At 43.0% G+C, this 248,885-nt stretch overlaps 1 protein-coding gene across 1 annotated transcript; it reads left to right on the forward strand.

Annotated features, from left to right (window-relative positions):
• Positions 1 to 51,321: 51,321 nt before the first annotated feature.
• FAM13A (family with sequence similarity 13 member A) lies at positions 51,322 to 237,053 on the forward strand. Its single transcript, XM_065404718.1, has 24 exons — positions 51,322 to 51,363; positions 54,219 to 54,408; positions 61,825 to 62,034; positions 73,923 to 74,103; positions 91,344 to 91,503; positions 98,575 to 98,655; positions 136,698 to 136,870; positions 178,762 to 178,803; positions 190,194 to 190,238; positions 192,975 to 193,154; positions 196,643 to 196,829; positions 201,985 to 202,061; positions 203,351 to 203,393; positions 209,756 to 209,906; positions 219,410 to 219,623; positions 221,289 to 221,427; positions 222,444 to 222,525; positions 222,653 to 222,873; positions 224,204 to 224,287; positions 228,230 to 228,325; positions 230,009 to 230,092; positions 234,097 to 234,293; positions 234,585 to 234,686; positions 236,927 to 237,053. Exons 1-24 carry the CDS (start codon positions 51,337 to 51,339, stop codon positions 237,051 to 237,053), a joined length of 3,093 nt encoding a protein of 1,030 aa, XP_065260790.1. The 5' UTR covers positions 51,322 to 51,336.
• The last annotated feature ends 11,832 nt before the right edge of the window (positions 237,054 to 248,885 follow it).

Below are 248,885 nucleotides of genomic sequence, written 5' to 3' on the forward strand. Positions count from 1 at the left end.
GTGTAAATGCATCAGTGTATAATTGTGGATCTGCTGCAATCCCTTCCCCCTCCCTTCTGCAGTGCCACAGAGCAAGCCATGGTGGAGCATAACTTAACTGCATGTAATAGATGCAGAGTCTACTCATGAAGCCTGCCCCTCCTGCTAACAAGAGCAACAGTTTGGCTGCATTTGATGCACATGGCAGGAGAGAGGCAGAGTTCACCCTAAGAAGCTGTGCATTGTACACATTTTTATTAGGTCTATGGCTTATTTCCAGTATGCATTGCTTTAGTAAATAGGGAAAACCAGTAGTCTACTATTTACCCACAGAACCAGGCAGCAGTGCCATCTCCCCACCACTCCGCCAATGTGCCTCCAGCCTGACCCAGTGGGCCTGCCTCCAAGGGTGAGCCCGTTCTCCAGTGCCCATCCACTCCTTCATCTCTGCTGAAATGGCCTACAAGGGGGCTAAGTGGTACCAAATGTAGTGGCCGTTTTTGGAGCTGAGGTATCTATCCACTGGAAACTGGACTGAGACAACCATCCCTTTCGCCTAGACCACCAAATAGCCACCAGGCAGTAATAACTTTTGGCCACCCCTGCCTGGGCTGTATTTGAATTGATGACCTAGAAGTGAAAGGTTTCAGAGTAGCAGCCGTGTTAGTCTGTATCCGCAAAAAGAACAGGAGTACTTGTGGCACCTTAGAGACTAACAAATTTATTAGAGCATATGCTTTTGTGGGCTACAGCCCACTTCTTCGGATGCATATAGAGTGGAACATATATTGAGGAGATATATATACACACATACAGAGAGCATGAACGGGTGGGAGTTGTCTTACCAACTCTGAGAGGCCAATTAAGTAAGAGGAAAAAAACTTTTGAAGTGATAATCAAGATAGCTCAGTACAGACAGTTTGATAAGAAGCAAGTGTGAAAATACTTACAAGGGGAGATAGATTCAATGTTTGTAATGGCTCAGCCATTCCCAGTCTTTATTTAATCCTGAGTTGATTGTGTCTAGTTTGCATATCAATTCCAGCTCAGCAGTCTCTCGTTGGAGTCTGTTTTTTGAAGTTTTTCTGTTTTAAGATAGCCACCCGCAGGTCTGTCATAGAATGGCCAGACAGGTTAAAGTGTTCTCCCACTGGTTTTTGAGTATTATGATTCCTGATGTCAGATTTGTGTCCATTAATTCTTTTGCGTAGAGACTGTCCGGTTTGGCCAATGAAAGGTTCTTCTATATTCCGTTACGTGGGCTCTGGCTTAAGGGCTTAGAACGCTGGCTAACCTTGTAATTACATAAATCTAAATGAAGTCCTTGCGTGTGACTAGTGCACCAGCCCTCACCCAGAGCCTGAGGGAATATTTTTCTTCATGACACTCTCATAACAGATGAGCCAGGGCGTGAGTTCTTTGCCAAAGGTCATCCAAAAGTCACGCTGCTTGTCACAACATATTACAGCTTCTTTGCTTGGTCCAAGTGTGTTAGTCCATCTGCTTCAGCAAGCAGAACTCTCAGGCAGGAAATTTTTCAAGCCACCCAGCCCTGCAACAAAGATCATCTTCCAGACAATTTCAACAAGATTTAGTGTCTAGAAGCTACAGCTAGATAAACTGGGGTGAGCAATGAGATGCATGGTTTTAACAGAGTAATTCATCATTGGAACAACACATACCTAGGGATGTGGTGGATTCTCCATCACTTGGACTCTTTAAGATGGAATGCGTTTCTCAAATATATACTCTAGCTCAGCCCCAAGATATGTGCTTGACACAACCTTGCCCAATAATTTCTCTCTGGCTTATGTCATGCAGGAAGTCAGACAAGACAATCATAATGGTCCTTTCTGGATGTAAAAATCTAAGGTGCTCCTCTTCCTCTATGGGGCTGTGCATGATGGCATAGAAGGCTTAAACTTGCAAGGTCCTGAATGTTTCCTCCCACTCACCTTCCATTGAGAACAGCTGGGAGTTGGTGATGCTCAGCACACTCAAACTGGTCCCTAAGTAAGCTGACAGAAAGGGGAGCACAACACAGACCATGTGGTCTGGACACACGTGATCTAGAGTTTGAAGCACCAGCCTTCAAGCAGGGCATGTTTGTTTTGTTCTGTGTATTGCTATCTGTGCAGCTCTTTGCTGATTAGCAGTGAGAGCCTTTGTGGGAGAAGTGTGCTTTATGATGGGTCTGACTGGTGGCTGGGGTGGGTCACGGCTGAGAATGCCAAACTGAGGGCACACTGGTAAAACAGAGCAGACACACCCCAAACTCATGGCTTATTCTATAATTAGATTCACCAAATCAGTATCAAAATTGAGCTCTTGAGTCACTACACTGGCTAACAAGCAGCCAAAAACAGTCTTCCAGGCAATCCAGCCCTTATCACCACCCAGACATGGATTGGATTGGCACTGGTTGGATAGCCCTGTGTCTGCCTGGTAACAGATAGCACCTGCCAGCCTCATTAGCCAGGGCTATAACGGCTGGGAGGAAGTGAGTGAGAGGGGGGAAGAGAAAGGCCAGGCACAGAGGGAGGGAGAGTCTTCTAGTCTGTTGCTGGCCAGGCCTGCACTTGGCAAAGTTGGCTGCAAAACCTGTACATAGGTGGAAAATGGTGGCAGGAAAACAACTGTAAATAAAGAACACTGGTGTTGCAGCAAGCTGCGGCGTTCCTGACTGATTGGAGAAGGCAACAGGGGTTGAAACCAGAGGGGCCCAGCGTGTGCCTTGCAACAGAATCGTATACATGGCAAGTGATTTTTCAAGGCTCATAGATGAGGATCACAGCAGTGATGTTAAATGTGCTAACTTGCAAAAAAAAAAGTCTCTGGTTTACCCAAGCAGGTTGCTTCCCTTCATCTGTTTAGACTGTAAGCTCTGTGTCTGAATAGCACAACAGAACTCCAATCGCTGTTAAGGTCTCTAGTAATAGTGATAAGTGAGAGGGATAGAATACCAGTGAACCATCTCAGGAGGGCAGCTGGACTGGATAGCTCCCATTCAGGAGCAGGATGGAGGAGAGGTCAGCAGCAGCTTGAAAAGATCACAATTTTCTAGAACAAAAGCCTCTAAAGGGTGCTCACGAAAATAGTGCATCCTCCTGGGTACCAGAGCCCTTCAGGTGTGTTGCAAAGAATCTCACAGGCCCAGGCACAGTGGAAGAGGTGGGGCTTCCTGGCCAGGAGTCTGTGCTGTATGGAGCAATGCTAAGGGCCTGAGAATGACCTGACCTGAGATATGCTAATGTATGGTAACAAACTTCCACACTAACTGGAAGGAGGTCTACATTGTGAAGGCTTTTTGCACCATTTCAGACTGTTCAGTAAACATGGGCGACACTGTGCTATAGCTAATGCCATCAGTTTCTCATAGCACCCTTTGATTTACTTTGGGATTGTTATGTCATGGAGTTTTTTGGTAGCTTTCTTTCCACTGAGCATAAACCACATCCCGACCCTTTTTTTTCCCAATGAGGCTGACTGACAGAGGGCATCCCTCTGACCTTTACCTGTGAGTGATGTCGACATTAAAGAAAATTCCTAAATTCTTTAACTTCCCAGAGTAACTCCTGCTCTACTAATGCTCTGGTGGTTAATAATTTTAAGCAATTAAGGGATTTTCCAGGAAAAATGAACTACCTTGATCTCCATCTGGGAGCCATAGGGAATGTGCCTCTTGCCTTTACCTATTTCCTGGGGGAAATTTCATCTCTGGTCCAGTCAGCCTCCAAGTTCCCAGCTTCTTCAGGGGTTATAAGCAGATCAGAAGTTCACCATGGCATGATGTGAGAGCCTTCTCCAAGGGACACCTCGCCAAATACTGCACATCAACACAGGCTTTGTTAGCTATGTGTCTTTCATATTAAACTTTGGTGTATATATAGCGTATCCTAAGTAGAGTATTTAAAAAATAAAACCTAAGTACAAGTTAGAGCTAAAATGTTCACCTTTTTCTGAGGGTGCCTGCAGTCCAATACATCTGTCTCGTTGTTTAGTAAGTTACATCTGAGTCTGAATCAAAACCCCATGGACTAGATCCTGAGCTTGGTGTTAATCAGTGTAGCTCCATTGGCTGCAAAGGCACTATGCTACCTTTCACCAGTGGAGGCTGTGGCTCTGATTCAGAATACCCCTTCAGATCTGAATCTGAATTTCACCGCTGGCCTCGCAATATATCAGAAGCCAAATCAAAACCCTGGATCCCAAAAGCTTTGGGGAAGCTTAGATTTGATTCTGATCTCAACTTTGAGGCTCAGGTTTATTGACCCATAATTTGGTGGCCTACACTCGACTAGAATCAGGTCTATTTTATTATCTATTTGCTGTTACTGCTCCTCCCCTGCCCCAATCTGTCTTTCACTTCACTGTCTTGTCATAATCCTCGATTATGAGCTCTCGTGGGCAGGGAAAACCTTTATTTTTATTAGTCTGCACAGCACCTAGCACAACAGGGCTCTGATCCCTGATTGGGGCCTTCAGGTGCGATTGCAATAAGGAAAAATAATGTATTTGTTAAATGCTGACAGCGCAGTTAGTGCTGCTCAAAAGGAGGTAAAGGAAGACAGTTCCTGCCCTGACATGCGGCTTGTTTTGTATTTCTGTGAATTGGATTGAACATTATGACAAATGGCTCTGTTTAGGAAATGTTCTTCTTTTACTATAAACTATTTGAAGCCTTAGATGGTTCTTTCAGAACTATGGTATGATGAATTAACAGGTCTGGAGATTGAACTTTGGTCTCACCCCGATGATGTCCCACGGGCAATGAGGCGCACGGCTGGTGTGCCATAGGGGAGCTTGCATGGCTCTTGACTGTGCTATACTTTATTTCCAGGGCTCTTATGGTCCCTTTGAAATGCTCTTAATCCACTAGCAATTAGCTAATTGCTCAATATACAATCCAAGAAAGAACATGGGTTAAAAAAGGTGTAAACAATCAAATGAACAGGCTATAAACTGTCTTAAAGCAAGCACCATTGCAGAAACAGGGTGTCTTTAACTCTTCCAGGCACTGATATATCCGCCTTTGGGGAAGAATTAAGAACTTCAAGCAAAGCCCACAAGGTCTTAACAGGTTGCTGTGACATTGCTTTAATATTTGCTTCTCTCTGAGCTAGGGTGACCAGACAGCAAATGTGAAATTGGGACAGGAGGTGGAGGGGTAATAGGAGCCTATATAAGAAAGACCCAAAAATCGGGACTGTCCCTATAAAACCGGGACATCTGGTCACCCTACTCTGAGCATCAGCTCTGTGTTGGGGATTATTACCACTGTGCCTTAATATATAAAGTATAAGGGACTCCTTTGGCAACACACAGTGCAAAGGATGACTGCAGCTTTCCCTATGGTTTTAATGTCTGTCTCGGTCCTAGTTTGCGGAGTCTTTACAAAGAGAAAATCTAAAATGTCTAGTAGTGAATTTGCAGGACTGGAGTAACCCCTGCTGGGAGGGTTTAAAGTAATGTCAGATCTATCACTCCCCAGTGATGGAATTTCATTAGGTTGTAACAAAAGCTGTTTGCACTAGACACTTCGTTAGATGGATTCATTTGTAATACTACTGTAGCTCTTTCCATGGACGGGCTGGGGAAAGAAATGGATATGAAGAGGAAAGGATCTGAAATTGCCCAGCAATAACTACATTTGCATCCACAGAGCTGGCTGAAAATCTGGCCTTATGGAAGTCAGTGTTAAAACTCTGATAGACTTCACTAGCAACAGGATTTCACCCCAGGTAGCTAGATGTTTCCCAGCATGCATTTCAAGCCAAAGATGCAGTAAGAATTATTTGCCAGGTTGAGGCTCAGCTGAAATTCAGACCCTAAAAGCACTGCATTAGAGTCTGGCTGGGGAGAAGTTCTGCTAGGAGTCACGTTCTTGTTGCCCCTTTTGCCCCAAGTGGCTAACCAAAATTTAGGATCTTGTAGGTTGTCCCAGTCAGGAGGAGAAATTTGATGGAGTCTGGTACCTTTTGATTCAATCTTCTTTACAAAGAATGTACGAATTCTTCTTTCCCCTGATCAGAGGAGGAACTAAATCACAGTAGACCATTTCCTTGCACCAAACTCCTTTCAGCCAGCACCCCCCAAAAGCCCTCTCCAGTCTTTTCTCGGTGTTGTGCTACAGAGAGTCTGTTCAGGCTGTCTCTTGCTTCCTGGTCTCCTGCGCGCGCTCTCTGCACCAAAACAATATCCAACAAAGCCCATCTCCCCACATCGTTAGAACTCCTGAGTGGACTCGCATATCACTGTTCTGGGCAGTGACATGCTTACCTGTCTCAGCTATCTTAAATGAAAGGCGGCAATTAATTCTATAACATTATTTACATTCCTTTATCAAGCATAAAACAACTCCAGCTATAACTAAACAGTTTGTCAGATCCACCCATGACATTGGCCAATAATTTATCACTTTTGCTGATGGACGGCCCCGTTTGTTCCTTATCACAGGCCTGAGTAACCATGAAGCATGTCTTGCTGAGACCCGAGAGGTCATTTTTGCTCAGAAAGGTTATCTGCTTTTATCTGTTATGCATTTTCACTTCACTGCTCAACTGAGCCCCTGCCAGCTTCCCTGTGAATTTCCCCTCCTTAGTATTTAAAAAATGATTCCAAACCATTAAGCAGCTACCTCTAACTTTTTTCATGCAGTATTTCTGACATTTATTTAAGTGAGACGGTGCACCAGACTAAGCTAAACTAATCAGCACTGTTATTTATGAGATGCTCCTTGCCTCAGCAGCAATGAGCAATCTTACCTTTCCTTGCCTTCCCAGGTAGGCGTGTCTCAGATGTATATATCATTCAATGGCAAACATGCCCTTCAAATTACAGCGAGCTTGCGTTCTTCCTCAGTGGTTAAAAAATGCTATTGAGCAGTAAGAGGAAGTGTGCCTGAGAGAGAAATAGACAACTTTCCTGAACAAACATATTTTCTGTGTGGTCGTTGAAACAGCACTCCCCAAGAAAAAGTCAAGGACACTTGCACCAAATGCCCTGTGATAAATATAATGGCAGCCCTCCATCAGCAAATGTAAACTGTCATCCACGGTCATATCTTGAGGGCATTGTAACTGGAGGAATTTTGTGTCTGTTTAAAGGAACAGGAAAAATGTCATGCAAAATATCACTAGATTAGATTTGATTTAGGTGAGTTACAAACAGAGCTCAGACCTCATTTTACTACAATCCTTTCTCCCTTTTCATTCCTTGCCATTTTGTTCCCTTCAAATTTGGATTTGGAGACAATGCAAGAAAATGTAATGGTCCCATCAGTATCCAGGCCCTGATTCAGCAAAGCATATAAGAACATGGGTTGGGGGGGTTGTTTGGTTTTTTTTAAGCTATGTGTATGCTTCAGTGCTGCTTTGAATAGGGATAGTGGTACAACTAGCTGGCTGGCTGGCCCCATAAGGGGATACAGTAATTCTCTAGAATCAGGTGTTTGTATAAACTATTCCCCAATATCAGATAAAAATTTGCTTTATTTTTTCTTTATTTTTTTTACAAATATCACGGTCAAAAACTTGCTTGCTAGATCAGCAGATATTGAACACAGAAGTGGCATGAACACAGTCAAAATGTATTTGTTTAAAAATACAGCTCCGCTTCCAAGATAGTCAGATTTTAAAGCAACATCAGCCGTATTTTAGGTTCACAGACTTCATTATGAACATCTAGTATCTCCTTCTGTATACACAGGCCATAGAACCTCTTCCCCAGTGATTCCTGCATCAAGCCCATAACTTATGTTTGAGCTAGACCATATCTTTGAGCAAGATGCGGACCATGATCTAATAATCTCTTAGGCCATGTCTACACTAGAGACCTTACTGCAGCACAACTGTACCGATGCAGCTGCGTTGCGGTAAAATCTCCAGTGTAGCTGCTCTGTGTCGACAGGAGAGGGCTCTGTCATCAACATAGTGCTGTCCGCACCTGCATTTCTAGCAGTGTAACTTCTGTCGCTCATGGGGGTGTTTTTTCACACCCCTGCGCGACATAAGTTTATACCAACAAAAGTGCTAGTGTAGACATAGCCTTAGACATCTCTTGGATAAACTAAATAGACTCAGATTCTTAAGCCTCTCACTATAGGGCAGGTTTTCCAGACTTTGCATTGCTCTTAACTCTTTTCTGGACCCTTTCCAATGTGTCAACAACCCATTTTTGAATGTCTTCTCATTTGGCAGATTTGAACATGGCCTTTGAACCTGTAGCTGGAAACTGACAGTTCTGAGACATTGTTAATGCAAGCATTTCCACTCCCTCTGCTGTGTGCCTCTCCTGTGGATACATGGACAGTTCTCCAGAGTTGTGGTTGCAGAAACTTTTTCAGCAAACCTACTTGCACAAATAAATACATGTGAAGACTTTGGCAACAAGTTGATTGAAGAGAGCAAATGCTGCCCAAATAGCAAATCAAGCATGTTTGTGTTACAAACATTTTTGTTTAAAGCCACAGACAACATATTAATGAAAACAAGATCCCAAGAACTGCTAGTTTTCCTAAAGAAGCCTCTATGTTGTTCCTATTTTTGACGTTGCTTATAAAAATAAGAGTTGTGCTATGTAAGCAGCATCTTGTGACAATGTTTTCACTTCATTGTGTGCTTGTCATTTTTCGCATATTTATTCGAAGCCCTTTTATACTTAGACCTTTCCTGTTTACTTTGTTGGAGGCATTTTGAATAGTGGATTCAGAATTTAAAAACCCCAGATTTTTCGCTTTACAGATGTTCATTAGGGTAACGACTAAAATGATTGTTGCAGAAAACTAAAATATCCTTGATTACATCACCCTGATCACTCTTAAGGGTCTATCTATTTCCCAAATAACACCGAAGCCTGACAGTAGCACCACTGCTGTTAATGGTGTGTCAGCACTGTCATTGTCCACACCTGGTATTTTAGGGATTTGCACCTAGGCTGTTAAAGACAAACAAGGTGGTGTGATCTGTCATCTCTGCTCTGGAGCACACCTCTAAGAAATCATTTCCTCTTAATTTATAAATCAACACTAATAAAAAGGGAACTAAAGCTGTGGACATGGTATTCTGGAGAAGTATTTGACGAAGGGTATGGGATAGTGTGTATAGACAGTTATTACGCTATTGTTGTTGTTTATATTCTATTTTTTGAGAGACAAGGTGTGTGAGGTGATATCTCGTATTGGACCAACTTCTGTTCATGAGAGACAAACTTTTGAGCCACACAGAGCTCTTCTTTAGGTCTCTGTGTGGACTGAAAACTTGTCTCTCTCTTTCTCTCTCCACTAAAATGTGGTCCAATAAAAGATATTATCTTACATTTCCCCCTGCCCCCTGCCTTTGTCTCCTTAATATTCTGGGACTGACATAGCTAAAACTGCACTGGATTGATTTTAATAATGCCAAATCCACCCCCCCCCACCATGCATTTGACTCAGACCCTCCCCCCAGAATAAGACAAGACTAGCTTAAAAATAATTTTAAAATCTGGGCTCTTTCTCCTCTGGTTTCTGAGCCTTTAGGGTTCACATTTTCAAGATTCTGTCTGCAACCATGAGGGGTGTGGTGGTGTTTGTTTGTTTTTAATGCATGTTGAATCCTCACACATTCACATGACTCCAAAGCTTGGGCTCTAAGAAAAACACCAAATAGTGTGATTCTGGCAATCAATTCATGAGAGCTGACTGCACTGTTAATACTTTGACAAGGCTTTTCAGAAGCTTCTTCTATTTTTAATATGTAAAACATCAGGTCCCGCTCCTGTTCCCTGTCATGTCAATAGCCAAACCTGAAGCAAGACTTGGGGCCTCAATACATTTTCAAAACAAACTTTAAAAAGGAAAATTAAATACTGACAATATTTTCATAATAGGCCAGACCCACAGGTGGCGTAAATCAGCATAATTCCATTGACCTCAATTGTGCTATGCGCATTTAAACCAGCTGAGGATCTGACCCATAGGGTTTCACTGAAACTGGTAAAAGTCAGGAAATGTAGAATTGAGAGGATTTTTGTTCCCCGAAACCTACCCCCTGTATAGCTCTTGCATCAACTCTAGGCTCTAGCTATAGCTAATCTGTTTGCTCTAACACCTCTTTCCATGGTATCTGAGCACTAAAAGAAGGAAAATCCACCACTGTTCACTTTTCCATGATAAAAAAAACCAAACTTCTCTGTTTTAAAAAAACATAAAAATCCATGTTTCATGTTAATAGTGGGAAAACACTGAACTTTAGTTTCCCTAGCAACAATATACATATAGGTATCAGTTGAACACAATATTTTATTGATATATTTACAATTTTTCAGCAAGTTTGAAGCCTGCCAGTGCCATCAGTTGTTATAATATTAATGCAATGATCCAGTCACAGTGCATTGTTTCTTTACTGTTGTTGATGGCCCTGCTGTTTCAGCTTCTTCTTTTCTTTTCAGTTTGTTTAGTGCTTTCATGTGTTCTACAATTGTCTGCTTTCGAACGTAACATACAGTCTTGCTGCATAGAGTACAGAACAGCACATTACCATCAACATGAAATTTGTCCTTGCCAAACTCAGTGACCTGGTGTTTAGGGGGGATTTTTAAAGTTTTCAGCATCTTTTCATAACTTTAATTACTCACAACTGGAGGCTGAAGTGAAATGTGTGATGTGTTAAAACACAAACCTATATATGCTGGAAGCAATTTATTGGAACTTAGCTATGTAAATTTAAAGCGCATTCAAAAATCAACCACAAGAGTGGGAGGTTGTGCACCTTGAATAAGTGACACTGTTCCTTTCAGTAAAATTTTAGTATTTATTTTTTTCACAGGATGTAAGAACTAAAGTTTTTCTGGGTTTTTTTGTTTGTTTGTTTTTTAACGTGAATTTTGCGTTTTTCCATGGCAAACAGATTTCTAGGATCCCTGCTGTTCAGTGAACACAACAATACTGAGGCAGAACATGTGGGTTGAAGATGCTGGTTTGGTGCATTAACTATGAGTGTCATGGTTTGAATGGGTTTCAGTCTAACTGTTCTTGCACTGTTTCATTTCAATTATGAACTTTAAGGTTGAAAGAACCAATTTGGCAAGAATTGTCTCAAATGTTCACCCATCTCTTGAACTGAATGGAAAATGCGGGGCAATGCTCAGCTGTCCTTATGAAGATAAATATCTTCTAAAATACAAATATGACTTAAAACTACCTCTTAAATTTTGGTCTGCAAATTTCTGCCCCTGAGAAAGTCATGTTGCTTGGCTCCATTGTTACAAAATGGGATGTTGCCACTAGAGGGAGCTTTCATCTAAACGTAAGAGCCTTGTGCTGTATATTAGTACCAGAGCATCTGCAGAGCAAGTTAATGTTTCTATTTGCTGATTCCAGCAGTTTATATGCTTCTAATAGGACACAATCATGAGTCAAATAAGTAATGGCAGCCTGTTCTTTATATTCCAGTGTGACCTAATTTAAGAACAATCTGAAGACTACTTATCTGATAGGTCTTCCCCCAAGAACCTATTAAAAATGTTGGCTAGTTTCCTTTCCCCTGAAGATGGTCCAACTTTGGGGTGTTATTTTTTTAATAGAAGTAAATGTTTCAAGATCACTTTCTTTTAATACAACTTTTTTTGATGAACTTCCATGTTAATGGAAATATTTTTACAGTATATGTATACACAGGTGCACTTCCTACAATGCAGAAATTAGACTTGCAGACTGAAATTGAATCCGGTTGTGTGTGACTGGCATGAAGCTGAGATGAAGTTCAGGTTAGAGTCATTAAAGCCCTGCTGAATGCAGGCTGCCATCCAGCTATTTACTGAAATCTGTTTGCTTCTTCTGCAAACCTAGGTACTGCAATCTGACACTGCTTATAATTAAAACTAGGAGAGCTGCAATTACAGCAGGGAGTGATTTCTTTAGTAGAGGTTTTGTTAACTAAACAAAAGCCTGAGAATCAAGGCCCCATATATTATATAGCCGCAGAACTTATCAATGAATCCACCCCTTTCCACAAAATTGTACACAGAGACTCAAGCTTTCATTTTATAAACAAAAGTTTCATCCACTTACGATTGTGAAGAAAAGCTTGAAAGGGTGAAATGAGTGTGACCAATGCAGTGTTGTCTTCCTAAATTTGCAGACAGCCTGAAACAATAGCTATGGGAGGAGCGAACTGCCCAATTCCACTCAATGACTGGTTGACTCTGAAACTTAAAGACAACAATTGAACCAGCAACACTGTTAACTATTTCACTGCTGCTCAGTTGAGTAGAAACATCCACCTAGTGTGCTGATCCCAAACTTATTCCTGCTCCTCTAAAAGTGTCAAAAAGCCCCACATGACCCTTATCTAGCTGCCAAAAACTCGAGCATCCTACATTTATACTGGTGTGTTTTTGTTGGCATGAGGACTGTTGTATTACTTACCAGGGGAGAAAGCAGGAGTAAATAATATAGGGAATCCTCTGCTGATAATACCTTTGTTACAATACAAATTCTGTGATGGTGTACTTGCCATGTATGTTACAGGAAATTATTTTAGAAATGTTTGAGAGTTTTTAAACATTCTATCAGGATTATTTTTATATCTCTTCCATCTGTAAAGCCAGGTGCCTAAATAAATGTAAAACACCCCCTACAATGACTTGAAATAGCTTTCCTATATCTAGAAATATCATGATTTTAAAGTCCAATATCTTGGTCTCTTTGAGAGGTAGAAGTAAGTGCTGTGTGTTCCACTGAGAACCCAAGAAGCTTTGCTTCACAGTAGTACAGTAACTCCTCGCTTAACGTTGTAGTTATGTTCCTGAAAAATGCGACTTTAAGCGAAATGATGTTAAACTAATCCAATTTCCCCATAAGAATTAATGTAAATGGGGGGGTTAGGTTCCAGGGGAAAAATTTTCACCAGACAAAAAACTATATATTATATAGATATACACACAGTATACGTTTTAAACAATTTAATACTGGTCACAGTTATGATGATTGTGAAGCTTGGTTGAGGTGGTGAAGTTAGAGGGTGGAAGAGGAAGGGATATTTCCCAGGGAATGGCTTGCTGTTAAATGATGAATTAGCACTCGGCTGAGCCCTCAAGGGTTAACACATTGTTGTTAATGTCGCCTCTCATCAAGGCAGCATGAACAGGAGGGAGGGGCGACAGCATAGCAGACAGAGACCGACACACACCTTGTGTGTGGGGGAGAGAGAGAGAGAGATGCACACTGCCCCTTTAAGTAAGCTGACCCACTCTTAAGTGCATTGTCTTTTTAAGTGGATCAGGAAGTTGAGACAGCAGCTGCTGCCCCAAGCTCTCTCTGTCTTTCTCCATCCGTGTCCCCTCCCTGCTCTATATGGAGAAGCGGTAAGCAGGGTGCAGGAGCAGGGGGGAGGGGGATACCCTGACATTAGCCCCCCCCCCCCGCCTCCCCTGCACAGCAAGCAGGAGTCTCTGGGAGCAGCTCCAAGGCAGAGGGCAGGAGGAACACATGGCAGTGGGGGGAGGGACAGCTGAACTGCAGGCAGCTGCAGCACAGGGAACTTAGGGGAGCGGGGAGCTGATGGGGGGGGGGGGGGCACTGCCGGTCCACCCTGGTTCCAAGCCCCCACCAGCTAGCTGCAACAGGCTGCTCTTCCTACAAGCAGTGGACAAAGCAGGCGCTGCCAAACGACGTTAGAAGGGAGCATTGCACAACTTTAAATAAGCATGTTCCCTAATTGATCAGCAACGTAACGTTAACCAGGACGACTTTAAGTGAGGAGTTACTGTACAAAGTGTTTGGAGGGCAGCTCCCTATTTGGAGTAAGGAGGAGGAAACATTTTCCTGGAAGGCTGTCTGATTTTTAAAAGATATTGACAGCAGGTTGCAGTTGTTCACAGTTTTGGAATGTTTGTCCATCTCCCCATGACTTATTCTGGTGGACAGAGTGCCGGTGATGTGATATTGGTATACAATTATTTTATGATTCGGAAGAGTGAACATAAGGAATCCTATTTTGTATCAACTGGTAATACCATTTGGTTCATACCTAATTCACATACTATGGGGTGGGGCAAAACACCAATTACAGGCTAACTGGCTTCAGTGTAAATAGACTACACTAATGGTGGGTTTAGAGACTGGATTCAAGTGGTTATATCTCCCAGTAGGAAATACAATGTGAAAATGCTAAACATGAATCTGAATTCGGAGTGGTGTCTGCAGCTGCTGCTAATGGATGACACCGTAAATTGGGATTATCCACCACTTATCAAAACTGAATTTCTCACGAGGCCTGAGGAAGAGCTCTGTGTAGTTTAAAAGTTTGTGTCGCACCAACAGAAGTCAGTCCAGTAAAAGATATTACCTCACTCATCTAGTCTCTCTCCTATCCTGGGACTGACACAGCTACAACACCACTGTATGCAGGAGAATTTTACCGTGTTTTGAACCGGGAAGAGCTGTTCACTGTGACAGGTCACTTTCCCACTGAATTCAGTGGAAAAATAAGAGATCAGAATTAAAAATGTGTTTCTTTCCATGGTCAGGTGATTGTTAGAGGCACTTAAATACTATTGATGGATTTAGATTACAGAAACTAGATAGGCACCCATCTAAAGTCATCCATTACTGTGGTCAATGGGTAGGTAGGTTGCTTAACCCATAGATGATCAAATGTTTTGAGTTTACTGGGGTTGTTTTGCTCAGCTCTGAGGCTGATTTCTACAGTCCTGATTCAGTCCCTCTCTGAATAATTGATGTCCCAAGCTGATTTTTATTCATGCATTATTATTTGTAGTGCCATAGCATCTAGGAGCCCCTTGTGCTAGGTGCTGTACAAACACAGAACAAAGACAGTTCCTTCCCCCAAAGCATTTACAATCTAAGGCTAAGACAAGAGGCAACAGATTGAGACAGACAGGTCAATGGGGAAAGTACATGTTTTGTTAACTTGATATTAACAGTCCCCTTAAAATATCTTTTAAAGAAAACTAGATGATGTACCATACTTGAGCCCTAATCCAGCAAAGGCTCGTGTGCTTAAAGTTAAGCAGATGCTTAAGAATTTTGGTGGACTGGGGCCTTATTTTTGTCACCATAGAACTCTTGAAATTCAAAATACTATTGTTCTGACGCGTCCATAAAAAATAGAACAGAGAATGAGTTATGGCCCAGCATGACCCATGTATGTTGTGCATGTAGCTTGCAAAACTGGAGTGATTGATTTATTTGGATGTATTGAAAAAGTACTTGTCTCAAGTCCTAGACGCTGATTTAAAACATAACAAACTTAAGATAAACATCCAAACAAATTATGACTTCCTACAACAATTCAGCTCAGCCCCTAACATAAAGAGCACCCCAAAAATGAATTCCACTTTGTCATACTGGTGTGTGAATTCATGTTTATTGCTAGTGCTTCTTTGGAGTCCTTGCCTTTAAGCTCACACATATATAACATTCTGCCAGGTGTTTAAAGTTTTTGGTGTTCCCACTCCACGTGTCCCCTGAGAGGGAGTGATTTGTAATACAGATTGGTGGATATACCACATTACGGTGGTGGCAACCACAATGTTGCGACTCTCACAGTTTTATCACAAGTCTTCTCATATTTGGTGGTTTTTCTTAAAGCCCAGATGCGGGAATCCTTTGATTAAGGGAAAATTTCAGCTGTGTAGACATTCCAATGTGGAGTGGAGCTCAGGCTCTGGGGGGAGAGGAGGGTTTCAGAGCCAGAGCTGGAACAGCTACATAGCCTGAATCCACAGACCTGGACTCTGAGACTTGCTACTGTGGGGTGGGTTTTTTGGCTGTATAGATGTACCCTCAGTGATGGAGGGGGAACCTGCTGGAATCCTGGGATGACAAACATCTTCCTTCTACCTCAGTGCTTCTGAGTCCTGTTTTCATGCCTGTTGCTCCTCTGTTTTCATGCACATGTCCTTTGAAAACTCCACCCTGAGTCAGTAACACGTTGGAGAAAATAATATTCTTGCTATATTTTTCGGACTTCTCCATTAGCCCCTAGCAGCTCTTTAAATCTATCCTTTAGGAGCTAACTGGCTTTGACTTCATTTGTTCTGGAGCTCATCAGACCTAGATAACAGCGAAAGGTTCAGGCTGAGATGAAATCTTATTTTTGCCATGTTTACACTCATGGCATTTGTATTTCAAGTGGGGGAGGGGTGCATTTTTTTAACCATGTCCCAAATAGAGTTACAAAACTGAAATAAAACTCAGAAACAGATGGAAATTAGCAAGTATGAACAGGAGGGAAAAGAGATCTTTGACGATCAAATTTGAAAAAAGATCAAGAGTCAGTGAGATGGAGCGATACAGGAAGGCTGCTGCAGGAGAGAATGTTCTTACACCAAGAGTGGTGAGATTATTTAGCACTTTCTGGCCCTTTACCTAAACAGGGAGAGCAAGGGACTAAGTCTTCAGCTGGTGTAAATACAGGATCTCTCATTATTGTGATCTGGCCCATGGTGAAGTTACACCAGTAGAAGATCTGGCCCAAGAACTGAGGTAGGCTGAGGCAAGCCCACAGACCTTTTTTTTTTGTTTTTTGTTTTTTTTGTTTGTTTGTTAATTAAAGGAACATGTATTTTAATTGGGTAACAAAATTAATGTGGGGGGTGAAATCAGAAAAGCTGCTTGAGAAAGAGGGTGATATGGTCACATTTCTTTGTGCACATAGATTATGGGCTGCATCGTGGGACTGGAGGCTTCTTCCCCAAAGAACTGCAAGACCTGTGGGATTTGAAACTCTTCTCTCCACAAGTAATCCCCTTCTCTCACACGCCTGTAGAACATGACTGAGGGTCTCCCTAAGGTGAACCTTTCAGAGATTCATGGGCCCTTTGTCCCTGTCCCAGGGGTATTATAGTTTCATTCCTTCCTCCTGTCACTTACTAGAGCTGTTTCAGATTTACCCTGTGGTAAATAGGAAAAAACACTAGCCCACTGAATTGTTACAAGACAGGATGCATCAACCTAAATTTTAAGAGGAATTTAATTTGTTACACAGATGCCAAATGTCCTCAAAAGGTCACAGCGTTACTATTCGGTCTGGGAGCAAAGAAAGAAATAGACAATGAAACAAGATCTCCTAGGCAGAACTGGCAGCAATGCTGTGGTGAGGAGCATCATTTGAAAAAGAAGGGGGGGGGGAAAAAAAAAAAAAAAAAGCCAGAAGGAAATTTATAACTTTTGTATTCAGTACAGAATTCAGATGATGTGCAGTAAATAAGGCCTGGGGCCGCACATTGAATGATGAGCATAAAAATAAATATTGAATAGTCCATCTGGTGCACTGAATGAGGAGAAAATAGTATGTGACCATGTAATTCAAGACTGTCATTGTGCATATGAGCAAGGAGGCTGCATTAAGGTTGCAGCGGCAACCTTCATTTATGGTTTTTCCTAACTTTGGAGTGCTTGACTTTGCAACCTAAATAATGTAGTGTGTGTATCTATCTATATACATATAGATAGATAGATCGATAATGAGAGAGTCAATAAGTGACATCAGTTTAAAGAACCGCTGGACAGAAAAGGACAAATGACTGAAAAACATACAATTCCCATCCACGTACTAATGCTAGGGCACGTCTGCTACCTGCCGATTCATCGGGTAGTGAAATCGATCTATTGGGGATCGACTTATCGCGTCTAGTGAAGACGCGATAAAATCGATCCCCGATGGCTCTTCCATCGACTCCGGAAATCCACCGCGGCAAGAGGCGGAAGCGGAGTCAACGGCGGCACGGCAGCGGTCGACTCGCCGCCGTCCTCACAGCCAGGTAAGTCGACCTAAAATACGCCACTTCAGCTACGCTATTCACGTAGCTGAAGTTGCGTATCTTAGGTCGACCCCCCCCCCCCCCCCCCCCCGTAGTGTAGACCTAGCCTTAGATGGCCTTTATAGCTAATTAGGTGGCTACATCAAACAAAGACAGGCGTGGTCATAAGAAGTTTGGAACAATGTTGAAATAATTATGTGGTTGAATAAAAAGGAAGACCCTTGGGCCAGATCCTTGGACTATAAATCATTGTTGCTTGATTACCTTCAATGGAGCTATGGCATTTTACACCAGCTGAGAATATTTGTGCTTTGTTAGGTCACCAAAGCTACAATTAAGGTTGTGGGCCTGGATCTCATCCTACTAACACTAGTTGTACACCAGTATAACTCTATGAATGTCAGTCCAGCTGCTCCTGATTCTCACCAGAGTGAGAGCAGAACCAGGCCCTGTATATTTATTTCAAGATTCCAGTGATTTTTTTACAAACCATTTATGTGGATAAAAGTGCAACCTTATATCAGACTGTCTAACATTGTAGGCCCTGATTCCCCACTGCCTTGCACCTTGTATGGTCATTTACACCTGTGTAAAGTGGATGTAGCAAATCAGAACAGTTGTGTTAGTTGTTTTGCCCAGCTGTGAGAGACAACACAAAGTGCCAGGCAGTGTAGATTCAGGCCCTTCTTGTCTATTTCCATAAAATAAAAGCTTCTGTTCTGCCCATTGTCTAACGGCTGTGGGAAAGATTGTACCTGTCTCAGCCTTGAGTACAGGGACAAAATAATTGCCAGTTTCAAGAACAAAAGAGCTCTTCGCAAGTGTGCTTTCAAATAGGTGGTTTGCAATGTCACCAAGCCCCTGCTCTGAGACGCTTTATAGTAAGACAAAGGCAATTGAGAAGGTTCAAAGCTTCAAAAATGATATACCTCACACGGCCATGTCATGGAAAACTACTTACAATCCAACCTTTTATAGGCTAAAATGTGGTTTCATCCCCTCGATTTTTACATCAACTCCCATTTGAAAGGGAGGAGTTTCATATGGCACACTGTTCTTTGAGCCGCTTGACCCTTCAACTCCATTTTCAGTACTCAATGGTCTGAGTATCTGGGGAACGGCAGACCCACGGCAGCATGAATTTCCTGATGGGCCTGAACACTTTGGTCAGGAACATCTTTGGGATTAATGCTAACCCAGATCAGAGCAATAGTTGGCGCTCAAGAATCGGGAGTCTGTCAGTCATCAGATAAGAAGCCAAAGGGTAGGGTCTGACGAACTCCATACATGTGTATTTTGGACGGGGGTGGTGCCTTGTGAATCTTTTGCTTAAATAGTTCATCAGCTGGTGTAACTTGGTGTAGCGCCATTGGAGTCAATGCAGCCATGCTGATTGACACCAGCTAGGGATCCGGATGCTGAAATAGATTTAGATATCCATTACTGCCAACTTTTAGGAATTTTTGACCCTACAATTTCCCCCCAAATTGACACTTGTTGAGGAGAAAATCTGATGGCTTCCCTTGGTGCTATGTGTAGGTGCTTAACCCAGGTCACTGAAGTGGTAGTTCATTGGTGGTGGTCAGGCAGCGGTGGTATTTTAGGCCAGGTCCTCAGCCTCCAACGTGGCTGCTTTGCAATGCTAATGGCTGACCCAAGAGGCCTCTGGGAATATCCGTGTGGCCTAGAGCCTGAAAAGCCAGCTCTGTCTCACCCTCTCACAGTCCTCAGGCCCTGGTTCAACCCCCACTGTAAATTAGAGCTGAATCACATCCGTGGAGAATGCTTTGACCTTGGACCTCATGCAGGTCATTCTGCCTTTGTGGTCAGCTTTGTGCCAGGGGAACAGCAGTTCATAGATGGAGCTGTGGTTGCTAATGTAGCTGGGTTCTGATACTTTAACTGCTTTCAGGGTTAGGACCAAACCCTTACATTGACAACAGAAGCAGGCTGAGAGCCTGAGAAGGGACCAGAGCACAGGCTTGGTGTGCTCACAGTGGCTTGTCCTGTGGAGAGGCAAGCAATCGCATTTTCAATCACCCAGAGTCAGTGTTTAGATTCAATGAATTAGTTACCCAGTGTGGAGGTGACAAATACATAGATCACTGTGGCCATCTGGGAAGATGTAACCTCAGTGACTGTTACCCCATCTGTAAAATGGGGTGTATACTGCTTACTTGCTCTGATGTCGCGCACGGAGATCTATGAATGAGCAGTGCTCTAATTGCTAAGTGTTATTATTTACAGACTATGTGAATAGTCTACTGTTCACTTCATAAAGTACATAAAGGTAAAGCCATTCAGGAAATGTAGCCAGGATCATTTGAGCACAGAGACCTCCTGTTTCTACTGAGGACAGACCAAGCAGTTAACAGCAAGTCCCTATGCTGCATATTCCCATGTATAGGCAAAGGTGCTAGACTTCAAATCACTGGTCACTCCGTGGGGGAGAGACAGTAGAAGTAACTTTGTATTCTCCAAACCAGCACTGACAGCTAAGTCGGTTGTCAGCTACAGTAGGGAAGGAAGGCTGGGGAAATTGGGGTAAAGCAGAACAATCAGTCGCTGATGTATCAGGTATGTCAACATTCTTTCCATGCAGCCAGGGTCTAATAACTGGGTACTTGTTGATAGAGAGTGAGTGTCAGACTCTATTTCTCCCAGAAACTCTCATGCATTTGGAATCCATGAAGAGAATACAGTCAGTGTTTGTGTGTATTTCATAGCAGCTGAGATGGCTTTTGAGCCAACTCCTGGATCAGGATCAAAACATACCTGAACTCTGGGAAATAATGAGTCTGGATCCAACTATAAATTTTGCAGTTCAGCCACCTTTCTAATGTTTTGTTAAATAAACAGGGTTTGGAAAAGTGGTGTAAGAATAAATCCAAATACAGTGCTAGTTCCGGCTTTGTGAACTACATTTCCCAGGGTGATTGGGGGGGGAGGGTGAAATGTACAAGGATGGCATTTACAGTATGACTAGAAAAACAAGATGGAATGTGGAAAAAATATTTCCTGGCAAAGGGACAGATTTTCAGAAGGGGTCAGCAGCTAAAACTAGTGGGAGCTTCTGGATGCTGAAGTACCTCTGAAAATACGGTCACTTCATTTAGGTGCCCAAATGGGAGCAGCTGTGGGCTGAGCTCTTCTGAAAACCTGACCTAACATGAATTTATTTTCCAATGATCTAGTATCTGTCTGTCTCTAAGGCCAAGTTCTTCAAAATCTTCAACCTCCTACGCTGGAATTTTCAGAGACCTGTGGGAGTTGGGTGCCAACTCCTTTAGACATTTTTGAATATTTCCAGGCCTGAATCCTTATTTAGACTCCTTAAAGAGTAACTGAGTGTTCGTCACTTTTGAAAATCAGGTTACTCAAGTGCCTAAATATCAACTTAGGAGCCTCTTTTTTAAAAAAAAAAAAAAAAAAAAAAAAAACTTGGGTCTAGAAATATACCAATTCTTTTTACCAGTTTACAGTGGGACTACTCCTGCATCTGCAGTTGCTGTATGACAGTGTCAATAAGAACTATTAGGCTAAATCCATCCTTGGTGTAACTCCAAACACTTCAGTGGAGTTACATTAAGGATACGTTGGAATCCTTGCTCTGAGGTAATTTTGCACTGACCATGGAATCCCTTCCAAAAATTTGAACATATTTAGTCAGGCAAATGATTCATATTGTTTCAGTGACCATCCTGGAATTACTTTGTAGTTACAGTGGAATCACTGAAAAACAAAACAGCTGTTGACAGGAAGCTGATAAGCCCATTTATGGGAGCCTGCAGTGAATTGCCATAATAACACCAAGAATTAACTTTCTACTGAACACTGTTAATACTGTGAAAAGTGACTATGTAAAAATGGCACCTTCTTACTCACAGCTGGGGTGTGTATTTAGATTCAAATCTGCTTCCTCTAGTCCTCCAGAGCCAACAAAGCTTAGGGAGAGTGAGCTGGATTTTGTTCCTTTTTGAGGATCCACAGAATTGCTTACAGTCAGTAATACTGAAGGTAATTAGGTTGTTCGGGTGTCACTGAGGACGCATTTTGGCTTGTAAAACACTTTATTCCTGTTGAAGACATACTGAGCTCTTTCAATCTTGTGTAACTCGGATCCAAGGGTGAGTTTGCAGGAGAAAAAAATAATCTGTTTACCAGCAACAGAGTATGTTGACATGGAAATCACAAAGCCACTAAAAGTGCAGCCTTGCAACACCATTGGCATAAAGTTCTGTTTCAGAATAGAACTATGCTGCTCATATAGGTAAGGATTAGCTGCATGAGTGTAGGTTCCCAATGCACTTTGCATTTTGATTAGAAAGCACTTCACAGGCTCTCCGTAGCCCAATGCTGACCACTAGTGAAAAGCCTAACTCTGCCCCCACTGCATTTAATGGGAGGTTTGCAATTGACTTCCATGGAAGCAGTGTTAGGCTAATGCTGAGCACTTTCGAAAATCCCACCCTCTATGCAAGAATCCCACCACTGAAAAGCAACATGGTAGCTCTTTAACGATGCACAGCAACACACACGTGGGGAGGGAAATTCATTAAACACGTCTTAACAATTAAATTAGAAAACAGTCTGTATTTAATAGGGATACTACAAGCCATGTAGCTGTCTGAGGTGAATAGTATGCTATTCATATGTAGATCAAATGTAATATAATGATACTGAGCTCAATGTGATTCACTAGGGTGGATAAGGAGGATAACCCCCTTTTACAGATTGGGTAACTGCCAATGTCTTGTTCTTGAGAATATTTTTGACCCCTCACAACACTTTTTGGTTGCATCATTCTCAGGTGTCTGCACAGACTTTCCAAGTTTAATAGACCAAGTGCATCTTGCAGAGATTATGAGAGCACTGTCACAATTCACAGTGGGCCACAAAAGCTGTAAAGGATTTCACTGGCAGCTGAACGCAGCAATACAACATAATGTAAGTGTATAGTGAGCTGCAGGTTGATCCTGGATAGCGACAAAGCTTGGCGTAGATGAATGTGGAGAAAAGACTTTTATTTTTAGACTCCTTAAAGAAGTGGATGCCTTTGCCAGGAGGGCTGGAAGTTGAGAGCATGAAAACTCCAGTCAAAGGATCCTGAGTCTGAGTGACAGGTTTTATTATTACTATGCTATTTCTCTATTGTGCTTATTCTCCAGTACACTGTTCCTTGACTCTCAAGCCCACCCAACCCCTTGGGTCTGAACTCAGCTGGCTAGCCTGAGACTCCCCCAGATGTTCAACATCCATCCTGGTATTTTTAGCATGCTAGTTCGAGTGAAGCTAGCACAAGTCTGTCTCTCTGTAGGAGCACCTTGACCCAGCTGCACTGTAGATCTGCCCGTAGTGATCAGGCTGAGGATAAGGGGTGGCTTAGAGCCAGCTTCCTCCCCAGCCCACCCCGGGTCATGGGCTGAGCAACCCAGGGATCTGGCCTCATGTGCTTAAATTCTATAAAATGGAAATTAGGGCTAGCAATATAGATATTACACAAAGCAAAAATGGAAAAGGCTCAGGAATCACCCACACCAAAAGACATGCTTTGCTACGTAATGTCATGATATGTTCTCCCCTCCATATTAATGGGAGTTATATACATCCAGTATCTAGCATAGAATAGGTGTGCCCTAACCCAGACTCTCTGCCAGCATATGTTGAGTGGAGCCACTACTAATATTGAGGTAGAAACAACGAGAAGTTCTTGTGGCACCTTAGAGACTAACAAATTTTATTAACAAATAATATTGAGGTGGTATCTATCAATGCTCAGAAATTAGGCCATCCAGTTTTCTTTGGGCTAGAAGGTAACTTATCTACCCAATATATCCAAAAATGGAAATAACTGGGACGTGCATTGAGAATGAAGCCAGAGCATCTGCCATGGCACACATGCCATTGGGCAGCTGGAGGAATGCAGAAAAGGGGTGGACTACAAGAATCCCTCCACCAAACATTACTCCGAGAAGGAAAACTTATGGCACTTAACAACTGAAAGGACTTGCAAAGAGCAGCACAGTATAGACAGGGACGGAAGAACCTTGTTCATGCCCTCAGTAATATCTCTCAGTGCAGGAAGGATTCAGATTCAGAACAAAAGATGATGACAAAACCACAAAAATACCAGGATACTTTTTTTGTCCAGAGTCCCAGGCCAAACATCTCTTGTCCAGTCAATGAACTGTGACAAGCAAAAGAACAGAAAATCCAAACATGGGTGTCACCGGGGTCCTAGTGGGGAGCCAGCTGTGGTCACTAATTAGGGTGAACTGCAAAGAATGCGGCAGCCCAAACCCAAAAAGCTGGTGGATATTCCAATACTTAGATTTACCAAGACAGCATAAAACAGCTTCTTTATTACCTTACTGGTTACTCAGAAGTCCAAACAACACAGTTCCCTTAAAGTGATCCAGCCTTAGGCCTCCATCCAGGTACTCACGTCAAATATGATGGACATTTCTGTAAATCTTATTTCATCATATAAAAGAAAAGGTTCTACCAATCCCAAAGGATCAGACACATTACCTCCCAGGTTAATGAATGTTTCAGATCTTATCCAAATACACGCTACAGCCAATTCTTATTAACTAAACTAAAATTTATTTAAAAACAAAAGAGAGAGTATGGTGAAAAGATCGATAGACAGACAGACAGGAGTTCAATCCATTGAGGTTCAGATTCATAGCAGAGATGGTGAGCTTTGTAGTTGCAAAGAGTTCCTTTAGAATTCAGTTCATGGGTTCCAATGTCCAAATATCCTAGTCAGGGCATACCAGCATAACTGGGACCTCAGTCTTGTGACTCAAACTTCCCCTGTTGAAGCCTAAGCAGGTCTGAGATGACAGAATTGGGACCCAAGGTCTTTTATACAATTTCATGTCCTCTTTGACAAGTTAGGATTTCCTCTGGGAACAGAAGGTAATTAGATGACTTTGAAGGAGGTCCATCTATACGAATTAACATAAGGCCATTTGCTTTTTCCTCCACCATTCACAGTACATTTCAAAGAGAGATGAATACCGAGATATCCCGTGTTTACAATTCATTTAAATATCAGAATACAGCACAGACAGTGACTGTTGATTACCCTACTCATACATATGTAAATACACAAAACCACAAACATTATCTCCCTACATGTCTTTTGAGGGTTATTTATTTTGCAGGATGTTTAACCCTTTCTAGCCACGCATCACAATGGGTAAATCCTCCCCCAGCTAGCCAGGCAAGCATCCTTCCTGCATCTCTCAGCCCTTTCCTTCAGGCAAAGTCTGCATGTTACATATCTTCTGCTAGGTCAAATGGCAGGGTAACCAAAATCATCTGCTGCTTAATCCCTGCTGGTCTTGAGTACATCCTGGGAGTATTTGGAGGTGCAGGAGCAAATATTTTCCAATACTTTGTACTACTGCTCCCCCCCACCCCCAGTGACTGACTGCCTTGGATCTAAGTTTATAAGACCTAATAGTCATCGCTGAAGCCTTCCTATTCACACAAGGAGAAAGTAGCCCTGCAGGCAGGGCAAAGGTCTGTGTTGGGTAGCTCCACTTATTGCATCTCCAGCAAACACGGAATAGTTTAATCTGATTTGAGGTTTCAAGGGGATTGAACATATTAATAATACTGTGCAGAGCTGCAGGGACATTGAGAAATAGTTTTCCGGGGGGACAGCCTGGACTTGCACACTTACAATGAAGAGTAGTAATAAAAAAGCAGACATTTAGTAAGCAATGGAGAGTATGGAAGCATAGCTGACCAGGGGCTGTGTTAGGATATTGTGATGCACTGCCACCTTGTGTTGCACTGGCTAGAAGCAATCAGCATCCCTATGAAACAACAATTATGGCCCTACCCTGAAGTGCCCGACTAATGGCTTCTAGCTCATGCACAGTAATTAACAGACTTCCCAAGCAAAAATGATTAAGTTGGAGTCAAGGTAGCAAATTTGCATCAATTATCAAAAGGGAGGACAAAAGTAGAACATTGTAGTTTATTGGAAGGCGAAGAAATTCTAAGTTATTGTTACAATTTCTAAACCCCTCAGGTCATATGGAAATAGAGTTAAGGTTTCTCAGATAAAATTCTGTCCTTCCTCCCTGTATTCCCACATACCCTCCACTTGAATTCATGAGGTAACTTTTCACCTGTATGCCAATTGCATTCACAATTTTAGGCACAAATCCCCACTATGCTGTCTCTCATTAGACATACCACTATATGTATTGGGCAGCTACTACATGTGTGCCCTGGACATTACACGATATACTCCTCCAGTTATTCTTTCCTTGATGAGTCAATATATGCCAACCTCTTGCCATTTTTATGTGTCCATCCAAAGCCACAGGCTAGACCCACCCCACCTTCTCGGTGTTTACTCAAGAGTCCCCAGTGCTACACATCTTGGGCTTGAGTCATCCCTGAGAGAGGCTAGCTTCCACCAGGAAGTAGGGTGCCTGATAGTAGAATTCACCCAAAGCGGGTTCACCACTGGGCAAGATGCCTACAACCCCACGCACCAGGGATCCATACCCAGCAAAAGCCACCCCACAGCTTTTTCTTGCTGAGGCAGAGCTTTAACACAGTGGCTCACGGCTCTGGATGACCCGAGACATGCCAGAGAGGCTTAAAACAGGAGAGAGCTGAGAAAGAACAGACAGTGGATCCACTGCTCTTAGTTGTATTGTCATTATCAGCATTTTATTTTTCCAAAAAGGGTGAGAGTGACTGAAAGAGGAAGTGGAACAGGAGTTTAGTGCACAGACTGAGCTCCTGAAAGAGTATTAGTGAGTTTCTTTGGGATGTGGGCATGGACTCTCTCCAAATATAGAGAGTAAAGCGAAGAGCCAACTCTTCCAGCCACAGCTGCTCTCAAAGGATAACTGCAAAAAACAAAAACTAACAGACATATCTTCCAGAGTCTAACAACCTCTTCGGGTACGAAGAAAAAGAACTTGTAAGACTTTGTGTCACTGTGCCATCGGTGATGTATGTCATAACAGTGTTTCCTACAGTTGAACATTTTTAGGAATTGGCAAATAGTTAACTCAACCTCCGTTACAATTGATCTATTGTAAATGGTCTGGTTTAATTGATTTATGAACAGTTTTTTATTATTACTATTTGATGTATTTGCCTTATGGCTGTCCAAATGACCTCTGCTTTGTTCAGAGGGTTTAGTACTGTACCAGGAAATACAGTAGAGAAGGGTTTTCTGCCCTAATGTTTTTGCTTCCCATCCCACTGCACTGCTGTTCAGTATGATACCCTGAACTGATGGGAAAGTGGTGCTGAAAGCTGCTTCCCTCGATTTCTGGCATTTGTTTGGCTTGTTTATTGCTTTTTAAACTCCAGCAGCCCCACACTCAGAGAGGTACAGTACTTACCGTCTCCTGACAACCGGCGGCATGGATAGGCCAGCACTGTGGGCTCAGACTCTCCTTTCAGTAAAGTAGGGGTTGCAGCTGGATTCTAGTGATATCTAGTGTCCTCCCCCATCATTTGTAGTAATGCATGAATCCATAACCGAACAGAGTCTGTCAGTACTTAAGTTTCTATGCCAGGAAGAGAGAAATTGAACGATCAGCTCTTGGGCCTAGATTTTTAAAGGTATTTCAGCATTGCTGTGCTCAATGTTGCAATGCCTTACTGATTTAAGAGCCTAAATCTCCCTTAGGACTAGTCTACACTGGCAACACTAAAGTGTAGGTTTACGTGTGGTTGCGGCAGAGCACTGGGAGAGAGCTTAAAAAAACCCACCTCCACGAGGGGCGTAGCCACCAGCGCTGGTGCACTGTCTACACTGGCACTTTACAGCGTTGAAACTTGCTGCGCTCAGGGGGGTGTTTTTTCACACCCCTGAGTGAGAAAGTTGCAGCACTGTAAATGGGCTTGTCTACACCGGCAAAAGTCTACATAGAAGCCAAAGTCCCATTGACAGTTGATTCAATGTTCCTAAATCCCTCTTGCAAATGCGATTTAGGCTCTTAAATCAGTTAGGCATTGCAACGCTGAGCACAGCAATGCCTAAACACCTTTCAACATCTGGCCCAGGGCTTTATGGTGTGTGTTTTGGAGGCAGCTGGGAGGTGGGGCTTGGAGAATAAGTCCATATCGTTTTTAACAACAAATATTACAATCCTGATACAAGTGCACATGCTCATCATTTCATATTCCTACGCTGGTTGTCTCATATGCCTCCTAAAAATCCTTAAGCAGGCTAGATCCTGCCAAGTGCATGCATAAAATATGTCTGGTTTAGAAAATCTGGGCAAGGTTCATCATATATCATACATCACTTTTATAATATTATTGCCATTTATCACTGGACAGCATTTCATTACTGGGTAATAATGCCATCAGGCACCAGCATTTATCTCCTCTTGTAATGTAGTTCATCTTCAGTAGTTTAATCATTGAAGTAGTCTCAGTTAGTGGGGACAACACTGTCTGTTGTCTGTTCATAAAACTCTTTTCATTGTTCCCACAGGGATACTGGCAACTCTGCACTACGTTATGCCGCAGTATATTTGCTACAGGCTTTCTGCTCTCTTCCTTCCCCTCCCCTATCAGATTGGTTATTCTTTGATTCTTTTTACAACACCCCACCAGACTAATTAGGTAAACAGTTTATAACCCTTCCTATCTCCTGGGACTCAATGTACCGCATACTTCAGTCCTCTCTATGCCAAAGCAGCAACATCAGTCATCCAATGTAACTACTAATCACTACAGAACCATGGCTGCTAATGTCCTTGTTCTGAAGGTGAAATAAATCCGTCACACTAGGTTACAAACATGTGTATATACTATGAATGAGCCACCCAGCAACCCAGTGTACGTTCACAACAGCCTTGGAGGCCGTGTGCCACCAAGTGCCCCTACCAATGGTTGCTGCTTTGTTTGACTTTTTTTATGAACTCCATCCCAGATTTGCTGCTTCTCCCAGGCAGTTACATTTTAAAGAGGTTTCCCAAAACTTAGCTGGAGTGAAGTCTGGCTAAACAAAGGGAAGACAAAGCAATCACCAAAGCCAGAACGCTATGTTTCTAGAACAACTGGGACATGGGAATCGTGGAATTGCCACACTGCGTCACATCCGAGGTCCATCTACTTCAGTATGCCATCTCTGATGGTGGCCTCTGTGACAGACAGGGCAATTTCTTGCAATACCCTGGACAAACCTTATTGAATTAAGTTAAATAGTGAATTAGGTTTATGTATCCTTGTGGCCCCAGGGTTGGTATGTATTTCCATAGGAGAGAGGAACCACAGCCCTTCCAGAACTAAGAACAGTGGAGGGCAGTTAGGCAAATTCACTCAGGTTGCAACATCTCTAGAGTTACCACCAACTGGCGAGAGGCTTGAATATACTGTTTTAAACTGGATTCTCCAGGAAACCTGTGACAAGAACCCTGCAGCAGGCAAATGTGGGATAATTTCCCCCTCCCTGTCCCCCACAAACATTAGTTCTCATCCTGATCTCTAATAGTTAGAGAGAGTCTTAAACCCTGAAGCATGAGGTTCAGAAAATAATCATTAATTCTGATAACTGTGAATACTCTTAATATCCATATACATGCCCATCCCTTTTTGAATCTGGCTAAATTCCTAGTCTCAATTTCATGTGCCAGTGAGTTCCACAGTCTAATTATACATTGTGTAAAAAATATGTTTCATTGCCTGTCCCCTTGTTCTTGAGTTATGGGAGAACAGACGCTCCCAATCTACCTTCCCTAGACCATTCATTATTTATATACTTTCACCGTGTCCCCTCTTATTCATCCCTTTTTAAGGTAAACAAGCCAATCTCCTTGATCACTCACCACTCACCCACACTGCACACAGTATTCCAGATGAGGCCACACCATTGATCTATATAAAGGCATTATAATAGTCTCCCTATTATTCTCCCGCCTATTCCTTAAATCCTAAGGTCTTTGCTTTTTTGACTGTGACTGCGCTTTGAGCAGTGGTCTTCACTGACCTGTCTACAGTAATACCCATGTCCCTTTCTTGGGTTGATACAGTTAAGTTAGAACCCTATAAGGTGTGTGAGTAGTTTAAATTGTTCCCTCCAGTGTGCATTTATGACACAGAGGCCCATTGATGCCAGCTGGCAAAAGGTTCACTACTCCATCAGCAACTCCTACCAGGCCTGACAAACTCACTACACCTAGCACACTGCTTTCATAATGTTCACCCATAAAGAATAACACATGAGATATCTAATAACAGCTGATGTCATACTGATCCGCATAATCATTGTGAGATGTATGTAGGCCCTGGGGCTGTATAATGGCAGATCCACCAGCCTCATCCTTCTGCCCACACCTGGCTGCTTCTTAATGCACAGGGAAGTCACAAGGAGTGGAGCTGTTCAGCACAGGGGAATCATGCATTCCCTCCACAGGCTTCCCAAGCTTTGCCCCCAGATGTAGGGGGAACTGCTCAAGGGACAGTCACATAGGCAGGAGGGGTGGAGTTTTGCCACAGAAGGACAGATTTTTCAAAGATGGGAATAAATAATAATTTTGCACGTAGGATGTAGCCCCGCAACCCTTAGTCACGTGAATAATATACACACACAAGTAATCCCTTTACTTCAATGGATCTTCATGTGTGAGAAAGGGTTTGCAGAACTGGGCCTTTATATAGCACATTTCATGTAAAGGTCTCAAAACAAATGTGGAAACTGAGGCACAGAAAGGTTGAGTGGCTTACCCCAGCTCATGTAGCACGTCAGAGTCAGAGCTAGGACTGGAACCTACATCTCCTCTCCTAATTCTGTGCTCTCAACATGACTCACTAACTAATTAATGACCCTCTTGCACACTCACTCACTGAATGGGCAGGTGCAAATAATGCTGATTATGGATGCACCATCACTGCCCCTCTGTTGAAAATGTGCCCTGTGTTTTAGATCAGAATTGACTCAGGTCCCAGTGCCGAAGTGCGTACACCAGTGAGAGTTTTTTCTGAATAAGGATGGACTTACCATGTAGCGCTCGGGCCCTGAATGCTTTTATGCTCCAGAAGGGGGGGGGGGGGGAATTTCTGTAGTAAAATTTGAGAGATTCTCTTCATAGGAAGATCATCGATTTTTAAGGCCAGGAGGAACCTTCATGATCCTCTACTCTGACCTCCTGTATATAACACAGGCCACTGAATTTCACCCAGTTACCCCTGTATTGAGCCTAATAACTTGTGTTTATCCACCCCTTCCCTTGGTAGTTTATTCTAGTGGTTGATCATCCTCTGTGATAGTTTGGGGAATTTGTCTATGTAAAACTTAAGAATTCTGATTGATTTTTATGAAGTCTATGTAGAACACTGACCATCAATGTGTACGGAAACAGCCATTTGCTAGCAAAGACTGGTCATGTATCTCACAAACCGTGTGTGGAAGCTGCTATGGGAAGGCAATCAAAATGTTACCGTGCCCTAGTAGAACAATGAATGTGCTAAAGTGATTGTCTACCTTAAGAGAAGCTGGTTCTCCCAGGTTGTCTTTTGGGGGTGGGGCTGGAATGGAAAATCCCCAAGAAAGAAAAGGAACAAAGAAGTGTTAGGTGCTGATGTTCAAAAGACAAATGCTTTCTGTGTGGGGAGGCCTTTTGACTGTGAGACCTGAACAACCTAAGGACGCAGAGCTCCGGGATTGTGGGGACGACAAGACTTTGACTGGAACCTGCAGGCTAAGCAGGAGGAGAGGTGTGTGGGGAGGGCCTGAGACCCCAGAAATGACTGACTGATGCCCAAAGGGCTCTTGGAGTGGTGAGGGCAGTGGAAGAGGGATTTGTGTGCAGGTTTTGTTGTTTGTTCTATAGATCTGTATACCTCTTGTCCCTTCTTTGTGAGGAAAGTGTGAAATCCCTTTGCAGAGTCCGGGTGTTACTTGCTTACACTGTCATGCACTCCCTGAGGAGGGAAATAGTAAACCAGAGAGTCCACAGCTTTGGAGAAACTCAGAACACTAACAGCTACTAGGGAGGCGTGGGAGAGCTGGCACTATTCCAGGGCGTAGGCAATTGGCCTAGATAGTCTCTTCTGCCAAGTTAGCTGCACTCTCCAGGGCAGACCCAGAGACGCTGCCTCAGCTCTACCCAGCAAGCCAAGAGCACATGGTTTGGGTCCAGAACAGCAGCCTAGTGAACGTTCGTGGGGGTGGTTCATGAAAGTGTTAACAAACTGATGGTTAAAAATGTGTGCCTTGTTTCTGATTTGTATTTGTCTGGCTTCAACTTCCAGACATTGGTTCTTGCTCTGTCTTTCTCTGCTAGATGAAAGACCCCCCCCCCCTTTTTTTTTCTCCCAGGGTGTTTTCTTCCTGTGAAGGTACTTACTCACCACAATCAAGTCACCTCTTCATCTTTTTGATACCCTAAAAGTTCCTCCAGTCTCCTGAGGCACCTCCCCAGGAAGATAACAGCAGCTGTGAGGAATGCATTTGGACTCCCCTGCCTGGCCAATTTTTGCTCCTGACCAACAGTGTGCAAAGGATCAGTGATGGTGGAACATCGTCTGTCGCTCCAAGAGGACACCACTCTCAGGCCTGAGCACCCCAGGGACAGCATGCTGGAGACTTCTCACATGCACTTGGTTGGTTTGTTTCATTGGCTATATATGTATTTAAAATGAGGATAATTTCCTAATGCTGTTAAAAATGTTGATAACACTTTAAATTCTCTACAGAGAACACAGATTTGACTTTGAGGTCTAGATAAACTTCCATCAGACAAGTGTAGCAATCAGCTTGCTACACTGTGAGAATGAATCTCCAAGGCATTCTCCCACTTGGGGACTTATTTAATATTGCAGCTATTATCTGTAGTGTCCACACAAGCAAGATTTTGTTCATTTAGAAGTACCAGCTTGAATTCTTCCCTGTAATTATTTTCAGAAGTCTGCATCTGAAACACTTCTTCCCCTCACTGAGGATAAAACATCTGTCTGATGTAGTCAATTATATTTTATATAATATATATATATTATATTTTGTATAATATTGGCTTGTGACAACTCCACATCAGAATTACAGTAGCATCAGTAGGAGACAAGCCTCTATCTAAAGAATTTTATATCCATTAGTACAGGCTAATATTCTCCTTACAGGCAGCTAAAACTAAACAAGGCTAATCTGAGACATTTTTATCGTCTCTTTTGAATTTCGCATCAGTATGTAACAGTAATACCGTTGTTATAATATAGCCACTTCAGGGGGAAAAGTCCAGTCTAAAACCTCTCTTCATTAGACTGCTATCCAGCAGATTTGCCCTGTAAAGCTGGAGGATCACTTTGCTGTCTTGCTAAATTGGCAATTACTTGCTATGGGTGTGAAAGTGGGGAAATACAGAGGGAGATAAACTGGAAGCCGCTGACAAGTTGGACACAATAAGTAACTCATTACACATTGTATCATAGTGCTATAGTCATCCCTTGCTGGTTTTGGTGGAACTTTGGCATGACTTATATGTTTATTTTAATTTTTGTACCATGTATTCTCCCATCCCCTTCTGAGCTAATTCAGTGTCTTGCACTCTTGGCCGGTGTCCTACTAAATCTTTATCGCTATGTGTTAGTCTGTGATACCTTCATTAACTAGCTCGCTCGCCACTATAGGCCTGATCTAATGCTCATAGAAGTCAATAGGAGTCCGGCCATTGGATCAACCTCTATCGGGATATCACATTGTGAGATCTCTAATCCGGTTTATGCAATATTATTTGGAGAAAAGAGATAATGATGGATTATTTGCAAATGTCCTAAACCTTCAAGTACTATCCAAAACAAATACTATATGTAAGTACCTGTATTTTATTATCTTCAACATTTCCTACAGGCAAGAAGTCAAATAGCAGATTTACAAATGGTTAGACAGATAGATATTTGGTGTTAGCAAAAACAATTTCTCCTAGATGTTGCCACTCATTTTTTTTTTCTTTATGCTTGGAAACTTTCCTGAACTGATGATAACTTTTAGTCTGACAAATAGTCAAGAGACAGACTTTTCAAGCTATTTAGCTTTTTCATCAAAGTAGCCACACATGGGAATTTGTTGCCTCCAACAAGCATTAACATTAACTGAAATATTGGATATATCAATAAAGTAGGGGTTAAAAAGACAGCTCAGGGGAAAACTCATCCTGCTGAACAACATCATTCTAGTTCATCACATGGCTAATGGTATTAAGAGCTAAAATAAATACAAGAAGTGTCCCTCCTCTGTTGGCTTTTACATTGGTGTCCATCATCATAGTAGCTAAGCACCTCTTAAGAGCAGGTGTGGCCAACCTGTGACTCCGGAGCCACATGCGGCTCTTCAGAAGTTAATATGCAGCTCCTTGTATAGGCACTGACTCTGGGGCTGGAGCTACAGGCGCCAACTTTCCAATGTGCCGGGGGGGGGGGGGGGGTGCTCACTGCTCAACCCCTGGCTCTGCCACAGGCCCTGCCCCCCTCTCCACCCCTTCCCGTCCCCTCCCCTGAGCCTGCTGTGCCCTTGCTCCCCCCCCCCCGCCCCAGAGCCTCCTGCATGCCACAAAACAGCTGATTGCGAGGTGCGGGGAGGGAGGGGGAGGTGCTGATCAGTGGGGCTGCCGGAGGGTGGGAGGTGCTGGGAGCAGGATGGGGGAGCTGATGGGGGGGCTGCTAACGTCTTACTGTGGCTCTTTGGCAATGTACATTGGTAAATTCCGGCTCCTTCTCAGGCTCAGGTTGGCCACCCCGTCCTAAGAGTAGGAATAATGCTCTCTCCCCTCCAGTAAGAAACAGGATGAGTTTGAAGGGGGCAGGGTTCAAATTAATCTCCAATACTTTGAGTTACACTGATGTAAAACTGTAGTAACACAATCATATGCCCTAGAGAATTAAAACTGAAAGCATTTTCAAGATCTGATTTATTCTTCACTCTTTGTGCTGCCTTATTCATTTCTCTAAGTTTGGACAATGAACATAGGCTAGTCAGTTTCTAGTACATTTTACTTTCCGATTTTCATGCATTAGCACAATGCTGGCATACTATGTGAGTGTTTGCTTGTTTTGGTTTCTTAATGTTTTCCACTGAATCAAAATAAAAACAAGGAAATATTTATATTATTCTTAGGTTTTCAAAAATGTTTTGATAGCTTTTATAACAAAACAAAAAACATTTTGGGAGAAGGTGTGGTATTCTATTAATCTTTCAGTGATTGTATTTGGCAGGTGACAACTATACTACTGTCATCAAGCAAAGATATTTCCACTCTGGTTTAGTCAGCTTTCCATTCATAACTGCATCCACAATCAGCTTAACAAACTAATTTTTCAATAACGGTTGTATAATTGTGCCAGCAGAGCTTGAATTTGCAGGCACTGATTGGATCTATAAGTATCAATTTGTGTGCAGTTAACTAGTTTACAGGCCAATTTAAGCAGTCAATATTGACAGTCTTACAATGCTGTGATTTTTTTTTTAATTGTAATCCACAATATTTGGGGGGGGGGGTTCTTAAAGCCCTAGACCTTGGGGTAAATACACCTGGATCACAGCTTGCTTGCTTTTTTTTTTTAACGTAAGTTTCTAGCCCTTGTTGCAGAGAAAAGATTGAAAATGTAACCTCTAATGGTTCAAAATCTAGAAGACCAAGAAAAAATGCAAAATCCAATATTTCAAAATGTCATGTTTTTAAGCCAATTTCATGATTTCTAGGGAGCCTGATGCATGACTTTTGAATGCCTAGGGCTAGCAATACTGCAGATTCCCCCTCTCCTGGCTGCTATTTGTGCAAACAGTTCTGCCTTTTCCAAGTGATTGGTGATTTTGTGGCCCTTCTGCAGGAGTTTTGCAAGTTGAAAAACAGTGTGTGAGACTCAAACTACAGTTATTTTCAGTAGGTCACTGTATGAATCTTGTCTGGTAAGATTCTGAGTTCCTGAACCTTTGCCAAAAGGCTTGAGGTATATGACTTCAACTATTTTCTCTAGTCTTGGAATTTGGCTGCCAACTCTGAGGGACACACTGTGATGTAGTCAGACCTGCCATCATGAAAGGTACTTGGGCTCCTTGGTGAACTATGTAGGAGTGCTCAATGCTGGCATAATTCCAGCGCTGCTCTCTCCCTCCTCTCCATTTTTCACCCTTTCTCATCTGCTTGGACCTGATTGTGCACCCACTGCATATGAGCAACTCCTATAAAGGCCAATAGGAACTGCTTGCATTGCAGCAGCTGCAGAATCCAAGGCATATGAGCATTCTTTTTAGAGTCTGAATCAAAGTCATTACATTAGAAGTGTCTGGGGAAACACATCACAAGAACTGTCAGTGCAATAATGTCATTGACTCCCCAGACTTCCACTATTCAAAGAATCTTTCACCTGCAGCTCTTAAGTCCTCCTTCAGGAAGGTAGCATTGGAAATGATGTGTACAGCTACCCTCCATGAAAGAAATACTCAATAAGGAAAATTGTGGTTCGGGATAGACTGAAGCGAGAGGGAAGCTGAAACTGTGTTTTTAGACTTAGCGCTAGAATGCCTCAGTCTTATTCTGCATCAGCTTAATTGTGCAGCTAATTTTCAGGTCTGTCAAAATGTAGTGCCAAGAACATTGTTGGAAAAGTGATATTGTAATGATTTTGACTCAGAAATAAATCTTATAAAAGTTTGACTTCTAGGAATTTAGTTTCAGAGGAGACAATCCTCAGCTGTTCTGATAAAGTAATAGTTAAAAATTTACAGTAACTCAGAAGCACAGGTGGAGGGATTAAATGGTTTAGTATTAAAGTCCATTAGAAGAAATTACTCGGCTGCTTCAACTGATAAAACTGTTCCTCTGAACCGAATTTAGATGACTACCTTCAATTTCCATGTAAAAACTGAGGTGAAAAGGAAAAAAATTTAGTAAAATCCATAGTTTTTTCTTTTGCTGAAAACACATTCTGTCAGTCCCTCAGTGAGGTAGGAAAGACTAAGGCATGGATCTTATAATGATTATGTAGGCTACAGACTTCAGGGAGCAGATCCCAGACAGCAGAGAGAGATCTCATGTACCTCAGCAGGCTTCCCAAATGCCTCCAGCCCTAGCACTGCTTCTGTGGCCTTTTCTCTCATTGGCATGGGTTATTTTAGGGCCCAGAAACTTTCATCTACAAAGTTTCTCCTTAGCTCAGCTCAGCGGAGGACAAAGTCCTTTTTATTTTTTTTTTTTTAAAGCAACTCCCAAACAGAACATCATTTGGACTTGGTGCTTGAGTTTATTATTACATTGTGTGATTTTTCTTAGCCAAAGAAATTAAAAATAAAAAAGGTGAAGCAGACATCATTCACTACAATTGTATTAAGCAATCAATTTCTATTTAAAGTGTGCAAAAGTAATACTTATATAGGCTCCTAGCCAGCCAAACATGTAAGCATATTTCATTAACTTTACTTAACTGGGACCATTCATGTGCTTAGTGTCACAGTTGTTGGCTATCTGCTTTGTAAAGTTGTCAGTCCTATAACTAAAGTGTTAATTATCTCTCAATGTATGTGTATAGGCTGAGATGAAATTCAGGTGAGTTCCTATGTTCCTATTCGCTACAGGTGCCTTAAATTAGCAAAATGGTGATGCTTGCAATTGTTATTCCCACCCTGTGTCAAAGCAATTCCAAAGCCAGCAGCAGAGAACTTGCTTCTCAGCTGATTCCACTGTTGTTTGGATAATTTATTCTTTGGCATTCTTCATGCTATTAAGGAGTGCCAGAACTATAATGCGTGTGTACAAATGTACCTCCGTTACTATTATTAGGAATGGTAATAAAAAATATTTATTAGACAAGTGCCTGAAGACTCCAGTGGGGCTTGGGGGCTGCACAAATATAAATAAGACAGTCCCTGCTGCAGAGGATTCACCATCTAAAAGGCACCAATGAGGAAGAGCTGGGGAAGGGAAAATAACATGAAAGAGAGTGAATGTGGTGAAGGATGGGCACAGCTGGCTAATTCAATGGGCCCAGATTGTCAATGGAAGTTATGAGTCTAAACACCTGTGAGGAGCTGGGCCCTGATTTTTGTTTTTAGGTGGGGGAAGTGGTAGGGTGAGGCAGGGCAGGATCAGAGGCACCAGTAACCATGAGTGTAAGAAAAGGAAGGCAGGGGTGGTGGGATTGTCAGAGTTTCCTGCCTTGCCATGATCAGCAGACAGGTTTGGTAGGCAGTCAAGGACAAGCTGCTGTCCCCCTAAGCCAATGGCCTTTCTACCTCTTCCTGGTGGAACACTTCTTTTTCCTGCTGCTATTACCTAGCCTCCCCTCCTTCTTCCACATAATCCCCTATTATTCTCCATAGGCGTATGCATTCAGTGATCCACCCCTACCTTTTCCCTGTGACCAGGCTAGGAAATGGTATCAAACAGTGAATGTTCCACTGTGCCTTGGCCAGTGAGGTGTTACACGTCACTCCCTTCAGCCTGCAGTGGTGGGGGTCATGCAGCATCAAGCGACTATTGAAAAGGAAAGAATTTGGAAAACCTATGTCACTCTTCATGGTAATCTGCTCCCTGACTAGAAGTCCTCTGGTTTTAAGCTAGGACTAGTTATGGAGTCAGTTTCACTGGCAAGTTCTTACTTTCACAGGATGCCTGCTGGAGGACCAAATGCTTGTCTGCCAGGTGCCCTGGAAAAGCCCGCCCTGCTGCATGTCCCATAGTAACCCTGCACTCAGCAGCGGGGCAGCACTGGAGTAAGAGGAGGAAAGTTATGTTTGCTGCAGGGCTGCACCCCTTCCTGCTGTGCGCCTGCAGAGGCAGAGAGATGCAGCTGGCATTGAAGTGAATGGCAAAGCTCCCATGGATTTCACAGATGGTTATGGGTGTATCCCTACCCCACTTCTCCTCCTTGCTAGAGCGAAGCAGGCGATGGAACGCTCTTAACGTGCTTTGGGTGGGCTACCCCCCGCCCGGGAGCGGATGGAACGTTGTGTCGGCAGGCGCGAGACAGGGCCGCCGTGCACCCACCGCGGCTGCTTTGCGGGCGCCTGGTGGCCTCGGGCGGAGCCTCCGCAAGCGCTCGGCGTAGCGCCTTATTCCTGAGCAGGGAGGAGGGCGGCGGCTGGGCCGTAAAGCGATGGTGAATCGCTGGGAGGCAGCGTGCACGTGGAGTGTGTTTACAAACAGAGTTGGGACGGGGCGGTGCCCCCGCCTTACCCCACCCAGGCACAGCCCGGGGGAGGTGTGGGGGTTCCTGCCGCGCTCCCCCGCCTCCGGCTGCAGACAATGAGGCGGAAGGTGACACGTTAGGCTGGGAAGCGCTTTGAGCTGCGGCAGCTTCCCACATCGCGGCTACTCAGGTAGGAGAAGGCGGAGGGCTCGGCCCTTTAGCCCATGAATGCAAGTGCCGCCGCGCAAGGCAGCGGGGATTGGTCTAGGCGGAGGAGGAGCCCGCAGCGCCGCGGCCAGGGGGTGTGACCGCCCCCCAGCCCCTGTGGCTAAGGGAGGGCAGCGCCCCCCAGCATGCCCGCCCAGGAGCGCCCCTGTGTTTTCGCAACACCAGCTACTGACCGCGGGGGGTGTCGCCCTGCTTCCCTCTCCCCCCCCCCGGGAACCCCTGGCTCTGTCCTGCGTGGGGAGCGCAGGCGTGGGTGAGGAAGGAATGGGGTTGGCAGCACCGCCAGCGCCCCATGGTCCCTGCTCCGGCGCCCGGGGCTTTCCCTTCCCCCGGGGAATCGCGCTTGGAGGAAAACAAGGGCTGCGGGGGTGGCCGGGGGAAACCCCGTTGTGATCTCTCCGCACTTCCTCGTGGTAGCGTGGGGGGAGCGCACACCTACCTTTGCCCTTGGCCGCTCTCTTTCCGGGGGAGTTGGAGAGGGGGGGAGCAGCAGCAGGCCTGTGCAGAGCGCCGCTACGAGGCTGGTAATAATGATCGTACTTCGTCCATGAACGAGTGAATCCTCCCAGTGCCCCGTCTGTGAAGGAAACAGCCCAGCTTTGCAGTTGGTGAAACTAAAAGCAGGGAAGCCAAGACCTGCATTTTCCAAAGTGACCCCTGATCACGGGGGCTCGCCTTCTGGGGGGCTCCACGTTTCCGAAACCGAAGTGTGTGAAAGCGGACACTCAACCCTTGGAAGCAGCATCTGGCAATATGGCCCTACAGGATTTGCCCAGACCCACAGAGTTAGTGGCAATGGTGTGAATGGAATCTAGGAGCTCTGACTCCAGTCTCAGCCCTGTCTTCTAACCCCTGGGCAAACTGATGCCTCTTTTAAAGAGGTGCTGTTATGTAGTCCAGTGGTTCTCAACCTTTCCAGACCACTGTACCCCTTCCAGGAGTCTGATTTGTCTTGTGGACCCCCAAGTTTCACCTTGCTTAAAAACTACTTGCTTACAAAATCAGACATCAAAATACAAAAGGTGTCTCAGCACACTATTACTGAAAAAATGCTTACTTTTTGATTTTTACCATATAATTATACAATAAATCAATTGGAATATAAATATTGTACTTACTTTTCAGTTTATAGTGTATCTAGACCAGTATAAACAAGTCATTGTCTGTATAAAATACTAGTTTGTACTGACTTTGCTTTTTACATAGCCTGTTGTAAACCTAGGCAAATATCTAGATGAGTTGATGTACCCCCTGGAAGACCTCTGTGTACCCCAGAGGTATGTGTACCCCTGGTTGAGAACCACTGGTCTAGTCCAACCAGCTGTCAGTGCAGGTTGGGTGCACTACAGTATATTTTCCTATACTACTTTCAGCTTCAGTTTTTATCTGGTACAACTTTGCTATAATATAACTTTCATTTACCTAGTATTGCTATGGTAACCTGGGTTTTTCCGGCTATAGGCCTGTCTGGCCAGAGATTCTGCACAAGTGGACCCTGTGCCCTGGCAGAACCCTCTAAAGCAGGCCTGCACAACTCGTAAAGCGGCGAGGGCCATATTATTCCAAAGAAAACAGCTGAGGGCTGAAACCCCCCCGGCCCCGCCGACCCCCCTCCCCTAGCAACGCCCAGCCCCCCAAAACATAACCCCCCCACAGTGCCGCCCAGCCCCCTGAAACATAACCCCCCTAGCGCCACCCACCCTGCGAAAACAACCCCCCCCAGCACCGCCCAGCCCCCCCGAAACAAACCCCCCCACAAGCGCTGCCCGCCCCGTAGAAACAAACTCTCCTTCCCCAGCACCGCCCCACTAAAACAGCTGTATTGAACCTTGGTAATATGTTATAGCCGGCCCCTAAGGTAGTATAATTAAGGTAAAAGAAAAATGTTTTTTTGCTAGAAGTAGAATAAGATCTTCCCCCCACTTTGTAATCAGTTGCCCTGTTGAATGAAAGTGGAAGGCAGGCACGTCCAGACAGCTGCAACCCTTGGAGAGGGGATAGGAGCCAGACCAGATCAGTAGAACAGGTCAGCCACCGACTCGTAGCTTGCCTCCTCAGCCCCCCACCCCCCCGGCTCGCCTGCCCCCCCGCTCACCTTTTCACCTACTCACCCCCCGCCACTGCCCGCCCGCTCGCCTCCTCAGCCCCCCCCGGCCAGTGATGAGCTGCCAAATTCTAAACAACCGGTTCCCTCCTCACCCCACAATGGGGTCGTGGCCTGCCCCTGGGACTCCTGCCCCATCCAATCCCCCATGTTTCTTGACGCCCCCCCCCCGGGACCCCTGCCCCACCCACCCCCCTTCCCTGTCCCCTGACTGCTCCCTGCCGCCCAATCCAACCCCTCCTCTCATTCCTGATGCCACCCCGGGACCCCTGCCCCATCCAACCACTCCTTCTCCCTGTCCCCTGACTGCCCCTGGAACTCCTTCCCCTGACTGCCCCCTGCCACCCCATCCAACCTCCCCCTGCCCTCTGACCCTCCACCTCCGAGCACCCCCCGAGCTCCCCTGCCCTCTATCCAACCCCCCCGCTCCCTGCCCCCTTACCGCGCTGCCTGGAGGTGGCTGGTGGCGCTACAGCCGCACCGCTTGGCTGGAGCCGGGCCACGCCGCCGCCGCCACGCAGCGCCTGGAGCACCGGGTCAGGCCAAGCTCGCAGTCCCCCTGCTTCCCGCGAATCAGCTGTTCGCGTGGGAAGCCTGGGAGGGCTGAAAAGTGGTGTGGCAGCTTCGCGCTCAGGCCCAGGGAGACGGAGGTGAGCTGGAGCGGGGGGGGCGCGAGGAGGGCCACCCGCGCCGCAGCAGGTAACCCGGGGGGCGCGCAGGGGAACCGCTCGCCGCCCCAGCTCACCTCCGCCTCCGCCTCCCTGGGCCTGAGCGCGAAGCTGCCGCACCGCTTCTCAGCCCTCCCAGGCTTCCCGCGCGAACAGCTGATTCATGGGAAGCAGGGGGAGGGGGAGAAGCGGGGCGGAGCGTTCAGGGGAGGAGGCGGAGGTGGAGCAGCGGTGAGCTGGGGCCAGCCGTCGGCTCACCTGCCCCCCTGCCACTGCCCGCCCGCTCGCTTCCTCAGCCCCCCTCCCTCACCCGCCGTCGCGGGCCGCATGTTGTGCAGGCCTGCTCTAAAGTCAGTAGAATTCTGTGCAGGTATGCCTGTGCAGTCACTTATGAAATGGGGTGGAAGTTAAGGAGTCAAACCCATTTCTGTAGATTTTTTTTTTTCCAGCTCAGCCTTGTAATTACTGTACAGCAGGGCTGTCAATTAATTGCAGTTAACTCACGCAATTAACTCAAAACTAATTAATTCAATTAAAAAATAATCACGATTAATTGCAGTTTTAATTGCAACGTTAAACAATAATAGAATGCCAATTTAAATTTATTGTAAATATTTTGGGATGATTTTCTACATTTTCAAATATATTAATATCAATTACAACACAAAATACGAAGTGCACAGTACTCTATTATTTTTATTACAAATGTTTGCACTGTAAAAAATATAAGTTTTTCAATTCACCTTATACAAGTACTGTAGTGCAATCTCTTTATCATGAAAGTGCAACTTACAAATTTTGTTACATTGTTTTGTTTTTGAGTGCAGTTATTTAAAACTTCAGAGCCTACAAGTCCACTCAGTCCTACTTCTTGTTCAGCAAATTGCTAAGACAAACAAGTTTGTTTACATTTATGGGGAGATAATGCTGCCTGCTTCTTATTTACAATGTCACCAGAAAGTGAGAACAGACGTTTGCATGACACTTTTGTAGCTGGCATTGCAAGGTCTTTACATGCCAGATATGCTAAACATTCGTATGCCCCTTTGTGCTTTAACTTGTAGATTTTGTTTATCTTTTTTTACAGGGCAAATATTTGTAATCAAAAATAATAATATAAAGTGAGCTCTCTACACTTCGTATTCTTCATTGTAATTGAAATCAATATATTTGAAAATGTAGAGAAAAATCCAAAAATATTTATTCTAAATTTAAATTATTTTGTTACTGTTTAACAGAGCAATTAAAATTGTGATAAATCGCGATTAATTTTTTAAAATAATTTGACAGCCCTACTGTACAATAAATCAAACTCTTCTGCCATCCCCAATTCAGAAAAGGGTGTGTACATCTGGCAGTAGTATTTGTGGTACAGTAGATAGGCTGACTTTTTTGTAAACCTTCTTTTCCTTCGTTGCATTTTCTTTTTCATGCTTCTGAGAGTCCCAAATTCAACTGGATTTAGTGAGTACTGTTGCATTCTTTTATAATAATAATAATAATTAATGGAGATATCCCATCTCCTAGAACTGGAAGGGACCTTGAAAGGTCATCGAGTCCAGCCCCCTGCCTTCACTAGCAGGACCAAGTACTGATTTTTGCCCCAGATCCCTAAGTGGCCCCCTCAAGGATTGAACTCACAACCCTGGGTTTAGCAGGCCAATGCTCAAACCACTGAGCTATCCCTCCCCCCGTCCCTACAAGTCACATTGTAGGGGATGCCTGAGAAGGTGCGCTAAATTTGTAGAGCTTGCCTTCTAGCTGCTAATAAATTGTTTCCTATATCTACATATCGGCCTTGGATTTTTTTTTTTTTCATGTTCCCCAGCTTTCTGCAACTCCACCGCACATTGAACTAGTTGTAGCGCATGAAAACAGCAAGGAGTTTCAGTGCTGGTGCTCTGCCTGAACAAGCTACAAAGCAAATGATTCTGAATGTTTACCATACTTCCAGGGTAGGGGACTCGATCATGCGAAGCAGTGACTCTACAAAAGATTTGGGGGTCATGGTGGATGATCAGCTGAACATGAACTCCCAATGTGACGCTATGCCCAAAAGGGCGAATGCGATCCTGGGGTGCATAAACAGGAGAATTTCGAATAGTAAAGAGGTTATTTTATTTCTCTATTGGGACTGGGGCAACCACTGCTAGAACACCGTGAACTGTGGGCACTAGAACTGGACACAAAGGACGTTGGAAAATTGAAGCAGGTTCAGAGAAGAGCCATGAGAATGATTAAAGGATTGGAAAACCCACCTTCTAGTGATAGACTCAAAGAGCTCAATCTGTGTAGTTTAACAAAGAGAAGATTAATGGGTGACTTGATTACAGTCTATAATTACCTACACGGGGAACAAAATAATTAATAATGGGCTCTTCAATCTAGCAGACAAAGTGGAAGTTGAAGCTATACAACTTCAGACTGGGAATAAGGTTTACATTTTTAACAGTGAGGAGAGTTAACCATTGGAACAATTTACCAAGGGGCATGTGGGATTCTCCATCACTGACCATTTTAAAACCAAGATGGGATGTATTTCTAAAAGATCTGCTCTAGGAATTATTTTGGGAGAAGTTCTATGGTCTGTGTTATGTAGGAGGTCACTGCAGCATTGAGGCCTTTTTTTGACGCTGCTGTGTGGGAGTAGTTTGCATTTATGGTTAGGGCCCTACCAAATTCATGGACCATTTTGGTCAATTTCATGGCCAGAGGGTTTTAAAATTAGTCAGTTTCATGATTTCAGATGTTTACATCTGAAATTTCAGGGTGTTGTAACTGTGGGGATCCCGGCCCAAAATGGGATAATGGGGGGGATCGAAGGTTGTTGAGGGGGTCACAGGATTGCCACCCTCACTTTGGTGCTGACATCAGAGCTGGGCTCTGAAGGCTGCAGCCACCAACCTTCCTGAAGCCAGAGGAGGTTCCCGGAGGTGGAGGTGGGTCCCAGCTCCTGGGAGCACCTCAGTTGGGAGCTCCTAGCTACTAGTCCCCTGGCAGATTAACGCACGGGCCCTGGCCAATTTGGGGGCCCCCATAAAAATGGGTGCCCAGAGCCCTGGCTGGAACCGCAGGGGGCAGAATCCCCCAAGCTAGGCGCCCCGAGCCCTGACTAGAGCTGCAGTAACGGAAACCCTGAGCTGAGTGCCCTGAGCCCCGGCTGGAGCTGCAGAGGGCGGAAGCCCCGAGCCGGGCACCTCAAGCCGTGGCTGGAGCAGCGGGGGGCGGAAGCCCCGAGCCGGGCACCTCGAGCCCTGGCTGGAGCAGCGGGGGGCGGAAGCCCCGAGCCGGGCACCTCGAGCCCTGGCTGGAGCGGCGGGGGGCAGAAGCCCCGAGCCGGGCACCTCGAGCCCTGGCTGGAGCGGCGGGGGGCGGAAGCCCCGAGCCGGGCACCTCGAGCCCTGGCTGGAGCGGCGGGGGGCAGAAGCCCCGAGCCGGGCGCCCCGAGCCCCGGCTGGAGGTGGGAAACCCCGAGCCTGGGCACCGTGGCTGGAGCTGCAGGGGACTGAAGCCCCAAGCCTGGGCGCTCAGAGCTGCACTGCCTCTGGAGGTGGGTTTGATCTTCCCACCGAGAGTGGCAGTGCAGGGGAAGGACAAGTCCTGTCCCTCCCCAGCCCAGCAGACTAGCAGCAGACCAGCTAGCAGACCAGCTGACTAGCAGACCAGCTGGGGCGCTCCCAGGAGCAAGGGGAGATCGGATTTCATGGGGCAGGGCTTATTTCACAGTCCGTGACACATGGCTTTCATGGCCGTGAAATTGGTAGACCCTACTTACAGTGCCAGAGAGACTGCTATGAGAGGAAATGGACCAGATTGGGTCAGTCTGTGCATTTCCAGTGCTTTCTGTACTCCAGCCACACCTGAGGTTTCTTGTCCTGTCCAATTCCCTTAATCTCTCTCCAGATCTGTGCTAATCACCATAGTATCTGAGTTTATTTTTCCCCCCACCGTTCTAAGTTGTATCCAGGCATGCACATGCCTCCCACCCCATTGGAATTATTAGTGGGAAAAGGGAACTTAAAAAAAAAAAAAAGGAATTGGGAGTGTGGAAGTCCTTCAGCCTAGCAGAAGGTCAGGCAGTGCGGTCAGCAGTAGCTGCTTTCTTACTGCTGCTGTCCACAGCATTAGCAGAGAATCCTCTGGCTCTTTATCGGTATGGGCAAGAAAGGAATGAGGGGTGGGTCCAGGAATACATAGACTGGCTGTTGTCACGGCTGGCTCCCTGTTCATGTGTGGGCTGTCATGGTAGCAATGCTGAATTCTGGTGTCACGGTGGAAACAGTGAACAATAGTCACTTTCAACCATTGTGATATTATGTACTGTGGGAGGGGGGGAGATGTGGGGAAGTTCCTTTGAACATTTAAATACTTCTCCAGCCGTTCCTTTCCTCTGGGAAGTGTTGATTCATCACCTGAAGTTTAGATTTATATGCATAGTCAAATAATTTTGGAGCTAGCTTGTGCTCTTGAGTGACTTTGCATCACGTGCTGGTTATTACCTCTAATTAGAGAGCAGATAATATAGACCTGTACATCAAGCTGTGCAAAGTATGCCCTCTGGATTACAACAGAGTTATTTCGAAAGCCTTCGAGCAACATCTTGTGCAGGCATTAAGATGGTGGTACAGTTGCGCGCTGCAGGAAACCTGTATGTGATTAAAGCTAGCTTGGCGGCCAGTGATACTCAGCTTGTGGCTCTAGCACAGGGGTGGGCAAATTTTTTGGCCCGAGGGCCACATCTGGGTATGGAAATTGTATTGCAGGCCATGAATGCTCACGAAATTGGGGGTTGGGAGGGGATGCGGGCTCTGGCTGGGGGTGTGGGCTCTGGGGTGGGGCTGGAGATGAGGGGTTGGGAGTGCAGGAGGATGCTCCAGGCTGGGACCGAGGGGTATGGAGGGCGGGAGGGGGATCAGGGCTGGGGCAGGCAGTTGGGGCATGGGAAGGGGTCAGGGGTGCAGGCTCCGGGTGGCACTTACCTCAAGCAGCTCCCAGAAGCAGCAGCATGTCCTCCTTCCAGCTCCTATGCGGAGGTGCGGCCAGGCAGCTCTGCGTGGTGCTCCGTCTGCAGGCGCCACCCCTGCAGCTCCCATTGGCCCTGGTTCCCTGCCAATGGGAGCTGCAGGGGCTGCGTTTGGGGTGGGGGCTGCGTTCGGAGCCCCCTGGCTGCCCCACACATAGGAGCCAGAGGTGGGACATGTCACTGTTTTCAGGAGCCATGCGGAGCAGGGCAAGCCCCCGACCCTGCTCCCCGGAGGGAGCTCGAGGGCCGGATTAAAACGTCTGGAGGGCTGTTCTCTAGAGGGCCCTGCATATATCTCCTAATCGGAACCCAGGGCCGTCCCTAGCCATTTTGGTGCCCTATGCAGCCCCCCTGCAGGGAGGCTGTGTGGGGCCCCAGGCCTCCGTGGGTGGGGCAGAAGGGGCACCACCCCCCAGCACTCACCGGCAGCGCAGCTGGGAACCAGGGGAGAGGAGCAGGCTGGGGCTGGGTCACTCCACTTACCATGCGGTGAGTGCAGGCCTGTCCCCTGCAGCAGTCCTCAGGGGAGTGGGGACAGCAGGGGTGGGAAGAGGCGGGGCGGGGGCTTTGGGGAAGGGGCAGGACTGGGGTGGAGCAGGGGTGGGAAGAGGCAGAGCAGGGGTGGGGGCCATAGGGGAGAGGCAGAGCAGGGTCTGGAGTAGCACGCAGCTGCGCAGGGCACCAGGAAATGTGGTGCCCCAAATTTCCTGGTGCCCTACGCAGCTGCGTACTTTGCGTATGGGTGAGGACAGCCCTGTCGGGATCCCTTCACGTGCTGGCTGGTCTTGGGGTCGGAATAGTGGTTGCATAAATGTTTCCCATACAAAAGCACTCTCCTTGCTGCCTGACACATTTAAGTGCCTAGGAAATGGGGTAAGGAAGAGGTAAAGAGAAGCAATGTTATGTCAAATGGTGGTGTAGAAGCAAAAGGCAATCATGGGAGAACATGGCATTATGTTGCAATGTTTTAGTTGCTATGTTGCATCACTGTGACTTTGCCACATTAGTTTCATGCAATGCCACGACCAAATACCCAAAGCAGTGTTGGGATATCATACAGGGATTATTTGGTGGCTCTCTGTGACAGGGATGATTGCTACTGATTTTGTTCTATACAGATGTTGTGAGTCACTTATGGCAAATCATTGAAGGTTTCCTAGGTAGGGAGATTCACTGCAGTTAAGAACCAGAGTGTGTCAGTGTCTGCCTTACTTCTCCAATGCCAGAAATATGAACTGATCCTTGGAGCTGTTGATGCAGCATGCTTTCCTCCTAACAATTCTCAGCCTGACCCCTGGTCCAGTAACTGCTGGGAGTGGGGGAACAAGTCACCCAGGAGCATGTATCCAGGGGAAGGACCTGGGAATGCTTACACCTAGACTGGTATTAGATGGCAGGTGCAAGAAAAGATTGGACTGCGTCTGTGTGCACAATGGGAAGTTGAGTTGTGGTGCTGCAATGGGCAAAGTAAGTGGAGGTGGGATGGGGATAGCCGCATTTGGGAAGCATCTCTTGTTTGGAAGACGGATAGGGGAGTACATAATAATAATACTGAAGGAGGAGACCCATTGCATTGTAATGAAGATACTGAGTTTAAAAAAATGCAGACTCTGCTCCTGCCAGTTCTTGTTAATTGCATCTTTCAGTTGCAGTAACTTCTGCCTGTGAACACTCCTCACCATTGCCGCCTTTGGCCAACCGATAATTTTTTACTCTTCCACTGTTCTGGAAATGAGAATTTCTTGTCCACTCCGATAAATAGGTTTATGAAAGCCTTTTAGTAAAGCACTTGTTATTTATCTTGGGATCATGGTTTTAATCCATCACTCTTGCGGTCCACATGGACAGTCTTTTCCCCAGAGACTGTTGTCCAGTTCCTAGTTTGAGACATGTTATCTGGTTTCACCTTTGTAACTACAATGAAGGTTAAGAAGAACACAGCTCTGTGTGATTTTTGTGAAAAGCACATTAGTGGCTTAAGGAGAGGAATGGAGTAGGAGGATGTTGACTCAAATCCACTCTTGAGTCCTATAATTCCTTGAAGGAAATAGAAAACTAAAAGACAGTTGATGTTAAGGTAATAGTAACCGTCTTTTACTGTTCCATTCCCTCACTTTGCAGGTGAAGGTACATATTAAATTGACAAATCTGTTCTTAAAGGAGAACTGAAATTTAATATAGGAGATTCTAATAATTTCACCTAATTACAAAAAAAGACTCAGTCACTTACAGAAAAAATCTCCTTGGTCCCAAGGCAATATTTATGTGGCTGATGTCAGCTGGGCCCATCCCCTTCCCCTCTGACTTGCAGTTCAGTCCCTTCCGACCTACCCCTGAAAAAACTCTATTCTCTTTGCTCCATTTTCACTCAGTCTCTGGACACCTCATCTTCTCTCTTGAAGTTTAGTGCTCCTGTGCCTGATGACCTAGCCCACCTCCAAGGGCCAGATTTTCAAAGGAGCTCAACTTCTACTAGGTCCCAATTCAGGAAAGCAGCAGATATTCCTGACAGCACTATAATCACGTGTTTAAAGTTAAACACATGCCAAAGTGTTGTTCTGAATAGAAATAGATTTAAGTACATGCTAAAGTGCTCTTGTGAAGTCGGGTTCCAAAAGAGAGCCGAATATTCAAAGGAGCTCAGCGCTTGGAATGCAGTTGGAAGATCTGGGCCCTTATTTTAGTGCCTAATGGGAGCTGAGCTGTTTTGAAAATCTGGCCCTGAATTTCAACTCCTAGTTGAGTAATTTCTGACCCTTGCTGAAAATCAAACGCTGGTAGAAGCCCGAATGAAATGGAACTGGGCAGAATCTGACACTCTCTAGTTCTCTTCCAAGTGTTGTAATGTGTTCCGGAATTTTATGGATGCTTGAATACTGTCAGTTACTGGTAGCATGTCTCATGCTCCTCCCACCCCGGTACCACATGCTATACGTTTTGTAGTGCACTTTGACGTGCGTGGTAGCAGGGTCCACTTGCCCAGTACACGGCAGGCTACCATGCTGTAGATTTAAACCCTGGCTTGCCATCCACTAAGTCTCTGTGTAGACAAGCCATTAGTCTCTCTGTTCCTTTTGCCATCTGACCAATACCACAGGAGAAGAGGAACACCCAGGAGGATTATGTTTGTGTCGTTTAAGCTTCAGGGGAGAGGAGAGAGGAATGAGCAGTATCACAGGCATTTCAAAATTCAGGTCATGTAATGGGTCTCATAGTACTGTATTCTAACTTGGCACTTCTAAGTACATTACTGGATTGAGATGAGGTGTCCTATTAGTACTGAATTTGAGGTTAATAGAATTACACCTTAGGAAACCTTACATGAAAATTTATCAGCTCATGCACAAAATCTACTTGCCTGCCCTTTGCCGTGGTTGAGACTAATAGGAGGGGGAAAAGATAACATTCACCTATGTAAAAATAATAATTAATAATAATTCTCTCTGGGTGAATGGACACGTTTTGCAAAGCTGACTTAATCATACATTATATTGATGACAGAACTGTGATGTGTAAGACTTTTTCACTTTAACCGTTAAATGTGTCAAGTGAAAAATGCCAGTGTAAATTTCTGTAGGAACATGCCCCATCAATGCAAAAGGCCTAGATGTTGCCCTTGTTCTTATGCCATCCAGTTATTTGTCATGTTGTTTGTCAATAGCTACTTAATTATTTTGTTGCCAAAATTTTAAAAGAAATTAATGCATTTGCTACTTTGAATTGAATAGCAACTGCCGTTTACTAGGTTAGGCTAAATGGAGCAGTTAAAATGATACAGAGGAAGTGACATATGCTATATGCACTCTATGCAGAATGCATTTTGTTTTGAGAAATCAGCATTGCTTCAGAAAGTTGAGACGTTTGTGTGCTGGCTAGTATTGTACTGTGGAGTCTTCACAAAGGGATTTGTTCAGCCTGAAGGTATGTTTGAGTTTTGTAACAGGCTGGAAGGAAGAGAGAAGTATTAGTATCACTAACTCAGAAATGGGAATAATGATGCTAATGAGGCAGAGTCACCGAGTGTTAGCCTCTGCCTGAGGCGAGATTGTTGTCAGGGTGACGTTACTCTGTAGGACACATCTTCTGTAAAGTCTTTGGACTGCCTGCCTATAAGAAATGCCTGGTAATTAATGAAGAGATGTTAACGACTTAAGTACCAAGTCACATGACTCCTCCAGACTGCCAATAAAAGACTCCCTGGAATCAGATTTCAACTGCAGGGGCTGATCCCAGCCATGTGTGTTGAATCTAAGAAGCAAAAGCTAACTTTGTGGAGATTCAGCCAACAAAATAAGAGTTCCGTAGCAATTTTTGGCCCATTTTTGGGCTATTTTTGTCTTTTTTTCCCTGAACTATAAGGCTTTCATGGCATGGAATCTTAATAGCCTTCAGTACTCTGCTTAATGCTTTCATCCCATCTTCATCAGTTCGTCCAGACACTTCCTGAAAGAATGGGGGCAGGCGCATTAGCCATCTGTGTGAGTACAGACTGTCTGTTGTATGCTGTGATTACTCAGAGTATGCGGAGGGAGGCCTCTTCCAGTCACTAGTTTATTAAACTGCATAAACTTAACAGTGTGTGCATCTGCAGGGGGAAGATGTTGGATAGTATCAACATGTCTGAGATTGACTGACTTACTTTTTTATCTTGCAAATCTAAACTAACCAATCACTGTGGATCTATTCAGGATTTTCCTCTTTTGCTCCATCCACAACATCCTTGCACTGTGAGCCATTGTTAATTTCATGGGGGGATGAGTGAATATTTCCTAGTTTCTCTCTCACTTTTACTCTGAATTGAAATGCAGGCGCTCTCTCTCTCTTCTGTTTATATTGGACACCTAGTCCAGGAGGCTGGGGAACACGATACATATACTAGAACTGACATGTTTTTGGTTGATTCAGTAAACTAAAATGGTATTATTGGTATTTCTCCTCTCTTGTTTTTGATCCTAGTCTTTTCACTCTATTTTATGTTTAGATGACCTGTTGCCCCTTCGAAACAGTGTCTAGTGATGGTGAAATTGATTGACAATTTTGTTTTTTAACCACAGGCCAACTGCAACATGTAGTTTAATTAAGATTATTTGAAAAGGGCAGAAGTGAAAAAACATGTTTCTGAAGTTTGTGACTAGTCTTCTAAAATTCATACTGCTGTCTCTTGTTACACTCTGCAATGCCATTAAGCAAAAAATGGTTAAGTGGGCCAATCATTTATATCTTTATCTAAAAAAACCAACCGATTTTGATTAATTTATTTCCCCAACTGAGACTAAGTAGGATTCAGTTCGCTGCTTAGAGACTGCCACGGGGAATGGTTTCTTACTGATCACTTAAGTAGGTTTTTTCTTTCTGCTAGAGGCAAGACTTTTATATTTTACATACTTAGGTCTAACAAAGATTTATAAATATATCAGGAATTACACAGGATATGTCAGCTTTAAACAATTTCCTTTTTCTAATCTCTGTTAAAGAATAGGACTGGGAGATCTGGATTCTGTTTCTGGATCTTTTACAGACTTCCCTTGTAAACTTGAGCAACACCCCTCACACCTAGGGGCTTCAGTTTTTCCCCATTGTGAAATCGAGATGGGTTACCACTTACCAGCTTCCCAGTGATTATATGTGGCTAAGCGCATGCGTAAGAGTTTATAAGTTTGGGGCCTTAATTAGAAAAGTGTTTCAAAATCCTCTAATGGAAGTATTATTATTATCATTATTATTTGCCTGGTCCATACAACCCAATCTTTGCGTTGGCATATATCTTAAATGAAAATAGCTTACAGTAATCACTTGTAATTCTCATAAGAAATATTATTTTTAAAATGGCAACAGTCAATGGAAGCTGGAATTTGAACATTGACTATACTTATTTATCATATGTATTTATAAGGTGATCATTACAACACAATTTTTAATTATATGGACTTATACCCTTTTTCAAATAATATGGAGTATTTATAACTTATTCTATAGCCTTAGATACACAAGCAACATCTTCTGTATATGTCAGACCACCACAGTCCAAGAAAGTCATTTACATACCAGATTGCATGAAGTTGCCAAGTCCTGGTATCAAACAGATGATTCTAGTACACATTTCCTCATAGAAGCTGTGCTTAGCAAAAAGATGCAGCAATCTTGGTAAGAAACGATTAATGCAAATTCTCTCTCTTGTACCTGGAACAAGGTACAGCCTGGCTTAATAGCCAAGTCTGGACAAGTGTTCAAGTTAGTTAATGAGGTGGAGTTGAAACATCATGTTGCATTTAAAGAGATTAGAAAATGGTAATGTTTATTTGAAAACAAAACCATAGGTGTGAGTATCGTTAAATAGCTCTGTCCCTATATATTGTGACACACAAATTGCAGACAAGACTTGAGACGTTTCTGCAGGGTTTCTACAGACAGGACTTGAGACATTTCTACCAGGTTTCAGTGCTTATTATCAATACATTCCCAGATTCAGCTGTTTCTTATACGCCACACTTTGAATTCCATTGTGTCATGGGTCATCACCACCAGTCTTGTTAGCTGCTAATAAACTTGATGTGCAAACACTTTTAAAAAAATGCGGGTTGAATGGATTTAGGTGAGTTATATTCTACTTGCCTATAATAAATAAACCAAAGATGATGTGATGTATGGTGCGATAAGCTACTGCTAGATGAAGAGAGTTCTCCTTTCAACCGCAAGCTATCCTATCTTGGTTTACATTTCTATCCTTATCTATTACTTACCCTGTTACCATTAGGTTTTATCTGGACACTTTATCTTGTGGATTCTTCATCTATTCAGTCTTAACCCGCCTTGACTTATCTTTCCAAAAGATAATGCTGTCGGTTCAAACAGAAGTTATGGGCTTGATGCAGAAATTATTGGGTGAGGGAGGTTCTTTTCTCTGTGTTATATAGGAGGTTAGACTCGGTGGTCAGAGTGGTCCCTTCTGGCCTTAAAATCAGAGTCTAAGTTGATGATTGAGATTTTGCAGCTAACGTAAGTGGTCTCTTCTGAGTCTGGCCCACTGGTTACTGTAGCAATATAGCTTGGATACTGCAGTGTATTATCCACCCTATCTCTTAGCTACAGATAAGTTGTGGCTTTGGACTCCTCCTCCTTACTTTCTTTTTCCTTTCCCTCCCCTTGTTCTCTGTCCTACCCGTTTATAATGTACTACTTCATAGAGATTTTGCTGTGGACTAAAGTAAAACAAAAAAACCCACCAGCCCTGCAGACTGTTCTATTTCAAAACCCAAAAGCTTAATTCTTAACTGACATGCAACCTCCTGTAGTAAATGTGACCGACTGCTCTCTTTTCCTCTGCTCCCTTAAGCAAAGTAAATCAGCAGTGAGGCTGAAGGAAGACATGAAAAAGATAGCTGCGCTGCCACTGAACAAGCAGAGGGACGATCGCTGTCAGAAGGTGTTCGGTGTGAGTCTCCAGGACCTCCAGCAGCAGGGACTTACCAAGAATGGTCTCCCAGCAGTGGTGTGGAATACAGTAGAATATCTGACCCAGCACGGTAAAGTTAACACCGTCTCTTTCATTTAATAGTGTTATTTATGTAAGCCTCTTCAAAGGAAGTTTTCTGTTTGTTTATTTATTTTCATTTATTTGGCATGAAAACTGAATCAAGCTGTGGATCAAACTGTGCTGAAAATAATACTGTATTTGGCTTTCCTCTTTTTGTTTGGTTGCCTTTATGTGGAAGTATATTCATAGGGACATTCGCAAATGTAATCTGCTGTGTTATAAAGTGGCTATAAAGAATCTGTTCATTTTATAATTTAAAATGTTTTTATAACTAGACTTGCATTATTGCTTGATTAAAATTAACCAGATATGCCCATCATTTCTGACTCTAGGTCCTACACATAAACATAGTAGTGAATGTGTATGATAGTGAATAGAATGCCGTGTGTAATTGTAAGCCCCAGAATGGGCTTTTTGTTTTTATCAACTAGCCCTGGAAGGTTTCATGTAAGCCTCTAAACTTCCAACCTCTCCTTACATACATTTAAGTTGTAGAATAGAATGAACTACTTTCTCAGCGGATAAAATACACCTCTTTGCAGAGGGCCAATGCAAGGCCATTGGTACAAATGCAAAGCACTTCTGTGGCTCTTAAATGATGGCTAAGCCTTGTGCTGGCCTGCTACATGGGAGTGAATTTCACTCTGTGAGAATTTACATCTTCTGGTCTCACCCTAGAGAGTGGAACAATGTCCTTTTTAAGGATTCTCCTTCATGCCTGCTTTTTAAAAGCTCTGTAACACTGGTTAAATTGCAGTGTTTAGGTTTCCAGCCCACACTTTGGGAAAATAACCACGCTTTTAAAAACAAACTCATAATAAGCTAACAGGGATTAATATAGGAGGTGAATTCACAGTGCAATAGCTGTTCGTGACAAATAACTCAACAAATAACTTTCCAAGTGCGTTAAGCTAAACAGGGACAAAGCACTTTTATTCTGGAATAAGAGTGTCCACATATAGAGTTATTCAGGAACAGCTGTTCCTGGATAATTCCATGGTCAGACAAGCTGTAAGATATTTCAGATGTGATGGAGGAGGGAGAAATCAAGGGCCTGAGTCTCTTCTCACTTAAACTCCTATAACTCCATTTCAGTCAATAGAGGTACACTGGTATAAAAGTGGTGTGAGATCTCAGTCACCCCCCCAAGACCACCTCATAGCAGGTGGTGTGGGTGATTGCTGTTTGGGGGCATGGTTTGGACCTCACTTTTGTTTAATTGATTTGGTTAGTGGGAAGGAGGGTTGATCATTTTTAGATTCATTTTCATTTTGTGTCATATCAATGAGGAGGCCAATTTGGTAATGCCTTGATGTAGTACGTGTAGCATGTACAATCCTTTGGAATTGGAGGCACAATACCAGTCCACTGGGGGTTATATTGTACATTGGAGAATGATTAGGATTCTCAGCATACATTAGAGTGACCAGACGTCCCGATTTTAGGGGACTTGTCCCACATCCCGACCTTACATCGGTTGGGACGCCCTTTGTCCCGATACCGGGGACCGTCCGGACCACAGCCGCGGCGCCGCCGCTCACCGCTTCCTGGTGCAGCTCCCGGCTCCCGCCCGCTGGCAGGAGCGCCACGTGCTGCAGGGATGGGGCTTGCAGGTGCTGGGAGCAGGCAGAGCAGGCAGAGTGTTGCACCTGTATTACCCCGTGGCTAAAGTGTGGTCGGGGTGGGGATGAAGATTGACTGGTGCTCCTTTTGGAGTCTTCCAGTGTTGCTCCTTAACTGGCATGAGAGATCGTTGTGCACTGTGATAGCAGACAGCAATGGCAGTTGGCTGGAACACTCGGTTGTTTTTGTAAGAAGGTTCCTAGAGCAGATGTTCCTCTGGATTTTTCCCCTCTCCACTGAAAACATTTCTGTGCAACTACAATTTGCTCTCCCAAATTCTGAGCAAGAATGTGGACTTTCTTTAGAAGGCTTCTTGGCACTGATCCCCAGTGATGGGTGGGTGTGAATGAGCAAGCCTCCAACAGTGCCATGACCACTCAAATGAGTGTACACGAGATGCTGCTGGGTTTTGCACAGTTTCTTCAGGTCCTTCTGTTTTCCCACGGGACCCTTCTGGCCATCATCTTGTCTTCCTTCACTTGGGTTTCCTCAGGGACTCTTCCTCTGGTTTTGTTTTGTTTGGATTCTCCTTTATCCAAACTTAACAGCTTCACATCTTCTGGTTAGTGAGAGAAACAAACTCCTCTGAAGTTTACAGGCTGAGAATGGCTCCCTTTTCTGTACCTCTGAGTGTGGCGCTGTGACAGATTTCCTTTTCTTTATTGTCCCAACACCTTGCTGTTTGAGTTTAATTTTACATTGACATATTTTCCTTTTCTACTATCACTCGCATGAGAACGGTAGGGGAGCAGAAATGGAGGAACCAGATCAGTCACTTTCTGCAGGATTTAAAAAAAACAACAACCCATGAACCCTTTTTTAGCCTGTATGGCTGGAAACAACCTTCCAAATGTGAATCAATGCAGTGCCCGATTTTGTCACCCCTCTTCATTCTGAGCAGTGTGTTACTCTGTGAGGAATTGTAGTGAAATCAGGTAGGGGATTGGCTGAGACCCATCTGGTGAATGTACCCTTTTCTTTAGATACATGACTCCTTCCTCTTGGTTGCTCAGTGCATCTCTGATCTTTAGATTGTAAGCTTTCCAAGGCAAGGCCTGTGTAGATATTGCTGACCTGTGCAACAGCAAGCATGTAATAACAGCTAATGTGAGATCATTCATCGGCAAGCCTAGTACCATCCCCTAGGTCAAAAGACCTAGGGGATGGTACTAGGAAGACAAATCCTAGGACTCTAAATGACAGAGCCTCCTGGCTTCTGTGAGCGAGGGGGGTTGTGTAGGGAGGGGTCAGGATGGAGGAAAGGAATCTTTGCTATTCTACCTCTCAACCTTGTGGCTACATTTATTAAGAGAAAAGGGGAGGTGTCTGCTACTGTGCCCTTCTTCCAACCTCTAGTGTTGAGCCCAGGGATGTCCTCTGTTTTTTGACAAGCAACAGCAGAATAGAATCAACCTGCTTTTTTTATTGATCTAGTCTGCATGATGAAAAATACTCTTTTTTCCCAGTAGATTCACGAGGCTGTGGGTTAGGGTTGCCAACTTTCTAATTCCAGAAAACCGAACACCCTTGCCCCACCCTTTCCCGGGGCCCCACCTCTTCCTGGGGCCCCACCCCTTCCTGAGGCCACGCCTCCGCTCACTCCATCCCCCCTCCCTCCGTCGCTTGCTCTCACTCACCCTCTCTCAAGTGCTCATTTTCACTGCAAGGCTCAAACAGGCATAGTTATTGTTTTGACAGATGTATTATGCTAAGTTCAGGTTTTATTTGTTACAGGACACTAGAGCTGGCAGCAAAATAGTCAAAAAGCGTAATTTAAACAAAAACGAAATTTCACAAAGGTTTTCATGATTCTTTCCCTCACCTCTTCCCATTTTTCGTAACCAGCTCCATGTTTTTTGTTCACTAAAGTTATTGTAATTTTATGTGTGGAATTAGGACCACACATTATCACAGCTGCAATGGGTCCATTAAAGGCCCACTCCTGAAGCCCAAATACAAATCCATAGAGGACAACCACAGAAATGCACACCTGTCCAGATACCTATATAAATAAACCTGTTGAAACTGACTCCCACACCTACATGCAGATACACACGTGTATTCATGTGTACACATCTAACATGCACTAACACATATACTTCCACATTATTTAATATTACAATTGTTGTTTAGTGCCTAGAGACCCCAACTAAAATCAAGGCTCCAGCGTGGTAGGTGCTGGACATATACATAAAAAGAGAGAATCTGCAACAAAGAATTTATAATGTAGCTAGACAAAGGTGGGGAGAAATGTATGGTACATTGGCTCTTCTGCAACTACTAGTCAACAACATTCACTTTTTAAGAAATAATACATTTCTTTTAGAGTTTCCTTCTCTTATAAAATATGTATGTATTCATTTCATAACAAGTTTTTAAGTCATCAATTTTTTTGTGTGCAAGCCTGCAAAAGGAATAAAAGTCGAAGAGTTAGGCTGCAAATTTTATTCACACAGGTATACGCACATGCGGCAATACATGCACCTCGAACAGTCAGCGGCCTGCCAGGATCCCTTTTTGACCGGGTGTTCCGGTCCTAAACCGAACACCTGGTCACCCTACCATGGGCTGCCTTCTACTGCCACGGTCTAGGGTGAAGAGACTCTGGGTTTGTTTTCACTGCAATTAAAAACCCGCAGCTGGCCTGTGTCAGCTGACTTGGGCTCGAGCGAAGAGGCTCTTTACTTGCAATGTAGGTGTTCGGGCTTGGGCTGGAGCCTTGGCTCTAGGACTCCGTGAGGTGGGAGGGTCCCAAAGCTTGGGCTGCAGCCCAATCCCAAACATCTGCATTGCAATTAAACAGCCCCTTAGCCTAAGCCCTGTGAGCCCGGTCAGCTGTCACGGGCCAGTCCCAGGCATCTCATTGCAGTATAGAAACATGCTCTGTGTATTACAGATGGTTGGAGTGAGATTGCCACCACCATGCTTCAGTGTTGTTTTATTCATGTAGCACAATGACTTGTGAGGATGATGTATAGGGAGAAGGTGCTTGGGAGCCAATCAACTAATGGTGAAGGGGAAAGATCATGGTAATATACTACTGGTGTATTGATAAAATGGACTCGTGGCGGCACACTACGCTCCCTTAAAGAAACCTGAAACCCAAATGCCCCATCTATCTGCCAACATAAACTGATTGAATTAAATCCTTGTCCCTGGTGGAAACTTAAGTGAGCCCTGGGTTCTAAACTGAGAAGGTGATGGTCTGATAAAGCTATAATCCCCATCCCTTCTCCAATGTGAAAACAAGATCTAAAAGATGTCCACTTGTGTGAGAAGAGCCTGGGATAAACTCATGGTTTTCAAGGCAGCCATGAGCTCCTGAGCTAACGTGGAAGAGCAATTTTCTGCATAGACGTTGACGTTAACTAGGAAGAATAACTAACACGGCCCTCCATGTGAGCTCAGTTCATTTGGATGGGAAATAAGAGGTACACAGTGCACCACCACTGATGCCAATTCAGTTCCATCCTGGAACTCTCACTAGAGTGAAACCCACGTGAATGGTCACTGCTGACATCTGAAGTTAGATGTGGACAACCCTGTGACGTTGTGCAGTCTACATGGTTTTATAAAAACATGATAATAAGTGAATATAATGTAACTGGGATAGTTTTATAAAAAATTTGATAAGTGACTATAATGCAAATGGGATATGCTTTGTGCAAAAGGTCTCTTGTAAGGTATCATTACAAAGCTCATAATCTACTGAGTGTGATCATCCTATTTGTAGAAATGTACCACTCTTGTATCTAAAACTAGAAATATAAAATGTAACTCTGAGGGCCTATTGTAATTATGTAAAGTGGGGGCCATTAATGATGGTTTGGAATCTTGATGACTCCCATTGTCTGCAGATGGCTGTTTACCTGTGAGTCTCCCTGTATAGGTGTGTGCTGGCAAGTGAGTAATGAAGTCTTGCAGTGACATGTGATCATGTCACCTGAACTGGAATCCATCTTTAACCTGGTGCTTTTCCAGTGAGGGGAGGGGGTGGAAACCCAGAGGAACAAAGGGTTCCCGCCTTATGCAAAAGATATATAAAGGGGTGGAAGAGAACAGAGGGGGAGAGGAGCCATCATGGAGAAACCCCTAGCTAACACCTAAGCTGGAACAAGAGCTGTACCAGGGGAAAGAATTGTGCCCAGGCCTGGAAGGTGTCCAGTCTGAGAAAAACTTACTGAAGCATCTCTGAGGGTGAGATTATCTGTATTTAGTTTGATTAGGCATAGATTTGCGCATTTTATTTTATTTTGCTTGTGACTTACTTTGTTCTGTCTGTTACTACTTTGAACCACTTAAATCCTACGGTCTGTATTTAATAAAATCACTTTTTATTTAGTAATTTACTCAGAGTATGTATTAATACCTGGGGGAGCAAACAACTGTGCATATCTCTCTATCAGTGTTATAGAGGGCGAACAATTTATGAGTTTGCCCTGCATAAACTTTATGCAGGGCAAAACGGATTTATCTGGGTTTAGACCCCATTGGGAGTTGGGCATCTGAGTGCTAAAGACAAGCACACTCCTGTGAGCTGGTTTTCAGGTAAACTTGCAGCTTTGGGACAAGTGATTCAGACCCTGAGTCTTTGTTAGAGCAGACTGGAGTGTCTGGCTCAGCGAGACGGGGTGCTGGAATCCTGAGCTGGCAGGGAAAACAGAAGCAGGGGTAGTCTTTGCACATTGGGTGGCAGCTCCTAAGGGGGTTTCTGTAATCCAACCCGTCACAAACCCACTGCAGAATCCCTGTTCAAGTTCATGTTGACCTGAATACCTATCCAAGCTAGCTGAGCTGGCTGTAGGTCAGCTTTATCATCTAGACACGCTCTGGTATACAGACAGAATTGGCATTTTATGGGGGAAGTTACCTCTGCAAATGTTAAAAATAGCCCATTTTCCCCCAAAATCATCTAGCCTAGCCTTTTTCCAGAATGAATTTCTTATTGGAAGATAAAGAACATCTTATCTGTATGGGGAATTTGTTACTTTGCCCAACTTCTCACACAGAAGTGCCATTCGTTACTGTTCTGCAGTGCTTCCCAGATGTCCAGCAGATGTCAGAATAGCAACATTGGTTTCTGTGCACCAGGTGTATTCTGCAAGTTGGGCCTTGTGTTTTAACGATGTCTCTTTCTGACTTTAAAATGTTCCATGCTATGTTTGTAACCCTTTTAGTATTAAGCTTCAGCATGAAAGACTAATTCTGCAGAACTGGTTTGAAAGACTGCAACGTTTTGGTTACTGGGGTGCTTTTAAAAAATATATACTGACTCTTCAGTTTTGTGGAGTTGTTCTACTTAAGTGTTTGAATCTAGGAATGTCCTTGGAATGTAGTGAACTTTTTAATATGATGTAGTTCTCCTGGCGTCCTCTATGGAAGATGTAGATTTCTTTTACTTACCTGAACAGGTCCACTGAAGCAAATAGGGGACTTTTCACATGAATGAAGTTACTCACATAAGTGGTAGCAGGATCAGGACCTGACTGGGCACCAATTGAAGTATGTGGAAATAGGTTCCAGCCATTTGGGCCCAAATCCAGAACGGTGCTGAATATTGACAAGTTATACTGAAGTCGTTATGCATTGTGGGTGCTTGGTAGATATTTGTAGGACTCTGGATCTGGTCTTCAACATTCATTATTACTTTATCCAGAGAATCCACTGGCTAATAGCTTTGTGTCTTGGTTACTTACAGAATGGTACTGTTCTCAACAGGGTGTGCTAATTGAACGCCAAGTGCATGTTGTTTGTTTTACTCATGTTTAATATGTAATTACAGGGCTGACACAGGAAGGTCTCTTCAGGGTGAATGGTAACATGAAAATGGTGGATCAGTTGCGTCTGAAATATGACCGAGGGGAGGAAGTGGAGCTGGCTAAAGATGCTGATGTGTGCTCAGTAGCCAGTTTGCTGAAATTATTTCTGAGGGAGCTGCCAGATGGGGTGATCACTTCTGCATTGCATCCCAGATTTATACAGCTTTACCAGGGTGAGTACACGTAAAATCCTTTGATAATCTGACATGTAGTTGCTTTCTTGGGAACCAGAATTTACAGACTCCATCTGCCTGTATAGCATTTCTTATTGTCTTGCTCTTTCCATTTTGGATTTCCCTTGGCATCAACCACCATCTCGTCCCAATGCATGTGCTCACGCTCTCTCTCACACACACACACACACACACCCCTCCCTAACAATTTGAGTGGAAAACATCGTGGTTGTGTAAGAGATAGCTATTACATCTTTAGATAGAAAATGGTTTCTTCCATAAATGGCAAAGCCTGCCCGGTTTGATGTGACTCCGATAATTCAGTTAAAGGCTCCTGATCTTAACTTAGCTTTCTAAAATGGACAATTGTTTGTTAACCATTCTTGTCGACTTGAGCCCTATACAGTATGGTAAGATGTGGCCTTTTCCGGACAAAGCTTTCCTGTCATTCTCTGAGGACAGCGACTTGTTTTTGTTAAAAGATTTACTAGTGGACTCTGGGAAAGGAAAATTTATAGCTGAACGTGACCTGCTTATCAAACTGAACACCTACAGGGGCCCAAACATTGTTTATCTCCCAGTGTGTCCATATCTAGATTACTCAGCTTACAGATAAAAATATTATTCTTCCTCACCTTCTTTATTGCCAGGCTCAAACTCAACCTGGGAGGTGACTGTCAAGCGACGTTCTTCCCCGTGACTCATGCATCATCACCAGTAATAAAGAGTCCGCAGTCGGAACTTTAATTAACAGTTCTGTTGAATAATGCATTGATCTTATCTCTTTATTGTATGAGCCAGAATAGACTTCAGTGGCCCTACTGTCCTTCCAGAGGATACGAGTGGGTCCCATTGATTTGTGGGGAGCTATTTTATCCAGTTGCAGGAGGTCTGGGTCCCTTCTTGCTTTCCCACAACCTGCAGAAGCAGCAACGCTAATGGATAAAAGTACTAGAAATGTATCTTACCAGTAAAGTGAGTGGTTGTGAGTGCACACACTAAGGACTAGAGTGTGCATTTTAAAGCATAGCCCTGAGTAAAGGACCGTGCAAAGGTTACACTCACCCCGGTCTCAGTCCCCACCCCAGGTTGGCTGCAGTAATGAATGGGGATGGGATTCAGTGCCTCCAGTCCTCCTTGGAGGCTGATGAGAAGAGAGAGCAAGACCACAGTCCCCCTTTCTCTGTGCTCCCCTTGGGGTGATGTGTTCTCTTGGAGATGCAGTGCAGAAGCAGGCCAGGAGTGCAGGGATTGCTTTTGTAACTGGCCATTCTGTAGGCTGTGCAAATGCAGGGGAAAGCTCTTTGCGCCCTTCTCCATACTGTGTACACACACAAGGACACACTGTCCAATAGTTGAAAAGAAGATGTCATTGTTTAGAAGGGTCCTTTCCTGGTTACAGCCACACTTACTGATTATGATTATTATTATTTTAAGATTTCATCAGCTGTGACTTATCTACCTATGGTGCCTCTTGTATTTCATTGCTGTTATGAAATGGAAAATTGTTTAGTACCTCGTCTTCCAAAAGGTCATACCAGTGCATTATGTTGGGAATTACGAACACGTGGTATGAACAACACAGGTAGCCAGCCATTTGGAGAGTTCCATTTGTACTTTGGAATCCACAGGTAATTTCCCCTAGGAATGGAGAATTCCTCTGGATATATATATATATATCATTTCCATGGGAAACACCTCTCTAATTAACAGAGAGATCTGGCCACTGAATGCCACTGTTGCATTTAAAACACATTGGTACAGTTATTTGTGTAACATACAAACTTTTTCTCTGCACAAGGCAGTTTAATTAGGAAGGTATGAAAGCACCTTGATGATTAAGGTTTTCACCCTATTCCACAGTAAATCCTAATTTTAGTTCTATTATAACTTTGGCAGGAAAGCTAGGATCTGATCTGAAAAATGCCAGATGGATGCTGAAAACTAAGAAGAATTTTTCTGTTAATATTGAAGTGTGAGTGAACTTTTTCTGTGGTTTATACAGGTCATTAATAAATTACCCTGATCTGAAATGTTGACTTTGGCAGGGGTTTTACCTTTGCTCAGTTGGTAGGTATCTGTGTTTTTGAAGCTAAAGGATCAGAGTTCTAGTTTCTGCTGTGCAGGTTCGTGTGAGTTATCCAGATACTTATGTATGGGTGTACCAGCAGATTCATTGCAAAATGGCACCCTCTTTTGTGTATGTGTGGTTTTCTCTTGCAAACCATGAAGACAGTGGGTCAAGCTATTTTTGGGTTACAAATTGTTAAAAATAACATTGAGTCTGGGGTCACTCATCTGCGACTCCACAATGAAGATTGCTACTAGGGTTTCATTACAAATCTGTATTCACTCCCATTAAAACTAAGATCAGGGAATGTACTTTTGTGAATGCTTCAGGGTACACTAGAATTTGTTTGGAAAGGGTTAAGGGAATTGGTGTCAAAACATCTGTAAGTTATCTGAGCCTAAAAGTAACTTTTTAAAATATTATTTAAAATGCCTAATTGTGGAGAGAGGGGAATCCCTCTAGCCATAAATATAACTTAATTAAAAAACTACGAACTTTACATGTCTTTATATGCTGTTAACATGTAGGGCATAGTTTAATTAAAAGCAGAAGTCTTATTTAAAAAAAAATCAACCTTAATTGTGTAGTACAGCAACAAGTACTTTATAAAGTCAACATGGCTTGATGTGCTTTCTAAAGTCTATGCCAGTGATACTCAAATCTCAGTGGTACAGGAGCCAAATTAGCAATCAGTATTACCCAAAAGAGCCACAGTAGGATGAATTCATTGTTATATTTAAACAGTATGACAGGGGAAATATTTAGTTTATATTATTCTCACAGCAAAATGCCTGACCAAGTATTATTATTTTATCAACTACAATTGATTTAATAACATAGTAAAAGCATCCTCATTGGTTAATAACTTAGATTGGTTAATAATTAAATCACACAGTGTTATAATATGTGCTGAGAAAAAGAGCCACGGAAGACACATTAGAGCGCCACTTGCGGCTTGCAAGCCTCAGTCTGAGTATCACTGGTCTATGTAAGGCAAGGTGAAACAGGAGCCCAGCAGAAGGCTCCTAAATGCCAAAGGGTATGCAAGATATGAGAGAGAGAGAGAGATCTCTGCAGAGCTAGAAGAGGCAAGAGGAGGTGGAGAACCAGTGGAGCGCCTGAGTCCCACAGCACTGGTTATCTAGTCTGTGGAGGAGACTGAGGTTTCTCAGGGGTTGGTCCAAAACTGTGCAGTGATTCCCCCCAGGAACTTAAGAACCTGTCCTCACCACCTTCTGCTTCAAATGCAGGGCGCATTTCTTCAATCTGCCTTCTGTAACATAAACACAGAGCAGTGTGCACATTTAAAAAACAAACCCCTACCAAAACAAAACACACTGCATATACAGCCCTCCCCCTGGGGAGAGGACGAGAGAGAGAGAACAAACCACATGTGACAGAGGTTAGTCTCATCATTTCATGCACTACTTGATGGTGCTCAGATACTCTGGTGATGAGGGTGCTATAACAACCTATACAGAACAGCAAATAGAATCTTTGGAAAGCTGAGAATCTTGTAGAGCTTTAGAGTTCTGCACGAGAGAGTCTGCTGGTGGGAAACCAGGAACACTGCCAGTTAGTGAACTTCCACTTTGCCAGGCAGGGTGGATGGGTATGAAAGAGAGAGAGAGCTCCTAAGCCCCATAGTTTAGTTTTAAAAAATTGTTTAAGTGAAATTGACAACCAAGTGTGTTAGCTTTAAGGTTGTTACTATTTATTTCCACTGAAAAGAGGATTTAAATGTATGGAAATGAACACAAATACACTCTCAGTTCATACAATCCCAGATAAAATATTACAACATATTTTAAAGGCACCCTTCGCTCCGCTCAAGCACAAGTCTACCAGGAGAGGGTTTGCAGCAGTGCAAGTCGCTGCCACGCCTTTGGCAAGGTGCTTGTAGCAGGCCACCATTGCCCCAAAAGTGGGTGGCATTGGCCAGAGAAGATGCATGGTTATGTGATGCACTGGTTCACTTCTAGCACATCCCTATGCAGCCTCTGCCAACTGGCTCCTGTGGTGCACCTGGCAGAAATTAATGCTCCCTGCCATGGTGGAGGACATGCCCTTCCCTCCCTCTGCCTATACAGAGTGTCTCACTGGTACAGGGAAGTGTGATTGGTACTTGCCTGCCCAAGCCGCGTGAATCAAACCTATAGACTAACAGGAAGCATCACTGCTTGGAGATTTTGTTGTTGTGATGGAAGTTCCCCTGGGAAGTGCTCTGCAGTCCCCAGACCAGGGTCCCCTATATAAGATTGTTTATTCATTCATGTCTTATCTTTTGTTTCTTGATCTCTGCCTTGTAAAGACCGTGGTACGTTCTAGGAACCAGTCAAGCACAAGCTCTGTACATACAGCCCTTATCCCCTTCCACAAGTCACTTCCTTTCAGCAGGCCAAGTTGTTACTGTAACTTTCCTTCCAGAACACAGGAAGCTTTTTCTTGTATAATTCTTTTGTGGCGTTCCTCCCTTGAGTAGGTATGTATTGAAGAGTGGGCCGCACTGTGTATTGTTTGTTTTTTGGCACTCCGTGTATTTATGTTGAAGAGCAACCTAATCATAATGCTTGCTAAAGATTGTTCATGTGTGGTCGCGGCTCCATCTGAGAGTGTTATTTTCTTCATAAGTTGCATCTAGAGTGAGATCATGTATTCCCCAGTCTCATCAGTAGCCTTGTTTGGCAAGGTGAGGCAAGTAGTATCATTGGAAGGGCTTTCTAGTATGAGAGAAGGAAAGATCTGTTCTGCAACAGTTCATTCCGGTGCAGCCCTTTATATCATGCTTCATAGCTAAGCACTGTCCCAATTAACTCCTTAAAGACAGAGCTAAAATATTGGTTCTCAACTTCCGTAGGCCAAGTTTCAGCCTGAGAAATGGGTCCAAGAATGGAAATGGGAGCTGACCTCTTCATCAAAGCATTGTAATAAAGCTGGCCCGACTTCTGTGTGGTGCCTTGTTATTGGCTGTCGCTGTTCATTTTTTCAACGTTGCTTGGCTTGTATTTTCATTTTGATTAATATCATGGTTAGCTAGGAACTAGAAGAACAACTTGTTTGTTTTCTAAATACACAAGATACTTATCAACCAATAATAACACTTGAAGCTGCATTTCATGTGTAGATAATATTTAGTGCAGCAGTAATACCAGTAAGGAGGCAAAGCTGTAGAGAGGGAGAATAAATGCTGCTTTATGAAGTGGATTATGAGACCCATCTCTATGTCATTATGTTCCTGGTTTGGGTGGTTTATCCCTGAGCTACCTGTTTACATTATTATAGAAGGTGGTTTTTTGGTATTTCTTTTATTGACTTAAACATGGTGTAATCTGTTGCCCTAAGGCAGGACCACATCTTAAACATATCACCGTGTCTGACAAATGAGCTGATATAGGTATATTTTTAGGATGGTGTATGAGTGAATAAAAGAGTGTTTCAAAGTTTCCCAACTCCCCCTTAGCCACAATGGCAATTGTAAAACTTAACTTATTGCATGGCACTTCTTAGTTATGCTCAGTCATCGTGTTTTGAAATGGGAGGGAAATGATTAAGGGGCAAAAGGAATTGAATTAGATGATTAGCTAATGCTTACTGTTCATTCAGAGAAACCCAATCTGTATAGAAATATGATGACCCATTACAAAGCTGTCCCCCCTTGTTCAATTATGTGAATGGGTAGTGACATGCCATGAGCCTAAAAATGACCACACAACTGTATCCAGTTCAAACTCCTCTCTCTCCCATCACGGCCTGTAGTCTGCTTACTTCTCTCTCTTTAATGCCCCAGTCATAGTTCTGTGCATTTCTCGATGCTGTGCATTATGCCTGAAAGTAGCTCCCTTTCCCTCCAACTTCTCTCTTCTCCTTTCTTCAAGTCCTCCATCAAAGCTCACTTCTTCTAGCTGGGCTTCTCTTGTTCATCTCTGCTCTCTTGTTGCCTGAAAAAAATTTTTTTTTTAAATAGTATGCGTGCTCACACAAAAACTAGGCAAACCTTGCTGTCACTATACTCACCTATGAGCAGCTTTCACTTTCCTCTTGTTCCCTCTTACCCTTCCTCCTCCTTTCCACCATTTAGGGCCTGATTTTCAAAAGAGCTCAGCATGCTGGATCCTGTACTGTTTTTGAAAATCTGGCCTTTATGTGTCACAGTAAGAACTGCTGGGTGCTGAGCACTTCTGAAAATAGGGCCCTGATTCAAGTGCCTAAATTGGAGCTGTGCTTCCTTTAAAAATCCAGGTCTTCATGTGTTGTTACAATGATGTTCACTAGGTAATTTTGACCACAATGCTGCAAAGACTTAAGCACATGCTTAACTTTGTGCATTGTATGTAGTCTTATTGAAGTCAATAGGATATACAAAATCCATAAAAGTTACTGACTTCAGTAAGATTACTTACAGTGCATAAAGTTGAGCATGTGCATAAGGATCAGAGCGTTAGATTGTGAAGTCCTGAGACAGGGACTTTGCCTATTTGATTGTCTATATAGTACTGTGAATAGCAGTGGCACTCTATAAATAATTGTGTTTTCTGTGCTGTCCACTAGTTGTTAAGTAGTTCTTAATGCTCGATTTAAAATGGAATAGAAAACTTTAATAGCAGATGATCAAACAAGCCAGGAGTAGTTTGTGTGCTTGGTTGTCATGGCACGAAAACATTTGTGCCCTCTGGTAAGCTGCGAAGAGAGTGCCCCATTTAGAGAGAGACTGTCAAGTGTAGTTGAGACGGATTTACCGTAACACGTTTACAAAGCCCATGCAATGCTATGTGTGTGTTTCCTGGCCTCCTCCCAATTCATCAGTCTTTATATTTATTGTAAGTATTAAGAGGACTGAATAAAATGGAGTGTCACTAGTGGTGCAACGTGTAGATTTGTGCCTCTTTTTTAAAATTGTGGTGGTGAGGGAGGGCTTGACTTCCAGCCCCCTCAAGCTTCTCTCCCTCCACCTCCCCACCCCGCCTTGCACGGGGTGTCGAGAGAGCAGCCACCTTTACTTATCTCCCTTGATGAGGAGAAGCCACTATATTGATGCCTGTTCAGTGAAGGAGAAGAGGGATCGGTGCTTCACGCTGTTCAGTGGAAGTGTGTTCTCATGCCCAGACAGTTCCTCTCTGACGACCGAACAATCTGAGCTTCTCCTGAAATCACTGGACATGGCACACCTAAGATCAGAGTAATGCTGGGCGAGGGCCATGGGTTGGATCCTGCCCAGAGCTAAATACTCCTATTGCTCCTGATCAATACCTTGCAGGATAGTACACTTAATGAATAGGGAAATCAAACCCATTGAATTAAGTCTGCTGCTGTGATATTGGTAACTTTGTTTACAGCAAGAAGGCCCTCCTGGCTTCAAAATATAGTGTAGAGGGGATTAGCATCCTGCCAGTTTTTCCAGGGATGAAAGAGCCTTCAGTAGATGGAAAAGTACCTAACAATCTCAGTTGCCAGTTGGAAGGTGAGAGAGACAATTAGCTCTCAAAGGCATTTCCTAATCAGGTAGTTAGGTGTGAGGAGACATGTTTTCCCTGAGTGTTAGGACTTGGCTTTACTGATCATAACTGTAAGCTTCTTAGGGGAACAAATATTTAGAATAGTAGGCAGTGTTTGCTGCCTAATCAGAAGTATTTGTGGAGGTTTAATTCTAATGTTCTGGCAACGTGGCCGTGATACTGACCTGGCTTTTTAACCAGTTGTTGTTAAAACAAAAAGGTAGTTAGTAATCAAATCAAAGGGATTACCCAATTATCTGTGCAAATTGAGATACTATTAACTTCCTTATTATTATCCCAGCCTTTCAAAATTGTCATAAAAGTCTTACCAGCCCCAGTAAAAAGAAAGAGAGGAAAAAAGAAAGAAAGGGAAAAAAAAAACCCTACTGTCTCACCGTATGCTGATGGCTGATAATGAGGGATCTAATGATATTTTAACATATGTCTTTCAAAAAAAATTACTTGCCCTAGATTAAGTGAGTGAGCAGAATTTTGCAAATCTGCTCCATGCAATGTTTGACTTTTCCCTTTGAGGAAGAAACTAGCTTTTGGTTGCAGAGAGAAAAGCACAATTAAAATTAATTTGTGTCCTGGAATTGTCAGGTATGTTTACACATACATTTGACAACACAAACCATGAATGAATTCTGATTTAAGCTTGTAGTGTAAAAAGAGATAGAAATAAGCTTAATTTGTAATGTGCGTTGAACTTTTTTTTTTAAAGGGCTTCTCAAATCAGTACGTCGTATAATCACTAAACCATAGCCTGAGAAACAGTTGTCGCTGGTATTTCAGCATGCTGTAATTCCAGTTAATCTAATTTATGAGAAACTATATTGAGTGACAGATGTGAGAACATTTATTGCCTGGCCTTCTTAAATTACATGCAAGATAAGTCTTGTTTAATTTTTAACTGTAAGAATGTCTGACTGCAAAATATAAAGCACATCCCAACCTAACGACCATGCCCTCAGTCCCCAAACTGTGGCAGTTTTAACAATGTTGATCATTCATATTTTTCTTCATAGCGCTCTTCTTCCCCCAGGGTACTCTGTAATTCACCCTGAAAATAGTTACTGGACACAGAAGTATTTTAAAAACACCAACTACTTTTTTTTTTTTAATTCACAGTCTCTGTTAAAGATGCTTGGGAAAATGTAAGCCAAAAATATGATTGCCTTGAAAGTCCTTGTACCTGTGACTTAGTGTACGGAATTGTCCTCTACTGGTATTTGAAACTGAGGGCACTAGATCAAAAACATCAGTTCAGGCATTAGAGCTAAAGCAGAACCTCCATCTCTGCTGTCAGTAGAAGTAACAGCATTTTATGTATCCTCTATCCTAGCCTCCAGCCATGAGAAGGCAAACCCACAACACAATGTCCTTTTCCTTCTTTTGCAAAGCATTCTGCACAGAGTGCACAAAACATAGAACTGTTCCAAAGCAGCATGTACTTGGCATGTATATTGTTCCAGTAGGCACTTGCTGAGCTACCTCAGACACAACATGCATGGTTTAGGCTGTTTACCGGACGCGGGTCTCAGAAGTCCCTGACCTAGTTGGGACTTAACCAGAGGACGTTCTGTTCCAAAACCAGAAGGCTTTACCTCTTGAACTAAAGAAGCTCTTCTGACTCACAGCATTATGTATTCTCTCTTCAAACCACTAGCTGCTTTGGGACAAGATACTCTTCTGCTAGGAACACATAGTACAGGGATGGGCAACTTGAAGGTAGTACATGGTGACAAAATCCACTAAAACCCTTTGGTGGGCTTGGGGATGTGATGTGGTGGGGGAGAGAGGTCAGGTCCTGGGGAGGGTTTGGGGAGGGGTGTGGAGAGTGAGCCCACCCCTGTGCTCACCCCTCAGGGTGGCTGCTGTCCTGAAGAGGTGGCACGGCTCCCTGCTGTGGCCCATTGGCTCTTGCCACAGCATCATGTGACATGCACATCTGCGCACAGGTGGGGCCTCCCCTTGTGACTCCATGTCCTGCCCCCTTCTTGGCCCTAGTGCTGCCGGATTGCCTGCCCTGAACTGGTAAAGTTCAGGCCAAGTAAAGTTATCTGGCAGATTGGGTACAGCCCCAGTTATCCATCCCTGACAAAGTAGGTCAGTATCAGGGAGACAGAAGAGTTCAAGTGGGGTTACACGGAGCAAGGACGCCTCTCCAGTAGCAAGAAAGAAACAGGAGGAGCTATAAGTGTTACTGAATATATCTTAAATCAATCACAGAGGGAAAAAACTTCGTTACCTGTCAGTTTTACCTGCAGCATTAAAACTAGGTAGAAGCAAAACAACATTTCTGAACGAAATGATTTTGTCAAAACAAAATGATCTTATTGATCCAAAATTACTTTTTAAAAAAATCAGAGAACTTTTGACATTTCTGCCTTTTGTTGTTCCAATTCGGAATAAAACAAAATTTCAAAATCTCGAAATCCTCCATGAAATGCAATTTCCATTCTCTTCCCAGCTCTACTTGTAATACAATACCCTCACAATTCATGCAATTTCTTCTAAAAATCCACAGATGTGCAAATTCACATTAGAGACACCAATAGCACACTGCAGTTTCACCCACAAAACATAGCTACTAACAAACATCACCCTTTCTTTTTCCATTTGTACACAGGGGGAAAAAAGACTTGTTTACATATAGGATACAGTAATAGAGCTACATTTCCTGTTTCCCCAAACAGTCCTGATTCCATACTCCTTACATACAGTCGCACTTACACCTGTGACTGAGTCCTTTGACTTCAGCAAGACTGCTCACGTAAGTGTTATTCAGCGTGAGCAAAGGTTACAGAATTGGACCTATATAAAAGTACACTTCAAGGAGTATTTGCCGAAACATATTCCATTAACAGAATGTTAAAATTGTAGGTCAGGAACTATACAACACCTGAACCATCATGCAGTTCTTGCTTGCTTTATAGATCATTCTTCTACAACTGGGTTTTTTGTGCTATGCTAAAACAAATGACCAAGAAAAAGGGGGTAAGAGTTTAGACTTTTCAAAACTTTTTTTTTTTAATGTACATTTTCACAAATATATTTATTAGCTTTTCTTATGGTACTTATTGCTATGGCATTTAAACACTTCACAAGCATTAATCAAATATCACTGGAGCTAATCATGAGGAGGGGAACTGAAAACCAAAGATTGAGGGAGGGATAGGGTAGCACAGAGACCTTCTTCATACAGCCACAGAGCAAAGGGAATGGTAGAGCTGCAGCAAGACGCAGTATCCAAGACCCATCCTCTGGGATTGGGAAAGAGCCCATGGACTGGATGAGCGGGAGAAAGCAGTAGGATAAATTAGAGAAGTATGGTATGAGGAAAGATATTTTGTGACTAGTGGAAGAAGAAAGGGGAGAAGATAGTCAAGTACAGTATAGAGGGAGAGAGGGGAAAGGGGAATCGTAGCCCCCCGCTTCCCCCCACACACACAAAATGCCCTTAAGAAAAGATGTGGTGATATGTGGGAAAGAAAAAGTGTAGTGAAGCCAAGAAGAAGGGCACCAAAGCACAACACAAAGGTATGAACATGCAAATAAATACAATGACAAATAACCAGAACAGAATAAACTACAGCGAGGGTGGCTCTGAGTGTTGTGATGGCAGTTTCACTCTGGTTAGTCCTTAGGCTCAGGGCCGGATTTCCCATTAGGCACAGTAGGGCACGTGCCAAGGGGTGCCAGCATTCTAGGGGCGCCTACAAGTTAAAGGTGTGTTAAAAGTTTCATTTTTTACAGAAAACACAAAGGTCAGTTGTAGGGGGGGGGGGGGGGCATTGAAGATGCTGTGCCTAGAGGTGCCTAAGGTGTAAATCCAGCTCTGCTTTGGCTGAGAGGTTTCAGGCAAGTGTTTCAAGCCCAGATTATTTATTTTATTGCACAGAATGCATTTAGTATCCTGTCTAAAGAAATTTCAGTCTAATAAGATGAACAGGAAGTTCCCATATATGAGTGCCATGGGTGAACTGTTTGGCGTGATAGATTAGAAAAAGACAGGCTGATTGAATGGTAAAAGTGTGTTTTGAGGCAGGATTTTTGGGCAGAGGTTTGTCACACAGGTATAACTACACGAGTTTAATTGAGTTAATCTGGATTTAATCCTGTGTAAATAAGGGCTGGTCTACACACAAGCTTGCATCAGTTTCCGATTTAGTTATTTCAGTGCAGGTTTTTGTGTAGACCAGCCCTTACAAAAGAATCTGATCCTGTCCATTTAACTACTTTAGTTAATGTCCATCAATAAATTGGAGGTGATGAAGGATCGAGCTCAGAAACCATGTTCTTCCTCCCCTTCTTCTTCCCAGACCCTAGAAATGATGCTGAGAAGGAGAACAACTTGAAAGAACTAATAAAAGAGCTGCCTGACGCCAACTACTGCCTGCTGAAGTACCTGTGCCGGTTCTTGACCCAAGTTGCTGAGCATCACACGGTGAACAGAATGAACATTTTCAATCTGGCCACCATTTTTGGACCAAATTGTTTTCAGTAAGTTCATGGTTTTTTCCCCCCCTCCTTTCTTTCACTTCAGCTGAGCACATTTTGAAGCAGGTGGCACGAGAGACAGCTTAGAATTCTCACCGTTTCAGCTGATCCTATAAATTCCCTAAGCAATGGATGCAGTCTTTAAGGGTAATATTTGGGGTTTGGGTTGTCCTTTTGGGGTGGTGGGAGGGAGTTTGTTGGCATTTTGAAACACTTTTTTTAAGCAGTTTGTTAGGTGGTGTAAACAGGAGAAAAATGGAGCAGAAAATCCCCCAAATTTGTAGAAGGAAGAAAGTTGCATCTACACAACATTCTTCCTTTTCTGCCACACACCATGGAGGCTTCTCTGAGCAACATCTAGAGAGAAGGCATTTAGGGAAGATGGCATCACAGGGCAGCTGGTGGATGCTGCCTGCTCCAGGCTTCCCGGTGGCGAGACATGCAAACCCTCTTGATTTAGGAGTGTGTGATCCAGATCCAATGGAACTGTGGCGCTGACGGGAGCTGTGCTCCTAGAGGGCCCAGAGACCTATCTGGAGGGGATGGGGCTCTGCAGAGAGTGAGTGGGAGTTGCCACGAGATTCACTGGTTCTGCTGACTGCTTCCTTCTGGTTCAGACTCCTCCTCCTTTCTGGAGGCAAGGATGTAATGGACTCCTCCAGGGCTAATGTGAACTTCGGCGTACATTGTGATGGAGCTTCAGATCATAGGGCCCTGCGCAGAGATGCAGAGTTACTGACGGATCGAGCTGAGGTCCTACTCACTTGTTCTTACAGCCATTAACCTCCATGATTCAAAATCCCAGGTGGTTGTCAGAACAATTATTATTTTAGATAACTGCACTGCGTTAAGTGATGAGTGTTCTCAGTCAGTGCTGTCGGGACATCTGCTGGGAGAGCAATACAGCAGTGCACAGACAATCCAGGAAGGTTTTGGAGAGTGTTAGGGACAACTTCCTGGTGCAGTTACTGGAGGAACCAACCAGGGGCTGTTCTCCTCTTGACCTGCTGCTTACAAACAGGGAAGAATTGGTAGGGGAAGTAGAAGTGGGTGGCAACATGGACAGCAGTGACCATGAGATGGTTGAGTTCAGGATCCGCACAAAAGGAAGAAAGGAGAGTAGCAAAATACGGACCCTGGATTTCAGAAAAGCAGACTTTGACTCCCGTAGGGAACTGATGGGCAGGATCCCCTGGGAGGCTAATATGAGGGGAAAGGAGTCCAGGAAAGCTGGCTGTAATTTAAAGAAGCCTTATTGAGGGCACAGGAACAAACCATTCTGATGTGCAGAACGAATAGCAAATATGGCAGGCGACCAGCTTGGTTTAACAGTGAAATCTTCGGTGAGCTTAAACACAAAAAGGAAGCTTACAAGAAGTGGAAACTTGGTCAGATGACTAGGGAGGAGTATAAAAATATTGCTCAAGCATGCAGGGGTGTAATCCGGAAGGCCAAAACACAACTGGAGTTGCAGCTAGCAAGGGATGTGAAGGGTAACAAGACGGGTTTCTACAGGCATGTTAGCAACAAGAAAAAGGTCAGGGAAAGTGTGGGACCCTTAATGCATGGGGGAGGCAACCTAGTGACATGATGATGTGGAAAAAGCTGAAGTACTCAATGCTTTTTTTGCCTCGGTTTTCACAGACGAGGTTAGCTCCCACACTGCTGTGCTGGGCAACACAGTATGGGGAGGAGGTGAATAGCCCTCAGTGGTGAAAGAACAGGTTAAGGACTATTTAGAAAAGCTGGACATGCACAAGTCCATGGGTCCAGATCTAATGCATCCGAGGGTACTGAGGGAATTGGCTGATGTGATTGCAGAGCCATTGGTCATTATCTTTGAAAACTCGTGGTGATCGGGGGAGGTCCTGAATGATTGGAAAAAGGCAAATATAGTGCCCATCTTTAAAAAAGGGAAGAAGGAGAACCTGGGAAACTACAGACCAGTCAGCCTCACCTCAGACCCTGGAAAAATCATGGAGCAGGTCCTCAAGGAAACCATTTTGAAGCAGTTGGAGGAGAGGACGGTGATCAGGAACAGTCAACATGGATTCACCAAGGGCAAGTCATGCCTGACTAACCAGATTGCCTTCTACGATGAGGATAACTGGCTCTGTGGATATGGGGAAAGCAGTGGATGTGATATATCTTGACTTTAGCAAAGCTTTTGATACGGTCTCCTACAGTATTCTTGCCAGCAAGTTAAAAAGTATGGATTGGATGAATGGACTATAAGGTGGATAGAAAGCTGGCTAGGTCGTCAGGCTCAATGGGTAGTGATCAACAGCTCGATGTCTAGTTGGCAGCCGATATCAAGCAAAGTGCTCCTGGGGCCGGTTTTATACAACATCTTTATTAATGATCTGGACAATGGGATAGATTTCACCCTCAGCAAGTTTGCGGATGACACTAAGCTGGGGGGAGAGGTAGATATGCTGGAGGGTAGGGATAGGGTCCAGAGTGACCTAGACAAATTGGAGGATTGGGACAAAAGAAATCTGATGAGGTTCAACAAGGACAAGTGCAGAGTCCTGCACTTAGGACGGAAGAATCCCATGCACTGCTACAGAGGCCCTGGAGGTTTTTCGCCTTCCTCCGCAGCATGGGGCAGGGGTCGCTTGCTGGAGGATTCTCTGCGACTTGAAGTCTTTAAATCATGTTTTGGGGACTTCAACAGCTGAGTCAAGGGAGAGAATTATTCCAGGAGTGGGTGGGTCAGCTTTTGTGGCCCGCATCATGCGGGAGGTCAGACTAGATGATCATAATGGTCCCTTCTGACCTTAAAGTCTATGAGTCTATGAGGCTGGGGACCGACTGGCTAAGCAGCAGTTCTGCAGAAAAGGACCTGGGGATTACAGTGGATGAGAAGCTGGATATGAGTCAGCAGCGTGCCCTTGTTGCCAAGAAGGCTAACGGCATATTGGGCTGCATTAGTAGGAGCATTGCCAGCAGATCAAGGGAAGTGATTATTCCCCTCTATTCGGCACTGATGAGGCCACATCTGAAGTACTGTGTCCAGTTTGTAGCCCCCCACTACAGAAAGGATGTGGACAAATTGGACAGAGTCCAGCGGAGGGCAACGAAAATGATCAGGGGGCTGGGGCACATGATTTACGAGGAGAGGCTGAGGGAACTGGGCTTGTTTAGTCTGCAGAAGAGAAGAATGAGGGGGGATTTGATAGCAGCCTTCAACTACCTGAAGGGGTGTTCAAAAGAGGATGGAGCTCGGCTGTTCTCAGTGGTGGCAGATGACAGAACAAGGAGCAATGGTCTCAAGTTGCGGTTGGGGAGGTCTAGGTTGGATATTAAGAAACACTATTTCACTAGGATAGTGGTGAAGCACTGGAATGGGTTACCTAGGGAGGTGGTGGAATCTCCATCCTTAGTAGTTTTTAAGGCCTGGCTTGACAAAGCCCTGGTTGGGATGATTTAGTTGGTGTTAGTCCTGCTCTGAGCAGGGGGTTGGATTAGATGACCTCCTGAGGTCTCTTCCAACCCTAATCTTCTATGATTCTGTGTCAAATTATTGCCGTTTGAAACTTTAACCAGCTTGTTGGTGGTGGGGACATGGTGTGTTTGGTTTTCTTTGAGGTTGAAGAGCCCATAAATAAACCTGAAAGTTACAGATAATCTCGTAAATTTTATAGTGTTGTTAGTCTCCATTCATTACTGGAATCAGAAAAAAACTCAGTACCACAGGATTGCAAACATTGGTGTATACAGAGTCACACATGTGGGTCACCATTAAGAAGCTAACATTTACCAGCACTTACACACAGGAATAGAAATGGTCATGAATTGTGTGACTGAAGATTTGCATTGGAAAATGCTGCTTTGTTGAAATGGAAACTTTTCCTGGAAATGGGCAAGTTTCGATGAAACTTTCGTTGGGGAAGGTTTCTGAGGTCCAGGATGGAATTTCTGGTCAGAACACAAGAATAGTTAAATGCCCAGTGGTTAGGGCACTTGCCTGGGTAATGGGAGACCCAGGTTCAAGTATCTGCTCCGAATCAGGCAGGACTTGAAGCTGGGTCAGCCACATCCCAGGTGAGTGCTCTGACCACCAGCTTGTTGGAGTTTGGGTTGGGTGTGTCTTTGTTTTTTTGTTTTAAAAAAATGTTGAAAGGTCTTGGTTTTTTCCTTGATGTGCAACGGGAATATATCTGAAATCTCAAAGCTTCGCAGGACAGGAAGACTGCTGCCACCCAGCTCTAGAAATGGGTATCAGAGCAGCTATGCAGGACATTGAATATTAAAAAATATGTTCTTTTGGGGCTTCTTTTTGTCATTGGAATCTGTGGTCTTGTTCATCAATGAGCAAGCAGAGAAGTTATTTTTTTTAACAAAGCAGAACAAAGAGCTTTACAAGAAGAAAGTGAAGTTCTGCATTATAGCCTTCAACTCCTCATGACTCCTCGTTCATTTTCTTAATGAATGACTCTCAAGATGAAGTGTCCATCCAATGATGTATTTTGATGAGGAGGGAAGGAAAAGGTGGCATGACCCACAGGTGGAAATGGAAAACTTCCAAAGAAAAGCAGATAGGTTTGAAATCCACTGAAGTATTTGGTATGCTAGAGCTGAGGGATGTGCTGGACACAGGGCAGACGGGGATGCCTTTAGCCTAGTGTGGGTTAGATTTATTTGCCTAAAATTCTCCACCATTGCTGCCAGCTGCACTGTGATAGCAATGGGGAGTGCTAGCATAGATGGTGGCCTGGTAGTTGCTGGTGTTTTAAACCTGCTCTGAAAGGGTTGAAGGACCGGGTGGTTACAGTGCTGCTGTCTGGTCTGTACTAGAGCTCTGCCACTGGTGTTGGCAGTGGTCAGAATTTAGAGACAAAGGAAAAGTGAGTGTTATGCCAAGGAAAGTGAAGTGCCATGATTCTGTGTGTTTCCACCTTTTTATTCACTATTTCTCAAGTGAAAAAAAGAAAAGATCAAAATACCAGGTCAGTGTAGTTCTCCGTACAGAAAAGATAAAGCCCCTATGCCTAGTTACTGTTGTTTTGAGGTCGAAGTGACTGCGGAGGACATGGGGCTGGTCTGTATTCGTTTACAAATACTATGTTACCCAGCGTTGGGAATGGTAACAGTATGACTGTACTGAGTTAGTAGAATGTTTTATACGTATGCTGGTTTAGTTTAATAGCAGGGCTGATAGGAAACTAACAGGAAGGCAACACAATGGCCCCAGATGAGCAGCCTTCTGCCTGAGCTATTAGCTGGGAAGTACTAGCAAAGTAATAAGCCTTGTTTTGCCACGGCTGGGATCCAAAAGCTCAGAAGGACACTAAGCAATTCAATAGTCCCTCTCTTGGGCAGGGGAGTCATTATCAGGGAACTGTCCCTTGGGAATAGAGACATGCTCCACTGGAGGGTCTGAAGAATCAAAACCTCCCTGGCCCCCTGCCACAGGGTGATGGGGCTTGGGTAAGACAGACACGCCTATAAGCTTGTTGTTATGCTTTGTTCCAGCTGCTAAAATTAAACAATACTCTGGTTTGAGGAAAATGTCTGGTATTCACTGCTGATGGTAATCTCCCAAAGGTAAGACAGGCAGGTGCCAGTCCCCGTTGGCTTATTTTTCTTCTTAGCTTTTGACAGTTGGCTGCTATATCTTTATAAGATCGAGACATGTCAGAGAGAAGAGATGTAGATTCTTATTATAATAAGTCCATATTTATTTTCAACCCAAGAAAATTCTTTTAAGCATTTCAGCAGACCCATTCTTCTAGCAGCATGGTGCTATTGAAGGAATGGTCCTCAGCTGTTCAGGGGTCTGCTGGTAATAGGTAATTATACACTATACTGAGGAGAAAGAGGTTCTAAACCATGAGCAATAATTCAGATTTCTTCAGCCCAGTTCTCTGGTTGTGTAAGTGCGTGAAACTGAAAGTCAGTGGTATTGCATCCTGTTCAGCTCTCCTGGCTAGTGTGGAAGGGGAACGTAGGACCAAGGCTCTGGCCTCACGCTGCTCTTCCCTGCCTTCTTTGCGTCTAGTGCCAGAGGCCCTCCAGACGTGTCCTGTTTTTGAGCTCAGGAAGCGCTAAATGTCTGCTCATGGATGGTCACCTGTAAGAGGTGCAGTGAGGAGGGAGGCTCCTTGCACTGTCTCTTCTCCTAGTCCCCCTTTCAGGGTTCTCTGGCTAACAGTACACTGTGTGTCACCCCAGGGTTTCTGTCCTGAACAAATCTATCTCATTCTGAAGTAGATGAACAATATTGTTGGTTCTTTTTTCCCCCACACAGAGGTTTGTGTTGGGAGGGAGAAGCTCATGCATCCAACTCTAAGTGCTGATATAAGTTGTCCAGTGATGCTGGTTACATTGCTTGGAAATAGTACAGGAGAGTTTCCTAGTCTGATCTGTGGAGTGTAGTTAGCAATGGGATATTTTCCTCTGAGACTTCCCTTCTTCTTTAGCTTAGCTTGCCCAATCATCCCCTGAGCTCCATACTCCTGATCAGGCCTCTTCTACTTTGGAGGGAGAGGGTTCGTGGAAGGTCTTCTACAGGGGCTGCGGTGCAGAGATGGAGCTGGGATGCAGCTGCACTCTGTTGCATTTTACTCTGCAAAGTCTGCTGACAACAGAGTTGATATTCATACCTAAATGAGTGCTGCTGGAAGGGTCCATGCCTGCATGCCAGTTAGAAAAGGGAATTTTGTGTAAGAACTGGGTGGGTGGTGAATGGTGGCATGCTCCTATGGGGGTGAAGGGAGGGGAGAGGAGGAGCAGGCAGGAGCTGACCATGCATAGAGGTAGAGCATCTTGCCAACGTGAGGATCTGTGGGGATTAGGAAATTCTTCCCTTTATGGGAGATGCATTAGATGGGAACTCCATAGGTGAGCTTCTTAGAATCGCGTAGGTCCTCTGAACACCTCCCATGGGTATTTCCACAGGAGGGCATGGTGTGGTCCCTCCAGTATATGTCTGTTTTTATTTGGACAAGGCCATACCACATGCCATTGTGGAGCCAAGAAAAATATAATAAAAATGTAGGTTTCCTGGTCTCCCCCAAAGTCTTGTCTGCAATCGGGAACTGCTCCGATTAAGCAGTCGATGGAGCTGTGCTGGGACTGACCCCTAAGAGTAGACAAGGGCAACCGGAGTTTTGCAGTGATTGAGCTAATCAGGTTTTACCCCAATTATGAGAAGGGATAAACCTCCATGAGCCCGGTCTGTGCAAACCCTTGCATACCTTTGTCTATGCTTAGGGATCAGCATTGATGCAGCTATTATCTATTGCTGAATAAGGCTATTCCTGAGTGTGGGTAAAAGCTAAGAGTTCCAGACATGCTGATTTTTCCACTGAGGAGTGGAGCTGGAAGGAAGAGGAGTTCAGTAAATCCTAACCACTAATTCCAGTTCCAGTATAGTCCAAAGTGAAATATTTAGTAAGGGTGTATTTTGAATTAGGATAATAAGGGATTTATTTTTGTAGCTCTGATTTGAATACTGTTGTTTGTCATACTCTCCTAGATCCTCGAACATCTCTTCCATTTCTGTCAATCCTACTTCATAATCTGTACATCGCAGCAGCTGTTTGAACTGGTGGGGATTTTCATGCCCAAACCCTTGACTTTTTCTTAATTTCTTCATGTAAAGATGGAGGCAGACTAGCAGCTCACTAGACGCTCTAGCCCGCACAGGGCAAAAGACAAAATGGCGTTCTGACATGAACTAGGAGACTAGAAATAGCAATTAAAGCATGAAAAGTTGCAAAACTGCCCCAAAGTTTATGCTACTGAAAATTAACAAATTCCAGAAATGTGATACTGGTGTGTAAATAATTATTAGCTCAATCATGAGTATTTTTTTACGTTGGTGCTTTGCATGCTGCATGGCAATTTCCCCCTCGCACTGCTTCTTTTCTGTTACAACATTAAAAGGTTGCCTGTTGACACTTTTACAGTGCTCACTGACTACTGTTAATTTCCCAGTATTGATTAAGAGAGAGGTCAGTGAATGCTAACGTGATTTCTAGTAGTGTCGATTACTTGGTGTTTGTTTCAGAACCTGTTTGTCAACTCACAGTTTAAGGCCTTGATTGTTTTATGGATTATTTTACAGTAACATTTCTTATTTGAGTTTGATGGCATGGTAAATGAGTCTTGATTAACAATTGAATTGGGTGGGGTTTTTTTAACAAAGCTATTAAACAATGAACAAGGCTCCCAATGTCAGCAACATGGAGACCCATTTTTATTAGTAAATTAAATGCTGGCCAAAACACTTGGTCAGAACAAGGTAATGTACTCATTTGACTTCCTTTTCTCCTTTGGAACGCAGTTGCCGCATGTATTTGTGAACTATCACAAATTGTTGCAAAGTTTTAGCATCCAGTGTAAATGGTGCAGAAAGAGAGAACCTTTAGAAAGATGTGCCCAGCTGAAACAAATAGAGAAGACCTTGCACAACAAACTAATAATTTGTTTATAAAATAAAATATAGCCACGGACAGCATCTAGCCTTGAATATCAGGGCTGGTGGTGGCCTAGTGTTCATGTCATATTCTACAAATTAATAACAATAAAACCTTGTACTTATGTAGAACTTGGCGTCTGGAAGGACATCCAAATAACTTTTCAAGCTGTATTTAGGAATCTCTCTGTTCCTCAGTGGAGTTTAGCCATCTCCAGGGTTGAATGTGACAACTATTACTATTAGTGCACAACAACCAACATAACAATTTAGAACAGGAAACAAAGAAAAATACTTCAGCTAGTTGCAACTGATAGGAGAATTTGTAGGCAGAGTGGGCCTGATCCAAAGCCCACTGAAGCCAATGGGTATCTTCTATTTGGTTCAGGCCCATTATGATCTCGCTAATTGGAATATGGCTGAAATGCTGGGGCTAACACTCCTGTTTCCATAGGATCCCAAAGAGCACGTGTGATTATGACTGTAGTTTTATGTGTCATCTGAAAGACACCACAGTGCCTCTAACACCATGTTGGGACATTTCATGTGTCTCCCAAAAATTCATTAAACAAAACATGACTTTTTAATTAACCACAGTGTCTTTCACTGGATCAGAGCAGCAGCAACGACGAAAATAAAGTGACAAAGTGAATTGAGTTGGCACAGTGTGAGGGATCCTTCATTAAGCTACTTTATTTTGGGGTGTTGTCTCCAGATTGCCTTCAACTGCAACTGACTGCCATAGAAAATGTCCCACATCTGAAAGGTGCGCTTACCATGGTTTATAAGCTCTATGCTCCACCCCTGTAATTTTGAAAGGATACCCTTAGCCATTAAAACTCCACTTTGTTTATAAGCACCACAAAACATTTTGTAAACTCCATAGTCTATGGAGTTTGTAAATTGTGTAAACCAAATAGCCTTATTCAAGGAGTTTGGAAGTTTGACAGATCACAGAGCAACATTTGTAAGCTCTGCAAACCAAACAGCTTCTATTCTGGAAACATAGCTCTTTAGGAAGGTGTAATTTTATACCTTCCTCTGCCAGCTGGTAAACTGTGGTCCTGTATAACTTTTTCTTGAAATCATAGCTAAAAACATGTTTGTTTCTTTTATATCTTCTGATTGTTCTACTTATTACTTTATTCTGCATTTGTATTACTTAAATCTATAAATTGGTGCATGAAGGTCTATATGAAAGCTCCTTTATGGAATGATGATGTGATGGATCATCAGGAAAGACAAAGCAGCCACAGTGATGAAATTTAAAATAGTGCAAATTGTGAGTACCTTTAAAAGCAGATGGATGCTATTTTAAAGCGCAGTATTAAAAGGCGTTGTCTGTTGTTGCTTTTTCTGCTTGCTGGATATTTTCCCTTTTGTGATGACAAAATAAGTTTAATTGCCTCAAGTGGAGGCTTATTATTGTGATGGACAAGAACATTTTTCTTTCTGATATTGTTGTTTTGCAGCTGGCTTCCATAAATAGGCATTGTTCCCTTTTCTTGTCCCTTGTGTATTTCTTCTTTGTTGATGGTAGTGTGATAGCTGGAGAACACTTTCCAGAGGATGTGATAACTCTTCAGAAGAATTTTGTACATGTACATTTGGTTGTTGTCATACATGGATTTTGATGCCTCAGGATTTTATAACACATCTTACACGTTTTATAACAGGGAACAGAGGAAACTTACAGAGATCAAATGGGCAACAAATATTGGCTGTTTATTCCAATCTCTATTGGTTCACCCCTACAAAAGTATGCAAATGTTTGATTTCAGGAGGATTACTTGTGCTGAATAATTTTTTCAGGATCTGGCCCTATGAATATCTGAAATATTTCATATGGAGGATTACTGTGGGTTCTGAATAAGGGTCCTCCCCACCCCGTCCCCTTAATCAAGCCTGTATGGCCTAGTACTTTGTACAACTCTCAATTTGTGCATCTGCAGCTAATAAATTGCAGCCTACTTAAAACCCACTCACAGGTGATAGTGTGGGGCTGCACATGTAGCATCCTGTTAGGAAAAAAACATCCGCTGGGGTTTCTTTTCTTTTTTTAGTGAGACATGTTCTTTTGCTTGGGCAGGTAAGTTTGGACATTGACAGATGCCCTGCTAGGAATAGGGTTGAAGTCATGGCCAAACAACAGTAGTTTGAGTTGTGATCTCTTGGAACCAGAGAGGGTGCATATTCTCCTGTTTCCCTGCTCCAATCAGTTCTCCTGCACTCCAACCCTGGCTATGGGGTTTTAGGCCAACAGTGAATTGCACCATTGCACAGACTGCACTTCTGCTTCATTTATTTGCCCTAGATAACTATTTCACCCACATCTAAATCATTATACCCCCTGGTAGACTGCCAGGGTACAAACTCCAGTGTGTGCGCGTTTTAAATAAATTGTCTCTGGTGTACTCTTGCATCACTGTGTCTGAAGAACGCAAGGAAAAGGAAGAAAAGGTGTGGAGATAGACCACAGCGTAACTCTAATAGTACACTATGAACCAAATTACCTTTTCAACTTCTGTTTACTGCTTGGAAGAATAAAATCTCTGTGTAAAAAACAAAATGGGATTTTAATATTTGTAATGGCTGAGACTCAGATTTGTTTTCCCCCTCTACAATTTGTCAAGCATTTCTTGGGATTCCAGAGTGGAATGTATTGATTTTGTGAAAGGGCTGTTTGCTGGACATATTTGCTGTATGAAAGCCAAGGATCCAAACCAAATTTTGGTTTATTGCTTAATTTGCAAAAGTTAAAAATGTGACCCAAATTTCAACAGGGGTTATTCATTTGAATTGTAACTATTTTGGCTGCTGGTGACATGTTACGTGTACAGACATAGCGCACAGACTATTAAAATGAAAGTAGAGGGACTGAATCTTTAAAACTAGAATTGTTGTTTAACTTTTAGCATTGGCCCGAAGTGCCTTTCAGGCTATGTTTGGTTAGATTTTGTCTCAGCCCCCACTGCTCCTGCTCCTGCAGTGAGCTCTACACACCTGGACTGTAAGCTTGGGGCCAGGGTATTCATTAAAAAAGATACCTCAGAACATGAATTGGTGTAATAGTCACTATCGCAAATTAAGCTTAGACTATAACTCCTGTTATGTACAGTACGATTGACACTGGTTGAAACCTTTTTGAAAAACTTTCCTTTTGGGGTGAAACTCTGTAGGAGCTCACTCCAGATCAAGGCCGACTCCAGGCACCAGCTAAGGAAGCAGGTGCTTGGGGCGGCCAATAGAAAGGGGCGGCATGTCTGGGTCTTCTCCGGGAATTTGGCGGTGGGTCCCTCAGTCCCTCTCTTCCTCTTTGAGCTGCCGCCGAAGAGGAAGAGAGGGAGTGAAGGACTCGCTGCCGAACTGCCACTGAAGGGCTGCCGATCGGCGCTTTTTTTTTTTTTCCCACCGCTTGGGGCGGCAGAAAACCTGGAGCCGGCCCTGCTCCAGATATTTTTTTTTATTTTGGGCTTGAAGAAAGCAATTTAAGCCATTTTGAGCTACTGAAGAATAAAGGAAATATGTTTTTTGAGCTACTGAAGAATGAAGGAAATATGTTTTTTAACTAAAATATATAAGTGCTCTTTTTTTGCTGACTGGTAGCTCAAAATCACTTAGGCCTGGTCTACACTGGGAGGGGGTGGGGGGGGATCAATCTAAGTTACACAACTTCAGCTACGTGAATAACGTAGCTGAAGTCGATGTACTTAGATCTATTCACCGCGGTGTCTTCACTGCGGTGAGTCGACCGCTGCCGCTCCCCCGTTGACTCTGCCTGCGCCTCTTGCGGCGGTGGAGTACAGGAGTCGATGGGAGAGCGTTCGGGGGTCGATTTATTGCGTCTAAGATGTGATAAATCGTCCCCTGCTGGATTGATCGCTGCCTGCCGATCCAGTGGATAGTATAGACATACCCTTAGACAAAAAATTCAGATGAGGCACATACCTAGTCCTCAATGAGGAATAGTTATTGTCAACTGTGAAGGAAGAAAATTCTGAGTTAAGCAAATATTTCAACTCTTGTAATTTTTTTTTGTGAGCATGATGAGTAGGGAATTTCAAAGACTTTTGCAGATCCTAAGGAAGCCTTGATATATTGAAATCCAAATGCTACAGACATGGGTTACTTGATGAAATCACCCAGCAGGACTAAAATTCTGGTCCTACACCTCCAAAACACAGGCCCTTACCGCTTGAGCTAAAAAGAGAACTTGTTATCAGGCAATAGAGCTAGGCCCCCAGCATTAGAGCCAAACCTACATACAAACATTATTATGCCTCAGCCAGGCATGAGGAGATTTCTGAACATTTGTCCTGCCTTGCTAGGGGTTGGACTGGAATTAATCCCTGGTGCTGTTTGGGAAGAAGTGTTGTTGATTTTTCCCTTGTATTTCTCCACAAAGATGTGACCAAAGGGTATGATTTCCCTTCTCTTACTAGACCCAACACTAGTCAGGACTTTAGTATTGCTACAGCTACAGCAGCTCACTCCTCTGGTCCCCAGTGATCATGTTCAGCAAAGTAGATTAGGCATTGTTTCTGCTCCCCATTGAACTGCTCATCAGTGAGGTGTGAGGGGAGCCTCTGTAGCCACTCCTTCTGCGTGATGCAACTGGAGCCTTCATTGGGATGGGCAGGGCTCACAGGGATTTTCTCACAGGGCAGGGATCAAAAGGAGTCTGTTTCTGGACTGATTGCAAAGTTGGATGGATGTGAGTAGGAGGAGAGGAGAAGTAGAAATAACGATTGTGAGTAGGGGGGAGTTTTAGGGAGTCCTCTTTGTTTCTTTTTTCCGTTCACAAAAATACCAAGTTTTTGGCATTTAATTTCCTTATTTCAATGCCATGTTAGGGCAGTAAACTGCAACATGGAAAATACCAGAAAATGAAAAATCTAAGGTACTCAGAGGAGTGTCAAATCATTCCTATTTCACATATCTATGTAATAGCTCTTTATTATTAATTAGGCAGTTACATTTACATTTTAATACACAGTTGGAGTAACATGGAGGAGGTAGTGTTACTCTGAGGGCCTTAACTTTTAATATTGTCTGACTTTTTTCATGTATAAATTATTAAGTTGCCATAATATAGTTGTTGGCATCTGATTGTTAGTTACAATACTATAATCCTGTAAGATGCTAAGTGAGTTCTGGAAAAGTTGTTCTTGAGCAAAATGGGACTGAGTCAAAAACCCATAGAAGTCAGAGGAAAGATTCCCATGGACCTCCGTAGACTTTAGATCAGGCCTAGTGTTCGCCCTCTTTGGGGAGTTCCAATAGCACAAGAAGTTCTGACGCGGAAACCGTGTGGCCAGCCCTGTTGTAGACCCTGGGTCTACATAACCTGGGTCTACATAACAACATAACCTGAGGCAAAGCCTGACTGAAGACTTATCATTTCTAAAGCATTCCAAAATTAGTTCTAATTCCCAGCAATCTAGCATTTTAGCATTGTTACCTAAGTGGAGGTGTTAAAGTTTTTTGTTTATTTGTTTAAATTCTGTGAGTGGACTTATTGTTTGTGAAGGCGAGGAATGAATATTACTGGCTGGAGATTAAAGTTTGCACCTTAGTGCTCAGTCGTTGACCTGTAACACACCTGTTACTGTAGACCTGGGCTGCTGCCTCAGACTACAGGCTGCCTCTTCTGTGTGGTTAGGTGTTAGTTTTGTGATGTGTACCCACTACCAGTGTAATTTTCACTCATCACCTGATCCAAACTAGACTATCAAGGCCTTAGAGGGAGTAATAATGTTTTAGAAAAAAACTCCATTCCTGAAAAGTAACTTTGTGGGGTTTGTTGCCTCTTACTGATCTCTAGGTTAAAAATGCTCAGTTTACAAGTAAAGAAACGTTTACTTTTCTAACTTTCAGCTCTTCAGACTCACCCTGCAATCTGAGAGTCATGTTTTATTTCCATTATGTGCATCATCACCACTAAAAAGGTTCAAGGCCTCTGGTTACAAGGCAGGGCAAACTAGGCCCCTGGCTACGCCTGTGGTTGGACTTACAACTCTGTTGTTATTGCATGATGCCCTGGGTAATCTTTTGGTTGTGGTGTACAAGTGCCAGTGATTGGATTTTAGTAAATCTGATGATGCATGAATGGAATAGAATTCAGCTCATTCTCTCTTAGCTCTATCAACTCTGAAGGAGGAGCAGGAGTAAAGTGCAGTAAAAACATTATTTTTGTCACTATCATTGGCAGATATGACTCTGAATGCATGAAAGGAACAAATAGTTGCTGTTAAGAGTAGAACTGCATTGTAAAATTGTGTGTCTATGTAAATAAAATGTCTGGAATGTTTGTAGAGTGTTAGTGGAGATCTGAAGTAATGTGATAGCCAATGAGAATGAAAATAATTGATTCAATAGAAATCTAGCACACTACTACTTATAATTCAAATTATTAATGTTAGACATAGGATAATAACCTATGCACCTGGTCATGTTCCTAAATAACATGAAAATATTTGCAGGCGTGCCATTCCTCTGGTGCATTTTGTAGGCTATTGCATATCTAGGTAGATTATTTTGTATATTTGCCCCACTTGTTGAGTTTCTGTTGCACAATTGGGTTTCAGTGGTGATTATCAGATGTCTGTTCTATCACTTGACCTCCTGTATATGAAATGAACTGGTGACTACTAAAGATTGCAACGCCACTTATGGAGATGGTGTTACTGTGCCAGTGTAATGGGCCACTTACATCAGTGGGAGGCAAATTTAAGCGTAGATGCATGCACAACTAGGGCAATGCAAGGCAGCTTTTGTCGACATAGCTTAGTCGATCTAAGACCGATCAGAGAGACTGTGAAGCTGAAGGCTTAGGCCAACTCTAGGTCTACGTATCAACTGAGAGTCTCTCAGGCTTAATGCTGGTGGAACGTTACTAAAATTGCAGTCAAATATGTAGTGTTTGGACTTTTCTAAATGCTGGTGAACAGATGACTGTAATACTCATGCTAATCTCTGTATTTCTCCTGCTAAGAGTAATATCTGTACATGTGTGTTATATAACTCTCATATGTCTGGGACAGTCTTCATGATAACGAGTCATTGCTGAGTTTTGGGTACACCACTTAGACGAGAGAGTGGTCAGTTGATGCCCATTAAAAAGCAACATGTCCAGAGGAAACTCCTTGAGTCTCAATACAATAGGTAGCAAACAGCTTACAGGACAATGGAGAAGGGGGAACTCCCACACAGGATGACTTCACCGAAGAATTACCTCATGGACTCCCCCATCACCTTTTGCATCTGTGAGCACTGGGGTCAGAACAGTCATATGGCAGGGTTTCTGGGTAAAAGCTGACTAGTGGAAGGAAACAAGATTCTTTTTTACCAGACTGGATCCTAAGAGGCAACGACTTTGTCTGCCAGGTAAAGGACCCTTGGCTGCCACAACTGGGATAAGCCTCAGAAGCTGAACCTATAAGACTTTGTTACTTTGATCAGAAGTTTTATAAATTAATAACCTAAGTTTATCTTTGTCTGTCTCTTTAGTATTCTTGTCCAACTGTTTCTTGCTACATTTTCATTTAAAATGAATAAAGTCTAGATAAGTGTATTGAAGGATCGGACTTACTGTTGTCTTATTGGATAAAGGAGGCCAGGAGGGAGATATGGGGAGGAACGGATGATGGTATGTGTTTGGCCCTTCGGAACAGAGGAACTTGGATTTTCTGTGATATTACGGTGAAAGGGCTCTGATGTCACAGGGGTACATTTACATGGTATCAAGGACTTGGATTTTCAAAAGCACTGTTTACATTTGATATTAAGGCTGGCAAAAGCGTAGGGAGTTATTAAGCAGTGCAGTTAACTTTCCTGTTGTTGAACAGTCTGCCCTGAAGTGGAACCCAGTGTTGAGATAGCAAGGGGAGTGACAGAGACAGGATGTTAATCCTCTAATGTTTCAGTGTGTTTATGTTGTACATGTAATGGCACTTTTGTGTATAGTCTGTTTCACCAGTATAGTCAGTCAAGTAGTTAGTTCCCCTGTTGTTTGTGTGGGTCTGTCACATGGCAACAGGAGAGAGAAAAACATTTTAAAAATAAGAAAATATAATTGTAAAACCACAAAAATTGTCAGAGGGACACAAGGGCAGGGTTAATGCTGGAAACTACTTTTTACAAAGTTTTTTAAAAAAAAATTTAAATTGACTAGATTACATGTTGCCGTTGTCCTTTTAAATGTTTGCATTTTTGGTCACACTTTTAAGTGTCCACTTATAAATAGTTTAAGGGGTTATAAATGACTAATTGCTAATCGTTGTTAATAAATGATTAATACATGGCTAATCAGTTGTTGTTGTTAGAGTCCAACGTGTTAACAGATTACTTATAACCATCTATACAGCTTTCAGAGTAGCAGCCGTGTTAGTCTGTATCCGCAAAAAGAACAGGAGTACTTGTGGCACCTTAGAGACTAACAAATTTATTAGAGCATAAGCTTTCGTGGGCTACAGCCCACTTCTTCGGATGCATACTGCTCATGTCTGTAATATGCTTATAACCTCTATTTAACAATTTCTAAACTCATTGTAAATTATTTATAAATGTACCATATAATATAAGGTGTGACCACATTTTTAATAGCAGGTCAAATTAATTGAGAACAAATTGCAATAATTGTAAACAAGGTAAAGTTTGAATGTTTAGAACTTCTTTCATTGAAAGTCTATTCATAGGTAAAGGGAGTTTTTTCTATGTACCAGCAAGAATATCTATTACAATATGATGGCTATGTGCAAGAACACTGGTATTTTGAGTCCTTCTAATGCTCTGCTTGATGTTTCATCCAATTTTGTAGCGTGCCTTCTGGATTTGAAGGTATGAAGGAACAGGAAATCTGCAACAAAATAATGGCCAAAATGCTGGAAAACTATAATACCTTGTTTGAGCTGGAGCACACAAAGAAGGATGATGAAAATCATGCATGTGAAGAGCTAGCAAGAATTATTTTAGTGAAAGTGAGTACCTGTAATATTGCCCTTTCAGTTTTGATGCAATACTGTGATACAGGTGAGACCATGCGGGGGCAGTCTAGAAATCTTCACAAGCTGGATGGGAGGCATTGATGCTGGTATAATACATTTCTCTGATATTGACCTTCATATGCTGCTACCACCATTTCACTCTTCTAACGACTCTGTCCTTTAGCAGGTCAGTTTTCTACTGCTATTTGCCTTTTGATGCCCTGAGAGTTTATTCTATTTAACATGTTTATTCTCTATTAAATTAACATAGGGAGTGCCTATGATTAAACAGGAAACATCTCTAATAATTTCATTTATTTAAAATAAAAAGGTGGATCTAATAGTGGTGGTGTGGAGGGGGGTGACTGAGGTCGGTGTCCAAGACAAGCAAGTATAATGCCCAGGGGCCACCTTGGCAAAGGTTCAGTCATGCACCGACCTAAAACATCGTAGTCCCTCACCATTGACCTGCAGTAAAGAAAGTATCCCCTTCCTGGAAAGACCTGTACTTCTGGAAGCAATTAGTTGTAGACCTGTGGCTAATGTTTGGTGTTATTCACAGTCGATCTGGTATGATCTAACCAAACGCTCAGGCAAAAGGAATAAGAGCAACCTGTTTACTCCAAGCTGCATACATACTTAATGGGCCCTTTGACGATGTGTGTTCTCCCATTCCTGAAAGTCACCTTCCTTGTGTCCTGGCAAGTGTCCCTAAACCTGCTGATGGTGTAATAAATTGTAGATGGCGCAGTGGAACTTATAAAAGGAATGATAATAAATTAGTTCAGTATGTAGGAGAAAGTCAGTGAGGTTCCAGATTACAAAAGCTCATGCATCAGCAGAAGGTAGTAGCACGTTGCTCCCTGTCACAAAAATACAATTACTTTACAGATTTATTGGCTTGCTCTGGGTCACATAGTCCAGCAACTTGCATGTGGTTTGTGTGCAAAGTCTATTCTTTTTGCAAAGCTAATGAGTAATTCCCATATACTGCTGGCTAGTGGCAGACTTACAGTCATTGCAGTGTTTGCACAAGTGAAGAGTTTGGTCCGGATTCTACTCAGATTTACACCCTCGTGCAATCCCGTTAAACTCTGTAGTGTTGCATGGGGTATGAACCAGGACAGAATCTGGTGCAGCGAGCACTGGCTACAGTTTGAAAATGCAGGTATGCCAGAGCCTTCCAGCTCCTCTTTGCCGGGTCCAGTTGGTTCATCCTAGGGTGCCAGTCTCAGTGGCCTCCCAGCCCTCATTCCACATGGAGAGCAGCTGAGGGGAGCCTTTGCAGCTTCCTGACATCATCATTCCCTGGCCTCTGAAATTTGGACGTGGGGTATTTCCACCCCCTTCATCATTATCTGTATTGCCATTGGTTGGTACTGCCCTTTCATCCAACTCCCTCTCCTACCATTGCAGTCCTCCAGGTGCCCAACCTCACCTTCCCTGTCCGCTGTGCCCATCTCTCCCCTCCCCTGCCTCTTCGCTTCTCCCTCTCTCCTCCCTTCATCCCACAATTCCTGTCCTCATACTTTAACCCCAACTTGTCTTTCTGCCCCAACATCCAAAATTAAGTTTGTATAATAAAACAAATGTTGTAAAATAAAATAACCACCTGGTGCTATCAGGTTATGGTCCCTCCTACCCCATATCACTGTGTATGTTTCCTCCACTCTTCTTGGCGCATTTTTAGCCTTGTTTCCTCTTAGGTGTGTGCTGCGACACTAGGGCATTGGGACACGATTCTGTGGGAATCCTTTATTTTGAAATGCTACATGAAGAGCCCAGGGGATGGGAATAGAGGGGTAAATAGGTGGAGGAAATTAATATAAAAATGTGTTTGTCCAGCGCCAGTTTAGAGTTTTAAAAACATCAGTGTTGGCACAGAAAGCATCCTTATGCAGAGCTGGGGGCAAGTGCCAAGGGCCTTGGACAAAGGCCTTTTGTGTTTTTGTATGGTTCTGTGCTTCTATTTTGTTGCTGAAATCAGGAACCTGCTCTTAGACAGAGCCTTAGTATAGATTTTTTTTTCTTCCCCTGTATCTCCCCTGTTTTTCATGAGTGCATTTCAGACACGAGATTGTCAGCTGTCCTCACCTCCTGCATACATAATGCTCTACTTTTAGAACAGGCGCCAGGCCTATTCTAGGTATTTGCTGGTAAAACATGATACAAGGGGATTATGGCTTTTGCCATCCCTTCCCACTTTGGAACTGTAGCATCTTCGCTTGAACTCCGTTATGCTCATCACCTTCTTGACCTCACGTGACGCATGATGCCCTGTGGCCTGGGTATCTTAAGATCTGCCCAGACTACAGATAAAACCCTTTGCTTCCTTAAAGGAAGAGAATATGCTCTTTTTAAAAATAAAAACGTGGCTCATTCAACCAAGGCCATGCAAAGATCACAGGTGGTTTTTGAGTTGCATTTTGAAAAAACACTTGAATGCGAAAACCATGCAAGATGCAAAGCATTTAAAACTCAGCACCTCGTAGTTTTATTATTGTACAAAGTGCAAGAGTTTTGAAAAATTCAGTGTTTTTGAGGAAACCAAAAGTAAATAGCTTTATGAGAAGGAAAAAAGAGAAGTGACTCCACAATGCTATAACAATGTAAAATATCAAAGGCGAGATGGTGACTCTTGCTGTGTGTCTGCACAGGGCGGGGGGGGGGGGAATGAGCATCTTCATCCCTGCGTGTGTTTCACCTCTCTCACAGATGGGCAAGGGTGTGGACAGGTCATTGGCTCCACCCCCCTATGTGCTCAGTCGCTGTGCACAGGAATATAAGGTGTGCCAAGGAGAGGGCTGGCTTTCCCCATGGATCAGTAGGGAAGGAGGGACTGAATGAAGACTTTCCAAGTTACAGTTCAGTCCCTGCTTTGCTCCCGGGACAGCGCAGCTGCATGCTGCCTGTTACTCAGGCCATATTGTAAGATTATAATCTCAAAGCAATGAAAAAATCATCAAGGCTGTTATTCCTTAATTTTGGGTACCGTTCAATGACCTTGAGAGAGTTTCTGGACCATTATCATATAGTGGCATAATTGTCAAATTGGGGGTGACTCCTTTCTGTGGTATTTGCTAGCCTAAAGATAATAAGAGATAAACAAGTAGAGTAGGCACACATTAACAAAAGGGTTATGTGTACAGATTAGATATCTATCGTGTGTTGCATACCTCTGATTTACAAGAGCCATAAAATAAAACCTCAGTGCACCCTCCTAATTTCTGCATTTATGGAGTAGTGTCACATCAGAACTAGTTATTACTTGACAATCCATCCAGGAAAGGGGACAGTATAACTGGGCGTGCTGTGTATGAATTGCACTGTGGGTATGTGTGTGCTAAAAGAAAGTGTTACTCATGTTATGCTTTAGAGCAGAATTCTCAGGGTGTTTAGATATGGTCTTGACTGAGTTTTGTGGCATTAAACTCAAAAATAACGTACATAATTAAAATATAAATCAATTCCCCATTTCACTATTGCCATTTTATCACCTGACCTGTGAATAAACTGGTTTAAGAAACCTACCCAATAATAATGCTTCCTTCCATTTTTATCTAGTGCCTTTCATTCTAGAGGATCTCAAAGTGCTGTTCAAACTGCAATTATAGACAGTCCAATAATACACAATTATCCATTGTTATGCAACCACATCTCTGATGAAATGTGACTACTGATTAGCAGTGATCAACAATGCAACCCAACAGTTAGGAATTGGAAGTGAAGAATGCTTTTATTGAGTCTGAATTGCGGAGGGAATCTAGGCAGGCAGAATATAATTTCTCCAGTGAGAGTCTGGCCAGATTACCACTCCTTCCAAAAAAATATAGTGGGCTTTTTAATTACCAGAAACCATCAAGACCTCAGTCTTACAGTATATCTCAGGTGAAAGATGACACTCCAGTAGCAGGGTGCCTCTCAGCAAAATGCTAAGGCCTTGGTTGAGTGCTGACTTGGATGGAAAAGTGCAACCTGGCTCCCAGCCACACACAATTTTTTTCCTTTGGAGGTCTCCCACCCAAATATCTTTTTAGCAGAACACTTAAAATTTGTAATAACTGACCAGCTGACAGCACAGAAGGGTGTCATTACATGTAAATGCTTGCACTGAAACACAACAGAACCTGCTTAAGCAGTGGGTTGAACAGGGCTTGATTCTGCTCCACGTTTAGCTATAGGAGATGTGGCAAAGCCATATAATTGTCCTTTTCTTCCCCTTTTAGTGACAGAGCAGACATCCCCTGTTTGCCTGGATGCAAAATACCAAGTAAACTCCGTTTATAAAATTACAAGCAATTTCTAGGTACATTCCAATGAGTAGCAGGGGAGGGGAAGTTAGTTAGGGGATTTAAAACTGTAGCGTGATATGAAAACTGGTCTCCTGCCAGCTTTTTCTTTTTATGTGGAATGTACTTTTCCCTTCACCCATTTCTACTATTCAACTAAATGGTTCCACTTCACATAGGGGATTAGCTGGCAAAACAGATTTCTGCACTTTGTGCTTTAAATCACAGCAGTATTCTAGCAGAAATGTGTATGCTGCTAGCATAGCGTTATGTCCACTGTTGGTCTATGAATGCTTAGTTAGATTTTTGTGAGAGAACTATCAAGTGCAATTGTGTTTGGAAATGAAATCATTTGGGGCCTGATCATCAGGATGTTGAGCACTCTGGGCCCAGTCCAGCAAAGCAAAATACTTAAGCATGTGCCTTACTTTAAGAGTATGAGTGATCCCATTGACTTCAATCTTAGCCACATGCTTAATTACTTAATTGGATCAGGCTAGAGGGCTCAGCCCTTGCAGAATCAAGCATGTTATCTCCAGGTAGAACAATGAAGGTGGATGTTCAAAAGTAGTTAGCATTGGTCTAATTTTGCTCCCATTTAAGTCAGTGGTAAAACTCCATTTCCACTTTATACTTTTGCAAACTTCATCCTGAGATTACTGGAAAGAAAACATCCTGCACGCAGCAATTTTTAAAATAATAGTCTCAGCCCTCTTCTCGCAAGTATCTAAAACAGCCTAAACACTTCTATGACAATGGCCAGAAAGAGTTGCCCAAAACTCCCAATGGGAGTCTGGTGGTGAAGTCCCTCACCTTCCTCCCTAATTTTAATCAACCAATCTTCCCCTTCACTCATCTCGGCTGAGATACTGGCCATTATACATGTAACAAACACAAGAGAGTTGTCCCTCCACTGGTCAGGAAAAGAAAGACCCGTGTTCTAGTCCCAAATGTGTCTCTTGCCCCGGGGAAGCTTTTGAAGTTCTGAACAGCTTCCTTCTACTTATGTCCAGTATAATATTTTTCTGTGCCATTCTAACATTGTACTAAGGCTAGGGTTTTCTAAAGGGCTCAGCATTGCTCAACTCTTCTCCCATTGAAGTCAGTGGGAATTGATCCTGTTTGAAAACCCCACCTTAAGGATATAGTAGCCCTGATGAACAGTGCAGGCTTTCTTTTCTTTCTGTATCACCATATTTGGACAAGACAATAACAGGTCTCTTCCATCTGGGCCAAAGAGCAATCAGTGTTTATGATAGCAGACTCAAATAAGAGAGCAGAGAGCAGTGTGGGGAAAAGCACCTGTGGATATCTTTCTTTGGCTTTCTGGGTAATGTTTCCTTGTTTAGTGAATGTTGTACTTCAGTGTTGTCCGCCAATGAGCAGATGGGCATATTTATAATAGGAGCAAAAAGTGATTCAACCTGGATGACATTTTAAGATGAGAGCTGACAGGAAATGAGCAATATGAGATGTGTAAGGGAAAGTTTACAAGCCTCCAAACACTTCACCTACAATAGTGTGTTGAATGCTAAGGGGGGAAAGGAATGCTATGATGTTTAGTTTATGTATAAGTCAAGTAGGAACGGGAAAGATCAGATGATCCTCAAATAATCACATGTATAATTTTGGCATCTCTTTCTAATGCTCTTGACTCAGCAACTTTAAGTATTAGTATTAGTAGTATTATCATTATTATCAATAATAATTAATTATTTTTATTACTTTAGTACAGGGGTAGGCAACCTATGGCACGCGTTCCGAAGGCGGCACGCGAGCTGATTTTCAGTGGCACTCACATTGCCCGGGTCCTGGCCACCAGTCCGGGGGTATCTGCATTTTAATTTAATTTTAAATGAAGCTTCTTAAACATTTTAAAAACCTTATTTACTTTACATACAACAATAGTTTAGTTCTATATTATAGACTTATAGAAAGAGACCTTCTAAAACATTAAAATGTATTACTGGCACGCGAAACCTTAAATTAGAGTGAATAAATGAAGACTCGGCCCACCACTTCTGAAAGGTTGCTGACCCCTGCTTTAGTACCTGGGAGCCCTATTAATGGACCAGGATCCCACTTTGCTATACACTGTACTTATGTAAAACAGAGTTATTGTGTTAGTGTTGTTAATACATAATCGTTCATTTAGCTGAAGCACTTGCAAAATTATAAAGCAATAGATAGTGGTGTTACTAAAGTCAGGTCTACACTGCAAAGTTTTGTTGGTATAGCTTTATTAATTAGGAAAGTGAAAATCACATCCCTAACCATCATAGCTACGCTCCCTCCGTCCATGTAGACACAACTTAAACCAAAGTATAAATTGCTGGTATAGTTTATGTCACTGGGGGAGCTAGTTTAACGAGCCCTTAATATAATCCTGAATAAATACACAGATCTGCATATGTACAAATGATGTAAACTTTGGCTGTACCGTATGTGAAGTGATAGATTATTTAAATTCAGTGTATTGTGAGAATAAAATAGAGTACTTCAGGTATAGCACATCTCAACTATGATTGAATCAGAGAGCAGATCTTTTCCTCCCTCCTTCCATCTCTATTTCTCAAGTACCTTCTTTAAAGATAACCGCCAAATTTTTGTCACTGAAATCATTAGGGAGCTTTGCCTATTGTATGTATAAGCAGGCAGGTGCTTGGCAGTAATGCTGAGTGATCTGAGTAAATAGAAATAGTTATTTGTGTGTGTGTGCATGTTTAGTTTTAAGTGTTTTTATTGTCTGTTTATTTTTGCGGTCTCCTTATATTAGGCCAGTTGTGAGCAGTCCCTGCCTATCAATCTGACAAGAGCTTTAGAAAGAGAGGCACCGAAGTCAACGCTACAAAGCAAGGTACAGTAAAATGGGCATATTCGCAGACACACCATCTGTTGTTGTTCAGTTTCCCTGCCAGATGGGAAACAAGAATTTGGGGGGTAAAGGGACTGAGAGTTTTCATGTTGCCAAGATCCCGTTGGTCCTCTTCTTCAGATTCCTCAATCTTCATGCTGCTTCTCATTAATTAGTCACACAATTGATCAGTCAAGTTTCACAGGAACCCTGTGTGATAGCTACGTATTATAACCATTTTAAAGTTTGATAAAGTTGAGACTCCAGACAGGTTAAGTGTAGATATTTTTCACTGTGGGGAGTTCACCAGATTCTGAACTATGGTGTTTTGATCTACACTACTTTTAGGGTGGGATTTTCAAAAGGGCTTAGCATTGGTGCAACTCTCCTCCCATTGTAGTCAGTGGCAAAACTCCCACTGACTTCAGTGGTAGCAGAGTTCGGCAGGCACTGTGCACTTGTGAAAATCCCATCATTAAATACATTTAAGGACAGATCATGCCTAATAGCACACTGGCCTGTGGTGGGGTCTGAGTGGAGTCACACCATCCCAGGGGCTATGCGGGAAGGCAGAATGCGTTCCTGCGTGCATAGGCTAAGCACAGCTGCTGCACTATTTCTTAAGAGAGTGCCATATGAACTTCTCTGCATTTCTGGCCATTTCCGCTGGTCTCTGCGGAGCGTGGAGGTTGGGGTCTTTGCCCCACCTCTACGGTACCTCTTTAGGTTGTGGCTTGCGCCCCAGGGTCTTCTAGAAGTAAGCAGTCTCTGTTCTCTGGACAGCCCAGTAACTGCAATCGTGACTGCTTCCTGTGCAGGTACGAGAGGGGACAAAAGCTCTAGCTACCTGTTATACACCTTCTGTCTCTCTTCTACCAGGTCCAAGCACCCTTGGGCCCTGATTGTCTATACTTAGAGGGAACTAGCTTGGGTGTAGTTAATAGCACATTTCCAGTCATTAGAAAGGTCCTATGTTGTGTACATAGGGAATCTCTGGGACAGTAATTGAATGAACTACGTAAGTAAATTTAAAAGTAAATAATTTACTGAAATGGCAAATACTTATTTTAAAATTCAAATTGATGAATTCTCTTTGGGCTGTTTCCCTATGGCAAGTTTCTGTTATTGTGCGTGTGCTTGACTTTTAGATCAGCAGCACAACTTCTACTTTTTCAGGGCTGACTCAAAGCAAGAGTAACATGAGATGCTAGTCTGGAGAGCCTGAATTTCTCCCACATCTAGGTCATGCTTTTCTTTGAGATCATGTTCTATTTATGGATTACTTTACAATAAATAGATAAATCAGACACCTGTTCTTAAACCACTCAGAGAGAACAATAAAGGTCCTTAGTGCTGATCCGAGCTTTGCTGTTCCATAAACAAATCCACGTTACAGCACATACACCTAGCTTTCTGGTAAGTTGCAAGGAATTTTAGCCATGCATTTGCTTTGGCAATGTTTGTTTGCAGGTTTTATTTTAATTTTGATACTGATTCCTTATTTAGCATGACTATGAGGGTTTGTCTACATGGTAGTTTAAGCCCCGGGTTAGTGGGACTCGAATCAACAGACCCTGGGTTCAAGAACCCAGGGCTTGAGTGTCTACATTGATTGTTAACCCTGTTTTAAGAATTTTCTAACCCGGGCTTGAGCTTGGATCTCTGATGTCCACGCTGCAGCATGCAGACTCAGACTCCCTAGCGCCCTCCTGAAATGTGGCTGCTCTAGCCCATTGACTGTGATGCATTGTGGGAAAACGTGACTGTCCATCCTGCATGTTACAGGAAGTTTGAACAACCTGCCAACACATCCTGCCAAGCAGTCATTTTGGTCTATGCGCTCCTAGCTACTGGACCCAGCAACACAGAGGAGGCATCTTTCGATGAACTTTTCTTGCTTGCACTTTCACTCCTCTGTCAGGATGCGTGAGATGCGGGTGAATGTTTCAGCAGTGTTTTCTGAGCCACCAAAGGCACCTCACAGAGCTTATGATGGAGAAGGAGAAGCACACAGACCTGCAGACTCAAACTAGTTGATGCTGCATATGACACTCGGTACAGCAGCTGATGCCCCCTAGATAGACAGCCGCTTCTGAAGCATGGCCACAAGCACAGACTGGTGGGATCCCATTGTTATGCAGACCTGGAATGACCAGCAGATATTCCAGAGCTTCCGCATGAAGAAAGGTACATTTCTGGAACTTTGTGAGCCGCTTACCTCAACCTTCCAGCATAAAGACGCACACATGAGAGCACCCTTGCTGGTCCAAAAGCGGATTGCTATAACTGTCTGGAACCTGGCTACCCCAGACTGCTACAGGTCCGTTGCTAACCAGTTGGGTGTCAGAAAGTCAACTGTGGATAAAGCAGTGGCAGAGGTTTTCTGAGGCAATCAGGCACGTGGTTTACCCCAACGTGATGGGATATTCCTGAAGTAATTGCTGGCCTTGAGAGAATGGGGTTTCCAATCTGCGTTGGGGCCATTGGTGGGACTTGTGCCCATAGTTTGCCATCCTCGAGTTGTACATGAGTTCATAAACCACAAAGATGTAGGCTTTTGTGGATCACAGAGGTCGATTTATGAATGTCAACGGGGGTGCACTGGAAAAATTCATGATGCCAGGGTTTTTTGCCGGTTGGGAGTCTACATTCATGGGCAGGCTGGGACACTATTCCCACCAAATGACATTGTCATAAATTGAATTACTGTCCCCACCGTTGTTTTGGAGGACCCTGAGTACCTCCTTTTGCCTGGGCTCATGAAACTGTGTCCTGATTTCTGAGGCCCTGACAGAAGACAGTTTAATTACACTCTGAGCAGGTGTAGAATGGTGGTTGAATGTGCTTTGACAGATTGAAATCTCTCTGGAGGTGTTTGCAGATCTGTATGGATTCTATATCAGTGCTGTCTGCATTACTGTAGCTTGCTGTGTCTTTGTGCTGCCCGAGGTGACCCATGTCACCCTGAATGGATGTGTGACAGCAAGGGACTGCTGAATGCAACAGGTCACTTCACTGTCTTCACTCGGCACCTGCTGCTGGCTTCCATCCAGGGGCAGCTCCAGGCACCAGTGCAACAAGCGCGTGCCTGGGGCAGCAAGCCGCGGGGGGCGGCGTGCCGGTCGCCATGAGGGCGGCAGTCAGGCAGCCTTCGGCAGCGTGCCTGCGGGAGGTCTGCCGGTCCCGCGGCTTCGACGGAAATTCGGCGGCGGGTACACCGAAGGCCCGGGACCGGCAGATCACCCGCAGAAACGCCGCCGAATCTGCGTGACCAGCAGACCGCCCGCAGGCATGCCACCGAAGGCCACCTGACTGCCGTGCTTGGGGCGGCAAAAAACATAGAGCTGCCCCTGCTTCCATCAGGCCTCATGCTGGGTTCTGGGGCCAGTAGGCACCATCCTGGCTGACCAGGTCATCATGCACCACCATTGACTCCATGCTCGGCATAGCACCCAATCAAACTCCTTATAAAACAGGTGTGGTGACGGGTTGCCCGAGGTGCGTTTCTGATCTCTGGTTTTCCTGTACTCAATCTTGAGATGATTAATCCACTCCCTGCACTGGTCATTGATCCAGTAAATTTGCATCATTGCCAGTTCCTTCGCTATTTGCTGGTATGCATGGTCATTCCTGGTCCTCTTACTGAAGTCTGCTGTTTTGCTGGCCTTGTACCTGTGACCATGAAGCTGCTTGCTTCGTGAAAGATGTCTCTCCTGCTGTGTTTGTAACCCGGTGTTCAGAAGCCAATGGAAGGTTAAACGCTGACTCCGAGCTGCTATACTGTACTAAGGGGGATTGCTTCTTCTTCCCTGGAGTCGATTGGAGATTCTTGGGCTAGAGAGGAAGTTGGCCCATGGGATTTTGGGATAATTTTGGCGGACTCCCAGGGCCTGAGTTGTGGGGACTGCCACTAAACTGCAAAGCAATAGGCTCAAACCGCGGGACCTGGCTTGACTTGGGCTCAAACCCTCTACCCCTGCAGGGTCCCTGCAGGGTCCAAGCCCTAACCTGAGAGATTTGTGTGTAGATGGAAATGGGGTTTTGGGCTCAAGTCTGGTCTCAGCCAGGGCTTTCGTTGCAGTGTAAACATATCCTGACAGTCATGAGATCTTGAATCCTTCTCATTAACTTTGCTTATGGCATCTTAGCACTTAAGGTGTCAGATGTGACAGATGCTGAATGTGGAATGTGGAAACACATGTGGGTCTTTTGTCTCCTGAACCCACTTGTTGAACTAATAACAGTGGGGGTTACAGTCACAGAAAGGGGAGAGCAGAAAATGAGCCACCCTAAAATATTATGGATGTGCCGTTTCCAAACTCAGGAAATACAAGCTCAGCACATGCTTGCAGTATTGTCTGTTTAACCCTTCATGCATTCATTATTGAACGCCCCTTGATTACCAAAATGCATGTTTTGCTGTATGAATATGGAAAAGTCTCTCTGCCTCACCCATATAATTAAATAAAATCCCTATCTGGCAACTGTGAAGAGAACACTTTTTAAGAACAGAGGAAAATGATAAATTTTAAAAGGTGACCAATTAAGGGCAACTTGGCAACAGGGAATTTTATATGTGTAGCAAAACTTTTTTGTAGATGCTTTCAATTTCCTTATAAAAATACTGCTACATTCTCTAGCACCAGTCTCCAACATTCCAGCTTATCAGACTGTATGTGTTTTGTTGCAATATCTATAACAAATGAAGTAGATTAAGGCTTTGTCAAAGCGGAGCAAAGTCACGTTTATTTTTTTAGTAAGAGATATGGTCTCAGGTAAAAGGTTGCATATATAAATAATCTTGGGAGGACAAAAGGAAATGGAAGGAGAACTGAATGTGGGTATTCATTACACAGTGAAACAGTGGTGATATATATTTGAAAGCTATTTGGCTGTGCTTTTTATTACTTCCATCTCAAAAGTCTCTGTTGAATTTTTGGAAAGATTGTAAAATAGGTTCTGATGCACCCTAGCTTTTCTTCCCAGGCCTCAGTAGCAATTGAGATGAAATCAGCATGTTTAAAACAGGAGTTTTTATACTTCATTATATGGCTTGTTAATCATTCTTTTATCTAAACAACTTTGCTTACATAATTTCCTCTTTCAACAAGGATGTTTTCTTCTTTTTCTGTGAAGCCGAAAACAAATAGGATTACATAGTGGGGGATGTGGAGCGGAACACTAGTAGCAGCAAATGTTTTTTATTGCTTATGTTAAATCACTGTACATGTTTGTTTTTACCCAGAAGAAAATTGTACCACAGTGGTGATTTCATGAACTGATAAATGAATAAAAATGAGTTAAGAATATAAGAACAGCCATAGTAGGTCAGACCAATGATCCATCTAGCCCAGGATCCTGTTTTCTGACAGTGGCCAATGCTGGGTGCTTCAGAGGGAATGAATAGAACAGGGCAATTTATCTAGTGATCCATCCCCAGTCATCCAGTCCCAGCTTCTGGCAGTCAGAGGTTTAGGGACATTCAGAGCATGGGGTTGTGTCCCTGATTACCTTGGCTAATAGCCACTGATGGAGTTGTTCCTTTAGGCTAGCTTTCTCGATTTCTGGGCAGACTTTTGTTTTGAGATAACTCCGCTGCACCCCTCTCTCTCACTCTTTTTTTTTTTTTAGGTCAGCATTTTAACTTAAGGACTTATTGCTATAAGAATAAAGTTGTGTGTGTTTGAACATGGTTCTTTGTGCTGAGAAGGGAGTGTTAAAGCAGGGGGCTGGAAGTCGAGGCTCTTGGATTCTGTTCCAAGCGCTCTTTGACCCTGGCCAATCTATTCAGGCTCAGTTGTTGTTTTTTTCGAAGGAGCCTAAGGGAGTCAGATACCCAAATCCCATTGAAATTTGATGAGTTATGCACCTAATTCCCTTAGGCTCCTTTGAAAATCCCAGGCTTAGCCTCTTTGTACCTTAATTTAGCTGTCTGTAGAACAGGTAAAGATTCTACTGTGGGGCTGCTGTGAGGCTTAATTCATTAGGGCTCAATAGTGAACCACTTTACACAACCATGCAGGGGAGAGAGGTGGAGTAAACTGCCCTCTTACTTCCTTGGGTGAACTACCTGCACTGCATGGGTGGGGGGAAGAGCTTCCATGAAGTAGCTACTCCCTCTTATACCCCCACATTGCCACTGAGGCAGCTGGGGAAGAAGTCTATACCAGGGATAGGTCTGGCACAGATTCCCCCCCCCCCCACACACAGTAGTTTTGCAGAAACCGTGTGGCATATTCGCTGCTGATACAATGCCAGCACAGCTGCATTGACTTCAGAGCAGCAGCCCCACGTTGATATCGGCAGGGAATTTGGCTCTATGTCTTGAAGAGAAAGTGTTGGTAAAGGTTTGTTTGCTTACTGACTGATTGTATGTGAGCAGCTCAGACTGGAGAAACCAGTTATTAAGCATTTGGAGATTAAGTTTGCAAATGTCAGTGCTAATCTAAGTTTTCATTAAAAAGGGAGAGGGCCATGATGGTTAGTCAAATAATACTCATAGAATAACTATTCAACATGTTTGTGGGTATCTTTAAAATATCACGGCTGCGCTGCATTGTGGTATCAGAAATGCATTGGTTGTGAACAATAGGGAACAAAGGTTGGTAAGCACAGTTTGTTTTGGTTTATTGGTGGACATTAACTTTCTTCACTAAATACTATGGAGGTAACAAGACAGGGTTTACAGGCAGCTTTGCCAGCGTCCCATTTCCAGCCCGATTTTCAACCCCCCTCCTCCTTCCTGTGTTAATTCCGTTAACTAACCTCTTTTTGGCCTCTCAAAACGCCATGCTTAGTCTCAGAGGAAGGATATTTATTTATTTATATTTTGCCAGGTTCCAAGGAAACTGACCCAGCTGAATGGAGTCAGGGGCAAGTCACATTTGAAATGTTGACAGAAGGATCTAACGTGTTTTTAGTATCTGTTAATACCTAAAAAGAGCTTAGTTTTAAAACCTCAAACTTAATATAAACGTAATGCACTTAAGTGACTGCAATGCAAAGCAGTGGTGTGCTACAGATACAAAAGATCTGTCAAGTTTTCCTTTATAACTCTGCTCTTTTATGGAGAGGCTTATAGCTCTGAGGTTACACTATATTAAAGGTTAATGCCTGGCAGGCTGTTTACACTTGTTCGGCATTTTGTTTAAAAGGGCAAAAACAAATGTAATATCCTGTCCAGCTTGAGTTTCATATTATAACAGGACAATAATGCAAGATACAAATATGTAATATGGACTATTCCTACTGAGTAATGACAGCCTAAAAAGGAACCAATGCAGGCCGTACTGTCAAAACTAACTAAATAAATACATGGCTGCAGATCTGCACTATTCAAAGTCTTTTTGTCATTGCTCTTTACAGTCCTAATGCAGAACCCACAGAAATATTAACAACACCCCTTTTGATATGTGGACATCTCAGACCCCTCACCAAGCCAGCAGCTTGGCTTCAGTCCAGTCTTCGCTGATGTGTGTCACAGAGGAATCTAGTGGGTGCATAATCCCTGAGAGAACTCAGCCCCAGGAGGATCCCCTATGCATTAGCACCTAAGGGGAAGGCCAGGGGAGGACCAGTTGAGCAGTGGAGCCAGAGAATCCATTGGGATTCTCCTTTTCCTCCCCACCTCCCCAGCTCTGTGAGGTCAGTGTAAGGCGTTGTGGAGCCTGCTCTGCAGGCTGAAGCAGGATTCCCATGGCAGTTGGCAACTGGGGCTAGTAAGAAAGGATTTGCCCCATAATTATAAAGCATTTGCTGAACGTTAAGTCATTGGCTAGATGACTGAGTCCCATCCTGCTTTCTGAGCACTGTCAGTTTTGGGCAATTAGAAAAATTATTCTGATTGCTCCCCCATCAAGAATTTGCATGCCCACATGCAAAAGGACCACACTCAATTTTCTGGAAAGGTAGCAATCCATATACCTTACTCAAAAACTGTCTGGAGCCTTGGCTACACTTGCAAGTTACAGTGCTGTAAAGTCTCCCCCAGCACTGTAACTCACTCCCCGTCCACACTGCCTGGCACTTACAGCGCTGTATCTCCCTGGGTACACCGCTGCAGGTACTCCACATCTCCGAGAGGAATAACAGCTGCAGCGGAGTGGTTACGACTCACGGGTGTGAGTGTAAACGCTTGCAGCGCTGTACTAATCACCTTGTCAAGTGGCCAATCCTCTCCATTGTTGTGACCGGCTCAGGAATGCGGAAGTGCCGGTTTCAAAGCTCCTACCACAGAGAAAAGCAAACAGATTGCAGCTTGCTTTGAGTGAGTGAATGAATGAGCAGGGGGCCGGGAGTTCGGAACTTGCAAAATAGAGAGCTGACATGCTCCAAAAAGCACTCTCTCTCCCCCGACACTCCCTGTCACAATCCACCACCCCCCCCCCCCCCCATTTTGAAAAGCACGTTGCAGCCACATGAATGCTGGGATAGCTGCCCATAATGCACCACTCCCAACACAGCTGCAAATGTTGCAAGTGTGGGCACACCACTGCGCTGTCAGCTGTCAGTGTGGACAGACCGCAGCGCTTTTCCCTACTCAGCTGTATGAAGACAGGTTTACCTCACAGCGCTATACAGCTGCAAGTGTAGTCAAGGCCTGGATAAGAAGTGGGATAGCCTGAACTGATGCAGACTCAGTCGATTCTGTGCCTGTGTGGACACAACAGGCTAGCATAGTTGATGCACTTTCAACTCTAACAGCTGTCATCTTTATCAGTGATCAGAGCTAACAGCGATCGGAGCTGTCAGGGAACCTCCTTAGTTTGCTAACTGAGGGGCCCCACTTTGCCCGCCTCCCTGGCACTCCCCCTTCACACATGCCATCCTCTCCAGATTTACTCTGCCAGCCGTGTTCCCCTTTCTTCTCCCTATATGACCTCGTGTATTGCTCCCACCCCCCGGCTCTTACCACTCCTCGGCCTGTGGATCACAGGCTAAGGCCTTGGCTACACTTGCAAGTTACAGCGCTGTAAAGCCTCCCCCAGCGCTGTAACTCACTCCCCGTCCACACTGGCAGGACACTTACAGTGCTGTATCTCCCTGGGTACAGCGCTGCAGGTACTCCACACCTCCGAGAGGAATAACAGCTGCAGCAGAGTGGCTACGACTCACGGGTGTGAGTGTAAACGCCTGCAGCGCTGTACTAATCACCTTGTCAAGTGGCCAATCCTCTCCATTGTTGTGACCGGCTGCAGGAATGCGGATGTGCCGGTTTCAAAGCTCGTACCACAGAGAAAAGCAAACAGTTTGCAGCTTGCTTTGAGTGAGTGAATGAATGAGCAGGGGGCTGGGAGTTTGGAACTTGCAAAATAGAGAGCTGACATGCTCCAAAAAGCACTCTCTCCCCCCACACTCCCTGTCACAATCCACCCCCCCCCCCCGTTTTGAAAAGCACGTTGCAGCCACATGAATGCTGGGATAGCTCCCATAATGCACCGCTCCCAACACAGCTGCAAATGTTGCAAGTGTGGCCACGCCACTGCGCTGGCAGCTGGCAGTGTGGACAGACTGCAGCGCTTTTCCCTACTCAGCTGTACGAAGCCAAGTTTACCTCACAGCGCTGTACAGCTGCAAGTGTAGCCAAGGCCTTAGACTGCATGCCTTGCACAGTATTCCCCTTTCTCCCTGGCCATTCTCCCCCACATATGCTGTTCCATTATCACCTCTAGAAACACCCTGGGCTCTACTTTCCTCCTTTCTACCTGTCTTCTCACATTAAGGGATTATTCACCTACAAAATAAGTAGGACGAAAAGTATTACTGAAGTGGTGTAATCTTTTCTAAGCAGGGAGATTTCTGTAGTTAATGTTTTAAAATAATATCCAAGTGAGTTCTCTAATGCATTGAAAAAGCAGAAACTGCATGAGAAGGAGCTTATTGCTTGAGGAAATATACAGTCAGCATGATCTAGGGCAGTGCTTCTCAAAGCCGGTCCACCGCTTGTTCAGGGAAAGCCCCTGGCGGGCCGGGCCGGTTTGTTTACCTGCCGTGTCCGCAGGTTCGGCCGATCGCAGCTCCCACTGGCTGCGGTTCGCTGCTCCAGGCCAATGGGGGCTGCGGGAAGGTGCTTTCCCTGAACAAGCGGCGGCCTGACTTTGAGAAGCACTGATCTAGGGTACAGGACTGGGACCCGGGAGAACTAGATTCTCTTCTTGGCTTTGCCACTGACCTGCTGTGTGATACTGGGTAAATCACTTCTCTCTTTCTACTTCCACTCTTTATCTGGCTTGTCTATTAGACTGTGAGCTCTTCAGGGCTCCATCTTTCACTATTATTTATTTATTATTTGTATTACCATAGTGTCTAGGAGCCATAGCCATGAACCAGGACCCTGTTGTGCTAAGAGCTGTACAAACCCAGAGCAAAAGGACTGTCCATGCTCTATAGAGATTAGCCTTACTTTGTACAGTAGGAAGCACATTGGTTGGGGCCTCTAGATGCTATTGTAATGCAAATTATAAATAATGATAGCCATTTTGAGCCAAATACATGGTCCAGAAGGGGTTAATCAAAGATTTTGTTGCAACAGAAGGTCAATTTAAAAAAAAAAAAAAAAAAAAAAGTGCTCTAAAAGTGCCTCAGTTCATGAGCAAGTATGTAAGGGATGACAGAGCTGTCACTTCATGCTGACAGATCTGTGACAGGAGTCGCTGCTTATTCAAGAAAGCAAGTTAAATGTACGTTCTCTGCCATTCCTTATTACTTTGCACCTACCTGCTTGCGAGGGGAGTGCTGTTAAGTGATATGACCCAAAAGGTGGGTTCTGACAATTTACCATAAGGATATTAGCTATTTATTTCAGCCTACCAAGATGTGGACTTACATTGTGGGATTTTATTACTGGCAGTAAACCCTACATGGGAGAAGTCTCTGCAGGTGCTGATGGGGCCTGCTTCCCCGTCCCCATTTGGCAGGGTTTTTTTTTGTAAGAGCCCTTGCAAATGATCAGGATAGTGGGTAATTTTCCAAATGTAAACAAGCTGATTACACAGACCAGGAATTTAAACATAGTAGAGAATGTACGTGCAGAGGTCATCTGGAACTGCTGTTAAGAACACAAAACAAAACTCCCGCCTTTCAAATGCTAGCCTGAAGTCTGGGTGTATACAGCATGGTTTTTCCCAAGGTTTTTGGCAAGGGTAAGGAGAGGATGCAAGTCATCAGTCTTTTCCTCCCACCCCCAGTGAGACCGTTTGGAAATCTAACGCAAATATTACTTAGCTTTGGTAGTCTAGAAAGCTGAAGATGGGGAAGACATGCAGGAAGGGAATGCTTAAGAGTAAAATATAGCAACATGGTGGGATGTCATCTTTGGTAGGAAATCCATCATTCGTTATTGCTGTCTGTTAAACCTGGATACAGTATTTAATGTGGTGCTTGCCATGCGCCTGTGAAGTATCATAGCACTTTCCAGGAGTTTTACCAACACGGAGTGGAACGATTCGTTTAGAGCCTGGCCAGCAGAAATTCTCCAATTTGGTTTATCAACCAAACTTGTAATCGCATCCAAAAAAAGATATTAAGTTAATTTGACAGGATCTATTTTCCATAAACCCATGTTGATTTGCATTAATTACATTTCACTCCTTTAGTTCATTATTAATTGAGTCCTGACTCAGCTACTCCATTATTTTGCCTGGGATCGATGTCAGGGTGGCAGGCCTATATTACCTGGGTCATCCTCTTTACCGTATTTCAAAATTGGCACAACATTAGCTTTCTTCCAGTCTTCTGGAACTTCCCCAGTGCTCTAAGGCTTATTGAAAATCAACATTAATGGGCCAGCAAGCTCCTCAGCTAGCTCTTTTAAAACTCTTGGATGAAAGCTGTCTGGACCAGCTGATTTGAAAATGTCTAACTTTTTAGTAACTTCCATTTTAACATTCTCCAGAGATACTAGTGGAATGGAAAGAGTGTTATCACCACATGATGAGACTGCATCATTTGTTTCCCCCCCAAATGCAGAACTGAAATATTTATTTAACACTTGTGCCTTTTCTGCATTGTTATGGATAATTCTACCATTTCCATTTCTAGTAATGGACTGATACCATTGTCAGGATTTTTTTTGTTCCTAATATATTTAAGAAACTCCTGATTGTCCTTAACTCTACTGGCCATAGGTTTCTCCTTGTGTCTCTTGGCTTCCCTTATCAATTTTCTACCATTCCTAACTTCTGATTTATATTCATTACTATCAACCATCCCTTTTCTCCATTTGTAATATATGTATATTATATATTTACATTAATTTTTATTAAATTAATATATATTAGTTTTTTACAGCTGCCTTCGCTTCCCCTCTAAACCAGGTTGTTTTTTTAATCCTCACAGCAGCCTGTGTGATTTTGTGGCATGTAGGAAGGTGTTCTTAAATGATTTCCAATTGTCATTCACATTTTTCTGATTAAATTCTTCCTCCCAGCTGATTTGGCTCATACTTGTTTTCAGGTTTGTGAAATTGGTCCTATTAAAGCACCAAGTATATATATCACTGGTCTGGACTTTATTTTGCTTGCATATATCAAGTCATGATCACTTGTACCTAAGCTACCATTAAATTTTAGTTGTGTGATCAGTTCCTCTTTATCCGTTATGACAAGGTCTAATATAGAATTCCCCTATGTTGGCGGCAATACTTTGTGAGTTAGGAGATTGTCATCTATAATATTTAGAAATTCCAAGAATGTTTTAGTACTGGCAGCATGAGACCTGCAGCATACGTCACTCAGATTGAAGTCCCCCATGGTCACAACAAAATTTCCTTGTAACAAAGCCCGATGCCAACTCTGTCCACATATCTATTCAAGTGACACCATCATAGGGCCTAATCACATCAGCTATACCATCAGTGGCTCGTTCACCTGCACATCTACCAATGTGATATATGCCATCATGTGCCAGCAATGCCCCTCTGCCATGTACATTGGCCAAACCGGACAGTCTCTACGCAAAAGAATTAATGGACACAAATCTGACATCAGGAATCATAATACTCAAAAACCAGTGGGAGAACACTTTAACCTGTCTGGCCATTCTTTGACAGACCTGCGGGTGGCTATCTTAAAACAGAAAAACTTCAAAAACAGACTCCAACGAGAGACTGCTGAGCTGGAATTGATATGCAAACTAGACACAATCAACTCAGGGCTAAATAGGGATTGGGAATGGCTGAGCCATTACAAACATTGAATCTATCTCCCCTTGTAAGTATTTTCACACTTGCTTCTTATCAAACTGTCTGTACTGAACCATCTTGATTATCACTTCAAAAGTTTTTTTTCTTACTTAATTGGCCTCTCAGAGTTGGTAAGACAACTCCCACCTGTTCATGCTCTCTGTATGTGTGTGTATATATATCTCCTCAATATATGGTTCACTCTATATGCATCCGAAGAAGTGGGTTGTAGCCCACGAAAGCTTATGCTCTAATAAATTTGTTAGTCTCTAAGGTGCCACAAGTACTCCTGTTATTTTCATGGTCACAACGTTCCCCTCCCCCATTCTTTGTAGGTAGGTGCTTAATGAAGCTGTCATCCTGCTCCCTAGTTTGATTTGGTGGTCTGTAGTAGACACCAACTAGTACCTCATATTATGCTTTATCTGTTAGGACCTAGATCCATCTGAGTTATCAGTGACTCAGAAACAGGTAATGTCAATTTTGACATAGTGCCGCTCCCCCTCCCCTTTTGCCAACTTGAAACTTCTTAAATTGGTTATAGATTTTAACAGTCCAGTGGTGCTAGTCATCCCACCAGGTTTCAGTAATACCAATTAGATTGAATTTATGCTCTTAAATGAGCAATTCCTATTCCTCTTGTTTGTTACCCGGGCCCCGAGCATTGGTGTATAGGCAAATCAAGAAGTTCTCCTCTTCATGTCCTTTGGTTCCTTGATTAATTTTGTTCTTAATATCTCGATTTTGTGCTTAGTGTTAATATCTCCCTTCTTCTTACCTTCCCCTTTTGCTATTAGTTTAACCCCTCCTATAGCTAGCCTGTTTACTCTTTTTAAGCCCCGAGTTTCCAGCAGGACTGAAAAACAAAAGAAACCCATTAACAAAAGAGCAATGACGGATATAAAGAATAACACTAGACAAAGTGACGGTAATATTGGCTAGTTAATATATAAAAGCAAAATTGACAATAGCAAGGAATCTAATAGACTTTTTCTTTTAAGTTTGAGTCAATATATGAACACGAATATCCTGCAAACGTTAGGCCTTCAGGTCCCATGTTTTCATTTTTGTTTGTGCCCTTATTTCTGGTCTTAAAGAAGGTGGACTTGTTAACAATCATTGAAACCAATAAGAATGTTTCTGCTGACTTCAACAAGTAAAGGACTGGGCCATATTACAAATAGGAACAATCTGTCACTTCTTACTCTGACAAAACTCCTGTTACTCATTTTAGTTCTGTGAACTCTCATTGATTTGAATGGGTGTTTTGCCTGGATAAGGAGTGCAGATCATGGCCATAAGTGACATGCAGAGAAGGGCCCTAGGAAAAATTCAACATTTCAGCAAACCATGATGTAGGATTTCTCTTATCATCCCGTGGCTGAGCAGATTTTCTGCAAGCAATTTGTCCTAATGAGTTGCCTCTGCTACCTGTATGACCTACATTTAGCACTTGCACACCACCAGAATAATAATAATAATTAATCTGAAGTAGTCACAATGGATGCTGATTATTGGCGGTTTTAACATATTCTGAAAACAAATGTACAAATTATAGTAAAGGAATCTTCAAGCAGAGACTCTGAAAAGATCAGCCCTAGTGGTAAAAAACAAATAGTAATATGACCACCAAAGGGTAGGCTTGAGAGGTAAGGAAACAACATGCCAATCGTATATTTCCATCCTTCCTTTTAGCAAAGTGCTTTTGCTATAAGTATGGAAATAAGATTTCTGCACTAGTAAAAGAAGCAGATGTGCCAGTACAACAGAGCTGCTCCACTGAAGTCCATGTATGTAGGTTTGAAAGGCTAGAATACATCGCTGGGAAACTTGTCTTTCTCCATTTATGGTGTTGCTCAACTTACCATCATCACAAAGAATTACAGACTAATAAAAGTATTTGTGGTGCCTGACTGACATCATTGGCATTGTCCTATCCTGCACGATAAATCAAGAGACATGGGCAGGTCCTTCAAAGAAAGTGACTAGTTTATATTTACACCCTATTTTTCTCCTACCCCATACCATATATTAACAGCTCATTAAAAGGGGAAGAATCTAAAGCACTGAAATAATTATCCTGGGTTCAATTCTGGCACCGTTACTCACATTGAGTAGTATCTTATCCTTCCCAAACAAAACAACAGAAACACATTTGCTTTGTCACAGCTGTTAGTTTGTTGTGGCCGTCTGAATCAAGAGCAAAGAACCAGCGGAATAAAAGTGATCCACTATAAGACGTCCATTTTGCAGCCTCTCTCCTGTTTCTCATTTGGAGAGACTTTATTTAAAGTGGTACAAATATAATGACAGAATTAAGTTAACCAATTTAGGGTGATGATTAGGAAAATCTCCAGAATGGTGCGACTGTATAAAAATATGCCATGGGAAGAGGCAGAAGCTTCCATCTCTTGGAACTGTGACAAAATTCCTCCTCTACCTTGGTGGGTCCTGCGCTTATTGGCAGATTTTCTCACCTCACAGATTCACCATGTGGGTCGGGAAACAGCCCAGAGACCTTCCCCTCTGGTATAAGCCAGAGTCCAGGTCAATTCCTCCTGTGTCTGATCAGGGGTTGGGAGGTTTGGGGGGAACCCAGGCCCGCCCTCTACTCCGGGTTGCAGCCCAGGGCCCTGTGGACTGCAGCTGTCTAGAGTGCCTCCTGGTACAGCTGCGCGACAGCTACAACTTCCTGGGCTACTTCCCCATAGCCTCCTCCCAACACCTTCTTTATCCTCACCACAGAACCTTTCTCCTGGTGTTTGATAATGCTTGTACTCTTCAGTCCTCCAGCAATCTGTCTTCTTGCTCCCAGCTCCTCGTGCCTCTTGCTCCCAGCTCCTTGCATGCACACCACAAACTGAAGTGAGGTCCTTTTTAAACGCAGGTGCCCTGATTAGCTAGCCTGTCCTAATTGATTCTAGCAGTTTCTTAATTGGCTCCAGGTGTCTTAATTAGCCTGCCTGTCTTAATTGGTTCTAGCAGGTTCCTGATTACTCTAGTGCAGCCTCTGCTCTGGTCACTCAGGGAACAGAAAACTACTCATCCAGTGACCAGTATATTTGCCCTCTACCAGGCTCCTGTACCCCACTGGTCTGGGTCTGTCACATAATGTTTAGAACTAGAGTGGACAAAGCATTGGAAAATACACTGTGGAGAATAATCTTATATTGACACAGGGTGAGCAGGGTGATCTCATACATCTTCTCCATCCCCAATTTTCATAACATTATGTTTTTAGTGTTGGCACACCTCTTATTTTAAGTAGGAGTTATGACAGACAAGTGACTCATCTCGTCAAGTGGGGCCAGATTCTTCTTTCACTAGCACTGGTGGAAGCTAGAAGTAATGCCCCTGAAGAGAATTTAAAACTGGGAGTTAAGTGAGAGGAGAATCAGAAACCCACTGAAGACGAGAACACCACAAAGATGACCATGTAAGACTCTGTTATTGCAGGAATGAAGTAGTACAATAATTGCTTTCATTATGCTGAACTGAGATGAAAAACAGAAAGAGCCTGAAAGCAGGCGACCCTTTGATAGTACACTAATAAGTGATTCATCATGGATACTAAACAGCACATTCTAGACAGATGCATTTTAATATAAAATTGCATTTCATTTATACAGGCTGACACTTCAGAATGAACTAGGGGTATGCACACAGACAACACAACAAAAGCACTCAGGAATCCTTTAAACCAGGGGTTCTCAAAGTCGGGGTCGGGACCCCTCAGGGGGTTGCGAGGTTATTACATGGGGGGTCGTGAGCTGTCAGCCTCCACCCCAAATCCTGCTTTGCCTCCAGCATTTATAATGGTGTTAAATATATAAAAAAGTGTTTTAATGTATAAGGGGGGAGGGTTGCACTCAGAGGCTTGCTGTTTGAAAGGGGTCATCAGTACAAAAGTCTGAGAACCCCTGCTTTAAACATTAACCTGTATGTGTCTCTCTCCTATTGACTGTGGCAAGAGATCATATTTGTACTGGACAGCAGTACACAAATACATTTCTGTAGTTCTTCAGAAACAGTACAGACTGACTGTTCATTCCAAAATTTGCAAATCCCCCATTCCCTCCCTGTCTGCCTCCCTTCCCTGCTCGCTTTCTTAGGGTGATGATTAGCCAGGATTACATTATTCTGCATAAATCTTGGTGTTCTTCTCTACTAATTTTACTTTACTGTGTATGTTTAAAAATAAGAGAGTCATCAAAGGGCTGACAACAAAGCTGAATTTAGTAATTTGAGATACTGAATCATTACTGTACTGTAAGCCCTGTGATTTAAAAATCTGTCTCTAAAATGTAGTCACCAACATGCAGATAGGCACCATTCCAAACATCAGTTACCTGCTGTAGCACCAGAAGTGTCACCCTGCCAGATTCATGCAAACACAAGACATTTTGCATATATATTTTTTTACCCCTGTCTGCATGCAAAACAGAAATGTTGGAGAGAGGAAAGAAGAAGGATTTACAGCTAAAGAATTATTGGCATATTAGACCTGAGTCACTTCTTCTTTGCAGTTGGTGGTTGCGTTTGCACCATGTACGGACTGAACACAGAGCATGTGAAACACAACCATTGTGATATCAGTGCTCTGCACAAGTGTGAGAACCACAGGGTGTGCAAGACAGTGAAAAATCACATGTACATCTGGGGTGGAGGTATTAATGATTAGGGCTTCTTATTTTAGGTTAAAACCAATAAAACTCTCCACTGCAGTTTTTGACAACAGGTCTTTGGAAAACAAACAAAGCCCATCCATATCTCTTGTGCCCCCTCCCTGCGACTCATAGTTGGTCCATTATTGAAAATTGTATGAGCAAGCTCTAAATGGTCCCTTTGCTTGCAGGGATCTCACCCATTCCTTTTCTGGAATCCAAGAAAAATCTTTTTATTTTTTCACACCAGTTTAAACAAACCAGTCATCATCAAACTAAATACGTCCCAACTTGCCTAAAAAATAAACAGAGAAAATTGAGGGGGGAAAGATACACTCATGAGCTAGAATCCCCATTTCTGGTAGATAAAGAAGATTTCTGGCTCAGTGCGGAAATACATGCACAGAGGACAGAATGGTCAATGCAGTTCCCCTTGTAGAGTTTCATCTGAATCTTTTGATCTTGGGCAAACCCCCACCCTCAAAAGGAAGCAGCATCCAGTCCGTTGGATAGGGTACAGGACTATGCATGCAGAGACTGGGTACCCTGTGCTCTGTTCCCATGCTGCCAGCAGACACCTTCCTCTGGAACCCCCTCTACTGAGGTTCCCCAGTGCAGAGACCATATTCACATTCCTCTTCTATTTGCACTGGGTGCAGTGGGCACCGTGTATGTCACCCTGCTGCAGGCAACCCCTACCTGCCCAGTCACAGTTTGACTCTCAGAGCGCTCTGTAGACTGAGCCCTCTGTTCCGTGGACAGAGGGGGACACTTCACATGGAATATCCCCTGCGGGCTCATCCTCAGGGCAAGGTCTGTCCCACACTTCTTTCAACAAGGGTCGTATCCTGTATCTGCTACATACTGCAGGCAGAATTCACATGGCAATCAATGAGCATTCTGAGCACAGAACATCTTCTGGACTGAGCTCTAAATATGTTGGATATTGTTGGCATTTTGGCAAAACTACTCATAGATTCATAGGTTTTCCAGGCCAGAAGGGACCATTAGATCATCTAATCTGAGCTCCTGCATAACAGCGAAGCAAGTCTACTGCCTTTTCGTGACACCCCATGTCAGTAGTGAAAAGTGAAGCTAAAATCAGAGCTCCAGTTCCCCTGTATAACACAAGCCAGAGAATTTCACCCAGTTGCCTCTATATTGAGTTCTTTGTTTGCCATGTGGGAGAATCCCAGGTTTCAACGTAGTCGAATTCTTTGGTTTATTGCATATGATGATTTTTAGAATGATGTGGCTGGGGGATTCGGTTATATTATGTTCTGTCTTTACTGTTAGTGTGAGAGAGATTTGGAAACTCATGTAGTCAATCCATCCTGTCAGAAATGCTTCCAGAGTTAGTTCTTCAGCTTCATTGTTCTGTCAGTACTTAGCTGAGCCTTAGCGCTTCAGTCATTTTTAATACAGCAAAGCAAGAGCTTTGATACTTGAAAACACCAGCTGCACAGAGCAAATGGGAGAGTGGTATTTTTTTAAAAAATTATGGTAATTACTTGCCCTATATCATCATAAATGACCATTTTTCTAATGCAGTTCTTGGTTTTGGACTAATCCTTCCCAAACTATACAACAGCTGATTTATAGTAAGAGGCCTTCTAACACTGGAAGCTTGGATAATTTGATAGGCCATGTGATAGGGGCTTGGGGGAAGAACTTAGTTTAAAAAAAAAGTGGGGGTCAGGATTGGGGTCTTATCATGAGCCTGTAAGTGTAGAGCATCATTTAGCCTAACACCAGCCCTTCGGAGTCAAACAAGGAACAGTTAGGATCAGGACAGCACCTGCTTACGTAAACAAGTATGGAGGCACAAGGAAATGGAGTACGTCTTGCTCCATCAAGAAGCAGCAGGCATATGGATAGGCCTTTCCCTCAACACACACTATTAAGTGCAGCTAAGGCCAGGGATGGCAAAATGTGACATTTGGAATTCTGCAAAGCTGTTCAAAGCTGCCCTTATTTTTAATACAGTTGAGTCATATTAATAATGTAAGAATGCAATGCTCTCTCATGATTTAAGTAGCCTGAGACATGTGGTATACATGGGCTGCATTTTCTTATTAAGGATGAGGACAGCTGCAGTCTATTCCTTTTAGTGCCTTCTTTCTTTACGTGCTGTTACCAAGAGCAGTGAATAAATAAGTTCAGATATGCTTAGCATGCTGCCATCGTTTTAGGAGCTCTGATAAAGCCATGCAGAAAGCAGTTTTCCAAACTGGTCTCATGTCTCTAGAACAGAATATCTCTCCCAGTATTGATTTTTCCCTCCTTCTCAAAACAAATTCCTCCATCTGATTCCTTGATTCCTCAGAAGTTAAGTCTCAAAAGCCTTTTATATAAGTGGTTAAGATCAGAAAAGTGCCTATGGAGAAATGGCATCGTCTTTCACAGCAGATCTATGTTGTCTATGTTCAGAATCATATCTGTTTATTTGAGTACCTAAACTTATTGCTCTTTACTTGAGTTTGCCCTTCAGAGCGAACGCACGTGAGGGACAGTGAAGTTTTGCATATCAACAACAGAATTGTTAACAAAATTGCAATTACAGTGCCAAATTATATCTTGAGTGATACCTGTTCAATCCATTGACCGGGTTGGATAGTTATAAGTGAAGGCAAAAGTTGGCACTGTAATTGCAATTTAGTTAACAATTCTGTTGTTGATATGCAAACCAGAATAAAAGTAATTTGTGTGCTGTTTGAAACCAATGGGATTGGACAGGTATAACTGAGAATCGAATTTAACTCATAGAATCTTTGTTATTGATGGTGATTCTTGAGCAAGAAAGAAAGCACCTTGCCTTCACAATGGGGAACAGCAGAATTAGGTGAAATACCTTTTTCCTCATAAATGGAGCACACTTGATGTGGAATTCACTGAGGGGTAATAAATAGGGAACCCCATAATGCCCTGTATACAGTGTATGCAGTTATTTTCCAGAGTAAATTTGCTTTTTAAATCAAATGGAGAGGTTTCTAGAACCAAGATTTCTTGAATGAGTGAACTGTTGCTTGGAAGTCATCCCAGCAGAACTCCACCCTACTAGTGAAATATTGTGCTATATATTCCAGCAATTCTGACACAGATTTGTCCTCAGTAATTAGTATCTTCTGGCATCTCCTCTCTGGAATTAAAAAAGGCTAACGCTCCAGTCCAGCAGTGTATTTTAATGTGCGCTTAACTTTGAGCACATGAGTGGTCCTGTTGACTTCTGGGGGGTAATCACATACTTAGACAGCATGTGCTCAGGAGGATCAGGCCCCAAAGTAATATCCAACCCAGTAAATCCCAACAAACTTTGTCCTCCATAAGGTTGGGGTGGAGAAACACTCCTTAAAATATCAGTGCCAGGTTGAGTCTTAAAGCTTCAGACATTTTAATATAGCACTGAATCAAAAGCGTTGATGTTTGAAAAGGCCAGCTGCACAGAGTAAATGGTTTAGTGATATATTATTTAAACATACAGATACAGTAACCATTCAATCTATGTCATTGTAAATGAAAATTTTGTTGATTCAGTTAAGATTTTTGATGCCATGTGTGTGAAGGATTTATCTGACATCTTATTTATAGTAATAAGCCTTATTTAACCCTTCCCATCCTTGGTAATTATTTAGATTTTTTTTTAAAGAAGTTATTGACAGCTAAAATGGCTCAACCATGTTTCTTCAGAAGCTGCCAGCAGCATTTGACATACCAGGGCCCTGAGTAACAGAGGCCAAGTTTCTAATCTCTGCTACACTGGAGAGTAACTCCACTGAAGTGAAGTTTCAGCCGTGTAACTGAGATCAGAATTTGGCGTAGACAGTGGTGGATGTGGTAACAGCAGCGTAGAATGTGATGACAGGATATGTGGAATTTTGTGACATCGCTGTGGCAGTTTGGAAAGGAAGAGTTTGCGCTTTGGTTTTGAGTGAGTGTGAGAATTAAAGACTGAATCTCATAGACTCGTAGACTTTAAGGTCAGAAGGGACCATTATGATCATCTAGTCTGGCCTCCTGCACAACGCAGGCCACAAAATCTCAACCACCCACTCCTGTGATAGACCCCTAAGCTGTGTCTGAACTATTGAAGTCCTCGAATCATGGTTTAAAGACTTCAAGGTGAAGAGAATCCTCCAGCAAGTGACCCGTGCCCCACACTGCAGAGGAAGGCGAAAAACCCCCAGGGCCTCTGCCAATCTGCCCTGGAGGAAAATTCCTTCCCGACCCCAAATATGGTGATCAGCTAAACCCTGAGCATGTGGGCAAGACTCACCAGCCAGACACCCAGGAAAGTATTCTCTGTAGTAACTCAGATCCCACCCCATCTAACATCCCATCACAGGCCATTGGGCATATTTACCGCTAATAGTCAAAGATCAGTTAATTGCCAAAATTAAGCTATCCCATCATACCATCCCCTCCATAAACTTATCAAGCTTAGTCTTGAAGCCAGATAGGTCTTTTGCCCCCAGAACTGTTCCAGAACTTCACTCTTCTAGTGTGTTCAGCAGCCTTTGCTGCCTATACTAACCTTTCTGGTGGTGTGCATGAATCTTGGTAAGAAGAATCGGACTACTAAGCTTTCTCTCACTTTCTTCAGACTCACATGGTGTTGTGTTTTCTAGTTGAAAACTTGATCTGTATTAACCTCTTCAAACATGCTTTGTGTGTATATTTTTAACATAATGTCTACAGTATTTTAAATGATTGGTCAAGTTATTTTCTTAAATATTCTCAGGATTTAGGCCCCACTTCAGCAGGGTGTTAAGCACATGCCTAACTTTACGCACATGAGTAATCCCACTGATGTCAATAGGGTACTTGTGGTTAAAGTTAGGCATGTGCTTAAGGACTTTGCTGAATTGGTGCCGTAGTTGTTTGGGGAAAATGCCACTTTAGTTCTAATTTATTTGGTTAATAAAGTATCCTGGGGAATGAGTGACACTTGTAACAGCCTATGTTGGGAGAATGGAAATGAAGTCTGGTAGATGTGCAGAATCAAGATTGGCACTTGCTTCTGCATACCGGGATGTTCTGTAATGTGTTCTGTCGTGTAATGAATCAGGCCCTGAATTGTTAGATACAAATAGTACTTGAGAGGGGATGGCAACAAGGGGGAGGATAATTTTTTTTTTAAATGAATCCCCAGATTTTCAATCAGAAATTTAGTTCCTCCATCCTGGGATGGAACGGGTGGGGGGTCTCCGGACACAGCGTCCTCATGACTTTGCTCCAGTCTCCAGGCAAGTCTATAACTGTCATGAATGGCTGTGGATGTTGGGCTGGGAGGAAAGTTGCTACACTGCACAACCTTTGAGGGAGTATAATGCAGGAAGAAATTGAGATATCTCTGGGAGTTCTGTAAGGGACTTAAAGGATGCTGCTGCCCCAAAAATGTGTCCCTCCCCCACCATCTGGGAATAAACAAATAGGAACAACATGAAGTTCTTGCAAAAATCTGTCTTAAAGCAGAACCTAAAATAGTTTATCTTGAATGACCCAGGTGTTAAGCTTACAGGTCTGTGTATATGTGATTTGAAACCACATCAAAACTATTGATCATTCAAATGGAGTGAATATGTTTGCATCAAGAGGCACCAGTGGTCACATACAAAATGTAGGTAACTAGGCAGGTGGCTCATTTCCAAGTTACTTGATTAGACAAATTGGGTAAGTCAAGTTCAGTGAGAGCGAGTTAGTTGTCCTACAGGTGAGACATGCATCTTGCTAAGGCTCCTCCCACTTCCCCAATTGTTGTTCATGAAGCAGAAATAATGCTGATAGATAGATTGCATGTTAAAATATACAGCTGACACTGATAGCTAATTGAAGTGTTTTAGGCAAAATCTTAGACTAGTGTTAAATTAAAATAGCATTCTGCAGGTTCTAAATCAGTCTGTCTTGTCTCAGCTTTAGCCAAAAAAAGAGCCTTTACCTGTTCAGTGTAGTGGTTAGGCTAACATACATCAACCTGCAATAAGAAGAGTGTCTTTGCAACAGATTAGATTGGTAATATGTGGAGCCCCTCAAATAATATATTCATCTGTCTAGGTACGTATATGGTTCCTATCATCGTAGTATCAATTCACTTTTACATTTTTAAGATTGCAGTTTCACTTGTATAAATCATGTTTTGAATGTATTCGATTTTGCAACCAGGAGAGTGCTGTTTTAATGAAATACTAACTGAAGGCATATTTTTGTGTATACTATTTTAAATTATAACTAGCTGATGTTATTTCTACTTTATTTTGATTGCCTTATTCTGACTTCATCTTTGTTTAAATGTATATAATTATGAAGTTATCCTAACTATATATTTACGTGGATGTATAACTTGAGATACTGGAGAGTATCTTTTTTCCTCCCTCAGAGGATGAGGGAAGGTCTTTGGTGAAGAAGGATGCTCTTTTATTAGGATCTGCATCTTTATTGTGTGCCAATGGAGATATAACTAGATATCTTCACTGCCTCACTCATAGAATACTTGTAATCCCTTGTGACTCTTAGTGCCAACTGGCCAGGAGTACAGAGAGGGTGTATAAGGGCTACAGGGGGTCTCCTGGTTCTGGTGTATACATTCTAGTTCACCAAAGACTGTCATATGAGGTCTCAAGAAGAGCCAGTGTCACCCTGGTCATCAGTATTAGTGTGAAACGTGTGTACCAATGGTGTGTAAGACATCACTTATGTACACTGAAAATTATGTTCTTAAAGTCTGTGGCTAGGGACCGGTCTCCAGGAAAGGTAAGAAACAGGATTTCTGTGAGATAAGAAATGTTTATCTGCGTACGTGTTGTATACATTCAAGCTGGGTCTCTTCTCACCACTCTGAACCAAATGCTAATGAAGGACTGTGAAAACTTCAGAACGATAAAAGTAACAGGAGGAGGGGACCTAAGTTGTGATGCACATCAAATATTTAATCTAGTATAGTTGAGGGGCAAAGAAGACACCCTATCATCCTTCACATAAGTAGCAAACGGATAGTGAGTTTGCTTCATGAAAGAGGGGTCTCAGCCAGGCTTGGTTGAAAACTCTGGAGAGAAATTTGGGTGAGATAAGTTTCTTTAGACAGGAGGTAACTTGTTAGTTAAGTTTAGTCTCTAGAAGCATGTTAGATTTTGTTTTTATATGTAACCATTCATTTCCAATGTTCTTATTCACTATCACTTGAATCTCTGTTCTTTGATAATAAACTTATCCTTGTTTTCACTATAAATATATCTAAGTGCTGTGATGTTAATCAAAGTGATAATCCTAAAATGAATCTTACAAGCTGGTATGTTTTGCTCCTTTATGAACAGGTGGTCTGGTAATTCTGTGAGTGTCCAGTGGATAAGGGGCTGGATGCCACAGGAAATGTTCTGAGGACTCAGAGGTTGGTGTGTGCCTATTGCTGACCCATACAGAGAAAGCAAGGCCTGTGGGGACCTGGAAGGTAGTGTTTGTGTTGCCAGGAGGCTGGTGGTTTCAGGGAGTTGACCCATAGCAGGCACAGACAAGATTTCCTTATGCTAAGGGCAGGTGATGGTGAGGTGCTCTCAACCCTGAGTACCTCTGGGGAGCATCACAGCCTCCTCTTTAGGAATACAGAAAGCTAGGATTTGCAATACTCCACCAGATCTTTAGTCTATAATCTCTGTTAACTTACCTCTGAACTTGGCCAATGTCTGATGCTTCACAGGAAGATGGAGAAACCCCATAGTGCACCTAGCCAGTTGTGAAATACTAACAGTGGGGACTGCGAATTGATGCCTTCCTGAATGATCAGTTTATGCCCCAAGGGGAGAGATTAAATTATCCTTATTTTAGCGTGAATCAATACGAATTTTTATATTGGCCATAAAAGTATCCGGCCTCTTTTAAAGTCCAGATACAGTTACTGACTTCTATGACTTTGCTGGGACAGTGAATGGCTGAATCCAGTCCGTGTGAAGTGGTATTTCCTTGTATTAATTCTAAATGATCCTACAGCTAATTTCACTCTGAGACCCTTTGTTTTCAGCCCCTCACACCTGAACCAGAGCCGCATCCTGCTTTCCTTTCTGTGTATTCAGCACAAAATCAATTTGCATTTCAAGTCATGAAATAGCTGTCTCTGGATTTAAAATATAGGTGTTTTTATTGTCTTAAACAATACATACAGTAAAATGTATGTAGACAGACACACCCTAGCTCTGCTTCAGCTAGGATGCTAAAAATTACAGTGTGTCCATGGTAGCATGGGCAGTGGCTTGGGTTAGCCACCCAAGTACAGTCCCACCTGCCACCCTGGTATGCACTCAGGCGGCTAGCCTGAGCCACTGCCTGGGCCATGCAGCCACTCTGCTAGCACGTCTTGTTTACCTGACTTGGGAATACAGGCGCCGGCTTCCTGCAGGCCCCGGGTGCTCAACCCCTCCCCACCCCGCTCCGACCCTGCCCCCACTCACCCTCTTCTCCGAAGCACCCTGCCCCACCTCTTCCCACCCACTTCCGCCCCCTCCTCCGAGCGTGCCCTGTCCCCGCTCCTCCCCCTTCCCCCCCAGCATCTCCTGCATGCCGCAAAACAGCTGATTGAGACAGGTGGGAGGTGCTGGGAGGGAGGGGGAGGAGTTGATCAGCAGGGCTGCTGGCGGACGAGAGGCACTGGAGGACGGGGGGAGCTGGTGGAGTCAGCACCTATGCTTGGGAAGCACCCTCCCCACTGCTGTGAACCCCTCCTGCACAGACCCACCTCTTAATATGCAGCAGCATGTGCACTCTTCTATGAAAGTCTCCTTCCCTCCAGAGGGAACCATTGCTCACCTTCCTGCTGTCCCGCTGGGATAGCTAATAGCAGTTGTAGCACAGTCTTTCCATACAGGGTCAGGCATACACCTGTCTTTGTCATGTGTCATTTGAGGTTCAGCTTCATCAATGAAAAGGTTATCAGCAGACAGATGTTAGACATTTCACTTTTCCCTAAACAAGCTTTGCTGTTTGGGCTGTCCTCGAATTTATCAGTATCTCTTAACATCAAACAAGGTTAAGTTGTTTACTCATTTAGAAAGATTTCTGTTCTGTGGTTCAGCTTGGTGTGAAGCTTATGCACTAGCTTTAATTCTTGCAGGAGACAGTCCCCATTTGATAGAGTTAACATCATGCCAGAAAAAAACCCAACACTTTTTTCTCCGGTGCAGTCTAAAGCAACTCCGAATTTTAACAGGATTACTGTGTACTAGTGGGTGGGAATGCAGGAGATGAATAACAAGCATAGAGAGGTTAACAACTTTTGTGGATGGGATGGTGAACATGCAGAATTTTTTAAGGCATCTCCCAAAGCAAAAACAAGTGGCCTTAAGCCAAAATCAGAAACACTCCGCTGTGTCCAAAGGTCAGCCCAAGGGAGGCAAAACTATTGCCTACACAAGAAGTTATTTGTAATTAATGAGGAATGGTTTCTTTTCTTTTTTTTAAGAGTAGTTACCTGCACAAACTTTCCCTGTAGTGCTAGTGTTGTCCTGTTTGTGAGGAATTAAGGGTACATTTGGGATTGCAGTAAATCTTGACCCGTACAGAGCCCAGCAGTGTGGCTCTGGTGATCTGGAGGAAGGGGCTCTGTGCAGAGAGAAATTTGGGGATGGGACAGAGACGTACATGGGCAGGAGTTCAGGCCAGGACTGGCAGACCAATTAATCCCACCATGAGAAGGCAGAGGTTGCTAGTGCTGACATCTCAGATTCATGACATTTACCCTCCCATCTGTTACCAGATTTGCCCGTTACTTTGGGGTATGCTCATTTATTAGGGTTACTGTTCTTGAGGGTGGGGGGTGTTCTGTAATTCTATCAATGTACTGCTTGTGTCACGTGTGTTTTCATACGGAGCTCTACTTCTGCACGTTCCCTCACAATAGAGCTATCCTGCAGGACCTAGGTTCCCCAGGGTTGGGGTCTTCCAGCCCCAGAATTGGACGAACACACATACATACATACATACATACATACATACACACACACACACACACACACACACACACACACACACACACACACACAGCATGTCTGAGAGACCAGGTTAATCAGCACTCCCAAGCTGACCCTTTATATGCCCTTGCACTCAGCAGGCTGGGTCGAGCAGCACTTCCAAGCTGCCACCCTCATATGCCCCAGGTTCAGCATGTCCCTATCCCCACTTTCATGTTACAATTGTTCTGGTAGTAACCCACTTGATGAGCAAACCCCAGAGGATTTTTGGCCACTGCAGGGATCTTTAGCTTAGACACAAGGAGCGTTGCTGCAGAGCAAATGAGGAAGCCAAAAAACACCCATGAGGGGAAGAGAGAGAGAGAGAGAAGCAACCAGCTTAACCATGAATATTATTGCCAAGTAATAACCATAGGGGAACCAAACAAACAAAACAGTTATAATATTAAATCTAACTTAAATTTGATTATAAAAGTCAGGTTTAGAAAACGATGACTGATCACACAAGTCAGGGTCAGAAGACTATACCTAGAAAGAGAGAGAGAGAGACATGGGTTCTCATCACTCCATGAAGCTTGAATCGATCGGGGGTCCCAGGTGGTGGTGGTAGCTGAGGGTCCGGAGTGCTGGAGACAGGCAGAGCTCCCAGCACGATCAGTCAGGAGAAGATGAAGTCGCAATGGAACTGATGCAGATTTTGGATCCAGGCATCAGAGCACTAACTTGAGCGTGGGTAGGGGTTTTTGTAGGGAAAGAACAGTGGTTCAAGGGAGAACACTAGATTTGTTTGTGGGTAAACTGATGACTCAGGGAATATACCAAAGTTGTTTTGTTCAGGCTAGACAATAGGATCTGATCATTCCTGGCCATGGGCGGTGTTCCTTCGAGGGAGCTCACAATGCAATTAGGCAGCTTCAGTATTTTGGATACCAATAAAGGATTTATTACTGGAATTGGTCTGATAACTACTGAGCTGGGTGTGTGTAGGTGTGGGTTCATTAACATCTGGAGCAGAGATCCCCCATCATGCAGTGCTTCCCTGCTTTTCTGGTCCCAGAGTTCTGTGTGGTTCTTGCCTTGGAATCCCTGTTCTCCATTCTGTATGCTAATGGCGATGCCTCCCTGTCCCATCTCCGATGCAAATGAGGCTAGGGGAGTTTCCTTAATCCTGTCACCCTGGTCTGGAGGGGTTTAGGTGTGTCTCCCACCGCCTTTTCATTGCTTTTTGTAAGCCTTTCTTCTGATCAGCTTTGGTTCAAGCAGAGGCTGGGAAACGGGAGGTCTTTCGTGAGTCAGACAGGCTGGGTACTGCGCCCTGGTTCCCCAAGAACATAGAGCTGCTAGGTAACATGTCCCCATCAGCTTTCACTGTATAGCTCTTGGATTTCAGTTCCTAACCAGCCCTAGCTAGCCCAGGGTGTAGAACTGAGACTTGAGGCAGCAAGATGGTATTCCCCTCAGGCAGACGAGGTCTCACAGGAGAAGTGGGGAACTGTTGTCCAGCCCAAGGTAGTTTTTCCCCACGTCATTCAGGCAGTGTTGGGTTTGCTATGCCAATGTAAAAATCAGTAGCTGAGCCTCTGGCTCTGGACTCTGTGGCAGACAGGGTGTGTGTGTGTGTGTGTGTGTGTGTGTGTGTGTGTGTGTGTGTGTGTGTGTGTGTGTGAAAATTCTCACTAAACTGCAGTTCGGTACCAACAAACCCACAAATCCTCACTGAAAATAAATGTGTGGAGTGACAGGGGGAAGTTCATTGAACAATAGTCTGAGTCCTGCTGCCGTGCCAAGGTGGGGCCGTTATGGGCAATGCCATCCTCCTTGTGTGCTGATGGGAGAGCACTATGTCACTTTGTGGTTCCTCCACTGGTACTCAGCCTGGCCCTGGAACACGACTAGGATATGAGCAAATGGCCAGCGGTGCAGATGCTCCTCTCCGTTGCCAGCGCTCACTCATCTGCATGCCTCCCCAGTTCATGCTGAACCTCCTGAGTGAGGGTCTTCTGTTCATTTCTTTGATGCAGTATCCTGGGTTGTTCTTATTGTTGTTATGTTACTTTTTTCATAGATTCACTAAAAACTGTAGTACCGGATAATCGGCACTGTGTCTTCCAGCCATTCATCTGGGTGAAAGAGGTTCTAAACCCCTAGTAACCTTACTGAATTAAAGGGAGTTGCTCCAATTTTACACTGGTGTAACTGAAAGCAGAATTTGGGCCAGAAAGAGTGTAAAAAAAAAAAATGTAGTGAGGTCAGATTTAAGTAGGGTTGCTGCTATTTGTGTGTTATGTTGCAGGGCAAATAACCACAATACTATGGTGTTGTGTTACAGTGTTGTGATGTTGCTAGGTTATAAGTAGTATGGACTAGAGAAAGAAGCATTCCTTTTTTTCCTCCCTTTACCTATTCGGATTGGTGTGTTGTAATTGTGCAATGAAAATCCTAGCCTAAAATCTGGTTTTACAAGCATAATTGTCCCTCAGAGTTTGTGTGTGATACATATATTGGCTTGTAGCAGTGGCATTATATAAGTGATCCCAATACCAACACTGTAAAGGGGGGGGGGCGAACTTTAGGAAAGAATAAAATGATTCACTAGGATTTTTTTCCCTCCTATGGACACCTGAACAATGAATCCGTTTTTATTTGGAAAGCCTCAAGATATCAAAGGATTTACAAGTCATGGTGTTACAGACCAAGGGGTTTGAACAGCTCTAAAGAACTCAGTCTGACGCATAATGTCTTGCCAAAAGGCCCTCTTTTCATTACTTTTAATAGCATTGTGTGAGGCAGAGTCTACAGATGAAATGTCTGGCAGAAATATTCTGTAGCTGCATTGATCATGAACATAAGAACGGCCATACTGGGTCAGACCAAGGGTCCATCTAGCCCAGTATACTATCGTCCGACAGTGGCCAATGCCAAGTGCTTCAGAGAAAATGAACAGAACAGGGCAATCATTGAGTGATCCATCCCGTCATCCACTCCCAGCTTCTGGCAATCAGAGGCTAGGGATACCCAGAGCATGGGGTTGCATACCTGACCATCTTGGCTAATAACCACTGATGGACTAACCTTAATGAACTTATCTTATTCTTTTTTAAGCCAGTTGTAGTACATCATCCCCTGGCAATGAGTTCCACAGATTGACTGTGTGTTTTGTGAAGAAGTACTTCCTTTTATTTGTTTTAAACCTGCTGCCTAGTAATTCATCAGGTTACCCCTAGTTCTTATGTTATATGAAGGAGTAAATATCACTTTTTCTCCACACCATTCACGATTTTATAGACCTCTATCATATCCCCTCTTAGTCGTTTCTTTTCAAAAATGAAAAATCCCAGTCTTTTTAATCTCTCCTCATACAGAAACTCTTCCATACCCTTAATCATTTTTGTTGCCCTTCTCTGTACCTTTTCCAATTCTAATATGTATATTTTGAGGTGGGGTGACCAGAACTGCACACAGTATTCAAGATGTGGGCGTACCGTGGATTTATATAGTGGCATTATGATATTTTCTGTCTTATTATCTATACTTTTCCTAATGGTTCCTAACATTGTTAGCTTTTTTGGCTGCCGCTGCGCATTGAGCAGAGAGCTATCCACAGTGACTCCAGGATCTCTTTTTTGAGTGGTAACAGCAAATTTAGATCCCATCATTTTGTATGTATAGTTAGGATTATGTTTTCCAATGTGGATTAATTTGCATTTATCAACATTGAATTTCATCTGCCCAGTCACCCAGTTTTGTGAGATCTATTGGTAACTCTTCGCAGTCTGCTTTGGACTTAACTATCTTGAGTAGTTTTGTTTTGTCTGCAAATTTTGCCACCTCACTATTTATCCCTTTTACAGATCATTTATGAATATGCTGAACAGCATTGGTCCCAGTACACATCCCTGGAGGACCCCATTATTTACTACTTTCCATTCTGAAAACTGACCATTTATTCCTACCCTTTGTTTCCTGTGTTTTAACCAGTTACTCATCCAGGAGGGTACCTTCACTCTTATCCTATGACTGCTTATATCGTGTACTTAAATCAGTTTGCCTACAATTTGTTAAGGGCATAAGGGGAACTTTCTGCTACTTCCTGGCCTTGGATCACTAATCCCCATATCTACACGGCATGTTAGTCTGCTCTGTTTACACACACATTTATTTATTTATTTATTTTATTCCTTATTCATTATAGTAGAATTGTTTACATCTTCGAGAGTGTAATTCCTGCTGCCCCTAACATGGAGCTGTACCTTAAAGTCACATCTGAGCCTTGTATTTTGCACAGAATAATGTGTGTGTGTGTACACACATAAATGTAGAATAACAACAATTCCATTCAAATCACAGCAGCAGAAAAGCTCTCTATTCAAATAATAATAATAATTAATTTATGATTTTATTAATTGCATGGAGTTTTCTGCTGCTGTGACTTGAATGGAGTTGTTGTTAACATTTATATTGTGGTAGCACCTAAAGGCCACAGTCAGGTTGGTCCTCATTGTGCTTGGCCCTGTACAGACATAAAACAAATGACAACAGCCCCCACAGCCTCAGGAAAGTGAAGCCTAGGAGTGCCAGCTTTCAAAGAAAAATACTCTTGCCACATTAAGAAAAAATATTGCCACTGAGAGGTCATTTCTTCTTCCCCTGATGAGTTTAGTGGCTACTTAAGTGTGTTTATTTTATAATTCTGTGATTCTAGTTTTAACTGTGATTTTCAATAGTTTTCTTCTTATATGTTCATTAAAAACCAGATAATTATGAGCCTGGTATTGCAGTTCTTAAAATGCATGAGGAGCCCCTTTGAAGCCCACTGGCTGTCCCGGTAAGTAAGAGGCTCTTTGCATTTGTAAGGATTGGAGTATCAGGCCCATATCCTCTTGCTCTTTGAAGTACAGCAGAGCAAATTCTGTTCTATTTAAGGCTTATAATAATGGTAAATTATTTATATTTCATTCAGTCATCAATGTTTATAGCTTTCAAAGCAGCACAACCAAATGATATCTATATCAGCTGATATATATACATCTCATCATGCTACATAAACTATAGTAGCATCAGGGATATCTGGATCAATAAGGCACTCCACGTTGTCAAAAAAGTATCCAACAGGCTTAATGAACTGGAATCCTCACACCCCAGTACCCCTCATACTGGCTTCAGACACCCCCCGTATCTCCCAGAAGAACACACAGTTTCACTTTTTGTTTCCTCCAGTCACCTCAAACCAGTCCAACCTGCAGTATGGAGCTTCTAAGAGCCAGATTCTGAACTCATACGTCTATGCACACAGCCCCACTGATATCAATAGAAAATTGCTACTGCATGAGATGGGGTGGCAAAATCTGGCTGTAACATTCCAAAGGTGAAATCCTGGCCCCATTGACAAATGGGCCCTATTTACCCCTGGCAAAATGCCTATTGACTTCAGGGAGGCCTAGGTGTGCAGTCTAGAGACTGTAAGCCAGAGACACTGAACAAATGCTCTTTCACTTCGTTTATGTGTTGCTGAATTCACTCTGCCTCTGGTGCATGTGACATAAATGGTAGAACAGGGAAAGGTCACTCTGCCTGACGTGCCTGTCTCTTCTCAGTTCATCTTAATCCCACCTTCCTCCTTTATTCCCGTGGCGTCAGTCCCATGCTCATGCAGGAACAAGGGTAAATGCTTCTTATGGTCATCTGTACCCTTATTTTATCTACTGTAGAAACTTAGATCATGCCAGCTTCAGGCCTTCTCTCGTGCCTGTGCATACACATGGTGAAACGGTGGCCAAGTGACGTGAAATTATACCTGCTTACAGTGGAAAATTGAAAGCCTGAGATTTCCCTTTTTAGTGACCCCCTCCATTTCCACACAGGCCTGCACCGGTATACCTGGGTTTCTCTTTGCACTGACATCTCGGATACATTTACAGTTTTCATTTTACATGAGGAAAATAATAATGCTGTATGAGGCACCTCGCTAATCCCTGCTTTAGTCTCAGGAGGGCTCCAACAGCCACAGGCAACACAAGTTTTCCCCTCTCAGCCCATGCAGGCTTGGCTGTCTCTCTGCAGGTAAGCAATAGGTACACTCCAACCTCCCCCTGCACCCCAAGCATTCTGAGCATGCCCTGGAGTGTTTGGCCCCTCTTCCACTGGACACTCAGAGAATTTGCAGATCCACTACTTCCAAAGGACCAGTACACACCAGCTTACCAGTTACTCCTCAGGATCACCACTCTGCTCATCACACAGCACATAGATACATTTACCGTAAAAAGAAGAATTTTGTTTAAAAAAGAAGCAAGATTTGAGAAGAAGCAAGTAGAATTAATGGAAACAAATGGTTACATATATAAAATAAAATTATAACATGTTTTCTAGAGCCTACACTTGCTTAGATAGTTATTGTCATATCACATAGAGCAAAAGCTTACCCAAAATCCTTCCAGTGTATTACAGCCAGACTTGGCTGTGGTCTCACGTTCATGAGATAAGTCACACTGTCCCCTTGCCTACTCAGTGGAAAGATCCCATCTCTTTGCAATCCCAGATATATCATTACAATCCTTTGATCTTATTATTTGTAAACAGGACACCCTCTACTCATTGTTCTTTCCTGTGACCTCCTTCTCTTGTTGACCTTACAGTCTTTTAATTTGTATCCTGCTCCACATGCAGATAGGTTTACATTGTGGGACACAAAATGCACACTATACAGTTGACCAGACACAGAGAGAGAAGCATGTCCTGTCCCTTGCCTGACCAGAATCTCTCCACAGCATGTCACCTCCTGGTGACCTACTTTTAACTTCAAGGCTTTAAGAACTTAATTTCCAGTATAGATACCTAACTTCATAAATATTACTGGTACGTACGTTTCATAATGACTAGCATGACCAGTGCGTTCCTGGTTCTTGGTAAAGACCTCACATGCCACCTTTGCCATGCTACTATGTAGACATCAGACCCAGAGGATCCCTGTAAACCCCTGTGCCCTCTGCCAGTTGGCACCAAGAAGTTCCTGGGTCACCCGGAGGATGGTAGGAATTGTCTCCTGTGTACCTGTTGGAACAGGACCTCTCCATTGCTCCTCTACTGTCAATTTCATACCAGCCCCAGCACCTGCAGCTGCATCACCACCAATGGTCCTGAGATTTTGGACAGTGTTCTGACAGTTTAAGAAATTCCCCAAAAGTGAGAGTCACAGGCCAAAAGCCTGAAACTGGGTAGATATGAGTGCAACTATTATGATCCTTTTAATAAACCTATTCATAACCAATTTCCAGAGACATCTATAATTCTCTTATAAATCTGAGAATCTCTATTAGATCACCTCAGAGTTATCTTATGCAGTGTTGTTGTAGCTGTGTTGGTCCCAGGATATTAGAGAGACAGGGGGGTGAGGTAATATCTTTTATTGGACCAACTTCTGTTGGTGAGAGAGACAAGCTTTCGAGCCACACAGAGCTCTTCTTCAGGTCATTATGAAATGACCTTCAGGGCCTGAAGAAGAGCTCTGTGTAAGCTCAAAAGCTTGTCTCTCTCAGCAACAGAAGTTGGTCTAATAAAAGATATTAGCTCACCCACCTTGTGTCTCAGAGATATATTGTTGTTATTCAGAACAGACAGGAGTGTCTGTAATATAAATTCATGGAGGTTAAGTCCATTAATGTCTATTAGCCAGGATGGGTAAGGAATGGTGTCCCTAGCCTCTGTTTGTCAGAGGGTGGTGATAGATGGCAGGAGAAAGATCACTTGATCATTACCTGTTAGTAGGGTGACCAGACAGCAAGTGTGAAAAATCGGGACAGGGGATGGCGGGTAATAGGAGCCTATATAAGAAAAAGCCCCAAATATCGGGACTGTCCCTATGAAATCGGGACATCTGGTCACCCTACCTGTTAGATTCACTCCCTTTGGAGCACCTGGCATTGGCCACTGTCAGTAGACAGGATACTGGGCTGAATGGACCTTTGGTCTGATCCAGTATGGCCATTCTTATGTTCTTATGTAACAATCAGGGTCCAGTCACCTAAAGGGGAGAACAGAAGGTTTAAACCCCCCAAATAAGCAGCTAAATCGATTGTATCCAATGCTATTGTACTATATAATATATTGAGTAAGGTCTTTTATGAAACCGTATATTGTTCTGAACTTGATGGTCGCTATCAGATATGTATACAGACTATGGTTATAAATGTATGTATTTGTGTATATAGAAAACTGTACTCCTAATCTGTGGGGCAGCTTCAGATCCACCTCACAGCAGGGTAGTGAAGCAGTCAAGAAGGGAGAAGCATCTCCCAAACCAGATGTTTACACACAGCCAACTTCAAGTACCCCTCCATTATCCAGCCCAGGAAATGACAATGAGGGACCATTAGAGTTAATGTGAAGACATTGAATCAGCTGAGAATTTCCTCACATTTTATACCTATAGTGACTGAAGAAAAATACTGCAACCCCTTTTAAAATGGAAGGGGTTGGAAGTGAAATCCATCCAGAAACTGAGGGACAGCCTCTAGGCGGGAGGCTGGGTGTGAACATTGGTTCCTCCCCACGCGCACCCCCCCCCGCCCCGCCCCGCGCGCGATAGACAGGAGGTATGCTTGCTGGGAAACTGTGCAAATACAATAGTTAACTTGTATTAGAAAAAAATATTGTATCTACTATGGAAGTGTAAAGTCTGAGGATGCGACTTTATATTTAGAATCATAGAATATCAGGGTTGGAAGGAACCTCAGGAGGTCATCTAGTCCAACCCCCTGCTCAAAGCAGGACCAATCCCCAGACAGATTTTTGCACCAGATCCCTAAATGGCCCCCTCAAGCATTGAACTCTCAACCCTGGGTTTAGCAGGCCAATGCTCAAACCACTGAGCTATCCCTCCCCCCAGAAATTAGTTTCTGTGTAATTTGTATGTGTTTGCTTCCCCATATTATTTCATATGTGAATCAGTGGGTTTTCTATTAAATAAACTTTTGTTTTTTATTCCAAGCAGGTTTCTTGTGTGTAAATTGTGGGGAGTGTGGGGAGCCAAAGTGACGTGATAACTGGGGGGCTGGTTTCACGCCATCAGGGGTGACGAACCAGAGGGGAACTGTCCGAGTGTCTGGTAGTTAAGAACTCGGAGAGCACAGATATGGGGAGACTTGGGACTAGAAAGGCTGTTGGCGTCACCCTCCAAGGGGTAACTAGACTGGTGGAAGCCAGAGTGAGACTTTGTGCTTGTGGGCAGGATACTGGTGTCAGGGATCTGAGCCATAGCAACACAGAATTAAGACACCTTAAGGTTACAGGGTAGGCAGTGACAGAACCCCTTACAGGTCAGGGTGATTTCAAAAACATCACAGTAGCTTCATAGCAAAAGTTTTGGCAACATAAAAATATAAATCCCTTTCCTCCCCAAGTAACAGGTGTTCCATATGTAATTACTTCAAGAAAATCCATCTTTTCCCTCCTTTTACACTTAATTCCTGCATGACTTCTATCAATTGCTGTCCCCAAGAACTAATATTTTTCCTGTGTTGTAACAATATTTTTCTTTCAGTTCCTGTTTATACTTCCTAACCTTTCCGGTCCAAATTCCCCATTTGGATGTGTGTGCGCGTCACCTGTCCAAGTCAGTGGGAGTCATGCATGGACATATGAGTGCAGAATTCATCATTGAGAGATTTTGTCCAAAATTAAACCATACTATTTTTGAGCATCCTTGTCGATATATTTATCCTGGGGAGCAGACATGCAGTATGTATTGACATTAACTGCAGTTTTAAAAAAAATGAAGTATGAGCTGTCCTAACAGATTTAATTCCTTTGCTAGTATTTCCTATCTTTTACAGTCTATTTTTCCTATTGATCTCAAGGAGAAATAATTAATTTGTCTTTTTGTCATCTATGATATCCTACTATCATGTAGAAAATAACTTTCCAGTGATTGCAATTACCTTCCTTTGGTTAATTTCCATGATGATCAGGTATCAGGGGGTAGCCGTGTTAGTCTGTATCTACAAAAACAACAAGGAGTCTGGTGGCACCTTAAAGACTAACAGATCAGCTGACACATCTTTTCTGTCTTTATTTTGTTTAATTGTTTTCATCTAGTAAAAGGTTTGGTTTATATGCATTTTATACAAATGTTTTGCAGCCTGTCATTCTTTGTTATTTATACACTATTCTAACATGGCTTTCTGCTACAAATTAGCTGGAAAGGTTGCTGTGCCCTCCTTTCATTTTCATTTTGTTCTTTCTTTTCCTCTCTAGATCACAAAGTCCACGAGGGAAGGATCTGTACAGGAACGCCTCTTGCCACAACCAGAGTTGTCGGATGGAATTCCTCAAGTCAGCCTCCGATTAACTGACAGTAGTGCATGTTTGGAGGAAATGGATTTACCAGATGAAATCTCTTTCATTAACAGTGCTGCATTCTTCTCCAGGTTAGTGCTCCTTTCTTTTCATAAAATATATCTGTGGATGTGTTTATATTCAGAGTATTAATATATAGCCAGGACATAAAGCAGGTGTGTAGCTTTGTATCAGTATTGTAAATGCTGCTGATGCTCAGATTTTAATCTTAAAGCAGCCAGTTCCTTTTACATTAAATAGGGCCTGCGTCATGTTACCATCTGCATGGAATAAAACATTATGCTACATGCCTAACTAAGCAAGGGGACCATAATTCACCCAGATTCCCAAATGCCCTGACACTCTTTAAAATGCGGTTTAAGACATCCATTATTTAAGACTAATGTATTTCTACGATACTAACTGTGAACTATGGAAAATATTCAAATATACTCTTAAGAAGAGGATACATCCCATTTTTATAATGTCTACAATTTTATGTTTCATAGGCATGTGGGGGCAATTTTTAAGCACTCCTGTTGTGAACCAGTGAAGAGGGAAGAAGGGTAGCTTAAAAATACTTTTAAAAAATAAAATTTCTCAGCCATGCTGTAATAAAAGGGCATCAATTCATTTTTTGCTTTTTTCAGTTTATTACATTAGGTTTAATATTGAAACAGATTTCACTAAGTGGAATCCCATATTGCTTTCTTTATATACCATTACCTGGCAATCCAGCTCTTTTCTTTATTTATACACATGTTCATGCACACATGTACCTACTCTTATGGGACACGTATGCATAGGGCTAAATTATTAAAAACATGCATGCTCCAAATGGAGTAGTGTGTGCAAACAGATATTCAGATGCATATATAAAAAGAACACACATGTTTGTTCCCCATAAAAATTTGCATGCATATAAACCTGGCCTGTTTTGTAAAGGATTGTGATCGAGAAAGCTGTTACACATTTGAAACTGTGCTGAGAAATGTAGATGTGTTTCTGGAATAACTGAACACACAAACTGATGGAAGGTTGGTCTTGCCGCAGGCTTCCTATGTGACTTTAGTCTCGTGACTTAATCTTTCTGTGCCTGAGTTTCTCTGTTAGTAAAATGGGATAATAATACGTACTTGGCTTATAGGAAGGTTTTGAAGCTAAATTCATTAAAGTTTTTAAAGTCACCCTTGAATGGAAGGAAGTACAAAATATTATAATACTTTAAAAAAGTGGTCAATATGGTGCCGTGGTTTCTGAGGCTGCTGTGTAAATGTGAGCACACTGAAAATGTGTGTATATGTACATTATATATTACATCTGTATGTGTCTGCACGTGCACACAGGATGGACGATGCTCTGGGAATGAATGAGTTGTGTAGTGCAGTGGTTCTCAACCAGGGGTATGCGTACCCATGGGGTACAGAGAGGTCTTCCGGGGGTACATCAACTCATCTAGATATTTGCCTAGGTTTACAACAGGCGACATAAAAAACACTAGTGAAGTCAGTACAAACTAATATTTCATACAATGACTTATTTATACTGCTCTATATACTATACACTGAAATGTAAGTACAATATTTATATTCCAATTGATTTATTGTATATTTATATGGTAAAAACGAGAAAGTAAGCCATTTTTCAGTAATAGTGTGCTGTGACACTTTTTTATTTTTATATCTGTTTTTGTAAGCAAGTAGTTTTTAAATAAGATGAAACTTGGGGGTACGTCAGACAAATGAGACTCCTGAAAGGGGTACAGTAGTCTGGAAAGGTTGAAAGCCACGGTTGTAGTGAACGGGGCTGTCTGTAGGTCTCCTGTCTCAGCTTGTAGAAGTTGGAAGATGTGCGGTGAATGAGGCATCAAACTGCAGGAAGAAATAGGATGGTCTTGTGGTTAAGGCTTTTCAATGCTATGATGTAAGTTGAATGCCGTGATACATGTTGAATATTGTAGAATTGAATTCTGTCCCTGCCTCTACCACAGAATTCCCGTGTGGTGATGAGTAAGTACTTACACCAGATTTTCCCAGGTGGTCACCAATTGTGAGTTCTGCATTTTCTGGGTGCCAAACTTGAGACCCTAGGGCCTGGATTGTAGAAGTGCTGAGCACTTAAACTGCAGCCAAGTTCAACAGGAGCTGCACCTTGAACATATAATGTGCTATAAAAATGCTAGGTCCTCTGAAGAATTATGCCCTAAGCATCTCAAACTGGGCACTACTGACCTTAATATCTATGTGCCTCAGTTCCCCATCTGCGGAGTATGGTGGAAATAAATTCATTAGGGTTTGTGATACCCTCATATGGAACAATGAGGATAAAATATATGGAATAGCTACCCATTTAGTGAGCCCTTTCCAGTCTGTGCACTGAATGAGACCAGGGTCCCATGGGGAAAAAAATGATATTGAGTATGTGATCATATAATTAAAGACTGTATCGTAATGCGTGCACAAAAGGAGCTAAATTAAAGCTGCTTGGGTACCTTAATTCTGGCATTTCCTAACCTTCGAGTGCTTGACTTTGCTAACTTGATGTTCTTTTAACATAGTGTTTGTGTGTAATATATACATATACACATATAACAATGACACTCACCTACTTTCTAAAGCACTTTGTGATCTACTGATGAGAAGCACATATAAGATTATGTATATTGTGCTGCATGACTTCTGAGCTCTCCTCTCCATTGAATTATATTCAAAACATTCCTTTCAGACTGAGGCAATTTTAAGACACTTCATCTTCCTTTAGCACTCCTTGAACTTTTGAAAATCCCTTTCCCCAATGAATGACTGATTGTAACAAATGTCTAGGGTAGGGGAAAAGGGGTGGGGCTGATTTTTCATAAGTATCACTTACTGCTTGCATAGTTACAGTCTTAATTAGAACAAATTATGAGCTACCTATGAAATGCTAAGTCCTAGTTCAGAAAAAAGTCTTGTTTTTATGTGCTCATGTTACTGAGGATAGCCTGTTTGCAAACTCAGATTTTTGATCTGAAGAAATGGATGGAGAATGTTGTTCTTTTCACAAAAGTAATGTTAATGATGTGGCCCTGGCATATGCACAATACACAAATACTTTGGCTTCTACTATTTGCAGAGCTGGGCGAAGTATTTGGAATGGAAACAGTATTCCTGAACTCATTCTGCCATTTATGGTTTTGTGTTGAGAGGATCATGGTTGCAAGCAAGGTTCCCTCTCAATTGAAAGCATGCCCGGCTGCACCCCCTGCTGGCAGCCACTGCACATTGAACACTGCCTACTGAGTTGTGAAGCTTCCTTCACAGTAGGCATCTCCTGTCCACTGGAGGTTTCCTCTCTTGTTGTCTGAGGGAGGAAGGGACTCTAGGCCTTCCCACTAACCCTGCTTCTCCACAGGGAAGGGTCTTCTGGAATTGCTGGGGGAAGGGAGCTATGAAGCTCCTGCTCCTTTCCATAGGTCCTATCCTCCTGTGGCTGCCACTAGTAACAAAAAGAAGCAAGCTGGACTGAGGAGGGGGAAAAGTTGGTTCTGGGGAGGAGAGATGGAATGTGGCAAAACAAACAGAATAGAGAAACCCATTTTTTGTTGGTGGTGGTGTTCCAGGCTCTCTTCTGTTCTAGTATTCATCAGACAAGGCTGCTCAGTACCTGTTTGGAAAAACATTCACCTAATTATACCTCCTGTTTGAGGCATTCTCCCTCAGCCATCGAGCATATTAATCCGTAGTAATTTTTCCCAGAAGCATAGTCGTGGCTCAGCTTTCTGTCGTGGTGGGCTGTCAGTTTTAACCATTTGCCAGTAATCTCACCTAGTAGGCCACTGCCACCACAATCGCAGCTGCCTGAATCTGTTCTACAATGGTGCTCATTGTTCAGCTTGAATCATTAACTGGAAAAAGGACACTTTTCTTTCATTTGAGTACAAATGAATTTTGTAACTCTTAATTGGTGTAATTTTTCCAAAATCATTTTTGGTTTGATTTTTGAATTCCACTAATAAAGAAGGTTTTCTTCAGATTGGAACCATAGTAATGGGTTATAACATTTAATATGGATCAAGAATTTTCAACTGCACTTACAGAAAGAGTCTCTAGGAAGAAGAAAAGGAGGCTTAGGTTGTTTGTATTCATGTTTTTGGCAGTATTTAGAACAGAACTTCAACAAGTGTTACGTTGTCATTATACAGTATACTTGTAATTAAAACCCTAAGTATTAGGTACCAGATACAGTGTTCACTGTTGGCTGTGGAATGGCTTATTACCCTTTTATGTTAAAAGTACAGTTTGTCCCTTTACAGGTATGATATTATTTATTCCAGGGTATTTTTTAAAAAGGTTCTGCTGTAGTTTCATTGATAGGAAAATAATTTAAGAATATAAAAACAGCTATACTGGGTCAGACCAGTCCATCTAACCCAGTCTCCTGTCTTCCATCAGTGGCCAGTGCCAGATACTTCAGAGGAATGAACAGAACAGGGCACTTATCAATGGATCCATTCCCTATTGTTCAGTCCCAGCTTCTGGTAGTCAGAGGCTTAGGGGCACCCCATAGCATGGACATGCATCCCTGACCATCTTGGATAGTAGCCATTGATGAACCTATCCTCCATGAACTTATCTAATCCTTTTTTGAACCCAGTTATCCTTTGGCCTTCACATCTCATCCCCTGCCAATGAGTTCCACAGGTTGACTGTGTGTTGTGTGAAGAAGAACTTCCTTACATTTGTTTTAAACATGCTGCCTATTAATTTAATTGGGTGACCCCTGGTTCTTGTGTTAAAATAACACTTCCTTATTCACTTTCTCCACACCATTCACGATTTTATAGACCTCAATCATATCCCCCCTTAGTCATCTCCTTTCCAAGCTGAACAGTCCCAGTCTTTTTAATCTCTCCTCATATGGAACTGTTCCACACCCCTAGTCATTTTTGTTGACCTTCTCTGTACTTTTTTCATTTGTAATATACTTTTTTTGAGATGGGGCAACCAGAACTGCACACAGTCTTCAAGATGTAGACATACCGTAGATTTACATAGTAGCAATATGATATTTTATCTCTTATTATCTGTCCCTTTCCTAAAGGTTCCTAATATTGTTAGCTTTTTTGACTGCCATGCACCTTGAGCAGATGTTTTCAGAGAACTATCCTCCATGACTGTAAGATCTTTCTTGAATGGTAATTTAGACCCCTTCATTTTGTATCTATAGTTGGGATTATGTTTTCCTATGTGCATTACTTTGAACTTATTAACATTTAATTTCTTCTCCCATTTTGTTGCCCAGTCACCCAGTTTTGTGAGATCCCTTTGGAATTCTTCTCAGTCTGCTTTGGATTTAACTATCTTGAGTAATTTAGTATTTTCTGCAAATGTTGCCACCTCACTGTTCACCCTCTTTTTTCCAAATCATTTATGAATATTTTGCATGGCACAGGTCCCAGTACAGATTACCTCTCTCCTTTGTTTCCTATCTTTCAACCAGTTACTGATCCACGAGAGGACCCTCTCTTTTATCCCATGACTGCGTACTTTGCTTAAGAGCATTTAGTGTTGGACCTTTTCAAAGACTTTCTGAAAGTCCAAGTACACTATATCCAATGGATTATCCTTGTCCACATGCTTCTTGGCGCTCTCAAAGAATTCTAATAGATTGGTGGGGCATGATTTCCCTTTACAAATTTAAATATGCGAAGTATTGTTTGCAGTCAAGGTATATTGCAATGCATAAAATATGTATTTTACCCTTTCTGAAGTCCCTGCCCTACACAGTGTTGACTGTTGATATAGAGAACAATTTTATGTTGAGGTTGATGTATTTCTGTATGTATAAAAAGAGATAATTTTGTCTTTCCAAAATAGGTGGAGTACTGTTTGTACCAGCAATCTGTGCCAGTACCTAATGTATATGTTCTCTCAAAAATTACATCATCTTTAAAGCTATGTGCTATGGGCAAACTGCTTTGCATATAGTAGCAGAAAAACACAACTTTAAGCCAGGCACTGTGGAAGAAGAGGTAAAGTGAATAAACATGCGCACACACACATTTTTGTAGGACTTCTCCCATTTTTGAAAGTGTATAGGTATAACTGGCTGTCAGAGCTCTACCAGCTAGAAAAGAGGAACATGCATAAGGCTCTGATCCAGCAAAGCACACGCTTAACTTTAAGCACTGGTCCCATTGACTTAATTGGGATTAATTGTGTACTTAAAGTTTTGCATGGCTTAAGTGCTTTGGATTGAGGTTCAATGGATTTTTTGTTTCAGGAACAGGGTGCGTGAAGCTTATTCAGCCACAAAGGAGGAAAGGCCTCCTTCTGCCAAAGTCTCTTAACATAAAAGTTTGAAGCTTCATGGGCCCAAATATAACACTAACAGAAAGCGTAACACTTTCTGTAGCCCAAAGGTAACAGTGAAAAATGCTTCCCACAGCCAGAGCCCAAGGTGGGAGCGTGTTGTGTTGAGCAGAGGTCCTTTCCGGATGCTGTTTATATTTCTGTAGAGTACCAGATGTTTGCTACCTATAGACTTGTTAGCATCACCATCATGAATCCCCTGCCAATTAATAAGGCTTTGCTATCGCTCGTAGCCATTGCATATTGGGGCTGTATCCATTCTTGATCCTGGCAGCATTTTCAAGGACATCTGCCTGTACTGGGAGATTAACACCCTACTTGCTAGACACAGCCATTACACACAGGCTTATCCAGCTAAGAAGTGTTTTTCCAGATACCTGCCTTATCACCAACTTACATATTCAGGTGGTGGAGAAAAAATCTGCAGGGAAATTGAAAGAAAAATGACCTGCAGATTCCAGGACCTGAAATCTTAGAGCAGTCAGTCTGAAGTCACTTGGGGATCATAAAGTGTAAACCAGCTTTTGAAGTGCTTTCCATCCATTCTCCCCTTGTGTCATAGATCATAAACTCTTGTTTGCAGGATTTGCCAGCAGAGCTACCCTGTAGTAGCTTTCCAACCTTCAAATGTTTTCAAAGGGAAGCTTTGTTTACTTCAACATTTCTTTCACAAAGTAACTTATACTGCCTCTTGTCCTAATTCCTACCATCGTATTGGTCACATGCTCATATGTCGTTAAAACAAGGTGTGGGTTTGTGTACATAGCTGCACCCTGTTCTTAAGGACGATGTTTGTGTGTTCGAACCGTAAACTGCTGAGGTGTCAATACGTATATCCGTACACTTTAAAATATGTACCTAACATAAACACTTGCCTTTTCTTTTGCTCACTTGTGGCTTTCTTTTTAGCAACTCTCCTTTAAAAGCAACACAAGCAAAAACTTGTCATTGTTCTGTGGTATGTGATGTGATAAGAACTTGATTACTTATTGCTGATAGAACAAATCAAGCAGACCTGTTTTTTTAGTTTATCTGGGCATTACATTTGGAACATATTTATTACCCAAACTAACAACTTCCCTTATCACTCAGGAGCCTCTATAACAGGTTTACATAAGGGATCAGAACCAAACAACAATCCCTGCCCTGTGAGCTCTCCCGAATCTTGGAGAAAGCTGCTGATTTCTCAACAATGAAGCAAAGAATTAGGGTGAGGTTGATTATAGAGAGTGGTAAGTTCTTTGGGACAAGGAATATCTTCCTATATGTCTGCATAGTGTCTAGCACCTTTGTGGGGCTGTAGTAATATCCGTAATAAATAATGACTCCGTGAGGTACTATTTTTCATTTAATTGAGATTTGTTTTCTCTGTGTCTGCCTCTCTCTGTGCTTTAGGCTCTGTTGAGTTAGTTTTTCCAAGCTGACTCACTTAATTTTGAGAGTACATTTGTCTCCACCCTCATATGCAATCAATTCCCTTCTTTCTTGCATTGTGAGACGCTGGCAGTATGAACTGTTATATAACAAGTTTTCAAGAACTACATTCTCCCAAGGCACAGGCAACAAAGACTATTGCAATTTATGTTTTTCTTCAGCTTAGGTGATTGTGATCTAGGAGTTGGGTGTGGTCTCAACTTTCCCTTTGTTGTCCCTTGGCCATCTATAATCAGGTCACCTTGTCAATTAAAATAATATGTGAACACATTATTTTTCCTACTGTAATTCACCTGGTTTAATTGAAAAAAAATTTTTTTTCAGATGCCCACCTCTTCATCAGCCCAGGACAGGTACATTGCTACCTCTTTGGGCTTAGGGTGTGTACGCTAGACTCAGAACACCTTACTATCAATCCATGTGGGCATTGGCACCTTCTTGTTTCTAGCAATCATATTTTTGTCTCTTTGCCTAGAATTTCTCTGGTGACACAGTGGTGGCTGGAGAGCTGAAAAGCATTCTAAATATAGTGGTCTGAACAGTGCATCATAGGCAGAGGTTCAACCAACGGAAACAGCGAGAGTTCTTGATGGAACAAAGAATTAACAGTTGTACATGTGAGAGAAACGTCTATCAATAGTTGCACGTGTGAGACTGCATTTGATTGACTCATCTTTTTAGTGGCTGATCTGCACAAAAGATTCTTCTTTCATTTTGTGTGCAAAGTGACTTTTTTTCCTTGGTGTGGAAACTATTCTGGGGACTCAAGGACTGTAAGGGTGTGTCTACACTGCAATTAGACACCTGCGGCTGGCCTGTGCCAGTTGACTTGGGCTGGGGCTGCGAGGCTGTTTAATTGCAGTGTAGACTTCCAGGCTCAGACTGGAGCCTGGGCTCTCAGACCCTGTGAGGTGGGAAGGTCTCAGAGCTCAGACTGCAGCGCAAGTCTACGCTGCAATGAAACATCCTGCAGCTTGAGCCCAGGGGGCCCAAGTCGGTTGTCCCGGGCCAGCTGCATCTTGTTGTTTGCAGTGTAGATGTAGCCTAAGAGGCTCCAACAAGCATGTCATTCTAAGAATGATTCTTTATCCTAGTTGAGGCATAAAGAGAAATGTGAAATGAAACTCATTCCACAGTTCAGGCTTTTCCTCACTGAATGGGAGGATTGTTTTTTACTTTCTGCTTTTCCCTGGTGGAGAAAGACTTTTCATCTCATGAGGCCAGTGAGAGCTCCTTACTTTGGTGCCTGAAGAGTCAGATGGAGTAGTCATGCTACATTTCGCCTTAATTAAATTGAACTTCACTCCTCCTTGAAGAGTTTGGAGGCCTTTTCAAGCACGAGATATCAATGGGCTCTTGCACAGAAGAGCAGGCAGTATTCAAATGGCTGATGAAGTTTCAGCCTATGCTTGAAAAGTCAGTTGATTTTTAACCGTGACATCTAGCTATCCATCTCTGCACATCCTTAGCAGTTCATTATACACAGATAAAATTGACAGTTCAGAGCACTGACCATTTAATGTTTAATTCTCTAGAATCAGTGGATCCTTTTCTCTTTTATTCTTGGTGTTTTCCCTAATATGCCGGTTGCATTGTTCAGCGCTGAAGATCAATGTAGCAGGATTCCTTTTCAGACACGAATACACCAGTTATTTTTGCATTTGAAGTTGTGTGATTTTTCTTCATGTTGTGCTTTCCAGAGAGCATCTTCCCTGGCCATCTCCAGTAAAAACTGGTATAAAAGGTCACCAGTTCTGAATCAGAATCATGTATTTACTTGTCCACTTTCCCCAGTTCAGTTGCAAGAAATGTGGTGTGGAATGTTGTGTGTTGTGTGCAGTGCAATGTTTGCTGAAGGAGTTAAACTATGATTTCTCATGACAAACAGATATTTTTAATCAAGGTAGTCAGCTGGATGTCTAGTGAAGAGAGAGGTTAGAAGGGTAGGCTTGTCACTCGGTGCTCCTGTCATTTTGCTTGTATCTGTAATCTGAGCATTTTCAATCCTGTAAAATCCTTCTCCCTCATGACCTAAGGAAAAACAGATTTTTATTTTTATTTTTTGTAAGTGATTTGGGTACTGAAAGGGTCTGCTTACCCACAAGTAGTGGAATCTGCACTTTGTTGCATTAGCAGCATGCCTCAAACTTGACTCAGAAGGACCACTGGTTTAGGGGTCAAAAAGTAGTTTTGTCTCCATATCTGTTTGATCCCTAGTCACTCTGTCAATTGTGGTAGCATGATTTGAGTGCTATGGTGGTGTGGATCACAGGGAAACTCCCAAATGTCCATTTGTTGTTAATGACGTCCAGTCATTAATGACTTGGCAGGAATCTGACTAGTGACCCACAGATATGTTATCCCATTGCCAATTCACTGAGTCAACCAGGCCTCTCATGATTTCTGTACTTCCTTATTTTATTTTACTCCATCAGAATTTTAGGATCAAGTGGGGATGGATTCATAAAGCTGTGATTTTGTAGTGAGTGAATGTTAAAATGATATAATACATAGGTTAAGAAAAGAGTGTCTGTACATATGGGTGTAGTGCTTAAATTATTCAAAAGTACAAAGGTTGGTTTAAAAGTAATACAATATACATAGTACATAATCAGCAATAACCCAAATAAGATTAATAAATGTAACGATACAATTTAGATATTAGCATCCGAGTATTTGGGTACATCACTCATGAAAAGTTATACAGAGAGTTGGTTGCAGAAAGCAAATTGATGATTGAGTGAAGATTGTCCTTCAGTAATTGAGAATTTAGGATTGGTTGTCCGTTAGAAAATACAATCCATTGGGGAAGTATTTCAGTTACTTTCCCAACTGCATTTCTCATTGGCACTCCAGCTCATCTCTCCTGGTATTCCTGATGTCCGGTGATGTGTTCTAGTTAAATTAATGTTAGAAATTACCCAAACATAAATTGATTATTATTGCTCTGCATAGCGCACCGTTGATTTATGCAGCATTTTACAAACACATACCAAAAGAAGTTCCCTGCTCCAAGATGCTTACAAGCTAGCATGCTTATTCCAAATCTTCTTACCATGAATTGTTTACCTTACTTTGGATTGTTGGTATCATGAGATTCTATGAAGTGACTGCAGAATATTTTTAGAGATGTAGTTGCCCCTCTGGGCAGCTCTGGCTTTTTAAAATTGTAATCAAGATTTTAAAAATGAGTGGCTCAAGTGTTCATATCATTGCTATGTCTAAACATCTATTACTGCACAGGCCTGGCATGTTGTCTGGACATTTCAGGAATTACTAGTTGCAGTGGCCAGTACCAGATGCTTAAGAGGAAGGTGTAAGAAATACTGCAGTAAGCAGTTATAAAATAACAGGTCTGTAGGGAAAGTTTTCTCTTAAAGCCCTCATTAGTTTGTGATCATCTTATGCCTTGAAGCATGAGGGTTTATATTCCATCCAAACCACTTGGGATTTGATTTTGTTGTTTTAATCCTTTCTATTGTAACTCTGGATGTTCTTGTTATCTATGCAAATGGCCGGTCCTTTTCTGAATCCAGCTAAGCTCTTACCCTCAGTGAGATCTTGTTCACTCATAAATTGTTCAGAATGGCCACTTCAGAATGACAAGAACCTCCTCTGCCTCAGATTTCAGAGGCAAAGTGTGCTCTTTTTGCAGTGCTCGCAGCCTGTATCAGCCTGAGAGCTAAGGATCTAATGTGAATCTTAAACACTGGCACTGATTAATACACTGCTGAGCTGGCACCATTGTATTCAGCTGTGCAGGAAAGCAACATTCATGTTCGTTAATGTGATAGGTTAGGTAAACAGGCCAGGGTGCAGCAGAAACAGCCCATAATTTTGGGTTCAGAGAGCTAACGGCAAACAGGATTCTTGTAGTGGGGGGTTAATATGTGTAAGGCCTTGTCTACACTGCCACTTACAGCCGGCAAACAGGATTCTTGCAGTGGGGGGTTAATATGTGTAAGGCCTTGTCTACACTGCCACTTACAGTGCAGATTGAAACTTTCTTCATCGGCTGTGTAGACATTCCCTAAGTCAAAAGGTTTCTCACAGCCTACGTCTCCCCTCCTCCCAGCATTGGTCTGACTGCCAGTTCTGTCCAAATGCAGAGATCAAGTTACTGTCTACAGCTCACTCTTCTCATTGTGCCTTCCAGCAGAGCCTGAGCCTAGTCATTTCCTCCCAACACCCCTCTCGTGAACCATTTGACTGTCTGGTAATTGCTTCAAAAAGAGCATTCCTTTGTAGTGTATCATTTGCTCAGGAAGAGGCGCTAACTCTGGAGGGTATTATACCACCTGTCACACAACCCATCCTAGTCAGAGTTGGCATCCATGAATCTGCTGCTTGCTTTGGAAAATGATTGAGAACAGTGGATTTTTGTGTGATTCTTCTAAAACTTCTTGTAAACAGTTGCAGCTCATCCCCTTCCATACTGTCTACTCCAGAGTAAACAACGTGCTGTAAATACATAGAGCGACGGATTAGCTTTTAATCAATAAAAAAGACATTTTTGTAGGATTGTCTCTTTTAATTCTAGATGGAAATGAAGATTGGACCTTTCAAAGTGACGTGTATTTGTCAGTGTTTGTCACATCAATTAAAAAAAAAAACTGTTTGTAATTGTAACTGTTAGGGCTTGATTTTTAACAATGGGAGCTGCTGGGTGCAGAATAAAATCTGACCATTAGAGTGGACTTTTCCAAAGTGCTCAGTGTTGGTCGAACTCTGCTCCCTCTGAAATCAGGGGGAGTTTTACAGTTGTCATTGCTAGGAGCAGAGTTAGGTGAGTGATGAGCACTTTCAAAAATCTCACCTGCAGCAGTTAATATTCAAAGTGTTTGTCATCGCAAAGGCAGGCAAAATCAGCTCATACTAGCCAATCAATGTGAATGTAGCATTGCACTCAGGGATGGCATCGTCGGGGCTGACTGAGGCAGAATTATCCCGCTAGCTCTGACGGCAAGCTTACATTGCAGTGGCTGAAAGTATTTGCTTGCCCTTGCATTCTGCCAGCTCTAACTAGCAACCAGAGAATGGCTTTCCCGACATCATGGGCTCACCCTTATCTTGTCTTTCCTCACTATCTTTGGGAAAGCTGCTCTGTCTGTGGCACTATCCTCACACAACCTCTGCATTCCCCAGCCACTTTGTAGCTGTCCCTTGTGCTCAAGAAGGTTATAAAAATGGTTCAAGGCCTTTTCTGCACAAGCATTTCGCCCAGTGGTGAACCCTACCCACCCCAGAGAGCATAATTGTTCATTATTTTCAATCAAAATTGATATTAAATCTGCTTAATGTTAAATATGCTCTTAGTCTGCATGAAAAAAGTCTGTTTTTAATCTTCTGTGCTACTGTGCTGGAGGAGTAGTTAGCTTTCGATCTAGAAGCGTCATACCGCAATGGGATCTTGTGTGTTGTTTTATTTATTTGTATTACATGGAATATTTGTATTCCATGCTACATGTAGCATGGAAAGACACCACTCAGGATTAGATTAATAGACTCATAGATTTTAAGGCCTTGAATGGGACCATTATGACCACCTACTCTGACATAACAGGCCAAAGAACTTCACCCAATAACTTCTGAACCAAGACCTTACCTTCTGAAACGGATACCTAGATGCATAACTAGCCACCTGCACATGTATTTGCATGTACGATCGCAGTAAATGCTGCTACACACACCTGTGAAGTCTATCTTCCCTGGCGGGCTCCTGATTTCGGGAGCTCTCTCTTAAGCTCCTAATTAGGAGTCTGAATCTCCTGGGAAAACAAGGAGACTTAAACAGAAATTGGAGGTAAGATGCTGTACTCTCAAATGCTTCTGCTTTCTGTAGTCTCAGCTCGGTTGCTTTAATCTAGGGACGGTGCAACCTAGTTGAGGCCAGAGAGACTAGAAGCATGTGGGCAGAGCATCTTGCCCCCACTTCTTTTCAGAGCACAGAGATAATGCATTGTATTGCAGGTAGCGAGTGTAGCTCCCCATGTGTAGCCGGGAGGGGCTTTCACAGTGAGAGCTGTGGTGAGAGGAGCAGGGCCAGCAGCAGTGGCAGAGCAGGGGCTGGAATAGGCCTCGAGGATCCCATCTCTCACTGAGCTAGGCAGGTGAGTCTGAACCAGCACCCAGAGACAGTCTCCCCTGAACGAACCAAAAATCTCAGGGATATGGTTGCCCCCTCACCTGCCCCTCCCCCCCCCCCCGGATGTCTACGCTATTTGCTTGCCCTCTTTTGGTGGCTGCTGAAGTTTCTGACATGAGACACCTCCCCTCCCCTCCCCCAATCAGGTGTCAGTGAACAATGGTTTTAAAGTCCTATTTCCAAGTGTTTACCGTAAGTTTGTATTTATCTCTCATTGTCTCTAGGGCACCTAAATGGCTAGTAAAATTATTTATTTTAACTGACTGCTGTGGTATTCCTGTTACTGTAGCAGAGCAACAGGTACTGCGGTGAGGGGGCAGGAGTAGAAAATGAAAATGGAAAAAAGCAAACCCAGAGCAGGCCAGTGGGGTCATGTGTATTCCTCAGATGTGTCAATTGAACCATTGCATCATTTGCATAAATTCTCCAGGTTTCAGCCTCGCCAGGTACACACATACCAAACAGCTCTCAGAAACGTACTCCCTCCCAGGAGCAGCTCAGTGCAGTGAGACGAAAAGAGGAGCCGGAGCTAAACTGCTGTTGCTGCCCTAAACCTGAGTCCTGCAGCCCCACCCCTTCCATCAGTGGTGCTTTCTTGCCCACCCCAGCCTAGAGTGTGAAGAGCTGGTACTGGGAGCAAGTCTGGAGCCCCACACTTCCTCCAGCAGGAGCTAGGAACTGCTCACACCCACATCGACCTGACCTTCTCATTAATCATCTGGAGAGAGAGAGAGAGAGAGCCTTCTATATTGTCACCAGCTACAGGAAACTACCAGTAGTCAGGGGAGAGCTGCTCACTTCTAGAACCAAAGGAACACATTCCCAACAGGCTACTCAGCCACTTTCCATCCAGCCTACCACCAGACACCCAATACATTCTCCTTCACCCAGCCAGTTTCCACAGGATGATCATCATCGTTCACCACTACTACTACCATAAGAATCAATTGCCTGATGGGCTGACACCTTAAAAACTTCTATGAGGTGTTTTAGGAAGTGTAGTGGGTGGAGAGATATGAGGTCCGGAGCAGGAGGGAAAGAGTGAGTGTTTTGTGAGTGGTCTGTGTGTCATGACTGTGGGAGTTATTTTGGGAATGGGAAACAGTAAAATGGATGAAGTTGGGGATTGGGGGGGAGGATTTTATGCAGAGAATCTACATGGATCATCCCTGAAATGGGAAGTTTTAAAATTTGTCAGTGATACTTGCTTTTACTTGGGTATTGGATACTTTTTCCCCCACTGCTTTTACAATGCAGAATTGTTAAAGTGTGTGTGTGTGTGTGTGTGTGTGTGTGTGTGTGTGTGTGTGTGAGAGAGAGAGAGAGAGAGAGAGAGAGAGAGAGAGATGTGTGAATAGTTTTATAACATTATAATCATTTTTAGAAGAGCGTGAGAAATTTCACTAGACATGAACATACAGGGACTTCATCAGCTTGCAGTGCTAAGGAAAAAGCCCACTTTTGAAAAGACTTGTGCAAAACCAGACTTTTTATTTGCTTGCTGTCCTGTATTCTGGAACTTGAACTGAGTGGTGCAGAGGAAGAACCCAGTGAACTTTTGTACCATATGTCTTACCCTGATCCCATGGCACATCGACTGGCACAGTCATTCCTTACGTGATACGTTCCCGGAAAGCCCTTTAGAAACCTATTTCTAGTCTTCCTCCTCTTTCTCCAGCAGGGAAGCCAAGAAGGAACTTCTGTGCCATCTCATGAGGTGATAGGCCGTTGGAACAAATTGAAGCAGCTGATCTCGTGTGTGCCATCCCCTGTAAAGGACATTGCTTCTTTTTCAAGAACAGCAGTGGCATCTAATCTGACACCCCTGGGAGAGACTGTGAAAGCTCTGGGTGTCCTGTTCCATGGGAATTGTAGCTGAGGACATAGTTATAGACCACGATCAGTAACTGAGAGCCCCATGGCCGAGGTGGATGCTTTCCTGCTCTCCCAGTGAGTTAAGGAACAATTATGTAAATTCTACAGTTTTTTAGCTATCTGTTGAAAAGGAATTTCAGTTCCTGCATTTTCAGCAAGGACCAGCAGAATTGCAGAAAAAAAGCACTTCATATTCCCCTCCTTTTTATCCAAGGATTATCCTTTTATAGTCTTTAGTCATCAGTGCAGAAAATAAAACCTGACAAAATTTAGCTGAGGTTGGCTTATTTTTCTTCTGGACAAGAGGGAATCAGTTAGTGAAGTTGGGGAAATACATAGATGATTAAACAAATCCCATCTGTGCAGCTTATGTAAAGCTCAGTCTTCTCCCACGTGAGCAGCTGCAAATGAGTTTCCAGTGTAGGGGCAGTCTGCCAGTTCGAACGCCTGTGCATTGTTAAAAGCCACAAAGGTCACAATGCGGATGTAGACAGCACACTCATTCTGGAGGAGCACTAGCCCCTCCGTAGTTAAGGTCACAGCTATCTTCTCGTTAAAAGCTTTAGACAGCTTTCCAACAAGATCTTTTTATGACACGGTGTATGTTTGGTGTGTCTGAAATCTTTGGTATATGCATTATAGGCCCTTTAGGATAACTCTTTTCTGTTAATTTCCTACTTATACCTTACATGTCTAGTAAATCTTACTTCATTTAGTAATTTACTCATTATACACTTATTTTCATAATCCCTTTTAATACGGACTTTAAGTAATTTGACTGGGTTTTGTTTCCACAAGTACCAGTACATGTTTTAATTATTACAGGACTTTGATAAAAGGGGACAGACGTGTCTTAGTGATCTACTGTAAGCATCAGATTTGAACTACTGTCAATTTCTGGAACCATAGGGTCACAGGTGCTGACTTTCCAAAGTGTCGGGGGGTGCTCGACCCCCGGCTCTGCCCCAAGCCCACCTCCACTCCACCCCTTCCCCCAAGGCCCCACCCCTGCCCCGCCTCTTCCCACCCAGTTCCGCCCCCTCCCCCGAGCACGCCGTATCCTCCCCCCTCCCCCCGAGCCTCCTGCATGCTACAAAATAGCTGATTGCCGTGGGCGTGAGGCAGGGGGAGGCGCTGATCCATGGGGCCTGCCAGCACGTGGGCTGCACTGGGGGGGCGTGCGGGGGAGCTGATAGGGGGGCTGCCAGTGGGTGCTCAGCACCCACCATTTTTTCCTCGTGGGTGCTCCAGCCCCAGAACACCCACGGAATCAGCACCTATGCACAGGGTCACCTCATTCATAGACTCATAGATTTTGAAGAACCATTGTGATCATCTAGTCCAGGGGTCAGCAACCTTTGAGAAGTGGTGTACCAAGTCTTCACTTATTTGCGGTAACTTAAGGTTTTGCGTGCCAGTAATACATTTTACATTTACAGGGGCCGGCGGATGGAACTCCAGACAGGCAGCAGTCTGAGCAGGGCCGGCGGCCGGGACCCCAGGCCGGCAGCAGCATGACACAGTAAATCAGCTCGCGTGCCGCCTTTGGCATGTGTGCCATAGGTTGCCGACCCCTGATCTAGTCTGACCTCCCTGCATAAAACATGCTTTAGGGCTTCTATTAATTAATTTCTGCTTTGAGTCGAGTATCTGTTGTTAAACAAGAGCATATCTCTTAGAAAAACATCCAATTGTGATTTAAAATTTTCCAGCAATAGAGAATCCACCACAACCCTTGGTAAGTTGTTTCAGTGGTTAATTACCCTCACTGATAATTTTTAAAATCATATTTCTAATCTGAATTTGTCTAGCTTCAGCTTCCAGCCATTAGATCTTGTTATACTTTTATGTGCTAGATTGAAGAGCCCTCTTTTATCAAATTTTTGTTCCCCATGTAGATAAGACTGTGTTCATCAGGTCACTCCTTAACCTTCTCTTTGTTAAGCTAAATAGATGGAGCTCCTTGCATCTTTCACCATAAGGCATGTGTTCCAATCCTTGAATCCTTTTTTGTTGCTCTTCTCTGAACCCTCTCCAACTTACCACCATCTATCTTGAATTGTGGACACCAGAACTCGACAGAATTTTCAGTAGCAATTGTATTGTGCCAGATACAGAGGTAATATAACCTTCCTACTCCTACTTATACCTCAAAGGATCACATTAGCCCATTTAGCCAGTGTTGCACTGGGAGCTCATGTTCAGCTGATTAGCCACCATGACCTCCACGTCTTTATCAGAGTCAGTGCTTCCCACGATAGAGTCCCCTATCCTGTAAATATGGCCTGCATTCTTTGTTCCTAGATGTGTGACTTTGTTTGGCTGTTCTGAAATGTAGTTGTGGAGTCCCTGTTGTATGTTAGACAAACATCCGTCAGGGATGGTCTGGGTTTATTTGATTCTGCCACAGCACAGGGGGATGGACTAGATCAGTGGTTCTCAAAGCCGGTCCACCGCTTGTTCAGGGAAAGCCCCTGGCGGGCCGGGCCGGGTTGTTTACCTGCCGCGTCCACAGGTTCAGCCGATCGCAGCTCCCACTGGCCGCGGTTCGCCGCTCCAGGCCAATGGGGGCTGCAGGAACCAGCGTGGGCCAAGGGATGTGCTGGCCGCCCTTCCCGCAGCCCCCATTGGCCTGGAGTGGCGAACCGCGGCCAGTGGGAGCCGCGATCGGCCAAACCTGCGGATGCGGCAGGTAAACAAACCGGCCTGGCCCGCCAGGGGCTTTCCCTGAACAAGCAGCGGACCGGCTTTGAGAACCACTGGACTAGATGACCTCTTGACGCCTCTTCCAGCCCTACATTTCTATGATTGCTTGCTTGCTTCCAGCTCACCAAACGATCCAGATTGCTCTGCATCACTGACCAGTCCTCTTCATTTTTTACCACGACCACAATCTTTGTCATTTGCAAACTTGATCAGTAATGTTTTCTTCCAGGTCATTGATAAAAATGTTAAAAATAGCGTAGGGCCAAGAACCAAGTCCTGCGAGGCCTGAGAATAAACACACCTGCTTGATGACAGTTCCCTGTTTACAGTTACGCTTTGAGATCTAGCAGTTACTCATTCATCCTTTTGAAATAAACTTAATCCCATGCAACGTATATAGATATTTTGGAGAGGACCGTTTAAATGTGATATTCAGGCTGCTTTACGTGGACAATTAAGGGCTACATTTTGAAAATGCACCTTCTATTTATATGCACACAGTGTTTTGCTTATGCACACGGACCATCTTACATACGCAAAACTCTTTCCAATGGATTTTTCACATAGAAATGCCATCATTTACTTGCACAAATTATATTACACCAAAAACTGCACCTATCCAGCGTGTTCACAAATATCGGGTTGGGTTTTTTTAAGTTGTTTAGATATTTTCTTTTCCTTGTAACATACATCAGACTTCCATCAGGCATCTGATTAGGAGGTGCTTATATCACTGCTTCACATCTGATGTTTCTGAAAAGGAGAAGCTACTACATAATTTAGTAAATATTAAAGCAGTGTTTAAGAGGCACTGAACTGATCTTTAGCTTTAACTAAAACTTTCATCAGAACAGTCAGGATCTTATTTTTTCAGTGGGTATCTTATGTGTGCATCACAGTGAAGGGAGGCACTGGATAATTGCTATAATGCTTTTCAAGTGGCAGACACCGCCACAATCCTTATAAAATCCATTAAGTAGATCGGTTATTTCCTCAACCTCCAGTTCTGTGCGGTTCACAGTTCCTGGTCTCTTGTCTCTTTTCATACTCTAGGGGAAAATACTTGCTATGCAGTAAAGTTTTTAAAGTAAAGAAAGAGGAGAAAGCAACAGTACAATAATGATTGTCATGATGCTTCCTGTCCAAATCCTTATGTTCAATCTCTAAACATTGATTTTTGGGAAGCTGAGATTATTTATGTATGGTCTCAGCCAGTGTCTTTTGGATTGTTTTTTTAAAGAAACCTTGATAAAAGATTATGAGCGCAAGTTGTTCAAATTTGGGTGCCGATATGAATTTAGATGCCTAGTTTTAAGTAACCCAGTTGGAATATTTTGGCCTCAGACACTTTTACTTTTTTCACTCATTTTTTGTTGTTTATTTCTGATAGCGCATACAATATGCTAAGAGCGGTATAGGTACAAAAGAAGGCCCTGTCCCTGCCTACACTAGCTAATTTCTATAGTGCCTATAATCTTTCTATGCAAGTACACACACCTTTGTGTATGAGAGTAGGGGTTGTATAATAAACAATGCCTCGCTCTTACATCTTTTCAGCAGTTGCTCCCAAAGTGCTTACAAAGGAGGAGAGTATTATCCCCATTTTATAGATGGGGAAACTGAGCTTTGGAGAGGTGATGTGACTTGCCCAAGTTTATCCACCAGGCTAGCGGCATAGCTGGAAATAGAACCCAGGTTCTCCCATGCCAAAGCTCTGTCCATTAGGCCATTTTGCCTCTAATGTAAGAATGATGGTTGATTCCACTCTGAGCCCTTCCTAATATATGGTGGGGATAAACCTTGGGCTAACATTCTCTTGAGGTGGTGATGCCATTTATCCCATGATAAGCACGCAGCTGCTGAAATGTACTCCCACTGCGGACAAATTAGTTTTGCCAGCCTAAGCAATAGAAATTGATAGAGAGATAAAACGTGCATAAGAGAATTTATTTCGTTTAGTCTTGGAAACAGATTTAACAAGTACAGACAACAATCAACAACAACAAAAATTATGTGATGCCCAAGTTTTACATGTGATAAATAGCCTCAATTCTGCGGGAGCATAAGTTAAAAGTATGATTGGGGGGACAGAAAAAAAATCTCTGCTACATTTAAGATAGCAAAATGACTTCAAATTAAACATGCATTGTCTAATCTGCTATTACGATTACAGATAGTTACTGTTAAAGGAGGAATACATAAAGTGTTCATGGTCTGCATAGTGTATAGTGAGAAATGACTCGTATTGAGAGATCAAAGATAAGGGAATTTTGCACTGGTGTAGCGACACAAATGTAGTGATGCGATAAAATCCCCAGTGACGCGATGCACCAGTGTAAATGCAGGTTTGCACTGGTGTGACTTATCCCAGTTTGAATAGCAGATAGTGCTAGCCACAGACATGGCTGACCTCGGTCCCATACAGTACTTTTTTTACTCCTCTTCACATTTTCCAATGTCTACACCATTTGATTCTTAAAGCTGCCTTTACTCCAGAAATAATTAAAGCCTTGGGAAAACAGGGCTTCTAGCAAAAGGCCAGCAGTTACGTTTTTCCATCTTTGATCTCTCTGCACTTATTGGGCATTAAAGTTTCAAGCCAGTGAACATGTGGGGAAACATGAGCCATGATACCTTGCCGCAGACTTGGCATTTTAGAAATGTTAAAGACGCAGCTGAGGGGGGGGGGTCCGGGAAGTGAAGGCCCCTTGAAGGGAAACACCATGGGAAAAAGGCACAAAGAGGGTGAAGCTGAGTTTCATAGAGAGCATTAAGGAATAACAACTAATACTAGCCTGAGCCCTACCACTTATTTTAGAATAATGCCAGGAATGGTCCTTCTTTTCTGATGCAAATTTCCAAGTTAAAATCTTTTGGTAATTATCACCTCCCCTTTCATCTGAAAATTCTCTGCAATCAATAGACTTTTAGGTAAATTTTAGTCGATTTTTTTTTTAGCTGATTTAGCATCCTGATGGCAATACAGTAGAACATCAGAGTTCTGAACAACTCAGGAATGGATGTTGTTCGTTACTCTGAACAAAACGTTATGTTGTTCTTTCAAAACCGAACATTGACTTAATACAGCTTTGAAACTTCACTATGCAGAAGAAAAATGCTGCTTTCCCTTTATTTATTTAGTAGTTTACATTTAACACTGTACTGTACTGTATTTGCTTTTGTTTGTTTGTCTCTGCTGCTGCATAAGATTGCATACCTCCAGTTCCAAATGACATGTGTGGTTGACTGGTCAGTTCGTAACTCTGGCGTTCATAACTGAGGTTCTACTGTACCCGGATTTATAGAAACATAATATGGCAATAATTGCTGTTTTATATGAAAAATAAGGCATTGCCTGATAAATATCAGGTGCATTTAATATCAAGTCAGGAAACTATACTATACAAGGGTTTTTTTTAGCTAAAGAGCAATTTTATATATAAGATTATTTAAATCTTCCTTTTTTTATGTTGTACTTGGTTTTAGATAAATAAAAACACATTTAATTTAACAGGAAACCATGGAGGTTTATGTGCTGCGAATACTCACTTACTTAGAGAGGTAGTATCAGGGGGTAGCCGTGTTAGTCTGTATCTACAAAAACAACAAGGAGTCTGGTGGCACCTTAAAGACTAACAGATTTATTTGGGCATAAGCTTTCTTAGAGAGAGGTCAAATAATGACACCCAAGGTCTGAGATGGCAGAGAAGCGTATATTAGCACTGCTTGGTTGTTGTTTTTTTTAAAAACAGCATCACTTTATAATGTGCATGGGTGTGATTGTTATGCAACAGAGCGCTACATCTGAAACAATTTACAGAAGCATTGTTAATGACCTTTCAATGAGCCTGTCAATAGTAGCAAGCATTAAACAAACAGCTTAACACACTAAAGCAGAGCCACTTCTCAGTTTATTAGCCTCTTTTATGTGTTTCCATGGCACGCCCCCTACTCCTGTGTGTCTGCAGGACTGTCCATTGTTTTTGTTCTGTTTTGTTTTTTAAATGCAAACTCTTCCTTCTCCTGCTGTGAGGGACCAGGAGGTGCAGATTTTAGGCATCCTTGTCTGATGTCTGGCAAACCTCTGCTAATCCATGGGGGTCTTTTGGTTCTCAAAGGATCTGACTGCTCATGACTAATTCATATGACCTACATCCACATGGAAGCTTTAAACATGTAGTTAACAGACTCTGGCCACTGCTTCCCCTGAGTCTGTGTCTGGCTCCTCTGAGCCTGAATGTCTCTTAAGGCTCATGCTGTCAATGTTGATATTAAATCAGGGTTACAAGATGGTGTTGGAACCACTGTGTTAGAACCAGCCCATAGATCAACTAGCAAAATCGTTCATTTCCAAGGAGTAACTTTTGCTGCGTGGTGGGTTTTTTATTTATTTTAGATGTGGCAGCAAAGTCATTGCTCATTTCCTGGGAATTCTTGGCCAGTGCGTAATGCGGGGATGCCAGAAACTCTCTGAATGCCTGCCTTAGTGTCCCTTGAATGCAGAATGATGTTCCAGATATCGGAATTTGCTTTCCAAGACCCCAGTGTCCTAGAACAACTGGGTTAGTGACCCCACACATCCCACCATTGGTGGTCCCACCCTATGCCCCCCAGCTTTCCTCATCTTGGAACATGAAGATTGAGGGTCAGGGTTTTAGACTGCCATTGGCAGCAGCTACAGAGGATGTGGAGGCAGCAGATTTTGAGGGCATCAGAAGTAGGATTGCCAGGTGTCCAGTTTTCGACCAGAAAGTCTGGTCGAAGGGGGACCTGTAAGGTGTCCGGTCAAAAGTACTGACCGGACACCAAAAGTCCAGTTACCACTTGCAAGGGCACCGAAACAGGGGGATTGCTGCCTGCAAATGCCACCACCAGCCTTCCCCCTGCCAGCCTGGCCTGTGGATTGGGAGGGGCCAGGGCAGGGGCCAGAGCAGCGCGAGGCGGGCACCGGATAGTCAACCCACGCCAGCCCCTTCTCAGCCAGGGCCACCTCCTACCTGCAACTCCTGGGCAAGCAGGCAAGCAGGCTCTGGGTTAGCTCCAAGCCTGGCTCTGCAGGCCACAGGTAAGTCCTGAGAGGGCGGGGAGACTGCAACCAGCAGAGGGGAGGGCGGGGGGATCAAGCAATGGGGTGGGAGGGTGTAATGTCTGGTTTTAAGAAATTGGAAAGTTGGCAAACCTAGTCAGAAGGGGCATATTGGGAACATCAGTAAAACTAACCTGTGCTGTTGCTGCAGTGCACTCTCCCTATACCATTTGAAATGTACAGTTCCTGTCTATTCTCCTCCACTGTATGGAGCCTGGCTTTGTATTGTTAAATACCGTGTCAACTATTTATTATTTATTTGCATTACGCTAGTGGCTAGGGGCCCCAGCTGAGATTGAGGCTCTATTGTGCTGGGCCAGGTATGTACCCAGAGTAAGAGTCAGTCGCTGGCTTGAAGAGCCTAAGATCTAAATAAAACAAAATCCATATAAAGTATTATTAATAATATAATCACCTTGTTAAAACAGATCTACTCAGATCATAGGCACCGACTTCCTCTCTACCTGGGGAGTGCTCGATTTCCTCCTCCCCCCTCTCCCAGCCCACCCCCACTCCACCCCTTCTTCCAAGCCCCCACCTCGCCTCTTTCCGCCCCCACTCCACCCCTTCCTCAAGCGCCATCCCCACCCGCCTCTTCCCCCAACCTCACCCCGCCTAGGTTGACCAGATAGCAAGTGTGAAAAATCGGGACAGGGGGTGGGGGGTAATAGGTGCCTATGTAAGAAAAAGCTCCAAAAATCTGGATTGTCCCTATAAAATCGGGACATCTGGTCACCCTAGCCCCGCCTCTTCCCTACCCTGAGCGCGACCCGTCCCCGCTCCTTCCCCTGTCGCCCAGCACCTCCTGCACGCCTTGGAACAGCTGTGAGAGAGGAGGGAGAGGGGAGGAGCTTGGCTATGACTCAGATCCTCTGTGTGGTTGGGGAGGAGAAATCAAATCTGCAACCCCATTCTCTGGGTTGTCCCTAGGCCTCTGACTGCCAGATGCTAGGACTAGATGACAGGCGATGGACCACTTGATGATTGTCCTGTTCTGTTCATTCCCTGCTATTCAATACGTCTATCCTGATACATGGATTTTAAAACCAGGATAGAAGTAGTAGGGTAGAATACACAAGTCAGGCTAGCGTGATATTACTTAAATGAAGGTTCTATCTCTTTGTGTGTGTATGAAAGATCTCATGGTATTTTTCATAAGAGTAGGGAGTGTATGCTGTGTACTTGGTGAGAATTTCACCTCCTTGCACTTTTGTGTAGCGTGATGTGTGCCTTTTACCCTCAGCATCAGAGATGGCTGCATTTCAGAGCTGTGTCTAATTACTAAAGCACTTTAGGATCTTTTTGATATCAACAGCAGTCACTGTATATACTGTAAAATATTAGAAAAAATGTACAAGTAATTAGAATATTTATCTGCTCAATTTTATTGTAAAGATTCAGTTATTTTGATGCCTTTTCTATATAATTGCTGAACACTGAAGGGTGTTTACATTAGAAAAAGCCACTGGGCCAGATTCAAACCTGATGCAACTCCGTTGAAGTTACTAGAGTCATGCTTGCTTATACTAGGTTTCAATTTGGCCCATTGTTATTAAGAGACTGATTTCTGGCATTAAAACGTACGCTCTTTGGGGCAGGGACCATGTTTTTGTTGTATTTGTACAGCGACTAGCACAGTGGGGCCCTGGTCCATGACAGTGGCTCCTTGGCACTACCACAATACAAATAATAAATGGTGGTTATTATTAAGGTTTAGAGAGATCACTTTGGGCTGGTGCATTCTAAATGTCTTTAGAAACGTTGGTACACATTGCTGAGGATAGCAGTGATTCCTTGAGAATCCCTTTGCAGCTAGTAGGTGTCTAAGGGAGACAGTTTGGTTGTATCTCAGTCTTATACCATTAGTCCAGTTCACTAGGACGCACAGCTCCATGGTGGAGCTGTGCGCATGGCTGGAATAGATCATTGTATTTTCGATGTTTCTTAGTCATTCATTTAAAACCCAGGATGACATTTTTGAAACACAAATAAACTTCTAGTTCAGTTATGGGGAATTAGGCAAGAGGCTTTGCTCAGTGTTTCATTAAATTGTATCTGTGCTGTAAACACAAAGGATATAAGTTTGGCATCTTGCTTAGGTATGTAGCATTTCCAGTAGCCTCTAAGCTTGGGTCTGTGCTAGCAATTTATGCCAGTACAGTAGTGTCGATTCAGGAGTGATTTTTTTTTTTTAATGACATTTCTATACTGGCAACAGCTTTAGTGTAAATGAAATTATACCAGTATAAAAGTACTTCTGCCACTGTAGCTTATTTCTTTCAGGAAACTGGTATAAGCTATACCAGCAAAAGCACCTTTTTGCAAGTATAAGCTGCATCTAGACTAGGAGGGTTTGCTGGTACAGCATCCTTTCTACTGTAGACTAAGAGGGCCTAACCTGGTTGGCCTCTATGCACTATGTTAACACTATTACTAATTATTTGCTTTGTGGTAGCACCTACAGACAGTAACTGAAATTAGTGCTCTCTGTGTTAGGTGCTGTATATAATTAAAGAGTAACTGAAGTGCTGCTGCTTCCCATGTTTTGCCTGTTCTGAGGACAAATAGATTTCAGTCACCAGGGCTTTGTCTGGCACTTTTGACTTGCACAAAATTCACTTGAAAGAAAAAGATCTCTTCCACTTAATGGCTCAACAGCTGTAACTTGCATTTTCAGGACAACTGGATTCTGATCTCCCTTGGATTATGTACATGACTTTATGGCTGTTTAAATCCCCAAAGCTACACATTTTATTTTATTTTTTTTCACTGTGACTCAGGACCCATCCAATTCCTTAGTCATTAGAAACCAGTTGTTTTTCCAACTTGCTTGGGTTTGACATTCATAGATTGTGTGTATGTGGCATTGGTTGGTGGCACCTCTTCGTTTATTAAGAGCAAGACGCAACGGGTTGCATCAAAAGATGTTCTGTTCTTGTCCTCCCCCAAGAAGCGAGAGCTACGTGCCTGACGTGATGTCACAGGTCTGGAGTCAGTACTGCAATCTGCAGCAGACATGCCTGCAGCAGGGTGAAAACAACTATCGACAGGAAATACAAGCAGGCATGGCATGCACAGGGATCACGTAGAACGTTTCCCCTAGAGAAACCTGTTGTGCCTTTTCACGTAGTCACGTCAATTAAAAAAAAAAAAAATTCCTGCTGCTGCTACCTGTGTTGTTGTTGTTTTTTAATCTTGCTGGTGATCTTAGTCTGCTTGACTAGCAATTACTTCCTCGTGTCAATGCAGTTTCTTACTGGAACCTTTTGTCTCCTTAAGAGGCTGCGTGTGCTTTTCTCAGGAGCAGCCATTGGTTGCGTGTCCTCTGTCTGTCAGCCTCAGCAGTGGAATCGTTGTTGGGGAAAGTTTCGAGTTACCAGGATGGCAAGCCCACAGAAGAGGAGGAGGTAGGCAGACAGGACTGTTGTAGCTGCTATTCCTGATTGGCTAGATGCTTCAGCTGCTTCTCTGGAACAAAAGGTCAAAGAGTACTGCAGCAGCATATTGTAGCATAGTGAAGCAGCAGCTAACACAGCCTTACTTTTACTCGGAGAAGTTTGGAGAGGCTACTTCGCTAGCTTCCTAGGGTGAAAGTAACTTGCTGGATTCTCCAGTGAGTTTCCTCTGTGTAGCCTATTGCAGTGGTAATCCTGTGCCTCTCTCTGTGGCTAGGAAATAGGAATGCACTGTTGGTAGTGTGAGAAGACCTTCACTGCAGAGAAAAACCGGTTGTGGAAGAAACGGTTGTATGTTACCAATATAAACTTTCATTTCAGGAATGGCTTGTGAAATCATGCCTCTGCAAAGGTATATTGTTGGGTTTTTTTTACTAGCTATTATTTAGATTCATGTAGACATTAATCATTACCAGGGTTGAAGTGATGCAATGGCAGTAGTACTTGTACATTGTAATAGCACTGTATATTATGTATGGATGACTTTTTTCTAACAGTTTACAGGATATGATTTTCTTTTCAGTGCTGAGTGAAACCTGTGTAGTTGTTTAAAAGTTCGTCTTATTCCCAATTAGCTCAATGTAAAATACTAGACTTGCCTCCTTAACCTCCTCCACTTCAAACATAGTTGCATATTCTTTATAGCAAATAGCTGAATTTCTAGAGTTCCTGAGGCAGGTTTACAGGATGTGTCTGACCAGCTCCTTACCGGTCCTTTGGAGCATATGAGCCACATCTTTGCTTTGTTTTCTGTGTGAAGGTTTTAGTCATAAGTGTTGGAACTAAGGGTGCGGGAGGTGCTGCAGCACCCCCTGGCTTGCAGTGGTTTCCAGTATATCCAGGGTTTTTTGGTTCAATGGCTCTCAGCCCCCCACCCCCTATAAAAATGGTTCCAGCGCCCCTGATTTCAGTGCTTAGTACAAAAATGACCCCATTCCTTTCCGGGGAGCCTACCATGATGACACAGACAGGTATTTTGAAAGGGCACTAAGAGATTTAGATGCCCAAATCCCATTGACTTTCAATGGGATTTGAGTGCTTAAAAGCCCTTTTTGCCTTTGTAAATTTCTCTCATATTGATTGATGGCGGTTTCCCATCCCTTTCCTGTAATGTATAGCTGTAGTGCAGGAATGCAGAATTAACAGCTGGACTGACAGAACACAACTAGAGATGCCCTGATCCTCTGAATACTTTCACCCAGGTACATGTCAGGTGTAATCCTCCTTTGTAGTTGCCTTAGAAACAGAGGGAAAGCTGGGCTTTTCACTGGGCTGTTCTCTTTTCATAGCACCTGGACACACAGCTCCTTAGCAGTGACTGCTGATGTGTGCCTGTGCTAAAACAGTGTCGGGTAAACTGCTACTGGGCTCTTAAAATGGAAATAGATAACCAGTTAGGGGGAAATGTAAGCAATCCCTTAATTGTGTCATTATTCATATTTTTGCTGGTTGGTGTTTTAATTTTCTAAATGGTGTGTTTGCCTCCCTCTTCAATAAAATATGGAGAATAGTCACCTTCATGCAAACTAAAGACCTGTAAATGCAGTAAGTGATTGATCATGCTTTTTCAACCTTGTTCTAAGGAGTTAGCGTTTGTTATTTTAACAGCTTCTCTGAAGTTGCTGTATTTTCTTTGCAATGATAAATAGGAATTGAATTTGATGTCCAAATCATATTGCCCTGATCCTGGACTCAATGTACTGTGGAACATGGAGAATCAGTCCTGTGCAGGCAGATGTGGAGGAGCTCTGTTTTGCAGTAATGCAGTCAAGAGGCTTTCATGTTGATGTCTGCAGAGAAACAGAAATATGGTCTGTGCCTTACAGGATCGAGTATTCACTGTGCAGATTTCAGTTCCAAGATACTGTCTCTCTGCTGTCAGAACCAGTGGCTGTTACTGTGTTCCCTGTAGCAGCCTCTTGACCGTAAAGGTGTGCTCTGCTGTGGAAAGTAGCTCTGCTCTTATTCTCGGGGCTGTCTTGACTATGCTCCTTGTTTCTGTTAGTTGACATGATTAACTTGAGAGCAATTAGAAATGCAATGTATTTGAACAATAATGCAGTTGATTAAAAAAGGAAGCTTTTTTAAAATTCTTGGTGATGAAACTGTGCACATGGTGTAGAATCATTTGGGTTTCCTATTTTAAAGTAACAGTTTAGAATAGACACATGAATATTGTATCTCCTTGGTTTCTACACCCCCTAATTTCCCTTAACTAGGCAGATGCACATAAAGTCCTGTGGCCACCCTATAACATCATTCTCTCCTAGAACTCCCTAACCTAGTATCTCCTTTCTTTCTACGCTGTCTTCACTGCAGAAAAGGTGTGGGGGGGTTACAGTGGGATCACTGTGCCTTACCTATCCTAGCGGAGACAAGGCACCCGGCGTTGACCTTGCTTAGTTTACTTCCTGATAAAACTGCAGTGCCTTGGCACCATTAATACTTTACAGCTGGAGAGCTGATGTGTGTTACAGTATCCTGTGGTAAAACATAATTTTTGCAGCAGCGAAGACAGAGCCTTAGATTCCTGAGTGCACTGCTCCCATTGGCTTACTTGATAGGCAGGCTAATGACAACTTCAAGTGCTACTCCACAGACTAGCAAATGGAAGCACTTGTACAATGAGTTTCAGTCCCCTTCTCCCTTTTCAGAAAACAAATCTCTTCCCAGCAACCACCAAATTTTGGCCTGAATCCTGCAATAAGATCTGTGTGGATGAACCTCTGCATCATGGACCGGGGCTCATAACCACAAAATAGATTGCAAGGTCTTGGGGACACAGACCATCTTTCTGTGCTGTGTCCACAACTGTTGTTCCCTGATCTATATCTGAATCTAGCCCGAAAAATCAAAATATTTCATTTTGTAAATGACAAAATGAACCATTTTAATACTTCTGAATTTTTGTTTTGTTTTCATTTCAGCCGAAGCATTTTGGCAAAATAGACACACATTGGCAACATGTTTTGGTTGACCCAAATCTCCATTTTTCAGCCAAGAAAGTTTCAGCTGAAAAATTTGCCCAGCTCTAATCAAAATATTCATGTAGGGGAAGGTCTGTCTAGATATCTCATAATATTATATAATTATGTATGCACATAACCATGTGTACTGTACATACACATTTCATCCTATATATAGATGTTTATCTAAGGAATGGTATGTGAATAGACAGGCTGTCTTTGTAAGAGAGAAACACAGTATGCATGCCCAGGGTGCACTTTATTGTGGCACATGAGGTGGAATGTTGAGTGCAACTGGTACTTCACTGTTCCCAAAACACTTACCGCATTCCTGTTTTTCAAAGTCAGCATCAGTAAATGACATTTTTCATTTAATTTAGTTAAAACAGGGGTTCTCCAACTTTGGAGTCCCGACCCACAGTTTGAGAACTGCTGAGTTAATACCTTAAGTATTCTTTTGAATGAATAACAGCAACATTTTATTAAGTTATCTTATTAGCAGTACTATTGACTCATTTTTTATCTTATTTATTCTAGCTGAGTGTATGTATCACATTACAAACTTCATGAGGCTGCTTTCACAAAATGTACCTGCCACATCTCAGGTTCAAGGAGCTGGCTGATAAGAGAGCCATGTATGTGATTTAGATTTTGTGTGCAATCCAGTGGCCTCTAATGTTTTTACACTCTGCCAGAAATAAACAAATTGGAGGAAGGAGTAAGAAAACCATGTCAGATATTTTTAAACCCTTTTATGGGCTGATGAGTGTGGCTGATGATTTCCAACTGGGCTGCTGGTGATGCCAAACTCCCTTCGTTCCAAATCTTATTGTTTCGTTTGCCATCTGTTTTTATGAGTACAACTGTATTTTAGCTGGAGTAAAACGTTCCTATTCTAGTGCGTTTTCTTCTTGTTGGAACTGTAGACAGGTTATTTTAGCTTTTCTTTTTCAGAGCAATGAGCAGCTGATCAGAAAGTCATATTGTAAGATAAGCCTGATGAAATCATATTGATCCTTTGGACTTCTGTATCACCTTCCCTCCAAGGAACTCAAAGTGCTTTACAAACATCAGTGAAATAAGCTTCACAGTTTAACTCTGGGGGTAGGGGTTGGAATTATTAAACCCATTTTACAGGTAGGGGAAACTGAGGTACAGATCATAAATGACGTGTGCAAGGTCAGATATGAAGGCTATGACAGAGCCAGGAATATCTCTTGACTTCAAGACCCAGGCCTGATCTGCTAGGTCTGTGACTCAGTGCCCATTGAAACCATTGAATGGAAGTCTTTCCATTGACTTCAATGGGAGTTGGCTTCCAGCTCCTAAAGTGCAATCTGATCTGTAAATCTTCTCATTCATTAAGCTTTGCCTCCAATTTTTTTTCTGTGATAAATATTCTGGATGTGATAAACTTTGTAAATGAAATATAGTATTGTTAACTTGAGCTATCTGTAACCACGTTTGATTACTTTCTCTTGCCAGAATCGGCAGATTAGAGAAGAAAATCTAGATTTTTATACTGAAAAATTGGGCCTCTCAACATGTTCACTTGACACCCATCAACATTTTAGAAGCAGTCCTGAAACAAAAAAGCCTGCAGTTACTTAGTCAGTTTCGTTCCATTATTATGCAATGTGTGTGTAAACGATTGTACAGCTTGCCACTGTTAAATTCTAGGAAAGGGTGCAACTTTGGCTGGAGTACACTTGGAGTCATTCCTTCCACCTCTTTCTAACCTATTTTCTGGTTTTATCCTACTGGAGAACATTGCCAAACCACAAATAAGGAGACAAAACTCTGCCCTGTCTTTTTTTTATCATAAACCTCAATTAATTTTAATCTTAAAAAAAAAAAAAAAAAAAAATAAGAAGGAAGGAACAGGGTTGAATACTATTTACAGCAGCTACAAAGATAAACCTATCAGTAATATAACAAGATACGAGAGGAAAATAATTGTACCAAATTACACAATCATAAGTTTCCACGACATACAAATAAACTTAAATGTAAATATGGACTGTAGTTTCCAATGGGAAGGGGGTGGTTCCACTCTGCTTATCGTGCTATGTTATAATTAGCGCTACAATTTTGTCACAGAGATTTTTAATAAATTTCATAGCAGAGGTGTGAGGAAAAAAAGTCAGGGAAAGGGGGGAGCAAGGAGCCCATCGGGGGGTGTTGGAGAGCAAACCCACCCACACTCACCCTTCTGCGATGGCTCCTGTCTCCTGGGGCTGGGCCTGGCTCTCTGCTCTGGGTGTTGCAACATGGCCCACGTGGTCGTAGCACCACTCCATCGATGGAGACAGAGGGACAGATGGGCCATTGCAATCCCATGTGCTAGGACACAACGCCGATCAAATTTGGCTCACTGCCCCTCTGTCTCCACCTACGGAAGGGTGGACGCGCCAAACCTGAGTGGGCTAGGTCACAATGCCTGGAACGGGGAGCCAGGCCAAGCTCTGTGGGATAGGAGGTACTGCTGATGGGTTATGGACTTCATTCAAATTCACGGTTATCTTGAAAACTGTGACCACTGCACCTTATTAAAATAATGTCTCTTTCCACACTGCTGTTTTGTAATGTGAGAACACCGGCAAAATATACAGCAAAACTCTGCCCAGGCTGAAGGAAGTGTCACTGCTGTTATTGAGTCTGCAGTCCTTCATCTCCTTGTCCTCAGGAATCAGTATATAGCAGAGCACATGTAGATACTTAGCAGTGGTTTAAAGGATATATGCATATACTGTATAGTGGCTTTCTCTAGGGTTAAAAGAGAATGACTTCCCATTATAGACTTGGTACTGATACCTGAGTCGTCTTGTTGAGACCTAGGTTAGATAATAAGACCTTCTCAGTGGTATGACATACTGATCCTGCACATTTCTCTCAGTTTGTTTTTATAAAATTGGCCACTTTTTTTTAATGCCAGATAAATGAGTGCTTTAATCAACATAGAGGCTCACCCATGTTGATATCTAATATGGAGATCTCATACTAAGAGGTCATCCTGCCTTCCTCACAGCCTGCAGTCATACCCCCACAAGCCATAATCTTACACGCTAAGGCAGGGTCTACTTGGGTCAACACTTAGATGAGAGACCTTGAGAGAAAAGCTCAGGTTTTGTGGAAAATGGAGTAAGAGACTCCTCTGAACCTTTGAAGTCAATGCCAAGCTGGTCCCCGAAATATTGTTAAGGGCCTTTTAGATTATATATGTGGCATAGGTTCTGAAGAAAGATAACTGTTATTGGATAGATGTCTAATGCTTTGTTGCGTAGGCCCCAGTCAGCAAAAGTACTTATTTGCTTAACTTGATTTCAGTGGGACTGCTGACATGCTTAAAGTTATACACGTCCTTAAGTACTTTACTGCATTGAGGCCATTGGGAAGAGAAGTGCTACAGACATAAAATCTTTCTGAAATTTGCTGGATATGAAAGTTGATCTTTAGGGCATCCACAGAACTAATGAAGAGCACTGGTCTCTGTTTAAAAAAAGTTAGGACATGCCAACAGTTACTATACAGTGGTTTCTGAAATGCCACAGCACCCCCTCTGTAATTAAAGTAGGAAACCACAATGGTATCTCTTAATAACTGAAGTAAATGTTGATTTTTAATGGTGACCATTCAGTGTGCTGAAACAGCTGTATTACAACATTAAGTTAAACTTGTTTCCTCTTATTTGCATAAAGGAAGCTGGATTTTATTTCTACTAGTTATTTTGCCTTCTCCTTTCTTTTTTCTCCATCACCCACCTCAGTATTATTGCTAATGTTTTTGGTCTGCAGCTTCTTCTCTTCAAAGAACCTGAAATAGCCTGATAATATTTCTCATTAGCAATCCTTCCCTTTCGCCCAGGGTTGTGGAGGAGGGGAGTACAAGGGAACAGTTGTGATGTTAAGAAATCACATGCAATAAAGATGAATCAGGTATTTCAATCTTGCACCTTTCACTCAAACTACGTCAGCTTTAAAAAATAATGGAGTGCTGAAGAATCTGTGGGGGAAACTTATCCATTCAGTACAAAATACTACCATTCCATAATATATTGGTTTTCTGTGAGGACTGTTTGTTTCCAATAACTTCATTACGAAATATTCTATAGAGATTTATAAATATTGAATATCAAAATAAGCAAAACAAAAAAGTGCCACTAAAATCTTTTGCAAAAGAAAAGTGTTGCTGTCTCTTACACATGTAGATTAGCCTGACACGCTCATTCTGAATGGAAGGAAGAAAACTAGACTGATGCCTTTTTGGTCTCAGAATAGCAGATCTCCCAGTTGAGCCCAAAATAACAAAACCTGTTTTAGCATAGATACCAGTAGTAAACTGATACCATTGGCTTTTCCATGGCTCCTCCGTTTGTCCATATTAAAAGTAGCAACAACAGTGTATTTCCATAAAAATAGTGTTGTGACAAAAAATAAATTTATTTATTTTGCAGTCCAGAATAGCTTTTTGAAATGTAATGGAGAGGAAAGGAGAGCCTTTATTTTTATCTAACTTTTGGGGACAGAACAAACATGCAGTCTATGGCACGGCAGTAGAAAAACATGACCTTGGCTGAGTAGTATACCCTGCTGATGTCTAGCTTCTTTGTCTCAAGTGCAAAACATTGACCTTTCAGTCAAAGTACATTTTGAACTATTCTAATTTAAAACAAATCAAGGATTAAAATAAAGGTCCTTCCCAGTCTTTGTACCTTTGTAGAGCTGCCTTTCTGACAAGGGTGTGATTGTGGAGAGCTGTAGCCAAGGACAAGATTGGCCATTTGGTATCCTGGAGCCAGGATTCCGTGGTATCCTGGGATGAAAAGTTTATCAGTCCTCAGTACTGGTTACCCTCATTAAAAACTATCAGTCCAAATGGACAAGAATTAGCTCAAGCTCTGGGAAAGGCTCGCCTGTTCTCTTTATCTAACAAGAAATATGAGGAATATTTAAAAAAAAAAATACTCTTCACTGAGAGCATGAACACAGGCCAGCAGCAGGTACAGCCTACCTGTAATGACCATGTTGCAAAAGGAAGGGAAATAGCTTCCAGGATAGATACTCACAGATGCATTGGCTATGAATGTTTGGCCTTCAACCAGAGGCACAGTGGAACCTTAAGAACTTGCCATATGATGGTGGGAACATCTTTGGGGAGCCAATGCAGTCCACCCTTACAAAGGCTCAGGGAAAGCAATGGCGCAGCTCTGTATTTTATAAGCATTCAGAAATTTAAGTACACACACACACACTATAGTTTGTGTGTGTGTGTTGATCAATTTTTGCAGAAAAAACAATAACCCTTTTTTGACTTGAACTGAGTCCGAGTTCATGGATACATCCCTTACAGTGTGTTACCTGCATGGCACAGTTCCTGCCAGCTTTTGACCTCTGGCTAAATATAGTGCCAGGGTGTTTTTGTTTGTTTGGATTATGACAGTGTATCAATAAACAGTTCAAACTTCATGGATGTTATTGCATTAAATATTTTCTTGTTTTGTTCTTTATGGATAATATGTTTTGTGTGTTTTCCATAAGAAAAATATTTGCTTAAAGATCAAGTCTCCTATTAGGTGTTACTCCCAGCTAGGGAACATTACTGGCATTCTCCCGGTCTTTCAAATAAGATTTTTTTTTTTCATCAGCTCAGTAGGAGACAGGAATTGCAACATTTCTTTAGCAGCAAGGACAACTAAAGATAAATGCATTGAGATTATTATTTTATTTTTTTTAGCAGCAAGGACATGGTCAGGATTTAGATGTTGCTGAGGGGTGAGTGAGAAACTGCCTCCTTTTGAAGGATTGTCTGAAAGTGCCATACATGTCTGTTCAAAATCCTAATTGTGGGAAACATATAAATGTCTGTAGCAGAGTTAGTCCACTCTGCTCCCTAGTCAGCTGCTTAGCCATGCCAGTGAATGGCAGCTGAACAGACAACTATTAACTTAAATCACTTCTCCCCTCCCCATATATATTGAGTGCCTTGTGGCTATAAATAGTGTGTAACGTTTAACAGGGAGGTGGGAGTGGAAAATCATAATTTATAACCGAAAACCCAATAGTTATTATTTTCTACATGTGTTCTGTAGTTTACAGAAGGACTAGCAGGTTCTAATGGGTGAATATTCTGCTGAGGACTATAGAAGTCTAGAATGTACCAGAAATTAACTTTAGAATTGCTCACTCATTCTGCCACTGTGCAAGCAGTTGACTTGGTTTTACAGTGGTAAGTGCTAAGTAATCCTTTCTTTCTGAAAAGGTCCTTGTCTAATTCCTATTACACAGTGCAGTCCACTTAAATGTTTAAGATTTCTTAAAGACTTCAAGCATTTTGTTCAGGGCTGTGTTCTGAAAGGGTGCAGGGTGAGGAATACCTTTTGCTGTGTGTCATCAATGATAGATCCCTCTGAACAAAATGTTTCACTGTGCCAGTCAGCGATCTTTCTTTTAGGAAACATCTTTAGTGTCGCTGACAGTAAAGGAGTCTTGTGCAAAATACTTTTAAATCCATTACCATCCTACTTTTATGGCGTAAAGACTGTAAGATAACCATTTATGGTTTAAATCATATTGCTTATTTGTTTGTTTTTTATATCTCGCATCTGATTTTTCAAAGCATTAAAGTAGGTAGAAATTGGTTTAAAAGCTCTTGTATGATGCTCCCAATTCTGCTCGTACTACAATTTGTGCGTTTGTGTAAACAAGGTGTTACCTTACAGCAGCAGGCTACAAAATGTAGTTTTAAATTTAAAAATGTAATAATTTATATATGGGAATTTTATTTGGATTTCCAGGGGGCTTGGTGGTCTAACATCCGATTTTGGGAATGCCTAGGTTGCATGGAACCAGTGGTTCAAATCTGTGCATGGTTTATACAGGTCTTCAACCTTCCAGTGCACAGTAGATCAAGTGACTAACATGCACTTGTCAGGGGGAGGATGTGCTTTTTGGAATAGATCTTAAAAACGGAGAGAACCTGCTCTTCGCGGATATCAAAGCACCATAGCATACTTCGTAAGGTTAGGGTAAAACCCAGTGTTCCTGTCCAAAGTCTTCCCCTCTCCCTGTGATAGTGTTGTGACATAAGTTGCCACCATTCATCCCAGAGGTGGCTGTATGTTAGTGCTGCTGGGTATAGACAGTTATAAAGCATTTAAAGTTATTATTTAGCCTGTAAAATTTCATAACTCTGTAAGCTAAATGAAATGGTTCTTTTTTTCCCCCTCTGACTAATGCTGTCAGAATAGTTTTTCTTCTGGTTTACTTTGCAAAAATATCTAGTGGTGAATATTCATTTGTGTACGTATAAAACTTGTTTAATGGAACTCCTAATGCAATGATTTTACTTGCAATCAAATGAAAATATGATAACTGAAACAAACAGCAACTTCTTCTACTAATGCTACCACTCCAACAAACCTATCAAAAAATCTAGAGTGGATATCTATATAAGAAAGTTATTTTGACCTTTTAATGTCATTGTAATGTTTTCTGTGACTGGGAACTAACTGGTAGCCCTAAGATAGGGAAAGACAGTGTGTGTGGTTGCGACGAAGTTGATGTCTGTTCTGTACAGAAAGGCATTTTATGTTGTCATACCAAATTACACTGATGTCTAGAAGTTCTGACAGCACTGTGGATTGTTCTGTACTTCGGCTTTATTTTTTTATGTTCTGCATAGACCATAGGGACTGTATTGGCATTCAGGCTATAAGTAAAGCTGTTATGTTATTGAAGTATAATGAGTAAATGATGGAAACTCTGCCTCTGGCCTTATGAATCATAAGAAACTTCTTTATTGATTTAATAAAGAATGTGCCACAGATTATAAAGAGGCAAATATACACACATAAGGACTACATATGTTGTTGTGATTAGCTTCTTTCTGTTATAAATGCTTGTCTTTGTAGAATGTGTTATGTACACATATGCTGTAGTTTGTCTTCTACAAAGCAATAATAATAATAATAATTGGCACTTACATGACTCTTTAATTCTTCAGAGTACTCTACAAGCACTAACTATTGCTCTCAGCACTCCTGGGAGGTGGTGTTATTCCCACTTTAAACACAGAGATGCTAACTAAGTGACTTGACACAGTTAGCACAGGGGAGCCTGATTACACAGCACCTCCGAAAAGTGCATTGTGTGCTCCCCTTTATGGGAACAGCTAAACAAGCCAGTGCAGGAGATGGGGGAACCACTGCACCTACCCTCTCTTCCCCCACTCCCTAAGCCTTGCTCACCCATATAAAGCCGAACATAATCTTGCCCAAGCAACGTACAACTAATCTATGGAAATGAACAACAAAATTTCCACAGATGGTTGAATTGTTGGATCAGTTAGACCAGTGGTCCCCAACGCGATGCCCACGGGCGCCATGGTGCATGCCGGGGCATTTATGTGCGCCCGCCTAGTGCCCAGCAGGGGAGAGAAGCCGCAGCCCTGCACCTGACGGGGACAGAGAACTCAGGCTGCGAGCACGGCGTTCTCTGTTCCCGGCAGGCGCGGGGCCCGCCTAGTGCTCAGCAGGGGAGAGAAGCTGCGGCCCCATGCCTGCCGGGGACAGAGAATTCCGGGGCTGCAGGCTGCGGGCACTGGTGTTCTCAGTCCCAGGCAGGTGCGGGGCCGCGGCTTAAGCCGGACAGAAGCCACGGCCCCGCACCTGCCGGGGACAGAGAACTCCGGGGCTGCGGGCGCCAGTGTTCTCTGTCCCAGCAGGCGCGGAGCCCGCCTAGTGCCCAGTAGGGGAGAGAAGCCGGGGCCCCGCGGCTGCTGGGGACAGAGTACTCTGGGGCCGCGGGCGCCGGTGTTCTCTGTCCTCGTGGCTTCTCTCCGGCTTCTCCTCTCTGGATTCATATATTATGTAATATTAAATATGATGTTTTTCGTATTATTTAATGTACAAATACAAAATAAGCCTTGAAAAATTGTTGGCGCCCACCACACTCTTCTGAAAACATGAATGTGCTACTGGCCACAAAAGGTTGGGGACCACTGGGTTAGACGAATGGGAATGCTGCAGAGTCATTGGTGTTGCACGACAGAGGAGTCATCCTGGGTTTCGCCATTTCTCATAACTTCAGCAGTAGCCTCCATTCCCTTCTCGGTGGTATTTTGTGTTGCCTGAGAATTCTAGACCACTGAGGAACCTAAAAACACAGGTGTTTGCTCAGAGAACGGAGCTGTCATTTCATCATGAAGATTATTTACCATCTAGTGAACACCGATCTCTGTCATCTTGTCTAGACATTTCCCTTACTTGCACTTCAATGGGGGATGAAGAGGATAATGCAGAAACATGCTTGTAGTACTCTCTCTATGCTGGCTTGACTTCATTCTGTTGTTTTGGTTTTTTTAATTGTTTATGGATACATTTGGTGTTGGTTATGGTGGGGCTGTAATTGCATTGGCTAGAGTCAGTAAATACAGCCCGAGGCAGATTTTGCTTATGAAAGCTGTATGTGGCTGGCTCTGGGTCAAGTTCAACTCTTGGATGCTCAGACAGCTTCCGTTTGACTCCCCGGGGAGTTGCTGATGTATGTCAGAGTACAGTATTTGGCCCTATACCAACAAATCCACAGAGACTTTCTTTTCACTTTTATTCTGTTCTTAAAGATATATACCAAGATACTTTTGTAAATGTACGAAATTACACTGTTTAACATCTCAAACCAGTCATGGAGTTGGGGTAGGTGTTTTGCTAGTCCTCAGTTATGGCCTAGCTCTGCTCCTATTAAAGCCAGTGGGAGCTTACCCTGACTTCAGTGAAATCAGACTCAATTGACTCAGTGTAAGCAGTGTTAGGCCAGCCTTGTGTAAATGTAAACATTAGCAGTACTTTTCATATAACAAAATCAGTTTCCCTCTTGATTTATCTGATAAGACCGAAGTCCAAGATGCTGTATTTCCCTCTCAAGAGCTGATGACCTTTTAAGTGTCAGGGAGCCAGCTGCAGCAGGATCAGTCTCCTGGCAACACACTGGGCACAGCTGGCAGGGGCTGCCTGGTTGACGGCTCTTCCTCACCGGGTGAGGGGTGTAGCTAAGCTACTACTTGACCCAGCAGCAGCCAGAGCTTGCTTGGCTGCTCAACACATTCCAGGCTGCAGCTACTCTTGGTCCTGTTTCCTGTTCCTGCCCAGTCTGGTCTTGTGCCCACTTCAATTCCTGCCCTTCTCCATCCTTGTCTCCCCTGGCTCTGCTTCTCGACCACATCTCTGGCTCACCCTTTGGCTGTGGCATTCAGCTTCTGCTTCCCAGCCACGTTCTCGGGTGTGTCCCGAGGTCTTGATTCTTGACTCTGGCTCTACGATAACCTCGAGGCCTGGCCACCCCCTGACTCTGACCATTGGGCCTGGCCACCCATGTCCTGGTTGTGATCCTGACATCAAGCTTCTGAAACAGTGGAAAGACTATAGAGAAATTCTCTGTTTCTAGTGCACATGAGTTTCTCAAATCTTTTACTATGATTATTTATTTTGTTTAAAATAATTTATACAGACCCCCAAATTTACACAGCTCTTTATGGGCCTGATTCACAGCTCAATGACGACATTGGAAAGCCTGCCACTGATTTCAGTGGGCTTTGGATCATGTCCTGTATGCATGTAGAGTAAGGCAAGTTTCTTGCCCCAAAGACTTACAATCAAAGTGTCTATCTGCCCTACGCATCTGACCATAACATGTATTTTTGTATGGCTTGATTAGGGAAGTTTGTGTTCTAACACTGGGTTTGTCTGGTGGCTAGGACATGATCATATAACCGTGTTGGAGGAGGGTGTCACAATCTATGGATAGGAGTTGATAATACCAGAAACCGTATTTTCCTGCACTGTTCAATCTGCTTTAGAATCTGGAGATCCCACTCCTGAAGTGGGAACACTGAATTGCTGTTCAGTGTCTTGACTAGGTATGACCCAGACTGCAACACAGTTCCTTGACTGGGGGTCTAATCTTTTTTCCCACACTACAAATACTGAACATGTAGACGCTTCTAATTGTTCCCTGACACAATTAGACTTCTAGGCCCTGATCCTACAAACACTTAAGTGCTTAACTTTACTGTTGTGAGTAGTCCTGTTGACTTGAGGGGAACTATTCGCAGCAGGAAAATTAAGAACATGTCTAAATGTAAGTAGGATCAGGGCGCTAGAACAAACGGGCCTTTAAACAATACAAAGGCAAAACACTGAACAACACTTCAGAGAGGAGAATCCTTTAGTGCCAAATTGATTCTAATTGTCAACAAAGCCCTGCAATCAATGGAGTCGGACCTGGGCTGAATTTGGCCAGTAATCTCAAATCAGGGACTCAGTGGACTCAAGTCAAGGAGGAACTGCTTTTTTTCATCTATATTTATTTTAAAAATGATTGAGTTTTATTCAGGCCTGACTCACCACTGTGCCACTCTAGTTTTATACCACTGCAACTCAGTTTCATTTAAGTAGAGTAAAACCAGTATATTGCATGGTGAATCAGGCCTGGAGTTTTTCACTCTGTGCATACTTAGTTACTAAATTGGCATCTTACATGTTTTTAAATAATCTTCCTTGTTTAACAGAAGCTTTTCTGTTTACCTTTACTAGCAGGTTATTCAATTCTGGAACAGGACGAAGCAAAAGGCCCAGTTATTCTGTTGGCAGAATTTCTATATTGTTGCTATGGGAATAGTCCCTGAAGTGCTGCAGAATTGAAGTGACTCCTGACGGTTCTACAGCAGATTGTTCCACATTCATGATCACTGGAAAATTAGTTGGGATTTCATGACTTTGAGGACTGTAATTTAAAGTTCCCTTCCATAAGTTATTGTAGAACAAAATACACGCATTAAATATAGCCTCTGGGCCAGACACATGGCGTTTCATTTTTATCTTGTTTTTGAAAGAGCAAGTGTTTTGCTACAAATTAACTTGCAAATAAAGAACAGAACTACATACTAACTTCAAAAATGTGTTTTATTTTTAGTTCCCAAGAAGATGAGCGGCCCATGTCACCCTTCTATTTGAGGTATTTACTTCTCCTCCTTTTTGTTGGTTTCTCTGTGTGGGAAGGACTTAATATTTTAACATAATGTTGGGGATGATGCCAGAAATGTGTGAACAGGCTCTAATCAAGTCTGAGATTATTGTTTACTGTCACGATCACCTCAGCAGCCAGTGGGGTGGGTGAATCCTCTGAGATGTAAAAAGATTGGAAGCTTGTGGGCATGGGGTTTGATTTAACATCAGACGGGTAAACTTTTCAGTTAGCGGATGAACTTGATTTTCATGTTGATTACATAATTTCATTACATAATTTCATTCATTAGATAATATTCATTATAAACAACTCATACTGTACAAGCTCAATGGCAGCTTTGCCACAAGCCCTGAGTAAGAGACAGCACATAGTTGCGCTGCCCTGGAAACCAGATTGAAAGTTAGCAGCCACGTAGTGGCAACTTTCCTGCTATTGCAGGAAGCCAGTGCAGGAAAATAAGAAAATGCCTTACTTCCAGACATGCCTGTTCAGGGCGGAATTACCATCTCTCTGTATGAGAGAGAGGCTTGTGTAGGACTCATAGATCTTGAAAGGTGTGTTTGGGGGGTGGTTTATTGATTGTCATAGCAGTGGAGATACATTTGCAGATTGCTAGGTAGCCTAAAATTTCAGCCCATCACTCCAAGCTATGCCTGTGTCTACCAGTCTGAATAATTCCCCTCCCTCGTTGGTGTTTACACTTGGATACTGGTGGACTCTCACTGTATTTCCCTCTTCCCCTTTTAGTTGTTGCCTAGAAACTTCACTCCTAGCTCTCTGTCAGAATTACTGATTCCCGTGTTTCTCCCTCCCATTTAGTGTACGTGTTCCAGATTATTTTTCCTTATCTTACATTTTTCCTTGTGGAATCTCATTTTTGTTATTTTCTGCCCATATTTCTAACCTCTTTAGTTTCCTGTATTGTTGTCTCTCTATCCCGCCTGGTGTTTGCAACTCTACCCACTTTAGCATCATCTGCAAATTTTCATTAACATGCTGTTCATTCTACCTCCCAGATCATTAATGAAGATGTAAGTAAGATCAGACCCTAACATAGATACCTGTAGTATCCATGCTATGCAGCTACCCCCACATCTCATTGCATTTTCATTTATTTATTATGCCTTAATGCTGTGTTATATTTTTACTCTAGATAGACAATTTCTTGTAGATATTGTTACAACAATAGCTAAAAATAAAAGATCATTGGACAGAAATTGAAACAGATATACTTCCTTCTAACTAACCCTGAAGCTTGTGGTAGGCGAAAGGAATATAATAATGACTCTTACTAATTATGTACCGTACTGTTTTCCTTTGAGTTTCCTTTCTGTTAAAAATGACTCATGAAAGCATCCCTATATAGGAAAGCTCTTAAGTCTGCACTTTTCTGAAGAGGGATGGACTAAGCACATGCCTACGTGCTTTCCTGATTTGGGACCTAGTGAGAGCTGAGACCTCCCTTAGAGCAGAAATCTCCTGGGAAGAAGATCCAGGAGAATATCAGTTGAGCTGGTGTGATCAAGAGAGATTAGGATGCATGGTTTGAGTGGAGTTATTGATGAAGAATCAAGAAGCCTATTAGAGGGAAGGATGGACTCTGTGGGATTAGAGGAACAATATTTCTTAGGAGGAGGAAATTAGAAAGATTCAAGTGGTCTCTTAAGTATAGGTTTGGCTTTAATGGGAATGGATGAGAGAGCTCTGAAGGAGGGTGACTTCTATGAGAATGGGAAGATGTACTTTGCAAATTTGAAGAGGAGTAAATGAGAGCCAATAAGTAGTTTGAAGAAATGGCAAATAAGAACAAAGAGGGAGTAGCACACCTTGTGATATAAGCCCTCATGCCTAGCTTGTTTCTTTTGTAACAACGCTGAGAAGCAATTACTGGTAAATAAAACCAACAGCTTGTAACTCTTGCTGTTATTTATCACACATCAGAAATGTGGAATTGTTAGGCTGGTTGCCAGGTGGAAGTAATTTGGCAGGGGAGCCAGTGCAGGCTGGGCAGCGGCTGGTGCTTTTTCAGTTCAGAGCTCCTGTGGTGGGTGGCAGATTTTTCCCATGTGACTTTTACAATTTTTATTGCTGCTCCAGGGAAGCAGATGACGTGTGTTGTAAGCAACTTTGTTCCATGCAAGGGGCTGGGGGAGCCCTTTGAATCAGTGCATACGTCTGTCCGGTGGTCCATTTTATTTGTCCTGGTTTGCTGTTAACCAAGCTTACATAGTCTGCAGCCTTATTCATGTGATACAACAATTGAATAATTAATGTAAATAAATAGGGATGTGGGTTGCTAGGAGTGTAGTCATTTCTGGGTTTGTACTGTAGTACAGTAATTTCATGCAGACGGTTATGTAACATGCTAGTTGGATGTGAACTAGAGCTGTTCATATTCCAAATGCTACGTAATACTTGGCTTCTGCCAACTAGCAGAACATTCTATCACTTTTGCGAATGTCATGATGTTTTTATTAAACTCTTTTACTTGATTCTGTATTTCATAGTCCATGACTAGTGAGAAACAACTTTCTTTTCCTTGATCGTACAAAAAAAAAAAAAAATGAAAAAGGAAGAAACAAAACAACCGAAGGGCAAGAATTAGTACTTAAATGATGTTCCACATGTTGTTGTGAATCAAAACTGTTCTTAACCCACTATTATTAAAATATACTAATTTTAAAAATCCATCTTTGGGGGATTTTATTGGAAACTGGGGGGAGAATACAACTCAAGTAAGCCTGATCAAGAAGATCTAGTTCACTTGCTCAGCAGTGCTGTATTGAATACCTTGCACTGTGGATATTTCAATAATAAAAAAAAAAGGAAAACCTTACTGGCGATTGCTTGTCCTAGAAGTTCGTGCTTGAAGGGCATATATGTTCCAGAATGTCTTATAATGAAAGCCATGTGAACATTAGAACTGAAATTGTTACATAAAAGGGAGTGCTCTGGACTACTTGGCTTATACAACAGGAAAGCTAATGTCAGCTGTGTTAGATAACGCAGTTTCATGTACAAGTAGCAGCTGGCAAAGTCAATTCCAAGTAAGGGCAGTTGCGCCCAGCCTGGTAAGATGAACTAATAGAAGGTAATAGTGATCTGTGGTGACGTGTATGTTCTAGAAATTACATTATCATATAGACTATTTTTAAAGAAATTTCTGAATGGGTATATCCTGACGTAAACCAAAGGAATGGAAAAAGAAGATAGCATGATTCATGAGTTACTATTAATGGGCTGCTTTGAGATGCAGGGCTATCTCACTAATGAGTACCATAGCCATAGGAACTAGAGGTGCAGGGGGTGCTGCAGCACCCTCAGGTTTTACGCGGGGTCTCTGGCCATGTGCCCGGCCCCCCACTCTCAGGACTCTGCTCCCAGGATCCGGGCCGCTGGCCCTGCGGCCGGGGCTCTGCAACTGTCCCGTGCCTGTCCCCAACCTTTGCACTCTTACCCCATCCAGGTCCTCCCCCACAGAGACACGGCACTGCTCCTGGCCCCAGCTGTGGGGGGGGGGGGCACGGACAAGGGTAAGGGGGCTGACTTTCAGCACCCCCCACTATTAAAAGGGTTCCAGCACCACTGATGAGTACTGTATTGAAATGATACCATGCCCAACCCAGCTCTTACTGAAGTGTGTGGCAAAACTTGCATTGACTTTAGGTCTGGCCCTGCACACACTGCATTCATACATCAGGTGGTTTTCCCCAGTGTTATCCTTGTGTTTTTCCTTTCAATCCCACTGTTCTTTCTTTGTGGTAATGCCCCCCCTCTCTTTCTCTCTTTAACATCTGTCCCATGTTACACAAGAGAAATGGTCTTATCAGTGCAGCATTACTGACAAGAGTCTTAGCCTGTGTGGTGCGTATGGGCAAGTCATGCAGTGATATTTACTGTGTCTATTCTGATGTCAGCCTTTCAGGACAAAATTGAAAATCTGTTTGTAGAGTTATTGGCTGTTACTTAAGGGGCTGATCCGGCAATGTCTTGAGCACCTCTTGAGAGAATCAGAGTCATAATGTTAGCTAGTCAGAACACTTTGAATGTTGAGCCCTTTTAAAAAACGAAATGTTGCTGGGCTGGTGGTTCTGTGCTCCACTGCATGTGCAGTAGATGAAAGTGGTAGGGGCGAAAGAAGCCTGGAGTATAGATCTCTGTATACCTATTGCTCTACTCCAGTAAAGTTTTAGCCTTAGCCAGGGTACTTGCATCACTCAGATATCTCTGCTTTGAACGGTAGGTGCCAGTGTGCACCAGTCACAGGAGATTATACTAGAACAAGTGATAAAGGGAGGCATATATAAGAAAAGCAAAGGAGAATTGCTATTCTTCATAGGATTCATTTTTCCTGACATTAAAATAACCGTGCAAATACAATATACCACATTAAGGTAAGGCTAATTGTGTTGTATCTGAACTTTCAAAAATATGAAACTATTAAGAGAAGGTTGAAATCAAGTCCGTACCATGGTTGGACATAGCTAGGCATTTGCAGCACATCACCATTGTCAGATTTTATATACAAAAAACAATCCTCTCCTGCTTTGAAGATTTGTACATCAAATTTCAGCATGAAGCAAATTTCTTATAATGGAATTGTAAATTCTAGACAAAACACGAGGTATGTTACAGACCTTAAACTGTAAAAGAGAAAGCACCTAACATTACGATTCTGGATAATAAATAACTTTTAGACAGATTCCAGCGTCTTCTGATCCATTTAAACATTGAAAAGTCCCATTGTTAAACCAGAGGAATTATGTACCAACTAGACTTTGGAATTGTTCTGTTTTTAAAAAGCTGTAGAAACTGTTTTCGTTGGCATTTTTCCTCAGCCGCTTTGCTAGAAGAGTGAACTTGTTTGCCTCTATTGTAATTTTCCTTTGGTTATCATTTACATTTTCTTTTTGAACATTTTGTTTCTCTGCATAAAGTATGTGCATTGTAAGTAACCCCCTGTGTAAATGATAGCATTCGTTCCAAGCTCTGAGCTCTCCATAGCCTGAGACATTGATCATTATAGGTCATTATTGATGGCCAGGAAGCAACACTGTATGCTTTTAAAAATATTTTTAATGTTTTAGATTAAATGTATAGATGTTTTCCAGGCTGTTTTAATGCACCTTCCCTGGGGCAGAAGGGAAAAGCCAGTCCTGTGCAAGATTATAGTACGGTATGTTCTGACTAATTCTAATTACAATTCTTAATACTTGACAGTAATACATTTTGCTCTGCAGTGCCTCTGTTATTGCAGGGGAGGTGCGGGGAAGGTTTTCAGTTCCTGAGTAACATCAATCATGTGGCTAATGCAATAATAGGTAAATGATACTCTCTGCACAAGGTGCAGATATTGGGAAGTTTAATTCAAAATCATGACAGGGTATATTCAGTTTCGATTAAAAGACTAGGGTTCATTAAAGAGGTAAAGAGTTGTGGTACCCAAACTTTTCCAGCTGTGACCTCTCTGGGAGCCATGACAGATGTGTGAGACCAAGTGCAAAATGAAATCACCCTCATTTGCACTTTTTGGTAGCTTTATTGTAGCAAAGAACAATAGGTGAAATTCTGGACTGTGCCTCTAAGAGTGTGTCTACACTGCAGAAAAAAGTGTGTTTTTAACTGGGGTTAAAATAGCAGTGAAGAGAGGGAGACTTGCCTTTAAACTCAGGCTAACAGTGTGAGTTAAAACCTGGAGGGCAGGGCTCCCTGGGGTTGATCATGAGTTAAAAGCCAAGTTGCTGGGTCTTTGCTGCTATTTTAACCCAAGTTAGTTAACCTGAGTTAAGAAAACACCTTTCCCTCCCCCCCCCCCCCCCGTGTAGACTTTCTCTAAGAGACACAAACATAGAACTTGTAGACCAAGTGGGGTGTGGCTAAAGTGGCTTAAGCCACCTACGAAATCTCGAAGTCTTGAGCTGCCCTGGGAGCTGGAGAGGACTCTGGCATAATTTAGACAGCCCTGAGGGCCTATCTAAGTTATGGCTGCTTCCTTGGGCTACCCCTGCCCAGAATCTCCACAGTGCTGTGTGCTGCAGCTCCCCCACCCCCACCCAGAACCCCCCTCCTGTCTCCATCCCCCTTTCCCAGCAGCCCCGCTACTCCTGGCCTTGTAATGGGGGGTCTCAGAGGGCAACCTTATGGCTGTCTTCCGCAGTGCTTACATTGGAGGGGAATCCTCCTCAAGGCAGAACCAGGGTTTTTAGGGCCCATTTACACCACTCCAGCCCTTTTACCTGGTGTAAAGGTACCAGAGCAGAGATGAGAATCTCACCCTGTATTTTTACCTTGATGACTTGCATGTAAAATCACACTCAAGATCTTTTAAGATTAATTTCCAAAGATATCCAACCAGTAACTAGTTATCTCGAGATGCATGCCTTTCCGTAACCTTGCTGTGTTCAGTCTGCCTAATTCTATGCTATTGTAATTTCCAGCTTTCAGTGTATTAGTGTCAGAAGTTTCTTTGCAATATTTAAAAATAACATAAATAAACAAGGAGAACGGAGGCAGAAATGATTGAGCAAGTGATGAAGGCTTTCTTTTTGCTAACATATCCTTTGGATCAGATTCTCCTCTTACATCAGTTTGATACCACTGGAACTCCATTAATTTCATGAAGTTACTCCTGTTTTGCCCTTGTGTACAAGGAAAATCAAGCCCCTTACAATGAACGTGCCCAGCTTTGTAATATTTAGGTGGAACTAATTGTAATAAAAACAGGTCTATTGAACTGTAACAGAAATAAATCAGTCCACTTGCCTAATGGGCCTAAATGGAACAGTATATACGACCCCCCCTTAAGACCCTCCTTTCATTGGAATTAATAGCAATGGGAGCTGGGGTTGCTCAGTACCTGTGAAAGTCAGATGCCCATAACTAGGTGCCTAAATATGAATTTGGAGGCCTACCTTTAGGCACCCAGGTTTGAATGATTTGGCCTTTATGTAGCTGGATATTAATGGCTTGCCCTGTATTAATGGAGTAGTGCTAGAAAAATTTAGCATCTGTTGTCTGAGATGGACAGGGACCTGGAGGATGTGGCCCATGAAGTAAATCATTTTTTCCTATGCATGGGAGAAGGTACCTTGAGGTGATAGGGTACACTTGACAAAGGCTGAGGTGTCTGTGAGACTTAGGTTGTATTTGCAAGTCTAGGGAGCTGGGTGTAAGCCGGGTGGGCAAACTTTTTTGCCCGAGGGCCACATCGGGGTTGCGAAACTGTATGGAGGGCCGGGTAGGGAAGGCTGTGCCTCCCTAAACAGCCTGGCCTCCGCTCCCTATCCGCCCCCTCCCACTTCCCGCCCCCTGACTGCCCCCCTCAAAACCTCCGCCCCATCCAACCGCTCCCTGTCACCTGACTGCCCCCGGAACCCCCTGCCCCTTATCTAACCCCCCCGCCCGGCTGCCCCCTGTCCCCTTATCATGCTGCTCAGAGCAGCAGGAGCTCTCAGCCCCACCGCCCAGCTGGAGCCAGCCATGCTGCCCGGCAGGAGTGGTGGGCCAAAGCGCTGGCAGCGCAGTGCACTGAGGCTGCCGGGGAGGGGGGAAAGCGGGGGAGGGGCCGGGGGCTAGCCTTCCCGGCCGGGAGCTCAGGGGCCGTAGTTTGCCCACCTGTGGTGTAAGCTAACACTGGGGCACTCTGGTGATTCAGATCCCCCCCCAGGGAAAGAAGTATGAAGGGGTTGTGGGAGCAGGTCAGTGAGGGGTTGGTGTTTAAAACAAGACTTTTGTCAGGAATTTGTGGCCTTGGCTGGTTCTGAGGGAGCATGAAGTCCCAGAACTGGATAACTCTCCAAATGATGTCAGTGGGGCATGGGGTGGAGCAGTAGAAGTACAGTATAGTGTAATGAAAATAATCGACTGTATATATCAATGCGTCAAACACAGAAGGAGAAAATTATTAACCAAGCAGGACATGAGTTCACATTGTTTCACTGATTTAATGAACAAAGCTGCTATTTAGAGGCAATTAATTACGCAGTAAGACATGACAAGTAATGTGTTTTGGGCATTCATAGCATGCCTTTGGGTGCCTTATGAAGCATGAAGCTGAGGACCAAGTGACTTCAGCCACCCAAGAAGTTCAGCAAACCCCTAGGAATTTGTTACCAGAAGTGTGTCTTTGCTCTTAGCTTTTTGAGAATTTCTCATTAAATATCTCCATGTATTTACTGGAGGTTATTAACATAGTCAGAAATACACACATACCATTTGTGCCTAACATTCTAAAGCTATTTCATAATTCTGTGTACTCCATCAAGATATTTTTTTAAAAATGGCCTAACTTCCTGGCTCATGGTACAGAATAGAACCAATTTGGCAGTGCATTTTAATTAAGCTTCAAACTTAAATAGCATGGAAAGCCAATTACTGTGGAATTATAAGAAATTTAGTGTATCTGAAAACTTCTCCTTCAAAATCCCACTATTATTGAGAGACAGGCCCAGTAAAGAGCATTAACACATCACAGGACCAAGAAAAAGGTAGTTTCTAAATTTAAAAGGGCTAATGAAGCTTTTTTTTTTAAAGTACTTTCTCTTCAGCAGGTGGTGGGGGTGGGGGTGGGTGGGGGTGTATTTACTTCATGCTCTCTATGTCCATGAAGTAATTTTAAATCAGTATTGTATAGCTCTCAGATAGAACCTACAGTCCCTTAGTAGATATTTTAATAGCTACCCCAAAATAATTGCCATATGTATATGTGTCATTAGAAAATAGCAGGTTTAATGGACTTGAAACGGAATCCGTGTTGATGAGGTCAGTTTTGTTACGGGTTAAAATCACTACTCAATATACGTGGAGGTTATGAAAATGTTTGGAATTTTATACACTGTTTTGCATTTGATTTTTATTTACTTTTTTCCTAGAAGAAGAACTGCATGCTCTAATAATCCTTTCTCCCCAAGTTTAAATGAAATTACATGATAAAATCCAAAAAATAGTTTTAGGGAATAATAATCATTCCCCCATAAACCTTCAAAATTCTGCCCAAAGCGTGAAATATCACCAGTAAACAAATGGAATGAAGAGCTCAAGACTACAGTCATGAAACAGGAGTTTGCATTTTTACACAACAGTAATTTTGCTGGAATTATATGGCATAATGTGAAGGAAAATGCTATTTTCTGAGTTTAATCTCCTCTTAAGCGTCCTCTCCTTTTTAGACCCCATGTCTTTAAAAAAAAAAAAAAAAAAAAAAATGAAAGAGAAAGCTTATTGGGGATGGAGGACGAAGAGAGATGAGATAAAGGGCAAGTGAATATATGTGTGTTGATATGTATTGTATGTAAATATTAGAAATGAGAAAGTACAGAAATTTGATGTAAAGTTAAAGTACAACCACACTTGTGGCAGTTATACATTTGTGAGAAACTACATTTATTATGCAACTTTGGTACCTCACCTGCCTTCTGCCCAGCAACCCATTCTCCATGGGATTTATTCAAACCTTCCAAGAAAAATATGAAACATTTCAACTCTTTGAAGTTGCTGAGGAGTTCAGGAATCCTGCAATAGGTTCCAGGGGAAGAGACAGTAGTGGGTGGATAGACAGCGGGTGAAGTGGTCAAATATGTATGATCAGTAGCAGAGCCATGTAATAAATTAAATTAATCGCCTAGATATCGCCTACATGTGTGTTGAGGAGAGTCTTCCTCTATATCTGTCTCTTATTGTATTAAATACAATTGTATTTGTATTGTATTAAATACAATAAGATGATACAAATGATAAATGTATTAATCGGAAATATACAACTGTATGTGTATTATATAGGTATAACATCCATGTATACATGGAATAGACTGCCAAATATACATGTGCTTTCATGCTATGTGAATCCTTTGAGGAACTGTGTCTGGGGTAGAAGTCAGATTGCACAGGTGAAGCCATAGTTGAAGGGAGTGGCATGTGTGGATGTACTGCTCTAATTTACACACACCAAGCTGGTTAGTGGGGATACACTGAATTCCTTGCAGGAACTAAAAGCATGCTGGCGTATCTACAACATGTAGGCTTGCAGTAGTTCTAGCCTCTAGACTGTAGAGACGTGTGCTGTTGTGTGGCTTTACTAAACTGATTTTTGTGACACTTTTATTTTACCTCCTCACACCAGTTCAACCCCCTCTCCCTACCACTTGCTACCAGTGAAGCGACAGTGTGCTTTCCTTCTGAGGAGCATGAGTGCTCCAGCCTTCTGGCTAGCATCAGGTCTCTGCAGGGAAGCTACAGTTGTTTGGTGGGGGAAATGTTAAAGAGAAGGGATAGAAGAAACCTTAGAAACTGTGATTGGTTTAAAGTAATAGAGCAATTGTTGAATCATCAGCAATTAAAGTTTCTGAAAGGATGCCCCTTGCATGTATAGATTAAAAACAGTAAATTTCTATTAGGGTGGCACAGTAAACCTAGAATTCTAGAGTAAGACTTTCACAAGTCCCTCTTGTAATCTAACGTAGGGTAATCGTCTGAGTACACCAGGCAACCCTGCTACTGATCCTCTTGCTGATAAGAGGATAAAGCCAAATGCAACGTTTAAGCTAACTTATTTGGTTTAATTAATATTGTAGGCGTGATGAACAGGAGTGAAATCTCACATGCCCTCTTATCTGCAAAGCTGAGTCAACACATGAGGAGCAATCTGATGCTACATGAAAGGGGAGGGACTTTCTTTGGCCTAATCTAATCTGACCCTGCAGTTAGAGAGCAGAGCAGTAATGGCCATGCGGGATGGCACGTCACCTTACTTGAAAGTGCTTTGAACAGTGAGTGGCGACAGCTAGAATTAGGTTATTTTACCTCTTCCTGAGCCTGGAGTCAGACTGAGAGGCAAACAGAGAGGACAGAAAATATACTTAAAGTGGAGAGGGAGCCACGGACATGAAAAACGGGGAGTTGGGGAAGGAGGTTTTGCCTTTTTCCTGATGAGTAGTTTAAAACTTGTTAAATGTTAAGTCAGTTTATAGTGTGTGTTTTGAAATCTTGACTCAAAAGAACAGAGCTAATTCAATTAAACTAAGTGTGATCTACAGCTGCAGAATATTCAGGCAGAGAAGAATCATAATGTGCTATCGCTAACATACCTTCCTTTTTACTGCAGTCTCTTGGTAGTAAATGACAAGCAATCCAATTCTGAGTGTACGAGCCTTTTACAAATGTCCGTTCTAATAGCGTGAGTCAAAATTCTGTCGAGGTCAGAAGCTTGTCATGTGCGTATGTAATTCTAGGACATGAATTCCTGCTGACAGATCATACCTTTAATTAATTTAGTAGATGGTGGAGTGTCTAAGAAAAGGCAATGAGAGAAGAAAAGCCAACCTTCTCCTTCAGGTGTACCGTGACAGTACTTTGGTAATTAGATCTTTCTTCCCTTTCCACAGTGCCCATGTATCCCAAGTGAGCAGTAACATTCCTACAACTGGAGAGTAAGTGACTCTGTTTATTTTTAAGTTTTGTTGCTATCATTTGTTGTCTACTTAAGCTTTTAAAAATGTTATTCGCTTATTTTTCTGTAATAGCCTAGTGCTGTCCAAAGAAAAGTGCATTGTGTATAGTGATCATAAACTACTTCCTCTCAAATAAGTGCCTGGGTGTCATAGTTCCTTGCTTTTTTCCTACGCCCGTGGGATGTTACGGTTATGTAACCACAGAGATTTCAAGAAGCACAACCTCGCTGTGCTGTAAAGAGTCTCCTTACCTGCCTGACATTCAAGTCCCAAATTTTGGCATATGAACTTATTCTTGCCCATATATTTTACACACACACACATTTAGCAAAGTTAAAATACACTTTTATGATATTGCTAATTTTTTTTTATTTGATTTTTTTTTGAGGGTTTACAAACTCAGCTAACATAATAGCAACAAGTTTATAAACTCTTCAGTGGTCTCGTGGCCCATGTAGAGGTTCACATTCATAGCTAACACGTTCAAAATTAACCATCAGATTCTCTCAAGAAATCATTTTTGTGCGCCAAATGTTATTGAACATGAATGAATGAAACAAATCTGGAGTTTCTAATCAAGCCTTTTGTGAGCCATGATGTTCCAGAGAACATACGACTTTTCAAAATACCGGGGGGACAGGGAGAGAAATTCCTTTTTTCAAACTGTCATGTATCAAAAATGTTTGTCTGATTTATCTGAGTCTTTACCTCCAAACCCTCCTCTGGCCCAAAAATAAGCAGAAGAAATTTCAAGGAAAAAGAAACTTTTTTTCCACAAAGTGAGAATGGGAGGATTCAATTAGGTTTACAAGGGAAACAGTCTCACAACCTTATCTCTGGTGTCACTACAGTGACTCCATCACTATACTGAAGTGAATAAAAGCTCTCTTGCTCACAGTAGTTCTGATTCCAATCTCACACCAGAATCAAACAGGAGTCGTTCCATTGAAATCAGTGAAGTTGCAGCAGGGTTAAAACAGCATGAGATCAGAATTGGGCATTTATATATATATATATATATATATATATATATATAAGTTTATGATGAGTTGCCCTACTGTGTGGTCGACATACTTGTGAGAAGGTAGTCACTCATCATTCTCACAGGTGCTACCATTTCTTATATAATTTTGTTTCACCTGGGCACTGTAAAAGCTGCTGGGCATTGTCAGATTTGACCTACTGGCTTTGTTTTGTTACAAAGAGAGGTTGTACCATCCAGATGTTCTATCTGACTGCTCTGTTCTTGCGAACAAACAGGGAGGGTATTGAATGCCATAATCTACTTTAAATAAGAGTGGATTCCTTGAGTTTTATAGGTGGCCATGTAAAAAAAATACAGTGAATAACCAGTTCACATAAAAAGATACATTTCAGAGCAGCAATTCTAGCTAAAAGAATATTACCGAAATGAAAATGGGCCTCCTTTGAATTGATTATTGGCATTGGCATGATTTCTGTTGAAAGATGTGCAAATGTTAGAATGACTTCTGTGTATTTAGGAGGAAATGGGCAAAGGCACAATGAACAGTTGGGTACCCAGGTTCCATTTCAGTGCCCTTTGTGCCTTTGAAAATCTCCCCCTTAGTCCGTGATGGTGGAGCTATATGATGTGTAAATATGACTAGCATTCACCCTGATAACTTGTCTAACCACGCTTTCAACAGCATGCCCTTAACATACACTTATTAAAGAACTTGCTGCACACACGTTCATGGCCTTTATCTATAGGTCACTTAAGGTCCTTACTTCAAAGAGCCTTTCCTTCTGGCAGGCCTTTCACAGGGGCCAATCACAGTTGCAGCCTGTGCACTCTGTCACAAGGGACTGCTCCCTCCTAGCTCCTCTGGGAGTCAGTCACCCCAAAAGGACGGGGGCAAGTTAAAGAGGAGGCATATAGCCCCAGCCTCACATTATCCAGGCCAGCAATGCTGGTCAGGTGCAGTGAGGGGAGTGCACTGCACCATCGGAAGTGGAGGTGCAGCAGGAACATTCTGCCAGTGCACCAGGGAGCTGTGAGAAGTGTTGTTCCCCACCCATACACACCACTCCACCCGCGGTGTGGATCAGTACATGAAGAGCAGGTGAGAGAAGGGATGACGCAGGGCCGTTTGTGCATATTTGCATCATGCATGCACCAGCTATCCAAACCTAAAGCAACCCCCCTACCCTGGGTTTGTTTGTCGTGGGTCACCCAGCATGAGGTGATTCTTGGTTTTCCCATGTTGTATCCCTCTTTCCACCACCACCCCCAGTTTCCCCCCCTCCCTCCCCAGAAATGGGAGTGAATTTTAAAACACACTAAAAAACTATAGACCCTGTTATCTTAGTATGGATTGTCTAATTACTTGAATCTTAAATTCTCGTTTCAAACTAAAGCTCTTCATGCTAGGGTCTGTTAATTTGGGGGGCTCCAGTTAGGCACCTACATAAAAATGGACTCATTTACAGAAGTATTGAGCGGCCATAACAGCCGTTGATGGTAATGGGAGCCGAGAGTGCTCCGTGCTTCTGAAAATTGGGTCACTTTGCTCTAGGTGCCCCATTTTAGTCACCCACATCTGAACAATTTAGCTGATGTGTTGCCATGCGTCTGTACCATCCTTAGCATGTTTTTGACATTACTGCAGTTATTAAAAAATTGTGACTTTTAAAAAGGGAGAGGTTTCCTGGTAAGTTTGTAAGTTTAATTGACCTTATTTTTCATCTTGACAGATATTTAGAGAAGACAATCCGCTCAGCAGTGGAACAGCATCTCTTCGATGCTCATGGCTCAGGTGGGCAGAGTTCAGAGGACTCCGAATCAGGAACATCGTCAGCCTCTTCAAATGTGTCCACCAGGCAGAGGAGGCGGCATCACAAAGAACAAGATGAAGGCCGACGAAACAGAGACGTGTATGTTCATGATTTCTTTTCCTTTAAAAATTATATTTAGTTGATAGCATCATAATCACACCCATTAAATAGGCAAGACTCCGTCAGTAGTTCCGTTATTACAAGCCTTGGCCCCAGTTCTGCAACTGAGCGCTTACGGAGTGACTGCTGCACCCAGGGCCGGCTCCAGGCACCAGCTTAACAAGCAGGTGCTTGGGGCGGCCAAGGGAGAGGGGTGGCACCTGCAGCAATTCGGGGGCGGCAGGTCCCTCACTCCCTCTAGGAGCGAAGGACCTGCCGCTGAACTGCTGCCACCGATCGCGGCTTTTTTTTTTTTCTTCCAATTGCCGCCGCCGATCGCGGCTTTTTTTTTTTTTTTTTGCTTGGGGCGGCAGAAATGCTGGAGCCGGCCCTGGCTGCACCTGGGCCAGGCTCCACTGACTTACTTGGAGCTGTGAACTGCAGAACCAGGGCCTTGATTTGTGGTCGTTACACAGCGGAATGGGCTGAAGGGGTCAGCCTAAAAGTAGTGTTCAGTTTTTGTTTTAATTGTATGTATCTGGAAACAGTAACACTCCTGAAAAAATCAGTTTTGGCATTTGTAACTTAATGCTGGACAAAAAATAACCCTTTCAAATCCTTTTGTATAACAAAACAGCTACAAAATTTGGACCAAATTCTAGTTTCACATGTAGAAAGACCGCTTCTGTTCAGATTTTGCAGTGCTCCGTGTGTGCATTTGAGAGAAGAACGTGCCCCTTTTATTAATCAAAAATAAACCATTTTTGTCTAAGTGGTTATAAGACAGATAAACAGTATTTTGAGATAGCTTTTTTTAAATGCCTCTCAAGGATTAGTCATACATAGTATTCCTACTGATAACGTACAGCATATAATACAGATGTGTCACCATTGCATTCTGAATAGAAGTGGTGTTCACGCACAGATCTAAGGATTTTTTTACTGAAAGGGAAAATGTAACCTTTCCCTACTTTTAGCAAATAAAAAGTATTTTTAAATGGGCAAGACGTTTGCACAGTCTAAACTGTTTCAAAATACATATATAGAAGACTTAATCCCAATAATGTGTAGTATGGGTGTGTGAGGGGAAATTGAAATATTTCTTTTTTTTGGTAGGGCAGTAACTGAGTACAACTGTATACTATGGCCAACATTTTTAAACTGAGGCCCTGATCTTGCAAACATCTACGCGTCTGTTTAACATTAAACATATGAGTAGTCATTTTAAAGTTAAGCATGTGCATAAGTGTTTGCATAATTGAGGGCCTAAAGTTAGGCTCTTAAATACATGTTATAGGTGCCTTTATTAAAATTACCTTATTTTTAGAGCTGCTGAACACCAACAAATCTTACTGGAGCTACAGGCCTTAGTATCTTTTAAAATCAAGCCATTTTTATTTAGGGGGCCTAACTTTAGGCACCCAGGCTCAAAAATTGTAATCTATGCTACTTGACATCCAGGAATATAGATTCATAGATTCCAAGGCCAGAAGGGACCATTGTGTTCACCATTGTGTACAATACAGGCCATAGAACTTCCCCAAAATAATTCCTAGTGCATGTCTTCTAGAAAAACATCCAGTCTTGATTTAAAAATGGTCAGTGATGGAGAATACACCACGACTTAGGGTAAATGTGGAATGTTAACATAGCAGAGAAATGTAACTGCAATAAAAGCATTTCTGACTGGCTTGTCAGGTAAGTAGGTCAGAGGCGGGCTAGAGTACGTGTTTGGCGGCATATATAGCACTGCAGTTTTTTCTGCACAGCCTCTGCATTGCATTGTATATTTGCCGTTAGTGCTTTCTAGCCCATTTAGCTGCTAACTCTTCAGTACTGGATTGACCCCAAAGCCCCAGACATTAATTTAAAGCAAATCAAAAGTCCTAACTTAATGGCACTGAGAAATCAGGTCATTTCTATGGTTTCAGAGGGATAAATTGTCCTGGGATCTGTTATGGGAAATTGTGGAAAACTGAAAATTTCATTTGAGACCTTTTTGATTTTGGCTGGCTTTATCTCTTTGCTGTCTGGACACAGATCTAAAGAAGACCCATGGTGCTACACAATACAGTGGCAGCATACAGCTGGGATAATATTTATGGCATAAACATATGCATAGGCTTACATTTTGCACACCACATGACCTACCATCTAAATGTAATTAATCACATCTCAGTGGTTTAAAAATAACAATTGCACAAAGTTAAATGGGTCTGATAGGCTTTATCCAGAGATTTATAATTCTCTGTCATCTACCTTTTCCAGAGACAAAACATAGAAATGACTTGTGACCTAGAAAATAACTAGAGCATTTTTTTAAAAATCTGAATACTTTCTCCCTCATGAGGACTGGCTAAACACTTCGGGGTCAGATTCTCCTCTCTCATTTACACCAGTGCCACTCTAGAGCAACTTCACGGATGTTACTGAAAGCAGAACTTGAGCCTTGTGTCTCTCTGTACAAAACTGCTGTGGATGCTTACAACTGTTACCCTCCATTCCAGCCTTCCATCTCTGGCTTTTAGCCTAAGGGAGCATAGAGGTTGGGAGGAAGGAAATATATATCGATATACAAATAGAAGAAATACAGTGATGTATGTATTTTTGAAAGTGTCTCTGTTATTGCACATAATAGAAAAAACACCTATTAAAGAGGGCAGAGGAGTGGCACTGCAGAAGAACGACTGCAGGGAAAGGGAGCTAGCAGAAGATTTCCACCCTCCTAAGCAAGGAGGCAAAGATGAGCATAGATGACATTTCTGGAAAACACACAGATCTGACTAGACAAACAGGAATTTATCGCAGTGTCAGATCAGAAGCATTTAAGCAAGCTAACACATTTCCATGCAGCACAACAAATCACACAGTTCTCTATCACAGCAGTGCAGTTATTGTTGATGAGGCACTTTCATTCCCATCCCGTTCTCTGTTACTGATCACTCCCTCACCCCCCCCCCCCCCGCCAAAAGAAAAGAAAACGAGTGTGCAGTGGAAATGCCTCATGTATTCTTACCCTGCAAACTTCGGTAAAGGGCTGAGTTACAGTAGGTTTGGGAGCCATGCCCAAATTCTGCTTTCAATTTATACCGGAAATTATTACAAGTTGTTAGTTGCTAAAAAAAACAACAACCCAAACATTTGTCTCTGGGAAAGTTAACTCGCATAACCTTATAAAAATAACTAGTACATCCAGGAGCTGATCCATTCTTTCCACTGACTTTGGTGGGAGTTGGATCAGGTCCCCAGTGTTGATCACCATGTTTTCTCATGCAATGTAGTGCACCTGTTTTTAACTCCTTGTTGGGATTTAGGATGTCGCAGCTTACGTTGTGTTTCTTGCAATAGGATGAAACGCAGATGGGGTTTAAGAGACAATTCCAGAACTGCACCAGTCAGCATAATGCATTTCTCTGCCAGTAGCATAAATGCAATAGGATTGTGTTTTTAAAAAACAGTTTTGTTGCAATGTAATTTTCCTTCCTCAGAGAGGTCATCAACAAAGAAAACATTCCTTCTGGATTCGGAAACCTTGAAGATTGTATTCTGACTCCTCAGGAAGTAGAAAAATTACAAGAAAACAACTCCGGGTTTATTGGAGAAAGGAATAAACCAAAACGGCAGAAATCCAGCACTAAACTTTCTGAGCTTAACGATAACCAGGATAACCCTGTGGTAAGTGAACGTGCCATACCACTTGCAGAGAGGGTCAGTGTCCTGTTGGGAGAGAGCATCCCACTCACAAGCAAGCATCACGCTTCTCCACTGCCTTGTACCTTGTGTCGCCATTTACACAGCTGTAATCACTTGCACAGATGTAAATGGCTGGTTAGGGCCATGGAGAATCAGGCCCTACACTTTTAACAAGTGCATTGTGGTTACAGAAGGGCCAAATTCACACTTTGACCCTCTTAGTCTACACATAGCTATTTTTGTTTTTAATAAAGCAAAACAATATGGTTTCAAAAATAGAGTAAGGAAGTGAAATTTGTCCCCAACCCTGCAAGAGTTTAGTAGGATTGAGACTGTTCAGCACCTCACAGGTTGGACCATCCGCTGGTGTGTGTGTGTGTGGGGGGGGGTTCTTTTTTTTAATTCTGTCCGATAGTTTTCCATCACAATGTAGCTCATCAGTGTGTTGTTTGTAGTGAGTGAGTGCCAGGGGCATTATCAGTGGGTCAGTTTGGTGGTTGTCCTTCCTCCCAGCAGTGGCTGCATTTCAGTGGTGCTGTATGCATACTCTCTGCAAAATGCTTTGAAGTCCTTTAGGATGAAAGGTGATCAATCTAGATACATCACACCTTTTGACTGAAAATGCACCAGTTATGTTTGCAATGTACCACAGCCTATAGAAGACACGGGTTTAAACTGTGCAGTGTTTTTGTTTTGAATCACAGCATGTTTGTGATCCCTGTTTGACCTTCCCAGTAGAAGACAGTTTGCCCACAGTGACAAACCGCAAAAATTGCTGATGCAACATCTCCTTCCCCCTATAGCCAACACAGGCACCAAATGTTGTGTTAGCAGTTAGAACCTACAGTGTCTTTCAACTTGGGCCCTTGATAAAGACAGGCATGCAATGCCATATGATACCTGACACATCACAAACTTTTAGCACCACTGGTAGCATTACAATACCCTGAGAAAAGAGTAGGATTTGCCAGCTGTGGAATATTTTCTCTGGTTGTTGTTGATTGAGTTCCAAAGTCTCGTATAGGTGAGTGCCTGTGAAATGTGATAGGTTTGTTTTGAAAAAGTACATCATGTTCTGGCACACTTGTTTTAGATTACACAACCGTGGTTATTTATCAGTCTAAAATGTACACGGATACCAATGAGAGAATGAGTTGGGTTCTTTTGTGTGCTAGATAGAAATGGTATTGATAAAATGAAGGAAAGAAACTGAGAAATCATAGGCTCCATGTATTCGATTCAGCACGAAGCATCAGTAGCCTATCGCATATAATAGACATTTAATGTCTGCACCCTTAGAGCTGCTGCACGAGACAGATTTCAGCGTTTGGGCCAAGAGTGCAAGTGGCTCTTTTGTGGGTGTTCCGGAGGTGGGGAACATGCAAGGAGCCTCCCCCATCCAAAAAAGACCCTCTTGTACTTACAATTATACTTACAATTCCAAAGTAATTGGCCAGAGTAGAGCTAACTGCCCTCTGGTGGCAAGTACTGACGTGCAGTAGCGTCCCTGTGGGACAGTATGTGCAGTTGCCTCCTTTCCTCCTCTCTAATGGAGAAAGACCGCATCATTTTCTTTAGTGGGGGATTCTTCTTCTGCTTCCCATTACTGCGTTAATGGGTGGTATGGTGACCGTCCACAAACATTGGAAATATTTCTCTTTTTCTTTTAAATAAATGTAAAGCAAATTAGTTTCTGCAGACGTGGGGCCATGTCCTGGCTCTGGAGACACGTGCAACTTCCACTGAAGTGCCACTGAGAGCCTGATTTGCTTTTACACTAAGGCCCCTTAATACCACTCTGGCAGTGTAAAGGGGCCTGAAAGTGGGAGGACATTACATTGATGTCCCCATTCAGGCCCCTTCACTCTTCCAGAGTGAAGTGTAAATGAGAATCTGGCCCAGAATGTGGCCTTTAAGAAGGAAAGACTGCCAAAATACCTACTTGACTGAATACCTTGGGGTTGAGGGGTTGGTGAGGCTCTAACCCAGTGGTCTCCAACCTTTTTACGCCCAAGATCACTTTTTGAATCTAAGGGCAACCCAGGAGTTACCCTGCCCCTTCCCCGAGACCCCACCCCGCTCACTCCATCCCCCCCCACCCCCCGCGTCGCTCGCTCTCCCCCACCCTCACTCACTTTCACCAGGCTGAGGCAGGGGGTTGGGGTTGGGGTTCGGGAGGGGGGTGCAGGCTCTGGGCTGGGGCCGAGGGGTTCGCAGTGTGGTGCTTGCAGGCAGGAGCAGCGTGCAGAGGGAGACCCCTGCCCCTGGGCCTGCGCTGGCCACTTCCAGGAGCGGCATGGGGCCAGGGTAGGGAGTCTGTCTTAGCGGCAGCCACGCTGCACCACCAGAGAACACAATCGACTGGGAGATCCTCTAGGATCGACCAGTCGATCACGATCGACCAGTTGGTGACCACTGCTCTAACTACTCTCAAATGAAGGGCCATCAAATTGCATTTCCTATAATCTGTCTCTTACACATTTCCCTTCTGTGGCCCTTCTCTGAACTGTGGAGCTGCTGGAGGTCAGGATTCGTACACTGGCTGCACAGATCCTACCTGGAGCACGCCTATGAGACGTGGCCAGGCATGTTGTTACCTCATGTGGTGTGGCTGAAAGTGTATCTCAGTGGAACTGTCCAATGGAAACAGGAGGAATATTTCTGTGACAGTTTAAGGAAAGCACAAGTCAGAATGCACAAAATACACATAGTATAGGATGCAGCTGTAAAGAGGCAGCCTCTGCCAACAGGACATTGCCCAGGAACTTGCTTGGAAAATAGGTAGGAGAACTGCATCTCCCATCGTACACAGAGCATGCACGTATACTCGTAGTTACTGCTCCTGTGGACCCTAAGATGCAGCTTGAGCTGGCATGGCGACTGAACTCTTTTACGAATGTAATTTATTTCTTATTTGTATTGCAGTAGTACCCAGAGACCCAGCCAGGATGAAGGCCCTATTGTGCTTGGTGAAGTATAGATACATAGTAAGGCCTTGTCTAAACACTGTTGTCCAGTTACATCATTATAGATAGATATACCAGTATAACCTCCCATGTGGATGCTCTTATTCTGGTATATGAGTGACTTTTTTTCAGTTTACCATAAACCCTTTTCCAAATGATGTAAGGTAAACCGAAAAAGGTACTCTTATACCAGAATTAGGGTGTCCACACAAGTGGTTATACTGCACTGGTATAACTATACAGATTTAAGATCCTACCTTAGCTTATCCTGATATAACTTTCCTCTGTAGAAAAGCCCTAAGAGACAGTTTCTGCTCCAGGAGCACTCAGACAACATCCTCTTTCCCATTTTCTCTTAACTCTTCCCACCCCATCAGTGAAGCTTGAAGTGGTTAGTAGGGAATTGTGGGGGAACTCTTATCTTATCTGCTCAGTATCATCTGACCCAGAGTGTGAAGGGACAGTCAAAGAGAAATCCTCTTCAATTAACCCTCCTAAGCAAAACCAAATAATAAACATTAAAACTTGTTATGCCCCGTTTTTATTTAAACTGCTAAAATTCAAGATGACCAGGCATAAAAATGAGATCAGAAGAGGCTTCTAAGGCAATGCTGAAGCATAATGGAATCGTGCTGATGGAATCGTGTAGCCAAAAGAACACATCTGCTTGGATTTTAAAGAGAAGGGAGTTCCACATCATGAATGTCTCTGAGTGGTCTGGGAATTCTGTTCTCACGTAGTCTTGTTCAGGAACTGCACTCTGATGCACTGACAGAGGGCTTTTTCTTCTATTTCAAACCACTGAAGGCTGCCTTCCGGGAAGGAGACATAGCCAAACATAAGAACTGAAAAATTGTACTCGCATGCATGAAATGGCCATATTCAACGTATCTAGTAAGAGACCATAGGCGATTTTGAAACATGCTTCCAGTTTGAAAGAAACTCAGTAGGAAAACAATTTTCAATAAGCAGACACTCAAGTGTGTACAGGACTTGCTCACATATGTCTGCTTTCCCCAGTCCCTCTCATTTATCTGTTTTTATAGACACTATAGAGGTGAGATATATTCAGCAGAAAGAAAGTGAACTACGTGTGTTGCTTACAAGTATAGAGTATGTGACTTGACCTTGTGTGATGGAAGGTTAAAAAAAATTCTGATTCATTCAAATTGAGTTAGATTTTCACGTCGGTTACACCTGTAAAATCTGACATGTGTATCTTGTGTTCATAATTAGCCATTTTCATATGCCATGACTCTGTATGTGCTGTGTGTCCAAATGTGGGTCTTTTTGTGCACCCATTTTTTGTCCGTTTTTTTGTGCGCCTTTTAGAATTTAGCTTGGAGACTGGTAAGAGATACAAACAGACTTATGGTCAGTGGCTGGGATAACCAGTGTCTAATGAAATCATGTCTATAAAACTGACACAGGTCATTTATAAGCCTTTTTTACACAAGCGAACCAGGATAGATCAGAGTTCAGATTCTTTTAATAATTTTTCAAGCTTGAGATGAATGACATCATTAATATTCCTTATAGCTGATGACCAGAGCAAACCTCAAATTAAGATTCTGTAAGTGATTGTCCTGTACTCATGTTGTTGTAGTTTACGTAACCTCCATGTATACAGTAATCATTTTTCATCCTTAGTCTCTTCCTCTTTCAAGAAGAGTCACTTTATAATTCTTCCTGAGTCAAACACAAACTGTGCTGTCATTAAAATGTGTTTTGAGGCAACTCTATTACTTTGGTTGCTTTCACCTTAAAATTCTTGATATGAATGTGATTTAGTGAGTAAAGCATAGGATTGGCTGATGACAGGTGTCTTGGATTTTGTTACCAGCTCTTCCACAGCTTGTTAAGAGATTTGCCCTTCTCTTATTCTTTTTTCCAGTCTGTTAAATGGGGACAAGAATCCTAGCCTCACAAACTGTTCTTTGTGAAACACTTTAAGGGCTTCTGGTGACGGGCACTTGTTTTAGTGCCACGCTGTTGTTTTTAGTGCAGGAAATGGATAGTGAAGCATGCTTTTTTAAATTGTAATTCTATGAAAGATCCGTGATTGTCCCCTTGTTCTGTGTAGTACTTGGTTTGGATACGGTGTTGTAATGGCCTCCAGCATGATTATTCCTTTTATCTAACTTATTGTCTTAAAATTTGCTGTGTTACAGAGTATGGAAAGCTTTAGCTCCTCAAGGCCGATAGCCAGAGCAGGACCTGATGACATGGAGGTTTTGTCTGACGAAAGGTGACTTTTATAACTTACGTTTTGCTCTCCAAGTGGCTCTATGTGATGTGATTGTTGTTTCTTAGGGTACGTCCACACTGCAGCTGGGAGGTGCTTCCCAGGGCAAGCAGACGGACGCTTGCTAGTTCTGCTCAAGCTAGCTTGCCGAAAATAGCACTGTACAGTGGGTAATGGGCTAGCTCGGGGTAGCCACCCCATCAGGGCTGGCTGCAGGCACCAGCTTAACAAGCAGGTGCTTGGGGCGGCCAAGGGAGAGGGGCGGCACCTGCGGCAGTTTGGGGGCAGCAGGTCCCTCACTCCCTCTAGGAGTGAAGGACCTGCCGCTGAACTGCCACCAACGATCGCAGCTTTTTCTCCCCCCCCCCTTTTTTTTTTTTTTTGCTTGGGGCGGCAGAAATGCTGGAGCCGGCCCTGCACCCCATGGGTATGCAGAGGTGCTGGGTGGGTGTGTACTCGGGCACTAGCCTGAGCCACCCCTGTTACCGTGGCTACGCTGCTACTTTTAGTGTGCTAGCTCGAGCAGGGCTAGCGTGTTTCGGTCTCCCTGCGCTGGCAAGCATGCTCCCATCTGCTGTACAGACAGACCCTCAGTAGTCCATGGGGGTGACGTTCAGTTTGCTGCAGAGGGGCTTCATCACCACAGCCCCACATTGGACTCGTGTAGAGAGGAGAGAGGCTCTGCAGGAAGGCTCGGCCCTCTCTTGTATACCAAAAAGGGGCTCGACCCCCATGCCACACAGAATAGCATGGAGGGTAGGGAGATGGGCAGGCCAGGAGAAGGGCCCCAGGATCTGTGTTTTCATGGGTACTGTAAACTCCAAAACACACCCCAAGACAACTGCTGCAGAAGGGCAGCTGATGCACTTTAGCCCAGCTCCCTGGCCCCAAGTTTGGGGAGCCCAACCCCCTTTTCTGCACTTCATTTTCCTCCCCCATAGAGCCCAATCACTCAGCTTTGCTTGAGTAAGGAGAATTTTACTCCATCGCTGTAGTTGGGAGATGTGAATTTGTTTGGATTAAGGGCAGCAGAATTTAATTCTATTATATTTTCCACAAATAGCTTCAAAGAGGAAGCAAAATGGATGGGATAGTAGCTTAGAGTGCTGTGACACTGAGTATCACATATTTACTGTATTTACAAGCAATAGCAAGCACACTCCAACCCTTTTAAAAGAGATGGTATTGGCAATGGTAGCCAAAGTATAAAAAGTGGAGAGTACAAAAGTTTGTTTGCTTTCACTATGAGACAGTCTGGTTTATTTTTGTTTCCCCTTTTTTTTTTTTAATAGCAAAGAAAATGAAAATGACGATGTGTTTTTCAGGCACTCACAGGTTGGTATCTTCATATTTTTGAGATTTGGTCCTGGGCAAAACGAACAGCAAAGTTGAATTTTATAGAACTAGCTGGTCAGGAAGGTAAATGCTTCAAATGAAATGTTGTAACTCTGAGGCAGCGCCCTGACCTCCAAAATGAAGTTTGCTTTGTTTTTCTCCTGGATATAATTGAACAATGAGGCTTAACATCTGTTCCTTTCCCTGTAACCCCTACTTATCAAAAAAACAGAAGTCACCAAAGTCAGCAGTTTGACATTGAGTTCCATAAAGATCCTAGTGAGCAGGGCATGTGACTGATTAGTTCACCGTGTACTGAGATTAACTTTGTCTCTCCTGTTTTTTTCTGAAATAATTTTGGTCTTTTATATATGACTTCCCATTGTGGTTTCCTAATCTTGGTGGATAAATTTTCATGTCTGATGCAAATTAATTTTTCCCCCCCTTTCTCTCTTGGGAATGGTGACTTGAGGGAGGGAATTGCTTATTGAGAAGGGGTCTGTTTCTGCCCTATGCTAATCATTTTTCACCGTGGCTTCTTGCCAGTGACTCTGTAACTATTCTAAGAAACGTACCCTGAGAAGCCAGCTAGATATGGTTTAATTGGAGTTATGACCTGAAAAGCATTCGTGCCATCTTTTTACGCCACATTTCTTTTCCTGTGGTTGTGCCTGCACAAGACTTTTTTCCCCTTAAAGTTGCAATACGACGAGTGCAGCTCTGCTGGTAAGTGCCATAAAAGGAGTGCCAGCGTAAGTAGGGCTGCCGGCATTTTAATCACTGGTTCGTTTAGCACTGCTCAGCAGGTCTAGACAGCACAGCAGTTAAATGCCACTGGAGACTTATCTGCACCAGCGCCCCTTTAGTTACTACCACTGGTGGAGCTGCACCAGTGGTAGAGGGAGATTTTAAGAGGGACGGGGAAAAGAAAAGGCTATTGTGGACAAGAGCTATCTGTATTCCACGTGATGGGTTGGAGGTTGAGAGGGGTATTGCAGCTGATATTTTTAAACCCATCTCTTCGCGCTGTTTAAAAATAGTTGCTGCTGTTTTGTTGATGTTGTTAGACCCTTTGATTTCCAGCAGTGTCACTCTCCAGAAGCAGGAAGGGTAGGGAGAACCGGAAGTGATTGTCTGAAAATGATGAATCATTGGGCTCAGCATGGCCCTGTCAGGGCACGTTGCTACAGAGGTTATGCAGGCCGTGTTTTCAGTGAGGGAGGTGGCATTGCCTTAAGGCTCAATTTGTAGCTTTGCCACAAGCTCTCAGCTTGACCAGAGTTCACCCTGTGACTCAGAAATGCACAGTCTAGTCCCCAGTTCCCCCTGGGCTCCAGGGAGGGAAACAATCTGTGAGAGCCCTGCACCAGGTACAGATCACTCCACGCCGGCTCAGCTGGGCTGGCTAGCACATTTATGGGGGCACAGGGGGTAGAGCCCAGGCTTCAACCTCTCCATTCTGTGTGGGAGAGGACACAGGGGTCTGCAGAGGCTGCTGTCTCCAAGCTCCTGCATGGTATGGACAGTAACTTCTAAGAGCTGACCTTTGGATTTCAAACTAGTTTTGTTTTGTTTCATTTTATTTTTAAAAAATCTGGAATATTAAATTATGGTTTCAAAATGAACTTCTCCTTTTAAAGAACTTAAAATTCAATAAGAAAAGTGCAGCATTAACCCTGAGATCGCATTATATAGGAATTACAAGGTCAAGAAAATGTTGCATTCCTTCACGGTAGTTTTACATTCCTTGTGCCTTGTAAGCCTGTTGCTTAGGGGAGCTTAAAACATACCTTTTGTAACAAACAACTCATTCACAATAAGTGAAAGACTTTTACTTACCCTTCCACCCACCCACACCACCTCCAATATAAGGATTTTGAAGAAGATATGAGGAGCTTGCAAGTTGAGATAATTGAATAGGCATTGGTTGTTACTCATACAGTTTTTGGTTTGCACTGGACCCTGGATGCAGGCATGTAGAGCCCCATGTATTCTGCACTCCTGAAGCGTTGGAATTTGCTAGGGTCCATCCTTTGCTGTAGAAACATGCTCCAGAATCTAAACTTTCATTTAAAAAAAAAAAAGTTTCTAGCACTTACGGTTGCAAAGGAAACCTTTCCAAACCGGAACTGAATGTAACCAATGTAAATGATGTCTGTCTGGGTCTGCCTACACCCTGAAACAGTAGCTCTCAGAGGCATGTAAACTGTTCCCATTCATTTCAGTGTTGACTTTGAAATGTAATGATGCCAATCTGTTCGTCAGCATATTAACTGCTGATCATATTGACATCCAGCTGATGTGCTCATTCCACAAACTAGAAGGGCTTCCCAGATCTCCCCAGGTCTTAAAAAAACGGGTGTGGGGGCTTCAACTGCAAAAACCTCTAGCTTCCACCTGCCAATGTTTATAATACAGTTAATGCATTTCCAGTATTCAACTCTGCAGCACATGAAACATGTCAGGGGTTGAGTAAAATAAATGGAATTTAATGCCAGATGAACTAACAGAGGGGTCCTGTCGGGTGGTGGTATTTTCTCCCCAGTTAAATCACTAAAATCTTTAGTTTTTTACATTTATGCAGAGCTGCAAATGATTCCCCAGATGCAGTGAGACTTGCATAATTCAGGGGGTTAGCCACAGAATGGATAGTGTCTTGCAGTTCTGGAAAGATGTTCCATGTTTCACAGTTCTAGTAGTTTGTTAGTGGGAGGGTCAGAGAGCCCTTTAAAACAAATGCAAAAGAGATTTGGATCCACTTCCAGCTGTCAGTAGAATAAAGACTTCTGAACTCAATTCCAAGACATTTCTGTTTCTTTCTAACATTTTGAGATGGCTGAGCACGTTGTCATACACACTTCAGAATAAGAATCATGACTTTGTTTCTGTTTAGACAGCACCTTGTACACTTACTGCAACCAAAACAATAATCACTATCATCATTCCCCAGGCAGAGTTAAAATAAGCATAAAAGGTTACCTCTGCTTTGTTGTTGTCTTACCCATGAAGCACCACGAATGAGAGAGATCTGTATCTGTCAGTCACTTCCATTCTGGCTCTAGTACCAGCATTTCAACTATGGTGTTGAAATATGCTGCTTGCCCCTACGTAATCTTCCATCCCTAAAATGAACAGCTCAATAAAGGACATGATTTTTTGAAAGGGATCAAAACCTGACCTTCTATTTTGCAGCTCCAGTTTTGCCAGGTACAAATAAATCATGTAAATATCAGCCTACCTGATTTATTGATTTAGTCTTGTAGTTAAACTCTAGGTGGCATCAATTGCAATCCCAGTTACTTGCAACCACAATATTTGTTCCTAAAAAATGTAGCTGCGAACGGTTTCTAAAAATCATATCCAAAGTGTCTCATTGTAAGATTTTTTTGTTGTTAATGTTACTAGTATCAACGGTATATCATGACTTCAGGCTAGTAAGATCAGTACAGAGTTCTTTAGATTTGTAAGGAATGGTAATATATTGACCCCTGAAGCATGCTGCTTCCCATTTTTTCTGTTGCTATTTATACTTCCAACTCAGCTTCATAAAGGCTGGAAGCCAGTTGCATCAGGCAACCAAAAAGAAAATTTTTGTCATTAAAATAGTGAACTATCCATGAAACTGTAGGTTGAGATTGTTAATTCAAATGCATTAGGTTACACTAGTGCACATCTGTCTTCTTGTCTCTCTTGGGTTTATGCCACCGTTATTCTTCAGAATGCCTAATGGTTTATTCATAGTATTAGGAGCTACATGAGTGAGTAAGTAACCCATGCCCTCAAGAACTGAGAGTAACTGATTGTTACAACAGGACAGATCCATTTTTAAGCAAGAATTTCAAATATTGCAGTCAACTAAGTGAACTCAAAGGAAAACACATGTCATTAAGTTACTATGTCAATCGAAATATTTACCCATCTGGAACATACATTTATATCTGCTGCAGATATAATGTATCCAGAGTCATGATGAATCATGAAATTATAAGGTTGTTGTGGGAAAACAGTTAATTCTGTAATAAGGTAAATTACATTTTCTGGTTGCTGCCTTCTAAATGGTCCGTTTATTCCTGAATCTTCTGTTAGCTGCTAAAGAAAATAGTTTAGTATACTCTAGTTGCTGTAGAAACTTAGTATGTTTTTCCCCTCAGATGCTTTTATTAATTACATCACTTTGAAAGCTCATTGCGGGATTTTCAGTCTTAAATTAGTGTGATGACAACACGAGGGCAGATTATAAAATGGTACAGTTTGTCCTTTAGGGAGTGGATAACACTGTTTGTTTCTGCCCTGTCATGAATCCTGTTGTTATAGGAGTCTGTAATCATTTAAATCTCTTCAGAAAAAACAAAACAAAACACGTTTTTGTTGAATGTAAGGAAATATTTTAAGTCCACATGTGGGAAGCAGCTTGTAAGATATCGGGTAGTGAACTGACATTTGTGCTCATGATACACACTCTCTAGTGTTGTCGAGTATTTCCTTGGTGCAATGTAAAACAGGGAGAGTTAAGTTTCTAATTCATGGTAATATCAGCTAGCATTGCCTTATTTTTGTTAACTAATGTTTTAAAAAGCTAACCTACCGAAAAGAGAAACAAAATGTAAAGTTATACAAATGCATTACATAGCAGTATTTATAAATACCAGGATCTTCAGCATCAAGGTTATAATTTTTTTTAAAAAAATCAAGATATGCATATTCTCTGAGCAATTTTCTCTAATGTAGAATATTCATTGCTTTGCTGAATACAGTAAAATTGTTACGGCTTAGAATATTGTAAGTAGGACACAAAATTCTTATGTGATTTAGGGACATGCATGTATGCAGTGTCAATTCTGACAGCTCATTCTGTGCAGCTTTGAAGTGTGGGCTGGATCCAGGGTCACTGTCTGTACAATGACAATTCTCCTTAGAGTCAAGTTTTTTGGACACACAAACTCTCAGTATCATAATTTGTGCTACTCTATATCACTCACTGGATTGCTAGAAGGGCTTTTTGTTTGTTTTTAACATTCTGCTTGTCAGTTACCTACTTCACTATGATCTATCAGTTAAGAATAAACTATGCTTACTGAAATCAAGTATTATGTAACAGTTTATGTATATATTATCACTACTGTGTGTGTGTGTGTGTGTATATATATATATATATATGTATATATTACTACTGCCCACTCTGAATGCTCTGTGTTTGTATAGGTGTATATACATACATACGTGCTTTACTTTCTCTTTTCTCTGTCCACCCCATTCTGAGTAGTTCTGAAGATCATTATTCAAAACTGTTCAGATTCCTGTGCGTTAGCAGCCCTCAGGGACAGCTCCTCTACTTTGTCTGATAGTAACAGAACTATTCAGGAGATCAGAAGGTGATATACACTGTGTCTGCACACAGCATATATGCTGTTATGCACACACAGTTGCAGTGTATCTGGAGTGGGAGAATAGCAGTGATTTCTGCATGAACACGCAGCCTATGTAGTATTCAGTGGGTGAATAATAGTGAAGCAAGCAGCAGTTGCTTCCTGCTAGATATAAATTATGGATCACTTACTTGACAGCAGGTTGTGTGCTTTTAAAAAAAAAGGATACTTGCTCTTTCCCTGCATTTGTTTGGCTTTTTCCCAGGGTCCGCACTACTTCCAGCTGCGATGCCAAACCCTACTGCCGTTTAGAATTGCGCAACATTGCTTTTAATGCCCAGAGCTCCTCCATAAATAGTTCTGCTCTCCCCACGCCCAGCTAGCAAACAACCACAGGAAATCAGGGCATGTGCAGCCAGCACAGCTTAGCTGGCACTAATTGATCTGAGCCTGCACAGCCTGCATGAGAGAGAGCGTTCGTGTACGGGGCCTGCGCTTCTCGCTCTCCAGAGCTGCTGCTGCCTCAGGAGCAGCGACAGCTGCTTTTAAAAGACACCATGTTGCTACTGTAGCCTTAGCAACAACAGCGGCATTTTTGTTGATGTTCCAAAGAGTTTCACTTCTTTAAGGAAACGCACCCACCCTCTCTTCCCCCCTCCATCCCTGTTCTTCCCAGTCAATGATTCGAGGCTTTTTTCAGCTGCATGCAGTTGTCTGGACAAACAGCCAAAGGAGCTCCTTGTGGCTTTCTAAACAAGGAAAAGATCAAGGAAAGCAGATGGACGGATGTTTTTGCCAGTGTGAGTGACCAGTTAGCATTTCGGGGTCACTGAACTGGGAATTTAGTTTCTGAGCTGGAAACATTGTGGACTGTTTGTTTTTGATCTTTAGCTTAAAGGAACACACTTGTTGCTGCAGCTATAGGTATTTTTTACCTCCCTCTGAACATTACTTTTTTTTTCTTCTTCTTTTTTTGCTGTGTGTTTGGGATTATAGCAGATTTCGAGCATGAAGATTCAGGAGCACCCGAGCATTCCCGAAACCAAATTACAGAGGAACCAAGATGCTGATGGTCAGGAAGATAGCTTCGTCTCAGAAGTGCCTCGGCTGGACTTGACAGCCTTGTGCGATGACAACAGCTGGGAAGGTACAGTTGTGTGCTTGCTGGTATGACACAGAAAGAGAGAATGAGGGGAACATGAGTGGGGTGGGCGTATCTTTGGGCTTATAGTGCCTGGCCAAAAACAACAGGAAATGTATTTTGATCTGAAGTCTGGAGAAACTGGAAATGGAATATTGGATTGGTGCCAAGTCTGATTGTAATTTAGGGAAAGGTGGGAGAATGTGTTTGCTCCTTTCTTGCAATGATTCTTCCTTTCTGATTAAGGATTATTCTTTTCATGGTGTTTTGCAGCCCAGGCTAGTGAGGAGCTGGATCCTACTTAAGCAAAACTGAGTATTTTATAGACAGAAAAGAATATCCTGCTTTCTCCCTGTGCTACCCCTTCCCACTCCCATCCTACATAGATATGAAAATCAGGGTTCAAGAAAGACTGTTCTATTTCCTGGACTTTACTGGTCCTTAGGGTCAGTGCTTCCCTAGTCTGTGTTATACTCCATGTAGAATTCTATTCACCAGGTAAAAAAGTGATGTTAAGTTGCTTGCAGTTCAAATATCTTAATGCTGTGTCTTAGTTCGGTTTTCCGGAGGTTTTTTTGCACTGACTTCGTTAATAGGTTACCTATATTCAGATGCACTCAATGATCTTTTCAGTATAGCACTTTGCAGAGATTAATGCAGGAGTTGTTTGTTTATTGTTTACATTGCATGTAAATAAACACTGAAATCATACTCCTGAGTAATTTACACCATATATGCTGCATGTTTGTGGGGAGGGGAGCCACCTATTATAATTAGCATTTTCCTGTCAGCAAAATGGCCAGGCATTCTGGTCTATCCCAGTGATGCTAAGGGGCCACGTTGCTAAGAAAAATAACTCTTTTTTAATGCATATTTGTTGAATTACACATTTTGGGCCCAATCCTGAGAGATGCTGAGCAACTCCACTGCCACTGACATCAAGAGGAGTTGAAGACGCTCAGCATCTTTTTGGATCAGATCAATTATGATTCCTGCCTATATCCCTTTCTCCAGTGTGCAAGTGAGTGTGCTTTTGTTGTTAGTCCTGAAACTTGGCAGGCGTGGATTGGGAGGGGCTCTTGGTATAGAAAAAGAGTGTTTAAAAAAAGAGAGAGAAAGACAGACAAGTGTGTAACAGGCATCTGCTACTCTGAAAAACAAAACCTGTGAGCAGTGCAGCATGTTGACAATGGCCAGGTTCTTTGTTCCTGGTTCCACAGCCTACGTGACACATGTCTTCTGCTTTCCATGCAGGAGGGACTAGTGATGACAGTGTGGGGCTGGGCAGACCAAACCAGTAGCAGTGGGTGCTCCTGATTCAAAGTCAGGCCACCAGCTACCTTCAGTGGCATTGAATTTCTCCACCCCCACCTCCAGCCTGGGAATTCCCTAGATGATATCATCATGTACAACACATCTGATTAAAGGGCAGCACGTACTACAAGGAAGTCTCCCCAGAGACCTCTGATTCATTATATTTTATTGGGATTCTAATTAGCCATAACCTGAAGGGTTTGGACAAGCATAGAAGTTTTTGTGTTTTTAAAGGTGACAGAGGCAAGAATCTCCCCTGTGTATTCTGCTGTCACTTGAACCTTTTGAAATAAAGATTATTTTCTTTCCTTGATGCCTGCGCGTAACTCCCATTGACATTAACGGAGTCATATGTATGCCTCAAGGGGAGAATAGACTGGTAAGCTTGGCTCCCAGAAACTGTCCCACCTCGTGATACAAGCTTTAGTTCCGATACAAAGAACTTTTCTGGAGATGCTCTGACTTGCACAGGGACTGTGGACCATTTTCATGAAAATGAAAGGGGTGTGTGTGTGTGTGTGTGTGTGTGTGTGTGTGTGTGTGTGTGTGTGTGTGTTGTGTGTGTGTGTGTGTGTGTGTGTGTGTGTGTGTGTGTGTGTGTGTATTTTAAAAGCACTTCTTTCAGACTGTTTTTCTTCCTCCTTCCTGTTTAAAACACATATGTGATGGAAGACGAGTTTGGCAAAAGGGACAGCCAGAGCAGGTGAGACATATGTCAGTTGTCTCCAAATGTCACCATTTTGTAGTTGCAGTACGAGTGCAGGAAAATGGTGGCTTCTGTGTCTTGGTGAGCAGGAGACTTTGAACCCATTTCAGCTATGAACGTGTAATCAGTCTGGCAGTGGCTAAAAAGAGGAAGATGCTAGCCCAAACTCAGACATAATTTCCACATCTAGAGCCAGATTTTGTCTGTGAGATGACTCGTAAGTCACTGCTCACAAATATGAGTAAGGGGTTCACAGTCTGGCCCCTATTCTTATGATCTGGGCAGTCTGACCCACGTGGCAGTGTACATGCCTGCATGTCCTCCCTCTTCCTCTGAATTGGCACTGCAGCTCTGCTCACTTCCATGGTAAACAGCAAAATCTTCCAAATTCAAATACAGTAACAGTGTTCATCTTTGTGTTCTATTCAGTTCTGATGTAACTGAGCTCAGAATCTGCCCTTAAAATCAGTGAAATGGCCAATTCCTTAGGAAAGCAGCTCAGGTTGTGGTTTGGACTGCCTGTGAAATTCTAGCATTGTGTACTCCTGATTGTATACACTGTTAGGTATTCAGAAGCCACAGAAGCCACAGAACACTAGGTTTCTGGTGGAGCGGCTCATAATTGGCTTGTGAACACAAATTCAGTAGCTGAGGTTCCCTTCATCTCCAGGGATCCCAGCCTCCAATTAAAATTCTTAGGAAAGGTCTGAGGGGAAGCAGATATGAAAACAGTTCTACAAGATAGTCTTGTGTGGGGAATGGCTACTGTTCTCTTACCTTTACACACACAGACTAAATCTCATCATATTTAAACCACAATTTCTTAACGCAAATTAGTCTCTCTCTCCCTCAGGGCATTCTTCCAGGCACTTCACTAGAACTGTGACTGTTACCACTGAGTATCTTTTGGGGGTGGAGACACAAAGTACCAATTATCCAGCCCACCTGAGATCAGCATCAGGTTAGAAATGTTCATCTTTGGGACCGCTGTGACTTCAGAATGCATGGATAGCTCTGTGACCCTCTCCCCCCCCCCCCCCCTTCCCCTCTGTGCTCCTTGGTCTGATCTAAGCGGTCTACGGAGGTGGCCCACTTGGCAGCTAGAATGAAGTCAGATTTGGGGCTAGTCTACATGTGGCGTTGTTGCTGATTAACTTTCTCTGTGGACAGGCCCTCACACACAGAATGGTCATCCCCACATGGGGTGACATTTGTTCTGTCTGCATAAAGACTGACTATTTGGGTCCTATGCAAGAGGAGTTTGGAGAGGTGTAATCCTCCCTCCCCTCACCCCCCCATAGACACACAAGGGCTACCATTCAGCTAGAGTAGCAGCTGCAAACTCTCAAGGGCTGGAGCCAGTGGATCTGCATAAAAACAATCTGCAGCTCCTGATGTGGGCCCTCCCTGGACCATCCCCACATAGCTGGCACACAGACCAGTCTTGTGCTACATAGGGTGTGCACAGGCACTCTGGTGCAGCCCCTTCAGGGCTTAGAGTATGGAGGGTCTTGCACCGGCCCCTTGCACCAGAATGAATTTCACTGTGGTGCCCATAGGCATTGAAAAAAGAAGCTATTGCTCTGCAGAGATGCCATGATTTTATAGGATACCTTCAGTTGACACAAATTGAGCGGGTTTTATTCTCAGAGCACGCAGTGGGTGAACTGGGCTGTTTCTGCATCAAATGCTAAGGTGAGGCACAGATAAAATGCATTTCATAAAGAGCAACACTGGCCCTGCAGCTCATCTCTGCTGCCTGTAAATGCATTCTGTACTGGGCTGTTTGTGACTGCTAGGGTAGCCTGCAAAGTCAGTGAGTCTGTGCAGGCCTGCAACAAATAAAACAGAGCGTTTCCAGAACCGCTCCCACCACAAAGGATTTTAATCTAGTCGTGGTGGATCAAACTGCCAGGAGTGGAAGGGACACCCTGCTGCTTTCATAGTCTAACATTGCTTTGCAAAATTACCTCAAAACTTTACTAGTTTGGGCCCCAAACCTACTCCCCCACCCGTTACCACAATGAAAAAATGATAGTGAGAACAACTAATGATATGTAATGTTCCCACTTGCCTAAGGCTAGTCATGTTTTTTTCAATGAGAAAGTGAAATATTGCTGGGATGACCCAAATTGTCTGTCCCCCAGTTTGCTGTCTACTTTGCCTTATTTATCTTGCACTAGAGTATTAAAAGAACACTATAAACTAAAATTTAGACCAGATTTTGTAATAAAAATATTTTACAAAACCCACAATCAACAGCAGTGTTTTCACCTTATTTTTCTAATTACAGTGAAAACAGGCATTTTTAAACAAATAAACATTCTCCTGCAGTGTTGAAAACAGAAACATTGCACCACTAAGAACCTGAAAATGAACAAAAAATGATCAACAAAGGGCATAAATAATTACCAGTAAATTGAGTTTTTAAAATTCATTATTTGGTTAATCAACAGTGTTATTAATAACATATTTAAAGGGACTTGTTTTTAATGTAACCAATCTAAAGGTGATAAATTCCCTTGTATTTTCTCACTGTTATAAACAGAAATGAAATAAATGTAATTTTACTCTATTTGGTAATTTCTCCTCACCATATAGTTACTTGCAACAAATAGTACTTATATTTTTATCATCATTTATTATGATGATTCGTTATTGTGTTAACAAAATATAAACATGGGTACATTAGGCATAGTGTGAATTTGACTTCTTTAATAGAAATTTTTTTTTATCCCTGAGCTAAGATGTGGTGATGCTTCATTAGGGCTATATATTATTTTGATACACTAAGAGAGGCCACAGTATAATAATATTTTTTAAAATAAAAATAGTTATTTTCTCTACTGATACAGCACATTTCATTCATTATAAAACTAGTATGTATGTTACACTTTAAAACTGTATTAATTAATTTTAAAAGATCATTTTAATTCCCTTCATTTTCTTCTGCGTTTTCAAATGGAATTTAGGGCAGCACCCCAGCTGATAAAAATTGGTATAGTTCAGTTGCTTCACCAGTTTACACTATCTGAAAATCTGGCCTTCATGTTTTGGTCAGATATCTGTCTCCTTTAAGAAATACTGGTACAGCACTTTAGATATCATTGTTCAGTGTATGAATCCATTTTGCAACTGCATTTGCATCTGTATGCATAGGTATTTTAAATATGCTTAGGTGATGTTTCGTCCTGCAGAGGACCACATGAATTTTGTGAGGGTAAACAAAATAAAAATATAAACAATTCCCTATAAGAAGATAACAGATGGTCTTGAGATAACCATATAAATTTCTTCAGCCTAGAGACCACTACACTGCGTTCTCCACACCTCTTGATTAAAATACTGTTATTGTCAACTGAAGAACATCACTTATCCTTCCTATGGCCATTTATTAAAGCGGTAACATGGTAACATATATATGTGCACCTACAGAGTTGCACGCATGCACAACAGGTGGCTGAAAGCTTCAATGGCAGATTAGTTTTGGGACTATGAAAGGTAATATTATACCGGTATTGAAGAGGAGAGTGAAGGCTACAAACATAATACTAACGTTTGCCTTTTCCACACAAACTCGAAAGAGGCAAGGCTAAAGGAATTGAAATGGAAGTTCCAAACCAACAAATAGAATGTTCATACATAGACACTCTGAAGTGTTTACACCCATGTGCACAATCTCTAAGTAATTTCTTCCCTTATGCATGTCCCTTATTACTGAAGAATGAAAAAAGATATCCTAAAATAGAAGTGCTCTGGTTGCTGGTTAGAGGCATGGAGAGACTCCCCTATGGAGGAGAGGTTGACAAGACTGGCACTGTTTAGTTGAGAGAGAAGGTGAATAAGAGGAGACATGATAAAGGTATTCAAATTAATCAATGGCTTAGAGAAGATAGATAGAGCACTCCTATTCACCTTTTTACTCACACAGGGACAAGGGACATTCAGTAAAGCTGAAAGTATATGTAAAAGTGATAAGAGAAAATATTTTTAACACAACACATAAATAACCTGTGGAACTTATCCAGTCCAAGAACTTAGCAGGTTTCGTAAAGTCTTAGTTGTTTATATAGGTAATGAGAGCTTCCATTATGAGAGTGTTACATTAGGTAAGATAAACACATAAATGATACAAATCCTCATGCTTCAGGCCATAAGCCAACCACTAACTGAGAGGGACTAGGAGGAACCTTCCCCTTTGGGTCAGTTATTCTATAATTGTGCATGACAAGGAGCATTTGGCACTAACCATTATGGGAAATGAGATACTGGACCAGTTGGACCATTCATTGATCTGATTCCATACAGCAGATCATGTGTTCCTTTGCTACTTGCTCCGTTTCTGTTCAGGCTTTGTTAGCCATTTTGACCTCCTGATCTAATTTTTTCTAAATATTATATACTGCAAATGGAACAACTAACCCAAAGAGTCAAGACCTGGAGGAATGAAAGTGGGAAATAGTCAGTTTTCTGTAGCTGCCATTTGTTCCATCCAAGTTTCAAACTTTCTTTCCTTTTAGGACTTCCTTCTTCTCCCCCTTTCTGACCCATTCTCCTTTAGAATGTCCATTTCAGCTTTTCATCTGTATTTGAAATTAATAGTGGTACCGTACATGCCTCAGTCACTGCTGACTGTAAAACCGCTTATCTCAGAGCCCTCTTGAGTCATTATGATACTTTTTATGGTACCTGATATCTGGAATGTAAATCTACCTCAGGACAAAGTCACATACATCTTTGTTCACAGGTTTGGTAGTAGCTGAGTTTGTTTACAACTATATGCATTCCTTTTTGCCCTCATTTTTTCCCTTCTAAATCCCAGCAAGGCATAATGCTAATCCCACTGACTGTAAATCACCCAAATACTTCTTATTTTAGAAAGTCCTACTCTAAAGTTGTTAATTCTCCATGATGGGAAGAGGGATCGCTGGAAGAATTATATGAGAGTAACTTGACCAGTGAGGGTGGGGAATCAAAGGATGCCCCTTTTATACTGGACATTAGTTTCCACATTTCACTACCACAGGGTCTCAAAAGACCTTTCTGAAACATTGGGCTGTGTTAAAATTCAGGAAAATAGTTGGATTCTGGAATGTGTATGGCTCCGAATCATCAAAGTTTGATTCAAGGGCTTGTAGATTGTGGGTTTATTTTTTAACCTTAAGCCTCTGTATTTTCTCTCTCTTTATTATTGGGTTCCTTCAGGATCAGGCAATTTAGAAAACATTTGCTGCAGAGATTATGCAAGGGAACTGAAGTTTACATATATATAGGGCCCTACCAAATTCAGGGTCCATTTTGGTCAATTTTACGGTCATGGGATTTTAAAAATAGTAAATTTCATGATTTCAGATATTTAAATCTGAAAGTTCATGGTGTTGTAACTGTAGGGATCCTGACCCAACTCTGAAGGCAGCAGCACAGAAGTAAGAGTGGCATGGTATGGTATTGCAACCGTTACTTCTGTGCTGCTTGGGGGTGGGGCGCTGCCTTCAGAGCTGGGCACCTGGCCAACAGCCACTGCTCTCTGGCCACCCAGCTCTGAAGGCAGCATAGAAGTGAGGGTGGCAACCCCCTACAGTAACCTTGCGACTCCCCCAACAACCCTCTTTTGGGTTGGGACCCCCAGTTTGAGAAACGCTGGTCTCCCCCGTGAAATCTGTACAGTATAGGGTAAAAATAGCCAAAAGACCAGATTTCACGGTCTGTGATGCATTTTTCATGGTGATGAATTTGAGAGGGCCCTATATATATATATATATATATATAAAAAACACACTAGTGGTAACATGATGTACACATGTGTTGTGGTTTAAAAAAAATTACACATCCATCACAGCCGAATCAGTGCATCTTCTCTGCAACTGGGGTCCTTTTGGGCTTTTCTGGAGTCTGGCCACAAGTGAAGGTTTGCCTTTTCCATCTCAGACCCCTAGAAAAGGGCCATTGTGCGAATACCACCTACCATTCCTTCAGGAGTGACTTAACCTTCTGGGAACAGCATCAGTCTTTGAGGCAGAGGGGTGCAATTTACATTCCCATGCCAGTGAGGCTACATCTAGCCTTTGATGCATAAATAATGTAAAATGCTTTACACCCCAGTTGGTACTGAATTGAGTATTCCCTTGAATTCAGTAATGCAGAGGACAGTGGAGTACCTTAAACCTAATGGGCCACACGGTGGTTTTACAAGAGGATAGGAACACGGAAATGTAACTTTATGCAGTAAATGGAAGTGCTACGTTTTTCAAAATTTACAAAATAAAAAGGCCTGATCTCTCTCATTGGTATAAGATCAGGATCAGAGCCTGTATCCGCAGGAAGCAGATGATTCTATAGCTGTTTTAAGGCCCTTTCCAATGATTCATCACTCACTATTTGATGTTTTTTCTAACTTTTTTATTTGACTTCAGAACTTCTCGTTAGAATTGCATGTTCAAAGCACAACTCTTAGATCGTCTAATCCTGTGGTGCTAAGTAGGAGCATGCAAACCAGCTTAGTAAACTATCTGAACAGAGAATGTTAGACCCCTTATGGCATCTGGACAGAGTGAGCACGGGATTGAAATGATTTTTTTCGGTTTGTTCCAGTATGCTAATCGGCATTCCCAAAACAGATTTCCCTTTCTCACACCCCCAGTCTTCCGAGATGGTTCCTTTTACCGTCAGCCGATTAATTCAACCCGTGGATGGGAGATTTATTAGCCGTGCTAGTGTGAGAGAGACTGGGTGGCTCCAGGTGTCGTCGTTTTTTTGTTTGTTTGTTTGTTTTAATGTGAGAATGATTGAGCCCGGATGATTTATTGTTGTTAACACTTTTACAGCTGTAGTAGGCGAGGCACACCACAGAACAAAATAGTAAGATCTGAACCATGCTCCCATGAGATAAAAGTCGACTGTTAGCCATGATGCAGTGATTGGGGGTATCATAAAGCAGGGAGGGGATAAGGTGGGGAAGGATGGGGGGGTTTACAACATTGGGATCACCCTGTTAATCATTTATGGCATTTGCACATCTTGTGAATCAATTGATTCCTCCTGCATGTACTGTTCTGCCGCCCTGAGTTACCTCCTTTATACCTGAGTATATTCAAGTCTGTTCAGTTCCTGCCCCAAAGGTTTGGACAGCAAAGGGGGAAGGTGCTGTCAGGTTTAGTGTCTATTGGAATCAATGAGCAGTGGTGACTGACCAGATTTAGGGCTTAGTTCTCCCCTGCCTGGCACCTTGTGTAGTCATATGCACCTGTGCAGCATGCTCCCGTTCCGATCTGGTAGCATTTCACACTCCTCCTGCACTCGCTTTGCACACAAGTAAAGGGTGACCACGGGTGCCAGCCAGTGAAGAATCAGGCCCTCTCTCTAAAGGAGGGGGAAAGTTGAGACAAATATGGCTTTAAAAACTGGCCCATGTCTGTGGAGATCATTGAATGCATTTAGAATAAGGAAAATTAAAGCTCATTTTCATTGAGTGGTTTCAATTGATTTCCAGAGCCCGTCCCAGCTTTCTCCTCCAGGGAACGAGATGGCTTAGACTCCGACGAAGCTCACCTGTCCCCACAGGCCGGATGTCTAATTCGGCAGCTTCTGGATGAGGACAGCGATCCAATGCTGTCTCCTCGTTTCTATGCTTATGGGCAAAGCCAGCAGTACCTGGATGATACAGAAGTGCCTCCCTCCCCTCCTGACTCCCATTCATTCATGAGGTAGGTGGTGGTTTCACAGCGGCCATCTGAGCTGCAGGCTTTGCTCCCAGCGCTGCCCAGTAGCAAAGGACTACAGAGTGGTAATGAGCAGCATCTCGTTTAGCAAGATAATGCCATGTGACCCGCTGTGTGGGTGGGGCTGGTGATCCCCACCGACAGAAGCCTCCTCACTTGCTATTGCAATGATTTCTAGTGGTGGCTTCCAGGTTCATGTCTGGGTACCCAGGATACTTCTGTCACAATAAGGAGGCTGTCGCATCTTGCTGCAATGTGTCTGTCATTACAGAGAGGCAATACAATGCAGTGGACACCTGATTGGATTCCCAGCTCTGCCATTGACTCTCTGTGTTGCTTTGGAAAAGTCACTTAACTTTGTGTGCCCCAGGTTTCTTCATCTATGACATGGGAATAATGGAATTTACCCTCCTGTATAAAAGGCTTTGAGGTCATCCTCTGATAAAAAGCACTTGAAATGCTAATGAGGAGGAGGAGGTTGCCCAGGTAGTGGCGTGGTGAAAACTGTGTTGTGATATCCTACATACTGGTCAATATGTATTTTAAGGGATTTATAATTTGCTCATAAAAACTTTCTCCCTGCTGAAATGTGGTCTGAGATCAGAGGGTTTTTTTAAATGGAAATAATTCGGACCTGGGAGTATGACAAATCTAGTGGAAATTCTGGCAAAGAATGGCAAAACAAATGTAGACACTCCCCTGCCCCCATTTTTATTATCAGTTCCACGTCATATATATGTACTTATATTTTTAAATTCAGTCTGAACAATAGCACATCATAGGCTATGCATTTGGGCCCAATTGTAGCTCATCCCAGGTGTTGTTACTCTTGTTTTAGCATGAGGGCTAAAGGTGAAGTAACTTGAACCACTCCAGAAGTACGAAATACCCTGGAAGTAGTGATGCAGGAGTGGCTCATCATTGACATTCAGGTGTTTTTATTCAGAGCTCCTGCTCGTTGGGAAATGTTTAAACTCTGGACAATGAATAATGTGAGAATATTCCCTCACCTCCCTCTCAGCCTCCCCAAACTCCCCTCCCTTGCAGGAAGCCTGGCTTCTGGAGGGAGGGCCAGTTACCAGTTCTCCATCACGTCTCTGGAGTTGGCCAGCTAATCTTCAGGTCTTGTACCTCATTTTAGAGAGCAAGTTGGTGGGCCTGCTTTCTCCTAAATTCCCTGCTTAGTTTCTTCTGAATCGCAGCAAACGGTCAACCTACTCATCCTCAATCTTCAATCACCTTCAACACAAAGAGACTAAAACCCCATTTCTTGGTCTCGCTGCTCCTGGATGCTAGCCCTTTAACTATCAATTACATCATGCCTGAATTTGGCTTCATGATGTCCACAGGAGTTGAAATGTACACCTCTACCCCGATATAACGCTGTCCTCGGGAGCCAAAAAAATCTTACCGCATTATAGGTGAAACTGCATTATATCGAACTTGCTTTGATCCGCCGGAGTGCGCAGCCACACACCCCCCCCCCCCCCCAGCACTGCTTTACCGCATTATATCCGAATTCGTGTTATATCGGGTTGCATTATATTGGGGTAGAGGTGTACTTACAATCAGGTGTAATTGACCCTCTGTGCATGCAGATGTACGCTGGCTGCTTGCATAGGATCTGACTGCATTCTGTGCTCCCTACAGGAGACGGAGTTCTTCTTTAGGATCTTGTGAAGATGACCGAGAGGATCTGACACCTACACAGCTGACCCGGAGGATTCAGGGGCTTAAGAAGAAGATCAGGAAGTTTGAGGACAGATTTGAGGAGGAGAGGAAATACAGAGTAAGTTCTTCGCAAGTGAGCATATGTAAGCAAATGAATAGAGCCCAAGCTGACAAGGTCTTCAGGGGAGATTTTCAGATACAGCCCGAGTACCTGGAAACAGAGGGAGGTGGAGCTGCCACACAACCAACGGAAAGCACATATTCATGTGTTAGCACCGCCAAGTGAATTCCCTTCTAAAGCATTAGGTGCTGGGAGTGCATGCAGGAAGTAATCTAAGAAACTGTTAGGATTTTTATTACCTGTTTAGTAAATCTGCCCAAAGCTGGTAACTGTGTGAGAGAATGGCTAAGTTAAACCTCTTCTTTATTGACAGTTGGGCTGATGGGACGCACATGGTGTTTTAGTGAGGTTCTCACTCTGGGGAAAGCAGTAACTCCAGCGTACTCATGTACTCGGGAGGGATGGGGAATGCGCTCCTTGACTCTGGTTCCTGCACCCTTGCAAAGTGCTGCTGAGCAGCACATGTGAACTGTTCTCCAATCACTGCTGATGTTTTCTTCTGATGCACAGGAAGCTTTGTAAGGGAGAATAGATTCACACACCCCCACATTTGCTAGTGATTTAACCAGAAAAGGTTAGTTCTGAAACAGTCTTGTCTGTGTTAGGAAAAGTTGGCACCAGACAGGAAGAGCGCCCTCCTTCCTTGTTTGGCAGCTGCTGCAGATGGCAGTGATGATTCAGTGTTTCTCCTTTACAATATAATATCTCGTACTTTCCACCTTCAGAGTGCTTTACACACATGAATTAACCCTTCCAGCGCCCTTGCATGAGAGTTGTTATCCATGTTTTACAGAGGGAGAAACTGAGGCAGGAAATTTTAAGAAAGTAGCCCCAAGCCACAGAGGGAGTTAATAAATAGACTTGTGATTGGAAAGCAGAAGTTCCTGGCTCCCTCTGCTATGGCCAAACCTCTGCTGTAGGCAGTAAACCTATTTATACAGATCTCGGTTTGAGGTTCTCTCCCCGCTCTCTTCAGAATGATTTCACTGTGGATTTCTGTTCTCTTCCTCTAGCCTTCCCACAGTGACAAAGCAGCCAACCTAGAGGTGCTGAAATGGACAAATGAACTGGCAAAATTTCGGAAGCAGCTTAAAGGTGAGTAACTGGCAGGAGGAAAATGTCCTAGATTGACTTTGACCTATCTTGAAATGCTTCATGGATCTCTTATCCAGGAACTGAAAATATTCTGTTTTTCCATCCCCATCCCAAAAAATCCATCTAGAGTCAAAACTAAAGATATCGGAAGAAGATCTGGCTCCTGTGATGCGCCAGCGGAGCAACACACTCCCCAAGAGCTTCGGGTCACAGCTTGAGAAGGAAGATGACAAGAAGCAAGATCTGTCTGATAAATCTGCAAAACCTGCGGTGGAGGTGACCTTAGACTCCATCCAGAAGAAGCTGCAAGAAAAACGAGCAGAGACGAACCGGCCGGAGGACATTAAGGTACAGTGTATGCAGGTCAGGTTGGGTGTCAGGACTTCAAATACAATCCTGTAATGCACAGCTGTATGACAGCTTCTGAAATCCATGCAAGATCTTGCAAACTGCTGAGTTTAGAATCTAGTGATATTGATATATGTATAACATACAACGTTTTTAAAGTAGTTTTACTTTTCACTGGAGCACTGTAACATCAATTTTTGTCAAATAATCTTTAATTATGATACTACATTGGTCATGCTTAGTCTTTCTTTCTCTTTCTCTCGTTTTTCTGTGGCATCTCTCACCAGAGGGTTGAAGTACGGAATTGATCATTTTGATTCTCAAAGAACTATCCACATTGAATTTCATAATGGATTTTGTTTTTTGCCTCTCCCAGGTTCCAAGAAGTGTTTGATGTGCTTTTGTTTCTGGGTTCCCCCTTCTCATGTTTGGGTTTCCCTATCTTCTGTTATGACGGGAAGGCTTAGGCAAATCACGTGGGTCTTTTCGCACTTTCTGAAGATGGGCATGCTTTGGCTTAGTCTTATCTTTCCTGCTAGCTCATTCAAAGTCGATCACCCTTGTCTGAGGGCACTTTATCTCCACTCTTAAGAGTTTCATATCTGGCCCTGTTAGCTACATGGTTGTCTCTGAGGGTGATTGTCTCGGTCTGATGTAGCTAGTTCCTGAAATGTTGATAGCCTTGTACATTAAGGCCTTGAGTTCGCTGACATGTCATCTAAGCAAAACCTTTTTCTGAAAAACAAAAATGTAATCCTTGACGACTGCTTTTAGAAAAGGTGCAGACAGAATTCTCTCATTGCTTCGGATTTGCAGGACAAAAAGCTGCAAGTTGAGAGATTTCAAAAGTGCTTGTTCTGTGGGGGGCTACTGTGATATTGGGTGCAGTGATGGGACAAAAGAATGTCTGGGGTTGGATTCGAAGGACAAGTGTCTCGTGAAAGATTTACACTGATATGTCCTCTTACATCAAAATAAATAATAAACCTTAACAATTATATAGCACTTTAAATTTTCTAAGCACGGTAAAAACTAATGAATCCCCTTGATGAACACACAAACCCTTACCCCTGAAATCTAAATGTCATTTAGCTGTAATTTGTTTCCATAACACATAACATGGGCCCCTTATGGTAACAGTTCCTTAAAGTGCATCACAGGATAAGGGATTCGGGGAAGTAGTGGCAAGTATTGCAATCTTTATTGCAAAATAATGTGGCTTATTCTTTCAAAGTACAGTATGAATGCAGATAAGGCTAAAGCTCAGTGTTCTCCGAGTGCAGAAATGTGACGTTTTTTTCTCTTCCCCCTCCCTCCATCTTTTATACAGGACATGACTAGAGATGAGATAGCAGCTGAGAAAGTGGCTCTTCAGAAAGCACTCTTGTATTATGAAAGCATTCATGGAAGACCGGTACGTACAGCAGCACACATGTAAAATAGTTGCTTGAATTGTCTTCGCCCGCCACCTTATAAGTACACAAACACCCACACTGGTGGGGGAAAAGCGCAATGATTTTGTTAATCAGTCCCAGCCCCTTTACTCAGGGCAATCACTCATCTGGTGAGAAGTGCTTTAGCCCTGCATTAACTGCTAAGTTTAGTGTCTATCAGAGCAACAGGCTCTTAATTATGATTGGTATCCCTGAGCCTTGCCCTGGTAGAGGCTGGCTGGATGTAAAGGGAAACTCATTTGTGACGTTGATAATATGAGAGAGAGTAAATTCATTTGTCACCTTTCTGAGACTGTTGTAACAATTGTTTAAACAGCGCACACCTCTGGTAAATGCTAAAGTTTTCTAGTTCCACTTCGCCTGCCTTCTGCTGCCAATGTATCCGAAGGTGCCAAGTTAGCAAATTCTCTCTCCCCTTCAGTGTGCTGATGCTTTGGAGTCCCTGATCCCTTCTTTTCCCTCACGCCTGAAATATTTGCTTCTCAGCCCGTTGTTCTAAAATTATTTACTTTAATTTCCCCCTCTCAACACCATCTCCAGGGCTGCCCAAAGGCCACATGATTATTACTGCCTACACTCAGCCATCTAGGTAACAGACTTCTATTACTGTGTAAGGCACAGCAACAAACCATTCCAGGAAAGTGATTTGTCTTTCCTGTCTCCTCTCAGAGTCCGGATTCTGCTCTCACAGTGATGTAAATCAGGGGTAATCCCCCACTGAAGTTAATGAATGTACACCCAGGTAAAACCAGTGTGAGGGCAGAATCTGGCCTGTTGTTATAATATATTTTTCTTTGTTTTTTATTAGCATAACTGCTTCTTAATTTTTTTAAATAAGCTACTTTTACAACCCAGCAAAACTGAACCTAGTAGGAAGGGAGGCTGCAGCAGACCAGCTTTCCTGTTTCCAGTTACTGGCATTGCTGCAGTGGAAAAGTACTGAGAGATCTAGGATAATGTGGACAGTTGGGCCACTTATTTATTTATTTATTTTTAAACTAAACAACAAAAATCAGTGGAGCTCAGCTTTATTGTGTAACTGGGTCTGCACGGGTGTCAGATGAGCCTGCAGAGGTAGAGACTGACCAGCTATAGTTAAACCAGAGAGTCTATTTTTGCAGAATTCCTGGAGCCACTCTAACGAAGCAAGAAATGGTCTGTTCTTCATTAGCTGCTGTTTGCCACGTGGCGTGGGCCTGAAATTTCGACCAAAGGCTCCGTTATGCGAACTGCTTTTTCATAGAATCGTAAGATTGGAAGGGACCTCGAGAGGTCATGTAGTCCAGTCCCCTACACTCAGGGCAGGACTAAGTATTATCTAGACCATCCCTGGCAGGTGTTTAGCTAACCTCCTCTTACAAATCTCCTTTGAGCGAGATTCCACAACCTCCTTAAGCAATTTATTCCAGTGCTTAACCACCCTGACAGGAAGTTTTTCCTAATGTCCTACCTAAACTGCCTTTGCTGCAATTTAAGCCATTAATCCTCAGCGGTTAAGAAGAACAATTTTTCTCCCTCCTCCATGTAACAGCCTTTTATGTTCTTGAAAACTGTTATCATGTCCCCTCTCAGTCTTCTCTTTTCCAGACTAAACAAACCCAATTCGTTCAATCTTCCTTCATAGGTCATGTTTTCTAGACTTTTAATCATTTTTGTTGCTCTTCTCTGGATTTTCTCCAGTTTGTCCACATCTTTCCTGAAATGTGGCACCCAGAACTGGACACAATATTCTAGTTGAGGCCTAATCAGTGCAGAGTAGAGCAGAAGAATTACTTCTCGTGTCTTGCTTACAACACTCCTGCTAATACATCCCAGAATGATGTTTGCTTTTTTTTTTTTTTTGCAACAGTGTTACACTGTTGACTCGTATTTAGCTTGTGATCCACTATAATGCCCAGATCTTTTTCGCAAGACTCCTTCCTAGGCAGTCATTTCCCATTTTGTATGTGTGCAACTGATTGTTCCTTCCAAAGTGGAGTACTTTACATTTGTCCTTATTGAATTTCATCCTATTTACTTCAGACCATTTCTCCAGTTTGTGCAGATCATTTTGAATTTTAATCCTATCCTCCAAAGCACTTGCAACCCCTCCCTGCTTGGTATCAGCCACAAACGTTATAAGTGTACTCTCTATGACATTATCTAAATCAATGATGAAAATATTCAGATATACAGATAGGGACCACACATCTTGAAGAATCTCTGGTGACGGGTAAGGAGCCTCCATTTCCTCTGCGCACGTAGGGATTCTTTTTCCCAGTCCAAACCTTATATTTATTTATTTTTTTTTACAAAACATGGGAGTTTATCCTCTTTGAAGTGGCATTAACTGACGGTTCGGTTCTCTGCCTCAACAGGCACCTTTTCATGTTGTTTTCTAACCCTTAAGGACAACATGGTCCAACAGCAAAGCAGTGCCAGGGCATTCTACCCATTTTTAGGTCCCAACATAGCCTAGGCAGGGAGGATATGATCCTGATTCACCACTGCATTACTCCGTTTTGTGCCCTCGTAACACCATTAAAACCATCTAGTTACAGACAATAGTTCACTGTTTACAAGGCAACTCTGACTGCACCAGCTAATGAATGTAATCACATCAGCATGAAACCCAATGAAGACCGTGGTGAACCTAGCCTTGCGAGTCCTGTAAATGGGTGGTGTATCTCTGGGCTCCGTACTGCTGGTTACATTCCTCCCTTCTATCCAAAACCCCCACCCAACCCCCACAAAAACACCTTTAGAAGAAAAGAAACCTATCCTGAACAGAATCAACCTAAAACAAAACAGCAAAAAAGTAAATTAATAAAATCTAAAATATCCGAAGCGCACACCCTACCCCAAGCAGAGTTTTTACACCAGGGACTTTTCTATTGCTATCAGTTTTACATGGAAGGTACTCAGATACTACAGTGATGACCAGCACTTTAAAATCCTAATGTAGGTAGATAGAAATGACAGCACAGTCAGTTAAAGGCCCTGCCCTAAGAGCCTTCTAATGTAAACTTAGAGCAAAGATACAAGGGAAGAACAGGCCTAGGATGTGGGTAAAGACACTGGTGAATAAAATGAAGAGGATAAACTATATGGTCATGTGAAATATTCTACTTGCTGTTTTCCAACCTCACCCACGATATATTAAAGATACAGAAACCCATTTAATCAAACGATTCTGTAGAAGTGTAGAGTTTCACTTTCTCATGCACCACTATTAGCTAGTGTAGGTTTAAATCTCCTCCTCTCCTCTCCTACATTCTCCCCAGTCGTTGCAAGGGAGTTTTACTCCCTAGCTTTGTTCCAGAAGCTGAGCTGGAGAGTAAAATGAGCAATTCTATGCTAACAACTTGCAGGCATCTTAGGGGAGAAAGTGCAGAGGCAGAGGAGAGGCATTGCAATGTCATTTTACGTAAGGTCTGTAGATCAGCATGCTTGGGGAGGGGCCTCCAAGGGAAGGCAGTCAGTTAGGCATCACAGCTCCTTTCCCTTGTTCCTAGGTCAAAATTGTCACCCTGTTCTGGGATAGCAGACACAAGACTGTCGGTGTGAGCCCTGTGCTTTTGGCCACGAGTACAGAAGTGGCCACAGATGCAGACTGCCTAGTGTGTAGGGGGTTTTGTGATGAGGACAAACGAATACTAGTTTGAGCCTAAATGTCTTGCCCTCCGATTATCCACATTACAAAAGCACCACACAGCTGGAAGTTACGCCAAGGATTGGAAGAGCAGGGCTCTAAAGGTACACTGGCAGGTCAGAGTGGCAAAGTTCATGCTATACTAATCTCAGGACCATCGCCATTAGCACATCATTCTTGTGAACCCAGATAAATGAGGGTGCAGGAGCATACATTACAGACTAGAGTATCTGCTGCCAGACTCATGGTCCCATTCTTTCTTGCTTTTCAGGTAACAAAAAATGAGCGCCAGGTGATGAAGCCCTTGTATGACAGGTACCGCTTGGTCAAACAGATCCTCTCCAGGGCCAACACCATCCCTGTTATTGTGAGTACAGCACTTCTCTAGGGGGGATTGCTTTGGTTTGGTGAGGGAGCTTTTTTGGTGGGAGGAGGACAGGAGAATCACACCTCTGCACAGTTACAGAGGCCCAACCTCCCTCATCACCAAAGAACTGAGTACCTGAACGACTGCAAGTCAATGATACCACAGCAACTGGGACTAGCGAAGAGCTGGTCAAGGACTCCAGTGCCCATAGCTGGATGTTGAGCACTTTTCACCTTCTGGTGCTCCTCTTTCCATTGGGTTGCTGTTGATTTTTCATTACATGGTTTTTGGCTAAGGCCTCACCTCCTTTTTCCCTCAACATCATAGACTCAGTGTTGGTCACTTACATTGGCAGGAGTAGAGACTTGTGACTTGCCCACATTGCTGAGGAGCTCAACTACACCAGCAGCCAGACTGCCCAGTTTGTCTGAAGGAGAGGACAGGACAGGCAGTCTCCCAGTCCTCAACACTTACTAGCAGAATACACCAATGGCTGCTGCTTTCTAAGTTGATGCAAGGAGTGCTACCACTTCCACTGAGTCCCTCACATCTGTCCTGCAGGGCCATTGTCATCAGCTCCACGTACACGCTTTTATCTTCAGTGACCCAGATTTGAAGCTACTTATGTCCCACAACTGGTATTGCCCTTGTCACTGGCCCTAAAATTATTGTGCTATAAAACACATACGCACACTCATTTTGCCCTGCTGGTGAAAGTAAGCTGTTTTATATTGGTCTCTGCCTGCTCTTTGTTTCACGAATGATCCTTTGTCCTTTCTCTACTGCCAGGCCATGCTTGTGTCTTGGCAGCTGTTTTAACAGGGCGTCTGTTCAGAAGAACAGACCGGCGAAGTGTTACTCTGAGCAGTCAGACACACTGGCAAGCACGCTTTTCTGGGCATTCTCGGCATGTCCTGCTGTATTTTTAAAAAAAAACCCAAAACTCCTGGAATCACTGTTGTGACTAGTCCTCTGTGTGAACTAGATACGTAAGGCTAGCAAGTAGAAGGAAGCCATCCAACCCAGCAGCCACCTCTTGGCAGTTTAGAGCCAGCTTCTCCAAGGAGCTCAGTTCCCATTCAGGCACCAAAATGAAATGGCCAGAATTTCAAAAGTGCTGAGTCAGTCCCCAGCAGCTGCCATGGAGAACAATGGTGCATGTCTGTCCCCTTTCCCCACCTCTCTGAGAACAGTGGGAGCTCCTGGGGGCAGAGCACCTTTGCAAATCCAGCCGTGTCAATTAGGTGCCTAAATGGGAACTGAGTTATTGAAAGTCTGGCCTCAGTTGTGAGTGCTGAGCACTTTCGAAAATTGGCCCAGTGGAGTTTGTCAGGGCTGCAGAGAGCCACGTGTTGTCTTTATACATCTCTGGGGTTGCTTTTGTTGGGTTTTTTTCTTCTTAAAGCATTTATTTTCCCGCTCATGCACAGCTGGCCCTTCCATTCATAGTGTTGTTTGCACGCACTTGGGACTGATCTCCATTGCTAAGCAGCGACTTGAAAGAAAACAAAACCTTTCTCTGCTTCAAGGTTTTCGCCAGAAGTTTTTTCTTTTTAAGAAGCAGTTTTCTTACGATGGTCTGGATGAGCTAAAAGAGTCATGGAGATGAGAGGAGAGCAAGAGAACAGGTGGTGGAGGAGAAAGGGGTTCACAATGTAACCTACTTGTTAACACCTGTCACAGGGTTCCCCCTCCAGCAAGCGGAGAAGCCCTTTGCTGCAGCCAATTATCGAGGGTGAAACAGCTTCCTTCTTCAAGGAGATAAAGGTGAAGACCTCCAGCTGCTAACTAATTGCTCAGTCTGCATCAGTTTCCCCTTCCCGCCAATGACAGAGATTGATTGATTGATTTTTTTTTCATTAGTATTGATTCTTTGCAGTGTCTCAAAAAAATAATAATCAGTAGCTGCTTAAGCCTAGCCAGTTTTGAACAAATCCCTCCTTTATGTTACTGCAGATCAGCCTACAATATTTCCTTGGCTTTGTGTTTTTCCTCTCCACACATATTTTACTTTGTAAAAACTTCACGATTATTGGTTGCACCTCTGCTTTCTTTTGCTTTTGAATATTCCTCACCAGTTTTTTGCTGTTCTTTTTCTCACACCAAAGCTCTGAGGCTTTTATGCCACACCACGGCTGGGTTGGGCTTTCCCAGAACACGAATAGGTTATAGGCTAGCACACACGTATAGGTTATGGACATTTACCCACACCTGTTCACCTGGCTGGGTTCAGTTCTTATTTTACACTTTGAAACGACACTTCTAGAAGCAGAGTAAGTACAGCTTAGTTACGTTAGTGAATATTTGATCTGGTTTGTTTGCTTGGATTTTTTTTCACTCTGTGCTGCCCTGGGTTGGTATTTCCCAGTGTTAAGAACTGATGTGAAAACATTGGGCCAGATTCATTACTGCCTAACTGCATGTTCCTTAAATAGTTAACGCACTAGGGATTAATGTGGTCCATATTACTTTTGTCCAAGAAAGTCCAGTCACCAGCACCAAGGGGCTTAGCATATGACACAATTATCTGCATGCTTTTTATTGCCATCACAGAATGAACAAGAGAAACATGCTGCAACGCATTCTGATTTCATGCCCATTTGTCTGTTAACCATCCCAAACTGGGTAATATTGCAGATACTATGAACTAAATATTCTTTAATTATAATTATTGCAGGCTAAATATTAATTGCATATATGAAGTACATATTAATTAAGGTGAAGCTACAATATCATACATGTTAAGTGACTGTGTGTTTACATAGCTGCTTATCCCTCAGTGACTTGTTTAGTATTGAATAGATAATTGCTGAACCAAGCCTGAATTAAGGGCCATATTCTTTTAAAGTGTCCTCTAATTTTGCACCACCAACTTTGCGCTGCGATTTCTTCCCACTCAAGGTGTGATTGCAATATGTGTAGACATGCCCGAGCTAGCTTTAATCCAGCTAGCGTGAGTACCAGCAGGAGTGAAGTTGTGCTGTCTGCCCAAGGGCGTGTCTACACTTAACACACTCCCGCGGCAGAGCTGGGTCGCAGTCGCTCTTCAGTGTAGACCATACCCAGGCTGATGGGAGGGCTTCTCCTATTGGCATAGATAGTCCACCTCCCTGAGAGGCCGTAGCCAGGTCAATTCATTGGAAAGTTTGTTCACTAGGAAAACTGATGCACTATAGTATTGGGTTTAAAAATGTGTATTTGTAATTGTGTATTTTAGAATGTTTTAAGGTGCTGGGAGCTCCAAATAGATGCCCGCAAAGGTGAAAAAATAACTACAAATAAATGGATTGCAGATGCAAATAGTCACATGCGGTTACAGTGTGATTGGCTGCAGAAGCGAATTGATTGTGGGGACAAAATTTGAGGCCAGGTCGAGGCCCATTTAAAATCATACTCCTACGTGTCTGTCAGGCATTTCCAGTTGAATTCTCACTTAAAGAGCCTTCTGATTCGCTCCCTTCAATTCAAGGAGCTGAAATCTTTGCGGATGATCTGTGACTATAAATTGTAATCTGAGGCACTAATGCCCCAGACAAGTGACAATTCTGTGCTGTGTCTGATGGTGTCTCGTCATCCCTCTGGTTCTAGTTGGCAAAAGCTCGTTAGCATGTTTTTGAATTGCACTTCTCCTTGGCAGCTGTGACAGCGAGTGCAGTGCAGTTAGAAATGGAACAAGCCACTTGTTGACTTATAATATCCACAGCCCTCTGGAGGGGGAGGGGCCCGAAATAATCCATTTTAAAATTTCTCTCCCTATGGCAAAGGAGAGTAGCAAATCTGAGCAGGCGCTGTTGTCACCTTCTGCGTTCTTCATTGCTTTTATCATAGCACTTAGGGCTAGTGTGCACAGCACCCTGTACCTGAATGCAAAAACCCACGCGCTGCTCTCTGAATTAGCCAGCAGGATGAGGTGTGAGAACAGTACACAACCGAAGGCACTGGCAGTCATTCTTCCTTGGCCTAAGTTTTATAACTGGCAGTGAAGCTGTGTCATAATCTGTCTCTAGAAAAGCTTTAAAATCTAATCATCAATCAAAAATCACGTTATCTTTTACCTGTTCCCTGCTGTTTTCCTTCAGATGTTTTCAGGTTTCTGTTTTTATTGAGTTTCTCCCTTGCTAGCCAGTGAGTGCTCCATCTGTCATAATTCTCAGTCTGTGGCTTCAGATTACATTTCCCTGGGAAAGGCCACTGACCTCGTAAACACAAGACTACGGGCCAAATGCAGACCTGGTAGACACTTGGCCATTTACACGTCATTGACCTCAGTGGATTCCGACCTGAGTACACAAGCTTTGAATCTGGCTCTGTTGCTTCCTTACTGAATGAAGCAGAAGGAGATCTAGGTTTGAAAGGGAGAAAGATCTTCTAGAAACAGTTGAAATATTAGCAAAGGGAACGCAGGAGAAATGGCAAAGAAAGTTGCTCTTTTTGGCCCCAATTCAGCAGTGTGTTTTAGCATATATCGTTTCCTTCAAGACTTCATTGGGACTGCTCAGGCGCTCATTAAAGCTAGAGGTGTGCATCAGTACCTTGCTGAACCAGGCGTGTATCAGTCCCCGTTTCAAATATTTCTTCCCTATCCTATTATTTATTTCTTTTATCTCATTCGCTGTCTCATTCCCTTGCAACCTATATTATGGCATACAACTGGCTTACAGCGATTTAGCTTGATGTGAGAGGAGGACAGGGCCCAATTGTTTAGAAGCCAGAACAAGGTCTGAACAAATAACTCAATCCCAGAACAGGTTCCTCATTTGGGAGCGCCAGGGAGTGAGTGTGTAGTTGGGTGTGCAGAGCCCTTCACATTGTGTAGCTGTAAACAAAGGGAGCTTTCACTTAGCCGGGCCCCCAAGTGCAGCTTGAAGGAAGCGCTCTCGCTAAAGTATTTCAACTTTTTAATGTTTAGCATTGTATTTTCCCAGACAACAAACAATCCATCTGGGGACAGAACTGGTAACAGATCAAGTCAGCGACAACTGCGTTTCACGCACACACACACACTCTCTCTCTCTGTCTCTCTCTCATAATTGAAATGCTGGGCTGAGTTCAGTGTTATAGTTTAATCAAGGTAGACAGTCTAATTCTTGAACTCCTCCATTGGACTGAAATATCACAAACCTTCCCGTTGTAACTCCTTGTTACAACACAAATCAGTCCTTTAGCTCTCTGGTTCTGACAGGTTCCTTGCTGTGTTCTATCCTCACCATATGTCAAAGTTATCGGCAACATGCCAAGTGCTATAGAGCCTTTGCGAGGCATCCACCACAGGAGAGGTTTCATGCAAATTAACGTGGCAGCTTGTGGATTTGTCACAACTAAATTACTGATGGGCTTAGGTGTGGAGGATACAGAGAGAAGACACTGCCACCATTGAGACATTGTGTCCAATGGTTGTCAAGTTTGGAAGTACTTGTAGCTTAATCAAGAATGCTGAAAACAAATGAACAAAGAATAGCAGGCTGCCAAGAATTCTGATTTTTCTTCATCATGGTGATTCTGCCGCACTTTGTCTCACTAACAAAGCTGAATTGGTGGTGGTGGTTTCTACTAATAATGGGTTGGAGCTCTGTGTGTGTGTGGGAGGGGGGTTACTACTGATATTTTAGTGCACTGTAAATCTTAGAGCAATTAAGGTGCTGTCTCTGTCTATCGACCTCTTTCCATATCTGTAGCCCAGTGCTTGTGGTGAAAGAATGTAATATGCGGGTTGTGTCTGCAGAGAGAAGTAGTAACTTCTTGTTATGGGGGCACTGTCTCTCTTTCTGTAGGAGGAAGAGGAGGGTTCCGACGAGGACAGCACCGTGAAACCAGATTTCACAGTCACCCTGAAACCAGATTTCAGCGTGCGGAGTTTCCTGGATCAACTAGAAGATGAGGCTGATGGCTTCATTTCTCCAGTGGATGATAAGATGCCTTCAAAGAGCAGCCAGGACATGGGGCTTTCTACCCTCCATGCTGCTTCTATGTATGTCACGTTTCTTGCACTATACCAAGTGTGGGCCTGGATGCAGCAAACCACAGCATGTGCTTAAATCTCATTGAAGCCAGAGGGACCTTAGCACATGGTTAAAGTTAAACACATGCTTAGTTGTTTTGCTGATCAGTGATGGGACTGTTCACACTCTTAAACTTAAGAGTCGTGTCAATTTGTTCGGGAGTGTTTGTAGGATTGGCTAAATATATTTTGGTAGAATTACTATACCATTCCCGTTTTAATTTTCTATGTAATTTTTATATCTATAATTTAACCCTACAGGCCAGAACTCTTAGAGCAGCTCCAAGAAGTCAGGGAAGAGAAAAAACGGATCAGAAAAAAATTGAGAGAATTTGAAGATAATTTTTTCCGACAAAATGGAAGGTATTTCATTTCTAATTCATCCATCTATTGCTATAACTACTGCCAGTAATACTTACTGAGAGCAAAAGGCTCTGAATATAGAAAGTGCCCTATGTACGCTACCGAATTAATCCTCACTTTGTTATCCTCAGTTTGTTGATAGGGAAGCTGGGATACAGAGCATCTGTTCCAAAGCCTGTTGAAGTCACTAGGGGTATGTCTATACTACCCGCCGTATCGGCGGGCAGCGATCGATCCAGTGGAGGTTGATTTATCGCGTCTAGTCTAAATGCGATAAGTCGACCCCAAGCGCTCTCCCATCGATTCCTGTACTCCACGGGGGAGCGGCAGCGGTCGACTCACTGCAGTGAAGACACCGCGGTGAGTAGATCTAAGTACGTCGACTTCAGCTACGTTATTCACGTAGCTGAAGTTGCGTAACTTAGATCGACTCCCTTACACACACACACACACACACACACACACACACACACACACACACACACACACACACACACACACACACACACACACACACCAGTATAGACCAGGCCTGAGAGTCTTCCTGTTAATTCTGTGAGACACAGCCCACTGAGGTTAAGAGTAAAATTTTCAAAAGCACCTAAATCCTATGAGGAGTTAGGCTCCTAAGGGACTTTGGGGCTTTTGAAAATTTTGCCCTAACACAGCAATGGAGCCAAGATGAAAACCCAAGTGTTCCAAGCTCCCTCTCATGTGCTCAGAGCAGTAAATCACATAAACCATAAGATAAAATCTAGAACCAACTCATGGACTGACGCCTAGGAATGTAATTCTTTGGGACAGAATAATAATCTTGTCTGAAGGGACACTATAGAAATGTATCTCTCTATCCCTCCCTCCCATCTGTGGGTCTATGAAAACAGTACTTTGGTACTTAATGGGTAATTCATGGAGTAAATTAATGTTAAATAGCAGCACAGTAAAACAATGCAACAAGAAGTGTAATCATCTCTCAAAAAGAAATGTGAAACTCAGTAGTTAAATGCATGTGATTTCTTGTAACATATTGTGTATATGAAGAGTCTATTCCATAATGAGAAATAACATGCTACATCCTAGACTTTAGAGATTCTGGATACTGAAAATATGTGCTCTAGGGGGAAAGATGGTCCTACAGTGAACATAAGGCTAGGCCCACTTTGGGGAAGGGCTCAACTAGGCTGACCAGACAGCAAGTGTGAAAAATCAGGACGGGTGGGAGATAATAGGAGCCTATATAAGAAAAAGCCCCAAATATCGGGACTGTCCCTATAAAATCGGGACATCAGGTCACCCTAGGCTCAGCTGACATCATAAACCCTATGAGCCGAATTTTCTCCTTGTACGAGCATGGTTCCCATTGGCCTCAGTATAAACCAAATGCATCTGAGTGGAGAATTTGGCCATAAGCATGTAGCTCGAGCACTCGCTCTGTGAACAGCATCAGAGCTCAGAAAGTGAATGCAGCTGGGAGTTCACTTCAGGTGCATCGGCTGTTGGTGTGTGTGTGTGTGTGTGTGTATATACACTTGCACATGGACATATATCTATGTAGCATGTGAGCTGATGATATCCATGTGATAAATTCATCTATTTATGCACCTTTGACAACCTCACCAGCCCTTTTGTCCCCTGGCTCAGCACTCGCAGAGACTTTTTCTAACATGCTGAATCTCTGTGCAGCTTCAAAAAGGACCCAGGGTTAACCTGCAACAAAAAGTTTCCTTCTTTCTATAGTCGCAGAAGTTTCTGCCCAAAATCCCGGATCCCAGGATGGGCAGTGTTCAGTCTTGCTCCACTGACAGACGTATGGTCTGATATCTCATGACCCTCCAGAACTAGAAATGGAAGCTTTTATACCTTTGGAACGGGGTACCCACTCATAATAGCTTCTGTTATAACCAGGGAGAGCCTTTCAATGGAACAGGAAGCTATCATAAGCTGAGCACTGTTTGAGGTCCGGGGGGGATAGTATAACTGGCTCTGATACAAGGATGTCAATATGTTTTGACTCTAGAATAGTATCAGGATCACTTTCAGCTTTGACACAGAAATATCCTGAGTTTCACCCCCCATTATTAGGTTAGGTTATGCACCTTTTTTTCCTTTTGTAGCTAACTAAAAATGACTTTCATCATTTTTCTCTGCAGATGACAAGTAAGGGGGTGGGGGGCGCGGAAATAGCTGGGGAAGTAATGTCCTGCCAGAAAATTCTCACATCTCCTCCTTGTTTCTGTTAGAAATGTCCAGAAAGAAGATCGTACTCCCATGGCTGAAGAATACAATGAATACAAGCAGATTAAGGCAAAGCTGAGGTTGCTGGAGGTGCTGATCAGTAAAAGAGATATTAGTTCCAAGAGTATGTAATGAAGCTGATCGACTTCGCAGAGAGGCTAAGAAGAGACCGAGACAACGAGATGAATGCATGAAGGGTGCAGCAGGAGCCCGACAATGAGGGGCTTAGCAGCTCCCCAAGAACTGAAAGGCCATTTTTAGAGGTGGGAGGTGGAGGAAGGGTGGCTTACATCACTCTCTGCACTTGCTATAGTCCATTGTGCCACCAGGCCAGTCACCTAGACTGGGGTTGCCAGCAAGAGAGAGGTGATGCTACGCTCAGAGACTGCGCCGAAAGGGTCCTTAGCTTTGATTCGCTTACCAATTCTGTCATGTTTAGAATATCAGAGTCATTTTTTTTGACTCTCGTTTTTCCAGAGAATCATACTGAGAGGCTGACTGCTATGAATAGTGATGAATCGTCCAATAACGTCCTCTTCTTTCCCAACCGAGTGCCCAGTCCAATGGAACGTGACACGCGGTTCCTGCTGTCGGGAAGTCCTGAGGCTGTTCTCTCTTAGCTACGGTGACAGTGAGCTCAGGCTCTCAAATTGCCTGTAGGTTTGGTGTTTGGGAATTTGGCCTTTTCAGTTACCCCATTGAGTGCTGGAGAATTGCTATTAATCAACGCCCTGCCTACTGCGTTGGACTTTAGTGTGACTTTTCCTAGTGTTTGATTTTCTTACACCTGTTTTCTAGCTGTCACTTCTGCTTAGGTAGATGGTAGCTGCCTCTGATCAGAAAAGCACTGTCAAAGGAAATTCAGCAATACGCTTAGTTGCCGGGTCGTCTTAGCTGGCATTTTGAATTGTGACACTGGGACTGTGATTGGGCATTTGGATCAGAGTGGAGGTTCTGATGGCAGCAGTCAGAATCCTATTGGATTTTAGTAGCTGAGATGTTCTATTGAAATAACGCGCTGCTCTGTCACTACAGCTCTCCCAGTTCAGGTATCTGGTAAGCAGACTGAAGATCTGTCCACATCAGCATAGACAGACCACCAATCTTTCAGTGTCTGATATTGACATTAAAGACTGAGCTGGACAGTCCATACACATATAGTGCACACATCCTAAACTTTGTTCTTTTGTGCACCTAAACGGTAAGACCACATGGATTGCAGCACTACATGTGAATGGCAGAGATGGGGATACAGAACATGGTCTTTTCTTCCTGATAAGTGCAAATATAAACACTTTGGAGGAGAGGGGATGCTTCAGGAAATGGGAAACTTTGAGCCAGGTTCTGCCCTTGGAAGTATGTAAGTCTGAGGTCAAAAGTTGGAACTTAACACACTCAAATCAACATGAACAATTTTCAGAAAGGAAAACTTAGTTGTGAATGAATTATAGACAGGTATTTTAGACGCTCATGTTAGACGTTTGCTATTTTGAAGGGAAATGAGCTAAAAAAAAGTGGAAGGCTCTTATTTCTGTCGTGCTGAGCCATCGGGCTCCATTATTTCCTTGCGTCACCCTCAAGAGCTTCAATGTGCAGCTTCACACAGCCCAGGGAGAGGCCCCTACTTGGAACTAAGGCAAGAATTCTGACTTCCCCGGGCAGGCTTCATCCCTGCAAGCAAGCCAGCATGCTCCCTCCTGCATACTGATCCCATCAGGGAGCCAGTGTGGAGGAGCAGGGCACTGGATATTGAGTGCAGGGATTGCAATTGTACTTGGCCCTTGTGTAGGTCAGACGAGGGGGTGGGAAGCCTGCCTGTGCCCTACCCCATGCTTACATACCAGGACAGTCTGGCTCCAAGATACGTGGCAGTTCATGCTCCCTAAGTGCATTTCCCCCACGTTGCTATGTTATGTTGATTCTTGCCACAATAGATACAGAATATCTACAGCATGTTTCAATAGCGTCTGCATCTCAAAACTTACGAAAAAGAAATGTGTCTCTCTCTTCCCCATCCATGAACCCTGGCAAGGTTCTCTAGAACTGTCAGGCATCAGACAGTGCCCGTGAGAAAGTAGTACATTAAAGATAAGCCAGCGCCAGTTGGTAAGAGGTAGTATAAGTTGGGTCTTTTCTTTTGCTAGTCACCAAATTCATTGACCTTTTCCAGATGGTTCTTCATCGATCACAGAATTATCCCCTCCACCTAGAAGAAATAACAGAAGTAGGAGAGACTGAAGCCTATATTTAAAAAGGTAGCCTTTAGTTTTTGGGTGCGCAGCCTAGGGCCTGATTTTCAGAGGTGTTGAGCACCCACAGTTTCCATTGACCTGGGAGTTGTAGGCACTCAGCACCTCTGAGAACCAGACCCCAGAGGTGTCTGTACCTGGGCACACACATGCAGAGGCTACTTTTGAAAATGTGGGCTGGATTGGCTGACTGCAGTCCTCTTTCCCTTCTGCATGCAGGATGTCTGAGTATTCCAGCAAATAATAGTGGTGCCGTTGTCCTCCAAACCAGCTTTATGCCAGTTGAAAGGGTGCATGGGAGGATTGGGTATTTTGGGCATAACTGTTTAATATGACAGTGATGTTTAGTTGCAGAAATGGTAGGACAAAAATGGCTGCTGGGTTCCTCAGAAGTCAGTATTGCTGGTTGCCTTTTGTACGGGTAGGCCCCAGTTAAGTGAAGCACTGAGACCCATGCTTCACTTTAGCCATGTGTCAAGTCCTATTGAAATAAGCGCATGCTTGAAGTCAAGCCTGTGGGTGGTGTTTTTGTAAGTAGAGATGGACTTAAGCACAAACGTAAATACTTTGCTGAATCAGGGCCTTATCTCCTTAATACCTAAATTACAGTGGCTGTGATTACCTAGCCATCAGTGTCCATAGCCTTCATGCAAAACTCCAGAAGTCACAAAGACTACATTTTGTTGTTAAAAGCCTGCTTGACCTGTGTACTGATAATTACAGTAACTGTTTTGTTGCCCTGACAATTCTTGACCAATAGTATGTAGCAAAATATTTGTTTTTTAAATCGATAAAACTGTAGGGTTTTCTGACTGCCTAGCTACTGCTGTTTTCATGGCACATTGCTATGATTTCAAATATTTTATATAAATTATAAGGATAATGATGCACTTTAGAGAGATTATATTTTTAAAGTTTGAAAGCTAATAACAAAACCTATATAGCCAAAAACTCTAAAAATCCTTGTCTAGCTCTCTGTTGTTAAAAAGCTGTTCTTTAAACAAAAACATAAAATGAATAGCACCAGTTGAGCTTAATTCCATGAAGTCTCTGTATCTCTGCAAACTGATGGAGTTTGATAGAATTTACTGCAATTCACAAAATAGCCATTCAGGTACTGATCAATCCCCGCCACCTCCAAAAAATAGTCATGCAAAAATCAAATCATTGCTGTAATTTTTTTCATTTCAGTTTTCCTTTGTTATTTCACTTACTGTAGGCCCTGGAGTGTATAACCCAATTTATATTGCTGTTTACATGAGAACGTTTGAATGCAAGTGAGAGTGCTTTTAATAGGGGTGAAGTGCTGTACAAGTATCTACTTCAAATAAAATGAGTAAGCTGTTGGAATAAGACAAAATATACTTCCATGGCAATAGAACTTGTAGTGTGTTCTCTGGTGGCATTATGGCCTGTTTGGTAACTGGCTTCACATGGCCTAGAATGATACAGGCACTTGTCCTTTTTGTTTTTTCAGGAATGCGTGGTTGTGTATTACCGAATGTTAACATCATAAATGACTGAGGTTTATTTAATGATGATGATGATGATAAACAAGGTATAAATATAATGATAAAACTAAAAGAGTTAAAGATGGCAAAAGCTTGTAGTTTTCACAGGTAGCATTTGCTTTTATTCTGTTTACTTTGGAGTAAACACTCAATTAATAGATGTTTATATTAAATATGGTGTAATTAAAGCATCTTTTCTCTTGATTATTCTGTTAGGATTCCGTTTTTATTACATGTATGTGCAAAAATTCGTAAGTGCCATCAAGTCATGGTAAAAGCCCTTGTGCCTGAGAGGGAAAAGCATAGAATAGTGACATCTCAGCAAGACTTCCATTTAGGGGAATGTTTGCAATATGGTAATTCCGACACGCTGGGAACAGAACAGAAATAGAAGCTTGCTTGCTGTCCAGTAGTATGACGTGGATAAATCACTGAGAGTAAGATCTCACAGTCGATGCCTGGTTCTGTACAGATCTCCTGTCTAGGCTGTAATGGAAGTAGCTGGTTAGAAGTCCGAGAGGGCTTTATTTGCAGCCTGGGTGTGATATTGTTTAGGTGCGGTGTTTGTTACATTTGCAAAGGCTCCTAGTGCAGCAGTTCACATGCTGCACGCTTGTAGCATGGATTTTGTCAAACACTAATGCTTTGCAGGCAGTATGCAAAGTTGTACTGTTGACTTATTCACGTTTTCCGTGCCCCAGGCAACTCACTACGAGGACCCACAGCAACAGCTGGGTTTCTTATTGATGTGGGAGAGAAATTGGGTTGGAGGCCAGTGATTGCGGGGGAGTGGAATGTGTGCACCCTTGTTCATTCTAGAGAGGAAAGTAACTTTGCAATTCTGGAATTGGTGCCATTTGCAGTAGTTCTCTTTAGCTATGCCTTTGTGCTAGTTTGGGGGATCACTGCACATGGTTAACAGCTGCTGCCTGTTTGCAGCTGCTAATGTTGTTAATGGCTCTCATTTTTTGTATATTTCAGAAAGTAAGAAGCACTTTGCTACAGTGGATACATTTAAAAAGTGCTGTCTAGTTGTTGAGAGATTACTGGCTGTAGCAATAGTCTGTACCTCGGATCACTGTTAGAACTGGCAATATCTGCAGAACAAGAAGGAACCTTTTAAGTGCATCGACTGTATGCCCACTTCCTGCCAAAATCCTTGCAGTGCAGTTAAATGTATAACATTGACTGGTTCCTCTTGCTTTTCCCCTCAGGGAGTCATTGGGTTATTGAAATGCCTGTGCTATGTTGGGACCTGATCCTGCTGCCACTAGAGTCCACAGCAACCTACCTGTTGACTCGCACAGGAACAGGCCCTTAGTAGTGCCAGTTGGAAAAGGGGTGTGGACTCTGGAGTTACAGAACATAGTGCGATATGTGAGACCTGTCTCTCAACCTCGCCTGCACGGTGACATACACATGAGTCTGACATGCTGCTCCAGAGCAGGCTTAATCCAACTCTCACCGTTCCGGAAAGTGGTTTCTTTTCTTATTTGCCTGTAAGTGTCTGTGTGGCCCCTACTAAGCAGGGGAAGGGATTTACACCTGGGAAATGTGATGACATTCTAAATCCTTCCAGTTAACGTGGGCAGTGAGGAGAGCAGAGGAGACATTTCTGTGAGTTTATTTTATGCAAATATTCAGACAATCTGCAAGTCTCTTTATTGGTAGGCAAAGGGGGAGGTACTTAGAGCCTTTTTTTTTTTTTAAGTCCTGTTAGTGCATTTAGGGTGGGTTTCTCAAAGCAGCCTAAGGGAGGTAGGCACCCAGCTCCCTCTGGAAGTCCTCTAACTTCCTTTGGCAGTATTGAAAATTCCACCCTTTTTCCTCAACTGCACGATATGGAGTTCTAGGATCCAGGATTTTAAAGGGACATGACCAGACTAAAAAAAAAAAATTGGCCCTTCAAACCCCTAATATTGGGGTAATTTTTTTAAAGTTCATTTTGGCCAGTTTCCACCTGAATGTAAACATGCCTATGGTAGTGTCTGCAAACAGCATTGCAGCTGTGTGCTAGTGCGTGCAAACCAGAACATGAGACTGAGGGCTGTGTTTGTTAACGTCCCTGCTGAGTGAAAGTAAACACACAGCATAATGGGTGAAAAGATTTGTTGCAGTTTCGCTCCGTCTCAGTCTCTAATGCATTATTAATAATCAGCCTAGTTAAAATATATGGATTGAAATCCTGACCCCACTGAAGTTAATGGGAGTTTTGCCATTGACTGCAGCAGGACTGGGTTTTCACCCACTGTGTTTAACCTGACAGTGTCCCTTTAAATTTCTCTTTTAGGAAACAAGGAGGAAAACTATGCAGAACTAACAGTTTATATATTTCTTCTTCCCCCATCAAAAAGAATGGAGCTGTAATTGTCAGTTAGGCCAACCAAAAATGCATTTACCCTCTGCTGTGAACACTGATGAAAAATGCAAGGTAACCCATAGCAGATTGAAGTGGAAATGTAGGGGAAGTATGCACCGCGTTATATTCATTTTTCCAAATGTTGCAGACTGTTACGTTTGGAGGGCAAATCAGATAGACTGGAACTTGGTTTAGCCAGAATGACCTCTGACCTCTTTTCTCTCATACCCTATTTCTACATGCTTTTATTGGAAGGTACTAAAAATAAAAAAGGATGAGGAAAGGCCACATTCTTTTGAGGCAAATAGATTTCTGCCCATGGAAACCATAATTTGCAGTGTATAATGCCTCTTTATTTTTGGACATGAGATTGGTGAGTCCTCTACCAGTTACCTTATTAGCTTTATCCATGAAGGAACCATATGCTGTGCTAGCCTTACACTTTGATGTATCGTTGAAGTATCTTGTTGTCCTTGGCAAAAAGAATTGTAAAAGTTCTTGGCCTTGTACATCTAGAGGATCTGCACGTCCAAGCTATTCATGATGGCATGCGGGGCATCAAACTGTCCAACCTGTATATTATCTGTTCTGTATGACACAGGGTATTTAATGCTTGCTACAACTTGTATGTTCAGAGTATTCATTGTGCCTACTTGTGTCTCTCTGTGGACATCTGCATGCATTGGTGTAAACCATCTTCTGTTATGTGTATATGTATATACATAGAGAGGTATGTATTTACACAAATGACTGTGTGTGTATACAATTTGATTTTTGGAGTTCAGAAGCCAGAAGAGAAATGGCTGGAGAAATCACTTTTGCAGACTTCATTCTCTGTATGAAAGCAACTCCATAACCGGCTCATGCAAATGACATATTTAACAAATAATGCAATCTTAGCCAGTGTGGGCCCAGTTCTATGTTTACATGATTTATGTAAGCAAAATTAATTTGAATCTACAGTGTCTTTTTTAATGTAAACTGATTGACAATGTTATGTGTACATTTTTGTACATGATTGTATTTTGTATGAAACAAAGGAAATAAAACTATTTTGACTGCAGGCCTCTAGCAATCCTTGCTGCTGCATGAATTGATGACAAAAAGGACTGGTGCAACAATCAGCAGACTCAGTAACCCTAATGAGGGATCTGGCTGGCGAAGATTAGGGGTGAGGAGAGGAAAAAGCAGCTGCACCCATCTCCAGGGATAGAATACGATATCGTTCTGAGGTGAGGGCCGTGCTATGTTAAGTCCTGAACTAGGGGAGCTAGCAAACCGCCCTGCTAGTCCCAGACACTTGGCACAGATCACCATGGCCGGAAATAAATGTTAGGTATATCCTGCCTTGGGAATATTTGCTGATTTGGTAAAATAAATATGGGCCATTTAAAGGCAAAACGTTTGCCCTGCAAGAGTATTTTTCTGAGCTTTAGGCTCTCTCACCTTCAGCAGGGATGATTTAGCAATATCCAGAGAGAAGTGTGCACCCCACGAGAGGTGGGGAAATCACCCCACCTGCCTTTGAATTCGGTGACAAAACGTTTACAAGAGCCCCCCTTCAGCCCATCTCCTGCCCCTCTGATACGTTGTCTCATAGGGTACACGGGGAGCTTCCTTATAGAAGTCTGCTGTAGCGAGAGGGGGATGCCACTGTAAAGTGTGCAGGAAGATAAAAACCAAGAGGCAGGTCATGCCAAAGGCATCCATGTTTCCAAGTCGCACCCTCACTTCAAAGCTTTTAGTTTTCTGCAAACAGAAGTAAACTTGAAGCCATTTTGAAAGGACTCCAGCACTTGCTCCCTAGCGGCGAAGTGATGGTGTGGGTATGGCCCAGATGCCCGGTTTAATTGCATTGCAAACTCCATCCCTGTGTGGCTCTCTGGGATAGGGACTGGTGCTCATGGAGCCAGAGGGACTGGTGCACTTGTTTAAAACATCTGTGATCCTCTAATTATCCCACCGGTTCCTTTAATCTTGGACCATTAAAGTGCTGACTTGCTGCCAAGTGCACGACCCCCTCCTTCCAGGCTGCCGCCCTCATTCCCTTAGTGGAGGAGTTCCACGCTGTAAAGCTTTGTGAGTTTCTTACTCTGGGGACTGGAAAGCAGCTGCTGCTCTGAAATGTGCAGGATTACTGCCAGGAGCATGGCTGGGAAGTAAAGGTCCCTCCTCCCCATCCAAGTTCTCTCTCTTGAACAGACCTGATCACGCTAACTCCTTCTCTCAAAGCAGACTCGGGAGCCAAGTTCTCCTAACCCAGCATCTTGTCTCCCTTTGAGGCTTTAGTTAAGCACTTCTTACTCAAGCAAAACTCCCATTGGTAGAGTAGAAGCCTTATTTAGCACCCAACCCTGAGACCAGCAGAGCTCTCTTGAAACCAATGAGAGATGCTTGCTCTGGTTGGGACCAGCTGCACTAGCTGGAAGAATGAAGCAGCCATGCAGAAGCCAGGCGTCATCATCTCTAAGCACTACCATGAGAATTTGCAACCTAAAGCTAAATGAGCAGCACTTGGGAGGGCTCTGCCTGTGACTGGAGCTTTGTTGGCAAAGGCAATGGGGTGGGAGTGGGAGAATGTGCCTCGTGTGCTGGAGCCATGGATAAACTGAAGATTGCAGGCTCTAGGGCTGTGACTGGTCTCCGTCACCAGCACTCAATTACATAAGAACAGCCACACTGGGTCAGACCAAAGGTCCATCTAGCCCAGTATCCTGTCTTCCGACAGTGGCCAATGCCAGGTGCTTCAGAGGGAATGAACAGAACAAGTAATCAACAAGTGATCCATTCCCTGTCGCCCATTCCCAGCTTCTGGCAAACAGAGGCTAGGGACACCGTCCCTGCCCATCCTTGCTAATAGCCATTGATGGACCTATCCTCCATGAACTTATCTAGTCCTTTTTTGAACCCTGTTATAGTCTTGCCTTTTGCAACATCCTCTGGCAAAGAGTTCCACAGGTTGCCTGTGTGTTGTGTGAAGAAATATTGTCTTTTGTTTGTTTTAAACCTGCTGCCTATTAATTTTATTTGGTGACCCCTAGTTCTTGTGTTATGAGGAGTAAATTACATTTCTCTGTTTACTTTCTCCTCACCCATCATGATTTTATAGACCTCTGTTATATCCCCTCTGTGTCATCTCTTTTCCAAGCCCCAGTCTTATTAATCTCTCCTCGTATGGAAGCTGTTCCATACCCCTAATCATTTTTGTTGCCCTTTTCTGTACCTTTTCCAATTCCATTTTTTTTTTTTTTTTTGAGATGGGGTGACCACATCTGCATGCAGTATTCAAGATGTGGCCGAACCATGGATTTATAGAGAGGCAATATGCTATTTTCTGTCTTCTTATCTATCCTTTCCTAATGACTCCCAACATTGTTAGTTTTTTTGACTCCCGCTGCACATTGAGTGGATATTTTCAGAGAACTAGCCACAATGACTCCAAGATCTTTCTTGAGTGATAGCAGCTAATTTAGACCCCGTCATTTTTTTTGTATAGTTGGGATTATGTTTTCCAGTGTGCATTACTTTGCATTTATCAGCATTGAATTTGAGAGACGCAGCTGTAGAAATGCACGGTTGTGTCATTGCTCCAGTTCAAGTAAGGTAAGGGAAAGGCTAGGAAGTGGATACTCTCCATCCTTCATTTAGGTAAAGTGGGAAGATCCCTGCTTCCTGAGATCATGTGTGCCAGGCCAGGGTCTGAATCCCATGGGCTGTCACACTGGGACAAAGCACAGTCGTCAGACAACTGCCTGCAGCTCCATTTAGCTGCTATAAGCCAATTTTCATGGCAAGAAATGGGATCCAGCAGGATCCCTTTCATGAGAGTTTGACACAAATACACATTGCTCTTGCTGTTGTGGGGACATCAGGTGCAGAGGGACTCTGCGGTGAATTTTCCAGTGTGCCTGGTGCTTTGAAGTAGCATAACGAGCTAGATCTCTTATTCACATGCAAAGTTTTAGAAAGGGGGAGGGAGTGTGGCCTCCGGAGCTTCAAGACATATGGGAAAGCTTGGATTCATGTGAACAGCAAAGCTAGGGCAAGCCTCTGGGTGTCGTGTGCCCCTGCCAGCAGGGCCAGAATCTAAGAACTCAGCCCCCCAGTACGTCCCAATGGGAGTTGCTGGGGCTGAGTACCGACCCCATGAGCCTACAACCAGTCCAGAGCCCCTCTCCCTGTAAATGGTTAAGAAGCTGTGTGATTTCCCTCAGGGGCTGGAAGTCAGCTGGGGCAATTCTTTGTTGCAATGTTTGAAGTTCAGCTGCATTGGGACCTGGCTTAGTAAAGCCAGAAAATTGCATGCAACTCCCCTGGGATGAGCCACGTTAGAATTGCCTTTGAAAAGGGTCAAACCCACACGGGACGGGCGCTCTCTGCCCAGGTGAGCATTCCCCTCCTTCCACCCATTGTGACGCTCCTACTCCCGGGGCTCGATGGCACATGGGAGACTGTGCAGCCGTTCCAAAGTCCAGGACCTGAGTCGGGGGGGGGGGGGGGGGGGGGGGGGGAGATCGGTTTCATAGCAGCCTCTGGGGGCGGAAATCAAATGCTTTTCAGTGCTATTTCCAGGGTGAAGGGTCCGGCTCAGCACTGCAGCCTGGAAACACACAGGAGTGAGATGGCTTCAGCGGTTGGTTTGCAGCTAGAAAGAGCCAGATTCTCCCCTCGGCTCCAGTGGGGTAAGCCAGGAGTTGTTCTGGATGAAGTCACGGGGGCAATACACCAAGGCAAGAGTTACCAGGCCTTAGAGCACTCTCTCCATTCATACACGATGCCCATCATCAGAAGCAGAGCACCCGGGGCAGCTTCTCAGGAACGCAGGAATTGCCAGAGTGGATCCAACCAGTGACCATCGAGCCCTGTTGCCCATCTCCAGCAGTGCCCAGTACCAAATGCTTCAGAGGAAGACACTGCAGTAGGCAGCAATAGGCTAACCGGCTCCTTCCCCCACCCCACCCCCCAGACAATTTCCTCCTGGAAGCTAGATGTCAGGTTATGTTAATACTCCTATTTGCGTAAAGTATGGAGGCTCCAGTTACTGATATAAATATCCAATCCTGTTTTAATCTCTGCTAAACTCTTGGGTGGCACTGAGTTCCCCAAATTCATTGTGCAAGAGAGTAATTCTTCTTAGCAGGGTTGAACTTGCCACCTTTTGCATCCTTTCAGTCTGACGTAGTTCGTGTAGCAGGAGACAGGGAGAACAGAAGTGTCCAGTCTCCCTTCCCTTGAGCAGCTCTGTCTTCCAGCGAGCACAAAGAACGAGTTCTTAGAAATAATCTCAGCGCTGAACTCAGGTGCTGCCTGGGGAGGAGACTGAGAAAGTCCTTCTGAAAGCGTGGACGTAGTGGCAGCTTTCATGCTAAAGCCTTTTCCTCCTCCCATTCCCCACTCACCTTCTCTTCCCATAGCTACCATATTTTCCAAAGCCTGAGAACCGGACTGGAAGTTGAGCACCAACCTACCTTTGAGGACCTGGACCTGAGACACCAAGAGGAATACCCTGTGACCTGGGGTGCCTAGGGTAGCCCTCACTGAAAATGCCACGGTCAGGGCAGGCTCCAAAAAGAAGTGCAGATTCTCCCAAAACTAGGGGTTTGTGACCAACTAGTCACAAACTATGCTCCTGATCTCCAGGAGCGGCGCCAGGGTTTTTGCCGCCCTAGAATCATAGAATCATAGAATATCAGGGTTGGAAGGGACCTCAGGAGGTCATCTAGTCCAACCCCCTGCTCAAAGCAGGACCAATCCCCAACTAAATCATCCCAGCCAGGGCTTTGTCAAGCCAGGCCTTAAAAACCTCTAAGGAAGGAGAATCCACCACCTCCCTATTTAACCCATT

Source organism: Emys orbicularis, chromosome 5 (assembly GCF_028017835.1).
Source record: "Emys orbicularis isolate rEmyOrb1 chromosome 5, rEmyOrb1.hap1, whole genome shotgun sequence".
Classification (NCBI taxonomy): Eukaryota; Metazoa; Chordata; order Testudines; family Emydidae; genus Emys; species Emys orbicularis.

Bases quoted from the DNA above. Each gene is read 5' to 3' on its own strand.
- FAM13A (XM_065404718.1), top strand. From the start codon at position 51,337: ATGGGGGCAGGCGCATTAGCCATCTGT. The intron at 51,364-54,218 runs GTGAGTACAGAC...TGCTCCCTTAAG, and splicing joins CAGGCGCATTAGCCATCTGT to CAAAGTAAATCAGCAGTGAG. The intron at 209,907-219,409 runs GTACAGTTGTGT...ATTGATTTCCAG, and splicing joins CGATGACAACAGCTGGGAAG to AGCCCGTCCCAGCTTTCTCC.